Source organism: Puntigrus tetrazona, chromosome 11 (genome assembly GCF_018831695.1).
Source record: "Puntigrus tetrazona isolate hp1 chromosome 11, ASM1883169v1, whole genome shotgun sequence".
In the NCBI taxonomy this organism is placed as follows: Eukaryota; Metazoa; Chordata; class Actinopteri; order Cypriniformes; family Cyprinidae; genus Puntigrus; species Puntigrus tetrazona.
The window spans coordinates 23,340,767-23,629,124 of NC_056709.1; the positions used below are offsets into that span (position 1 = coordinate 23,340,767).

A 288,358-nucleotide genomic window follows, 5' to 3' on the forward strand; every position below is an offset into this window, starting at 1 on the left:
CTGCCTGTAATATGCTCTTTTCATTTTCTATCTCTCTTTTCGTTTGCAGTGCTGTTGTTTTAAACCAGATAAATTGTCAGCATTTACGTCATTTTTTCAGATTAAATTGCGATTCATTTATTCTGGCTAAAAATCTACTAGTCCGTAATGAAAAATTCTGCCAAGTTAAATGTTTAAATGTCAAAAGAAAGATGCTTTTCGGCTCCAGATGGTGTAGTTACGACATCTGCCAGCAGTGCCTGGTTAACTAGCCATATCTTGACCTCCTAGTTTTTGCTTAAATCTTTCACCCCCTTCCGTCAAAGATTTGTCACACTCAGATTAAGAATAAAAGAGGATGACAGATTGAACGACTCTGCATTCATGTTCACACCTCTTATGTTATTTTCTCCCATTCCCTGTCTTGGTTTGCAGTAGCCTATTTTGGCAGCATATCATCGTCAGCAAATGCCACACAAACATTATTGTTAAAGGGACAGATCACCTAAAAATGAAAACCATTTACTCACGCTCGTGTCACTGCAAAAGCCCTTTGTGTTTCCTTCCTGTATGGATCAAAAAGGAAGAGATTTTGAAGAATATTGGTAACCAATTGAGTCCTCCATAGTATTTTTAATATTTATAATAATACTATGGAAGTCTATGGAACTGCTAGTTACCAACATTCTTAAAAATATCTAATATGTGTGTTCTACAGAAGAGAAGTCGTAAAGGTTTGGAACAGCATGAGTAAATTATGGGAAAATTTCATTTTGGGGTGGATTTTCCTTTTAAAGACTTTGTTAGTGGGGGTGGGTCGCATAAATTTTTCTGAGCTTGCGGAAGAAAGTACAATTGAAGATTTACAATAGCTATTTTTAAAATTCATATTACAGAGAATATATGTGTGAGATGAGAGAAGCGGCTCGTCGTTCACTGCTAAGTCTGTCCCGTTGACTCCATGATCATTTCAGACATCCTGGATGTTGTCGGAGGGTCGAAAGGGCCTTCATCTCAGCAGGGACTTGAGTCATGGGGCTGACGTGGCTGCACTGATTTCCTCTGCTTCTTGTCTATGCATATTTAGTTTAAATGCATGTGTATTTATATTATAGATGTTCTTGTGTGCATACAGTGTGTTCAAACACTCTGTGTGTGTGTGTGTGTGTGTCTGCGTGCGCATGTCTGTAAGTGCTGATTCTTCTCAGTAGACTGCTTACTCTACAACAGTCTTAAGTCTTAGGCCATTAGCTGATGCCAGCAGTGCAGTCTCACCCCTCCATTCGCTTTCTCCACCTCTCGCTCTCTCCTTCCATCCCCGCTCATCAATCAGTTCATCAATTAATACACACTCAGTCCCTCTGCAAACACACAGAACAGCCAAAAAAGGCCAATCTCCTAATTACTGTGGCTCTTCTCCCATCCTCTCTCATTCCTCTCTCTGTCACTTTTCATCCCTTCCCCCTTTTCTATCATCCCCCCTCCCCACTCATAAACTCGCTCTCTCATCCATTTAACTTCATTGGTCTGTGAGACCTGAAACAGATACAGACAAGATCTTTTATATAATGTAATATATGTAGTATATAGTAATGAATATACATTTTTGGTAGCACTGATTTATTTTACAATATGGTCCTATTAGTTAACATTAACTAAAGATGTGCAATGCATTTATAGTATTAATCAGTCTTACAGTATTCACCGATCTATGTTGCTGTTATTTGATAAAATGGAACTGTTTATTGCTGGTTTATGTAAGAACCTCGTGCATTAAATATTCATTGTCATCGTTTTTATTATGCATTAGTAAATGTTGAAGTTGAATGTATATAAGTGATCATTCACCCATAAATTCTGTCATCATTTATTAACCACCCTTTTGTTATTCCAAACCACTATGACTTTCTTCTTTTATTTTAAATATCTTGTTTTGTGTTCCACAGAAATAGAAAGGCATACAGGTTTGATTTAATTTTTGTTTGTCTATCTAAGTGATTGTTTCTGATTATTCTATAGTACATATACAACATTGCAGACTGTCCTTTGTACAGAGGTACCAGTGCATTGCCTGATGAAATATTAACCAACAGCAGAAAGGCCTGCATATATCGGTGCATATATATAATTCTGGGTAAAGCGTTGTTAAAGAAAGTAAAATGTAGTGATGTGAGGGGTGTGAGTTGTGGAGTGAACAGGATAAAAACAACAAGTGAGCTTCTCCCAAGACTCTTTTGGTTTGGAAATTCAAGGAACTTTATTAGGAGAACACATCCACTTGCTCATACTTACACTTGGAGATGCTGCAGAGAGTTAAACAGATCAAAGTTTAATAATGAGAGCTGGGCTAATATGCATGGCTGCTATGAATTATTTAGGTTTATGAATCATTGAGTATTGAATCATTTTCTGGACAGAACTCAACACTTGCTCAGCTTTAAAACTCAAGTGCAGATTGCCGGACAAAGGTAATTGCAGACACACAAACATATATACAATTTAAAATTTATAAAAAAAAATGAAAGGTAAAATGCAGGTCATATTTGACCAAAAAAGGTCATCAATTTATTTATTTTTATTTTATTTTATTTCTTTATTTTTGGAGTTTATGTAATAATCAATGTGTTAATAAGTGTTTACTTTAAAAGACAGAAGGAATATGTTGAGTTTTAGGCTTATTTTGTTGAGTTTTAGGCTTATTACTACAGATGTAGTGCTTATATTAAGATAAGTAATATTTGAAACTTTCATGACTTTATACAGCCAGTATAAAAATAGATCATTATGTTAGAATTGTGTTATGTTATGTAAAGTATTAGCAAATATAGCGAAAATATAGAAACATATCTTTGCAGAGAATGCTTGGTTTGCTACTTCATTTTCTAATGCAATGCATTTTTGTAGGTGTCCTACGTTTCTAAATACATATTTGGGCCACTGTATTTTGCCTTAAACCCAGATCTTCCTGTCAGTGCATCAGAGCGAAGTTTGGGTAAAACTATTTCTCCAAGACTTCATAAGAGCAACTTGCGCCTGGGATTGTAATGACAGCATCTATTGCCACAAGTGTAGTCTTGTCACATCTGATTCCTTTGATTGACACCTCCAAGCTGGGGCATTTGTTCTTGCTCTGGGTGAGCGAGGTACTTTCTAATGTTTTGCAGTCACAGAGAAATAGAGTAAGTGAGTTTTCGAGCATGTTCTAACCTCTTGAGACAGCCAGTAAAGGGGCTACACACACCCCCCGCTGCCATACACCGAGATAAGCTGAGGATGAATCTATTGCACTAGCCTGGTTTAAATATAGCAGCCCCCCTACCGTCTCCGCATACGCACTCTTTATTGCTCAGAGACTCATGTGTTCTTGGCAGGTGGTGGTTTTCTATGCATTTTCTTGTGCTCTACTGCTTGACTTATTTCAGTCATTTTTAAACGCCATAGGTAAGAAAATGTTTGCGATAAGTGACATATAAATATCAGTGTCATAATGACTAGTGGATCAGCATATCATCCCAAATGTTTCTATCTGATTATTATCTTTCACAAGACAATACTTTTTTTATTTTTCAGTCCGTTACCTTATGTGTCTTTGTGAAAATTTGCTAGCGGTTTCTGTAGCACTTTATTTTATTTTTACTGTAGTAGTAGTAACAGTAAATTATGCATAATTACATGCACTCAGTCCTAAACCAAACTCTGTTCTTAGCGTAGTTCACCAAAAAATGCACATTTGCTATCCAATATGGAGATGAGTTTGATTCTCCATCGGAGCAGATTTGAGAAATTTAGCATTTCACTTGTTCTGCAGTACATGGGTGCCGTCGAATCGAAAGTTCAAACAGCTGACAAAAAGCATTGCAACAATTTAGAAGTAATCCACAAACCTCCAGTCTATCAATTGCCATCTTGTAAAAATGTTCACTTGTAAATGGTGCATGATCTATGCATATTTCTCTCCTGATTCAGACACAAAAGCACTGTTATGAAGTATTTCAGCTGGAAACAATGCTTTGGAGTTACAGACATCTTACGACTGAATTCATGTTTATTACTGTGATGTTTGGACACTCATTCTTACGGCACCCATAAACTACAGAGGATCCATTGGTGAGCATGCTATGTAATGCTAAATTTCTCCTAATCGATGAACAAACAAATGCAACTCATCATTTTGGATTGCCTAAAGGTCAGTAAATTTTCAGCAAATATTTATTTTTTTTAAGAAACTGGTCCCACAAGAGCATGTTATTAATATTACACACAAGCTACCCCACCACTTAATTTTATAACAGTAGAGGGTTGACTTTCCTATTGGATCCAATGCTCACCCCTTGCTTGTGGTGGATGTAAGGGTTATCGTGCTTCACGCTATGCGCAGTCAAAACACCATCTGGTAACCCTGAGTATTCCTGAAGGGCCAGAGCTCAGCGAGCAGGTGGTTAGAGAGTTATATGTCTTCCCATTCTAAACAAATGCACACATATTTACATTCCCGTCTTCCTTTTCCCATACATTCTGATCAATTCCCTCTGTTTCTTGCTGTACTTGAGGCTAGATGGGTGTAGAGAGAGAGGAAGTGGAAGGAGGGAACAAATAAGGAGAGGAGCAGGCAGGGGAGAGTGAGCAAAAATCATGCCAGAGGGAGAGAGAGAGAGAGAGAGAGAGAATGCGGGGGAGCACTGGGTGCTTCCTGCAGGGTTGCCGTGTGAACGCGGTCTGAATGACAATGGTGCACATCAGGGCCCCAGCACGACTCAGTCTCACGGCTCAGCCAGAAACACGGGAACGCATAGCATGCTGTTACATATACACACACATGCTGCACATAATGCACACAATATACATAAACACAGATTTAAAAAAAAATAATAGTTTTAGATGCCTTATTTGTCACATCTAAACTGGTTATGATGCAAACATCTTAAACTGGACCGCACAGGAACAAAGAGCTCAGAAATGAATTCTAAAATGGTTTTGCTAAGGCTAGCAGTGAATAGTCACCTATGTGCGGTGAGTGCTGCAATGGTGATTTCTCTCTCTCTCCTCTGTGCTGTGTGTTACAAAACCTTTTTGTCAAATTGTCTCCCCAAGCGAATGCATTAGGCCTTAATTAACCATGTCTCTCAACGCGGAGGCTCATCATCTTTGTTGCATTACACCAGGCACTCCGGCAGATACGCTACAGACTGCGCATCCACGCCCCTTACCGACACTCACGCTCGCCCACTACTAGGACAAACACTCCACCTCCTCAGCGGGAATCCTCCCCTTTTATTGCATTATTATGGGCGGCTTGACACGAAAGCTCCCAGAACAAGTGCGCTGACTAATCATGCTGTACCTGCACTGCTTTATTTCTGATACTAAGCTCATCTTTTGATTTCAGGACCACGGATAGTGCAGCTTCAGTGTGGGGAAGGGAAGGGAGGGGGGAATAGTGCGCTTTAGCACCATGGACAGCGTCTGTTGATTTTCGCTGCAAATATCGTGATTGCTTTTGAACAGAACATTCCCAAATTCAGTTCACAGCCCTTTAGTATGCTACCAGCTGTCTTCAGATGGAATTCAGACACGTTTTCTCAGCAAGTTTAGCTGGAGAGTAAACCCGGGGAATTAGCAACCAAAGGCATTTCGAAGGCTGGTGCCAGGTGGACAGATGGGCATGATATGAGCAGAGTGTTTTTAGGACACACACTCTCTCCTGAGTGTCTTTTCAGGCTGACAAACTGTCTGTTCAGAGAGAGAGGATCACATTGCACTATTATGCAAAAACATGTTATTGGTTAATTTTACTGTAAGTTATCTTATGATATAAGTCATACTGTATTTTAAAATATATTGTAAATAATAATAATAATAATAATAATAATAATAATAATAATAATAAAAAAAAAAAAAAGCAAAGCAAAATTTAGGGAATATTTTGTATTCATTACTTTTATAATATTTAAAATGTAAATTTAAGGGACATGCCATCATGTTTGTTTAAGTTTTATTTATTTAGAAACTGTTTCTCTTTTATTTTTTACTACGCACTACAGTTCGAAATGTTAGGCTTGGCATTTTTTAATGACTTTGAAGACATAAGGCTACATTCATTTAATGAACAAAACTGTAAAAGCAGTCATATTGTGTAATACTACTACAATTTACAATAACTGTTTTATTATAATGTATTTTAAAATGCCAAAATTTTCAGCACCCATTACTCTTCAGTGTCACATGATCCTTCAGGAATCACTCTAATATGCTGATTTGCTGGTCATGATAACGTTTGTTTTTGTTAAAACCATGATACAGTTTTATAGGATTAAATTGCAATTAACAATATGCAAAAAAAATGCAAAAAAAAAAAAAAAGAAAATCAAGAAAAAAGAAAATGAAAAAAAAATCTCACTGAAATTGATGTACATTAGGGTGTTTTATTTTGCATTCATAATACTTTGTTTATAGCATTAGTCTAGTGTGCTTTGTTACAGGCGCTGGGATGCGGATCATGTTGATTCTATGTAGCATTTATATATGTTAACTGCTCCAAAAGATTTGTATATTAATATTACATTACTTACTGGCCTACATAAAAAATATATTTACCAGTATCCTACGCTTTAACGCTGATGTATGTTCTAGAAACCACAGTTAATTTTTTTTTACCTTAAATGCATCACAATTCTTAGTGTATCATAGCGATTAATTATAGTAACATTTTATATTTGTAACAAGGACACTGTGAAGTCCCCACAAATCCATACTTGGTCAACAAGTACACACTCCCTCTTCCGGCACGGTGTATGACTCAGACACAATACGTATTGAGAGATATGAATCCATCTATCGTCTTTGGTGAAAAAAAAAAATCTCGTCTCACAGTTTGCGAGAAGAAGCAAAATGGCACGCAGTGCTCGTTTGAGTCTCGTCTTGGCCATAAGGAGGAGTGAGCTGGAGGATAAGCGAATCGCTACGGGGACGCGCGTCATGTGCTGCAAGGCTTGAGCACGAGCGTTAAATTGATCAGATGCTCTAAACCCGCCAGCTGATCTGAGGAGGAACGCGCTCGAGACCCCGCGTCTCCGTTTCGTTTTCTCCGACAAAAATTAAACTTTTAAAGCCGAAATAACCGCTCGTCGTCCACCGAGGCGACAGAAAACCCCCCCGAAGAGGAGCATTTTGGGGTACTTCAGGCTATGGGTGCCTCTTGGTTCCTCTCGGTTACAACAGAAGATGCGAGTTCGAGCTTCAATCCACGCGCTCCGGCGCCTCTCCAAAACTGATGATGCTCCTTTCAACGACCACCGTCGGATTTTTCGCGTCTTGGATTTGTCTGCGAGTCCTGGAGTATAGATGATAATTGTTTTAGTGAGGAATTGAGGGAGAAACCGCGAGAGATCATCATTATATCTTGACATGGTGTTTTTTGTTTTCCCAGCGCGCGCTCACGCCCACCCTATTGGACCGATATGGCTGCAAAAAAGCAAATAAACTTAAATTACTAAAATCAACAAATGTCACCGAGGTGTGGATTTTTTGGGGAAGCCCCGTCGTCTGCATTTGCGAGAGTAATTCGAGAGTTTGGCGGAGGGGAGGCAGAATATTACCACTGTAGCCTATACCAAACATTGCGGATACCACAGAAATAAATTAATTATTTAAACGTTTTCACCATTTTTCTGTTCTATATCTGTCTTGTGGATGTGAGAAAAAAACGAGAATGCAATTCCTGAGAAAGACACATTAACCCGACGCAGTTGATGCCAATTTGCATGTAATGTATTAATGCAATTATGCTAAAATGATCTGTATGTATACCTTGCAAATAACAAGACGAGCCCCACCGAGCTGTTGAGACGGGAAATACTTCTTAAAATGTGGATCCCACCCTCCTGAGGAAGATAATCCGTCGACATTTTATCTGTTTATGTTTTACAATTTGTTTGACTATTTGTTGAGCTGACTGCACCATTGAAAAGGACATACTCCATCTATCCATCCTTCAATCTCGTTATCTCAGTCCCGTTTTGGAGCTGACACACTCTCACACACATTCCCCCCGTCCACTGATCTTGTTTGGTGCTTTATGATGGACATTTCTTAGCCATGAAGATCAGATCTGAATGTCTGTGTGCTCTGTGCTGAGGCGGATGGGGTGTAATGTGGTGTTGTCACCCTGAGACATCACCCCCTTCTCGGCTGCTTCGTAACGATTGGCGTTTGGTGTCTACAGAATGGCTCGGTTCGGAGACGAAGTGCCGGCCAGGTATGGCGGCGGGGGCTCCGGCCAGGGGGGACCCGGCCGTGGCGGCAGCAGGCAGGGCGGCCCGCCAGGGGCCCAAAGGATGTACAAGCAATCGATGGCCCAGAGAGCCCGGACCATGGCCCTCTACAACCCGATCCCGGTCCGACAGAACTGCCTGACGGTCAACCGCTCTCTGTTTCTCTTCAGTGAAGACAACGTAGTGAGAAAATACGCCAAAAAGATCACCGAATGGCCATATCCTTTACTAAATCCAGGCGCGAGGGGCCCTGGGAACAGGTACAGATCTGTAATATGTTATATGCTGGTGATGGGTCTTTCAATGGCCCCTGCTTTCTCATTCCTTCTATAAAGTAAGTTGTTAATCATGCATTTAAATTATTAGAAATAATCAAAGGCATGTTACAATTATTCAAAATGTGTGTGGTTGTTTTAACATTTGTTTTAGTAAATTTCAAGATGCTAAGCAACAGTCACGGCACCTGCTTACTCTATAGGGCGGGCCATACAAAAAGCAAAATTACGAAAAAAGTAACCTACTATACGCTCTTAAAAACAAAACATATATAGTCAAGTGAAGAACATCCATGGAATCTTTCAAATTTATATTGTGAAAAATGCTTTAGATAATGAAAAATTTCTTTACATACTTGTGCTTGTCTTTTTAAGATCGCTTCACTAAAAGGTTCTTACTGGAAATGAAAATAGTTCTTCTGTAGCATCTCTGTGAAAACCCTCTTTTGGAACCTTTAATTTGAAAAAGTATTACCCTTACCCTAGATCTTCAGACAAATAAAATTCCAGTATCGTGGTCATTTTTAAAATTAATATTTTAAAATTATCTTAAAGTTGCAAGTAAGCACCCGAGATAAATGGATCATTTAGTATCACGGTACATATCAAAGTGCAGTTGTGCTGCCATTTAAGACAATCATGAGTCAGGGAGCTTGCTAGTGTGGGCTTAACTTATTTTTGGATGAGCCAGCCCTAGAAAAAAAAAAGCATGCTTTTCCATTACTGCTGATTTATAGATGTTCCTCTAAATAAGTAATTAGAGAATTCCTATAATATTGAAGCGATTGTACCCCACCCTTTTTCCGTTTTCTATAAATCTTGGTGTGCCATGAGTTTAAAGTACCATGGTACAACCTAATGCTGTACCCAGTAGAGGGAGGTGGGCTGGCTGTCAGGGTGTGCTATAGGTTCGCCCAGCCCTGATGTGCATGTGTTTTCTCATATCCATATGTAAGCATGTGTTATGTGTATAGGTATGTGTTCAGAGGCCTGAGGCTGCGTGGGTGTGCGTGGTTTCCCGCTGGTCGGGATTGGCGGAGTGCGCGAGTGACTGTTTGAGTGCTTGTGTGAGTGTAGAGGGGGGCTGCTGATGTCAGCATATGAGCTTTAGCGGAGCCTTGCAGTGTGGAGGAAAAGCAAAGCAGTAGGAGCAGGGAGAGAGATGAATGATGGAGGCCTGGAGAAAGCGTTTTCAACCCAGAACTCAATGCTTTTAAATGTACACCATTGAGTGGTGATTCCATCAGATTCGAGTGGATGGTCCAGAACAAAATGTGTAGTAGTGACTTAAAAAAAGATGATAATGTGCATACAACATATGTAGTTTGAAGACACGAAGAAGCTTCATTTTAAAGCCATAGTTTATGGAAAAAATTCAATTATGCAGAACAAATTTTGGACTCCACTGACTTTCGTTTTATGGAAGAAAAAAAACCCTGAGGCATGTTTCAGAATAGCCTTTTGTATTTCCCAGAAAAAAACTCATATAGGTTTAAAATGACCGGTTGATTTATTTCTTTAATTTTTGGGGTGAACTATACATTTTAGATTTTCTTGAATTCTTTATTACTGATTGTCATTTATAGAGCTCTCACTTCCCTGTACATACAGTAATGCAAGATCACAGTAATGCAATAGTAACCTTTATAGACTTTAAATCAGTTCTGTTTTGATTGGCAGATTGCCACGTGTTAAGTTCTCTGTAATATTAGCTGTACTGTTACAGAAGCAGAGTACTGTTAGTACTATATACTCTATTTCTTGGAGAGTTGTCATATTTAACTTGCTGTTGAGTTTAAAAAGCCCTATACAAGTTATTCAAGAACTGGGATCACAGTCCTGCCCCGTCACAATTTGGTTTTCTTCACTAGCAGAACTTTTCTGTTGGTCAGTTATCTTAGCTCAGTTTGTTGGCTTGCTGTTATAAGTTCTTTTTCTATCTGAGTGCTAATGGTTTGGTAAAGCAGTGCTATGGTAGAGGTGTTAGACTGTTTTAAAAATACTCTGTCAGAATGATGAGTTTATAAGGTCTTTGCTTGTATCAGTGCCAGAAGAAAAAAAAAATTCCTTCATACTCATGCTCCTACGCCTCCCCTTTCCTTTTGCCATCTTTCTGTCTCTCTCTCTGATTCTCTCAGACCATCTGCTCGTTCTCTCTGTTGTCTGTATGGTGGTGGTGCTTCCTGGGGTTCTGTTGGACTCACTGGGCATGAGCATGTGAGAGGAAACGGTAAAGAACGGAAAAAGAGGGTTTTGGAGAGGTACACGCATTTTTGTCCCTTTGGACGCATGTGTTTGAAAGTGTGCATGCGTGTGTGATGCAAGTGAAACAGATTTGTAGCTCTTCGGCCAAAGATAGTATTGTAGAGGCCAAGCTCATGGACTTATTTTAAGATCAGGTTTTTTTTCTTAATGTGGCATTCAGTTTCATAATGTTTGAGGGTTGTAACTCACCCTAAAATCAAAAGAAGAATATAATGTTGTTAAGACAATTAGGCTTGTTTTAGGACTATTAGATTTTTTTAAGTTCACATTATGACAGTATTTTTAGACTCAAACAATATTTTTTGTAAAGAAAAAATTGCACTACCATTTAAGACTTTCTTTTTTTAAAATAATTATTTAATTTTTTTTGTAGAAATTCACTTTTACTAACATTAAATTGCTTAAATTGACATTAAAGACGCTGATGCTACAAAATGGGAATGAGACGCTGAGGTAATGACTGGAGTAATGCAGCTTAAATTTGGCTTTGCATTCACAGAAATATATTTTAAAATACATAAAAATATTAAACAGATATATTAAATGGAAATGAAATGAAAATATATATATATATATATATATATATATATATATATATATATATATATTACCATACATTGTGTGGAAATCTGTTCATTGGGCTCAAAGGAGGAATAAGAAATGATAAGGATAATTTTGGAGTAAATTTTGGTTCACATAACGAATATGCATATATAAGCACATTATATGTCATCGGCATGAAAAATATATTTCATTTTGTTCATGCACATTTCATTTTTCAAATGTATGTTTTGCAAAATATATGTTCTTTTGTAAAGATTCCTCTTAGGTTTTTTTTTTTCATTCTTTTGATTTTGGAGTGAAATGTAACCCTTTGACCTTTTAAGTCCTGCTTTCATTACCTCATGTTAGTGGCCACGTCTATAATCTGTTCTTGCACGGATGGAGGTAGTGACGTGTTTTAACAGAAGAACAGGGGTTTGTAAATGCCTCGGCTGGTTTCACACTGTGGCCTCCTGTCCAAGTTGAATGGACATTGTGCATCGGCAGTAACATACAGTGGATGGATCATTGCTGGGTGAGTGGAGACTTGGTAGGGCGGCACAGCCTGTGGCATCAAACACACACACACACAAACACACACAAGAACTGTGGCAGCTAAAACAGTGACACCTGTTCTGTAGGATCAGTCTCCTCGGGAGACCAAAGGAAAAAGGAACCGGGCCAGAACTCAGCACCAGCCTATGGCATCACACACACGCACCATGTGGGACATTCACGCTCCAGTGTGCAATCATGCAGACACACAAGAAACGGATACACATGCACTCACACATCCACACACGCACGCCAGATACCAGACACTAAATCCATTGCATTTCTCTGGCTAGAGAACACAATCTGGCACTATGCTGCAGTGCAGACTTGAAGGGATACAAGATAGTTTGAGCAGAAGAAGCGTCTAATGGTCTGTGTGTGTGTGTGTGTGTGTGTGTGTGTGTGCGTGTGTGTGAGTGTTACTCAAAAGAGTAAGGAATACGTCACAATGCACTTCACAGTGACAGTGTTTATTGTGTAACCCTCTTGGACACACACATACACACTTCCTCTCTTTCTCTCTTCTTAGTTCTGTCACACACTCCCACACATATTCATATTGAAATGCTCTTTTTTAGCTTCCCAGTTGGACATTTCCTTCCTTATTGCCATAACCTTTAGGTACCCTCTGCTGTTTAAAGGTCTTTTTTATGAATACCAAATTATGATTTTTTGTATTTTTATTATTAATTTTGTTGTCCTGCTGATGCTGTTGCCCCTCTTTTAAGAGGAAGCAAGTTCAAGAAAGCTTTAGGGTCGTAACCTTTTTGCAGATTGTGAAAGCTCCCACAATGCTTTGCTAAACCACACTGAAACTCCTGGCTGGTCCCCAGCAACAGCTGATTGGATCTCAGTAGATTTAAGGCTGTCATTTGATATAAGAGTTTAATTGTGCTATTAGCGGCCATTGACAAGATCTCTAGAGACACTTGATATTTAAGTAGCATATCAGATAATATTAGAAATGTTTGGGCATTTAAAGGGATAAATTAAAACTCCGTCATCAATTACTCAAAGCTGTATGAATTAATTTTTTTTCTTTTGAACATAAAAGAAGATATTTTGAAGAGTATGGGTAACCGACTCCCCAAATAAGTTATTTTATGTACAATAGAAGAAAAAAACTAACTGAAACAACTTGAGTTGAGATGAATACTGAGCACTGGGTGAGAATTATCTCATTAATCATTCATCCACCTGCAATAGAGCATTTTAAGCTTGTCACATTTTTATCTTTGTTTCTACATAATAGTGGACAAAGTGTCAAAATGTCACAGATAGAGCTTAAGTTGAACATGAAACATTCTTGTCTTGTGTGTGTGTGTGTGTGTGTGTGTGTGTGTTTGTACAGTATGTGTTTCACTGGGCAAAGATTGCCCTCATCATTCACAGAGAGAAAGAGACAGAAAAGATTCAAGAGTTCTTTCCATTGTCTGGCTTGATGTGTTGGACGCGAGCCATTGGCTGCTGTCCAGAGTGGCTGTATGGCCTTAGTGTCACTGCTGTCACTGTAACGAAAGTCTCACCTTATGAGCTCCCATGGTTCCCTCTTTAGTTTACTGTGCCTTATGGTTAAAGACAAAATATGACAAAATTTGAATTGTTAGAACAGCATTAGATTTCATCAATTCAATGCATCCTTGCTGAATAGATAATATCTTCAAAACAATTTGCCATGGATAGTATCCAAATTGAGATGCAGGAATTGTAGCATACGATAAGTTTTCGCCAAAATTACTAAATCGCAAATTCATGTACTTGAGGTACAAAGAAATGTTAAGGTTTTGCTTAGCAACTTTTCGTTCGCTCATTCTGCCAAGTGAAATACATGACATTTATTGGCCTTTCAATCAGGCACCATGCTTATAACACGTTCCTTCATGTTACAGACTTGTGTGTGTTTTGTGCCCATGGTGGTTAACACCGGACCTTTCCATGTGACTGAAAGTGCCTTAGCCTCAGGTACCGCACAATCTCTTTGGACTGTCTCTATATCAGTGGAGTTTCTCTGCCCACTGGGTATGAGCAGTCCTGTTAAATATCACAGTGTGTGCTGTGAAGCATTTCCTGATTCTTTGTCATGTACGCTTTTGGCTCTTCTCCTCTCCTTAATGTTCCTCTCATTATAAAACCATGTGACTGTAAGAACATCTCAGTACGTGGCAGAAAACAAACCCTCCACCACCTCGGATGACTGAATGAGGCTGGAGGCACTGTAATATTGTCCTTGTTCTTGTTCAGGAGCCATGTTTTCATCTGTGCCCTGAATCGATCAAATAGATATCCAGCCTAATTGTTATTTTGTGATTAAAACACTGCATTAATGAGAGGATACTAATAGGAGCGCTTATGTAAGGGAGGGTAATGATAATAATTATTCTGATGACAGTGTGATTTGGCATTATAAGGGCTGCTTCTGGAGAAACTGAGAGAGCAGAGAAAAGGGAGAGGAGGAAAGAAAGATGAGTAGAGGTGGAGAAAGAGGAAGAGACTGGGCAAGACTGTATGTGTATATTTAAATCAGTTTGCATCGAAATAGAGCCGTTTATAAAAATACAGAAACTTTTCTGAAACTGTCTATTCTATCTTTCTATATTGTTCTTTTTAACATTTTATTGTTCATTTTTTTCTACTATTCTAATTGATTGCTCTATTCTTGTCTCGTTCATTCTCAGTGTCCTGTATTGTTCGTTCATTTAGTGTCCAGCGATCTATTGTTCATTCTGTCTGTTGTTCTATCTATCATTTTATCTTTCTATTTATTATTTTATCTAGCGTTTTAGAATTCTATCAGTTTGTTCTATCGTTTGTTCCGTCTGTTGGTCTACTGTTCATTTTAACATTCGTTGTATAGTCCGTTCATTCATCATTCTGTCATTGTACATTTCTTTTTTTCTTTAATTCATTCTATTGTTCAAGCATTGTCTTTCTACAGCATGTATCACTCTATCATTTTATCTTTCATTCTCTATATTTTTATGTATTGGATGTTCTGTTGTTCTGTCTATGTGTCTGCCTGTCCGTGTCTAATATGTTTAGCCGTCATCTTTTCAGGCATCTTCTCTCATTCTCTGCGGAGTCTCTCTTTCCCAAAAATCCAAATGCGTACAGTATCTCACGCAGTATAAACATTTGGTTCAATGCTTTGCATCTATCAAAAGATGATAGTCTAGTGTGAACTATTCCTTTATGTATAGCTGTCTGCGGGTCATCATCAAATTCTGGAGATTTTATTTCCAAATAACATCAGATAGGTAAACCGGAGAATGTATAATGTATACATGCATTAGCGCACATGCTAGTATTTTATAGTCAATACACACACACACACACACACACACCACTGGTCTGGTGTAAAGATCGCCATGGTCCGATGATTGCTATTGATTCCGTCTTTATATAGCTGTTGTTGGTTACCACGGTAACTCGATGGGTCTGCCCCTGCAGTAGCACACGAAGCCTGCACATACACAGATGAAGATGGAAGCAACTATCTAGGGGATGCAAACACACTCAATGCAGTATACAATACCTTCCAAAGATGGGAGTGAACAAGGGGAGTGTGTGTTAGAGGCAGAGAGAGAGGCATTATGTATCCTACAGGGAGCAATGAGTGTGATACATGCGAGTTGATTGTATGCGCATGTGGTGGTTGACTCTGGGTCGGTGTAGGTGGAGGTGAGAGGTCACAGGGCCGCTGCCATCTCATCAATAAAGAGGTTTGGTGGTTATAGATGGTAACAGATAGATTACAGGTTCAATATTCAGTAGTAGTGGCCTGTGAACTGCACAGTTAGACCGACCGCCGTTGCTCTGTCTTTGTGTAGGCCTTTTGACCCCAGCTTGATGGAGGAGGAGTGACCTTGCAATTAGTGCACGGCGACTGGAGGTGCTTTGGATGAAGTCATCAGCTAATTTGACCTCCCTAGTAAAAAACAATATATTTAAAAATGCATTTATTTCATACTTAGTATAGTTGCATCTATTAACATACTAAAATATCGCTATAAAGACTAACACAAACTTTATTTGGAGCACTACTTGCGCACGATGCACATTTCTTAATATTAAGCCTAAAATGTATTTTAGTGTCACTATTTATAAGGATTAAATGATTTTTGAATAATAAAATAGGTTTTTAAATGCAAGATTATTTAAAGTGTACCTGAAATATACTTGCAATACATTATGTATATATGCTTCATTATGTCTTGGACCTCAGCCCTACTTGAAATATACCTGTTTAGTATAGTCAAAGTACAATCGCAGGGTAGTTTGATTAAGGACATAAATATGTAAATGTATCTGTAGCATACTTAGCATTAAAATAAATGTTTAATTTATTTTTCACTAGGGTAGTTTTCCTGTCCAAACATCTAAACATTATTAAAAGGCATAGTTTACCACAAAGTTTTAATTCTGTTATCGTTTACTTACTCACCTTCAGAAGACTGAATGTTTCTGTCCATTCAAGTCCAGACAATCAAAACATAGATCAGAAAAGAAAATGTACTAATGTTCAAAACGTACTGACACAGAAATTATTTTTATGTGACAGTTTATCTGTACAAAATGTTTAAAAATAAAATAAAATGGTAAACCTCACATTTCATTATATGCTTGAACAGTGCCAAAGTTTTGATTACCTGGACTTGACGATATAAAATTGATACAAATATTGTTTCTTGATAATTAACCAAGATTAACAAAGTCTTGTGATTTTTATGAGTAAATGATGACAGAGTTTCAATTGAAGTAACCCTTTAACGTAAGATAAACTGGACTTGAAAAGGAAAACTGTAACATAAACTTGAAAATCTTGGGAAATTAAGTACCATAAATCTCACTAAATGTTTTTGGATTAACTTTTAAAACAAGAACTAAAATTTGACTGAATGGACAAATATTGACCATTGAAAGAATTCACTGTAGTTTAGTTGCTAGTCATTTAGCATGTGTTTTTACAGTAGATTAATTACTAGAACAGTCTTCCTGCAGTAACCTGGGATTAAGTCTTGTGCTTCAGGGCACAGTGGTAATGAGGACAGGGCTTTCAGTAAGTCTGCAGTTCATGGGTCACTGCCAGCTGGGATCAGGCCTTTTTTAACTATTCAGATACTTAACCCAAAGGTGCAAACTGCTTTATTAGTGAAATATTCATTTTAAACCACCTAGTATTATACTTCTCATCATAACTCATCCCACACTGTTTGTGTTTTTGAAATTGTATGGTTTTTGAGAGATATGCTTTTTTCCTTTCTAAGTCATGTGTACTTTCCAAAAATGAATACTTTTTTAATGTTTCTGAAGTTTGTTTGATCAAATATGCAATAACAATAATATTGATAATATTGAAAATATAATTACAGTTTATTAAAAAAAAACTGTTGCCTATCTGAATGCATTTTAAAATTAAATTTATTCCTGTGAATTTTCAGTAGAAAATCACAGCATTGATTTCAATTAGAAATCTTTTGTAACCTTGTCTTTTTTTACATTATGCTTTATCCTTGCTGAATAAAAATATGAATTAGCTGAAACTTTTTAATGGTAGTATAAGTACACTGTAGGAGGCACTCAAGTGATTATTATAGTGCATATATTTTGACATTGAAAGTTTATTTAAGATTATTAGCAAATTTTCTTGTCAAAACTGCCTTGCATGTACAGGCGTGATGCAAGGTTGTGTGATAAAAATACAATGCAATAGAGAAGCTGAAAGATAATGTCGATCAGCTCTCTGGAATGTATTCTTCTCAAATATACAGTATTGGTTGCAGATGTTTGTGGACTGCAGCTGATGGGAACTGTCACAGTCATCAATATGTGTCAATAAGAGATCCCGGAGGTCAAACCTTCAATCCACGAATCCCTGTCATTTAAACAGACTGAAATTATTACAGTCATACTAACCAAAATCTCAGCTATATTTATCAGTTGCATGACATTTTGCAGAATAAAACACAGTTTAAATAGATTTAGAGACACTATTCTCTCTGTCAGTCAGCAGCATTTTTTTTTAATTATTATTAATTTTTCAGTCAGGCTCTATTTCTAGTAACTGGGACAAGCTTGTGGTCACTGTGCTCCAGGCATCCAGCGAATTATGGTAATAAAAAAATTCTGCAAAGTTGTAAAATGTCCTCTTAATTACTGCTGTGCTCCTGCATGAAGACACAAGCCCTGATTTAATTAACCATTTGACAGCTGGGAAATCTCTTAGTCCTTTAATTACTATCATATCCTGTAGTATTACCAAACTAATGATTTCATAATTTTTCGAATTCTGGTCACTTTAATTTTATCAAGTGAAAGATTTTGACGGAGGTCTTATCAGCATCCTGGCATCTTACACTCTGTGTCAAACTGTCTGGAAAGGTGCTGCCAATTCTTGGAGCTGAACAAACTCAAAAATGCAAAGCTCCTTTGATTAAAAACGAGCAGTCATGTGCCAGGCATGACAGTCTTTCGTTCAAGATGACATGGATACAACGTTGTAAAATTTCTTTGGTTTTTCCTGACATACAAATAGGCCACTTTTAAAGAAACGGGGTTTCGCAGAGGCAGGATCAAGTCCCCAAGATGATGATCTGGTTCCGTAAATAGTACTCAGAGTGTAAACATAGATATTGCTAATGTGGCTAATTCTGTGTCCATCATGATTCAAGGGTGACTCGCTGCCTGGTCTACACCTGTGTGTGGTGGTTTTAAGCACTGTTGATTATTTTTAGGAGATCTGCGTAGCCTGGTGTTGCACTGTTAGCTGTTTTTATTTCTGTATGATTAATGCATGGGCATTTCAACACTGTGTTCTGTTTTCTGTGTAAAAGAAGAAGAGGGGGAAAAAATTAAATAATATGCAGAACACATATATAATATACTTTGTATAAAATAAAATACAAAACATTACAATGTGGTTTATATTTTATTATTATTATATATTTTTGCTGGCCTTAGGTGATGATAAGCTAATATAGTCAAAACTATAAAAGAAAGAAATAAAAAATTAAATTACATTTTCCTTTCATATTTATAGATTTATAGATATAAAGTGAATTTCTAATTCATTCTATTTGTGCATATGAACAAGAGGCTATTATACAGTGATAATTTGTTTTAGTGTCAGACATTTAAAGGTTTTATCTTAGTTTTGAGCTGTCATACCTTATTTTGTTATCATTTTAATAATACGCTAGTTGCAAATGTAAAAATATTATTTAAAAGCTTTTTTTTTTTAGCCTTTTTTAAACTTTTTAAAATATTTATTTTTTTAAACTGAAATTACTATAACATCTTTAATTGTTGATAGTTACAGATATAGTGATTGTTTGTTTGTTTATTTATTTATTTTTGGGGATTGTTCAGATCATGGATACGCCTTATCAACAACTGCGCTGTAGTCTTAAGTTATCAATACCCCTCATTGATCCGTGAGTCCTTTTCCCTCTTACCCAAGCATTTTTCTCACTCCTCTAAATGAGAAGAGGGTTGGGGAGAAGGTTTTTTTTTTGTAGTTGTTGGGAGGGTGGATTGTGTAATCTCCGACTTTCCCCCAGGGTCCTAAATCTCCCATGGGACAATTTAGGACTTGCAGTGCTGAGACTGCAAGCTTTTAGCCTCTCTTATCAGGGCCTGGCCTTGCTGACGTGCACGCCATACACACATACACATGCAGGTGTGCCCCACAGGTTCGTTGTAGATCTCCCAGATTGCATTAGGCCATTGACATTCCATCAAGTCCCATCAGCACTTGCTTCACTTGGCTGAAGCTCAGAGAACTTAACTCAGCCCAGGAGCCAAAATGTTACAGTGTTTTCTGCAAATTGCACAACGCATCTTTGTGGAAACAGCGGTATTGACATGGAAAAATATGTCTTACTTTAAGAAATACTGAGTTGGAAAAATTATTATTACGGTAAGAATTATTGGACACTTGCAGTTCTTAATGGCTGATATCCAAGTATTGCTGTAGCTCAATGTACGATGAATGCACAAATGCACAAAAAAAAACAAAACAAAACAAAAAAAATGAGAAGTGTTGGTATGTTTAAGTCAAGTAATGCTGATGTAGCCTCACTGTGGCATATTGTGCATTTGCTTTTGCTCCGATCAATACAGAAGCTCTATAAAACAGAGAGAACTCTCAGTGCTTGGCCACAGTAATGTAATGCATGTAGTTCAGTGTAGATAATATTCATGCAGAGCGTGTACAGTATAGATGCTTTATATATATATTAATGCGGGGCAGCGATTAATCACATCCAAAATAATGTTTTTTGTTTATATACTATATGTTTGTGTACTGTATACATATTTATACATGCATATATTTCTATTCATTTACACACACCCTATTTTCTTATACATGCATGCGTGTGCGTTCATATATGCATAATAAATATAAACAGCACACACATACATTATGTAAACAATAACCTTTATTATGCGATTAATCAAAAAAACTATGCGAATTTTTTTCATTCATATTTTATGGAATTATTATAAAATAAAATAAAAACGTGTACACACATACGCACACGCTTGTATTATTTTATTTTAAGAGAAGATGAGCAAATATTTAAGCAATTACCACGGATTGACCCAAAATCCAATGCTCTTCCACACTGGCCATACATATTTCTGAGGATGTGTGCGTGTCTGAAAATGAGTGTTTAATGTTGTATGGTATGCAAACACAAGATCACGTTTGTGGTTGAGTCAGATGACGATAATCCTTCTTAAAGGCCATTTGAAGACAAGCAGTAAAAAAAACCCACTGCATCTCTTCTTCCCCTCCACCCACAGTTCCAACACCTCTCTGCATTTCCCGTTTTCTCTTTCTCTCTCTTCTCTGTTTATACACCCATCTCTCTTGCTCATGCTCTCCATTTCGGTTTCTCTCACTAGGGGCTCTCTCTCCGTCTGTTCCACCACTGTTTATGTTCTTTCTTCCCTCTATCTTCTCTCTCTCTGCAGAAATGCTGAGGCGGCAGCAGCTCTCTGACTGAATTAAGATTGTATGATTGATGTGCAGCACTCTCAAACGAGAGCAAGGGAACACGAAGGAAGGCGAAATGCAGGAGGGAAAGGAAGGAAGGCTGAAAGGGAAGGATAAAAGATAAGACGAGGAGTGGAGTGGAAAACAGGGTGGAATAAGCAACTAAAAGCTTTTTAACATACAGCAGAAAGAGAGAGAGAAACATGCAGATGTCAGAGTGTGAAATGTGCCGGAAATAACGTTTAAAGACGAGAGAGAAAAAGGTATATGTAGGAAGACCGAAGGAAAAATGGAGGAACGGGTGAGTGAAAAGGAGGCATGTCAAAATGACCGACAGACTGTGAATATGAAAATAGAGTGAAGGCGTTGTGACAGAAATTATATGAATGTCTGCGGAAAGAACCTCTAAAAAAAACTAATACCTGAAACATATGAATACACACAACCATGAGGTTTCCATTTATAGTTTACAAAAAATGTATTAAAGAATTCCAAATCAAAAATGTATATCATAGTGTCCACAAAAGTAATAAGCAGCAAAGCTGTGAACATTGATAATAATAATAATAATAATAATAATAATAATAAAAATGTTTGTTGAGCACCAAATCAGTTTCTGAAGACACTGAAGGCTGGTGATAATTTACCATCACATGGATAAAGTATATTAAAATTTATTTTTTTAAATATTATAATTATAATGTTTCCCAGGCAATAATGCTTATAATATTCTTTTAAAATAAACCTGCCCTGCAAAATATTATTTGAACATGAAACACATTAGAGCCACAATCACCCTGTTAACCAACCTTTAACATTTAAGCAAGAGATGTAGAACAATACACAGGGTGTGTTGAAAACAGAATTTTATCAATATAGAAAAGAATAAGAATATAAAAGCACAAATATTTGTGGAGGGAGGAAAAAGTCAAAGAACAAGGCAGGAGAGTCCTCATTTACATTTACTTTCTTAAATAATACATAGATTAATTTATTTCACAAGTACTACTGCATTTTATTTTCCATAGAATTAGATCAGTTCATTCATTTTTTGAACAGTTTCCAGCAGGTTCTGGAAAATGAGAAGACAACATATTTATGTTATCGTCACATCATTGCTGTAATGTAGAATGGCTTGAAATTGTGGTTGAAACCAAAGTATGTATAGACGATTCACTACGTCAATATCACAATATAACAACAAACAAGAGCTCAACCAAAACAGATCAATTTAGTCACTGGCCACCAACACATATATGTTTTAAATCATATATGTGTGTTTATTTGTGTGTGTGTGTGTGTGTGTGTGTGTGTGTGTGTGTGTGTGTATATATATATATATATATATATATATATATATATATATATATATATATATATATATATATATATATATATATATATATATATTTTTTTTTTTTTTTTTTTTTTTTTTTTTTTTTTTTGTGTTAAAGGTAGAGTGGAAGTGGAATCTACATCAGTGCTTAAAGGAGATAGTTTGCAAGCTGTTTTTGTTCATACAATTAAAACTCAATTCCAAGCAGATTCGCTTATTGGATAATTTTAGCAATATCTTTTGAATTTTATAGAATAAAGTCATACAGGTTGAGGATAGTCTAAGAATGAATAAGTGGTGGCAAAATTTCATTTTTAGGCTTTTAGGTTTCATTTTAGATGTATTAGAGCTGACTGTTTATATGAGTGTTGGTGTTGAGTGTAATGTTACTCTGGTTGCAGAATAAGGATCTTTCTGCATATTGCATCAGTGAAACAGCCCTCATGTGTGTGCAGTTAGCATCCAGCAGTCAGCTCGGTGGCTAACACAGGCTTACCGCAATGAAAACCATTAAAGGGATCCTTGATGGAGGAAGAAAGCTATAGAGAGGGCGTTAGAGAGAAAGGGAAATGAGAGAAGAGGGCGCTAAGACTGCGGAACGAAGAAATTTCTGTGAATCAAGAATCACTTAAGACCCAAACGCAACGGCATGCTGAAGAATTTAATATCAGAAATAATAATAACAATAATATATATATATATATATATATATATATATATATATATATATATATATATATATATATATATATATATATATATATATATATATGACGGAGGAGGAGCCAACGACAGACACAGTGGGCGTGGCGTCAGGCCTCGGAGAGGCTTTTTTTTTATTAACAGAAATAAAATAAATACACAATAAAGTGTCCAGGGGAAAGTGTCCAAATAAAAGGGGGATCTGGTGTCCTCGTCGTGCTCCGGGTAACGTGCAGGTTGAGGCCGTGTTCCAGGGGGGAAGGGTCCAGGTAAGGGGCGGAGTCCGGCGGTCGCACGCGCTCCCCTTTTTCTGGCCCGGGGCGCGAGGGGCGGCGGCTTCTTCCGCGGCGTCTCCGTCGTTTCTTTGCTCCGGCGGCAGAGTGGGATGAGCTGTGTGTTTCTCGGACGGCGGGGTGAGGTCCATCGCGCACCCTTCCTGGACCCACGAGGACACCAGCGTGCATGCACGGGGGAAGAGACCGGTCCCTCGAGGAGGGACGCGGTCAGGTATTTAACGGCGACGGTGACAAGGCTAATCCCCTTCAGGTGTGCCTCGTCACACGCCGCCAAACCTGACCGATACCACGCCCCTCCTCTCGAACACACCCACTCCCGTCGGGAGCCTGGTGAAGGGCGGCGAATAAAGGACGGGGTGATGGTGACAATAAAGAGGAGGGGCAGCCATTCGTCACAATATATATATATATATATATATATATATATATATATATATATATATATATATATATATATATATATATATATATATATATATATATATATATATATATATATATAAAAGCTGAAAAAGTGAGCAACAGATTGAAAGGAATTGGTTTCAAGGAGGAGAGGAGCAGGCTCTTTAATCTGTCATGTATCTATTTTTAGTGTAGCGTATATGGAACAGGAGGGGGAATTCATAACTGAAGGCTTTTTAGCATGATGGATCACACACACGCTCGCTTCAGGTCCCTCTGCAGGAAAAACAGAGCAATCGAGGAGAATCAGAATCAGAATTAGATTTATTGCCAAGTATGCTTACACATACAAGGAATTTGTCTTGGTGACAGAAGCTTCCAGTGCATAGACAAAATCACACAACAAGACACGGATAAATAAATATATAAATAACATTTCACTAGTATGTACTGTATGTACGGATACTAAGTTTAAATAGTGTCGTGTATTGAACCTTTATTAAACTGTTCATGAGGTAGATGGTAAAGAAACCTTTCTTGTGCCAGGCTGTTGTGATGTGCATTGCTTGGTGGCGCCGTCCAGATGCAACAGTTCAAAGAGGAAGTGTCCTGGATATGAGGGATCCAGAGTGATTTTTACAGCCCTTTTCCTCACATGGAAAACGGCACAGGGAGTGCTGATGGCTCTCTGCTATTCGCTGTAGTTTTCTGAGCCTAGCCTATCCAGGCAGTTATAGAAATGCAGAGGACAGACTCTATGACGACATAGTAGCTGAACTTTCTCAGTCAGTGAAGAAAATTTTAAAACCCCTCTGTTGGGTCTTTTTCACAGTGGAACCTATGTGAGTGTCCCATTTCCCATCCTGTGGTATAGTACCCAAGAGTGACTGAATGACTGCCACAGTTTTCAGAATAGCGTTAATGCTGAGGTGTTTATATTAAAGTCCACCATGATCTCCACTGTTATTCAAACTTCAGGAGCTTATCAAAGAGGTCTGCAGAGGTGCAGTCTTTCGAGAACAGGTAAGGGAACAAACTAAAGGAGGGCCAAAAAGGGGCTTCAGGTAGGCCAACACAAGTTTTTGACCACAGGTGTTAGAGCAACAGGTCTGTACTCTTTAAGTCCTGTGATTTGGGATGGGGATGGTGGAGCATTTGAAGCAGCAGTGATCAGCAGAATTCGACGAGTCCTTATGTCTCTGGGAGAGGAGAAGTTGTTCGTCCATTTTGTTGGAGAGAGCATAGATTCGGCAGATGGATACTAGGCAGCATTGTTCTTAAGCCTCACTGTCTGAGCCTAACCAACACACCGGCTCGCTTCCCACGCTTGCGCATCTTGGAGTGCATGAGGAGGAAAGAAAAATGCAAAGATGGAGACAGGAAGACCACATTGTGCCAAAGAAGAAAGAGATAATGGGAAAGTGAGGCAAGCAAGTCTTCTGTTGGCGAGACTCTGTGCTGAGTCTTGTGGATTCTTTAATTCAATTTGTAGGGTTGTTTGTTTTATTTCAGTTGAAAAGTGTTCATCTCATCAGCTCCGTTTCCCCTTAAAGCACACTGTCAGCTCAAATCTAGAGCATAGAAAACCACAATAAAAAAACCTACTACTACACATATGTGTTTTAAACGTGTGCGCTTACCTGACCTTTGTTAACTCAAAGGTCGGATTTACAATGAGAGTCTTACTGTGATTTCATGCAGGAAGTGTTTATCTGAGCTTGATTTTTTTTCAGATGAAACACTTGCACACACAAACAAGTCGGTCGTTTTCCGTTTCAGTTGGCAGTGTGACAGAGTAATGCGACAAAGTTGGAACCAACTTATAGAAATGCGCAACAACGTAATGCATAAGTGCAGACAATGGAGGTCACATGACTTGCTGCCCGTTAAGCGCTGCCAGTGCAAAGTTTCTAAAGCCTGGAGGGCTAAATGACCGTATTAAACGTCTCTCCTCTCCTCTCGAGTGCTTTCTGATAATATAATATTGAGTTTTTAGTTGTGAGCAGTCAACCATCAATATGCTGATGCTTGATAATGCAGTGTGTGCATAGGAAGGGAGTGTACAGTGCTAGTGTGTGCGAGGTGATGGAAAAAGTGCATGTAGGGACAAGAAGAGGTGGTCATGGGAAGGTTGTAATGACACTAATGAGGCCAAAAAGAAAATTACAGTTGGAGTGCTTACAATGCATATACTGTATGCATGTGTTCTCTCAACTATACTTTTGGGGGAAAAAAATGCCCTCGAACATTAGCTGAATCTGACGAATCCTTCCATCGAGGACATTCTTTTTTTAACACAGAAAACTTGTCTTTTAGGGATGAGGCTAGGGTTTTGGTTTAAGATTATGACATTAGCAGCAACGTTTGCTAGAAGTTCTTGCTCAGCTCATCAGATAACATGCTTTTTTGTTAATGTCGAAATGAATATTGACTAAAATTAAGTAATGTTTTAGTGGTGCGTTTAATTTTTAATTTGTTAATTCAGGAAATAGACTGATGTTAAGTATAAAATCTGACTATAAAGTGTTACCAGTAATAATAATAAAAAGGAAAGCCTCCAATATTTAAAAATGTATATAAATAGAGCTATTTCTTTACTTTTGTGGTTTGGCAGCCTTGAACAATCTTTACTCCCACACAAGTGATTTGTACCTTTTTTTTTAAGATAAAATAGAACAGATGTGGATGTTTTGACAATTGGAAGCATATTTGTAACTTGTTTAGCCCTAAATGGTACAAAAGTTTGGGATCAGTAAGAATTTGTATGTTTTTTGAACAAATCTCTTCATCAATGATGCATTTTTTAATAAAAAATGCACAAAAGAAATTTCATATTGTAAAATATAATTACACTTTAAAATATCAGTTTTCTATTTTAATATACTGTTAAAATTTCAGGTTTTTTTGATGAATAAAAGTTTAAAAGAACAGCATTTATTCAAAGATGTTCATGAAGGTATTTTAAAAACATTAAAAATATTTCTGATCCCAATCTTTTGAACATTAGGTGTATATATGTCCACAGCAATTGTACCCCAATTGTACACAAATGTACTCCAACTGTACCCATTTTTCGAGAATATATATATAGGAGGAAAACATTGTATATCTTTGGCTGTGTTGGATCTGTGCACAGACTTTTTAATTAAAGCAAAAGAGATTGAAAGAGGGACCTGGCACCGTCACTACCTCTTATTAGTCTAATACACGTTTAAACTGCTGATGGAGAAATGCAGTAGACTCTCTCAAACGCTAGCCAACTCTCCATTTCACAGCTCTTCTGCCTTTCTCCCTCTCTTTTTCTGTTGCCAGCTCTCTCTGCCTTTCCTTTTCTTGTCCTCCTCATTTAAATACATCTACATTCTCACTGTTTTCCTTCTCTGTTATATTTTTCTCTCCTTCGCTCTCTTGTTGTCTCTCTCTCTCGCTCTCCATCTCTCTATCCGAGTCTTAAAATTGAGATGTGAATTATTAAGGGCGCATTATGAGCTGCAGACAGCTTTAGCACTCCATCCGAATATTATTTTTCAGGAACATATCATCAGCGTCGTCGGACTGCATGATTAGTAGGTAGATAAGGACACAGAGTGAGAGAGAAGGCTGTTGAAATGAGAAGAGGGAAGATTTGCTTTCGCGCAGCAGAAGGATATATTTGGGTTGTTTAGTAGTTCAGTGTGCAGCACTCTGCAGCATCTCTATTCGTGGTTTCTGCCGTGAAGGGTTTACACAAATGCTCCACATTTCATTTCTCAGAACATCCACTCTGCACATGCTCACTTTAGCGCTCGAGTGGTTGCTATGGATACCACTTTAAGTCTCCCAGCATGCATTGTACTGTTAGCCTTGTTAGCCTTAAGCTAACTGTGTGATGGCGATTTCAATGGGTTCTGAATAAATATGTCTGTGTGTGTAAGTTAGTCATGATGTGAACATGGTGTGAGGTCTGTTTGTTTGTTTTTTTGCTTCAACCGATGCAATTTAAACATAGCTGTGTGTTACACTGTATGCAGACAGGTTGAGATGAATTCAGGAGCCATGTTCACATGTTTGCATAATGAATATGGAATAAGATAGATGTGCTTTGCAATATAGTCTCATTTTTAAAAGGGCTGAGGCTCACACACTGTAAAAGTGTTTTTTCAAAGTTGCAAAAAAACCAAAATTATTAAAGTGTGTTTGGTAATGAAATGCAGTTTCTTTCTAACTAAATGGTGCATGTTATATTCAGTGTTTGTAATTTATGGTGAAATTTATAGCAATTTCTTAACAGAAATTGTTTAAATTACCTTTTTTCAGAACACAGTGACAGTGAAAACAGGATATGCTATCTTCTGTATTTATTAAATAAGATATATAAAATAGCTGTTTTAAACTCTGTCTAACAAATTGTGATTCTAATACTGTCAGCAAGCATATGTATACAAACATGGGTCAAAGACGTTCAGATTTGGTTGAAATAATGTAACATGGTCATAGAACAATATGTATGTAAAAATTCAAATAACATGCTTTTTCTGACTTGTACATATTAAAACATATAAAGGAATAAGGAACCAAATAAAATGGGATTGTGTTTTAAATGAGTAAAAAAATCTCTACTGACAAATAGATAAAACCTAGCATAGTGGCAAATGTAAAAAATTACAACTAATTAATATTTGGGGTGAAAGTAATTCACCTTTTATTGTGTTAAAATTAGATTTTTGTCATAAATATGCCTTACAGGACTGTTATACTGAATGACTATTTAGTGGGTGAATTTAGTAAATTAAGGGGATAAGTGTGATATTTATTTATTTATTTTTGAGCAACAAAAATTTAAAGGAGTATTACACTTTTTTACCAGTTTAGTTTGGTTTGGTTTTTCATATTTACCCATATACAAATATTTTTACATGATATGAACACATATACACCTAGCTCAATGTTGCATGACATTTTTTTAATAACCGGATTCAGATGAATAAATTATAATAGTGAGTGAGTGTAATGTAAATATTTATTAATTTAACTGAGGTTATTATAAAATGTCATTCCAGTGACTGCATGTATTTGTGTGTGTGTGTGCTTATGTGTCACGCACATGACATAAGCGGTTATGACAAGTGCTGAGTGTGTGTATCAGTGCCAGTGGCAGCTGGTAAAGAGACACACAGTAACTGGATAATGAGTGCTCCATTACAGCCAGGCTGAATCTGTCCACACTCATCTATTTAACCCTTTAAACCCTTTAAGTGTATCGCCAGCAGGCCCCCCACCCCCTACGAAAAAATTAATTATCAAATTACTTAGGAACCACTGAATGGAATAACCCGAAATATGTATCATTTTAAAACGTAGAAACTCAGCTTTTTACTGCATGCGATGCATGCATTTTGAGTAACTCTCAACCAGTGCTGTGTTGTCCTTAACTCCTAAGTTGTTCTGAGGTATTTGCTGATAAATAAGAAAAAATGTTTTCATAATCCAAGTTATTTTTTGCAATATTCAAACTGTTTTATGTTTGCATAGTCATTTTTGAATTTTAAATATGCATGATATGATGAATCCAGTTTGTTTTAAGCCTTAACTTTGCCGTTTACTCCGTTTGAGTGGATGATTTTGACCACAATCATTGCCAACTGCATCGTTCTGGCTCTTGAACAACACTTACCAGATGGAGACAAAACTCCACTTTCAGAACGACTGGTAAAGTGGAACACACACACACACACATTAACTAAAATAAATGGGGGCATTGCATAGACTATTGTTTTTTATGTTTAACTAGCTATAACTACTATAACCCAAAAATGTTAAAAATAAATCATACAGAATATATGGAGGGGGGTTTATTAGATACACAAACAGTGAAAGGTTACTTAAAAACTGCCAAGCACTAAGAATGTTTTAAGTGAAAATGCTTTTTATAATAATCCCATCTGTGTTTTTTTTTTCACTTGCAGGAAGAGACAGAGCCCTATTTCATTGCTATTTTCTGTTTTGAGTCGGGCATTAAGATTCTTGCACTGGGATTTGCCTTCCACAAGGGCTCCTACCTGAGAAACGGCTGGAACGTGATGGACTTTGTAGTGGTGCTCACAGGGTGAGTTACACAAACACACACACTCTGGAGTCATGATGAAAGCGAAAAAGAACAGAATTTGAGCTGCTCGATTTATGAGTCAATATAAACAATTATTAGATGGCTCTATGAAACGCTTGATTATAATAGGTCAATGGTGGCATTCTGATGTCAAATATTTTTGTATAATGATTTGTATTGTCAGTAGAGTCTGTGCCTCTTTTGGATCAATTCATTAAGAGTCATTTGTTCATAATTCAGACTACAGTAGTCATTATTTTTCTTTCGCGTGCAGCCAGAGATGACAAAGCAAAAACACTTTTTATTTTTAACCTAGCATTTCAGACTTTTTAAGCTCATAACTCAGCTATAAAATAGATTATGGATCGCCTTATTACCTGACTGACTGCACATTATCTGTAACATGTACTAAACGGTGTACTCTTCGCTCGGCCTAAATTAGCACAGAGAAAGTCACACCCCTCCTGGAACTCGTTGTGTGAAGCAATGCTACGTACACAGCAGAGGTCTGGTTGGACACTGGCTCCGTCATGCCTTAATGAGCACTCTTTCTCACACACACACACGTGCGCGCACACACACAGACTCTCAAACACAGGCAGATCACAGCAGCACTGTAGGGAGCAACCATCAGGGCACGTCTGAAATGTCACCTCACTGGGAAGCAGAGAGAGAGAGAGAGAGAGAGAATGAGAGAAAGAGAGAGAGACAGACGGGTGTGTAGGGGGATGTGTTGTAGTATTGCAGTGCTAAAGAAGGCAGGGCCATGTGACTCCATTACTCCATTCCCCTGGGCTTTGGAATATTGGAAAATTAGAAAGAGAGAGAGAAGGTGTTGGTTGATGTGAAAAGACATATAGCTGAAGGAGGAGGAGGAGGAGGAGGAGATCAGAGGCTAATGGAAGAATCCAAGATGGAGCGAAAACCCTGAAAACCTTTCATTTCCATGTTGGTCCCTGTTGATTTATGCTGCTTAGTGCTTTTGGAGCTGGAAAATAACGGTCAGCTAGCAGGATAATCATGATCGACTAAGGGTGGCTGAGCTAGTTAAAGAAGTAGTGCACCCATATTTGTCATTATTCGCTTGTTGTTCAATGCCTGTATAGCTTTCTTTTTTATACAGACTTCTGCTTTTAATAAAATGAAATAGGGACAGATTTAACCGTATTGACACTGACTTTGTATGAAAAAAGCATCTAGGACATTCCAGGGAATGTCTTTTTACATGTTTATAAATCAAGGAAGCATTAAATTGATCAAAAGTGTCAGTGAATACCTATAAAATTTAAGATTTCTGATTCATGCATATGTGGTTCTTTTAAAATTTCTATTGATAATACAATTCTAAAGAAATCTATCATGATTTCCACCAAAATAAACACAGATTTTTTTTTTTTTTTGTGCACCAAATCAGCATATAATGATTTGAAGGCTCAAGTAAAGTCTTTAGTGAAGACTCCAGTAATAGCTACTGAAAATGTAGCTTTTTCATCACAGAAATAATTTACATTTCCAAATATTATTTTTGTTAAAATAAAAACATGGTTTAACGAAACATGGTTGCTTATCTGGCTTATTGAATGAGAATGAAAGGTGAATAAATCACTGTATCTGAAATCAAATAATTCCCTATTATATAATATGCCAGAAACAGACAGGTGTCTTTAAATACAAAAATTACTCAGATGACCTGCTACTTCTGTCTGGATTCTAAAGTGTCATAATTTTAACATACAATGTGGCAATGGGAGAGGATTTATGAATAGTAGCGGAGCAACACAGCTGACATTGATAGGTCACATAACAGTAACCGCACGGCAGACATAGTATGTCCGATTTTCAATTGCACTATCCATATTCATACTGTATAGAACATACTTTTTAATGGTCACAAAATAGGTTAAAAATCTAATATAGTACCTACTATATTCTCAGACAGTATGCAATTCCGGACTGCGCTATGATAGAATTATTTTTGATTGAGCTGTCTCTTTAAGAAGACTAGCAGGTACGCCAACACACCAGCATTCAAAACACACCATGCAACCAGCAGTCCTTATCTGTTCAACAGGGAAGTAGTGAAAGTAGAAATAAAGAGAAGGTAGAGAGCAAAACTAGAACATGGAGGATAGAGGTGGAAGGGGGAGAGGAAGAGAATGAGAACGAGGGAAACGTAAAGGAGCAGGGCGAGCGTGTGTGTGTGTGTGTTTTCGTTAGCTGCTGCAGTAACCTGCTTTTCACTACTGCAGATGATCAATCAACTAGCCCTGCTTTTAGACACGAGTAGATCTTAACACACACAAACAGCTGTGATACTGAACACGGCCAATCATTAACTACATCCTCAATGCACATTTTTACTCAACACTGACTGCTGTGTGCGCACATTGGACACATTTGTAAGCATCAGCTGGCTTTCACAGCAGTATCGCCGTGTGTATGTGTGCGCTCGAGAGAAAGAGCTGCACTTTGATGATAAAATGCATCCTCCTCCATGCTGCTTCCTGCAGCTTTGATTTCTATTTACAGTCAGACTCATACACACCTTTACCTACTGAAACGAACACGATACACATTCTGTCATGTTGGTCTGTCATGTTGTGTTCCTCGCGAAAGTGAAGTTATCCTATATGTTTTTTCTCTTTCTGTGCAGTAGAACTTTTCATTTATTTTATTTTTGTTTTCATTATTTTATTTTATTTTATTTTATTTGTAACAATTTAGTATAGTCTGAGTGGAGGAATATAACAGAATTGCAAAATATAGACTTGCAATTTGAAGAAGTAAAGCATGAAATGTGAGATAAAGAGGTCACATTGAGAAATGATCATAATTACCTTTTTTATTTTTATTTGAACCTGTATAATGGAAACCAGCTTCCATACATTTTAGTTGCATTTAGCTATTTTTTTTATTTACTTTTTGCCATTTTATTTAAATCAAAATAAGATTACTTATTAACATATTACAATTTATTTACTTAATTACTAATATTTTAATTACTGACTCAGGCTCATACGTTTAGACCATTTCTTTTCTATTTAAGTGGCCCAGTGGCATATGAATAATCAGAAAATAACATCAGCTTTGTTTTTTTTGTCATGTGATGTTTACTCAGTAGTCCTGAATTAATAACAGACAGTTAATGGGTGCTAGCCATAGCAGGATTACTGCTTACTGCTTGCACAGTTGTTCAGTTCACTGCCAACTTTACCAGCTGGCAGAAGATTTTTCTTGGTCTTAAAAGTTGGTTCACAGAGCCAATTCTTTCCTCATACTGCAGCCACGCAAAAAAACTCTTTAAATATGATTGTCTATTTCTAAAGGTGTGGGTACATGTCAGTCATAATACTCTGAAGAGACCAGTATACTGTACAGTATTAACTATAACTGTGATACAACCCAAATTCCAGAAATCTTGGGATTTTTGAATTTGACATTTGAATAGAAGACATTTAGATCACATGAGCCAATAATTTATTCACAATAGAACATAGAGAACATAACAAATGTTTAAAACTGAGATATTTTACCATTTTATGCACAAAATTAGCTAATTTCAAAGTTGATGCCTGCTACAGGTCTCAAGATAGTTGGAATGGGGGCATGTTTACCATGGTGTAGCATCTCCTCTTCTTTTCAGAACAGTTTAAGGACATCTGGGCATCAATGTTATGAGTGTTTGGAGTTTTGGTGTTGGTATTTGGTCCCATTCTTGCCTGAAATAGGTTTCCAGCTGCCGAGTTTGTGGTTGTCTTCCAGTATTTTGACCTCTGTTGAATGAGAAGCAAACCCGGGGGAAAAAGGCACTTTTTTTGGGCCTTATTTTTTCTGAGATGACATAATTTCAGTTCGTTCTTCGATTTCATTTGAAGTATATCAGGGACCTTAAGACATCCCTTTTATCTAAAGACGATCATGCTAAAGACATCAAATAACTGATGTCAAGTAACTTAATTAGCTGCTAGATAGTCTCCCAGCTGGATATTTTCACAATTTCTTGCTTTTTCAGCCCTTTGCGACTTTTATGAGACCTGCAGCAGGCATCAAATTTGAAATTAGCTCATTTAGTGGACAAGAGTGTAAAATTTCCTTGTTTAAACATTTGTTATGTTCTCTATGTTCTATTGTGAATAAAATATTGGCTCATGCGATTTGAAAGTCTTTCAGTTTTCATTTTATTCAAATTTAAAAACCGGCCCAACGTTCCCAGGAATGCAGGTTGTATAATGAAAACTGGCTGCTATGCTAGTGTTATATTGTTTCAGCCTTTTGAATCCTAAGTTGCTTTGTCTTTGAATAGAACATAGAACTACTATTCAAATTAGTATGAATATACTTACCAGGCTATTGGACACCAGTTTCCTTTCATTGTTCCTTTTCACAAGCTTGAACTTTTAGTCGTGTTGTTTTCAGAGTGTGAAGTTCTCTATAGTGTCAGTTGAACACGGATGCTGGTTCTCACAAGGGCTGTGCTTGCAGCTGTCCCCTGAGTGCTTTTCCATCAGCTCCAAAGCTCTAGTTCTACATTTTAGTTTCACCTCGTAGATTTTACATCAAGACGTCAATGAAGCTTGACAGCAGAGTGACAGACTCTCATGACCTCTGAGCAGAGTTTGCTGCTGGTCACAGAGCGGTCACTGGTCACAGCGGATAGTCTGAAAGATCTCATGTTGAATCTCCATTTGAGTAGTTGACAAATAATGACATGAGCATGCCTTTTTTCCCCCGAGCGTCAGTTTTTTAGTCTGCACTTAATGCAAATCTATATTAATGAATTTAGGTTTTATTTTATATATATATATGTTATATATTACACATTTTTTCATTTATAAAATTTTTTCTTTTTGTCTTTACTTCTGCATCATCTAAAAGTAAGTATTAGAATGAAGATATTAAAATGCTAATTATTATATCATTAAATAGATGAAATATATAAATAAATGAACTACATATGTAAACCACTAAATACATAAATGCATAATAATTGTTTAAATATGTAAATGACTAAATGAATCAATTAATGAATGAATATTCATAAATTTCAGAATTTATTTACTTATTTAGTCATGTATTTAGTTTAATTTATATATTTTAACATCATATTTAATATCATATATATCATATCATTTAATCATATTATAATAATATTAATAATACTGTGTGTGTAGATTTATATATATATATATATATATATATATATATATATATATATATATATATATATATAATCCTTGCTAGTATTAGCATTAGCATAATAATATTTCTGTATATATTGTTTTTATTTTTATTTTAATGTTAATGGTTTTACTATTGCTTAATTTTGATATTTGATATTTAATTTTTTGCTTTCGATTAATTTTGCACCATATAGCACCACTTCCATTTTGAATCTGTACTGTTATTAGTTCTCTATCACACTTTGTATCACTGCCACTGCCTGTGCTTGTGCACGTGTTGCCAATGTACAGCTCTTACTTGGCAGATTCCTGAGTCGTGACTGCGCTGGCTATTGGCTGCCTGCTCTGTGCCAATCTGTGACTTCACTACTGGCACACACAGCGAAGAGAGACAGAGAGGAAAAGAGTGAGAGAGTGAGCGAGACCAAGAGAATAACACCATGGTTTAGTCTGTAGAAGATTTCTCAGTTTCTGGACACACCTTTGCGCTGCCATGCGCAGCTGTTTCCATAGCAATGTTATGTAATAAGAGAGAATCACGGAAGGCCAGAGAAGACACCACTCTCTCTCGCTTTTTCTCTGCTTATCTTTTACTTGGTTCGCCATCTCCCTCTGTCCAAACGCTTACATATAGTCTTTAATATGAATGTTATGGACGTGAGGAACGTTTAAATATGGACCAGTATGAGTGGTTACATTGGGCTGAAATCTTTCATTTAAAAAAACAGACATTAGACGTTTTTGTAATTCATGCATGCTCCAGTTGAGATTAAGTTTGAACCAGTGTGCAATGTCTCCATTTTGTGAATGTATTCACTCAAAAACCCTTTAAAGTGCATTACATTAAGCAGTATGCTTAATTATGCATGTTATTCCTAAGTTAACTGTCATAATCTTAAATCAGAAAGTAATAACTTGCCCTGCCTCTGAAACAACTTTCCTCTGTGGCTGACATCACCAATTCCTCTTTTTTTTCAGTTTGCCAAGCTTCATATATTCTATTCTATATGGTATTCTACAGTAAGTTTGAGATTGAGGTTTTTTTTTCCTTTTCAATTTTTTTTTTAAGAAGCCTTTTATGCTCACCGTGGCTGCCTTTATTTAAGTAAAAAATTGAATGCATTCCTCTAATTGCAAAGCTGAAAGTAATTTATCCGGTCTTTAATGTTACATATATATATATATATATATATATATATATATATATATATATATATATATATATATATATATATATATATATATATATATATATTTTGCAGATTTTTATTCATATGGCATGAGTTAGAATCTAACTTGCCTCTTACACTCATCTTCTGCTTCCCTGCATCATTTCCTTTCCTCTCAGTAAAATCTCTTAGAGTCCCAAAAAGTCTTAAAATAGCAGTGTAATCTTGTGTTCTTGTATGTGTCCAGGAAGTGATGTCTGTGTTAAAGGAACCATTGCGTCGACCGGACACCAGGTTAAAAGCGTGTTTCAGGAATAGATGCACTTTAAGTGAAGTGTGTTTGTGGAGTGTGTGTTGATGTTAGAGTAAGTGTGTTTCAGGGTGTGTGTGTGTGTGTGTGTGTGTGTGGTTAATGTCTGTATGGAGGTGAAGGGAAGGATGTCTTTCTCTAAATGACTGCAGAGCAATAATGATAATGGAAGTGATGGCAGAGGTACAATATTCACACAGGTAGAAAACCTCTCTCTATCTTTCTTTCTCTTTCTCATCACACACGTCATGTTACACACGTCGACATGCACCTTCTGCACGTGTGTGTTGGTGAAGATGCTCCTTCTCTTGTCCTTGAAAAGGCCACACACATGCTAGTTTCCACATAAGGACAGGTGGGAAGAATGACAACAGAAAATGAGAGCGAACGAAAGAGGTGGATTAAGCCGCCAGGCTCACAGTAATGGACAGAGACTGTGTCTGCGTGTGTGTGTGATAGCGAAAGACTGCATCAGTGTGTTATGCAGTAGTAAAGGGTGGAAGAGGTTTTCCATGTTTCCCTCACTCTCATTTTTCTTTCATCACAGATGTAACAGTGCAAGTAGGGACTAATAGGAAAAAAAGCATTTGTGGGGAAAAAGGGAGCCAAGGGAGAGGTGGAGAAATGTGAAGATGCAGGGGAAACACAGGTGCTTAGTAACAACTGAGAGGATGAGAGGAAGGAGAGGGAATGACCATTAGCTGTGTTAAGAAAAGCAGGAGCAAACAATGGAATGGCATGAAAATCAGAGATTTAAAACTAGATTTAAAAATGTTTGCATCGCTAAGGAGTTGCTTAAGGTCTAAAGAACCTCAAAGATCCCTAAGTCCCAGTTATATTGTATGTGGCTTTTCTGTCACCACCTTTAAACCTTATTTAAATTCTACACAGGTGACAACACAGTGATTTTATCCATATCTGTATCACACCCCAAACTGTAGTTTCTTAAGTTAAAAGCTAATTTAAATCTATAACCTTAAATGTGACCCTGGAGCACAAAACAAGTCATAAGTAGCATGGGTATATAAGTAGCAATAGCCAATAATATGCTGTAGGAGTCAAAATGATCAGTTTTCTTTATCAATTAAGTAAAGATACATGAAGATGAAGATGAAATATGGTACCGTAAAAATATCAAAACTTAAAAATTAAACTTTATTTAGAGTACTACTTGTGCACAATGCACATTTCTTAATATTAAGCCATAAATTGTGTTTTAATGTCACTATTTATGAGGATTGTATGATTTAAATCAGTATTTATCAGTATTTAAATGCAAGATACTTGAAGTGTGCATGAAGTATATTTGCAATAGTTCCACTTCAGGACAATTAAATACATTTCAGTATATCTTTATTTAGACTTCTAAGCAATTAAAGGGCATTATGAACAAAATTATTTGACCAGTTTAGCTGTACCTCTTTAGTACAGTAAAAGTACAATTGCAGAGAATTTTTACATAAATATGTAAATTTATTTCTAGTATACTTAACATGAAATAAATTCTTCTAAAACCTTCCCAGAGTTGACAATGAACCCTTTTAGCTGCAGATCAGATCAAACCATCACGCAGAAGTCTGATATGAGAGGTTAACAAAGAAGTGACATATTCAAGCACTTTGACGGAAACAAGAGACAAGATTTGTGATACCAGATCCTTGTCACAATCCCTGAACGAACACCCTTACATACCGCACAAATGCGCTGTATTTCCAGACGCACGGGCCTGAGTGTACAGCATTGAATAATGTAGAGTTCGGCTGCGTATCAGGATGACCTAGATTCAGCTCCGACGAAAAGCTGGAGGATTCCTGTGCCGTTTTATCACAGAAACGGGCTGATCTCTTGCACCGACAACATGAGTAACATGTAGAGGACACACTAATGAGGCAAAAACATAAACTGCGTCTAGATGCGACACTGTGGTCAGTCAGAGAATCCTCGCCATATGAAAGGAACGGAGATCAATCGAAAAGGGGACCCTTTATCTGTCACTCCTGGACCGGTTGCAGTGGCAATAACGAGATTCCATCAATGACAGAGGGCCCGTTGCTACGGCAACGGTTATGAATGAGAGGAGGCTGGTAAAAGAGGAATCGCCGGTTGCTATGGTGATGCCGTGAATGGGGAGAGACCTGGTGGCGTGATGTTGGAGAGAGGCTTCCACGATCGTCATCCTCATTTTTTTTTTAAAGCAAATGAGCGAGACGGAATCTATTCTTAGAAACATTTTTAAAGCATGTTAACGTATGAACGTAACATGTATCTAACCGTTTAATCACACACATACACATATGCGTATAAACTGCAGCTAACTTCTACCAGATATTGCCACACCCTTTTCCCCACTACATTGCAGTCATTTTACAATTGATTCAATTTGGATTATGAAGTTATAAAGGATTTTTTTGTGTGTGACGTTACAAACTTCAGACCTAATGACGCAATAGAAAAGGAGCAATAAACTGGTGTAGGGAGAAAAGGTAAAAAAGAGAAAGCCCTTCCGTCAGTGTGTGTGCTCTGATTGATTGTCAGGTTTTCCCCAGCAGACGGAGGCCTTGTCGCTCCTGTGAATCCCTCTATCTCACCCTGCCATCGTCCGCTCCCTGGGGCCGAGGGGCTTTCTCTTTCCCTTTACCGCTCTGCATTCTCAGGGCTAACTATGTGTCTTTCAGTCTGTCCTCTCCAGAGCTTCCCAAATCACACTTTATTCCCTTCACAAGACTCTCCCGCTGGTGCTGAGAGAAAGGGCAGTGACTACCTCAATAAACACAGTGAGAAATACAGACTTAGTTAACAGTTATGAGTATGAGGGTGAAATCACAAATGGCACTTAATTTTTTTCTTAATAAAAATCTGACAAACATTTTTAGAATAAATCTGGGTAATAAGCCAGCTATTTTTTTATTTTTTGTTTAAATACAGTTACTGTTATAATACTTACGTTTTTACCATTTCATTGGCGTTTCTAGGTGATGAGTTTACTGAAAAAAATGGCAGTGATTTTAAAGGAAAAAACTGTAAAAAAAAATGCAGCAGTAAATTCCTGTAAAATTTACAGAAAAACAATGTAATTTGAAGTTCCCAGAATTCCCTGCATTGCATTTCAAATTTAGTTTCTTTTTAGTTTTTCTTATCGGTTGTGTTTATTAGGGTTGTATGTTTATTGCATATTTAAATTTGAATGACTGTTTGTGTTAATGACACTGAATACCTTTTATATATGTTCATATTTAAAAGCTTTCTCATCATTACCTGCATTTGGTGGTTATCAGTTTTTTTCAAAGGTACAAAACAGATTTCAGTACTTTAATATGTTGGTATATTAATATCAGTTAATGAAATTACGGTATTTAACTGTAAATTTAACTTAAATCTGTTAAACCAAAAACATATTTATTTTACAGATTTTTTTACAGTGTGCACATTGAAGGATTAGTTCACTTGCTGAATAAAACAATTTCTGATCATTTACTCACCTTGGCCATCAAAAAATAAGTGCAGTGTACTTATTGTATTCATATTGTATTTGTTTCACTTTTACTGCTATTGGGGTGGGATATGGTTATGGTTTGGTTTATGTGTGCTGTAGGTTTAAGGGTGGGGTCAATGGTGTTATTTTCAAATTTAGAGCTTAATGTTAGCTAAAAATAGAACTGTATTTCAGGTCTTTGCCAAGGAACCCTTTAAAAAAAGTTCTTTTAAATTAGTTTAACTGAGAACTACAAATAAAAAATAAAATATATGATACATAATAAATGAAATAATACTACAAAATAGACATTTAAAAATAATAATAAACTATGTAAATGAAAATGAATTAATACATTTAATAATGTCTATAATAGTGTCTTAGTGATATTTAATTATTACTGTTACATTACATTACATTATTACATTACATTACTGTTACATAGTGCTGACAGCAGGGATGCTATAGCTAGCATTAGCATGAAATGTTGTCATTTAAAGCAACGGTTTGAAGTTACTTAAAAGAAATATTTCAAGTTAATTTATCAATCATATATTTCAAAACAGCATCCTGTTTCCTGCAAATGGTACTTTATTTTACAGTTCACAACATATAAGTTCATATGAGCCATATAGATGTGGACAGGCCCGCAACTTCCTTTCTAACCTGGGAACAGGGCCTGCAGCCTGTCTTCAAACTTTTGCACATATCTACACAATCTCACTGTCTCTTAACATTTCCATCTGTCTCAAACTTGCACACACTCCCTCCATCCCTCCCTCTCACACACAAACACACGTCAGTCCACTCTTCCATCAAATTTACCGCAGGCCTTTTAGTGTGTAGTAGGATATCAGCGCAGTCAGCGGTGCTCTGTTATCCTCACTGCACTTACTGTACATAAAGTGTTCTTCACTGCCTGACCTGGAGGCAGTTTATTCCTTCCCGCATCTAAGTTTCCATTGTTCCACGAAATAAAGTGTAAACCGATATTGTATGAGCAGCCAAAGCACTTTAGTCCTGATCTCAAATCAGTTCTTTAAGTGTCGAATGTATATTTGCATCAGTCTTGGGCTTATTGATCATGAAAGATGGGTCATAAATAGGTGTTATTTGTTACGTGAGACTGTAGATATATGTAAATGAATTACTGAGAGATTCATCCAAATACTGTGTCTGAGCTGGGTTTGGTCAAAAAGGGATCGGCCTCCTGCACTGTGATCAAGTTTTCCATTTAGGTTGGTTGCGAATATTCGAGACAGATTCTATAGGCTTATAATAGAGGGTTGGCGCCATCTCATCCTCATCCTCAAAACATTACTGCACCATGTGACATCACAAAATAACTAATATGATTCTGAGCATTGATCAAATTAGTCACAATGTTCTTGCCAATTGAATGGCTTAAGAGGAAGGACTGAAAAAGCAGAAGACATTAATGAAAGAGTCAGGAGACGAGTCTGCTGCATTCTGTCCAGTCCATTCGTTCTTTCTCTTTTCTTTTAGCCTATGTAGGTGTTTGCTGCATGTGATGGCAGAGCAGTTAACGGCCTATTGACTGAGCCATTGGCTGGCGCTCTATATCATAACCACTAATGAATGAGCTCTTAGCAACATTGGCATCGCTGCATATGCAGGCAACAGCAGAAGGCAGCGGAAAAATGATGGAAAAAAGATTGAGATAAACGGCTTGATACTGAATTCAGTATCATTTCATTTTTTTTAAACTACGGATGGACTTAATGTGTGTGTGTGTTTTTGTGTATGTATGTGTGTATATATAAATATGTATAAATATATAATATTCTAAAATAATTATAATGTAAGTTTAGTTTTATGTTTTATGTTTTGTTAAGTTTTAATAAAATATTTACATAATTTTAATAAATTAGAAGATCAGCACCCTGACCAAATATAGCATACGTACACACACACACTCACGTTTAAAGATCAGATGATCAGACCAGTGTGTGATGTGAGAACAGTGCAGTGCCTGATCAATTATTTACCTGCGATTGACCTCTTCTCAGAATAATGTGTCTGCTTGTGACTGCACTTTGCTGTAGACAAATGACAAAATTTACCTTTCACAGGACATGTGGAGATATCCTGATACACAAATGGATTTATACAAATAGAAAAGCAGAATGTAGATTAAATCCGCTGTTGTATAAATGGCTTTAATGGCACATAAAACATTGCCTCCTTTCTTTTTGCTTTTCCTCCAGTATACTGTCCTCTGTGGGGTCAGAATTAGACCTGCGGACATTGCGAGCAGTCAGAGTGTTACGGCCTCTAAAACTGGTGTCAGGAATTCCAAGTAAGTGTTCTCTCTCTGTCCAGTTCAATGTCTATCAGAGTTCTTTGCACAGTAAGCAATAGTGCCATTACTCTCCAGGCCTGCAGGTGGTGCTAAAGTCTATCATGAAGGCTATGATTCCACTACTGCAAATCGGCGTGCTCTTATTTGTGGCCATCCTTATGTTTGCCATCATTGGCCTGGAGTTCTACATGGGCAAATTCCACCAAACCTGTTTCGACAATGTCACAGGTGAGCTTTTCTCAGAAAACTAAAAACAGTTGACCTTTAAAACTGTATGCTTTTTACCAAACCCTGTACATTTACATTATCCAGGCGAGATGGTTGATGAACAGCCCTGTGGTACAGAATTTCCTGCTCGAGAGTGTGGGACAGGGTCGACGTGTAATACATACTGGCTTGGGCCAAACTATGGCATCACACAGTTCGACAACGTCCTTTTTGCTGTGCTCACTGTTTTCCAGTGCATCACCATGGAGGGTTGGACTGACATGCTTTATTATGTAAGAGTTAAAGGCGATGATTAAACTATGATTCTGTTTTTTAAAATGGACTTTTAGATTTTAGATAATAATGTTGGGTAAACTTGTATTACAGAGCAATGATGCCTTAGGGAGTGCCTGGAACTGGATGTACTATGTTCCTCTCATCATCATTGGATCATTCTTCATGCTAAATCTGGTGTTGGGTGTCCTCTCAGGGTAAGATCTATATTTCTGTCTGTTTGTTTTTTTTTCTATCTATCTATCTATAGCTGGGCTGGGCAGTATGAAAGTATATATTGTGACGTGAAGTGTCGGATGTTAGAGATTTTGCTATATTGTTTTGCGGTATATAAATATATACACGTTGCACAGTAGCCTACTACTTACGTTATATACAGTTTTCATGCAAAAATTAGAAAATAAAAAGCAGGACTTGTTTGATGTTAATTAACATCATTGTGTTATTAACGCGCTAAGCTGTGAAAGCGAACTCTCTGACAGCATGTAATCGCTAATTTTCTTCTCTTTAACATCTTATTGGCAGATACACACACAATTCTGTCAAAATGCTGTTGTGGGAAGTATTCAAATAAACAGAGTTCAAATTCGATTAATTCTATGAAGACTACTTAAAATCTGTGTGAAATCAACATTGGCTATATTTATTTGTTAGCTCACATTGCTATATTTGTGGTGAATAATTATTCTGTGCAAATCACGCAATAGTATTATCAGTTTGACGGCTTGGGCATGAGCGTAACATTATTAACCATGGCCCTCCAATTGTCAGTGTGTTTCATTTAATATTTCGTTTCTGTCAGAAGTATGTCACAATATGGAAGTAATATCGGTTGCAACTTCCGTTTCTCACAGACCTTAATGCTTAAGATACACTTGATTTTGAACATTTTTTGTAGTATTTCTTACTATGTTAAACCAGCTGAGCTAGCTAGCTCAATTCATCCATCCATCATTTGTCTGTCACCATCATTTGTTCCATCAGTCTATTTATCGATCTCTTGTTCTGTCAGACATTCTGTCATTATTTTATATTTTTGATTATTTTATCTCTCGGTCTATTGGTTGTTCTTTGTTTCCTGTTCTATCTGTGTATTATTTGATGTTCTATCTGTCTCTCTAGACATGTATTGTTGTATAATTACATCTTTCTCCATATTTTTTAGTTTTATTTGTTTTATCTATTGTTTCATCCATCTTTCATTTGTATAAAACAATGTATGTAAATAAGTTTTTGATTAGTAAGTTGCTGACTATACAGCTGTCTTTCTGTCTTACCCCACTACCCCGCCCCTAAAGTGAGTTTGCCAAAGAAAGAGAGCGTGTGGAGAACAGAAGCGAGTTCCTCAAGCTCAAACGTCAGCAGCAGATTGAGAGAGAGCTAAACGGATATCTAGAGTGGATCTGCAAAGCAGGTATGTGTATAAAACATATAAACACAAATATAGATAGTAAAGGAATAGTTCACCAAAAATTTAAATTACGCCATAAAGTACCACAAGGCATCCTTGGTGTATATGACTTTATACATTGTCTTTTATTTTATTTATCCAGGCTCTTTTAAGCTTGGTAATACTGGTGGATTGTCGCCATTATTTTGAAGCTCCATAAATCAGTTTTATCAGCAAGTACTAGAACGTTCTGGCTGACTTCTGACTCAACGTACGACGTATGAGTCATAGGACAGCCAAGAAGCCAGAACTCAGCTCTCTCACGGAAAATAACCGGAAGTCACTTTACATTACATTATAATCTATATCATTATAATTTACATTATAAATTTTCAAAGAAACTCATCGATTTTCTTACTTGCGGATATATACAATTTATGGAGCTTCAAAAGGATGGGCGCTATCCACCAGCGTTATCAAGCTTGGAAGAGCCAGGATACATTTTTTAAAAACTCGGAAAGAGGAAAGTCATATACATCTAGGATGGCTCGGGAGTGAGTAGTTTATGGTGTAATTTTCATTTTTGGGTGAACTATTCCTTTAGTTTCCTGCAGAATGTAATGACCAGTTTGGAACTGTTTGTGTTTTAGCATCTACAATATTCAAGTAAAATAACTGAAAAGTCAATGCTCTCTCTGTCACTTTTTACAGAGGAAGTCATACTCGCAGAGGACGATGATGGCACTGGTAAGTGTGGAGATGTTCCCGTTTGGTGCTGTTGCTGTTTAATGCCTAAAATGCAGTAATCATTCACAGTGAATACTTTTGTGTGCAGGATCTCGTCGCAGGCCCACCATAAAGAAAAACAAAGCTGACCTGTTAAATCCAGAAGAGGGAGAGGACCACATGGGAGACGCAGTTGGTAAGAATTATTCAGATCCTAAGGAAGACAACTCGTTTGATTAATTAAAATTTTTCTGTCTCTTGAAACGCATAGTGGCTTACACTTAAAGATCCTATAGTATTCGTGCCAGATGTTATGCTATGTTTGCATATTCCTAGGCTCGCCTTTTGCTCGTGGGAGCATAAAAAGCGGAAAGGGCGATGGGACCGGATTTGGCAAGAAAGAGCGACGTCTTCGCTTCTTTATTCGAAAGATTGTAAAGACTCAGGCATTCTACTGGACTGTCCTCAGCCTGGTGGGACTCAACACACTGTGTGTGGCTGTAGTACACTACGACCAGCCCGAGCTACTGTCAGACTTCCTCTGTGAGTTAACCTAAGCTGTTCGATTTTGTTTTCGTGTCGTTTTTGGAGACATAATTTCATATCTGTTCTGCATGCTTTACCGTTGTACATTTGCAAATAGTTTTTTGTAGTTTTCTACTTCTGCTGTTAGTAAACCCCCTCTTGCTTCACTTCTGTTTTCTTTTCTTGCACTTTATATGTCTTGTCTCTCTTTTTCTTTTTCTCCAGATTATGCTGAGTTCATTTTCCTAGGCCTCTTTATGTCAGAGATGCTGATTAAGATGTACGGACTGGGGACGCGCCCTTATTTCCACTCCTCATTCAACTGTTTCGACTGTGCCGTGAGTGCCCTTCTCTCTTTTGGCCCATTTAAAGTCTCACTTTCTCTCTCTCTTTTTACTCTGCCTCTGTTTTTAACCTCTGCAAGCCGATGGCCTACATTAGATGCAGACTTAAGTCCTTGTTAGCCAGTCCTCGGAGTGTTCCTTATTTGTTTTGGGATTTGGCTGTATGCGTGTTTCAGGTCATCGTTGGCAGCATATTTGAGGTGGTCTGGGCCATGGTGAAACCTGGGACGTCCTTTGGAATCAGTGTGTTGCGAGCTCTCCGACTACTTAGGATCTTCAAAGTCACCAAGTGCGTTTAATTTAACCTCTGCTTCGTCCATCACAAAGTTTTGTCAGTTTGTGTGTTGTCCTCATTTTGGGATCTGAAACAATGCAGATTTTTTTTTTCACTGGGGCTTGTTTAGATTAAAAGAACAGTTTAAACTAAAAAATATTTCTTAAGGTCACATCATTCCATGCTTGTGGGGAAAAAACGCATGCAACGCTGCGCTTTTCAATAGGGAAAGTCAATGGAGACAGAGGCTGTCAAGCTCTAAAACTAACAAAAAACATTATGAAGCAGTAGTCCAAAAACTATATTTGCAAATCTGCAAATCTAAGCAATGTACTCTCACTTTTCAATTTTGTGTGTGCTATTTAAATGCTCCAGTTTAGGTTTTTAATACTAGATCTCTTTCTGTCTTTTTCAGATACTGGGCATCTTTGCGAAATCTAGTAGTGTCTCTTCTGAACTCCATGAAGTCCATCATCAGTTTACTGTTCCTTCTCTTCCTCTTCATCGTGGTCTTTGCTCTTCTCGGGATGCAGCTGTTTGGTGGACAGTCAGTATAGATCTACACCCGGCTACCAACTCCTTATTTTTCACTTACTTTTTACTGTTTCTCAGTTAGATACAGATGACCAATAACTATGCATAGCATGTTTTTCTAAAAGGCCATTTAATGTTTTCTTTTTTGCCAGATTTAATTTTGAGCAAGGCACTCCTCCAACAAACTTCGATACTTTCCCTGCTGCCATAATGACAGTATTTCAGGTGGGTTGGTTATGTTGGTTCAGAAGTAGGTCTGTTATAATACCAAGTCAGCTGCCTGCATAGCCAGCGTTATAGGGTATATACAGATAAATAAAACAGATTATTCTACTTAAATAATCTTGTGTGTGCGAATATGCGTACAGTTCTTTGTGTGTTAAAACAGACGTGTGTATTTCTCAGATTCTAACCGGAGAGGATTGGAACGTTGTGATGTATGACGGCATTAAGTCTCAGGGAGGGGTGGACAAAGGAATGGTCTTCTCCATATTCTTCATTGTCCTAACACTCTTTGGCAACTGTATCCTTCTTAACCACACAGAAACACACAAGCATTTTCATTACTGCATATGCAGCATGTGTTTGATTATGAATTCAGTAAATTTTTTTATTGCTATTATACTATTTTTAAAAAAAAAAAGCTATATTCTGAGATGCCATTACTCTAGTCTTCAGTGTCACATGATCTTTCAGAAACTATTATAATATGATGATTTGGGGCTCAAAAAGCATTATCAACATTCATCAGTGCTGCTTAATATTACTTTAGGAAGTTGTGATACATTTTTTCACAATTGTTTTAAATGCGTACTTGTTCAATATTAGTATTAATTTTAGGGATGCACCAAGATGAAAATTCTTGTCCAAAGACAAACAAAATGAAACACTGGACTGAAGGCCGAAGGCTGAATACCAAACAAGTTTTTTTCACATTTTCCCCACATATTTTGCCAATTTTTTTCACAATTGCATAAATTACTTTTTTTGTCTAGATTTTCAAAGAGAAAAAAAATTATTTACAAAACAACAGTTTATTAATATTTACTTAACACTAAACATGTATTAAATATACTAATAAGTATACCAAGAAAGCACAGTTTAGCTTAACTTAAAATAAATAAGGTTAACAATACAAATTTTTGATACCCCCTTCTTGAATCAGGCATGTACCTTTATTGTACAAATAAATGCAGCCTTGCTGAGCAGAAGATAATTCTTTAAAAACATTAGATCAGAAAATATTACAGATCCCAATTGGAGCACTAGGTCTGAGTTATAATAAATATATTAATAGAGCTGTTGTAATTATTATTATTATTTTCTTTTTTTCTTATTTCGTTTAAAAATGCATGAAAATGTTATGTAGCAGTTGGCGAGTAACAATATTTGAGTGCAGATTTGGACTTTTAACCCCTGCTAAAAAGCAGTTCCTACAGCGCTGTTTGATTATTTGCAACTCATGCGTGTATTATAAAACACAACGGTACGCGGTTTATTTAGTAATCATTCGCCATTTCGTGAGTTTAGTCATGACACAGTAACCATTCCTAAAAAATGTTCTTAACTCTAACCTCTCAGACACACTACTGAATGTATTCTTGGCTATCGCTGTGGACAACCTGGCCAATGCTCAGGAACTAACTAAGGTTAAACAGTTTCTCTGTCTTATCTAAAGTCATATAAATGTCATGCTTTTTTATTTTATACAATTTTTTCGATGCCCAACAATGGTTAGCGGCTGTCACTGCTGTATGTTTTTTGATTATTTAGGATGAACAGGAGGAAGAGGAGGCCACAACACAAAAGATTGCTCTCCAGAAAGCAAAAGAAGTGGCAGAAGTGAGCCCACTGTCTGCTGCCAACCTATCTATTGCTGCGTGAGTTACTCTACACACTAACTAATCAGCCCCTTTACCACCTTCGAGCCACTTGTGCCAGTAATAGCCAAACGTAATGAAGCCATATTCAGTTTTTCATAAATATTCATGATCAAAAGGTGAAATACTTACAAGACACCTCTGACAATCAGGTACATGTAAATAACATGAATATGCATATATATATGCAAATGAGCCCTAATACGCTTACACACTAATGTCTGAAACAGACATAATATAGTTCACACTTGAAGTTTTTTATTGTAAGCAGCCATGTCTTATGTCACATAAATTTGATCTGGTACCGTAGCTGGTTTAAATACTTCTTGCCTAGCTTAGCTGAGTTTAGCTTAGTCTGTCAGCTTAACTTTATCATCGTATTTAAGTAAATCCACTCTAATTCACTTTTCAGCAGACTTGCCTAAACCTGCTTTATCGAACAGCATGTAACCCCCTTAGGACCATTTCTATTTCTGTTGTTAAAGGGATAGTTCATTCAAAAATTAAAACAACATACTTTGATGTTCCAGATCCATATGATTTAATTTTATCTTGCGGAGAATGCAAAAATAAGTATTTTTCAGCACTTAGCAGCTCCTTTCCTTTCATTTGTAAAGCGCAAAGCAAACAGGCACTGTTAAACCCCCCAAAAAGACCAAAAAAAATTATCAAAATTTTCTGTGACTATGTGAGTGTTTTGAAGGCGTGACTTAAAACACATTATGAGGTAAATTTGAAGTGTAACTACCTGTATGTGTGGTATCTGTATGTGATTTGTGCTTTTTTCTGTGATGTAAAAAGCCATTTGATTCCTCATTTAATTCATCATTCTGTTAGAAGAAGTGATCAGTAATGTTTTTTTTTTTTTTGTTGTTGTGTATGTATATATGTACATGTACAATCCTCTAATACTTACACCGTGACCTAACCAGGCATAATGCAACGATTTTCCAGCAATACATTTCCTTTTTCAATTCTGAAAGCAAAAATGCTGCATAATGTAACACAATCGATTAGAATGTTTGATGTCAAACACACTTCCTCAATGAAAATGTAAAAACTATTTAAAAAAAATAAAATGATCATGGTTGCCAAGCAGTGATATTAGATTACTGTTTTGGATTAAGATTATGGATACAGTTAGACATCTTTTACGGTTAAGACGGTTATGACACATTAAGCTATGTCACATTGAACTTTCCATGCCATGAATAGTATGCTAAAGGCATGATGAAAAGTTTTTAACTACATGTTAAGAGGTTAGATAATTGGTTGTAATTTTAACTGTTTAGATTGATTCACTGAATTGTTAAAGTTGTCGTCTGTTCAGGCTGCTATAACTTAAACTGATGTGTCTGTTAAATGGTCCAAATCTATGCATATAAGCCTTATTTATATCTGGTGGTCTATATCTGTTTATTTCATGGATATCCAGTCTTTAAAACTCTACTATCTGTAAGTTGCTCGGTAGCTTTCAGTTTTTAGTTTAGCTTTATTTGTTTGTTTACCTCACGAACGGTGAATGCGCCACTTCACTGGGAATTTCATTTCATCAGCCCCCTTTTGTTACTTCAGACTTGAGATTTTACTGTTGTCACTTTATTGTGTCTGGTTAGGACATGGTTTTATACATTTATAGTCAAGATGTTTAGCGAATAAACAATAAATACATGGTTAGTGAGATACGTTTTTGTGGATAACTTGGCACATACATGGAAACTAGGATTGGGTTGGTCTGCCAGCGAGTAGGTTTGAGAAGTGAAATATTTCACCCCGTAGTTTGTTTTTAAAAGCGAGCGTTATCATGTTTATGCCAAGTCATCCATGAACGTATTTGACTGATCAAGCGAGTTGCTATCAGTGAACGGGACACCTGTTGACTTTGTCAGTTGTTTTCTGTGATAGTTGTGGCAGCGTTGTTTTTATGTTCCTTGTTTCACCCCCCTCTCCTCAGAGTTACAGTAAAATCTGAACGTATCGATGCCACAGACAGTTTACTGGACTGGTATTTATTCATTTACTTACTCATTTTTTTTGTTCTGTATCCCTTTTTCTTTTGCTTTCTGCCTTCCTCATGTTTTTGTATGAGTGTTTTTATGTTTCCAGCTGCTGTAGCTGCAGTTTTATGTTGTAACACTGAGGCTGAGGTATCATTGGCTGTGATGACACACACTGTCTCTTCCACAGCAGCACTGCAAGCACAGGGCTGCTTGTTTCGCTGTTTTGGTCTCAAACCATCTCTGCCTTCCTCTCTTCCTTTCTGTCTGTCTGAACGTTTCTCAGTGCTGTTGTCCAGTACGTCATCACTCCCTTCACAGAATTCATGAGCCACATCCATGTTCTCTTGCTGGGGACTAAGGGACACTATCATTTCCTTTCACTTTGGGTCATCGCTCATAGATGCTTTAGGGGAGAAAAAGAAAAGCTTTTCTTCCTTCCTGGGTTAAAATTGTCCTCTGTCTCTCTGTATTTCATTACACTGTAGCAAAGAGCAGCAGAAGAACTCAAAGGTTTCCAAGTCAGTGTGGGAGCAACGCACAAGCGAGATCCGCAGACAAAATCTGATGACCAGCAGAGAGGCGCTTTACAATGAACTTGATGCAGAAGATCACTGGAAGGTCAGAGACATATCTCAGATCACAAATAAAGAGTGATAATGTTGTATTTCCTGTGTAGGAAAAACTGTGAAGCTAGCAATAAATATCAGCTAAATATCTAGACATTTAAAAAAAATAACCAACAAATTAAAAGTACAAAATGATCATTTAACTGATACGTTTTTATTTACCACAGTCATGTATTTTTATCATTTCTACCTTATTGCAAATAAATGCTTTTATTTTGACATGTCTCTTCATAAAAGAATCGTGAGAAATAATTAGCATGTTTCCAGAATTAAGCCCTGATTAAGCAGCACACTTTTTTCGGCATTAAAGGAAATAACTCTAAATAATAAGAAAAGAATTATTGTATATTAGAATAATTTCTGAAGGATCATGCGACACTGAAACCCTATGTTTGCCTCACAGGAAAAAATTACATTTTAAAATATTTGTTATATATTTTGTATATTTTATTATATATTTTTAAATAAAAACGTTTTTAATTTTAATGACATTTTATAATATTACTGTTTTACAGTCATAAATGCAGCCTTGGTGAGCATACTTTAAAAAGGTTTCAGTGTTTTCTTTAAATAATATACAATTAATATACAATTTAAATGTTGCACAAAATAAAATGCAATTTTAGTAACTTTATGTAAGTAATTTTCATATTTTAATCTCAGTGCTTTCTCAGTTTACAAAAAATTGCTTTTGTGACGTATTAAAAAAAGTGAAAGCAGTCAACTCTGATTTCCAGCTGACTGTTCTTTTTCTTAAAAAAGTATTGGAAAATGTACATAAGTTTTATTTAGTGTAAAGCCTAGATGTATTGACCAAATCTGCTTTTTCTATTTTAGATGAACTACCACAACCGTCCTGACATGAAGACCCACTTGGACCGCCCACTAGTAGTTAATCCTCAGGAGAACCGAAACAACAACACCAACAAGCCCCGACCGGGTGAACCAAACCCCCAGGAGCTAAACCAGCAGCGGGGTGAAGAATACCTGCAGCACCAGTCCCGATACCACCACCATCACAGTCATCATCACCACCACCACCACCACCACTCCAGCCGCCAGTCTTTACACCATCCTGAGCTGGGGGAGGCAGGCTGCGATTGTTCTCAGAGAGGAGGTGAGGACGTGGAGGGTGCAGGGGAGCACAGGCGGCCACGACACCACCAGCACAGAAGGAAGGATGAAGATGGAGGGAGAAGACACAGAGAACACCACAGCAGAGGGGAGGCGGAAGGAGAAGGTGAGGAGGGCCATGAGAAGAGGCAGAGGAGGCATCGCCATGGAAACCATGGGGATGGAGATGGAAGGAGGGATAGAGAACGGAATCGACATCGAGCTAGAAAGTGAGTGTTCTGAGTTTTTTCAAAACTGCACAGGGACTTAAAGAACTGAGTTGAATGGGCGAATCTCATTGATTCATTTAAATTAATCGACCCACTAATGTTTTGTAATATTTAGTGTTGATACTTTCAATTCCTTAACATAAAGCTATTTTATTTCAGTTGTGGAGGTTTTATATAATGTATAACAAACTGAAATGAAAAACTAATACACTATTTTACTAATACTACTGTAATTCACAATATTAATAAAAACAATAAAAGTATTTTACTAAAAAAAGTGTCTTGATGCAGCTTACTGTAACAATTAACCTCTTATCTCTCACTTTTTTTCTTTTTTTTTTTTTTTTTTTTTAGAGGGTAGTTTATCAACGGCTCGTCCAATTCAGCCAGGTCTTTCACATGCAGAGAGCCAGTACAGCGAGGATCTGGACAACCTACGAAATAGCAGCAAGATGGCCATCCACGACCCCGACCCTGACTTTTATGACCCCTACTGTGACCCAGAGCAGGCCAATAACCTGCTGAACCTGCGTGGCCCAGATTTCCATGACAGCAGTCTCATTCTGACTGACTGCACCAAAACCCCTAGTAAACTTGAGCACACTGCCATAGATATGCCGCCGATTTACCCCTCATTTAACGCCAAACTGCAAGGTGAGGGACGAATGATTACAGAAAATTCTAAAAGCTTTCAAAAGCATTATTTAACTGAAAAAATTGTATTGACCTCATTCTCTTCCAATGGCAAAAACAGCTTTCACAGTTTTTGAAAAGTTCTTTAAGATATCTTTTTGTATGTTCTGCAGAAAAAAGACAATACAGATTTACGACAACACCAGAATGAATATTCATATCTACTTTCTGAGTAAAACCCAAAGTACACTATGTTTTAGCATATGCGCTAAAAATAGATGATGTGCATAAAGTACAACTCTGGTGACTAAATTTGCGTCACACTCACTGCATGCACACCCTCACGTACGTGTAATAACTGAAGTATACTTTTGCCTTATGATGCATTTGTGCGTGTTTGACTGTAAAATCAAATGTTGTACTGTTTGATATTTGCTTACATTTGTGGATTTCTGTCCACTTCCTTCTTTCTGCCTTCCCTCCATTGTGCAGTGAACAAGAATGCCAACACAGAGCCGGCTAAAGAAGGAGAGAAGAAAGAGGAGGAGGAAGACAATGGTGGTGATGAAGATGGCCCCAAACCCATTCCCCCGTTCAGTTCTTGCTTTATCCTATCCACTACCAACCCGTAAGTGTGTGATCATCTGTATAAGTGCATGTGTGCAAAGTAAATGTATTTGCCTTAACCGGTGTGAGTTTTCAGGTTCCGAAGATGTTGTCATTATATCCTGACGCTACGTTATTTCGAGATGTGTATTCTGTCAGTCATCGCTATGAGCAGCATTGCTTTAGCTGCGGAAGATCCGGTGTGGCCAGATTCACCTCGAAACAACGTAAGACAGCTGTTCTCTTTTTTTCAATCCTAGATAACTTTTAATTTGAATGAATAATGCATAATGCGGCACAAAAAAAGTGTGATGACAGGCTTTTTCATGCATTTTCTTCTGGTTTTCCAGGTATTGCGTTACTTTGACTATGTCTTCACTGGTGTGTTCACCTTTGAGATGCTCATCAAGGTAAAGTGTGCGGGCAATGTCTTGTCTGCGTTTCAGCCTGTCATTTTCTTTATTTGCTTTAATCCTCTGCTCTGCGTTTCAGATGGTTGTGTTAGGCTTGGTTTTACATGAGGGCTCATATTTCCGTGACCTGTGGAACTTTCTGGACTTTGTAGTGGTTAGTGGTGCCCTGGTAGCCTTTGCCTTCACGTAAGTGCCCTTTATCCCTCCATTTCCTGCCCCCAAAATGCTGCCTGCTGCCCCTTGTCTCTTCTCCTACCTTGTTGCCCTACTGCCACCCTGGAGCCTCGCCAGTACTCTCTACCCCTTTCTCTCTTGGTCTCTTCCTCTTTTCTTCTCCTGTCAGCACTGTGTGCCCTTCTTCTCAGCTCTCTATCTCTATTTTTTTGTCCCTTTGCATTCTGTCTCACTCAATCAGGCACAAAGATGAAGGCCTTTCTCACTTTGCACACACTCACACAAACACACAGATAAAACTTTCTGTCAGGACCAGCCTGTCTTTTTCTATTTTCTCTCTGACCAATCAGCTCCCCCAGCTTTCTTCTTGATAACGTCTTTGTTTCTTTCCCATCCAACTCCTGCCTTTAGATGCACACAAGCTTCTGCCTGACTTTCATCACTCATCTTATATTATCATATTCAGTCCTTCTTTGTGCTAAATGATTTGTCAAAGCACCTTTCCTTTCATTCTTTAACCATGATTTCCATCAATAAATTATTTCTCTGAAACAATAAAATAAACGAGGCAAAAGCAAAAATGGAATCTTAGTGATATATCAGTTGTTCCTATGCAGAAATGGGATAACAACTGGAGAATGCTGCTCAAATATCAGATTTTTGTCTCAGATTTAGGACAAAACGTCTCTGCTAATCTTACATATCATTTTCTGAGATCTTAACATTGTCACAAGTTGTGCTCAGTTTTCAGAAGATACCCCAGATTTCAGCAGCATCTCAAACATTTCAAATTCTCATCAGTTTCTTCCAAGGTCAAGTTATTTGAGCTATAAAATGTAACATATATTTTATTGCACATTAATTTTATATGCGAGTAATTTTCTTATTTGTCTATTATAAGAAATATAGAAATATAATATTATTAGAGTATATAAGAAAATCGAATCTGAAAGTAATGTACTTTTACTACTAAATAAGTGTATTTATTTTTAATTTTTTTTACTTTTTTATAGATTATTTTTTTTAATCAAATGTTTAAAATCTACTTTTACTAATAAATCTCTTTTATTTCATTTTTATATTCTACCTTTACTTTTACTAATACATTTATTTAGAATTTGTTTTAATTTATATTTTAATTAAAAATGCATTGATAATAATCTGAGTGGTTAAACAAGCAAAGTATTTGTCATGTTAGGGCTCTTTTCCATCTGTCATTACTCCACCAAGCAAATCTCACCATAAACGTGTCCCCTCACACTTTCCTTCTGCTGAAAAGGGTAGTTTTGGGCCCTTTGGGGCCCTGTGGGGGTGAGGGGTCTCCAGGCACCTGTAGCCCTTTAGTGCCCAGGCGGTTTCCATGTCGGGATCAGCGAGAGCCCGTCCTGCCACAGGTACTCTGGTTTCTTTCCTTTTGCACGGCCTGGGGGAGCAGCAGCTTTGGGATATAAAGAGCCTGGTTAAAAAATAAAGCTGAACCCTAGAGCGGGAAGATCAGCTAGTCACTGAGAAAGGAGAACAAGTTAACACCGCTGATGGGGCTCTGAGCGTGAAATGATTTTTACTCTTGTTTAGCCCTGCATGTATGATCTAGTACATCCTCCTCAGTCCCGTAGGCCAGATTACGTGTATGTGTGTACAAGACAAGTTATTCATACTGTGTGTATAAGAGTATGTGGAAATTGCAGAGTGTCTTAAATGACTTATTGTAACACTTGTGACATTAAAAGTGTCAGCACACTTCTAAATAGGGATTAAAATATACAATTCTAATATTATTATTTAGTGGCATTATTTTAGGAAAAAATAGACTTAACAATCTCATTAAAAGATTTCATTTTATGTATGCATTATGCAATTTCTCTAGCTTGCCTTAAAGGCGATCCATATGCAAATGACTGAACGTAATGATATTATTAGTATAGTAATATTATTACTACTGTGGTTATTATTATTATTATTATTATTATTATTATTATTATTATTATATGCAATATTTAAATTTTTGGCATTGCATTTCTATATAACCAATAGCCTTGGTAATCTTAAGCTGTCATTTGGTTCACTGTTTGTCAAAATACTTAGCTTTTAACACTTTGCTATCCAAACTCCTTTAAAAGCAGCATTGACTTTGGAGAATGTGGACATGATTATTTGCATCAGTCAAACTATCATCATACACAGAGTGGCCTTAAGTTTAATGTTTGAGGCTAAGTGTTGTATTTTTATTCAAAACACTAACGACCTGAGGTTTTAGTAAAACCTTTTTTCTGTACTTATTAAAATATAAACAAAAAAGAAGGCGCATAGTATGCTGTTATGAATGACTGTGTTAGCTGAATGCATGTAGTGAAACCTATCAGCTTGTATCGTCACATACACTTGACTCAATAGGTTTAAACCCTTGAGTTAAAAATCACTCCACACGCAGAGCCCAGTTTTCATCCCCATCCTCTGACCTGAAACTAAATGAAGCCTCTCCACCATATCAACCCTATTTCTGTCCTGTGTCACTTCCTGTTCTCATTCCTAAAAACAGTTCTTCTCCATCCTATCCCCTTCACCTTTCCTTTCCTCCTCTTTCCTCTCCTCTCCCTCCATCAGCACTAAGCTTCCTTGGACAGACTCCAGCTGTCAAGCTGTTTATCATTTGGGCCTCCATTTGTTGAGTCTGACAAAGTGAGTGAAAAAGAGAGACCACAAGAGATGTGGAGAGATAGAGAGAACAAGGGATATAGAAGGATATGTTAAGGAAAAAGGAATAGAAAGAAAGAGGACTCCAGGTTGACAGTTGATCCCTATAAACTGGTGTTTTTGACCTTCATTTATCTTTTATCCTTCATCTGTTGTTGTTTATCTCATTCTCTCTCTCGCACTCACAGACACATTAAATGAAAGGTTATGCCCTTTCATTATTACCTGTGATTAATTACTCACAACCATATTGTTTCAAACCTGTACATTTATTGTTTTTTTTGCCACATGCTAAAGCTAACAATATGCAGGTTTGATACAACATGAGGGTGAATATATTTTGGGGTGAACAATTTTTCTTCTCTCCACTGCCTGGTGCTTTCTAAATGGATGCATTTTGGGTATAGGCATGGTCACATGGCACACTAGCATCTCAGATTGCCCAGAATACCTTGGTTAGGTGGAGAAAAGGCTTACTCGTGTCTTACAGTTTAACAATAAGAACAAAATGACTCAACAAATGATTATGGTTTTGCCACCTTCATTCTTAAAATGAAGTCTATAAAATAACTGAGAATCATGTAACCCAATTTACATGTAGATTTGGGGTTGAGAACTGTATGTTCTGCTTGATAGTTACTGTAACAAATACCATCCCACACTGCCACCTTGAGGTGACTGCAGTGTGGCGGCCATTTTGGCTCCACTGCAGTCAGTTATGGATTCCACCTCCATTCCGGCTCGAGTGTATGATACAGTGTGCTAAAGTGTTGAGAATCTCCCCCTGCTTTCAGAGTTGGCATGGCAGAGGGAGGATTCTCCTCTACTGCAGTGGGTTGTCCTAATCTATAAGTGTGACAAGTTTGAATCCTCAGTTATTGATTGGGTACAGGCCCAGAGTAAAGACCTGCCAAATACCTGGCAGGCATTAGTGTATGAGAATGATTCTGTCAGAGTCAATACAAAAAAAGCAGCAGACTCAGGTGTGTGTGTGTGTGTGTGTGTGTGTGTGTGTGTGTGTGTGTGTGTGTGTGTGTGTGCACGGATGTGCGGATGTGTATGTGTAGCGATTGTGAGCATGAGTTTATCACTTACATAAAGCAGCTAAGAGTTATCAACTGATCAGCACACTTTGATTTTATTTCTCTTTAAGTATTCACATTTAACAGGTTATTTTATATTGTGTATATAATACATTATATAAATTTAACAGCATATATAATATTGTGTGTAATATAATTGATAAATTATATATCCACTATCGTGGTTCAAAAGAGACAGTTAAGACCTTTTTGTTGTTGCAAAAAAGTAATAAATGAAATTTTTAAATATATTCAACTAGAAATGTATAGTACTTTTTTGCATCCTAATTAAAACTAAATGTGCAAGCAACAAAAGGTTTGCTAGAGGAGAGATCAGATGCTGTAGTATTCACTGTGTAACGCTACAGTGGTAAGTGCTGATCTTTTCTCAGATAATGAGCTTGGTTTGAAATAAACAAATTGTTATGATCTCATTTCAAATCTGTATACTATTTATTCTTATCAGACCTTTCAACGGTTTTTAAACATTTTCAGAATTCTGTCTGGATTTAAACTAATTGACCCTTTGCTAAACCCCTCCCTAGTGTTACTGGCCAACCTGCCTTAGCAAATGTTACACAACAGAAGTTTACAGATAATCTAAACAAATATGCAAAGAAGCATATGTGGATATATGAAATCCTTTTTTCACAGTTCCGTAAAATGTTTCTTTTTTTGTTTTCTAAAGCTATGTGGCTAGGGGTACTCAATTAGGTGGTGCTTAGCAGTGGTCAATTATATATGTGTATAGAATTTTTAAATTTAAAGATGCATTAATCAAAGTTTTAATATTGACACCTATTGGATCACATTACACAAATCAATTAAAAAACAGTTGTTTTTGATGACCAATTCAAGTTTATTTGTCTACTATCATGAATCTTGCAATAATTAGAATTTGACATTTGCAGAGGTATAAAACACTGCTTAGTGCATCTTTGAATTGGTTTGTACTTATTATCTGAACATGGGGCTTCCAACTCTTTAAATCATTCGCTGAAGTTTTTTTGCTTGGTCCTTTTTCTCTGTTTGTCTGTCTCTCATATTGATGTTGTTCCTCTGCCAAGCCACTCCCAGTATCTTGTTTCTTTTTCTGTCTCTCTTTCTGTTTTTTTCTGTGTGTGTATTCCTCTCTTTTCTGTCTCTTTCTCTCTTCCGCTGTCTGTCTCTGACCCTCTCTTATGTCTACGCCTTGGTGACCAACAGGAGCCTCTCTCGGTAAAGTCTCCCCTCCTTATTGTCGCACGGCTACCGTCCAGCTCACGTGATGGCTTCTCTCTCTTTCTTTCTTTTTCACTACCGACCACCCTCCCTCCCTTCCTCTTTGCTCATCTGCTCTGGTTCTCTCCATTCCACTGCTTGTTTTATTCTGCTGTGACTTACATTGGTTCAAACGGGTCCGTCTGTGGACCTAAACAACTGAACAAGTTACAGAAGAGATCACACTTTTGCACACTGCTTATGGTACTACACCACTCTCTCTGAGCACAGTCAGGAGCGAGTAATTGATTATTGGTAACCTGGACCTTTTCCAATGCTCCGACTTAATCAATCTGCCATGAGCTGGCCGGTCTTCAGCTGGGACTTGCGTGGAAGTTCATAGTTAAAGACAGCCGTCTTGGCCGCTTGATTGAAGAGTTCTCTGCTTGTGTTTTGGGACCTGTGTAAATACTTAAAAATTCCTCTGCCACATTCACAGGACTGATCCTTGGGTCAATATGGATTCGTCCTCGAGGGCTAACACTGTCTGCACTGGGCGCATATGATGCAAGATGTTCTATATTATAGAAGCCACAGTTGTGGATTTCATTGATGGACACATTTCTTTTTTTTTTTTATTTCTTTTTTTTTTACTGTTCCAGCCACTATTCACTATTTATGTATCCAACATTGTTTTGATGCTGAATAATTAAACAATAATAAATTAATTGAATACTTTTTTATTAGTTATATCTTTAAATAAACAATTTTTTGTTCATTTATTCATTCATTCAAAAAGTTATTTTTATAACTTATTTAATTATTAAATCATGGTCTAGTTTTTGTTGGCTGTTAATACTTGTGCATGGTCTATATATATATATATATATATATATATATATATATATATATATATATATACAGACCATGTTACGTTATTTCCGTAAATATTTTGGCATAAGCAACTTGATGCATCCAGTGAAGACAGACTTTGGCCAATGTGATGCTAAACTTTAAGATCGTCAAAATGGCCAGTTAAAAAACCTTTATAATGGCCATCATTACTTGAATATCTTGTAAAAATCCAAATGTGCTTTGGAGGCAGGAGGTTTATCAACAGTTCCTTCCTTTTGTTTCCTTATTGTTTTGGATGCAACGACATGTCCTTGAAACTTGTCTTTGTCTCCTGGTTTGAGCTTCTTCAAGTTCTTCTAGGGACAAGATATAGATGGACTCATGTCCACTAGCCTTCTGCATCTCAGTGAACCCTCAGTCTTGTCATGTTACCTATGATTAACACAAACAGCCTCCATATCCCAGACCGCCATTTCCCTGTCTGCTCTAACACAGCTAATAACCTAAAAAAAAGAAAGAAAGAGGTTTGGCTGGGCATTGCACTGAAAAATGCCTGACAGTTTTGATACTTACATGAATGTGTTATGCTTTTGGAATGCCCACAGAAAGGTAACAAGCTGACCGAAAACCTACGATGGTTGTGAATCTGAAGACTTGCTTGAAGAAAAAAATATATTTTTGATGATAAACATTGCACAGAAATAAGTCTTAATACATGATAGATACTATGGTATTAACTTTTGCATGGTGATATTAAAACTGACTTCTATAATAAGAGCAAGTGGAAGCCAAAGGAATGGTCTAGAAGTGAAATATGTTAAAGAAGTCTTTCAAGAAGTCCTTATCTCTATTATTATCTTATCTCCTATTTATGTGTCACCATGCAGCATGTTGATACCCTGTTGTTTGCCTCCGATCCACAGGGGGAGCAGTAAGTCAAAAGACATTAGTATCATCAAATCTCTGAGGGTCCTAAGGGTGCTACGTCCACTCAAGACCATCAAGCGTCTTCCCAAACTAAAAGTACTGTCAAAGTCACACACACACCTACACGGCTTTGTTAGTTGTTATCTTGGTTTTTTTTTTAGCCAAGTTGGTGTGCTTTACTTATGTGTCTTTCTTCCAGGCGGTGTTTGATTGTGTAGTGAACTCTCTGAAGAACGTGTTGAACATCCTCATTGTCTACATGCTGTTCATGTTCATCTTCGCTGTGGTGGCCGTGCAGCTTTTTAAGGGACGATTCTTCTACTGCACTGACGAATCCAAAGAGTTTGCCCGTGACTGCAGGTAAGTGGAGATGACTTTCAGTGAAAGACTTGTGGTTTCTATTAGTTTACACAGTCAAAAATGTATATTTTGTACGTAATCATTTTTTAAAATTGACATGAATGTGACAGCATGTTCTACAATAATATGTGTATACTGGCCCATCCTTAAGAAAAAAGCCTGAATTGTTAAAACGTGTTTTTGGTTCAGGGGTGAATATTTAGTGTACGAGCGCGATAATGAGGTGAAATCACAGAAGCGGGAGTGGAAGAAGTACGATTTCCACTACGACAACGTGCTTTGGGCCCTGCTTACTCTCTTTACTGTGTCCACCGGAGAGGGATGGCCGCAGTGAGTGTACATGCTCAGAAATCTCTAGTGGCTTATTTTCTCTCCTTTTATGTCATTACCTCTTTTTGTTGTTTCTCTTTCAGGGTGTTAAAACACTCGGTGGACTCCACTTATGAGGACCAGGGCCCGAGCCCGGGGTACCGGATGGAAATGTCCATCTTTTACGTGGTGTACTTCGTTGTCTTCCCCTTCTTCTTCGTAAACATCTTTGTAGCTCTCATCATCATCACTTTCCAGGAGCAAGGAGACAAGATGATGGAGGACTACAGCCTTGAAAAGAATGAGGTATTTGCAAATGTATTCACTTATTTACCCGCAAACATGCTTAATTAGACTAAAGTTTAAGGCAACATCTGATAAATCCTTCAATCCCATGTTTAGTTTTATTCATTGTTGAATAAAAAATAGGTTAATTTAGTTAAAAGGATAGTTCACCCGACTTCTGTCATTATGTTGATGTCGATATGTTATGTTTATATATTTAATATATTTATATATCAGATGAACTATATAAATATAACTACATAAAGATACAACATATATGTAAACATATTTTCAAAATATATGCTGTATGTGTGTGTGTCTTTATTTATAATAAATATGCACAGTACACACACACACACACACACACACACATACAGTATATACATATATATAGAGAGGGAGTCTTGAGTTTTCTATTTATTTTTTTTATTACTATAAGAGTTTATATCAGGTACAAAAGGTAAAAAGGTCTTTGTACCTGAAGAGTGCATTTTGGTACCTTAAAGGTACATATTAGTTCCTAAAGTGTACATTTTAGAACCTAATAGTTGTGTACTTTTGTGAAGTGTACCTTTTGAAAAAGTACCACCCCAGTGATAGCTTTTGTACCTGAGAGTGTAAGATAGTTTGATAGATATCTCAGCAATGTTCTGAAGGAAGATTATATCATAAGAAAATTGAGAAAATTCTTAATGTGTTTCTGGGTCAAAAGCAGCTTTGATTCAGCTGTTCACATTTGTATTGCATTTATATTTAGCCACATTCTAGACAGGAAGTCCACAGTTTTACTTTTCTCCTCGGCAACAAACATGCAACGTGATACGTCAGATGCTTCTTTCACTGTTTTCTGTTGTTCTGTGTCTTCTAGAGAGCCTGTATTGATTTTGCTATAAATGCCAAACCTCTAACGCGCCACATGCCTCAGAACAAGCAAAGCTTTCAATACAGAATGTGGCAATTTGTGGTGTCACCTCCGTTTGAGTACAGTATCATGGCTCTCATTGCGCTCAACACCATCGTCCTTATGATGAAGGTACATGCTTTTTCTTCTTCCATTAGCATCGGTAATGTACTTGTGCATTCGTTAGGGTCTGAGTTTTCTTTGTGCGTTTTCAGTACGATCAGGCCCCTAAGATGTATGATGCAGTCCTGAAGAACCTGAATATAGTGTTCACCACACTCTTCTTCATGGAGTGTGTTTTGAAAATCATTGCCTTTGGTGCCCGAGTAAGTCTCTTTAATCACATTCACACATCCAGCTCTATTGAGCATTATTTATCATACCTAAACATATCTCCCATTATTAATTCATATGTCCTAATATTTAAGTAAAGATTATTTTTTTTTAAATGTTTTCTTCTTTTTACTCGTTTAGAAAAGCAGCTTTTTAATGCACTTTCTGTCTCCTTTTGTTTCTCTGCAGAATTATTTCCGCGACGCATGGAATATTTTTGATTTTGTGTCTGTTATCGGCAGCATCACTGATATTTTGGTGACAGAGCTATGGGTAAGTGCCCTTTTAGTCCAATTTCAAAAGCAACAGCAGACTTGATTCATGTTGAAACTGAATGGCGAGATGTGATTATAACTACTTGTAAATAAATACTCAATTTAATACCAGCACATGCATTGATTTTGATCCTTCCCCTTTTTTGAGGGGCAGTAAAAAGTTTTATTCTCATGCACATAAATATTTAAGTACTGAATATACGTGTTTAAAATATCGTCATATTGCAGAATTCATCAAATTGTGTTTAATAAGGGAGATTTAACTGCAACAATTCCAAAATGATGTGGTAAAGATGACCTGAAAGCAAAATGTTAAAACTTTTGTCTATTTGAATATTTACCTGTTCAATCCTTCACATCATGTGTTCATTCTATTGCCATTCTAAGTGTTGTGTGTATTTGTACTGGTTTCTGTGTGAAAATGCCAGTGTTTGAGTGTGTATTCATCCTGGTGTTGTGTCTCATCTGTGCCTAGGGTGCTCTGTCTGTAAAAATAAGACAGTGACACTTTACTCTGATGTGTTACATTGAACTTTTTGGGCTCTCCCAGTGGTCACACATTATAAGACATACATTTCTATACATTTGTCTATATAACTTTCAATATAAACCATATAATCAGTGCTGTTTTACACGTTTAAATATTTATTAATATTTTAAAAATAACATCATTTATCGTTTGAAGTTTTTTGCATTTGTTATTTTATATTTATATTGTCATTTTAGTTAAAACTAAAACTAAATAATTGAGTTATTTTCCAGGTCAGCATTTATTTATTTTATTTTTTATAAACCTAATATATATATTTTCATGCATACATACATAATAGTTTTTTTTACTTTTTAATAAAATATATTTAGATTTGTTTTTGTTAACAACATCAACATTGGCTGTATCCAAAAGCTCTAAAACTGCATTCAAAGGCATCAAGGCACGTGCACTTCACTTCCTGTCGCCAAAGGTACCTTCTTTTGATTGAATTTTAAAGGATAGATGGAAGGAAAGCGTAAAAAATAAAGATGGCACCTGAAAGTCGCTTTCAGTGGTCAGTTTGTGTGTAAATGTATATTTCTGAATTTTTTTTGTTATTTTCAGTGAGATTTATCAATTTTTTTAATAATTAGATATTTTTAGTATCATCACTAAAGCTTGTTCTATTTTGTTGTAAATCATTAAACCGTTATGCTCCCTCAGAAGCCTTTCCAAAATTTGTTTCATTCCTTAGTGCAAAAAGGTAGAGTACAAAGCTGCTAGGCTTTTGGATGCTGCCATTGTCTCTAAGCTAGTTAGCATTGTATTTGTAACATAATCTTAAAAAATGCTTTACGGGTCATAATGAGTAAATTTGGATTTGGCCACTGGAACAGCCAGCATAGTGAATCAATACCCACTGTGTTTGATTAATCAGCCTGTTGACTGTATCCATAACGACTTATTCCTGTTTTATCTTTTTACATGCTTTCTTTGTTCCTCTGATTTGTTGGCGATAAACCCATCCAATCCAAAACAAAACAAAAATGCACTATGAAACTCTCATATCTATCATCTCATGTGTACCCATCCGATCCCCTCACACACTCACTGTACATGTACGCCTCCATCTACTGCAACAACACATAGAATCCGGTTGGTTTGTAATTTTCTCTCGGCTCCTAATGCATCCATTACCCAAAATGCCTCTCCCTTCCCTCCCCACTTTCCTCAAAGCATGTGCTTCCAGTATGATGACCCATTACCCGAAAGATGCTTGACAGTTGGAAAAATGCTCATGTTAACACTCATATATTCTATTAGCCCTTAATACAATAGGACTGGGTGGTATGATGGTAAAAAAAAAGTGTCAGTTTACTGTCTTATACTATGGTAGTTTTATCCATACAGCTTTCAGTTAGCGGGCCAAAATGAGGAAAAGCTGTTGTGAATCTGATTTGAAGTTTAGAAGTGTAGAATTAAAATTAATACAGAAATATTTATTAACCATTTTTCAACAACTGCGTTGTAATTTAGACTATTACAGCAATCTAAACTGACTCATGTAAGCATTTAATCATACCGCCCACCCCAATACAAACACACTTATATATAAGTACTAAGGCCAATATGTAGTAAATTTAGTAGTAAATTTAACAAAATTAACATTTACCAAGAGATTTACCAATATGTATTCATAAGAGATTAAGACAAATTAGTAGACTATTGCTGTTACTGACCTGTAGTTCTAATCTGCCTAGTTACCGACTGACCAATGAGACCAATGAGTTTTTGTTTTTGCTTATAAAAATGCTTTTGCAATTTCAGTGAGTTACAGACGTTGTCATGCCATCGCTGAATGCCATGCACTTTAGCAAAAGCTGCATGATGACGCCTATTCTTTCATTACCTTATCTTTCCCCGTCTCATTCGCCTGTTCTGCACTACTGTAGTTCCTCCTCTGTATTGAAGAGGGCGCTGCATCTCACTCATAAATATTTGTGTATGCTGGAATGGGGGAGTGATCCTCAATAACCTGTCCACACAGTCGAGACAATTTATTATTTATTGTACCATGTCTGAACCCAATATTTCAAGTGAATATGTCAGTTGTGTTTAAACACAACTCTAAAATTTCGCGAGAAATAAAAAGACAGTTGGCATGAACTTTGTGTGGATTGGACCATTGAGAATTACATGACCAACACAGCCAATCCCCATTGGCTAATGTTGTCGGTATTCTTCTCTACTCTATGCCTGTATTTGCTAAATATTATAGTGCATCAGGCTGCTTTCATACTGTGCCTTGCCTGTCTCAACAGATCAGTGCATTTGATTAAAAAAAGTTTATGCTTTAATATATGATTGGATGATGACTGTAACAATTTATTCATTGTTTTTCTTAAGACCCCTTCTCAATTAATTTGGTCGTTTTTTTATATATATATATATAGTTTTATATAAAACCTTTTTTGTCAATTCCATTTTTGCCTTCCTTTTTTTACATTAGGTGTATTTATATGTATATAGAAGGTCAGCATTTATTTATTTATTTATTTTACTTGTATGTATTACTTTAATCCACTTTCTCTCTAAATAATTATTTTATTATTTTATTTGAAGAAAGAAAATTTAGATTCATCATCATTAAGTAAACCAATTGGCATTTTTTTTGGAACATTATCCTCTGTCTCTGTTTCTACATATGTGTCAATCTAATCTCCCCAGGATAACTTCATAAACCTGAGTTTTCTGAGACTCTTCCGAGCAGCACGTCTCATTAAACTCTTGAGGCAAGGCGAGACCATTCGCATTCTGCTGTGGACTTTTGTTCAGTCATTTAAGGTACAAAAAAGTCATATTTTATTTCACATCCACATTTCAGGCATTCTACAGTCCCACCTTATAGTTCTCCTTTAGAAATATTTCTTTGCATATTTTCTATATAATGAAAATAGCCTACTGTCCTACCTAAAAGGAGTGAATGGATACCAAAATTAGTTATTTGTCATCTGAGCATTCTGTAAATTGAGCTTATTTGAACATTTTTTAAAGAGTACATTATTCAAAAATAAACTATATGATCGTTGCAGTACATAATTTCATTTATCAAAACACATACACAGTCTTTCAGACCAAACTACTGTCCAATTTCTTTCCCTTTTCACGGTCTTTCTATCTGCTATTTACAGGCTCTGCCATATGTGTGCCTGCTTATTGCAATTCTGTTCTTCATCTATGCCATCATTGGCATGCAGGTAACAGCTGTTTTGTTTGAAATGAGTTTTAACATCATTGTAGGTTTCTAAAAATTGTAATAAAGGCAAAATTAACCTAAATAAGCTTAAGGTTGCTGAGAGATCTCATCTATGAGAGCGGTGATGTGTGCAGTAGTTTTATATTTTCTCTCTGATTCTGTAGTTGTTTGGGAACTTGAAGCTGAATGCAGAAGAAGGTAGTGCGATCAATGAACACAATAACTTCAGAACGTTCATCATGGCCCTGATGCTCCTCTTTAGGTCGGTCTTGTGTCTTTACCAGTGTTACTTTACTAAATATATAGTTTATATTTATTTAACAGTTATATAGTTATTATAGTTTATAACAACAGTTTTCTCTCTAATTCATTTATTGCTTCATTTTTAGCTTAAGGTTTTGTAGTTTTGTTTTGTGCTTTTTACGAATAAAAAATCTGTCTAGCATGTTTTGCAATTTCAATTTGAATTTTACTAAAGTTACTTGCAAAAGCATTATTTTCATGTTTCGTTATCTGTCTGTTTTTGTAACAGGAGCGCCACAGGCGAGGCCTGGCATGAGATCATGCTGGCATGTCTCGGAGGAATGGAGTGTGATAGAACCAACTTACCAATTAACGACGTAGATTCTTCAGTGCTAGAATGCGGCAGCAACTTTGCATATGTGTACTTTGTCTCTTTCATCTTCCTCTGTTCTTTCCTGGTGAGAACCCGCCTGTTTCTTTTCACCCTCCTTGACCTTAATCCCGCTTTTTTTGGGTTATTTTCTTTGTTTTACAGATGCATTTATTCTTTATTTATTGCTTCAAACAATAAATAATAGATTCTGTATGTTTTGAGGCTTGCATTGTGGGGTTTGTGTTTGTGTTTAGATGCTGAATCTCTTTGTCGCTGTCATCATGGATAACTTTGAGTACCTGACCAGGGACTCCTCCATTCTGGGTCCACATCATTTGGATGAGTATGTCAGGATTTGGGCAGAGTACGACCCAGCAGCCTGGTGAGCTAAACACATATCTATTGCACTTTTTCTCCCACTCAAACACACAAAACCACACATTTTATTATTTTTGGCAAACATGCAACCATTGATTTTTTACCTTTAAACTGTAGTTTTTAAAAAAGAAAACATATTCATTGCAAGTTAACAAACAGTATGACATTCTAAAGATACCTTATTTTGTCACAGATATATATGTGCACACAAACTAACTCAAAAAACAATCATTCTTCTCCATAGCTGCTGGCCCAGAGCCTCTTACATGTTTTGTTACTGAAAACATGCCATGAAAGTTCCATAATACTGTCCACAGTCACTCAAGACAAGACCCTGACAGATCTAAATCTCAATATGTCCAGTGATTGTCCTTATATCCCTCCTACTTTCCCCCGTCCCAGTGCTTGCCTCATTCTCGAGTGCTGTTCTGCAGGAGCCCATGAAGTTGGTCTGAAGGAAAGGATTCCTTTACCCTGCCCTGAGAAACCCTGTTTACCCTGTTGACAGTGCACGTCCGCTGATGATTGAGCAAAAGAAGGTTAACGATTGAACCAGGGTTGTGCGCCATTCAGAATATAATTAAACCATTTTATTATTATTATTATTATTATTCCAGATCAGTTCCATGAATCTGAATTGAATTTGAATTACAGTACCAAACGAGATGTAAAATTGCAATTTGAAAAATAAATAGCACTGAAATTAATTGAATATCAAAGAAACTAAAAACCAAACCTATGGTTTATAGACCTAATGGATGGATAGATGGCCATCTACAGACATTTGAGTTTACTAATAATGCATAATTACATCATATTAAAAAATTAACAGAATTTAATTTCCCTGAATGCATTACTTGCTGTGATTTTCTGTGACTTACAGTTCAGTACATTCCTCTTCCTGTCATTCCAATTTAAATTACAATTCATCTTTCTGTGGAATGTGGCTAATTCAATTCAAACTCATGAAATACAAGTGACCCCATTTTTACATTCTGAATTTTGCATAATCCAAACAATGCTTTGAACAAATGCTTTCATTCAAAGAGTCAGAAAGAAGGAAAAATATCTGCATTTTTACTACAGTATACATAATTATTAACGTAAAAATATTTTTTATGTGTAAAATATTTTTTACGTAAAACTTTAAAAAGGTAATGGAAAAACTAAGTGTAGAAAAATGTAAGATAAAATCCACGTCAAACCCCCTGCAAAAAAAATAAAAAATTGCGTGTGAGAACCGCAGCAAAAAATTAAGTGATTTAAAAGAACATAATGGAGAGAGCTGAACAGACCCTGTGCATGGCAGATTCTGACTTCACAATGACTTAATTCTACCATCTTTATGGTTCAGGTGTGCATGGCAAACATCTTCACAGACAAGCTGTCGCAGCTTATTTCTGTACTTGCCACTGCATACAAACGTTAACAAAATACACCTCATGTATTTTGACTGGTAAAGCCCACATAGCTGTCGCTGTATGCAGTTAAATTAAGTCATTGGACTCGCCAAGATGAGAGAGCCTCTCATGTGCACGGTCATATATCGGTGGATTCGTTTACTCCGCACCGTGACGGGGGGAGGATTCAGAACAGCACTAAAGATCATTCAGGGACAGCTTCATCATCATTTTTTTTTTTGGACTTAAAATTGGATCTGTTATTTCATTGCATTGCACATGCATAGGTGGGGTTTATTGACTGGATTTTGACATTCATTGAAATCTCAGATACAGTAACCCTCACATGCATGTTTAAATTTATCCAAGGCAATGGTCCCTTTTAAGCTGTCCAAGTCTGGATAATAGAAGTGAAATATTGCAGGTTTAAAATTTATTGACGTGTTTAGTATTATTTTTTGTAATTCTAAACTCCATTATTTATTTATTTTTTATAGAAAGACTCTTGCATCTTAGTATTAACTAATTTGTTGCGTCTAAATTACCGGATTTGAATTATTCCTCATCACAGTCTTATGAAAAGGATCCATTGCAGGAAGATTACAGTAAACACGTTTGTTAGCCTACAATCGTTTGGGCTGTCCTTTGAATGATCTGTTTTTCTATCGGTTTGAGGCAGTGGAACAGCCTCACTGGGTTTGGTCTGTGATTTGTCAATGGATATGTGTGCTTTTATTCTCTTGTTCTTTGTGCTCCTCTTCTTGTTTCTCTTTTTATTCCTTCTTCCTCTCCACCTCCTCTTTGGCTCTCTGGCTCTGTTTCTTCTCTCTCTCTTTTCCTGTGTGTGCCCCCTCTCTAACCTCCCTGTATTCTTCTTGCAGCGGGCGCATTCATTATAAGGATATGTACAGTTTATTGCGGGTTATCGACCCCCCGCTGGGCTTAGGCAAGAAATGTCCTCATAGGGTGGCCTGCAAGGTTTGGATCCTACTAAACAAAAAACTTAAGCACCTGCTCGCATTGAAGACTGGAATGAATGTTGCTTTTCTTTTCTTTTCGTTTACGTTTTCTTTAAGTTTTTTTTCTTTTTTTACTCTTCTCCACAGTTCTTCTTTTACTTGAAATTCCATTTTTGTTGTTTTATTCGCCATCTCTATATGCATTCTGATATGACAAATGAGAATGTGCGGGACAATGCAGACACCTTTTTAGAAGCATGACGTGCACTGCCATCGACAGCCAAGTCTGTATGAATCTCTCTGTGGAATGAATCACTCTAAACAGCCAATCAAAACAAAAGAAAAAGAAAAAATGAATCAGTCATTTTGTTATTTTTTTCTTTCTGCTTGCTGTTGAACCATGCCTTGGCAAACTGGGTGTAACAGTGTGCATTGTTCTTGTTTGGGGACGAAGTGAGGGTTGGGGATCAGAGGACTGCATTGACGTGACTACCATAGTTCACCACCAAGCAGCGGTGCTTTTCTTTGCCTGTTCGAAGCCCCACTGCAGTTCTATGGGACCGTCCCACGATCGCATAGAACAGTGTTTTCACTAGGACTAAAAACCAGCTTCCCCTCCTCCTGTTTAACCTCCAGCCAATCAAGAGCTCTCACGCTCTCAAAACCCCGCCCCTCGCCCAGGCCAAAACAATAACCTATGTGTCTTTGTTTTTCTTTCTTGCCGTTCTTATTTCCTCCTTCTTCCTCCTTTTTTGGTTTAAATCCCACCATCCTCCTCCGGTTTGTCCCATGATGTCTTTTCCTCCCCTCCATTGTTTCTCTTTTTGTCCGTCCCCACTCCCCCCCCATTTAATTTCTGGGGATCTCACCCCTCCCCTCCCACCCCACTCCCCCTTACAGCGGCAGGATCAGTTACAGTGATATGTATGAGATGCTCAGGCACATGTGTCCTCCGCTAGGCCTGGGGAAGAGGTGCCCAGCTCGGGTCGCCTACAAGGTTAGCGGCAGCAGCCCACCGTGGGTGCGCCACAGCCAATCAAAGCTGTCCGTTTTTTCTGTTAGTGTTGGTGTTGGTGAGCTGCTGTATCTTTCTTTTTACGTTGTGGGGTACCGGTGAAAGCGTTAGCCAGCTGACACATATATCCGGACGCACACATCCATTGGAGAGCGGGAACGGAGGGTACCTTGTCAGCCCTTCTGCACCGTACTCAAATACTCAGATGGAAAGGATTTTATTGTGACCGTAACAGGAACTCTTTGCCAGTTCTTAGCCATCCTTTGTGATTATGACTTCACATATATGTTAAAATCAACATGAAATCGAAATAGAACTTTTAGTTTCTTAATACAATTACATTGCTCTTATTCATTGGCCTAATATTATTCAGTAAAAAAAAGCTTAATTTTTTTTTTTTTTTATCAAATTTTAAGTAGTTTCACCTCTACGTAAACTAGTAAATAAAATCAGGTCAGCTTCTTCTTTGTTCTCGCTTAATATTCTGTTCCTCTCATAAATATCACATTGCAAAATTAAATTGGGGTGCCAGTGCCATTTCATGTTGACTTTAACTAGAAAACATGGAACATTGTTTTATTTCCCTGGATGCTTTCTTTAAATATAGATATGAAGGATATAGACACAGTCTGTGTGCGTGTACAGAAGGACTGGGAAGGATCGTGTGCCTTTGGTCCTCTGTGTCTCTCCCTCCAGTGGATGATTTTTAAAGTCTACATATATCCATTTTGTATGATTTAGACAGGTGACACTTTTGTAGGTTCAGTCTTTAGACTCACTTTGTCTTTTTGATTTTTTTTTTTCAGCAAATCCACTAGAATCACAGAGAAGCTTTTTCACCTGTCCTTCGTTTGATTCTGTCAATGCAGTTCTGACCTGTTTCCGTTCCCCTCTCTCTTTCTCTCTTACTGTCTCTTGCTCTATCTCTTCTTTTCCCTACATTCCTCCAGTTTGCGTTTTCAGCCACTACATCTTTACATCCCTGTACAATAATCATTTTCTTGCTCTCTTCCTCTTTTACTTCCTGTCGTCTATCTTTCATTCCTTAACTTTAAATCAGCATGCTTCTTAATTATGCAAATTGTAAAGATCTCAATGCATCCTTGTGTGACAGAAACATCCTGTCTTTTTACATGTTATGTTCATCATATTAAGGCTATGGACCTTACGTTGAATGATTACAAAGCCATTTCTTGTCTTTTTTTCACATCACTCATTTTGCAGTTGGAGGCTGTAATCAATTTCTCATAAGTCACAGTGCAGAGGTTTTTAGGTGTTTATGTTTATACTATGTCCAAAACCGTGGTTTGTTCCCACATTATTCACTTGTAGGTAATACCGTATACACTACCGTTCAAAAGTTTGACATTAAGATTTTTTGTATTTGATTACAAATAGAGTACAATATTATTGAAATATTATTATAGTTTATCTTTTGTCATATTGATACTTTTTAAATATTTAAATATATTTAAAATGTATCAATATGACAAAAGATAAACTGCAATAATATTTCAATAATATTGTACTTTTTTGATTCGCAAAAATGAATGGCAATAATGAATTTGTCACGTGATCCTTCAAATGCTGTAAACATTTTTTAGAAGTCTATAATTGAACGTTCAAAAGAACAGCATGTGTTTGAAATGGAATAGAAATATGGATGAGTGTACTTGAAAGTAATACAGAAAATGTGCACGTTCCTGAGGTAAAAAAGTGACTTGAAATCTCATCGGACCATTTCGACCAAGATTGAACAATATTGGGTTTTTTTGTGTTTTTGTCCCTGTTCACTCTACAAAAGAAACTATTTTAAGCCCCAAAATAAATACATGAATAATTCAGATTCTGGATCATGACTTTTCCAAGTAATGTTTTCTAGAGTTTTTGCCCAGTTGATTATACTTGGGCGGACTATCTGTATTTTGCATTTAATTGAATGGCATCTACACTATGATCTAATGAACAACTTACTCTATGTTAGACATTTTGCAAAATATAGTTTATTTACGACCTCACAAAGCTTTGCTGAGACTCCCTTCACTCCAATCTCTTCTTTTCACTTTCCTCGCTCTTTTATTGTTTTCCCTCATCTCAAACAAACAGCATTCTTCTAGTTCTCTCTTTCTCCTCTCAGACTTTCTCTCTATCCATTGCCAAGCACACCACTCCCCCCTTTCTCATTATTTTTATATGTGATACATATCTCATGGCTTTCCAGTCTGAAGTGAACTAACTTCTATACCTGTTGCCCCCTAATCCAGTCCTACACCTCTCGGTGTACAACACAGCCATTTTTCCTCTTTAACTCTGTAGGGAATGCCACCCCTTATCTGACCTTCAAAAAAAACTGCACCCGTTTTGCATCGAGAGATCAGAAAAAAAGGAAAAAAAAAAAAAGACAATGCAATTAACCCTATGAGATATAACCCAAAGAAAGATAAAGATGCTAAACAAACCCAAAAATACAAGTGGTCAATGAAAGATGAAATGATACTCTCTGTGCGCGGCTGCACTGCTCTTGTTCTGTGAGGGGTGGGGAGGGAGGAGGGGGGTGCATGCAATGCATGCTGCATGGAGTAGGGGTTGATGTCTGGGTGGGCCGGGACCGGTGGGTAGGGCGGATTGTACCATTGCTGAACTCTGATTAGGGTGCTGCATTGCATGTGCTTTTGCATGGCCATCGCTGGAACTCGGCACATGCTCGTTGGTATCTACACCTGCCAGGAACGACGGACTCGTCTGAAATGGGCACATGACTATACACAGGCTCACAATCACATGCTCACTTTCTCACACTAACGCCATGTTGTGTGCTTGTGTGTTCCAGTTCCATAAAGGTACATCCAATGCATGAAACCGGCATCTAAAAACTACTTTTTATGTGCCCTTTCGTTCATTGGTTTTTCCAAAATGTATGAACTCCAACAGGTAGGGGGAGCTCTTTAGCAGTAGCCTTTTGTGATACATTTGTGACATTTGTGTCCTCAGCCTTTGCTAGCTGATTTAAGATTAATTGATTGCACACTTCCTAAAAACTATAAGCACACGTCATGATGTAGAAACATGAATTAGATGCAGAATATCAAATCGAGTGGCAGTCGCAAAAAATACATGCTTATCAGAGTGATATGAGATCAGTTTTCACAGGCAGAGGAACACTGATGATGATGATGATGAAGCAATGACTTCATCCCATGTTATACTGCTCCACTTATCTGTGAGGGCTCCAATTAAGTCACTTAATTGATGTGTATGTACTGTATATGTTCTATGAGATGTGTGAATGGTTCATTCACACATTACAAGGCTGCAGATTGTTGGTCAATTATTTGTCAGTCTAAGAAAACTGCTCTCACAGATGCCAACTTGTGTGGTTGTATGAGTATCACCAAAAGAAATGGTGGATATTTGTACCCAACCACTGCATCAAAAGAAACTACAGTCAAAACTACAATCAAATGGCTGATTTAATCTCCTTAAGTGAACTTAATCTCCTGCAATTTGTGTGGCCTGTAATTTATTTTTTGGCTACAAACTGCTGAGCTCCCCAAGCCTTTCTTAGCCCACCAAAACATCTGATTGGAGGTTTAACTTACACAGCCCCGCCCTCATCCCCTCTGATTGGCTCTTCACAGAGACTGCTACGCATGGACCTCCCCGTTGCAGATGACAACACGGTGCATTTCAACTCCACTTTGATGGCTTTGATTCGCACAGCTCTGGACATCAAAATTGCTAAGGGTACAGAACCATATACCTTTTTGTTTTTTCTTTTGACGTTTTCTATCTTTTATTTGTCCAAAAAATAAAACCTAAACATAAGTATCAGAAAAACCAACCTGGTCTCAGTTTCAAAAAGAAATGTCCTCTGAGTGGCACTAAAACACAGGTTCATCACATGAACCCTGGCACATTTTGTTTTGCGTTGATAGAGGTATGTATTGCGGCAGTTCAGAATTGAAATATCCGTGCACTGTTGATAAAAGTTAATGCTCTTTTATGTTGGTAATATGCCCTGCACCAAATCCAACCCTAAACCTACATGATAGAATTAATAAATGCAAATTTTTTTTTTTGTCACACAGTAGTTACACAGTATTAACAGAGCTCCTCACCTCTAAAGTACGTCTCTGTACTCTGTGAGCTACTGAACAAACTATTGTCTATGATAACCCATACATATGGAGCTGGATATGTGTGATTCTACCGTTCAGGATGTTTTTTTTTTAAGTCATATCATGATATTCTTCAAGTAATTGTCTGAAAGTTACGCTTTATTAATTGGAACTCTGTAAATTTGTGTGAAGCTGAAAAAAGTGTCAGAGTTTTAGTGCCTCTAGTGTTCCTTTCTTCTAGAAACAGTGATATGTACTTATTGATACATATTTTGGGTCTCACTAAAAAGTGCACCAAGGTACGTTTATGCCATGATACCAGGTAGAGAAAAACTTGACTTTTGTACTACAGTATTTGACTTTATCTTTTTCTTCTTTTTTAATTTTTTTTTTATTATTAACAAAACACCCTTTCCTTTGTGTTTGTATGTTTTGTGAATATTATAAACATATTTTTGCAATGTTTATATATATATATATATTATGTGTGTGTATATATATATATATATATATATATATATATATATATATATATATTGCATTGATGCTTTTGGTGTATTGGTATGTTTTGTTTATCTGTGCATGCGTATGTGTGTGTATGTATCCTGCCCTGACATCATATGCTTACAGGAGGCGCAGACAAACACCAGATGGACGCCGAGCTCCGTAAGGAAATGATGGCAATTTGGCCAAATCTCTCCCAGAAGAACCTGGATCTGCTGGTAACACCACACAAGTGTAAGTTGCAGATGGGTTTGTAGAAAAAAAAAAGTAGATCGAAGATCACCAATTCATCAGAGAACAGCTTCTCTCAGTCCACACCGCTCAGCACCCTCTGATCAGGCAAAACTTTCACAACCTTTAACTAACCCTTCTCCTGTAACCACATGGCAAATCAACATCTTGCTCTGCTAATGACCTCATTAAATACTGCTTTACCATATGAATGCTATTTAAAATTATTTTGTCTCACAGCTATATGATTTATTGCTTATAATGCCTTATATCTGTTTGCTTTTAAATAATTCTCACTCCACTTCTAAACTACATACCCCCTTTTTCCTCAACATCTTTCATTTTCTCCCTCTTTCTTTGTTCATTGCCTGTTATCAGGGGGTGCCTCGCTATAGACGGATCCTCTATAGAAGTCTTTTCACTCCAGCACGTGTAAAGCACAAAGCTGGCCTTAACCTCCAGACCACAGAGCCTCAAAAACAGTGTAGCCCGAGATATTACCTTATTTTTTTACAGATGTTAAAGACTTTTACATTTTAATATGATGACTGTGCATAGTATCTATGAAAAATACTTTTTTATGCTTTCCTTTAGCATGTTTTCTTTGTTAATTTTGAATTTAAGCATGCTTTAGAGTTATTTCCAGGATTTATTGTCTTTCCTTGGGGGATTCATGCCATTTTACTATGAAATTGTACTTAAAGAAAAGTGTTTAATGTGAAGGGATTTCTTTGTCATATATGGCAGCTCAAAATTTTTCACATTTATATGTTCTGTGTCTCATTCAAACTCTGGATGCCGCTGCAGAGATTTGATGAAAAATTTGAGCTCCCCACGAAACAGTGTAATCCTAGCATTCTGTTATTGTTGCCTCATTCGTGGCATGTATTCATAGTGTAATGGCTTTTGAGTCCCTGTAGGAATGTAATGCAGGCTGTAAATGGTTCTTGAGAAAAATAAGAGGTTCTTTAATTAATGAGGATCTGACTGTGAAAAGACTATCAGCTCTGTGGTGTTCTGTATTTGTTGATGTACTTTGTCTAGTGTCTGTTGTGTAAAAAGTGTATTGTGTGTTTCTATGTTGTTGTATATACAGTTGCACCAGAAAGTATTTGGACACTTAAGCCATTTGGTAGAAGATTCATCAGTAATTTCTTTGTTGTAAAACTGTGAATTAAGAGTATTTATTCACACTTTTGGGCAGCTGTGTTTGTGAAATTTGTCATGTAATTTGTTGTTTACCTGTTGTCCAGTTTCTCAGTCCCAGATTAAAACTCATTCTGGCCTTTGAAGAACTTCTGTTGATTCAACTTCTGAGGTCATGAGTTTTGTCTGTGTCTGAGAAGCTAGACCTTTGTGTTTGTGGCATGTCTTGTCTCCAACTCCCATTCCCCTCTCGGCTCAGGGTCCCATTCCTCCCCGGTCTAATTGTGCAGGGTAACTTTTTCATCCTCTCAGCAGCGACAGACCTGACAGTGGGCAAGATCTACGCTGCCATGATGATCATGGAGTACTACCGGCAGAGCAAGGCCAAAAAGCTGCAGGCGCTTCGTGAGGAGCAGGTACCACTTCAGACAAACAAACAAATGCCAAGTCCGCTCTCTAGCTTTGCTAATCAACACTGGTAAAAACACATTTTATTGATTCGTGCCTGTCCACACGGCTATTCTAAATTTCTTACCTTCACATTTATTGGCTATGTCTGAAATGTATTTAAAAATATTAACCTAAAATTCAAGTTCTAATTTCTAAAAGTAATCATTGCCTTTTTAGACTCATTATGAAAAAAATCACTCATTGGTAGGTTTATACAGTAATTGTTATGAGATATCCCAAAAAAGCAAACTATGTATATAGGCAGTTAAGCCACACAGCTAACTGTAGTTTCAGGCACAGCCAATGTCTCTTTCACTCTATTTTTAAGATAAAATGATCCCTTATTAGATACACACTGCTGTTAAAAAGTATGGGGTCTATAGTTTTTTGTTCTGTTGTTTTTGTTCAAAGGCTGCATTTATTTGATCGAAAATGCAGTTAACCAGAAGTACTGTGAAGTATTATTACAAATGTTTTCTATTTGAATATATTTAAAAATGCATTTCATTCATTTGATGCTAAAGCTGAATTTTCAGCTTGAAAAAAATGTAATATTAATATTTAATATTTATACTTAATATTTTTGTAGAAAGTGTGATAATGTTTTTAGGATAATTTGATAAATAAAAAGTTTTTAAATGTCTTTGCTGTCGTCTGTAACTTTCGATTAATATAATGCATTCTTGCTAAATATAACAATATCATTTTTTTTTATCTTATCGATCCCAAACTTTTGAACAGTAGTGTATGTCACTTCCTACATGGAGCGCTATGTTTGAAAAGACGCACATGCAAACCATTAGATATTTTAGTGCTTTTATGGCATGGAACTAAAAACACTGATAATATACAAGATTTTATTTACAGAGTTAGAGCATGCTTAAAAACACGCGCAGTAGTGTTGCAGGTTATATGCAATGATGAATGATACAACATGGCCTTTTGTCAGTGTCACTCCTGTCCCCTTCCCTAAAAACGCTCCCATCCTGTACAGGCACAGTGTCCATAGTTTCTGCCTGAATTTTCAATTAAGTAATATTTGAAGCCTGGCTCAAAGAGCATGGACACTCTGCCAACATCAGGGAATGGTCTAAATATATGTCTGTGTCTTGCCTCACCTGATTCCCTGTCCGTCTCTTTACCTGTCATACTTCACTTGACTGTATCTGTACCTCAGCACCATCCTCTCAACATCAGCTTCACTTTTGTGGCTGTCTCACTCTCTATATCCATCCCTGATGTCTGTATATCTATGTCTGTCAACTTGTTTGCATTTGAACTAATTCTTTGTGATCTTTCCTCCTTTATTCCATTCTTTTTGGTATATTGAATCCAACCTCTTGTTATTTTTTGTGTCTTGTGTTATTTTCTTTGTCTCGTCTTCCTTCATTTGTTGATTGGTGAGGTTGTCACTAACATGGAATCTTTTCTCCCTCCGTGTGGACACCTTTTGTCTAGCCAAATATGTTCATTAATGGATGTTGAGGGGAGGTTCTTGGTGTAACCTTTGGGCTACCACGGTTTCTGAGATTTCTAGTGTTTGTAGTTTAAGTTTCACCCACACAGAGCATGTAGTTCTGCAAATACGAACCTCAGATCTTTACTGTAGCATGCCCAAATTGTTACAACCACCCATATCTTGCGGTGGGTTGGATGGAAATGCCTTGAGCCATCGGCACCTACCTAGACAGCACAGCCCCAATGGAGGACTCCATTCAGGTTGGCGAGGGCACAGAAGGACTCCGTTTCCCATGATGCCCTCTGGGGGACCTCTGCTGTCTGGTACCCCACCACCTGTGAAATGCACGGTGGCTTGTGTGTGTTACCCCATATCCCATGAGTGTGTCTGATCCCAGCTGCAGGCCATGTTCGTATCTCACACAGAACCGAACGCCATTAATGTTTCAGCGCATGGAGCCATCCCCGAGCCAGGAAGGGGGACAGGGGGTGAACGGTCTCCCTGAGCTGCCGCAAGAACCTGTCAACAGCCTGTGAGTAGCATCCTAAATAGTCAAGTCATGAACGAAAAATACTTTTAAGACATTTATTAATCTGAGTTCATATTCATTGCAGCATTTACTTATATATTATTAAAATCCAAAGTTTTGTCTGTTAATATAAATTAATGGACCTGAACTAACATGAACTAATGATGAACATTTGTATTTTTATTAATTAACATGAACAAAGATTAATAAATACTATTGTTAGTTAACATTAGTTACTGCATTAATTCATGTTGACCAATGGACATTATCGCAAAGTGTTATTGCTTTAAGTTTAATCTTTCTGAGTGAGTCTCATAAAATCCCAAAATTTCATTACAGAAATTCTAGATTTAATAAAAGTGTACATTACAGATAGCACTTCTTTGAAGTACTGTATAGGCATTTAAATAAGATATTTATTGTGTATATATATATATATATATATATAAAAAAGATCATGTATTTCATATCAATATATTTAATGAACAACATTTTTCTTAAAAATAAACATGCGTTTGTTAATTGTAATAAATGGTTTGACAGCATTAAAATAAATATATATTTTATATTTAACTATAGTTAATTCACTTGAAAAAAAATAATTTTGGAGCAAAATATCACCTGAATCTGAGAGGTTTTATGAGATTCACCTGTTTCAGCTGGTGCTCTTTGTCTCCTTTTTCTCTGCTTAGCTTTGCTTTAATTGTTGTCTTTCTTCTTCTCCTTATAGGCTGCACTTCTGCTCTTTCTTTGTTTTCCCGTCTCTCAGCTGTCGCTCCTCTATCATTGCGTTTCGATTCTTCGATACACGTCTATCTGCTCTTGTGTTAATTCTGCTATTTTTACATATAAACATTTGTAATAGTGTTTTTGTACTATTTTTGTCTGCAAAAGGCATTTTGTGTAAATTGCTTTTGTGTAAGTGCGTGTGTGAGTGAGTAAATGAATTAGCCAGCCAACATCTATTCTCTGGGTTAGGCCTCCAGAGGGTGGAATGAGCGAGAGCCAGTCGTGGGTGACGTCACGAGCCCAGGAAATGTTCCAGAAGCCTGTTCCAGAAAACTGGAACCCCGACAGACCGTATCCTGATGACCATCACGACAGCCGTCACAATCCACAGGTAATATCGTAGGCCCTCAGATCAGAAAGGCAATTTTGTCTTGTTTAGATCTGAAATAAAACATTTGGCTTGGAACTCGTCGAAGCAGCCGTGAATATATCAGCTTCTCTCAGCCTTTGGTACTGTAAGAATCGTGTGCTGTTTAGACGATCACTGTCTTCCCAGCCATCGTCGTGTTTTGGCTGCTTTTGGACACACTTCTCATTCATATTATCACTCGTTCTATCTCTTCTGTCTCTGTCGGTCTGTAGCTCACCTCTTTATCTGTCTGATGAATCATTCTGATGAACTTCACTGCCCATTGTAGACCATTTGTATAGACCCCTTCCACTTCTGCCAGACTGCGGGGGTGTTTCACTGCTTGCCTGCTTCCTCACTGTCTGCTGGATTGTACCAAACCCCCTCCAGACTCTCATCTCTCCTTCAGTGTGACTCTTCTCTGTAGCTAAGCAGTCATCCGACCCTGATGTTTCCCTGCACTAGCCACTCATCCTAATACTATGAAGCAAAGGAGATGCTGAATAAACAGATTTAGGCATAATGAGCATGTTGGAAAGTACTTAAACCTGTAGTGGGCAATCAGACAGGGTCAGCGTGCACCTAGTCTCAGCATGCAAGAGATCTGTAAACGAGAGCCGTGACCTGACCCGATCCAACCAGTACTGTGTGTTCTACTTCCTCTTTTCCTTATGGATATGTATGCAAAACAAGTTATGGTAAATTTGTAATATTCATTTGTTTTTCCGTTACTTACAAAGCCAGAATATATAATGCCATAAAAATTGCATAGTTAAAAGATTATCAGGGGTTAGATCAGTGAAGAAAGTTAGATTGGTAAAGACAAAGAGTCCATGTTAAGTTTAGTTTACAAACAAAACTCAATCTCTTTTCGTTTGCTCTCCCAACAATATGAATATTTTTAATATTTAATAATATCAATTTGTATTATCTTAATCTTTATTTTACCTTTTAATAGGCCAAATCTGAAACCACTCAATTTCTTTTTATTTCCTTTCATCACTTTGATATATATGCAGAATGGTTTGTTAAATTATTCGTAAATTTAAACTGTTACATAAACCAGAACAGCAGCTTTTATTTTAGTTTAGTTTTACAACGTCACAAGGAAACATACCTGAATTTGAAGTAGCTTAATTATGTCTTCTACATTTTATTTAGGATTTAGAAGAAAATATAACGTTAATGTGATATATTTGAGCTGTACTGATTTCATTCTTTAAATACATACAAAAAGCAAACATTGATTTGCCACTTTTCTGTGTACATAAGACTGCCCCTTCCTGTTAAAGTTGGCAGTTCTAGGCTGGAATAAGCTGTGATGTGGGCTGATGGTCAGAGACTAGTGTGCACCTATTCTCTTATTCAACTCTGTTAGTGATATGCATCATTTTGAATGGCTAATAACTAGCTCGGGTTAATCTAATATTCAGATCAACTGCACTTTTGCGCAAAATATTGCCCTCTACTGGTTTATCGCATCCGATAGAGCTGTAGGCCGGTGAAGCAGGCATCAGCCCGGCCCACATGCTGTTGCTCTGTTTTGCAGACGGTAGAAATGAGAGAGATTGGGCCTGTTGGGGACGGTTACTCGGACACTGAGCCCTATCACCCAATGGAAGGGCATGGGCGGACCATCTCCATGCCACGCCTCTCAGCAGACAACCAAGTGAGCACCTTCATCCTTTCATCCACCCCTTCATCCATTTCGTCTTTCCACCTTTTATCTGTTATCCATTCCCAATATCCGTCCTCAGTCAGTTATCCAGCTAACAGCCTTTGACAGCTTCAGTTGGGGGAACCAAACTTCAAAAGTTTGGTGTGCTGTCATGCTAACAAGTCAACAAATGCTAGCATGTCTTTGTCAAAGGGCACATGGATAAGTGGCTACCACCCTGACCTTCACTTCACACATGCATGGCTGTGTGTGTGTGTGTGTGAGAGAGAGAGAGAGAGAAAGAGAGCGAGAGAGAGAGAGAGTTGGTTCTATGCATAATCATAACACCCTAGCTCAATTTCAAGAAAACCTTGGTGTGTCTGGTGTGTACTGCCTCCGGAGCTGGATTTGAGGTAGTGACTGAAGTAACAGAAAACAGCCTGTGCCTAATAACAAAATGTATGTGAAACATTTTTGCAATTTAAATAGCTGTTATTTATTTTAATGAATTTAAAAATGTATTTCTGTGATGGCAAAATTCAGCCAAAATTCAGTGTCACATGGTCCTACAGAAATGATTCCAATATGCCAAAAAGTGCCGAAGAAATACTTCTTGTTGTAATTAAACAGTTATTGTAATAAAAGTTACCTTATTGCAAAAAAAACAGTTGCACAGATTAATATTTTTATGAAAACTGTAATAAATATAAAATTCAAAATAATTTTATTTTCTTTACTTCGTTATTTAAATTAAACATTTGAAAATACTTCATTTTCGAAATGCAATAATTTAAGAAAACATTTGCCAAATGCGTTTCTTATTCCATTTGTAAGTCGAGTAAAAGAAAAGAGTTATAAGACAGTTCACATATAAAAGGATCCAGTTAAGTGTAGACTAAATTTAAGACACATCCCTTGAATCCCAAAAAAGGCAGAAATTAAGTATGCATAGCTACTGTGATCCTTTGAAGCACTACCACAAATCAACCTCTGGAGGCAGTAACATGCTCAAAACATTTGATTCTGCAAGCCTACACCCACAACACATCACATACAAACAAATACACTATTGTGCTATAATGCATAAATGTGTACACACACACACTGCATTTCTTACCCTGACATAACCCCCATGATCTCTTGGTTGACTCTCCTTTGGAGATGTGTCTGGATTTGGCAGTTTGTCCAAGTGTGTTTAAGACAAGTGTGAGGGAGTCGTGTGTCTCTGTTTGAAGTGTGTGTGAAGGTGAGCTAAACATAGGCACTGTAGAATCTAGTAAGTATCTGCTAGAATCAGTATGTTCACTTGTGTGTTGGAAGTGTTGTACAGTACACACCAGGAAGTGTGAGGATCTAAAGTCTGTTTGTGCGTGTCGTGTAAAGCTGTAACGTAGATGTGGTTGTTGTTCTTGTGACTCACTCTTGTCTAACACTGCTCTGCCCCACAGAGTGTGCGTTCTGCTGCGGTAAGTGTGTTAGTGTGCTTCATATCTTCCTCTACACTCGCTCAATTTTTGTCTTTTTTCTCTTTCCTTTTCCTTCTCCTCCCCCCAACCCCTTCCTGTCAATGCCTGTGTGTTTCTGTGCTCTCTCTCAAATTAAAATGGGGATCACTATTTTTCTCCCTCTTTCTCTTGTCCACTTTGCTTTTAATCTCTCCTTTAATCTTGTTTTTTTTTGTCTCTGTTTAAACCCATAATGCATTGTGGTTTTCTATTCCCTTTTTCCTTCTTTCCATTTTCACTTCCTTCCTTTTCCATTTTACTTGTTTTCGTTGTTTACCTTTTTGTCCTTATTTCCTTTTTACTTTCTTTCTTTGTTTTGGTCTTTCTTTTCTTCCTTTTAATTGACTCCTTTTCTTCATGCTTTCCTCTTTTCTTTTTCTTACTTCTTTTGTTTATTTTGAATTTGTCACCATTTTCATGTCATATTTCTTTGCCCCTTGATTTCCTTCTCACCTTTTCCTTTCTTCCTTCCTTTTTTCCTTGTTCCATTTCGTCTTCCTTTATTTTCCCCCTCCCTCTTTCTCTTTCTCACACACTTTCTCTGCTGTGCTCTGTGTATCGTCCCGTGGTCTCATGCGTGTGTCCTGTTCTACGCACCGTCTGTCTGCTGTTCAACAGCGACGGAGACACAGGCCGCGAGGAAGTAACCTCAGTGTATGTACCGTCTCTGGCTTTCTGCCTCTTCTTCATGCTCCCCCTTGTTCTCTCTCTTACTTTGTCTGTTTTAGGAGTCTGCGTCTCTCTTTATGTCTTGATGTCACACTGAACTTTTTCATGCCATCCTTCTTGTTATTCACCCTCTTTTCCTGTTTTTCCTTTGTATATTCTGTTCGTCGCTGTACCTTTCTCTTTCTATACCTTTTTCCTGTCCACTTATGCAGCCCTATATCCCTGTGTGTGTGTGTGTGTGTGTGTGTGTGTGTGTGTGTGTGTGTGTGTGTGTGTGTGTGTGTGTGTGTGTGTGTGTGTGTGTGTGTGTGTGTGTGTGTGTGTGTGTGTGTGTGTGTGTGAGTGTGTGTGTGTGTGTGAGTGTGTGTGTGAGTGTGCGTGTCTGCCTGTGTCTTATCTCTGTTTCTGGTCCTGTGGACATAGGAAGCTTTCGCTGTCTCGTAGTTCTTGACGCATGGATTTCAAACAGGAACACCTGCTGCCTATAACGGTCTTGTTGTTAGCATGTTTCAGTCAGGCGCATGGCATAAAGCATTATGTGTGTGAGAGAAAAGAAGAGTGTGAAGGGATATTTTCGTTTTCAGATCATGTTTTGATGCAGAAGAGCATTATGTGCCAAGTATGTCTTTGTGTGTTCACACATGCTATAGATTGTCGTGTTGACCATCATGTGTCCGGGTGTGTGTGCATGGACAGATGTGCTGAACTTCTTTTGGCTGGATTGGGTTCTGTGTGCTCAGCTATGGCAGAGAAATTTATTGGTTCCGCTTGAATTAGAAAAGCTGCAGTGCATGTAAGGCATGATCTATCTATCTATCTATCTATCTATCTATCTATCTATCTATCTATCTATCTATCTATCTATCTATCTATCTATCTATCTGTCTGTCTGTCTTTGTCTGTCTGTCTGTCTTTCTATCTATTTGTCTATCTATCTATCTATCTATCTATCTATCTATCTATCTATCTATCTATCTATCTATCTATCTATCTATCTATCTATCTATCTATCTGTCTGTCTGTCTGTCTGTCTGCCTTTGTATTTGTATGGTTTCTATCTATCTATCTATCTATCTATCTATCTATCTATCTATCTATCTATCTATCTATCTATCTATCTATCTATCTATCTATCTATCTATCTATCTATCTATTTATTGGTCTACCTGTCTATCTCTCATTCTTTCTTGCTCTCTCAATCACAAATTGTCCATTTCTCTATATATTACTATTTCTTCTGTCTTCACTGAGCATGACAGATATACCTGTGCCTTGGTTTTCTCAGTGGGTGTGGAATGGGCTGAGTGTTAACCAGATTACGTTCAAATGTTTTCAATCCTGCACACATATGTGCTCGTCACACTGCATACAATCAAGCTGCTCTGTGAAAACATATCAATGTGAACTTCTGTCCTTTCCCACTCTTTTTCTACCTTCTTTTTTTCTACCTTGTTTCTTTCTCTGTAGACCATCACAGACACGAGTCCAATGCGCCGCTCTACGTCTTCACTGGTTCACGGACGTTCAGGACGAGGTGTGCGATTGGATGATTACTCTCTTGAACGGGTGGTGTCAGAAGAGGGTCACCGGCACGGTCCACGAAGAAGAGAACGGGATCGAGACCGGGAAAGAGACCGCAGTCACCGCACCTCAGAGAGATCACTCGCTCGCTATACAGATGCAGACACAGGTCACACACACAAAAGATAACTAACTTTTTGTGGTTGTTTTTTTTCCTTTACACATTCTGCATTGCTCTAATTATGCAAAATGTCTTAAAGGGGTCATCGGATGCCTAATTTTCACAAGTTGATATCATTCTTCTATGACGAGTCATAATGAAAAGTCTTTAACATACTTTGGTTAAAAATTGATTAAAAGGGTGAACATGTGACGTGACGTGACATGAAAATCAACTCGAGAAATCAACTCGTTTTTTTAAGTTTTTTATGCTTGTGTCCACTTTGGCTGTATTTGAGAACAGAGTAAAAAAATTTGTTGTCTTTCAATTCTTCTTTTTGTGGTTTAAATTCGTTTATGCTTTTATAATGGCAAATTAATCTGTGAATCACATGCGTGCCAATCAGCAATTGTGGGAGTGGTAAGAATCTGAGAAAAGCTTGATTTGCCCAAGAGGTTATTATTTTTTGGGGACACTGGATGGATTTTTAGCGTTAACACACATTTTAGCTCAAACAAGATGTAAAAGTGAATTTTGCATCCAATGACCCATTTAATAAAAGGTTTAATACCTTGTAGGAACAATATTACTTTTCATTTCCATTAACAATTAGGTACATTTTGAAGCATGGCAGCTGGTACAACCTGGTCCTTAGTTTGTCATGAGCTGGTTTAAGCTGATACTGAGCAGGAGCTAGATGCTTAGAACCAGTACAGGACCAGCTAAACCCACCCTGAAACCAGCTACCATGCCTCAAAACTTGCCTAACCAGCATAATTGGACTTTTTCAATAGGGCTCTCTGTTCTCCCAAAAAATGCCATTTTGTCATTTGAAAACCTTTTATAATCCATCCTCAATTTGACAGCCACTGGGTTTGATGTTCTTGCTGTCTAAAGTGCTTTCTCGTATCATTTTTGCGTTGGCTTTGACAGGTCTGGGCACGGATCTTAGCACCACTACACAATCAGGTGACCTCCCACCTAAAGAGAGAGAACGAGAACGGGGTCGAGCAAAAGACCGTCGCCACCACCACCATCATCATCATCACCACAGCTCCGTGGATAAAGAGCGGTACGGTCATGAGCGCGACTACCACCGTCATCCTCACGACAGATCTGATCGCCACTGGTCCCGCTCACCGAGTGAGGGGAGAGGGCATAGACAGGTGGGGCACACACTCACTGAAAGAACACTTTCATTTGATACACAAATTCAACATTCATTTTAAAAGTGACTCATAATAGTACATAAAGGTGATTAAATGTTTTTCATTTACTGATCTACACTTATCATTTTAATCGAGGTATCTTGCTCTGTAATTTACTTTAACCCAAACATTTCCCACCTTTCTTCTGGCTATTGTCTGGTGGTTGAAAAAGCCTTTGATATGATTATAGTTTCTGTTTATAATTTATTCACATGTAAAATAAGCAACAGCACTTATTAGCTTCAGATTTGCAGTCCAGTCTAATATAGTTTGCTTTTAATTTAAAAAAAAATATTTATAGTGAGATCCTGAAGCTTTATGCATCCAAACAACACCGCAAAATTTGTGGGCAGTCATGCTCATTTTAAAATGAGGAGTTGCAATTTATTTCTAGTAGATAGTCTTTTTGGACTGGAGGATGTTTTATAATGAAAGCTAGTGTATGTTTATATAAGACATTAAACATTTTTATTTATTTTTTTTAGGTCTGGTAACAATAGCATTAAAAGTTTGAGTACTAACAGAGGCAGAAACATAATCAGGTGGAGATTGTTTATAACTGTTTTATATGAATATTGTTTCAGGTTTAATTATTTTTACGTTCTTACATTTACGATTATTATTACGTTCTTAGGTTTTGTAAATGTTAATAAATAATTCATGTAAAAATAATAAATAAGAGCCTTCATGTCAAGACTGTTATTAATGATATTAGTTTTTGTGTTTAGGATTTATTGAGAAGATGCCATTTTAAAGTCTGTGGAATTAATTTTAAACAATTTTTATGACTGTTATTTTTATTTAAAAGCGTATTTCATGAAGTAGCATCATGTGTGCAAGTCCATGGTTTAGTTCTTTACAGTAGCCTGCAATGAGGAGCCTGAGGGATGAAAGGTATCTTGAGCACACAGGTGTGGGTCCATGTGGGAAGACTGTAACCAGACAGCATATGCACACCTGTGAGCTTATCATGACTGCTTACTGAAATCAGTTTCTCTTTTTTGTGTTATTCTTTTGTTTATCTTCTTTTATCACTGTGGTTTCTGTCCATTTTTCTCGATGTGACTTGTGGCTTCTCTGTGTCTGCTGTTTTGCCTCATTACCGGTTTGTTTCTTTCTGGTTTTATTGATGTTGTTGTTTCCACACACCTTTCTCTCTCTTTCTCTCTCTCTCTCTCTCTCTCTCTCTTTCTTTCACTTTCTCTCCCTTGTCTCTCTCTCCTCTTCTTCCTCTACATCCTCCCCCTTCTTGCCGGTGTGTGCTCCTCTCTTTTGTTTGACGTTAATTTTGTGGTGTTTTTTTATTTGCCTTGTTTTAATTTTCATGTAGGGCAGTAGTTCCGTGAGCGGAAGCCCCGTTCCCTCGACGTCGGGGACCAGCACCCCCCGACGTGGCCGTCGGCAGTTGCCCCAGACACCGTCTACACCACGCCCTCATGTCACCTACTCCCCTGCTGTCCGCAAGCCTCCGTACGGCTCCCCGGGCCAGGGACGACTCCGTTCCCCTTCCCCGCGACACTTCTCTCCACCGGATCACGAACCACCCTACCATCGTCCACCCTCCCGCCACGCCTCGCCCCATCACGGCTCACCCCGGCACGCTTCCCCGCGCTCCCCCAGGCACGCATCTCCCAGGTCCCCACGCCACGGCCGCTGGGGCCCGGCGCCTGACAGTCTGGAGGGCGACGGACCTTTCTACGATCGGGACTATGAGTACGAGAGGCACCATGAGCCGCCTGCCTACGAGCAGAGTCTATCACAGGGCAACCCCCATCCTCATTCACACCCGCATCCCCGATCGCCAAGGACTGCTCGTCAAGGGCCTCCCCTGCACCCACGCCGTATGCCTAATGGCTACCGTTCCTCCTCGCCCTCCCCGCACCGGCGCGGCCCCCACCCAGGCCCACACCGGCCACCCCATGGCCGTGGGCCCCGGAAGGGGTTGCACGAACAGTATAGCGAGACGGACGAGGATGATTGGTGTTAGTGCACAGGGTGACCAGGAGAGGGGCGCCACTCGACTTAAACCAACATGTTTATGCACCGCAGCAGGGAGAGAGGGGGCAGAAGGGGAAGCGCAAACAGGGCGAATGCGCCATTGTGAGACTCTGAGCCTTGGAGCAGCACATGCAGCTCCCCTACTCCCTCTCTCTCTAATGCTTTCTCCTGCTCTCTGGACTACGTTTCCCATGCTGCTTAGCACGCAAGGGAATGGGAGCGTATGAGCGAGAAATGGGGTGGTTGCGTTTAGATGGACTGAACTTTAAAGATCAGAGTCGTTGTGTTTGAATGCTCCACTCCAAACTGAGCAAGCAAGACCGATTGCTTCTTGCCCGATGGAAAAAATGAGAAGCAACATTGTCAAAAAAAAAAAAAAAAAAAAAGGAATTTTGAAAAAGAAGCCAGAACCCATTTTCCCCCTCACATCTATGCCTCTTGAAAAGACCCAAAAATTAAAAAAGGGAAGAAAAAACAGACATTGTTGAAGAAAAGCAAGTGCTCTTTTGAACGAGAGCTCTACCTACTGCAAAACCAGCCCCATGTGCTGGCCGATATCGATGAGTTTTATCATCTGCGTTTACTGTTACCAACTCAAGATGCTGAGTGACCTCATCACCTGGGGGAGGGGTTAACCGTCAAAGAGGCGTGGCATAAGAAAGGACCCAGTGCAGGCGAGAGGAGGCGGGTGGGCGTGGCGCACTGAAGCCTCACCCACAAACTGCCACTCGGTCCTGACGAGGAAAAGACCGTGGAAAAAGAACGAAACGGCAGATGAGGGAGGGACGGAAAGACTATTTCCTCTTCAGAATGTCTTCAATTGATTACTTCTTCTTTTTGAACATTTGGAGCTTGGTTATTCTGTTGCATTTGCTCAGCTTTCTTTGATATTTTCGGACTAAAATCTGATGGAAACTTGCATGATTGATTTAAAAAAATATATATATAAATATATATAAATATATATATATATCAGACAGAAGATTTACTGTGGGAAGGGGGGTGATAGCTCTCTTTTTTCCATTCAGTTGGAAGTTCTTTCTCTCGTTTTCTCCCTGTTGCTCTTGCCATGTCTACAGATCTTTACGTGCAGATGGAGTTTATAGATAGACGCTACAGCAGACCTTTCTGAATAGCGAGATCTTAAGGTGTTTTCTATGTTATATCCATCTGAGGATCCCAGATGATGTTCTGCACTGTTTATTATTACTTTGGATTGCACTAAAAACGAACCTGAATGGTAAAACCTCCCTCATTACGGCTCTGTCAGCCATGGCTGCGAACAGAGAGAGAAACGGGGTGAGAGACGTTCTCCTTTCTAAAGGCTTCATTTGCTATTGTCAATAACAATAGTCTTATAATGATGAAAACTATATTAATGCAATTGATGAAGATGACAGTGATGCTGATGAAGATAGAGGTGATCATGTGACTTTGTTGTCTTGTTTTCGAGAGTTTTGTCTGTTGTGGCCATCTTGTTTCGAACTTTATTTTCGGTTCTATTCACCACAGATTGAAGTCTATAAGGATGCGCTCCTGATAGCATCCTGAAGTTTACGTACTTGCGACCTCAGCTGAGTAGAATATTCCTATCTGTAGAGAATAGTTCGGGTCAGAGCTCATGAATGTTTTAAAAGAGAGAGTTGGGGCATTCAGGATACCCTGGGACAGTTTTTGTGTCAGAGTTTTTCAGACAAATTCAGGGTCCATTCCATATTTATTTCTTGACAGAAAAAGATGGTCACACAACAGTGTGATCTGAAGAAACTGTTTTATAGAGGGTCAGTTTTTAACCCCTTGAATTATTTCACAGCTAATGTAGAATTAGTGCAAGTTAGTATTTTGGGTGATGAATGTTGTTGTTTACTCTTTGTCCATGTTGTGGTGCTGTTGCGCAGCTTAAGCCAGGCTAGACTATGGACAAACAATCCCTTATGAAAATAAGGTCACCAGAGGGCGCTTGAAGAACTTTCGATTTTGCAGAACTGTCCCCCGACAGGTGACATAGCAGGTCTGTCAAAGCTCACCTTTGACTTTTTTTCAGACAGGAGTTTTTTGAGGATTTTGACCTGGGTAGTTTTTGATCACATAACTGGAAACAATTTTTCCACCCTGCCTTCCTGTTCCCTGCCATGGGCAGCTTGTTATGTCTTTTGCTGCCTGCTCAATCTGAGACACCCCCTTCCCCCTCCTTCTGCTCAGGATACAAAGATTCAGCCAAACATATATCTCACAGGGGTGTAGAGGTGTGGCCTATTCAGCCTCCCTTACTGTCACTGAACCCGTCCAGCTGACCCCCACACATCAGCCCATCTCAAAACATCAGAAGAGTCAAATGTTTCTGAAATACGCCATTACAACAGGCTTTCTCCTCCAGATAATTTTATTCTCTTAAATCCTTACTAAAAAAAAGACATTCGTTACGAAATTATAGCTATAAAACTTGCATATGTTTGACTTTTGATTGGAGATTTTTGTTAGCAAGTCACAGAGTGTTTGTGAAGAGACATGTGTGAGATTTTTTTCTCAGGAAAAAAAGTCTTAATTTCATCTCTAGGAGTAACTATTGAGATGTTCAAGACATCTCATTTACAATTTTTCTTTATGGGATACCAGAAAAAAGTTTGAAAGATTTCGAAATTCTCCTCAAGATGTCAATACATGAAGCTAAAGTGATTCAACATAAACCATCACTTATTTCAGAATAGTTCACCACATTTATCTAAAATCTTAAAGTCAGTTGGGCGGTTCTGTATTTTCTCCTTTTCTTATCTCAATTCTGAAAAAAATCTGAATATCGTCATGTCATTTGATTCTTTCTCCTTGCCAACCCATTCCCAAGACTTTTAGGGAGGAAACCACTGTTTTCTGGGTGTTTGTTGATGTTCGGCCCACATTTACCTACAGCTGGCCCCCAGTTAGCCCCTGGTTTGATGCCCATGGGTCTAGATGAACCTGCAGAGCCACAGTGCCTTCTGTTCTAGTGTCGCACACTAACCTTTCCCTTGCCTCTCTTCCCTCTCCCCTCTATCTCTCTCTTAATGTGATGGACTCACACTACGCCTTAACAAGTCCCCATGTCTGCGCTGTCTGCTGGGCTTTTTAAAGACAGGGAGGCACGGTTATATGGTGGGGGAAGATCCCAGTTACTCTGAGAGTAATGAAGGGAAATGACAACCAAGTTCTGTCAGGGTGTCCATCTAGGCTCTCTGTCTCTCTTAGCAATGCTTCCTCAAGTGGATGGCAGCCATTTTTTGATTTGTCTCACCCTGCTCGTAAAGAGAGTTGCATCAAACATCGGAGGGATTGTTCTACTTCTCAGGTCTTTAGCAAAAGGACAGGAAGGCTTATTTTTGTGAGGCATGAATGTTAGCTAGAACTTTTGCATGGTTAATATTATGCCCATTTAGAAGTTCTCTTGGTCTTGTATTCTTTTGCCGAAAACACTTGAAATGCAGGAAATTTGCTCCATTTTAGCTCAAGATGGTGGATCGATAGATTATTAATACAATTAGAATTTGATTAATTATACAGAGATAGCAGAAGGTTGTGGTTTTTTAGGGAACAGTTCACCCAAAAAAAGAGAATTGTCATCATTTACTCACCTTCATCTCATTCCAAACCATTATGACTTACTTTCTTCTGTAGAACAGAAAAAGAGATGTTCGAGAATTATTCCAGTTGCTTTTTCAATGAAGTTAAAATAAGAAAGAACTATGGCTTTTAAACTTCCTTTTAAGGACACAAAAGCTCCTTATAAGTAGTCTATATGACTATATTCCAAGTTTTATACAATAGGTTTATGTGAGAAACCAATACAAGTTCTTACCTAAATATTTTACAAATTGGTTCAACCTATTGACAGAACCTGTCAGAATGATTAATTAATAAATTAGAAAGATCTAGTTCACTAGAAGGCTTAAAGGCTTACGTTTGGCATGAGAAGTAAATTGCAGTTACTTTTAATTTCTATTGTGATGCATATACAATTAAAACATTGAGGTGAAAAAATGCACGTTTTTCCAATCAAAAATTGATTGGAGCATTAAAGTTTGCTAATTGCTGTGACCTCATGTTAGTGACAGGTTAGACGTTTGTTTTGAATAAAGGGCACATGAATTATTAAGTAAACGATGTGCATGGGTAAATCATTTATAATAAACATTGCAGTATTCTATTCATTCATCGTGAGTTTAAGTATAGCATATAATTGCATTTAAATTTTATTACAGAAGAAATTGAGTCATCTTGGTTTAGATAAATGAGGGTGATTGAATGATATCAAGAACTTTCATTGTTAGGTGCACTGTCCCTTTAAGAGTTTTACGACTATAATTAAGACCAGTGCATCATTCTTTGGCTCTGCTTGTTCATCAGTTTAGTTCTGACCCTCTTTTGCTCTCAGTGTCAATGCCTTTATTTCTTTTTGTTTTCGACTCGCATCTTCATTTTTTTGTCCCAACAGAAGCCATTTTTAGTTTGCAACACACAAGTGAATCATCGTAGATACACAACACACTTGCACTTGAGCATGTGTTGTTTGTTTTGTATCATCCTAGTGGAACAAAGCTGTATTTTCTTTCTGTTTCATACGAAATAAGGGCTTTCCTTCAACGGTTGAGTGCTGCCAAAACAAGTCACCCTCTATGTAGCTACACCACTTCCTGTGGTCTCCCTTTGTACAGAACAGAACTACATGTGTGTGCATGCTAACGTGTGGGGAACTGGAGAAAAGGGAGGGGGGTGATGGGTAATGTAGTTTTTTTCCCGTGTGTATGAGAGCGAGAACTTGAGGCACAGCTGTGGCCAGCACAGGCAATGTGCATGCCAAAAAAAAAAAAAAGGAAAAAAAAAAAAAAACAATCTTGTCAAAGGGATTCAAATGATATTGTGCACCTTGGGTAATTTAGTGCTGGGTTTGCCAATCCATTTCTGCTCAGCATTTACCATGGCATACTTCATTATCATCCTCATCTGATCCAAATCCAAGATTGGATACGAATCCATCGCCACTATTCCAGACGTTCGGAGGGTTGGGTTCATCCATGTGACAGTGGGACGGTCGTCTGCGAGTGTGTGCGCGTGTGTCTGCGAGCTGATTTGAAGGCAAGTCGTTTTATAGTGCCTTAAATGAACAGTTTCCCATCGCTGTTACACGACCGTAGATACGAAGCCATGGCGAAAGTGAAGAGAGTCATCATGTTTATACCTCGACTGTCTATCCATGTCTATCTAACTTGTTTTGTTGGGTCTATCAGTCTCTTTCTCTTCTGTAACTCTTATATATCTCATTCATAAACTTCCTGCAACAGTCTGTGTGTTCATCCTCTTTCTTCAACATTGCCATGGTCCTTTGTTTCATTTCCTCTCGTTCTGTATGCATGTCATGGTTTCTTTATTCAAACGCATTGCTGAATCGATATTGAGATTAAATTGATCATTCACAATTAAGCAAAAACGTAATATATGTGTATTAATTAAACATTAAATAAAACATAAATCATAATTAGTACACAATTAAAGGAATAGTTCACACAAAAGGGAAAAATATCATCCTGTACTGTCATGCCGAATTACTTTTTTCTGCGGAACACGAAAGAAGTGCTATCAGTAGTTTTAGTCGGTACAATGAAAACCAGTGGGGTCCAAGTTGTTGTTTTCCTCTTAAAATATCTTATTTTGTGTTCTGCAAATTAAAGAAAGTCACCGATTAATCAAACTATGACAGAATTTTCATCTTTAAGTGCAACTTTAAGTCAGAGTAGATGCTTTGCTCTCAACTACAAAAAGAAAGAAAATGTAGCATTAAATCAGAGAAACGAACAGATTTCACTTAAAAAAGAGAAATGAATGTTGCGGTTCTCTAATAGGAAGCAGATCACAAGACAGGAAGTGCGTTTTCTGCCCTGTCAGCGTGAGTGATCGTGTGTGTCGGAGGGGAAATATGCGTGTGGTGTGTGTATGTGTGAGTATGAGGGGAGTTCCTGCGAGAACAAAGCCACTGTCACCGTGACACCCGCAAACCCGTCCCATCTCTCCTTAATCACCCATATCCCACCCGCCATCCATATTACTATTGACCTGAACCATTTAGAAGCAAAAGAGGAAGTTTAAAGAGAAAAAAAGGCCATGATAAAGAGAGGTATTTAATTACTGATTTGCATGTGCAACGTGCATGCCACTATGTGGGTTAACAAGTCAACTTCAGGAATTATAAAATATAAAAAGAAATATAAAGAAAAAGAGTATATATGTATAAATATATAAATATAGTTAGATGTTTTTATGAGCAATGTGTTCCTTTTTCTTCTATTTTTAAAAATGAAAAAGACAAAAAAGAGCACCAAGTGGAGAAAAAAAATAATACAAGAGACATGATAAAACTCATAGAATGTTTGTTTGTTTCTATTGCCAACTGTTCTCTGAGAATCGTGGGTAAGGTGAGCACACAACATGCTGTACTAAAGAGTTAAAAAAAAAAAAAAAAAAAGGTGAAAAAAAAGGTGAAAAGATACCCAGTAACTCTCTGTATGAGAGACTGCACATCACTCTGATTTAAGAAGAAACCCAAAACCCTTTTGCTGATGTTGAGCTGTGAAAGAGGCTGCCTGAAACTGGTGATGTTACACATTTATTCTGGCTATGAAAAATCCCCCTTTTTTCTCTCTTCCTCTGTCTCTCTATCTCTCTGCTATTTCTACCAGTGCATTTTGTAATTCCGAACAGAACTCTTCCTAAAGAACCTGAATAAAAACCAGAGAGAATGCATTCTAAACCCATCTCTTGTCTTCAAATGCGCGACTAGTTTGTGTGTGAACGTGTGTCTGATTTCAGCCTTTGCACGCAGCAATTGATGAACGTTTGTAGAGGACAAAAGCCGCTCTTTTACATGTGCGTTCACACCTACACGACAATCTGATACAATCAAGCTCAGCGTTTGGGGTGGGGGAAGTGACGCCACACATTGACAGTTGTTCAGGAAGCGCTGATAGCCAGATGATTAAGGATCTGGGCTGTTAACCCAACGGCTCCACGATGAATCCCAAGTATGAGCGACCCAGGATACAATTCATTACTAACCGTGCTTTTAAACACCCTCACAGAGACTTCCTCCGTAAGTCAACTGTTAGTCACCATAAAGCAAAAAGGGGGGAAATCATTTAACTGGATACAGCCAGAAGCTGTTTAACACTCAGTGTAGTATGTCTAGCTCGAGAAGTCTAATGATATTTTTGAATGAAAATGTTAGACGTACAGAAGAAATTACAGATTGATGTATTTATATATATATATATATAGAGAGAGAGAGAGAGAGAGAGAGAGAGAGAGAGAGAGAGAGAGAGAGAGAGAGAGACAGAGACAGAGAGAGTGAGAGAGATCAAAACATGTTTTAAAAAGAAAAACATAGATGTTCTTATTTTAATGAAAGCTTGAATTGCTTCTTGTTCTTGTATGCTTTATTGTGAATAATTAGTATCATGTTGGTCATTGAAAAAAGTTAATTTACCATACTTTTTATTATCATTATGACACTGTTATGAATTTTAATTTGCTTAAGCAGTCAAAATGACTATGATTTCCCCCTCCTCTTCATTTTGTCTGTTCAGTTACACATGTAAAAGACCCACATCAAGACCACCCTGGAGGAAACAGTACTGTATCAGAAACCAGCTTGAGGTTTACGCTCCCGGCCACACATGCCCGCAACAATCTGATTCAGTTAGGTTTCACACAGTCTGAATTCCACTGGTTTCAGTGATTAACCTTGAAATGAGTTTCGGCGATTAATCATCCTGAGTAATTATGCCGTTTCCCAGCTGAGGATTCGGCTACATGAATTGATCTCCACCTAAAAATCGCGCTTCCTGTTGGCTCAACAGACTCCCGGCGGCCAAAAACCTCCTACCTGAAATTTCTTGCACACCTATTCTATGCAAGTCCACCTCCACAACCCACATTTACAATCAGAGCAGTGAATCATATATGAATGAGCTTCACAAATGACCAGCATGGGCAAGCACACTTACTCACGCTGATCATTTGTAAAGCCCATTCACATGCTTTTGTGTCACTATAAAACATTTACTTGCTTTAAAAAAAAACACATTGCTAATATGCTATTTTAGGTTCCACAAACCCACCAGAGCCACCAAACACAATAATATGCTATTTAAAGAAGTGATTAAAATTCATGCTCTGAGGCCCGTGGACTCTAGTTTCACTCTCCTGCATTAATTATTTCTCATTGAGCTCTACTGATGTCGGCCTCAAATAGTGAAACCCTGCCATTTAAGCTGAGACTTCAGACCTGACAGTCATGTAGTCTGGCGCTGGCCGGTAGCCAAAATGCGTGCGTTCAAGGGAAAAGTAAATTTCGTGACTCATGGACACGTTCGGACAGATCTTGCTGACTAATGAAGGGAAATTACACGTTACCCCCAGTGTTTCCAGCTGTTGCCTTTTTCATCGCCTACACAGGAGTGACAGATAATGAGCTGTACGTTTTATCAAAAGATTGGCTTTTAGGATCAGTGCGAGATAGGCTTAAGTGTTACTGATGATGACTTGGTCACAAACATGATATAACTGAAAGCCCCTTACTTATTCTAGACAGAGTCCCTGACGATGAACCAGCCTAAATGATGTGTGCCGTGGTGATAATTTAGTTAAAATGTAATATATACTTATATATTTCATTTTAACAGTTGTATTTAGAGAAATGTGCTAAATCAAAAATAAATAAATAAATAAACTTAGTTTGAAATATGAAAACAACTTTAAGATTTCATCGTTCAGTTTGAAATGTTTCTGTTTGTAAATGACATTCTACAACAGGATGCCTTTTAAACATTTGCGCGTTTATTGCAACAAGTGAACACTGAAATCAGCTTCATCGTGTTATCAGTCCGTCAAGTCCTTCTTAAAATCGGCATTATCAATACAGAATAGAAATGTGCAATCGATCAGTGCAGCAGTGACATTTAACACGTTTTGGCAAAGACATTTTCAAGTGTCACACAGCAGCGTTTGTACCATCAGCGTTGTTCTTGTTCAAAGTTCGTAGATTTGGGATAGAAGACGTCAGGGCCTCTCTGCCCAGTTCAACCGGTTCAACCGTGAGTCAACAGAGTCATCTGACTCCTCACCGAACAATGAAAAAGCAGCTCTGGTGATTCCATTGCTCTTGGGATCGCGGTATCCACCACCTGTTCTGTATTCCTGCTGATCCCGGCCTTTCTTGGAGCTCATATGGCGAGCTGAGCCGGCCGCGCAGGTGTCGGGCTGCATAACCGGTCCGTTCTGAACCGGTCCGTTCAGGAAATTCCCATCGAGGGAAATCGATTCTCGGAAAGATCCAAAGCGCGTCTCGCTCAACACGCCGCGACGGCTCGATTTGTCGGGAAGGCGGTCAGAGTTTCAGCCTGGCGACAGCCGTGTCCGTTATTAGTCCTCAAAACCTCGCCCTGGAGATGTTGCTTCTCCTCATCCGTGTCCATTTTTGCCTTCTTCAGAGGTAGAAAGTCAGTCTCGAGCGCCGTCTTGCCGCGGCGTTTCCTGGAGTGTCGTTCAGAAGCACATCGGTTCTCTTTGTCCTCTTCTAGAGTATCTTCGGGTTCTTGATGTTTCACTGCCACCTCCTTAAGAGTTGAAGTCTGAGGAGAGTCTTTGCTAATCTCCATGGGTTCCTCCGGAGCCGCGTCGGGGGCGCACGGAACGACCTGTTCCTCCTCCGCCTCTCTGAGCAGCTGCGCGGTGTGGTAGATGTCCCGCGCGGCTCTCATGGTCATGGAGAGCAGGAGACTCCGGTGAAGCCTCAGTCCCCCGCGCTGGGTCCTTAATGAATACAGTTTACTAATAGAAAGAGCCATGATTCTCTTGGCCTCGACGTCCATTGTGTTTGCAGTGTATCAGAATCCTTCAGTTCTAGACGTGTTTTCTATTGTTTAAACCTCTGCGCTTCGAGGTCTTCACAGTGATTGCAAAACTAAAAGTTTTCTTCTCGCAGGGCGGTGTTTTATGTGCGCTTTGGTGACGTAAAGAGTTTCCATTCCCCTGGGTGTAGAAACACGCCCTCCCTTCTTGTCAACATACGTCATATTGGCACAGGGCTGAAGTATCAAGTCAACATATGCTCTGTGTTGCCATGTCCACCTATTATACGCTTCCCTCAACTAACTTAGGGTCAGTTTATTTTTACTTCAGTTTTTTCCAAAAACGCAGTGCTTCGGCTTTAATATCTTTAGTTGCTTTCAAGGCATTTGAAGTTTGTTCCACTTGAGTTTATGTTATTGTTAAGCAAATAACTATAAAAGAGAACTACATAAATGCATACCAGGGGATAATAATAGGCTATAAAATAATAAGAGTACAGTTGGGTGTAGACGTATTAACAACGTTTTTAAAAACACAAAGCAAATTTTATTTCAAAGTGTTTATAGCTTCTTACTTAAAGAGTTTCTGATACATTCTAGACAGCCTTGCTTTAGTCAACGTCAGTATAGAGTTAAGTGTTTTTTATTACTTGCATTCATTTATGTGGAATTTGGCCAACATATGTATTAAGCAAAAGCATTCTTCATCCTTTTCGGAATTATAATTATAAAGTAAAAACACGAGAGCTTATTAAAGATATGCTTATCTTAGTCTGCCTTGGAGGAAAAACGCTGCTTTTTCACGAAATCTGGCAACCCGTGCCTTAATGGCAGTGCTCTACGAAAGCGTCATGACAGACATCATAGGCTTTATTATAATGGCGCTGTATCAAATATCTGGAAGTAGTAAAACGCTGTTTCATGGCATCCGATGATCTGTTTCTTGAGCTCATGTAATTACAGTAATGACATGGGAACGAAATACATAAAATATTCATCGAGTGAGGCATAGGGTGTAAGGGAAATAATAACCAGCTGCATCTTTTCACAGATTAGCTGACTGTTGTTTTCTTATTTTCTGTTTATATTTTTATTCGCGTTTTATTATGCTATTTATTTCTCTCGTGTGTGTGTGTGTGTGTGTGTGTGTGTGTGTGTGTGTGTGTGTGTGTGTGTGATATATTTTCATCAAACTCGACTTGAAAAGAATTTCTGCTGAAAGGTTTATCGTTATGCCCCAAGTTTTTTTGGAAGCGCTGTCGGGCACCTTTTTTTCTATTTGCTCGACGTCACGTTTTATCGCCATATTTGGGACATCCGTCGGTTCTCCGGGGAGCGCGCAGTGGAAAAGCCGTGACGTGCCCTCCGCTGCTCTTCCCGCAGCCTCTGCGGAGGCAGCGATGATGTCACCGCGCACCATATTTGGCCTTGTCACCGGTCCAACGGCCCCTCCCTTTGTGCACACGCGAACGTAACTTGAAGCGCAGGCGCTGACTTGAAGCAAAGCGATTGAGGTCAGATGGCAGCTGTCACTCACAGCAAAACACCTTCTTTATATAGAAACGACTACCTGGCCATGTCCAAATTCAGAACTTTTGTTCATGTGCCACCAGGGCTTTTTGGACTGAGAATTGCATTACAAGTTACGAAGCATATTTTTTTTGTGTATTTTGCAGCTTACATCCTATGCTGTTTGTGTAGCTGCAGCCTGTATATTAACGCAAACTCCTTACGTTCCTTGTGTAAGCATGCTAGGAAATAAATCTCATTCAGATTATTTTGATTTCTCAGGGTCATAGCAGTCTTGTTTGTGAATGTGTGTTTATGGAGAGAAAGATTTTTATTAAAACACTAGGGCATTACATTTGCCTCCAAAATTGTTTTGTAAACAGAATGACTAATCAGGTGGACCTTAAAGCCACTGCTTGTAAAAATAGCTCCCTCATTACTGTTCTCTGACAAACTGCATTCCATGTGATCAGGTCTCCAATTAGATCCACCCTTCATTTCCATAAGCATTCTTTGCAGCTGTGATCACACACATCGGTTTCACTATTAATTAGGACACCTCACCCAGTGGTTTTCTTTCACACATAATATTTGCTAAACCCCAACCCTCAAATAAACCTGCTGACATTATTATATTTAAAGCAAAACGTGTTTTTAACCTTATGACTCTTTCAAGTAGTCAGACCCATTTCAGATGCATTTTTCACCATGTCTCACTGTCTTTTCGGAGGACAAAAATATGGCCTTGACGGCTCCAGCCAGCCTTTTAACTGAAGTGCAGAGTGTGTGAATATCTGTGTGTGAACAGGAAAGAGCGTGTTGAGGGAGGAAGGCAGGAGACAGGAAGGAAGCTGTGACTGTGTGAGGTGGGGGAGGAAGCGAGGGAGAATAGTGTTGCTAAAAGTAAAGGAAGAAGAGGCGACCAGGCGACAGGGATTTAAGCCTCTAGCTGGCGTGAAAAGACATGGGAATCCTTTAAACAGTTTAACACGCCAATTGTGAAACTACAAGTTACACACCAACTTGTCTTTAGCTTGGCATGTTTAATGCCTTGAGCGGCAAGCAAATCTAGGACAGTTACCTAACCGAATTAATTATGAATCAGGTCAGGACTGCGACAAAGGTGTGTTAACAGCCCTTTTATGGAAATGAGTGACAAACAATGCTAAAAATATGACATTTCTACTTATCCAGAGGCTTACTTATTAGGTAATGTGTCATGAAACTGATCCAAATACCGTTTTGTTTTCTCAACGAAGCATTCACAGACATTATTCCTCTACAAAATTTGAGATAATTAGTTACACATTGCTAGTTTGCACTATAAGGTACTTAAGATTATTGCATCACGTCAAGAAATGTGTGCTCATGCACTAAGGTGTTTTAACATTATGTTTTTAAGATTTAGAGACAAATATTTTCTGTAACAATACAAACACGAAAAATCAACATGCATGCAACAGCATTTTTGCTCAGTTACAAAGCTTTACACTTAGTGTCTGCTTTAATATAATAATGAAATATGATACATAATTATGTGCTGGTAAATTACTTACTATGAGTGCAATTAAATGCAGATTTTTTTAACAAATTACTAATATTACTAATAATAATAAGGTTGTTTTTAACAAAGACAACTTTATGAACACGTGATATTGCACTTTACATTTACATATTGCAACAATTATGCATTTCATTAATCATCATTATGCATAATTAAGCATAAACTGAAAACTAACAATAAGTACAATTTCTTAACTAATATTATTCGTTACGTATTTGTTCAATAACACTTTGACAAGTACACCTTAAAGAGTGTGCTTTAATATTTTAATAAAACAACCTAAAATTAAACGCTATATTGTAATAAGAGCTATCTTGCATAGTACATACTTTCAAAGTAAAAATGTAAACAAGAAAATTGGCTCTATTGTATGACAGCAACAATCTAGAAGACAAACCTAAACAAATAACAAGAGAAAAACTTCATTTAAATAGTACCAGAGAGGTTTATCTTCATGTTGGAGTTTTTCTTTTCTTTCTTTTTTTATTTTTCGTCGCACCATAAGACACTTTCATACGTCAACTACTACTTATATAAATATCCGATATAGTTGTTTACATGTTTATTTTATTTCTCAACTCTCCACTGTCAGTGATACAACAGGCCATACGTTGGAACCAGAGTTTATGGACTTTTATTTTGAAAAGTAGTACGCGCGTGCATGTTTTACACAAACCATCTTGCCGTTGACTTCACGTAGCTCCTGAACCAAAGGGGCTAACATGTCGATGGAGGATCCTTTTTTCGTGGTTAAAGGGTAAGAAAAGTTATCTTCTTCTTCCCTGTCTTAATGTTTTTCTTTCGTCTTTTTCTAAACTACACGGGTTTGACACTGACAGGCTAAGTTAAAGGTGGGTGAAGCATCTTCATCACTACCTGTAAGTTAGCCCCAGTTAATGTCACATTATAATAGACTGCCTTGGCGTGATAATAAGCAGAAATGTAGCTGTGTTGCTACTTGCGTTTTAGATATTTGGTAGGTTAACTTAATTCTAACGACATTTAGATTGGTCACTTGTATTGACAGGAGTGTAAACACTGGTTTAGGTTGTTTCTGCAATTAATTTAATTTGCAGTTAGAAACCACACATAAATCAAGTGTATGTACATGTTTGACACATCAACCCATCATGACATTAACTACCACTGGCATAGTGTATGTGTTGAGGTTGCTTAATGTATACAACACCTTTCATTCCTTTCAAGTAGAAGGGGCTTCACGGTTTAGTCATGTTTTTGACAGGGAGGTGCAGAAGGCCCTGTCCAAAGCACAGGGGCTGTTTGAGCGCTGGGAGGAACTGCTTCAGGAAGGGACCCCCGTCAGCCGCGATGAGCTCGACTGGAGCACCAATGAACTCCGAAACTGCCTGAGGGCCATCGACTGGGACCTAGAGGACCTGCATGAAACCATCAGTATCCTGCTATAAACCGAAGGCACACGATGGCTCCAAACATCCTTAGTAGAATTTTTCACAAGGCACTTACAAAAACGTATGCATAGCGAAAGGGAGACAGAGGTACCGAAAGACTACATAAAGGAAGCTGATAATGTTAACGTTTTGAAAATGCACATAAACTAATGTCGACGTTTTTGAGTTAGTAGGTTTTTTTTGGTCTTTTAAAGAAGTCTTTTACTCTCAGCAAGGCTGCTGGTTAAAAATGCATTAAAAGAACAGTATTATTATTAAATATTATTACATGTTGTATTTTCAAATGTTATTTATAATAAAGCTGTTTTTAGCAGCCATTAGTCTAGTCGTAGTTCAGAAATAATTCAGACGTGCTGATTTAATTCTCAAGCATTTAAGTTGAGCTGCTTAATAATTTGAGGGTATTTTTTTTCCTGGATAATTTGATGAATAGAACATTCAAAAGAACAGCATGGATTTGAAATACAAACTTATGTTACGTTATAAATGCCGCCTTTATCGTCCCATTTAATGCATCCTTGCTGTAATACTGCTTGAAACAAATCTTATTCACCTAAAACTTTTGACTGGTAACGTACATGCCGATGTCTTTGTAGTCCTTGACTGTCTCAGGTATTGTGGAGGCAAACCCAGGAAAGTTCCGTTTAGGAGAGCATGAACTCCAGGAAAGGCAGGAATTTGTGGAACGGACTCGTAAATCTGTGCAGGTATCGAGCCCTGTCCCTGTGTTTTTATTTGTATTTTGTCTTTCTAGTATTCTCATATGCATGTATCTATATGTAGCTGATGAAGGAGCAGCTCTCTAGTCCCTCAGCTGTGGCTCAGGCAGAAAAGAAAAACAAACAGGTGAGTGATTCATTCACTGTTAAACTGAAATGTATGAACTCACATGGTCATGTGTGCTAGTGCCATCAGCACCCTGTCCCTGTCTGACAGGCTCTACTGGGGGCTACGGCAAAGGATCGGTACGCCGGTCTGGAGCCTCATCTGGTATCTGCAAACTCCAGATACATTCAGGAGCAACAGGAACAGCAGCAGGTAAAAGACAGGAGGTCAAAACATGTCTTTTCTTATCAAGCGTTATTTGCCAATATATAGTCTTATGTACTTCACATAAAAAAAAAAGAAAGCGACTTTTTGTGCAGAGCAGCTCAAATGCTTAAACTATGAATCTTAATGCCTTCTTTAATTTGTTTCACTTTTGTATGCAGCTGATCATGCAGGACCAGGATGAGCAGTTGGAGCTAGTCACGGGCAGCATCCGTGTCCTGAAGGACATGTCCAGCAGGATAGGAGATGAGCTGGATGAGCAGTCGGTGTAAGCAAAACCGCATGATATTAAAGAACAAGTTTCGTATTATTTTGGAAACACCAGGTTTTGTATTATACTCAATGTAAATGCATGTTATTGTTGCACCAGTATGCTCGGTGAATTTAATGAGGAAATGGACCAGACCAGTTCCAGAATGGACTCAGTATTAAAGAAAATGGAAAAAGTTTCACACATGACCAGCAGTGAGTGCTTTTACTCCTTATTGTATATTATTAGTTTTCTCATGTTTTTGAATGATGATTATCATCAAAATCTGGTTATAATTAATTCCAATTTTACAGTCCCCTGTGGAAAAAAAATAAAAAATTGTGTATATATATATATATATATATATATATATATATATATATATATATATATATATATATATATATATATATATATATATATATATTTATTTTTTTTATTATTATTTAAAAATATCTACTATCACTCTTGATCACCATTTCCTTAAAAAAAAAAAGTGTGATTTTAAAAAGAATAACTAGAAATCCAATAAAAGCTTTAACTTAGTAGTGTATCATTTAATAAAAGTGATCATGTATAAATGGATTTCTCAAACCCACCCAAACAGCTTCACACATTTATTTACTACACATTTTTGCAATCATTTTAAGATTTTGCAATGTTTTGACTGGAAGTTTGTGTTTTTGTGCTCTTCAGGTCGGAGACAGTGGTGCGCTATTGGAGTTCTTGTGATCATACTGATCGTGGTGCTCATTCTTCTATTCGCTCTTTAAACTGGACTCTTCTTCAGTTTGGCGCTCCATCGTGCAAAAGCTTACAGAGGAAGTCAAAACTTCACCACGATTCTTCCACCTCAGCTTCCATTATCTTTGTGAGAAAGAGTTGTTGTTGTTTTTTTTTTAATGTAGTCTTTTTACCTTCATCCAACCCATATGTCTTCTGACTCTCAGCATTTCACTCTCTCTCTCTCTCTCTCTCACTGCTTTTGGATTGGGCTCATTGTCCTTGGCAAGGTCTATTCCAGAATTTCACTGGTGCTGAGATGGAAATTAACAGTTATTGCATTTCTTATGTTTTATTGTGGTACAAGTGTGGAATGAGGAACTTGATATAGCCTTATTATATTTTTATATGTTTAATTATTGAACCGTACAGTAATTGTGTACATTATAAATGCCCCTGCAAGAGGCTGACTGTATGTGTGCTAATGGTTCATCAAGCACAACGAGTAAAGCGCCCCCAGATCTGTAACTACTAGTACCACCATCAAACAACCTCTGATGATGTGCGCTGCAAAGCCTGAAGTCAATTACGGCACGAAATTTAAGATTATTGAAATTGTTTTCAAAGCACATCTTGAGGTTAACAGGCATTATACACCACTTGCTCTTCCTTTATAGATAAATCTAACATGTTATTGCATCATTTAAGTGATTAATGATCATTCATGATTGCTTGCAGAAAAAAACTCAGCTGCACTTTTTATTAATCTTCATGGATGCGCTGTGTGTACAGCGGGTGCTTGGGTTTCTCACATTTTTAAATATCATTTTATGCATTGCTTTTGAGATTACTGTATATTGAACTGTAAAGTTTCATACTGCTGTGGAGGTGTGTGTAGATCATTTGACGTGTAGGCAGTTGATTGTGGGTTATGTCTTCACTGCATGCCACAGTGATATTCTATACCCGTTACTCTAATACATAATTATATATATTTGCCATTTTAATTTAATTTAATTTTTTTTTTAAAGGAAATCGCTCTTTTTAAGTCCAGTCCAAATCAGCAAGATAAATGTTCTGAAAGTCGTCTAGTAACTGAGCTGATTAGACCCCACAGTTAGGATTGTCACTCGATATTTCTATTCCTGAACTTGAGCTCAGATGTGGTATTGTGCTCATCTGTGGCAGTGCTAATGAACATTTTGTACTCTAATCGTCTGTGCCAATGAGTTGCTTCCAGCGTGCCCTCTGATCTGGGTGGAAGGACACTATGTGCCTCTTGGTGAATGTATTACGTCCAATATAAATGTGCCCCTCTTTCGGCTTCAGCTCAGTATGACATATTTCAGTATTGCTTTATTGTAATTTTGTAATATAAAGGTGACTAAAATTATATAAATAAACCCGTAAATGGCTGATAGTCAGATTCAACTCCAAGCATAAGATTTTTGTCATATGCAAGCCTTAAAAAATGTCAATACTCACCGTTGCTCAAAATGTGGAACACAGTACTAAAACTGAATACCTCTTATATGCCCATTTAGGGAAATTTGGTACGTATTTGATTTTCTTTTAATGTCTTTCAGTGCTGCCTACATAAATGATTGTTTTAAAACTCTTATGCCCTTGTCACTTGTTTTTGTAAGCATTTGTATTATAATACACTGCCTTTATTTTGGCATCTTGATAAACCTAAATGGCTCTTTATTAAATTATATGCCTTTGAAGTGTGGTTTTATTTTTCAAGGTTCTTTGTAAATTGTATGAATCACATTATGGAATAACTTCTGATAAAAATACTTATTTTTTCACAGTAGAGATAAATATCATGAAATATAATATACATCCTATAAAGCTGTCAAAATGACTCAAAATGAAAGCTTGCTGTAAACATACTCTCAGCCCAGCCAAGATGTAATATAGAAGAAATATAGAAATCTTGGATGTCCTGAGGGTGGGTGAATCAATTTTGGAGTGTGTATTTCAGTTACAACTTATTTTGATCCACTTTAGACTGGTAACTTTGTAAAAGTAACTTTGTAACTACATGTCAACTAATTCTCCTTCATTCACAGCTGTATGTCTGCTTACTCTCAGAGTAGACTTTTAGGGTACATTTAGGGTTAGTAGAACAAGCTGACATGTAAAGTTTCTGATTGTCAGTATGTTGTGGACCCATCAAAAATAAAGTGTATATTAAGATATTAAGCAGACGCTCTACTAATACTCTAAAATGTAGCCGCAAAATAGACATTTAGACATTCTACTAACACTATCGAAAAAACGTGTTAACCTGCTTTTCAAACAAAAACCAACCACAATTTCTTTGTTACAAAGCTTTTTATTAAGATGTACTTTCATCATTTCTCCATGTTTATTTATTTTTATTATTTAATTTTTTTTATACAGTAGTTAATGTGCAATTTTCTTTCTCGTTGGGTCACAGTAAAGGAATTCACAAAGTTATTGGCACTTGGAACACAGAGGGAACAAGGGTAAAGAAGGGGTTTGACATCAGTAGACGCTACTGCATTTGTTTCCAAAAAGCGGTTTCTGGGGAATAACATCTCATGCTGTGAGTGCACAACTAACAATCAAACTTCATTAGTGTTTCTATGTATAATGTACAGTATATATATATATATATATAGATTTGTATTTATATATGTATATTCATATCTATACTGCAAAACAAAATAGCTGCAGGATCCCTGCGGCCACACCAGAGACATGTTCTCCGGAGCCATTCTGATGGGGCTCCTCGGCCCCTGGTGAGGTATTAATCTACCACTTTCCATATTCAAAGTTGCCCCCTATTTACGTCTCTTTCCTGTAACAGCGTCTCAAGGGCAGCACCTCGAGGGGTCTCCTGCATCGCATGACCCGTATCAGGGCACAGGGGCCAGGGACGTATGGCTGAAGGTGTCAGGAGGTAGATCCACACACCTGCTTGTGTGTGCGCACATGCGTTGGTCTCTGGTGGGCAGGGATGTACAAAGAGTAATATATGTTTTGAAATCTGTAAGAAGTCTTTGAGGTTGCCGGCAGCGCAGAAGCGCACAGAAAAGTGAAGTACGTGAAGCGGCGGGCCGCAGACGAGAGAAGACAGAAAGAGAGGGAGTGCGTTTATACTGGAGGAGAGCGCTGGAAAGATGAAAAAGATTTAACAGGCCTGATGGACATCTTATTAAAAGGATAAAATGTACAAGATGTATTAGGAGAGGTATGTCTTCATCCGAGGCTTTTTGATTGCGTCTGTCACCGCACTTCTTCTGTCTTCCCTAGAACTGTGAGATGAAGTGAGCTTAGATATTTCTAGCGTAAGTTGTTCACATGATTTAAATGCAATTTGAATTTGTGCCTCATTCGCTCTTGCCTTCAAAGCTGAACTTGCCTTAATAGTGAAACAACTTTTTTTGGGAATGGGGCTTGGATGCACGAGATGCTGAAAAATCAGCGAGATGCATCACAGTGCTCGAAGACGTAGGAGAAAGCTTAAACTGCAAAAAAGAGCTCTGAGTGAACCAGCCCTAAAAGTCAGAATTAAAAGAAATCTAACATTTTTTGGAAAAAAGAGAATAAAAAGAGATACAACAGTCTGAAAGAGCGAGGGAGCTCAAGGTGCTAAGACAGGGGTCTTCAACTTATTTTTAGTCTGTTTACGGAGACAGAAAATGAAATTGAGAGTAGCATTTCAAGCATTTCTGGCCAACAACATGCGAATATTAACATATTCGTTTATTTACATAAGACGCTTATATTGCAAAACTATTAAAATAAGAAATGGCCATTAAATAAAAAGATAATGACGTTTTTATCATTTAATTTGGAGGGGGGACACTTTTTAGCTTTTTATTTTGCAGTCAAACCCACGCACAAAGTCGGTTGCAGACCTCTGTTGAAGACTCCTATGATAAGGTACGAGCTCACAGTCAAACTGTGAACACTCACCCAATGGCGCTCCCTCTCTCTTGCGAAATACACACAACTTGGTTTTAAAAACATCCACGGAAATTGATGAGTACAGCACTCTCAGCTCATTTAACACATTTTACAATCCATTTTACAAATTCAATTTGCAGACTCCTACGGACGTTTCTCAGCAAATGGAACAGAAAAATTAAATCACGAGGGTAACAATTCTGATAGCTATTCACAAATCCCCATTTTGGTTGTTTGTTAATAAAGTGTCGCATTAAGTATTGAATGTTTTGATCGTCACATTGGTAAACACCAGCAGAGAAATTTGTTCTAGTTTCAATAAACGCAATAACATTTACTTATATTTGGCAGTTCAAACATATTTTAAGCACAGCTGGAAAGGGGTTATTAAATTAAAGATCGTGTCAAATTATTTCCTAAATCTTTGCCGTCCCTTATTGGTCAAGAGAAGTAACTGCATGGCAGTATCCTTTTCTACCTGCAGCATTTATCAAGTCTGACACCAGGTGGCACTTAACATCAAGCTCATCTGCACCAGTAAACTAATCCAGTAACAAAAATGATATTTTTTTTTTTTTAAGACAGAAAGAAGTAATAATACAGCTTGCAGTTCATATAGACCGCAACTCCCTACATCTATGCTGCTTCAAACACCCTTTAAAAATGATATTTTAATACAGTACATACCCTTAGATATTTTCAGCGGCCCTCATCCCTTCCCAGCACTTCAGTCATATGCAAAGCAAAAATATATAGCGCCTCTCTTGCTCCTAGCTACTGTAAATTTCATGAGGTTCCTTTACAAAGCACTTGGCAACTCTACAGTCTATGTTAAAAATTAGTAGCATCTTAATGGCCAAGCACTATTCTAGATTTGAACAAAACAAAACCATAGATAGTAAGAACAAAAGGTACGGTTTGTCATGCATTTTATTCCTCTTTTGTTTTTGTTGTGCATCTCAAAGTGTCCGAAGCACATAGATGAATCTTTAGTATAACATGCTAATAATAATACTGGAACTTTAATTGCTGAAATGAAAGGATTTTGCACGAAAGACCATGAACCCGCAGTGCGGGTCAGGGGTTGAAATTCTACACGGGGTAAATCCACTAAAGCTCATCGAGTTCAGCGCACGTCGTGTACTCAATCTCGCCAATGCACCACTGAGCAGAACATATTAAGAAGTGATTCATGGGTTGAAAACCTCACAAATCCAGCCCTCATGAACATGCATGCTGGCTGCTTCCTAAAAAAAACTCCTGGTCGCTACCTGGGTGTCCAATGTGATGGTACAAAAAAAAAAAAAAAAACAGTCGGATCAAGCTGTACATCAGAGGATCCAGCTCCATGTACATTTTAACAGGGATGAAGAAATGTCGACCGATGTTATCTTTCTTTTTACTCTTCGCTGCATTTCAAAAGCTTAAAATGAGGAACAATCCACCACAAAGACATATTTATGCACTCACCCTTAAATCACGTTTATCTGGTTTTTAGACAATGGAATGCTAACACACACACACACACACACACACACACACACGTATAACTGTGCTCACTTGGTGCAGTGTTCACTTTACATTTAAAAAGTAATCCAAATATGGCTACACTAATGTAATATAGTATGAACGTTAAAAGAGTGTTTTCAGAGCAAGTTATTACATACTTTGATTAATGCAGTATGCAGAAGAAGTATGTCGCCAATTCTGACCTTAACATATTTCTCAGTGCTTTTATTTCAGAGTAAAACAGATTATTGAAAAAAAAAAGAAAAAAAAGTTGGGTGAAGTCATGTCCGTGTACAGTTTCTTGTGAGTGTAAGATATACGAAGCTTCATACACAAACCATAGGTGGGTGATATACGGGTAGACACAATCATATGGTAAAATTGTCATGGTTATATGATCGCGGATGTTGCAGTGCTACATGAACTCATACGGTTTGCAGACGTTTTTAAGCATTCCATATTTTATGCATTTAGCAACTAAATTCATTTTGCTAAATATGCATGGTGTTTTTGAGCGCTGTGAGAGTGGCACGTGCACTTGAAGACACCGCTCATAGAGTGCATGAGTACTTGACTTCTATGTGTCAAAATGCCCGTCTATGCAAGTATCCTCGTAAACAGTAATTTAAAATGAAAGCAAACAGCTGAAAAGAAAACATACATGTAACAGTATATTGGAATCGGTTTATTTGCAAAAACGATAAAGGCCAAGTTTTCAAAAAGAAGCTGATTGCTGTGATCTGAACCCTAAACACGTTTTGTCAAAAAAGACGGTGTTTTCCACTTTCAAAGCATCACAGGTTCACATTTTACAGCAGAAGCTGACAAGCAGCAATGTTGTTTTTGAATAGACATTAATTTTTGCAAATAAGTGTGCTGTATTCATTTCAGGAGACAAGGCTACTTTTTACTTTGACAAAGTGCTGCTTTGCATGCATGTCTTTTCAAATGCGGAGTTACCTGCTTTTGCCAACACCAAAAAAAACAACTGTTGGATTATCTGCTTTTGATATAAAACAGATGTTTAATATGTCAATTTTTTTATAAAAACATGCTTGCAATGAACTTTAATTTAGTAAATTACCTTTATTTAAATTATTATTACTAAATCAAAACTGCAGTTTGGTTGATATTAACTGGAAAGCGGAATTAAAAAGAACAACATGATTTCTGAAAAAAATTAAATAAAATGGTTATCGTTTTTGCAAATGAACTCTTCAAATATAAATTGTTTTTTATTATTATTAATAGAATTTAATAGAATAATTACTATTTATTAACAGGATCAATTTTGATTTCATGTAAACTCTTCACAGAAGAAACAAAACCAAAGAAGCCAATTCAGATGAGATTCAATGTGAGCTGATGGTTTGTTTAGTCAAAGCGTACCGTTTGATGCCTCCATTTGGGAAATGGCTCACTGCACCAGTTGTGTGTTTAAGTGTGTGTGTGTGAGAGCATCCATCTCCTCACCAATACATTCCCTCCCCTCTCTGCTTGCGTCTGCACTGTATGTCTCCTTCTCTGAGTCAGACAAAAACAAACAGAGCTCTCTGATCTCTGCATACACACATACCAACCACCCACCCATCAACACACACACACACACACACACACACAATGCACATATTCCACAGTCATCCACCAACACCACCCACGCACCCTCTCTCAGACGTGCATTTGGCACACAAAAACCAGACTTACATTTGAACACGTACACATAAACAAATGGACACACATAAAAAGCATGCCTCCGGCGCACGCTTTCGCTTTCCTGTGAACCTCCTCACATGAATGCACAGGCATTAGCACGTGTGTCTCCAAAAATGGAAATGAAAAAAAAAGAGGCTCGAACTCTGAGGAAAAGTAGCGGAGCACACCAGCACGCATGCATGCATGCATACAGGATCATCCAGGCATTCCATGCCCTCCCCTTTCCACAATTTCTTTCACTTCTCTGTTAAAGACTGGCTGTGTAAGACTCCCAGGCACGAACTTCCACTCTTTAAGGCATTGCTGAACAATCCAGTTCAGATTTCTGTGCAAAAATCTCATTCTCATCCTATCGTACTATGATTAAGACTTGGTGCAGTCTCTTAGGATCGTACCACGTGGCTGAGAGGTAAAAGCCTTTTGTCCCCTTTCCCAGTGCAGCGTTTTGACAAACTTTATTTTAAAAAGGATTCCTTTTTTTTTTTTTTACTTTAAATCAGTGGTTCACCCAAAACGGTTATTATTGATTCTTTTGATTTTATAAATTATAACTTTTTTTTTTTTTTTTATTGTATTATGTATTTTCAGCAATCTCTTTTTTTTTCTCTCCATACAACAGAAGTCAATGGTCACCAAATTGGCTTACCAACATTCTTCGAAATACCTTCTTTTGTGTTTTACAAAATAAAGAAATTCTTACAGTTCTGGAATGGCATGGTTGGGTGAAGAGACGACACTTTGTGTTTTTGGGTGAACTATCATTTTAAATGAAGAGGTTATAAAAATGGAAAAATATAAATGTAAACATTTAAACCCCACAAATGGCAGGGTTATGTGCTAATAATTTCGTTTTTGGGTTCAAATTTATATAATTTTGAACTGGGATGATCTTGTCTAATCGCAGCCTCTCTTCAACCATGATCAATAATTCAAACAATCTAGTCTGCATTTCATGACGCAAGTGTGCTTAAAACACCTGAAGATGCAGGTTATACTTTGGGAATCTAATTTTAACTCATCCTTAAATATTTTAAGAGTGCAACTACACTTTAAATGACGTGGTACCTTTCTTTCATCTCCAAACCTAGGGTTACAACAGCTCTACATTGGCATTACGGAGTTCAAAAAGTTCTCCTTCTGAAACCCGAAAACCATCAAGAGAGAAACAATTAAAAACTCACTTTTCAAAAAGCAGACTACAAAACAGCTTCCACTCTCAGAGTGGTCTTCGGTGGTTTGGAACCACCGTAGCTGGGGCACTGATGCCCGTTCAGTGCCAATCTCTAATACTGCACTCATCAGAGCGTTTAGTGCATCTCTGTCAGAGGCGCTGAGGCGTAGCATGTCAGAATGCGTCATGCGGCAGCATGCACCACGCTTGTGCAATCGGTGCATGAAGCAGTCAGCTGTGAGATACAGCACTTCAAAAACTACCATCTGCAGCCTCCATACACAAACATTTACACTGGACACAGATACCTATGTGCTGTCTATACAAAACTACTAAAAACATAAAGACACATTTAAAAGGCCTTAATGATTTTTAAGCTTGTTTTGGGGTTTCCTTTGGAGATAATTGATGGTAAAAACTCGTGGCGATTTGATTAAAGTAAACCAAAGTAACAATATTAAGCCTTGGTAATATACCAAAATAAAATGATTAAAATAGATTTTGGATTTTGCTAATGCAAAAACATGTGAAAAACAATTCACTATTCATCGATTTAAACAAACAACAGTAGTTTCAGATGTAGCAAAACAGACTAATCTGCCTCTTACTAATTCGTTACAATCATAAATGATACACTGCCCCACTTGGGATACTTGGCAAGATAAAAAGTGGAATATTTGGCAAAAAAAAAATTACAAATATTGTTTGAATATAAAAAGAAAAAAGTAATTTAAAAACAAAAGAGGTTTGTGCAGAAACAGGAAATGGGGTCCAGAAAGCAGATATACAGCCACTATAATATAACAGATGAATACAATCTTATGTCCAGCAACAACTTCTGGATTCTCCAAAAAGATACATTCAGGATCACGACAGTGTTTTAAGACTGTATAAGAGCTTCCAGACACCATTTCCCCTTCAGCTTACAACAAACAGCCCCAGAGGCCCCTCCTTTTCAGGAATGCGTTTCTGCCGTATGACAGGGAGGGCCTCAAAGTACGATCAAAAAACTTTTTTTTTTTTTTTTTAAGGAAATAAAAATGACCAGCTTCTGAAGCGAGATTCAACGGGAGTCTTCATAAACATACACTTCATTGTTCCCAGATGACACCAATGCCCAGGGTAAGACCGGGATACGATGGAGGATTGGAAGAGGAAAGAATAGCTGATGCGCTGTAGTGTTACTCACTAAAACAAGCTGTTACCGTCCCCGCTCACACCTTGCAAGGCATCTGTAGATGACTGGCCAGATTCAGAGGCTGTACCACCTTCTAGGGATCCGGTTTCAAAAGCATGCTCCACGGCCAAGCCATCAGATTCCATTTTGGCAGCATCCGGAAGAAAGTTGGCGTAAGCGTCACTTTCTGCCATCAGAAGCTTCAGTTTCGGAATCCAGCTCTTGCGTACCACGCGCCGTGCATTGGTGCACATGTCTGCAGCGATCGCGTTCATTTCGCTCTCTTTGAAACTAGGAGCAAAGTTCTGGCAGTAAACTAGAAATAAAGAGAACAACAATAAAAAAAAACCTTTACTATCGTTATTTTATCATTACTTTTGACACAAAGCTATAAAACCCAATGTAGGTAATACTGTTTTGACCACAACTTACACTTAACAGCGTGGAGAACCCGACTGTCGAGTGGCTTGCGGTTGGGGTCATTTGTGGAGGATCGAATTCCTGTCCCACAGCTGTTTGCAAGAGTGCTTCTACAGGTAACATAAAAGGATGATGCACTTTAAAAGAAACACTTAAAATTTGACCTGTAAAATGCAAGAGCAATTCGGATTCCAAACTTTATTACTCGGTCAAGTTGCCACTGATACGTTGTTTTTATTAAGCGCCACTTTTTTGGCATCATTTATTCATATCAGAGTAAATGACATACAACCTCATATCATTCCAAACAGTATGATAATTAACTTTGTATGCAAAAAAGCAACTTGGACTATGCTAAACATCTTATTTCTGGGTAAAGCAAGTCTTTATTTTTGTATGAACAATTTCTATAAATACCAATTCCAGTTTTTTGTTTCTTTCCTGCTGAATAAAAGGTCAAAACTTCACTCACCGGTCAAAAAAGGCAGCGAGTAGCCGCCTGAGCAACACTTTGTGGCGTGTGCCCGCACTAACGTGGCAGTTCATCAGCTGAGCACGTGAAATAAAAACACTGGTGCCTGTTACTAGCTCCAGTTTCTCAGCAGGGTCACCTTCTTCATAGAGTTTAGGATGACAGCGGTTTCCGATCTGTGCAATGAGCTCAGTGGGAAGAGAGGCCAGATCTTGCCTCACTCGTACTCCTCTTCCTCTTGATTCAACTGTGAGGTGGTCTGGTAGTGATTCTACTCGTTCGCTGGCTGAACCAAGATTACAATGGAAAATAATAATTAATAAAAAAAAACAACATATTGGCTAAACTTCAGATTTTTTCGTACATGCTCTTTATATAGATTTTATATTGAACTTATCTGGGAAAAGTAAATGGAAGAGCAATGATGAATTGAAATTTCAAGTTTAATCTATTGTTTATCATATATATATATATATGTGTGTGTGTGTGTGTGTGTGTGTGTGTGTGTGTGTGTGTTTGTGTGTGTGTGTGTGTGTGTGTTATATATACACACATAACAAAAATGCATTTAAAAGTAATTTTAAAAAGGTCTACACTGAGGAAATGCTTTTCTTTTAGGTTTGATGTCTGTAAGATTACCAAATTTCCTATTGATGGAGCTCCTCAAGGCTCAATACTTGGCCAATTTTTTTTCTACATACGGTAGTCTTTTACCATGATATGGTAATCGAAACTTTTCTCACCTGTTGCCCCTACATTCAACATGCTGTACATGGTGTACATATTACAGATTTGTCTGTACTGTTCTTCTGTGTTTTCATCTGTGATTTCCTCTTCTTCATCATCGTCGTGGTAAGAGATCGGCGAATCACTGGTGTACATGCTGGGTGTGCCTGGGCTGGTGCCTTCCGGTGTGCTACTGCTGTTGTTGTTGTTGTTGTTGTTGCTGTTGCTATTAGTGGTACCGCTTCCACCCAATAAGGATGCACTTTGAGGCGGTGCCCCTCCTGTTCCCCGTGCCACCTCCTGCGAATAACGTGCCGCTTTCCTCATACCTCCCCCTCCTCCTGATCCTCCACCTCCTTCACGGCTACCTCCCTCCCAAAGACGCTTAGCAACTGGAGTGCAAACCACCGAATATGATGATGCTTCTTGTTGGGGCTGCTGGGCCTGAGGCTGCTGCTCTGTCTTCACCCTTGACACCAAAGGAAGGGGTGTTAGGCAGGAAGCAGGTCGAGCCGTTGCCGTGGGGACTGCACCCCCTCCTACAGTACCACTTCCAGTATGAGTAACAGGGCTCTGGGGTTCTGAGGGTGGGGTTTCTTCTGTGTGAAGGCCCTGTGAGTCACAACTCGGTGAGCTGACCTTCAGGAAGAACTCTGTGCCTTTTTCCATGATCTGCTGGATCTGCAGGAATCCTGCGGTGTACATTAAAAGAAACTGATCACCCAAGTTCATGCTAAGCCGGCCGGTGTAACAGAAGGAAAGGATCTGCTGGAAGCTCTGAGGCTGGACTGCTGGTGGTAACTCCACGACAGAGCTCTTACTTCCAGAGTTGAACAAATCTCGAAAGTAGGAGCTGCTGGCAGCCAACACTGCCCGGTGGGCTTTAAATGTGTGACCCTTCACCACCACTGACACGTCACAGTACAGTCCCTGAAGTCTCTGCTCATTAAGACACTCCAAGACATTGTTGCCAAAGTTGGGAATCGCCATCTGCAGCATCTGAGCCATATCGTAAAGCTCAGCACTACAGAGTCTGAAAAAGAAAACACAAAATCCCTTCAGAAATAAGGTGAAATTATTTTACCAGAGTTCTTACAATATAGACCAATGGGCAGGGCCTGTCGAGAATCCATGCCTACAAAAGGTTGCAGAAATATCTTCAGATTTTATACAAAAAACTCAACATTTCCACAGAAACCACCCCTTAAATTTCCCGCCACAAAGTGTGCAGATTACATAAAGGCGTAGCTAATTTATTCACGGCACAATAGTTCAGAAATTATTCAAATATGTTTTGCTGCTCAAAAGATAATTCTTTAAATATATAAAGTTTAAAAGAACAGCATTTATTTGAAATAAATGCTCACAACTGATCACTTCAAGTCATCTTTTCTAATTACAAACTTTTGAATGACTTTTGAATCATTTCTGTAGTGACAAAAAATTTGTCCTATGCACAAGAATTTTAAGAAATGCCAATCTTAAATAAAGATTTCTGGAATAAATCACATAGTATATCATCATCTATTCTTCTAAAACCATGGAGACACAGTGGTTCTCTATGTTCTAACTCCAAGGTCATCTAGTCTCACAAACAACATCCCATGACTATTACATAGAAACATAAAATGCATGCATTCTCCACAGGAAATTAAACAATGAATAAAAGCAATAAATGTTAATAAACATTCTTAATATAACTGAAGAGTATGCCTAGGGCCATCCAGGGGTTATCTGTGGGTCATAAACAATTTATAATCCTACGGTCTATTATTTTTAGAATCATACAAATGCTTTCTGCTCTTAAGGTCAACATGTACTTTCTAACAAACAAAATCCTTTTAGAAGCAAAAGACATGACACACAGGAAGTGGTTCAATTAAATTTCTTTCACAGAAAAATAAAGCACAAGTCTAATGTAATGGCCATTTAGAGATAATATATCAGGGAAATGCCATCCTGTATTCTGCTATCCAACGTGCAGAGAATATTTGCACTTTACATGAAATCATGTTTTTATGTACTGTGTGTGACCAGCAACACTCAAACTTAAGTGCAGTTACTTTTATACAAATACACTGTTCATTGTGTCAATCCGTCTGCTAAAAAACACTTAACCTCCATCCTGATTCACTTTCTATGCTTTTACTCTGTCCCACATTCCTCATTTTTCTTGCTTCTTGTCTGTGTTTTTTTATTTATTATTGTTAGCACCTCCCATTTTCTTTTGCCTTATGACAAATTGCTTGCAGTATTCCATAAGTCTAAGTTGTTTTGGACGACAATATCTGCTAAATCTTTACATGTGAAATGCCATACAGATGACCTCAACACTAACACTGATATAAATAACTTACAGAATGTGTTAAAAATTATTAACACAACTGAAAAGTACCTTACAGTTAGATCAAAAATCCCCACCAAAGGTGTACTGAGTAATTTCACACCGACGTCTCGCTTTGTGTCTTTTTTTTTTCCAAAGGTTGATCAGGAGGTTAAAGCAATGCTTTTAAGAAGCAGATCAAAGATTTGTCTAGTTGAGCAGCAACATTTTGATCAGTAACAAAACATCTACTTCCGTTTATAAATATATATAATATATATATATATATATATATATATATATATATATATATATATATATATATATATATGTGTGTGTGTGTGTGTGTGTGTGTGTGTGTGTGTGTGTGTGTATTTATTGTAAAATGTGTGTGTGTGTGTCTAGATAAATGATCACAAAATGATTTTTAGCCCTGTTAGTAAAAATCTTCCTGCCCTTTTTATTTAACCTATATTTGTTTATTTAGCTAGTCGCCAAGTCAACAGCAAAATTAACCTGTTGAAAATAATATTATGCCGTTTTAGGAAAATTTTAGATGGGTTAGTAATTTTCTTTCAGCGCCAGCAGAAACTGTAGTAACTATGCAATTTTGGAAATAGTTTATTTTCGGATTGTACCATCCTAGTTTAAAGGGTTAAAGCTAGTTCCTTAGCTAATAGCGATCACATTTCAAGAAACACAGCAAAATGATTATAAACTTGGTCTAAGAGTAATCCCGCACTTTCGATTGTCATTAATGTGATTACAGCTTCATGATCTATGCAACGAAAATGCCGTTTAAATTCACCCTGACTATTTTCTTTGTATCACTCGCACAGCACCATTTCCCAATGGCACAACAACAGCAGTTTTAATTAAAAACATCAAGGTAATAAATGAACAGTAGATCGTGATCTCACTGCTGAGAGTCGGGCGCCGGTGTTTCTGTGATGTGGCAGCCGCGGCAGGGCTGCGGTACCCGGTGAGTGTGTGCGCCCCGCACCGCTGCCCAGCTGGACACGAGCTCCGGGTTGGCACGGGCCCCGAGGAGAGGGGGGGGACAATTTTAAAATAATTCCCGAACTGCCTGGTCTCCACACTTGATGCGGCGACCAAAAAGCTGCTCAGCCTTCAAAAATCCTGTCACCAAAATAGTCTGATTGATGAATTATTGAGAAGCCCACATCCGTTTCCCTCGCCCCCTCGGTGCCAGTGCAATGCTATGCAATGTCGGGCTGAGTTACAGTCCTGCACATACCATGATATCTACACCTAAAACGTTTCGATTCGCCCGGCAACATCCACATGCGTGCGTTATTATTCATCATCATCATTATCCCGCTGCATGCTCGCAAATTAGGTAGTAGTCATATTTGTATGCGCGCGGCGCAATCATTGGATTACACATAAAATATTCTGTGGTTAAATTCTACTCCATTTTGGAGGAGGGGGAAGGGGGGCTCGGCTCCATCTTTTCCCGACATCAACAGGTCATCCCGGGACAAATGCAGCAACCGGGGGGCGAGTCAGACCGATCCGAGAGACAAGACACCATTAACCGCTTGACGTCTGAAAGCAATGCATATTAACGCCCTTCTCCATTACGAATCCTCAAATAGTCTATAAACACGTGCTAACATTGTAAGCGATGTCACGCGTGGCTTAAAAAGTTGAAAAATACAGACGGACGCTTTAATGCAACATAAATCAAGCTCTCGACAGCAAGTCATTGAAGTGGTTAAAGTTTCGCGAGCCCATCCCCCATCTAAAGCAAATCGCACACCTTCACAAAACAATACCCCTATCCAAAAATCCCATCAAATCTTTCCCAATTATCCCCTGCCACAACAATAACTAAACGCGACCCCCTCGTTCAACCCACGTGGTCGCCCCTTGACCCCACTTAAAGCGGCACGAACCTCTCGCGCGCGCGTTAAAATACTCACCCCCTCGCTCGCGATCTGCTGGAAAGTGTTTCAATGGAGGAGTCGGACTCTTTCTCTCTACGGGCAGCCATTCATCGCGAACGCACAGGCAAGACGCCCGAGCGCAGAATTATCGAGGGGTGCATCGTCCTGTCACCCCGGTTAGAGCGCAGAGTCACCGATCACGCGCGGACCGAAATGAAGAAAACCGTCCGAACGCCGACGCGTGCAACCCGCGCAGCGCGCGCTCTCCGCCGGGTCTGGTGAGTGCGCGCGGCAGTGCGGGGAAAGCGAGCTGCGCGGAGCGTCTAGACTCAGGTGAAGCCCTAGAGGGGGTCTGGGTGCTACGCGCACAGCATGCCAACTCGACTCTGCGTGTCGCACTGGAGAAGCGTGCACTAAACATCTCCAAAATATGTCCATCACGTCGCTCTAATGGGGTCAAATTATACGGCGCATAGGCAATTAGTGTTTATAGAGCGTGACTAGATTAGATTATTAGATTGAAATTGCCATTAGCAGCCCGCGGAAGGAGCATCTGTAGAGGTATGCCACGACAGTAATGCAGGCATACTTTACGCAGACATGCATTTGTTGAATTTCTGTTAAATATTGCATATAAAATAATGATTATGGAAATTTTAAATAAGATTTAATATGCAATATTTCAAATAGTTACATAATATTGAACTGCACATAACCGCGCTCCATCCCACAGTAAGAATAAATTACATTTAAAATTACGTTTTTTAGTTTGAAGTTAACGTTTGAGTAAATGTGCGTTGGTCCATCTGACAGTAAAAGTAAAATGTGATTTAAAAAAACAAAAACAAAAAAAAACTTATAAGCTAGCTGAAGTTCAGGTAAATGTTATGCCCGCCTGACTAGTACATTTAAAATAGACAAAATAGATAATTAAAATAGATAATTTATTCTTAATCGTAATATGGTTGGTTTCTTAATATCTCCTACCTTGAAAAACGTTAAAGACCCTTCATGACTGCAAAGTTTAAGAGTGTTTTCCTCACAAAAAAAACTCCAAAAAACTTTTAATTTTATTTATATTAACCACTTTTTAGTGTACACTTCAGTATATAGTGTTAATAATGAATAATGATCATTTAATTACTACATTAAAGCAAGTAGACTATTAGATAATTAGAGAAAGCATGTATTTATTTATACAGTATTACAAAAGCATAAACAGGCACAGACTAAAAATATATTTTTTATAATATTCAGGCACTATGCATTCTTCACTGAGAGAACGAGTTCCTAAATGGTCTATTTTTGCCCTCTGTGCCCTTATTTTACGGTGAAGCGTTTTTCAACGTATAGCTGTGCGCATGCGCAGTGCTTGGCGTCCTCGTCGGGCGTTTAGTACTACAAGGCTTCCGTAGTTCACACACAGCATAAGCTACACATGTGAATTTGCAGTGGAAACACTCAAGCTAACAGTTGAAAAGTCTCTGTGCTGGTGAACGTTTAACGATGTGGTTTGTTTTTGTACGTGAACGATGCCATAACTAAAGTATCTTTTAGGAAGGGTATTCAACGGTAAGTTGGAAAGCGAGATACAATTTAACGCTAGCCTGGCTAGTTACATTATGACTGAAGCTGGCCATGTTGTAAAATGACAATTGCAAATTAAATGAAACTTTAAATCATTAATTAAATTAAATTATTGTTAAATGTAAAATTAGGTCGTGTGGTTATTATGGGTCATTACAAAAATACGTTTTGATGTTGTAGTTTTGTTTAAAATCAGAAATCTGTACATGACTGGAAAATAATTGTGCAGTGTTTGCATTGTTTTTATTATTATTGTTATTATTAATAATAAATATCATGTAGGAATTTGTAAGCACTTAGTAACTAAAATACTTTTTTCTTTTTTTTTATACAGGTCACAAGGTTGTTTTTTTGGTAGATGTTAGCAAGGCCAACACTTCAGGTATCCTCAAGATTTATAGGTTTTTCTTTAGCATTTCCTAAGAAGAGATCCTCAATACTTCAGATCCTCGCTACAGGACACAACTGTGTCTTCAAGAAGTTCAGGACAATGGACAGCAAGAAAGAACCTGAAGAATCCCCAAACAAGAGCAGGGCAGATGCAGACAGTACTACCCCAGCAGTACCAGTGGAAGACACCAAACCTTCCAGCTCTACAGAAAGCAGGCAGACCTCATCCACAGAACCTGGGGAGACAGTTGTCAGAGAGGGAAAGGCTGCCATTTTATTCCCAAGTGCTAATGAGGTGTTCTACAACCCTGTGCAGGAGTTCAATCGAGATTTAACGTGAGTGCGGTTTCTAGGCTTGTTACGTTTGTAATGTTTTCTTTTTAATTTCACCATTAAAATTCATATTGACCTCCTTCGATCAGGTGTGCGGTAATAACGGAGTTTGCTAGGGAGCAGCTGGCTCAGAGGGGTATCCGGATATTGATCCCAGGTGAGAAAGATCGAGTTGTGGTTCGACTCTCGGAGGAGAAGAATGGAGCGGTAGACCAGGAAATATCAGAACAGCCTGAAGATGAGCAGCAAATGGAAAAAGAGGATGACAAGAAAGAGTTCATCACTGCGTCTGTAGGGGAAAGATGTGAGGTCTGTGGTTGGGCCAATTACTGTGTTTTAATCATTGATTATGTACTACTATAAAATTGGGTAGTATTTTGAAGTAGCTTTATTTTCGCTTACATTTTAGTTTTAGTAATTATGTAATGTGTTTTAGTTGATTTATGGGGTTGTTTTAAATGACTTAATTAGTTTGTATTTGTTAACTTTTAGTTCAGTTTTAGTTATAGTAATTGTGGTACTTAAACTTTCATTAAAAGGCCTTTGCAACATTTAAAATTTTCCTGTATGTTTGAAGTTTATATATATATATATATATATATATATATATATATATATATATATATATATATATATATATATATATATATATATATATATATATATATACATATATATATATATATATATATATATATATATATATATATATAATCAGTTTAATTTCTTAACATTTTTATATATATATTTTGAGTTATTTCTCAGGAGGCTAAATAACATCATTTATATCTCTGTTATGTTTTAGCAAGGTCTGCATGGTGCTGGAGGGTCTGGCGGCATCAGGCCTGCGTTCTGTACGTTTTGCTCTGGAAGTTCCTGGCCTGAAAAGCATCACTGCTAATGATTACTCTGCTAAAGCTGCTGCCCTGATCGCCCAGGATGCACAACACAACAACGTGTCCCACATACTGCAAGCCAGCCAAAGAGATGCCAGGTGTTTATTTTTTCTTGATCTGCACACACACACACACACACACATATATATATATATATATATATATATATATATATATATATATATATATATATATATATATATATATATATTATAATTTTTTTTCTTATTTTCTAAATATATACAAACACTTTTTTTTTCCTTTTTATATTTGTAATTTCTTTAATTTTAGGCTTTATTTTTTTATTTCCTATAATTTTTGTATTTCAGCCCTCCTAATAATTTTTTTTTTCTTTAATGAATTTTTTCCGCCTATTACTGAAAATGATTTGTTATACCTTTAGTTAACAGTCACAACCTGCTATGACAACTTCTTTACAGCATGGTGATGTATGAGGCAAGAGGGAGGAAGGAACGATATGATGTTATTGATCTGGACCCCTATGGTAGCCCTTCTCCGTTTCTGGACGCAGCTGTGCAGGCTGTCAGTGAGGGGGGTGAGTCTGTAGCTTTTCACATACATGCACATTCTGAGTTTATTAAACGTGATATGCAGTACACATACAGTAATCCCGCTCTCTCATTATCAGGGTTGCTTTGTATTACGTGTACGGATATGGCTGTAATGGCTGGAAATAGTGGGGAGACCTGCTACAGCAAATATGGCTCTGTGTCTATCAAGTCCAAATACTGTCATGAGATGGTAAGATCAGGCTGACTGCCGATTGCAAATGGATGTCCTCTCCGCATATCAAAACATCATATCTATTTCTTAATCACACTTTTATTCTCTTTTTTTGTATTCTAGGCCTTGCGCATTATTCTGCACAGTTTAGATCAGAGAGCAGCTGTTTATCAGCGATACATTGAACCTCTCTTGAGTGTGAGTGTGGATTTCTACATTCGTGTGTTTGTCAGAGTCAAAACAGGCCAGGTTGTGGTCAAGAACTCTGCAAGGTAAAAAACACAGTTTACTCTGTCTATATAGAGATAAAATACCTGCTAGTAATCATACATGGAAAAAGTGCAATATTAAAAGTTACAAATATAATTACGTTTAAATAAATTGTAAATATGTATTATATATATATATATATGTGTATATATATATATATATATATATATATATATATATATATATATATATATATATATATATATATATATATGTATATGTGTGTATGCTTAAGCATAACAGGCTTTTTCCAAATGTTTAAATTGAACTGAGACCAAATTTTTGTATGGAAATGTATTCTGTGATTAGTAAATTCCAGTATCTGTGTTTCATAGTAAGCAGGCGCTGTTGTATAACTGTGTTGGCTGTGGTGCTTTTCATCTTCAGAGAATGGGGAAGAAGATGAGCCAAGGCAAACAGTAAGTATTTCTACCTCCGTTTTTGTACTGTCAGTTTCAATATTTGTGTTCAGTAAGTGTATATTTCTGTTTGTTACAGTATGAAGTATTCGGCAGCCACTGGACCACCTGTGGGACCCAGCTGTGAACACTGTGGGCAGAGGCACCAGGTCTATCAATATCTCTTATGTGCATAAAAAAAATAAATACAATATCCCTCTGATGTCAGCCGATATTGGATATAAATCTGACAATATTGGACATTTAGTTGATTTAATCTTCTCATTTACCCTGTTTTTTTTTTGTTGTTTTTTTTTACATTTCATGTTTTTACAGCAAGAAGTCTTTTAATAACACTCTTAAATGTGTGTTTATGAAATTTAACTAATATTAATTTCTGTAAATATAACTGTTTGGGGTTTGCAAACCACAATTTGGGAAATACTACTTAAATTATTTTTCCCCTTTTTTTTTTTTTAGACAAAATTGTGTAATATTTTAACGTGAATCAGCCATTTATCAAACTGTTCTTATTATATTGGCCAGAGTTGTAATATTGTTGCATTACTGTATAAAAGCAACTAACATGCTTCAGTATATTTCAAAGATGAATGTTTCTCATTACTTTGCTCATCTCTCTGTTTTTGCAGTTGGGAGGTCCCGTCTGGGCGGAGCCTATTCATGACATTGCGTTTGTTCAGAAGGTTTTGAGTGCTGTTTCAGGGAACCCCACCCGCTTCAGAACATCCAAGCGGATCGAGGGGGTGCTTAGCATGGTGACCGAGGTCAGTTAATAAACCTCACAGGGAGAATCATTAGCATTGTGACATTTTAAATGTATCCAGGCAAAGAAGTTTTGGTTTTCTGAAGAGATTGAGCTTTGTGTTTTAGGAGCTGCAGGACGTTCCTCTGTATTATGTTTTGGATCATTTGAGCAGCACAGTTCACTGTAGCACGCCGTCCATGCTGCAGTTCAGGTAAACTCAATACAACATATTTAACATGCGTCATGTACACTGCTATTACAGAGAATGGAGTCAGTAAGAATTATAATTCTTATTTTAAAATTGAAAATGAAAATTCTGTCATTTATTTACTCACCTTCAAGTCACAACACAAATACACAATACAAAAAAAGAGATTTTTAAAGAAAACATTGAAAGTGTGGTTGACCTTTTATGTTCGCTGATCAATGTTTATATGTGAATGAATGCATCAATTAAATCATTTCATTATATGAAGTGATTGTATCTCCTCAGAATACCAAGATTAAACCACTCACTTCAAGGGTTTATTTTATCTTTATGAATGTTTTAAAGCATCAAGAGTTTGGGGTCGATAGAATTTCAGTGGAGGGTGTCCTCATTTTCTTTCTGTGGTGTAGGTCAGCTCTCCTGCATGCTGGGTACAGAGTGTCTCTCTCTCATGCCTGTAAAAATGCAGTGAAAACCGATGCTCCGGCTGGGGTGTTGTGGGATATCATTCGTTGCTGGGTAAGTGACCACCATACCTACCTGAAAGATCTTCATGATAACACCTCATTTTATGATGGAGTTTCTCTGTTTGCTTACTCCTTAGGAAAAGTCCAATCCTGTGAAGAGAGAGCGGTTATCAGAAACCAGTCCTGCTCACCACATTATCTCCAAAGAGCCAGTGTAACGATTAAATGCCTTTATATTTAATTCACCTGATCTCTATTTGATATCATAATTTCTGGTGTATATGTTGCTATACCTTTTAGTTTAGTTTAATGGTAGTGAAGTTATATTTTTATTCATCTTCATATTCTCTCAATTAGTCTTCAAGCCTGCTTTGAAATCAGAGGAGATGCAAACCCTCAATCACGAAAACGGCACCTCACACGTTTCCAGGAGAATCCACAGGCCAACTGGGGACCCAAAGCCCGCGCCAAAGCTGGGTGGGTCATACTGATGATGCTCCTTTGTTCATTTGTGAGCAAAATCATTCTAAATCACATTTTCTTGTATTTAGTGGAGGAATCTCTTCTGAGCTGGAGGACAAAAGAAAACAGCTTCAGGGTAAAAGAAAGAAACAAATCACAAACTCTTCTCAACTCAAAAACTTCCCCTGTAAGAAGTTTCGGAAGGTATGTCCACTTGACTACTCTGTATCTGTCTAAACTATGTGCTTCTATTACTGAGGTGTTTTTTTTTTCCGTCACCACACTGTGGTCAGCTTTTTTTTTTTCCTCACCTCTCCTCATGTAATGCTGTACTTCTTTATTTCTGTCATCCCTGTTATTTCATGTCTACCCCCATCTTGTATCTGTATGTGGATGGGATGATGGCCAAAGCATTTCGCTACATGTTGTACTACGTATGTCTGTGTATGTGACAAATAAAATTTGATTGGAATTTGAATCCAAGTCAGTATTTGAGAATTTTAACTTCAAACAGGCAATTTCATTTAGTTTTGTAAAGTACAAGAATTACGGGCATTCAACTCCTATTCCTGTACACATGATTTATAAAATTTAATTGTGCAGCAGTCAGAAGTGCCCTTAATTGATAATTATTCAAGCATTAAATCGCAACAGCTATGTAACCTAACAAAGCTATTGCTTTTCTTTCTTTTCCAGGGAACATGTACATATGGAGAGAAATGCTGTTATTCACATGAACTCGAGCAAGAAACTGAGGAAAAGATGGACTAAGTGGGTTTCTCATTTTTAAATAATGCATGTGTCCAAATATGTACAGATTCACACTTAAATTGCATCACACAATTAACATAAAACTTAAATTTTTCTGTTGATGCATCGGTGGAACACATTCTATTCTTTGCAGTTATTTTATATTTTGAATGTTTTAGTTTTGCCTGGCAAATAAAAACTAAGTGAACGGTTGTGTATTTCTATACAACATGAGCAGCACACATCATGTATCATTTAAAAACAATTTATTACTGATCATTAAACTTATTCCATGTTTCATGCTTTAAAAAAAAAAGTCTTTTCATCTGAAAGGCACAGTGTGAATACAAGAAATACAAGATGCCCATTTGGCCAGTAGCTAACCAAACTAGAGCTTGTGAGAAATTCAGTAGAAACAAAGACTGAATCATATACATCTTTATGAACATATGGCACAGTCAAGTGTGAAGAACATCCATATTCAAATTTTACAAAATTAAAACAACTGGAACCAGTATTAATTGGACGATGCAGCTTAGTTCAGCTCTTCAGGAATCAGTGCCAGGTTTGGATACTCCAATGCTACACTCTGATTGGCTCGTGGAGTGACCTGAGGGTGGTCGGTTCTAAAGCTGTCGTACCCGCAACAAGAAGGTGCGGATCTCCATTGGGTTTAGTGTGACTTCCCATGGTGAGGGGTCTTTGGCACTGAGTGGCTTTGATGCCTTTGCTGAAAGACAAACACATCAACCACTTCATTTCTGGAAGCCAATTTGTTCAAAAGTTAAGAAAAATGAAAAACAGTTACCTGTGTTCCACTGTAGCCGGTTCATGTCCTCTTTCCACTGATTTGCCCCAAGGCTCATCTCAGATGCTCCGAGCACCTCCAGAGTAGAAAACAGCTTCTGCAAACACACAAAGATAAATGCATCTTTGCTAGGTAATAACTAGGTACTAACGCTGAACCTACCCCATGTAGTTATCTTGTATTACCAGTACTTTCTTAGATACACTAGAAGTAAACTGCAAGTATATGCAAATCCCTGTACTGTAAAATAAAGTGTAGCTGAATTGAGTCTCTGACTGCATCTTGATTTACTCTAAGTAGGAATGAAAAATGTGTGTTACCTGTAAGTTGACTGTAACAGGCTGCGAGTGTGTTTTGCTCTCTTTGGCCTGGTACTGATGTTCCAGCCTAATCAGAACAGAGTCTTTATCCCACTGAGACATTGTCAACAGGTGAACAGCAGGGGGCAGAGCAGCCTGAAGCCCAGAGAACTATGGGAAGGAGGGAATGAGAGGCAATCTGTTATTCTGTTCAGTTTAAGCTAATGATGAGTAAACCTATTCAGTTTATCTGTCCATTGATCTACAAACCTCCAGTTTTGTGTTGGAGAGAGGTGTGCCGTCCTGGAAGGAGAGCAGGGGTTGGAGCACCATACCCTGTGCGAGGGGTCTGTGGATATCTGCGGCCATGTTTGGTGGCGTGAGGGTCAGCAGCATATGCCCTCGGGCAACTAAACCATCAAAAAACACTCCCGGCTCAGAGAGAGGCTCTCCCACTCCTCTGAAATCATCATACAGCAGTCTCCTGTGCAGCTATTATAAAACATATAGAAAAATTAGCGCAGGGACAAAAATTAATAGCTTCCAAAATAAAAGTATTTTGTTTTTATAATATGTGTGTGAACTGTGTATATTATGCATATGAAAAGACACCTACCTACAGATTTTCTAAATATTTTGATTTATATATTCATATAATTTATATTATACTATATTATACATGCATGTGTGTGTACTTATAACTTACACAAAAACGTATATTTTAGATCTGATTAATTGCTTAATTGTTTAATATAAAAAAATATATTTTAATAAAGTGTAATTATACAACACTTCTTTCTGGTCATGTTTGGCTGAGAGAAATGTGATAGTCTAGTGCAGTGCTATTCAAATAATTTCATTTGAGGTCCGGATTATCAAATTTAAATTTATAAAGGAGGGCCAAGGGGTTGGTGGTTGTCCCGCCCTCTTTTCTGAGGGGACTATAAAATTAAAATGCATATTCATCATCAAAATTAACTACTATTATTAACACCAACACCTTTAAAAAGTTAACATTAGTGCTGTCTGTCAGTCAATCGATTAAAATAACTTATTATCGACACATTTTCTCTATTTGTAATTAACTGTATGTTAACCTCCATATTAATGTAGAAACAATATAAAATTCTTTAAACATTTTAATTATAATTAGCCTATTATTAACAATGACCAGTATTTGTAATGCAAAACTACTATTGATGTCTCTATTAAATGCATTTTCCCCTCAATTTTAGCCACTAATTATAGCTATTCAGTGTTATAATGCAATTGAAACGTTTAGTATAGGACTCTGTACCAACTAAACCTTTTTAGGCAAGTAAAAGGCTGTCACGTTATTAAATGTTTTAATACGATAGAAAATGTATTTAACGCAATGACAATTTAAAAAAACATAGTAATTAGGTTAGTAATTAATTCTAACGTTTTCATTTCCCCGGTGATTTGATGAAACAAATATATTATATAAAAAAGCTAGAAAATAGCAGTATCAAAGGAGCTTTTTGTAACTCCGAGTCAGTGAAAACATTGCATCGCAAAATGATTCTAAGCGCTCCAATCGGATCAGGCATCGCAAATCATTTGATTCAAAACGGGACTTCAAAGCATGTTTCGCGAATCATTTGCCTCAGAACGGGACTTCCCGTTTTCCATCGTGAATAACATTAATTCAGCTGAGTTTTGGATTAATTCACTGAGATCACAGTGTATGCACTACTTCATCCACACAAATTAATAAGAGAAACAACAAACAGCTATCCATAAACAAAGCATTACTCTGGGCTACAGAAACATACCGTTACTCATACCACAAGTATTTTTCACAGCGAGCGTTACTTTCAAATTAACTGAGAGTGAGATTGACAGAAAGAAGGAAAGGTAATATTATTTTACCATGATTTCCAGCGAGCCGTTATAGATGCTGCTGGCCCCTTGAGAGCGATCGGTCACTACTGTCAGCTGATGCTTGTCATCCTAAACACACACACATATATTAGATTCCCTGACAGGTTAGGCCCAAGACTGTTTATGAAGATCTGAGTGACAACAGAAAACAAGGACGGAGACAGGCAATATAAAAAAGACAAAATGTGATATTTCAGTGTAAATAAAACAAATGGAAAGCAAAATAATAAAAACAGACCCAGTATTAAAAAACAAACAAAAAAACAAGAACGCTGGTCCAACTGGCTGAATGACACTTGCCTTGATGTAAGCACGAGAATTGACTGGATAGTAGTTTCCAGCGATTGGCTCCGTCTGCTTCAAATCCCAAGTGGGCCGATAATCTTTCCTACAACGACACTGCTGCTTAGATTACTTTTCCAACAGCTGAAATGCATGACTATTTAAAGGTTTGAGATCAGTAAGGTTTTTTAAATGCTTTTGAAAGAAGTCTCTTATGCTTTCCAAGGCTATATTTACAGCATTTGTTCAAAATATACAAAAAACTGTTCAAATATTACAATTTAAAACGTATTTTATAATTAATGTACATTTGTAATACATTTTAACACACACATATATGTGTGTGTGTACATTCAAATTCCTGGAATCATCTCTTAATCTCCTCACCGTCGTTCCAGAACCTCTCTGCCATTAGAATCAGTGTAGAAATACTCAGAGGACTCAATGTCTGTGTCCAAACGGGTGATCACTTCTTTCCCTAAACCATCTCTGAAAACAGAAAGAGAGCAGATAGTCAGTGGAAGAGTTCTACTAAGGCTATCATTTTCAAAGATATAAATCAGAGAAAGATGTGTATGTGTGTTGACGCACGCAATAGGTACAGGTCCCACGGTCCACTCAAGCTCCAGTTCCCTGTGGCCCTCATACAAACGGACAACCTGGGAAACCCAGGGGCTAAACCATTGCGTCACTTCTTGAACTGTGTTGGAAACTGTAACTATCTGTATTTCAGCAGTTTTGTTAACGACGAAGGGGTCTGAGGAATTAGGTCTGAAAATGTAAGCCCCCGATGGCTGCCGGCTTTCCTTATTATTCCCAGCGCTTGCATTATACCTGCAATTGTCAAAAAGCACAAGAAACATGCACATACATTATATATATATATATATATATATATATATATATATATATATATATATATATATATATATATATATATATATATATATATAGTAAATATTGCTCATCATTTTACTTACACTCTAAGGCAATGTAATAAATACTAAAGCACACATAAAAAACACATTAAAAAACCTAAAGATATTACTATGGTAGATGGTATGGAAGGCACAGACTGACCAGTAGAAGTTCTGAGTGAGTCGAATGGTTTGATTTGTTTCCAGGTTTGTCAGGCTGCTCAACAGACCTGTGGTGTCGTCAAAGGTCACCTTCAAGAACTAAAACATACATAAGAACAGATTCATTATGTATGCTAACTAAAACATGAAATAGTCCAAATATGCAATTTTAATAAATTTGAGCCATTCCCTTCAATTTTTGTGATTCGGTGATTGTAAAACAATTCGCATTTAACTGCAAAATAGTCACAGTCCAGTACTAATAAAATAATAAAAAGCGTTCACTACCGTCATGCAAACATCGTGTACTGTACCTTTAAGTTCTGTGACAACTTGTAAATGCCATCTGTTTTCATTTAGTTAACCACTTTGCATATAAAAACCACCAGCCGAGTTCACACAAGGTCATTTGGGAGTACAAAGTTTCTAAATTCAGAATTGGGTGGTCAATATACTATCGTTTAAAAGTTTGATGTCAGTAAGATTTTTTTAATTAATACTTTTATTAAGGAATTAAGCATACAAATAACTGATCGAAAGATTTCCATTAATCAAAGATGAAAATTCAGCTTTGCCATCACAGAAACAATTTACATTATTTAAAAATATATAAATAATGTAAATAATCTTACTGTTTTTATAACATTTTTGATCAAATAAATGCAGCCTTGCAGCCCAAATTATTTCTTCTGTCTTCTGTGAGGGTTTTTTAAAGTCTTTCCTATTCATTTGACATTTTTTGCTTAGATTAGTGAGTTTCCAGCAGTGATTTTAACCAGCTGCTACTCCATGTACCTTGTTCTGAATGACGCGAGTGGCTGTGGGTTTGGTGCTGGATGCAGGAGGCTCTTCCTTAAGCTTGGAGATGATGTACGTAGTGTAGCCAAGAGGAGGAGCTTCAACCTGAAAAACCAGCTCAGCTTTGGCATAACCCCTGTTCCGCCTCACTTGCTGTGTGGACTTTGAAAGTGGAACCACCTGACGGGAGGCGAGGGAAGTAGATTATTTCATATCATAAATGTTCCAAATATGCTTAAATGACATAAACAAAGTTTCCAACCTGACTGTCCACTTCTTTGCCGTTTTTATCGGTAACTTTGTACAATGAACCATTGACAGGCAAACGAACAGGCCAGCTTATAGTCCTGCCCAGAGGATTGTACACATTCATAGAGAACTGAGGGCAAATAATAAAAAAAAAGAGAACGATCATAATTCATTATAGTGAATGTACTTTTATTGTATGAATGTATTCACTGAAATATGTGTACAGTACCATCTGGCTGCTTTCTGTGAGGGGACACACACTGATGTTGAGATTCTCACAGAACACACGTGGAGCTTCAGAGCCACTGAGAACCGCCAGAGAATTACGAACCAGCACCTTGAACAGGAAAGGGACACTGGAGATATCAATGCTTTTTTAAAATCCATTTAGTAATGTTTTTGATAGCCATGCCAATGAAGCGCGTTCAAATATTTTTAAATTTCATTACATTTAAAGCCAAGTTTACCCTGAAACAATGTGACAGTTTATGTCTTAGTACCTCACAATGTGCCCAGCCTGTAGCCAGTCTCCTGGCATAATCATACGCCACGTGCTGTTTTTCTGTCCCAGACACAGCATCGTGATGTTGAGCTACACCCATCGCCCTCTCTGAGCGACAAGAAAGGGTGTCAAACAGACCACTCGGATAAGACAACAAAAGTGATGCATTTACAACAGATGCAAACTTACTCATAGTATCACTGTCCCCTTCACCAAAGGGTCCTGATGTGGACTTGGGCCCACCGAGCACCTCCAACTGGTTGCATGTCTAGAAGATCAAAACCGGAAAATACAGATAACCCCCCCAAAAAATAAATAAATTCTATAAAGGTGTTTTTTTGTGTGTGAGCAATACCTGTAGTCGGCTGTTGCTCAGTCTCTCGTATAACTTCAACGCTGGCCGGCTGGTAAAATAACCTGTCCAGAAATCATGAGCGTCATCGGCATAGGGGAAAAAATCATCTGTCTTCAGAGGCCTAAGATGAATGTCCAGGACAGATAAGATTTCTTATGTGCTGGTATTAAAGATATAGCTTAACACGCCATATTTAAATGTATTAGATATGTATGCACACAAACCAGGTGAGGTTGGCAAGGTTGAGTTCCTGAAGGTAGCAGGACGGTGTTGAGTAAAGCACATTCACCTTGCTCCCTTTAACTTGCAGGGCATTTACATACTTGATCAACTTATCCATGTTCTTGTACCAGAGATTGGCGTTCTCATACTGGAAGTCTGAACCCATGGTCATAATGATGTGGTTCGTCTTATAAAAGGCAGCCTGGGAACAGAAATCTCTCATGAGCATTATATATGATTGATTGAACTGAGTGCTGTTGCAATGCTGTTGAAATACCTGCTTATAGGAAACGTTCAAAAACTCTGTACTATCTCATCCACATTGTAGTCCTCAAGGTCTGGGTCATCTCTTATTGGAGGATCATCACACGACTGGTCCCAGCAGAAGCCCTCAGGTGGGTTATAGCCATTCGGAAGAACACCTTTAGAGATGAAACATATAAGGCTATGGTTAAAATATAAAAATCTTCAGCAAGATCAATTTAATCGTACCGACTGTTTTTTTAAAAATATAATATATAAAGCAGGAGAGTATCTACAACTAATCGAAGAACAGACACCGTTGATTCCGTACTATATGAAAATCAGAATTGGATTAGTACCTGTGAAGAGATCAGCGAGAGGCGGTGCCAGGCTTTCACTGGCTCTCCAGAGCATTTCCATCTCTTTGGTCTTCATCCTGCGAGCTTTGTCCTGATAGTCCAAACGGCCAAAGAAGAAACCGTCATAGCCCATCTGTAAATAAATGAAGAGTCATCAGCGTCACTACGCCACACCAGACACAGCAGTCGCAAATAATGTGCCGCAGTAACCTGAGCGAAGATGGAGGCGTGTTCTCGGGCGTGTCCAAACGGGTCGATGTGCCAGGCCACCCGGGGACGGCCGCATTCTCCGAAGGTGTCATTCAGGAATCGCAGCCCCAGAGTCATCTGATCTATGACTGCGCTGTAGTGCGTGGTGGCCTCGTCACTCATGCACCAGCCACCATTTATAAACTCAAGACGACCTATGAAAGAAAAATAAAGCGATTTATAAAAGCCCAGATATTTTGGGGCATGTAAGCAAAGGATTTTAGACCTTCTTACGGCACTTCCTATTTGTAGACGAAATGTATTATTAATTATAGCGTCATTTTTAAAAAAAAAATTCCAATCTTCTTTTTTTGGTAACACTTTACAATAAGGAGTCATTTGTTACATTACTTAATGTGTTTATTAACATGAACAATGAACAGTACCTTATTACATTATTTAGATAATAAAAATACAGTCGTTCGTTATTTGTTCATGTTAGATCACAGTGCATTAACTAATGTTAACAAGCACAACTAATTTAATAATTCATTAGTGAATGCTGAAATTAAATGCAAAGTAAATGCTGAAATTGGAAGCATTGTTAATTCTTAGTACATGTTAACTAATGTAGTTAGTCAACGTGAACTAAAGAATATTACATGTGACATCACATTTTAGTATCTTTACATTTTGTGTGTGTGTGTGTGTGTGTTTTACAAATATTTTTTTATTTTTATAGTTTTTGTCGTCTCCCCCTCCTCACCTTCATTGACCAGCTGTGTTACGATTCGCTGTGTGTTCTGGCTCTGTTGTCTCCACCAGCGGTAAAAGAAGGCTGTCTCTACGTAGATGAACCGTCGCGCTGGATCCTTCTGAAGCTGGTCTATTACAGAGTCCAAAATATACTGAACTCCTGCGTGCTGGATGTTGTTTCGGTCTGGAAAACATAATGACCGGAATAAAAAAACAACAACTGAGATTTGCGTTTTATTTTTAACAAGCCTGAAATGAACAAAACTTTGTGTGCATTGTGCTGTGAGGTTAAACATTAAGCTTTAACACTCAAGTGCATTGCCACTATCATATGACAAGCAACATATAAATCATACACCAGTCACATGAAGAATATGATCTACCACTGTGCATACCAAATGCAATTTACAGGTTAGACGTGAACAAAGCTTCACCTCCATAGTAGTACTGATCCACAGTCTTGAGCCAGCCAACATCATCATGTGTGTGAGGAACCAGATGGACATTCAGCATGGACGGATTTGTGGCTGGACATGACTACAGGGATGCATTGTCCGTTATCAGAGAACAAATACAACAATAATGACTTTTACTTCCTCATTCTACAATAATTTCCCTGACTTAATTACCATGGTACATGTACAAAAGCCTGCTATAAAACACTATGGTAGCGCAGTGACAAGTGCAAAAATTACGAAAGAAAAATTATTAATACCAATGTACATTCGGAATGTTTTTGTTATTGTGTATTGTTTCCCTCAGTCAAAGTTTGTTACGTTTATTCAAACTTATCATTCAAACAAACAATCAGGCGTTAGGACAAAACTCACATTATAACCGCAGATGGAGTTTCGTCCCGTCGGTAAAGAAAGTACAAGACAGAAGAGCAGCTGGAACAGGACACTGATGCAGAGCGCAGCCATGATGAAAATGAAACTACAATCATATGACAGTCGGATTTGTGTTATGTCACGTGACTTCTCCCGTAGCTTACGAATAAACAAAATAAAAGTCCTTAAATAGTTTCGAATGTCCTTTAATATAAAAAATAGGTCAGAAAAAACCATCGATAAAAATACCCGACAATATATCATAATGTTGTTATGTTATGTTATGTTATGTTATGTTATGTTATGTTATGTTATGTTATGTTATGTTATGTTATGTTGTGTTATTTCTACCCCTAGTAAAGTTCCCTTTTTAGGTGTACCTATTAATTAAGGAGACAGCAGTGTCTTTTTGTTCTCACGAAAACACAATGTTATGTATGTCTTATTAGGGAGGAAGCTTTTACAGCTGTGGTTAACTGCCTCCTCTGTCTGCGGCTGGGATCAAGATGACCTCACCGTTTATCTAGTTCATTCCCAAGCACTCCTTTTTCCTTTCCCCTCCTTTTCATGGGTTTGCAAGAGTCACGTACCCCCCATCTGTCTCCTGACGGACTCCCGTGACAAATAGCTAACATTCTCCAGATCTGGAAGAATCTACACTATTAGTGCTTCATGTTAAACACATATTTTTATAAATGAAAATATGAAATATAAAAATATTTTTTCCAAATGAAAAGCTATACATCTTATTAAAGGGCTTATCATGATAGAAGTTGGAGCGCTGACTCTGATCTTTTCTTGAACAGACGTTTAAAGCATTACGTCATAAGTGCCTGTAGTTAGACCATTCATCATAATCTCAGATGTCAGACTGTTGTACAATCAAAGGATTTGTCAATCAAAATATTAAATTTCATATTCCCTAGAGAAGGACTCCTCCTGTGGTTATCCCTCCATAATTATTCATGCAACTTTGACGTTATATTGTAAGATGAAAACCCAAGAGAACTCTAAAAGGCAGTCCAGCATGAGCCCAAAGAAAAAAAAAAAAAGGATATGCAGGGAGGCCCTGTGACTAAAGTCTTTGTTCACACTTTAGTCTCTTCATGAAAAGACAAGCTAAAGGATGAGCCACATCGAAAGGAATCCAAGATCATGTTGCTGCATAGATTTTCACTCCACGACTCTGTAAGGAATAGAATTGGTACAATTAATTTTAGGTCTAGACAAGCAGTAACATTAAACAGCCCTATTAGTCTTGTATATATAGTATGCTGTTATGCTTTTTTTGTTTTGTTTTTTGTTTTAATTTAACGTCTTTGAAATAAATGAATTTATATATTTATTTTGCTTGCATTTTTACATATATTATTTATTATATCGTAGCTTAAATATTGGTCTATTGTGGCTTACTGCTGTATTATGAACTTTTAAGTCTGTTCAAGTAAACTTCATACAACAGGCCAAATAAATACTTTAATTGTCGGGACTATCAGGGTTTTGAGATAAAACCGATCCTTAGAGACAAGTGCTATACAGTAGCTTATTCCAACACACCGCACCAAACACCTGGTTTAAATCAGAGGAGGGCCACAGCCAGAATGCGCAATGTTTCCCCTGTTGCTGCTCTGTAAACATTTAGATAATAGTATGAGGCTACCACCGTCTAAACCACTTACCGCATCTACTCACCTAGAGGTTTTTATCTGTTTATTGTGTTGCAGGAAGCAACCGAGCGCATGTATCTTCAGATGAACCGAATGTTCTGCAACATAAATGGATCTGTGAATCGCATGCAAATCGAAAACACTGCATGAGAAAAATAAGGGAACAGCTGAGGAAAAATATATGACATCATTGTCGAGAAGCAAGGCCTCAGAAGAGGGCTCGACTTTGTGTTTCTGAGTCTTATCTGCCCACAACTTCTTATTTTGGGAGGAAGCTTTTACAGCTTGGGTTTACAGCTCTCTCTCTCCCTCCAAATGGGGCCGTGACTGAGTGTGATGACCTCACCCTGTTTCTACTAAACTCTCGCTTACTCCTCTCCTCCCTCACCCCCCTCTCGCTTTCTCATAGTCTGTGCAGGAGTCACGTTCTCCACAGTTCCTGCAGTCTGCATCTCAAAAGTCTCTCTGCAGTGTCTCAGACGACTTCAGAGTGGACCGTTTTAGCTTGTTTGACTGACTTGGTTGACTTCAGACTCGTAATTTGACCGGATTTACCAGAAGAAGGATTCTTTTAATACAATGATGTTTTATTGCTTTATGGTTATTTGTTCCTCAATCAGATGATTAAAGCAAGAATGAAGAGGATCCAACCTTTTACTATTGGGACCAAGTTATCGGTCCCCTCCGAAAACAAATGTCTGGATTATGTGGGCAACATCCTTCCTGTACCGGTTTTGGACTGCTGTGAACTAAACAACTCTAACAATGACAATTCTCCTTTCCATGAGGAGAGATTGTCCACATCTACACCTGTGGAAGGACTTTCAGATGATATTAAAGAGGAAGATGACAGGGACTCTGTGTCCCCATCAGCTTCTTCCAGATCCATCAGGAAGATTGCTATGTGTGCAAATGTTGAAAGCCAGACTGCCAGTGACTTTAATGTGACAAACCATGAGACAAACAAGCAAAGTACTTCTACTGAAAAGCTGTTTCTTGTTGAGGAAAGATTGAGTGACAAGTCCGGTGCACAGCTGGAGGTGAGCAGGGCTGCATTGCTTTTATGTGTTGGACATTATGTTCCTTAGCTGGAAAATATTTGCACATAGAGACATACAGTACAACTGTTGTGTATTATTATTTACATTTTTATTATGCAAATCTATTACAATTCTATATAAAAATACTTAGAATTTTATTTAAATGCTTAATAAGATATATGATTGAATTAGATAAGACCAAGTGCCATTTAGTTAATAAAAAAGCTCATTGCCGAAAGGTTTATTAGGTTATAAGTAATAAATATGAAATTAATTGTATTCATTTTTAATTAATAGAAATTGTTGGTATTGTTTTAGTGATACATTAACTTAATATGTTGAATTGTAACAATATTCAATTTAAATTATAAAGTGCATGTGTACTGTACATACACACACACACACACACACATATATATATATATATATATATATATATATATATATATATATATATATATATATATATATATATATATATATATATATATATATATATATATATATATATATATATATATATATATATACAATCAGACAAAAAGAAAAAAGAAACCAAACTCTATAACTGGGATTGTAAGATAAACGCAGCATTATAAAAATATTGTAACATATTGTAACAAAACTTAAAAATGCAATAATTTCTACTTAGTTGGCACTTTTTTTCCACAGGCTTCACAAACCAACAGCACACAGACCAGCTCCATATTTGTTATTCTCTCAGTCTCTCGCTGTTTTTTATAAGCTGTTTGTTAAATTGTAACAGTTACTGCCTGCCCATGCATACTCTCCACGAATGTCTTTGAGGGGTTTCCCACTGCAAAACTAGAAATGCCGCTTCTCATTGCTCAAATAAGCACAACAAGAACACATTGTCTTATTGTGAGAAGAAGAAAAAAAGCAGAAAAATCTGTGTGGATTATTACAGTTTTGCACACTGTGCTCACTGAGATGAGGTCATAGCCAGGCCCCTCATTACACAAGCCCACATCCGAGATGAACTGGTAATTTCCACAAAAAATGGGAGGCAGTTCCAAACTGGAGGGAACAATCTAAGTCTAAACTGATGATCAGACACAAATAATGTTAAAACTATTGGTTGTGATGCACTTTGTGGCTAAAGGAATAGCAAATTATGTTACAGTATTCCACAACTTGATTCCCTTTTTGTGTAAGTGGTAAAACAACACTATAAATGTTAAAGGGCAGAAGGTGTGGTTTGCGCACTGTTAAAGAATTTTAACACCATGCAGTCATCACAGCGGTGCAGAAGACAAGTTAAGCAATGCAAGATCTGCAATATAAAACACCAACACCACTAGATGAGATCATTATTTGGATTTACCACACCTTGCTTCAGGCTCATGTATTGTTGGTGGGCCAAGAGACTCAGATCCTGCTATTATTGTGTTTTACGCTATAAAATACATCGTAAAAATCCGCCGGGTGTCCTAAACACAGGTGCATAATCATGAGGTGTTCGCTGTAGAGATATCTGATACCTCTGAAGAGAATGTTTTGGCAAATCATCTTGAAAACAATCTTCTTGAATTAATTCGGTACTTAATCTGTACTTCATGTACCCAAACAAACAACATGATTTTATTGCCTAACAGCTGAGAAACTGCAAAAGAACCAGATCTTGGCGCACAAATCGAATTAGTTGCAGCAACATAGAATGATGTAAGACATTTTGGGAGATTTACAAAATGAGAAATAGTCTGTCGGTCAAGATTCTGTGAGGTCATTGTCCAAAAGCGCAGATGAAAACCATAACCAAGAACATTATTGCTATAAAAAAGACACAATGAAATATTTATAAATAAATAGAAACACTTAAAATGAGGAAACTAAAAAAACCTCGGGAAAACATTAATTCTACATATGCTGCGAATAAGTGTAGAATCTGTATTTTCAATCAAATTTCAAGCAATACACTCAATTAAATGTACAATTTTAAATGTAAATGTACAAACTTAATACATTAATACTTCAAAACTGAAAACATTTTTTTCATTTTTTATACTATAACAATCAACCTTTATCAGTTTACAACCTTGGCACAAAAAAACAGCTTATATGTATCTTTACAGACTGATCCATGGACTAAAGGAAGAAAGATAAGAAACCTTCATTACGATTACAGTATGCCAACTTTCCCACTTGATCAACCAGACGACGCATCTCAGAGCCAAAGGAGAGACCTCAAAGACTTTGAGAACTCTCTCATTCAACTGACGACAAGTCTGGACTTGATGCAGGTTAAATGCATCATAAAGATGTTTCTGTTTTGTTTATTAATGCGCCTTCTTGTACCATTACCTCATGTACTCTTAATTCATCTCCTATGCCAGGAGGAACCAGAAAGACCTCTTCAGACGAAGACAGATGCTGTAGATTTAGGAATGGAAATGTTAAGAAGAAGACAAAGCCCAGGGGACCACGTTGACAAATCGTAAGATTTCCTGGCACAATTGAGCGTAGAGCATTAATCCACTTTCGTTAGTGATACAAACGCTTTGGTTTCTCGGCAGGTGGCTAAAATTGAGGTCACTCCTGAGGGACTATCATCAGGATCTCATGTTGGCTCTAGACGTCTCATCATTTTACCAACAAGCCGACAGCATCATTGGCGCCATCAACAGCAAGGTTGAGAAAACAAGGGTTGATTAGTTTTGGCATTTGGAGAAGACCTTAAACAGTCTTTATAAATCATGATTGCAAGTCCTGATTTAAAATTAATTTCTTTGCAGAGGAGCCGTATATTGGCGGCCGACATCCCAAAAAGTGACAAAGAGAACAGAGAAATTGCCTGTCAGATCAACGTAAGTCAACCTATGAGCTCATTAAAGGAAATGCTGTCTCCTGAATTTGAGAACATGAAAACAGTGTCTCAGTGTCAGAGTTACTTTGTTCTTTTATATATGATTTCTCACTCAACCAAATAGTAGCCAATTGCATTGGTGTCACACACAAGCTTTTTTTTCTCTGGACTGCAGCAAATGAACTCCAAATGAATGATGTCATTTCCTTCCATGACCCCACCCCTCCCTGGACAACTCTCTTTCCAGATGCTGAATGAGTCTGCGTCTCGGCTGTCAACTCTCCACCCAACCCTAACCAGAAGAGTTACATGCAAACAGGCCGAGGTGAAGGAGAACTGGGCACTTCTCCAAGAGTTTCTCCGGTAAACAAAAGTCCACTTATTCCCATTGTCCTCCTGTGAACAAAAAACAATAGTAAACAAAGTATTAGAGAACAGTGATGTCATATTTAAAGCTTTGAATAGTGCATGACATCATGCAAAAATGGAATTCATAATTGTCAACATGCAGGAGTGGAGCTGACATGTGGTTTAGTGATGTAATGTTATGGTTTTTCATTTTGATATTGACCTATTGAATCATAAATGGTGGATGTGGTTTTGACACAATTGCTATGTATTTAGTTTCAAGCACTGATTCAGAGTTTAAGCATTTGCCAGTTCATGTAATGTTTTGTGCCCTTTTGAAGTGCGATTCAGTATCCAGGGAAACAAATATCACTTAGAGCTTAGAAAAATAGTAGATAATTCTTCTATTAAACCATGCAAGTCTGGTTAAAAAAATTGCCACTACTGTTACAGAAAGCTGTAATTAGTGGCTTAGTTACATCGAAATATCACACTGGTTATATCATAGCTCTTATCACAGAACAGTCAACAGCTTTGGATGCAGAATTCCACAGATACTCACGCCATTATGGAAACTCAGATTTGGAACATGACCTTTGCTAAATAGTATGACTTCTGAAAGTGTCAGAGAATGAATGACAGGCAGGGAAAGAAAAAGGGTCGTTATCGATGAACGAAGGCTGTTACGCCTCAGCTCTGGTGCAGATGTTAGGAATAGCTCATATGTATGGTATGAAGATATGATGATGGGAGACAGGTACTGTGTGAAAATGAAATGAAGGAATGTGCCCACGCAGTGAGGAAGAAACTGATAAAATATAACTGCCTAAATGATTTTCATAAACCTCACTATAGCAACTACTTCAGACTAATACAGAATGATTTAACAGAAATACAGAGTAAAATGAGCCCAAATTATAACCTACTTATACTGTACCTACCTACTTGCAATGAAGTTCCATACATAGGTTCGGAAGGAGTCATTTAGGCATGTCAGTCATCATTAAGAGCATGTAAGCAGCACTCACTGCACAGCCCCAGCATATGTTATTCTCCCTACAGGCAACAGGTAGTACCCCAATGGGGTTGGGTTTGAACTAGGAGGTCAAGCTGAGTCTCAGGTTCAAGTCTCCACTGAGGACAGCAAGCCAAGTTTGTTTACCAATAACCATCTGAACTGGATGAGAGGACGAAATTGTGAAGCATAGTTTTAATTCAATTAGAGTTTTATGTTACAGTTAAATTTATTTCTTTTAGGTCTGAGGCTATTGAAAATTCACTTTTAGCAGTTCTAAACATGTATTTTACAAATGTTTTTTTTATGTTACATTTTAAACAATTTTATATACTTTTTTAAACATAACGAAACAGAACAAATATATTGCATGATGACTTACACAGAATGTTGTCAAACTATATTAAATTAAATACCGCATATTACATACTTATGTGTAATATCTTTGTAGATATTTTTCATGATTAATTTTTTTAAGCACTTATTTATTCATTTTAATTAGATAGATAGATAGATAGATAGATAGATAGATAGATAGATAGCAAAATAATAAGGCCAAAAAGCAATAATTTCATACCTTTTTTGGCTCTCGCAGTGATTTGCCTATCACTAGCTCTGCGAACACACCTTTCCTGAAACTATGAGCTAACCAGACAAGAAGTAAAAGCCTGCCAAAAATAATATTTTCCCAACACCAGTACAATTGCAGCAGGATTACATAACCTGCAGAGATAATGGTGCAAGTGTTATGTAGATATATATTTTTTGCAAGTTCTTAGCATTAAAGATTTACAGTCTACTACCTGTATAGTCAAAAATGATGATAAAACATCATGATATGGTTGAAATGTTTTGAAGAGTAATGCTGCCCCAATGGTGCCATTAGAGGTAAAATTTTGTTCCACTTCTACAGGAACCAGAAGACAGATGTTTCTTCAAAACGCCCGTCAGCATTACCCGCTGATTCTCAAACCACATGCCCTGACTCACAGAGCTTTGCTAGAAATGAGGGTCACAGCGTAATGGGAAAAGACGTCAAAGAAGAGCAAAACCGTCTCAGAGGATTTGAGGTTAGCTGCAGTGCCTCCAAAAACATCTCCAAGCATGTGATTACAAATGACCAGTCAATGACCACATTGAAAAATCGACTAGTCTGAAATTCCAGTTTGGTAAAACAATCTCTTACACAGAGGCTTTAAATGCATCACACATGACAGATGACCTTCATTAGACAGTAATAGACAGTAATATTACTTGACAACGATAGTCCACAAAGTCTCTTTCCTACGAGTATCCATTTTGTGATTTCTGTTTAGGCATGTTTCCATCTCAAAATAAAAAAATAGATATAGATTTATAGATACAAATACAAATCAAAAGATGCCGCCCCATGTGTTTGCGATATTCTGATGTTAATTATGATTAAACGTAATATATGCTTGAACATGTATTTCTGCAGTGCTCTCAAGGCCTGTGGACCCATAGGATGTGGAGTCCGGTTGAGGAATGTTCTGTAGGGAGTCAAGTCTCACTGTCTGAAAGCAGCTGTTCCAAGCTGGACAATATCTCAGAAAAACAGGACAGGAAGAGGTGCAATTAGTGTTTTATTTCACAATGAATCTGTGGTTGACTGAAGAAGTTAATGATCCATAAATGCGAATGTGTCATTTCATACAATGGACTTCAAGTTGCAGTTGCTGAGTAAAGTTTGATTAACGCTTAATGTTTTCCCAGCTGTATCGCCCAGATGGCTCAAACAACCCCTGTTTCTTCTCAAGAATGCCTCCTACCCAATAAGGTGTTGAAAGAGTCAACGACATCAACTGGAATGGTAATGCAGTTTCGAGATCTTTTTCAGCGCACTAAAAATTCATACAAATGATCTCACTTATCTTTTTGTTTTTTTTAAAGAACGAAGAGCACGACTGCTTAAAACAAAGACAAGACCACAAAATAGAGGAGCTCCTAAGCCAGGTGGAGGTCCTTTGGGATGCTCTGCAAAAGAAATATGGAGATAACAATAAGACTGAACCGGCGGAAAAAGAACAATCCGGAGATAAAGCTGCACAGATGGTGTCAGAACTTACGGTTTCAAACAATCTCCCGGAAAAAGTAGAGGAAGGCAGTTCAGGAATGCTCGAAAAGTTCCTTGAGCTACTGGATCCCAGTGCTTATCACTCAATAAGTCAGGTAAACCATCCATCATAACCTTCATCAGACTGTAGTTTTAAATACAGTGACTGGTATGATACCAAAACATGACCATAAGAAAAGCAGCATGCTCAATTCCAAACTCATTACTTGGTGTGTTTGTGTATGATATAAGAAAATAATGAATGCAGGACCGCTCACACAGTTTTAAACCTGCTTTAGGATGTTCCTGAATCTCTGCATAGGCAAGAAATGGCTGAGACTGCAGAAATGTCACTAAATCTACTGAGTCAACAAACTGAACAAGAAAGATCCCAGAACCAGGACCAGATCACTAATGAGCTACAAAGCTCGGTAAAATATGAGCTTGTTTCACAGTGCGATGTCCAACATTAACCTTATTTTAAACAGTTCCACACATTTCACCCATCGTTTATCACACAAATGACTTTGCACACTTGGAATAGTTTTTAGAGATTTTTTTGTTTTTCGTCATACCAAGTGACATTTAATTTAAAGATTTCTCTTTCCTCAGCTATCTACTGTAACAATGCGGATAAACCAGCACCTCTGCCGCTGTGCTGAGCTCAGTATGGACCTCCTGGACATAGAAACAGATATGGCTCTGCTTTGTGACTCTGACCTCAGTGGTCTGGAGGGGCTACAGGAGCAGCAGGATGACCTAGAGGTCAGAGAATGAAGAAAAAAAACTTTACTAATTGATTATAAATAGATGTTAATCACTATGTTAATGACCTTGGAGCAATAATAATTAAGCATTTAAAAATGGGCCCAGTATCTTAGGTATTAAAAAGTTGCTAAGATTAAACATATAAAATTATTTACAGGTTCCTTTAAAAGGGATTTGCTAGATATAATTTTTTCCCACTGCACCCTGAAATTCATTTAATGAGTTTCAATTTGATATATTAGGTCATACAAATTTTTTTTTTTTTGTCCCACAAAGGCTCATTATAACATCATTGAGGGAGAGGTGAGAGAAATGGAGAGACTAGACAGACAGCTAAAGGTTCCTTCAACAGAGCAGAGAGAAGAGGTTCAGGTGATCCTGCAGGCTTGGGAGGAAGTGGGCCTCAACATGGCTGAAAACAGAGGCCGCCTGGAGAAGTTCCACCAGATTCAGGACTACTTTGAAAATTATCTTGCCATGATGTAAGAGAAAGTCTGAATAATTTGGATAATTACACATAATAAATATTTCTTATTTAATGTCAACAGCTACACATACTTGGATGTATGGATTTGTTATGTTACAACCTATTAATTTGGGACTGATGTGATATTTTGATATGGTCTTTTCTTCCTGTGTCCTGCAGTACGTGGACAGAGAACACCAGATCCTGTATCCTTTCTGGCAGCTCTGCTTGGAGAGAGAGTGAAGTGGCAGAGATTGATCACAGCATTGAAACAAAGCTGGATGAGTTTAGCAAACTGGCTGCAGCTGGTCAAATGCTTATGCAAGATGAGAGTCAGTTTAAAGACATTGTGAGTGTGAGATTGATTTACTTACAGTTGCCACATGGTGATCTAAAAGCAATCTCAGCTGTCTAAATATGTGACGTCCATCTGCAGGATGCTTGTTATGATGTTTTCTTGATTATAATCTTCCTGTCTGTAGATCAAGGAGAGAACAGATGAGTTGCAAAGCATGCTGGGATGGATCCAGGTGAACTGGCACGTTCAAAGAGAGCAGCTTAAAAGAAACCAGAATTGGAGACTAGAGTCATCAAATGATCCTGTTCAACAGCAGGTTATTAGAATTTTTTTTATTATCATTTAAATATGTATAGAAATGTAAAAATATAAAAGGAATAATGTAGTCATGTGATATTATAAGCATTAGAGTATACACAAGTATACACAACTATGTTATAATCATTTAATTTGTCATTTGTAACTAATTGTAAATATAGTTATTCATTAATTATATAGTGCATTTAATTTAAATGCAAGTAAATAGTGCTATTATTTTTGTACTTAATGTTTATGTTGTATTTTCCTTGTTTAGGCTATACCTTTCAAAAAACATTCTGATGTTCTTCACATTATAAATGGAGAGGTCAAAGGAAGTATTGCTGAAACACAGCCCCCTCAAAGCAACTTTGAGAACCAGAATGGGAGGCATGATGTGTCTAGTGTTGTTAGTCAGGAGTCACGCCTTTCCAAAACATCTCTAGGCTCTAGCATCTGTCTCATTTTGAGCTTTGATGACCAGTCTGCAGGCATTAACCAAGTGACAAAGCAATGGTCCCCCAATAATAATGAAATACTTGAAGAGTCAGGAAGCAGCATTCAGGCAGACAGCCATCAATTACAGGACAAAAACTCAATGCAAATGCAACAGCCACAAGAAATGCTCCAGGAGAGATGGCCGAATGAATCAGTCAACAGTAATAACAACAAACCCAAGTCATCTTGTGTAAATCTTGCACAGTTGCAAATCAAAAACCAAGAAGAACCAGACCAGTCATCAAGCAAAGAAGAAATATCCAGCCAGTTGTCCACGTATAACACTGAATCGTCATTTTGCAATCACCTGCAGTCCAACAACAACCAAACATATCTGCAACTGTCACCAGACATCAATCAGATGCAGAATTCTGAGTATCAAGAAGAAAAACCTCAATCACAAAGCCACAACCCAAACTGGATGCAAAAATCTGCACACAACAATTTAGAAGCAAACCAAAACCAAAGTGACGACCACCTGCGGCATGAAGTGGCAGCTGAAGTCACTCATAGAGTAAGTATGACTTCAAATAGTGTTTTAACTTCAGACACATTCCAAACTGAACTCAAAGCTTGCACACAAACCAGACATGCATGTGCTTATTATTCTCTGGGCCCTGTACATCCTGTCCCATGTGGTAAAACAATGACCTCATGATTAAGTTTCCATGGCGTGGCTTTGAAATGCCTCCTGGTGGTGTGTATTGTAATAATTCGCTGTGAAGCCTGCACATGCCATATAGGATTTATTAACTTGGCATGCAATTGTATTAGTCATGCATCGGCTATTGCCATCACAGCTGTGTATGTATGCATTCGAGAGCCATACGACTTTTTAAAGCTTACAGTACGTGTGTGGGCCATTATCAAATGACTGCAGGTTTTATTTTATGATATTGTAAATTGTGTCCCAACGTATCTACAAGTTTGCTTTCGTTTCTCTTTTGCAGGTGTTCACGTTTTTGCACGTCTCGGATAGTTACAGATCCACAGGGCGAGTCTTGGAGGTCATGTCCCCAACACATGCAGCAGAAAATGTCACACCTGAGAGGAGAACAGTTTATAATCACAACAGATTCAAGCCAAGCTCTTTGTTCAGGCTGAAAGAGCCAATCACAAATAAGGAGGAAAACCAGCGAAGGAACTCTCTGTCTGGCTCAGTAGGATCTGAAAGGTCTGGCAAACCTTCAAGCATTTTCAGGCGAAGGTGTAACACTTGGCCAGAAGTAGAAAGGAGAGTGAAAGAAAGTCAATCAAACTCCAAACTTCAGGTTTTTATTAAAAAAAACATGTTGCCGGCGCATTCTGTCATCGATAACAAGTCCAACTTTTTTCCAGAAGACGATTTGCCTAATGCTGTCAAGACTTCAACCGGACCGGTTAAAAACATCTGCTCTTATTTGTCTCTGGGATCCACTCTTAGCTTCAGTCTTCCCAAATGCTTTCACAACAGTGTCTTGGACATAAATAATGAGGAGATCGAACCTCTCCAGATTTATGATGACTCAAACGACCGAAAAATACCCTCTGCTCGAATGCCACAGTCAGAGATGGAGGTAGAACCAGTGGTAAACGCTAAACAAACTGAAATAAACCTTCATACAGTAGATACAGAAGATTTTGAAAGTACAGAAGAACCAACCACTGAGGTCGAGACTCAAGAGTTAAACCAAGTTTATGAAAGCACAGAACCTGTCTTGAGAGTTTTCACGTCAGTTGAACATGAAGAACCTGATCGTGTTTCCTCCAGCTGTCACAAAGCCTCTTCTCCAGTGGACAATGGCTCTGCCTTGGCCACTCACTGCGGGCCTCTGTGTCCTTCTTCATCAGGTGGTCACAACTGCTTAAGTGTTTACACTAAAATAAAAGACCTGAATGGTCACTTATATAACACATCTAAATACATGAAGATAAACGCCTCAAAGAAATTGTTCCTTAATGGCCCAGGCTCTCAGAAGAGCGGCCGCATCATAAACTGTGGTGTGAGAGACTGTGCAGTGTGTTTCAGTGATACAGTGAAAGAGACAAGTGTAGACTGTGCTGAGAAACCTGACATTAGCATGGAGGAGCTTCTCAAACCAGGTCACTGGTTATTCCAGCAGGAGGAAGAGGAACTGGAAGATATCTGGAGAGGAAGAGTGGGAAATCTCACTTCAAACTGTACCGTAGAAACAAATACGGATGAAGAAACAGGTAGGACTCTCACAATAAAGTTTAACGACTGAATTAAGAAACAAATACTTTGAAATGTCTGTCTTTGTTTTGGTCTGTGTAAACCGACCACTGCCAGTTTACACAATTGCATTTTGGCTCTCTGGGTTGCCAATTGGCTTAAAATTGTTCCTGGTGTAGTCAATCTGGCAACCTATGGATGTGTTAAGTCTGAGGAGGAGGGGCCAGGTAAAAAAAAAATCCTCTCCAATGTTTTTAAATTTTACATATAGCACCTTTAAATCAAAAAGTGACAGTAAGGACATTTATAATGCAATAAAATATGTATATTTTTATTTTAATAAATAATGCATATAAATATTAAGCACCACAATGACATTACTGTATTATTATAGTTATTTTTAAATGTATATTATGGTAGAGCAAATGTTACACTAATAGTAATAACAATAATTTTAAGTGGTTTTAAACACAAAGTCAACATATTTAAAAGATCTGATTAAGATACATTTATTATTGCATATATTATTATAATATTTCATAAAAATACAGATTTTACTATATTTTGGATCAACACATGCGTAAAACACATATTGTCTAATTGATTTACTATCAAGGCAATGGTCATACTAGTGGCCAGACCATGTGACCTGCCAAAGTGTGGAAAAACATGCTACTCTAAGTTTATTGGACGGACACCTGCATTTCTGGATGAAGAGAAAGAAAAGACAGTGTCTGTAATTGCATTAGATATTTTTATGCTCTAATTATTAATCATGAAATGATATGGCCTTTATTACACCCACAAATACTCCAGGCTGTAATAATGACAATATCTCATGGGGATAACATTGAAATTGATTGCCATGTTTGACAGCTGTGTTGGGCCCAAAACACAGCTTTCAAAATTAGGCCAGTATTTCCCTTTAGACCTAAAATGTGCTTAAAACTGAGTATGTGAATGAGTATGTGATATAACACACGCAGATTTATAATGAAAAACAAACGAACAATTACGTCTCCTTTTTAATGGCAAGTTAATTGCTTTTTTTTTTTTTAATTGCAGGGCTATCAATCAAAACCAACAGGGGACAGGTAGCCCACCCACTCCATGGATGAGATGGCCGTTTCGGACATGTAACCTGTCACATCATTGACAAGATGCATTATTTCATTGATCCATTAATCTGCTGTACATTTTGTATGCTGTTCTTGCATTATAGCACTTCAGTTGTATTCTTCTCTATATCAACATGGTACATTTAACTCTAAAGGTTGATCTAAAATCATGTCATGTACGATGCAGATATACTAGACAGAGGTCTGAAATGTCATTTCCAAACTCCAGATGGCGCCCTTGTCACGCGTATGCGTACTGCGTCCCATTAGCTAAACACAGAGGAATGGTCACTTCTGAGCTAACGACAGCATCAGCATGCCCAGAGACCTCATCCTGCAGATTCACAGAGGAAAAAATAACAGCACTGCCATGAGAAAGGCCTTGCATATGAGTTACACTCTCCTTTATAACCAAATTATAATGCAGTAGGCTGTACATCTGAAAAAAACAGTTTGTAAATCACTATTGCGGAGCATACATGCGTTTGAGGGGATTATTACTGTGTTTGTCATGCTGTTTTGTTATTCTCACACTTATGTCACACTATTTTGCACAAAATAAATCTGAAACCACATCAGCGTTAATGTGATTTACATGGTAAGTGCTTTAGGGTAATGATAACATACATCGTAATACATTCAAGTCAATGTAAAGGCAGTTTACAGTGTGGGAAACACGACTCTTGATAGGCTATAAGATGACAAGCATGTCTGGGTAACTCCCATCAGAGCTAAAAATAACTTGACATTTTACTAGAGCATGTAAGATTGTTCATGCCAATAATATGAGGCTTAAACGCGATCATAAGTCAACTTCTGACAAATTAGCTCTCTCTCTTGCGTGCATTACGAAAGCAAAGTTATTAAAAATCTTTTATAAATGCTAAAATTACAAATATTTTATGTTTGGGAGTTGAAATTCTTCAACAAATATTTTGCGTACACAAATATATTTAGTGAAATTCAGTGATTTTACAGTCTGTCATAATAGTAAAATAACTTTGCATTAATTACATGAATTGTTTTTGCTTAAATGTTAAGTTAAACGCAGCATTTATTAAATAATCCTACTCAACAATAAATAAGGCAAAACATTCCATCCGTTATCCAATGCATTCACATCTATTCCACCATTTCATAATGTTGCCTCTAGGCAGCAAACACATCCTCATTAAAACTGTTGAAACCTCTAAACGTCACTAAAAATGAGAAATAAATTATTTGATGTGTGAAAATCACAAAAGAAATAGCCCTGGGGGCAAAAATGTCTCTTCCTCATAACGAAATTTAAAATGTTGGTGTAGTATGACCACGTCAAAGCGTTTTGCTTGTTTATTCAACGTCTTCATTATTACTTGCTATCTAATATGCATAACGTGCTTATAAATGAAATGGGTTTGTTGCCCTGAAGCATTTTTGTGGATTAAATGAGTGTTTACAACTTACGGATGCATATATTAAAAATGCAATTTAAGAAGTGGACATTTTTAGAACTTATTCAACCATAAAATCTGTAATATTTAATTGCCTCTTACACGGTAAACGCAATTCACTCGCCGTCACACATAAACGAGTCTCACAACATCGTCCCAAACAGCCCCTTTAAAGTCAAAGGCCGAGATCGACAGGCCAGAGAGCAAATAATAAGCCTCTATCGCGGGAGGAGGGGCTCTTTCTACGCCACAACCAATCAGCGCGCAGGAGAGGCGGGGTTTGTGCCGGTGGGGCTGTCAGTCAGCCGCTCGCTGTGTCCTGAGATCTGTTGAGTTGTTGCGCTTCTATTGTGGAAGGCGCGTCTCTTTGGGAAATAACGCGTGCGTTGACACAAGGAATCATTGCGTTGTATCATTTTCACACACAATGGGATTGTCGTTTCGTGCCCGGCGAGGTAAGATGACAAACAGTTGAATCTGCTTCTTGTATTTGAACTTGTTTCGAAAGAAACTTTTTCTTAAAGGTGAACTCCGCGGAGCTTAGTGGGGGTTTTGTCCATACAGATCCATCCGGCTCCACGGCGCGTGTGTTTTTGGTTTTAACAATAGATCCTATCAGGAGATCTGGGGAACATATTGCTATTTTTTTGTTTTAGATAACGCTATTTTATTTGGTTTAATTAAACGTGCAGTCGCCGATGCACACAACAATGGGCTGTTCAGTAGCGTTTGGGAATCGGGGAATTAGCAACGAAACCTTCTACTGTACCGTGACAATACATTTGTTCTCACTCCGGCTGTTTTAAAACGTGTGATTTGTGTGAAAATGTTCATTGCTTATTCGCTTTGTCGTTTTCTTTTTCACTTTAAAACTTCACAGATCGATAGCTCACCCCAAATTAAAGTGGTCTTCGCGTAGCCTGCTCGCCCCCCGTTTCAAACCCGTTGACATACTTTACTTCCGCGAAACACAAAAGTAATCGAGTCTTCAGGCTGTATATTTTCAAAGTCTTCTGGTGCCGTGCGATGGCTTTTTGTGAGGATCAGGCCGAAATTCATATCGCTATCCGCTCGCCGTCGGCTTCGGTTGAACGCTGCTGCTCGTTTATTGAGTCGGTGAATTGAACTCCAGAATCGGATCGGTCTGATTCCTGAACAAATCATTCACCGTGTCCGAATTTGCGTACGTTCCTACTGTATAAAACAGAGATCACTAGCACGACAGTTTTATGAGACCGTATGTTATCTCTACGTGAGTGACCTACTACATACCATGTGAATTACAAGCGTCAGTTGCTTCAGGACAATAACAACGTGACGCGTGGTTTGGGTTGTATTCACACTGTATACATACTTTTATTAATGGTCGCGTAGCCAGTTTTCAAGTTAAGTAGGCTAACTTCTCGATGAGTATGTTATTTTGGATGCAACCTTTGGTTTAAAGTCTACATAACCAGTGATCATTTTCTATCCCATAAGGCAGAGAAACTATTAGGTTAAAATATATGTAAATTGTAATAATAAAATGTAATTGTACTGCACACTTGCTAATAAAGAAGGCATTTAATCTTTTGGGGAAAAAGTGAGTTAGAATTGCAATTTCAGAATCTGCAAATTAATTAATGATAAAACAAACGAACAAAAGGGTCAATTGTTCACAGATTTGGAGTGGTTGCGTTTCCTATGAACTTTCTCATGCCAAGAAGCGCTAGGACAGATATCACAATCTTCAGTGAATAATGACTTAATTTTTTTTCCCCTAACACAAAGGTATTGTATTGCTTCAGGCAATTTGAAAAATGGTGCACACGTCATGTGGACTATTTTTATGTTAATTTCATGGTGATTTTGTGCGACAGAATTTATATCCACAGTCTGTACCGTTTTAGAACAAATGATTATCTTCGATCTAACAGCAGAAATGCTCATTCTGTCACTGGTCTTCATCCTAAGAGAGATCATCTGAAAGTACTCGTTACTCACTGGTGTTGAAAACCCTGCAACGGTCCGAAATGGATTAGTCTCGCTTAATTTGTAACGCTTTAAAGAGAAATAGTTTTTTTGTTGTTGTTCCTTCAGCAGTAACCTTGGCAGCCAGCTGTTGCTTCGAACATCTTGGCAGTCTACCCAGTAAATCTGTGGTTATTCTCTCTCCTGGGTTTGGAGTTTTTGATGCCCAAATTGGAGGGGTTTGTGTGCTTTGCAGGCTGAGACCCTTTGTAGCTCCACTGTCTTTGTTTTAGGCGCATCCATTATTCAAATTCGGGCAAATACTTTGTTCTCATCTGTTAGAAACCGAGTGGCATGTAAATGAAATGTCTTCATCAAATGGAGACTGCAGATATCCGCCCAAATGTCTTGTTGCATGTCAAATGAGGTGCAGATGGCTCTGAATGCTCATCTAATGAGTTGTCGTATATTTTATTGTTAATTTAATTATCAAAACTCCAATGTAATTATGTTCAGCCTAGCTAAATTTAGTCAGAAGCACTCCTCTTGAGAGCAGGGCTTGGTGCCAACCAAGAAACACATCTGTGTCGTGTTGGTTTGAGCTAGAAGAATGTTGTTCTCTTTCTGTGAAATGTTCATATTCTCACTTAAATGGTGATACACTGCTTTAAACCTCTGAATGAATAGTCATGCTGCTTTGTGTGGTCATTTGAAACCCCCTCAGGGTGGATTAGAAGTCAAACACCCCGAATGTCTGACAGCAGGGAACCCGTCAAAAACACTTTCCTCGCTCTCAGAGGGTTCAAATCAATGGCCTTTGTGTCACTAGCACTGACAGAAAACAGGCCCGAGGGCGATTTGTTTGTGTTAGCGGATTAATTTCCCCTCTCTCTGTGTCATGGCGGGCACCTGTCAGCACTGAGGGACTCTTCACGTGAACCCTGTGGGACTTTTTCGGCTGTCCCGACATAGTGCGGTCAGGCTAATTAAGCGTCCGGGTCTTTTCTTTGCGATTCCCTGGTCTCATCCCTTGGGCCAATGTTGAGATCATAGAAAAAGATCAGCAGATGTTTTTCAAGTGGTTTAGTGCAATGCGATTTAGGGAAATTATATTAGATGCAGCTGAGTTTGAATTAGCCCTCCACTGACTGTTGATTGAGTTATCTAATTCTTGTGAGACCCCGTTGACCCTAGTGAGCAAATCAGAAGACTCCTCCCCTTTTTCATTGTTCATAGGCGACTGTGTGAGTCCGGTATGGGCAGTTATGAATGTTTGTGTGTCTGGTTCCATGGGAGGACTCCTCGGTATGAGTTGTTTCTTCTGTGCATCTCTGGTTCCCTAGGGATGGTAAACAATCAGAGCATATTTGAGCAGCCAGATCCTGCACAGTGGGGCAGATTATGTGCATAGTTTGCATAATTCGAAGATAATGGAAAGGAAATAAGTTCGGATGTGTTTCAAGTTTACCAAATCAAGGTCAGGAGTTGAGAACACCTCAGGGAACAAGATCCAAATGGCTTAATTTGAAGACTAAACAGCCCCTGCCCTAAGTGTGACCTCTTTCTGAAAGAGTTTGTCTTTTGCTTCTCTCGGAAAGGAAGCATTTCATTATCTCCAGACTCAGATCGGATGCTCTAGTTCCTAATCTGTTTGCCCCTCTGTAAACTCCTAAAATAGTCATTGCAAGACCCTGTTTGTTCATTGATTTACTGTAAGATTGTTCTCAAAAAAAATGTTTGAGTAATCAGCTGGAGATCATGAAAAAGCTTTTGAAATGGCTGCTGGTAGTGAAATCTGTTCTCCTGAAGTGGAGTCTCAGAAGACAGTGACAAAGGATACAATATTAATTTGCTGATAGTATTGCAGTAATGCACTTTTCTACCAATGGAGAGCATGAGGAGAATGCATGGACACAGACAGGGATTAGCTATGGCCATCTGTTGCCCAAGGAATCAATAGCCAGACCTTTCTCAGCTTCCCTGCATGGGTACAGGAAGGGATCACTGCACCACTCCATCAACGGCACTTCAGTTTGGCCAAGAGTGACCTCACATACTCCATTTATAATGAGTGTTCGATCATGCACCTTTGTGAGCAAGAGAGTGACGTCTTACATGGGGCAACGACTCGCACCTCTCATCCACCATCTCTGGCAATCTTCCAGCACCCTGCATGACCCGAAAACCTTCAGTAAAGATGAATTATATAATTGGTTTAAAGTAGTTGGCTGTACTGTATATTTAGCAGTGGTTGCCAACTTCTAATGTTAATTTTAAAACTTTCTCCTTTTTCCAAAGCTGCCATATCATGAGGACACTCATTTGTTAGCTTTTTCCCTGAATTTTCTGTTAAGTCTTGACTGTTCTGATGTATCTGGTTTTCATTTGGTTGTCCCAATGGACGCTACTATTGCAAGAAAAGATTTTCATTTAGTCAGCCATTGAGTTCTCAGCTACTTTCTTCTCCCATTCTCTTTCATAGCTCTTTTTGAAGATGTTGACACAATGGAGTGTCTTCCTATGACACTTCCGCAGCCTGGAGGCTCGAGGATTCGGTTTTCAGGTCGATATAGAGTAGACCATTTCATCCTTATTGCGGTAGACAACCCTAAAGAGCTGAAGCCAACTCAGACCACCCTTCTCACTTCTGCCTGAGTGACTTTCCTGACATTCCTGGCAGAATCACCTGGCCTTAGCACCCTGCATTTCTGAATCCAAGACATTGTGTGGTCGGTAGACTAGAAAACAAGCTTATGAGCATTGGTTTATGCTTAGTCTGTATATGTTGTTTAATTCCAGGATTTACTATGAAGCATGGATCTGTTATTTTTAAATATAAAGTTCTGACCATAGATGGTGAGTTGCAGTCATGTGACAAGAGGTAACTGGCTGCTATGTGAGTGTTGGTAATTTGAAGGCGATAACCTTAATGGTTCCGTAATTATATTACCAAATTACTTCTCGTTAGTTTCACATTGCTCTTCAATGTTCTCTCTACCTAATCCAACTGTGTATCCATCTTAAAGGGGTGGTTCACCTAAAAGTTTGCTCAACATCATGTTATTACAAATCTGTTTGACTTACTTTTGTATAGACTTTATATGTATTTTTTGCTTTCCATAGGACAAAATTAGTCATACAGGTTTTATGACACAACAAAGTAATTTATGAAATAATTAACGTTGTTAGTTTCATCTATTCAAGTTGTCAATTCGTCAATTTTTTTTATGTCTTGCTTTATGTATATTTAACATTTTTATGTCATGTTTGATTGCCTACAGTCCAAGCCTCATAATAACTCAGCCATCTTGGACCATTCCCTCTTTTCTGCCCAATGCAAAGGCCCATGGGAAAGAGAGCAAGGCTGCTGGCAAACCCTATCAGATGCATGGAGCCATCTGCCTCTACACCTGACACTGTAACACTCACTTCCATCCATCCAATTGGGTCTCAACCCCACCAAATGTTTTTTCCTGATTAACAATAGTTTCATTTCAAACCCTTTCGCTCATACGTTGCTGCAGTCCTTTGGGATATTCCCTCTTCCTTTCCACCTGTTTCATGAGCGTAACCTTGGATGACAATCTGCTCAATATTTAAAATGGCAAAAGCTACAAAAAAAACTACTGAAGTGCAGTGTCTGCATTGGTTTCTGCCCCGTTTGTTTCCATGTGGGGCTTTTGTTTCGAGTTGGGGACGAGGATTGAAATATCAGCAGATAGATTTCCACAGTTCCACTTTGGCTGAACCGAATCTCATTCAAGCATCTACACTCATTGTAAGAGGGGGGAGATTTCAGGAGGCTGGCTGACGCACACAGGGCCGTCTCCTTCTGGCTTCACTCTCTCTCTCTTTGAACCAGATCTCTGTTCTCAGCGGGACTAATATGACTCTCTCGCACTTGCTAAGTGGACTCTTTGGAGGTTTCCGCCACAAAGCGGGACTTCAAATGGGGACAGGCAGATTTACAAAAGTGTTCAAAGACATGAGTATCCCCATCTCTCTGTTGTTGGGTGGGTGGAAAGATCAAACCTTGAGCCTTTCATTAACACCAGCGGACTGAGCAAAGCATTTTCACAATTAGATATATTTTTTTAATTTTATAAAGTAAAAGGAATTGCACAGAAGCCTTCAGGGTGAAAATTTGAGGAATGTCACCTCTTAACAAGTCTGTAATTGGTTCTCGGCTTTCTTTGCTTCCACCTGGAGAAACATGGCATGACTAATCAGATGATTGACGGGGAGCTCAAAAAATGAATTATATGCACAATAAGGCCTTGCATAAGGTTAACAGCTCCTGCCAAGTGTTGAGAGAACAGTGGCTGTGTTGTACCTGTGTTGGTTGTCATGGAGGTATGTCCCAAAGCGAAGAAAGCGATAAAGACTGCTCAGTATCTGTGAAGTCTTTGTTTTGCGATGTTTACCCTTCAACAGCCATGAATCACCACATCGTTAGCTTGTCCTGACTGCTCTGTGCAGTTGCATTCATTCGAATTGTGCTCAATGATATTGTTGTCTTCTTGATGGACAGTAAAGATGTATAGTAGAGCAATTGCGAGGTGAAAGATGGCGCAACTGTCTCCTTCACTTACTGTCATTGTTGTAGCTCGTTAGCCATTAGCTTCTTCCAGCGTATTTGCGCAATGATTAAACGCATTGTATGCTAGACAGCGCCACCTCCACAATGCAAGTCGAGTGGAAAGCTTATTATTTTTGCCCTACATTTCCTCCTTGCCAGGCCTGGATGTGTAATTCCCATGACAGTTGGGTTGTTTGTTAGTCATGCGTGTACAAGGACGATTAAATGCATGTAATCCTCAGGACTCCTCATGTTAAGAGTCTAGTTTACTCTTAATTGCACTTAAATACGCATGTTTCAGTTTTTTGTCCTTGGCTGCATTGTTGTGAGTGTTACTGTTTCAGGGAGTCCTACCTATGGTATGACCACAGTCCGTCTCTGCTATGTATCTCATCTGAGTACTAAATATATACCATAGAGATTTAGTATGACACTGCTGGATGTAATTTACATATGTTGGTCATAATCAGCAAGGCTATTTGTAGCAGAAACAGCTGTTGTTTGTTGCGACGGTGGTATAGCTGCTGCTATTCTGCACACACAGCAGACCCTCACAGCCCTTTAATAAATCATAACCATTTTGTCTAAGAAGGTAATAACTCAACTTGCTCCAGTCTATTCACTTTTATACATGTTTTTTCAGACTTAAAGGCGAAGTCAATTTTTTTATGATATGTAAATACATTGTATCCCAGTTTATTGTGGAGAGTTAGCTTCATTTTTACAGTTTTTTTTTAAAATGTATTTTAAGTAGCCTGAAAACCAGTGGCGTGAGATTAGGCTTTTTGGAAATATTTTTTTCAGTTCTGTTTGCTGCTGCTGTTAGTGTATAAATCACAAATTTCAACTGTAAAATATCAACTTAAGCAACTTTTGCCTTGGCCTTAGTGTGTTGAAGATCCTTTGACCTTCTACTCGCTATTTCAGCATGGACAGATGGACAGGTTTATTTTTGAGGTCAAGGTGCCCCTTGCCCCAGGGCATCCTATTGTTCTGTCTTATTGATCTCATCCCAAAAACGGACATGTCCACATTGGTTGGGAATGTGGACTGTTGCATATGCTTCAGTCAATGAGCTGAATGTCATCAAGGTCACCCTTAAGCCCTTCTTGTTTGTTTGGGTGGGACAAAGGTTTAACTGGTGAAGGTCTTCGGAGAGACCTCTTAGTATTATATTTAAAACATACAGCAACAAAAAGTTGTTACTACCAGCTTGTGAATACAATAAGCCATTTGAGACCGTGGTTTACACTGGTTTACCACTGGTTTACTAAGATTAAGGTATTCAGGACATTGCATGCTTAAATGCCTTGTGGCATATTACTTTATTGTGCATGCTCCATTATATGCACCATTGACCCATGTAACAATGCCAGATGTAAGGCAATGCCAGATTATTCTTGTGAATCTATATGTACTGACATTTAGGTACAAATAGGGAGCAACAGAGGGTTTAACTGAAAAAAAACATAATGGTTCACAATCTGATGACCTATGCTTGCTGTTGGGTAAGTCCCCCAGATCCATAAGCCAGACCCCAGACAGTGTGTTGTTACTATGGGATTTTTTTTTGGTGGGGGTGAGATGGTTGACCTGTTGTCCCCCAGAGCCGAAGGCCAGATAAGAGGAGCAGATTAGTCTCTCTCCCAGCATTCCTTCTTCCCACTGTAGCGAAAGTGATGTCTCAATAGGAAGCCTAAAGGAATTTCGAGTGGTGACACTATGGACCCTTTCTTTTTCCAATGGTTTTCTCTGCCCTTTTTTTAAATTTTATTGTAATCTTACCCATCTTTCCTCCGCCTTTACCACTGAAATAAGATGTTAGGCTTTATCATTTTCTGGAAGCCCCTATGACCTGGAAAATTAGAGACATTTGTGCAGGAAATTATGGGTTTGATTATGGTGGCAGGAAATGGCTGTCGGCAATTAAAAAAGATGAGGAGAAAACACGTGTTGCCTTGAGACGCAGGTGCAGCTTCCGTCAGCTCTCCTCACATTAAAATCAACATAACTCCGTGTTTGTTGGAAAGGGTTGTGGGTGATCAAAGACCTCGTCGGATCCATTTTCGGACACCTAAGTGTGGTTTAACGCACTAGATTAGTACTTTCAGTTGTGCAGGTCGTTCTGGCTAAATGGTTCAAAATGTGTAAGTGATGACAGATGTTCAATAAGTGTTGATTTTCCATGCTTTGCATACAAACAGAAAGTAGAAACTTCAAGCGATTGTCAGTTGTTATGTTTTATTTTCTCATTCTAGGAAGTAATACCTTCAGATTTGGTCATGTTCTTTTGTAATTGCAGGATTAAGTTCATGGAATTTAAAGCTTTTTCTCTGTTCCTGACAACAATATACATTGAGAATACAGGATATTACATCTCTTCTGCTTTAAAAAAAAACATGCACACATTGCAGCCTTAGGTGAACCTAGCTGTATTTTCCCTTTTATAGATGTTGTGATTTCTATTCTGATCTTGGTTCAGCGTCCTTTCCAGGTGTTTTTTTTCATGTCCTATTGGGGTACCAATCTCACATCGGCATGAAAGGGCAGCTGTTATCTTCGACCTTTTGCTTGTTCTACAATCTTCACACTCTTATTGACTTCCATGAGTTCAGTTGACTATGTTTCAATAACGTAATTATCGCTATAAAATCTTTAGTCACGGGCATGATGAGATTTTTATGAGCCAGACGTGTCACATGTGTACAGACGAGTGTGTATTTGCCTGCGTGTGTCCTATCTTTGGGATTGATTAGCTGGTAAGTGACCTGCTTAGTTCAAGGTTAATTGGTTTATTGTAGCAGATCGTGTTGTGAGACGGAGATTGAGCGGAGACACGTTCGACACAGCCATAATGTGCATGAATGTGCAGCTTTTAGGCTCTAATGAGCTGCTGAGCTTGCAACCAATCAGGCGTTGCGGTTCAGCCAGTTCGGCCTGTTTTATGTATTTAATGAGCTTTTTAGGGATATTTCAGAGTCGCTTGTATTGTTTCTTGTGCTCAGAAAGAGTATGAGGTTATTGTTAGATTAAGAACACGGTTAGACGTTTTGCTTCAGGGTGCTGATGCGTTGTGTGTTTTGGTGTGAATGTGTGTTTACTTGACTTTAAATGCCTTTTCCTGACTCAGCTAGCAGAGTGCTGCTTCAGCTCACTGGAGCCTATAGACGCTCAAGCACACACTCACACAGACTTAGAATTCACCCCAGCCTGATTTCATACATCCTATTCAAGCACCAGGCATTCCTTTTATCAGTGATTCCCAGCTGGGTTCATATAAGTTTGCTTTAAGCCTATTATTTGGAAATATTTTATTTTGTATTTTACCCACACATGTTATATTTCTGTAATAATCAACCGTTTTTATTATATATTATTTTCTTGGAATTTCATTTTCTTAATTTTTATTACTGTGCAGTTAAGTAATGAAAAATATAAAGCGTCTCACATTTGAAGAATTTGTCTTCCCATGCTGCTCATAACTAAATAACACCACCTGCGTGACTGTGGCTTACTGCAGTGGGAAAGGTGAAAGGTAAAATATTCATCACTCATATTTCCTGCATGATTCACTCATAGGTGTTTATGTGCCCTCATTAACCTAACCTGAGCAGCAAGTGTTGATTTCAGACCTTGTCTTCATTGATTTTATTTTATTTTTTAAAGATCTTGATCAGAATAAAAAACGAGGTTTTCGATATAGGTTACATGATGATATCAGATGCAAACCACACCTGCTTTTCCAGAGCCTCTAATGTGTGTTGCATTTTTAAGATCTTGTGGCAAGGTAAAAATGGATCAAAATTCAGCTTTTAAAAATATGTCTCAGGACCCCTGTGATCAGTGCTGTTACATTTCATCAGTTGCACTCCATCTAACCATTTAAACACACAAATGCGTCATGTGTGTCCATTTAAAACAGAAGTTTGCTATATTATTACTGTTTTGTTTTAGTTCTAGTTTTATGTATTTTTTAGAATTCATTATGACATGTTATGTCTAGAGAGAGGGGGGGAGAGAAAGCGAGAGAGAGAGAGATTCAATTCCAAAATTGAATCCCAAAAAATCCTATCTTTAATGTTTTTGCTGTTTACATGCAACAGCATCCTGAACAGATACTCAATAAGATTTAGCTTCTACCTCTCTTCCTCCTCCTCTTCTTTCCTGTTCTTTTGTATGCAGCGAGGCTCATGAGATCATTAGCGGATCTCGTCTCAGTGGATTTCAACAGTCAGAGGTCAGTGGTCTTCAGAGACGTCACTCACTGGGCCTGGAGGTTTTTGTTCCCATGTGGAAGGAAAGACCTTATTCACGCTGTTTTTCTTTCCTGATCACCAAGGAGCACCAGAAGTAAGGAATGGATGGAGAGAGAAAGGGACAGGCAAGCACAGCTGGGCAGCCAAGGCAGGACGGTTTCAGAGAGTCAATGTGCTTTGTAATGTGAAAAAAAAAAAAAAAAAAAGAGCCTGGGGAATACTTCAGAAAACCCAACGGACCGTTCCTCTGTCTGGCTCTCTTTTTCATCCTCTCTTCATCTTTTCCGCCTTCGTCTGTCTCTCTCTCTCTCTCTCTCTCTCTCTCTCTCTCTCTCTCTCTCTCTCTCTTGTTCACTCAAAAAAGAAAATTCTGTCATCATTTACTCACCTTCATGTCACTTCAAACCTGTATGACTGACTTTCTTCTGTGCAACTTAAAATAAGTTTTAAGTTGTGTGGACACTGTTCTTTGTTTGTAAAATTAGATAAAAGTAACACAACAAACAATATCTTTGTGAGGAGGGGTGACTAGGAATCATATAAACCACTTTTTATAGTGCTTTTTTGTTGTTATTGAGCTTATCAGCCCCATTCCAAAATTCACCTTGTGTTTCATGAAAGAAAGACTCAGGTAGGTTTAGGTCAGCATAAGAGGGGAATGTCACCTTTTAAGTCGTTTCAAACCCTTAAGACCTCCGATCATCTTGAAGATATTTTAATGAAATCAGAGATCTGATTACATACATGAGAAAGCGCGAGCATGTGTTGTGGCACTCTCCAAAACGACAGAAGACGGTAACTCTGGAAGAGCAACAGTTGAATAAAGTGTTATTTTTGTTTTCTTTGCACACAAAGTATTCTCATAGCTTCACAAAACTGAAGTTGAGCCACTGATGGTGCATGGACTGTTTTACCAATGTCCTTACTGCGTTTCTGGTTCTGGCAACATTTCATTTGTGTCTGTGCAGAGTCAGAAAGCTCTCCGATTTCATAAAAAAATGTGTTGTTCCAAAGATGAACAGATGCCCTACGTGTTTGGAAAGACATATGGGTGAGCATTGAATTTTCATTTTGTTGTGAACTAATGTAAGTGAATATAGCAGGACTCCGTTTATTCCGTCTTTTAGTTTTCCTCAAACAAGTCATTTCTTCGCCGGCACTGCAGCAGAATATAGAGAGAATGTGTTTGAGTCTGACTGACGTGTGATTGCGAATGAGAAACAGCTGTTTCCATCCCCCTCTGTGTCTCTCGGAGTGCTCGTCCCACAGCAGGAGTGAGCCAAGTGGAAAGCAGCACCCAACAGCTGCACACAGACCCAGCAAGGAGCCAAAACAGACAGGTTTTTTTACGTCTTCGTTTAGGAGGAACAACAGGAAGGGAACTAAGTATCAGAAGGTTTCAGGCCGTTAGGCAGCATAAACAGGGCCAGGCGATAGAGCTGTAAACGACGGCTACGTCAATACAAACAACACAAGTGTTTCAGATTTGTTGACGTGACCCAGAGTGCCGGGGCAAAGGGGCGGTCTGTTGTTAAGAATTCACACCTCTACCTCAGGAGCAGCTGTTGCCCATCTCTCTCCTCCTCGACGGGGGGAAGGGAGGAATGTGAAGGAATATTCCGGGGTTTATTGCGACCTGACGTCTGTGTGCCGCATTTGTGGAGTGCCGGCGATTACCTCAGACAATAAATGCGTGCTTTCTGTAAACGCATGTTTCGTGTGTTTATAAACACAGAGGGACGTGTTGAAATTATTGCCTGAGGTGGTCGACAGCATGTTAATGGGTGGTAGATAAACTCTGAATATTCCTTTAAAGATGAACTCTCTTATTTTTTGATGATAAAATACTTTCTTTTGCCAGTTTAATGCACAGGGACGTTGGAGAACAAGCCATTGGCAGGCTGACTTCCTGAAACATCCCAAATGATGTTTTATACACAATGCATTATGTATTCTGCTTTGTAGTTTAATTTTTTAAAAGTGTCGTCTCAAATGCAACATGGTTAACATTATTTAATTTACCACTTGTAGTAAGAGCCTTTAGCAAGTTTAACTTGGTGTTGTTTTATTATAGTGCTATTATCTATACACTACTCTAGTATTTATTAACATATTGGTTTTTAGTTTTATTATATAATTATCTAGTGTTTGTTTCTTTTTTTAATTTGATTTATTTTTTGGTCATTTTATTACTTTATTATGTTCCCATAGGTGCAAAGGTTTTTCATCTAGCCTTTCTAGTTTTTCAACAGTTTCAAGTAACTAAAATGAACAAGTATTATTTACTTTTCAGCGGCTCCTCTTTTGCTCCACATATAAATCTGCATTCATCACAAATACTCTATATACAGAGATGTGAATAATTAAAGATCTTAAAATGTTAATTGAAAGTATAAATAGTGTATTGGGCATTGCATATGAAACCTTTTATGGAAGCGGTTATTATTTTCCTTATGGTTCTACGGTTGTTGCAGAAATCTCATCTTTAATATAGAAGGTCATCTTTGTTTATTCGTAGTCCATGTGGAGGAAGGGATATTTTTTTACGCTACAAAGACTTTAAGCGTGTTACCTGATACAGAATGGTACAATTCCAAACTAAATTTAAACAGTGCTTTCTAATAAAGTTGACAGCAAAGATAAAGACACAAAGGCCCATTAGAGTGAGCGAGAGAGAGAAGGAATGAGAATAATTCACAGCCTCTCCCTCCTGCGCTTCATCACTGGGGCTTTATGAGGCCACAGGCAGCCATAAACTTCTTCTTTTTAATAAAAGCAGCTATTCGCACATTTCTCATACTCATTATCTGTGTACAGAAGAGAGAAAAAGAGAATCGCCTTCCCACGCGGTTTTCATTTTAAACACGTATACGGATGTATGCAGTTCACACTATATAAACAGACATAAACACGCAAGCACCTCAGCTGTGTTTCTCCTCAGGGTGAATGGGTTTTATCCTGTCTGCTGCTGATCCAGAAGGCCTTTGGGCTCCTATCAACACATTTAATTCCTCAAAATAAATGAAAACACACACAAACACACCTCAGAGAGAGATAGAGAGAATCTGAGTGTTTGTGTTGAAACTTGTGTCAAGTGCAGGTCAAGTAAAAGGTCCGTCCGTTGACTGTCTTTGAGGAAGGACAGCTTGGAAGGACATTTTAAAATCGACATGGAAAGATTTACTTGATTAATTCATGTTGCTGTTCGTATTGTATCATCTGTAAACTTAAATTTAAGGGTATAGTTCATCCAAAAATGAAACTTCTGTCATTAATTACTTACCCTCTCATGTCGTTCTAAACCCATTCAACCTCCATTTATCTTCGAAACGTAAATTATTTTTGGTGCATTCTAAGAGTTCGCTGACCAGTGTAATTAACATGATCTAGATCTAGAAACATTGCAAGGACATTGGTAAAATATTGCATGTGATATCAGGGTTTCAACTGTAATTTTACAAAGCTACGAAAATACTTTTTGTCTCCTCTGCGTCACCCTAGTACCATTTTGCCACGTAAACAGTGTATGCTGTTCTGTGTAAAAAAGCAGTGTATCTCTGCGCAGGTGACGGGTGATGCGGAGGAGATTAATTATTTATCATTATTTTCCTTTTCTTTACATACAAAAAATACTCTTTGTAAAATCATAGTTGAACCCCTGATGTCACATGGATTGTTTTACTTTTGTCTTTGCTACGTTTCTGGACCCTGATAATGTTAATTACATTGTCAGATAACTCTCTAAAGTTCTACAGGTTTTGAATTACATGAGGATGAGTAATTAATGGCAGAATTTCCATTTTTGGGTGAAGTGTCCCTTTTAAGTCTTGATGGTTGATATGGATATAATTTAATTTAATCAGTGGAGCTTTACAATAAGGTTCATTTTCTTACCAGGTTAATGCATTAGGTAAAATGAAATAACACTTGGTTAATTTATTAATACACTTGTCAATTGTTAATTTATGTATGCGTTTATTTGATGATAATACTGCGAAAAAATACTGTAAAATATTTTTACAATTTATAATAATTTTCTATTTAAAAATTAAACCAATAAATATTAATTGTTATTGAAAACAATACTGTTTAATATTTTTTGCAGAACACCAAGATTCAATATTTTCTTGATAAATAAAATGAATAATTCCTCCTTTAAGAAAATCTTACTGACTCAATGTATGATGAGACTAAAATGAATCTAGATTCATAAATGCTATAAAAGCATTGTGCACTAAATAACATTAATACACTTTATAATAGTGTTACCTTCATCTGTATGGTACATTTTTCTCATTAAACTTTGAACTGAAATGCTTTAGATTATGGAAATAATTTCTGCATGTTAAATGTAACATCTATGCACATACTGTGGCCATGTGTTTTGTGGTTGTGCCACATTTTGATATGCTCCATCAGAAAGTGATATCCCGAAAAACAGACCCAGAAAAAGAGATAGTAGGAAGTAGTCCCTCAATATGTGATGCTGTCTGTACACGCTCTCTTCCATCTCTAGCCATCTCCATCTCTAGTCTTTTATCTTTTCACTTTGGTTTGACATATGGCAAACCTGCTTTCTCCACCATAGTAACCCAGCCGAGGGGGAAATGTGCTGTCAATCAAAAAGTCATGAGATCAGAGGTTGCTAGGTAACTGGGTAAAACAGACCCCAAACCCCTAACTAACAACAACAAACTGTGCAAGTGCACATTTCAGAAAACAGCTAATAACATGCTCGGGAAGCCGTTGCGTTTGGCATCTCGCTGGCTTGCGGCCACAGTATCCCACAGCAGCTGTGAGAGGAGTTTTCTCACTAAACACGCTTCTACTTCCAAGACTTAACTCATACCGACTGACCCTCACCCTTTCTTCAACTCCCTACCGTTTTTCTGTTTTTCACCCCAGCATATTCAACTTGAGCAAGTAGAGAGATTTTTCAATGATTTTAAAACATTAGTTTAGCCAAGAATTATAATTCTGTCTCAACTTATTCGCCATTTTTATAAATTGGTTATTTTATAAAGAAAGTCATGGCCTGCCTTTTTAATATAACGAAAGGTTTGACATACTTATGTTATGCAAGTATTCCATTAGATTTTTTTTTTTAAGCCATAACCTTGTAAGTTGTCGTTGACTTTCATTATGTGGAAAAATTCACTTTTGTGTTCAGTACAAGAAAGTAAGTCATTGGGCTTTAAACAAGGCGAGTATGTTGACAGGATATCCAATACCCAAGAGCTTGAGTGTAGCTCTAAAAGCAAGATTGCTTTCTTTTATTGACAATTATTGACTTGCCAAATTAGAAGTAAAACGGACATACAAGTTTCCAGTGCTTTAGGAGTCTTAAAACTGCTCTTGTCCAATCAAATTAGGGCGGTGGAATGAAGTGTAAGTTTTGAAATGCACTCACATATCCAGTAGCTCCAGTTCACTTAGTTAACTTGCTCTAGGCTTGTCTGTTGGAAACTTTGCAGTGGAGCATGTACACAGGCGGTTGCAGTGATCCATGAGCACATTAGCCAGACTGCGGGGAGATTGAAGACGGGCGAGTTAGGGAGAAAGAAAGAGTCTTGACAGTACAGTGCAGCCTGCAAGAGAAAGAGAAAGAGGAAGACATGGACCCTAACAAGCAGCAAGGCCCTGGAGACCTAGAGACCAACACAGTACACAGAAGCAGCTTTAAATGTGCCACTGATTTGGCTGACATGGTAGAGAGAGAAGGAGAGGGAGAAGGAAGTGCACTGTGTCCTTTCCTTACATTTAGACTTGTATAAACAGATCGGGTTAGCCTGACAGAGAGATGTGTAAATACTCCCCTGGAGACTTGGCGCAGCTGTAGGCAGAGCAAGGCAAGGCATCTTGGGTATTTGTTGCAGTGGTTCGATCACAGTGCATTACCGTCCAGCACTGTGTGCTCAGGGTTTCAGTCCTACTGCCCCAGAGGTTCGTTCCCATCGTTACTGTCTGTTTAGATGCATTTTTAATGACACACAGCCCATGCCGACAGGAAGTTTGAGCTTTTCAATGTTTTACTGTGTTTTAGGGGCTGTGTGTGCGTGTGTGTGTGTGTGTGTGTGTGTGTGTGTGTACAGAGCTGACACAGTAATGTGTGTGTGTATGGGACCATCGGTCAAACTTTGTATAGCACATTTCCTGTAAACAGAGGAAAACAGATGCAGCATAGTAAATATTATTACTTAGAAGTCTGGCTTATGGACAACAGATCCAAAGCTGGAACAGTCATAAGATATGAGAATGTTATATATTTTGGTCCAGTGTTATATTAGGTGGCCTTAACTACTATGTACTGACATTTTAAATTTATCATTTGATACAGTGCACTTAGTGTACATACATGTTTTTACATATATTTAAAAAAAATACCTATATGTAATTCCATCTGTAATCAATACATTTATATTTACACTGTTGTCCCATCCCTTACACATTAACCCACCCTAAACCTACCCATAACCTCCAAACCTTGTCCCTAACCTTACCCATTTCCCACTTCATAGCAGCAAATGTGTTTAGAAATACAGTATGTTCACTAAGTACATTGTACTTATTTTTTGATGTAAGTACATAGTAGTTAAGGCCACATAATATAATATAGTATCACTTATATTTTAATTTAAGTATGTTTATTAAAGGGATAGTTCAGCCCCAAAATACAGTTGATTCAAATGACACATCATTCCAAACACACAATACTTTTGTTCAGATATTAAAACTAACCCAAACTAGCACTTCAACCAAAATGTACAAATAAAGTTGAAAATAATGAGCCATTGAATCCACACTTTCACTTTGTATGATGAACAGGTTTTATTTAAGCTTTTATTTACAAAGAGAAGATCAACTGTACTTATTTCACGAGAAAACCCTCATTTCGCAGCACTACTTACACAATACCTGCTATTGGTTAATGAAAATGATAATCCGCCCCCAAATGTTCATCATTTGTTCAGCTAGTGTTGCTGTCCTGGGGAAGATACTCAAACAAACAGTGGCGTTTTATCAACATGTGTTTACACATTTTGCTGAGTTCAACTTAGTAAGCTTACTTATAGTTGTCTCTGGATGTTAGAGTTTTGATTTTAAATCTAAAAATGAAATCTGAGTGTGTGAGTATTTCTGTCAGTGCTTGTCTTGCTGTCGTTGTCCTCCACTCGCCCTCGCCGCCACAGGAAGTCTGAGTTTACAGCACCACAGCATATGGCTCGTACATGGGATTATTCCACCTCTGTCCTCTCTGTCACTCTCAAAACTTCTCTCTCTTTCACCCCTCTGTAACCCCAAAAACTGAATCGAGGACTAAAAAGCATGTAGAAACCCCTCAACTGGGGTCTCTCTATGTCTCTTTGAGGGTCTTTGCGTCAATGCAGGCGGACTGAATAGATTTAAGGGGGGGCTGGTTGAGTTGAGGAGAAGTGGGGGGGAAAGGCTTTATCTGTCGGTCCGATAACTGGAGTTTCATGGTACCGCCTCCTTTTTTATAGAAATGCTAATCTGAGGCAGCGGCACCAGTCGTTAGGGGCTTTTGTTCGGGGGGCAAAGGGGTCTGGAGAGATGTTGGGGGTTGAGGAAATGAGGTTTGGCTTTCTTTTAATTGTTCTCTCAGTCTATATACGAGTATTTTTATCTTTTTTTGCTTTTCTTTTTATCTGTTCAGTGCACACATTCGTCTTAATCAGTAACCAGCATCAGTCCTCCATATCAGTGAGGCTTGCGGCCTATACAAGGAATGTATCGATTGGTTGAGGTAAAGCAAATGCTGTTTGCGAGAAGTGGCACCGCCAGGTACATCTTTGGGTGTGGCTTCCAGGTGCTGGCAGGGTGCTGAATGTTTAAGCCAAGGCCTTGAGGACTTTTCTGCCAACACGGATGGATTTACAGCTGTTTTCTTGCGGGAAGGATGTGGCGGAGGGCAACCGATCCAAACCCACTGATTGAGTTGATCAGTCCTGACATGACTGCCAATGTGTGCTTGATTCGTATCTATGACAGCAGTGAAGAAGAATGTGGGTTTGTTTGGTGAGTTGCTGTTGTTTGTGTTTGACATTTGTAATGTTCTGAATCGCTCTCAGCAGGCTTTTCTGAGGTTAGATGAAGAGCTCTGTAAAGCTGGGAATGGTTGCAGTATAATTACATTTAACTGTCAGTGGGATAGATGTCCTTCAGCAGTGAAAGAGGTGTTTACACACTATTTTTCTTTCTTTCTCTGCATTTGTATTGTGTATTTAGTTTTACTGAAAGCATTGAGTGATGGTGTAGAGATGTAGTGGGCAGTCGGCAGAGTGCTCGTGTTACAAATGGCTCACAATGGCAGACAAATCGTCCATCAACCAACTAGTCCATTATGATTTTGTTTTATGATAATTTATGTAAAGGCACGTTAAATGTTCATGAAGTAAATTACATTTCAGGGTGATACAACTGTCCCAATACCCCTAAAATATTTGTAGTAGTTTTGATATAATCGTATTATTTATTTATTTATTTTTTAAACTGTAACAACTTTTAACTTTTAATTTAACTTTTAATAACTGTTATGTATCATTGATTTTAATATTTTGTATATATTTAATTATGGTGCCAGTGCTTAAGTTGGCATGCCTTATGTGCTTTAGCTGTTAGCCAGTTTGCATGTTAATTCTTTAAATTTGTTTCTGTGATTTCTTATGATCTGGTGGGTCATAAGTGGGATTTGTTCTTGTGGCATTATGGGAGAATAACTCTGATTTAAAAAAAAAAATGCTACTGACCACATAATGATTATGATAGTTTAAATACAATGACATAGGCCTACATCCGGGGTCTTGCGACCAATCAAACTCTCCTGTATTTTGGTTTAAATGCACACATGCTGTTTTTCATAATATTGCTAAATGCACTTGTATGCCCTTTTAAAACTTATGATTGGTGTCAGGAGACTAAAACAGTAATTCATATTTCTGTGTAAATGCTTTTGTCTGACCGGTGCAAATTAATATTTCACTAAATAGAAATTAGCCAGCTAGGAAGATTTATATTGGTAATTACTGTAAAATATTATAATGAATAAATTACATTTAATTTTTAAGGACATTTTTGTAGTCAGCTAATTTGCGGTGAAAAATCTGGCTCTGGAAAACCAGTTGAGAAGCACAGGGATGCTGGTTAAAGGTCATGTTTTTACCAAGTCTGAGGAGTCCAGGTCTTTTATTCAACACCGAGTGTGTGTGTGTGTGTGTGTGTGTGTGCTGGTTAAGGTATTTGGCGGGGATGGTGCAGCAGGGTGTTGGTGTGTGTGTGTGTGTGTGTGTGTGTGTGTCTTTTCGGCTGCTGTGAGGAGCTCAGAATGCCAGATGGTGCTTGTTAAACTCAAAAAGCTCTCCCACTCTCGACTGGAGCTCTGCGGTGTGGACCACATGCTGTCTGGAATGACCAGCTTCAATTCAGACAGGCAGAATTCTCCAACACCCAAAGCTACCTGCTGCTTGGGTTTTCTCACAGGCCCTTTCAGCCTCTCTTTCAAGTGCAGCATGTCGTCAGAAACTCCCTGTGAATGAAGGTTACCGCTCGAGCGCGAGAAGAAATTAGTTCAGCTCGGGGGGACAATGCGGTTCTGCTTCCACAAAGATGCCCGCTGCTGTCCAAACCCATAGAGGAATGATTTGAATGAGAGAAACAAGGAGGCAGTGTGTTTCAACCATGTAGTCAGGTTTGTGAAAGTGCCTCGGACTGTTTGCTCCCACTGACCTTAAAGAAGCCGAGACAGATTTAGAGTTGTGCCATCGATTGCTGTCGAAACTTGCAGTGCATGTGCGAAACAACCAGTCGCCGCATGTTTGTTTGTGTCTGGTCCTGTCCTGTGAATGTGTTTTTACCCTTTAGTGTTATCGGCAGGTGAACCGCAGAAATCGAAACTCATGTCAAACTTTCAGCATGTTTGTCATTCGCCCTGCAGCTGTACACGATCCCAACGAGCTTTTTCTTTATTCAGATTTTAATTAAACGAGGCACTAGGCCGAATCGCCCTTTATGCCGTTCCTAAACCCCCATTGACGTGTGTGAAAAGAAGGATTTGTGTCCTTACAAAAGGCTTACATAAACTCTTAACTCTACTTTTTAGCTGCTAGCTGATGAGCATTGTTCAAATAAGCCCTTTTGGGCCTAGGCCAAGACTTCTGGTGTTTTAAAGTACTGAAACTTTGGAGGTTAATTTACCTCATGGCCTTGTTTAAGATGCCCCCGTACAAGGTTCCATTACGCATAAGATTGGTGTCGTTTGTGGTCGATGTGTCATATGGAAGACATTAAATGGGTTAAAATTAGGATAACTTATCCTTAACACAGCTCATTAGCCAAAATAGTTGGGTTCCTTGTAAAAGAATGAATGTGTGTGCCAGCACCACACTTACTACGCATGTGTGTGTGTGAATGCTTGGGTAGTGCATATATGTGGTCGGCTCTTTGTACATTGTTAAAGGCCTATATATATATATATATATATATATATATATATATATATATATATATATATATATATATATATATATATATATATATATATATATATATATATATATATATATATCATCATATACCTTTGTAATTATGTCCGCATGACTGATTACTATACCAGGTAACTTGGCATTGTGTCAGTTTCCAAAAATAACAGAAGGATTTGAATGCTGTTTAAAAAAAAAAAAATTACACATCTTTGTCTGATATTCCTGTAATTAAAGATGGCATATGTATTTTTATCAACAGTACTGATTCTGAATAGGTTGCAGTTCCATTTGCTTCCACTAGTACTCAACACACTTTAATTGAGTTTAATCGACAAAAAATGTGCATATTCATAATCTATGACGAATATAAACTGGGTTAGGGGATAATTCAGCAGCAAAAGTTAACATAGAAAAATTAGCGCACAATAATTTGATAAACTCAACTAGGGTTTGAATGCTAATTGAAGAGTCACAGCCACAATGGAGAAAAGTGTTTACATGAACTTTAAAAGACTTATGTGTACCTCACATTATACTAAAGAATTTTGTTCAGAAGACTTTACAGAATATAGTACACAAAAACCTTTGTGCTTTATAATGCATTTATGTTTTTTGTGCAGATCTGGCAAAAAATGGCAGCATCTTGAGCCAATATGAGTAACAGATCTGCACATCTCTTAATATAAATAATTAATAAAAAAATTCAATAGCAAATTCATTGCGATTTTTAAGCCCGTTTCTAGTGGTGTTAGTCAAGGGAGCGAAACCTAAAATGTAGCTGCTACGTATGTTATTATTCGGGTAGCTAGCTGTAAATACGCTAACAGTTAAAGAAATTTTAACTTGCTCAGCAAGATTGTCTTCAAACTGTTGCTGTAAGTAAACCGTTTCCGTTAAAATGCCCCATTGGCATTGCTGAGAAAGTGGGCTGGTTAGCGTTATGAATTGCTGACACATTTAGCTAGAAGCTAGAGCATGTTTCAGGCCTAGAGTGATTGAGGAAAAATGGGATTTGGAGGAGGAGGTGGGGGTCCCTCATGTTTAAATCCAACTGGCTGCAAGGCAAAATATCTCAATGATAATGCACTCCTGTCTCCTCTACTTCAGCTGAGAATGAGGGGGAAATCTGTCTAAACAAGGGTGATTCCAGATGTTATTGATAAGATCGACAATGAGTACATGAAATACTGTGTTCGCAGTTTGTGTCATTAAAAGGACTTTATCTCTCATTGGGCTGGATGCCAACTCCATCACAGACAGTCATGTCTCGTGTAGCAGATGCTTACTGGCTGTCTGCGTCTGCGTCTGTCTGACTCATTTTAACAGCTGATACACGTTATCCAGGTCAGTCAAAGCCAAAAGCTGAGACTGAAGTTATGAAAGCGAGTGGAAAAAAGTATTGTCTCGCACTTTGACTTATCTAGGGCCTTTTTTCCATATTAGGAGGGGCAGAAGCAGTCGATCTGTGAGCTTTTAGCATGAAATTATGTGTCTTCCTTCTTGTTAAAGTTATGGCAGTGAAAATGGCAAGATCTTGACATGTTCTGGCACACAAGCCTGCATTCCTACATAAAACCTGCCAGCTAGAGGTCACGTCGCTTTGCAGAATACTTAGAAAGTAGTCATATCTGGGCTGTATCGTACTGTAAATCATGGAAATGTGGGTTATTGTGTTTAAGCCAGAACACTGGCCCAGTTCTAAACCACAGCCCTTTCTCACGGGTCGTTCCCTTTCTGTTTGCTCACTGTTGGAGGGCCGAGTTTGTTTGGTAAACACCTGGAAATTATATTAACCCAAATGGTAAAGGTCAGTTGCTGTATTGCCTTCAGAAAGCCCCCTCAGTGCACCCCCCGGGGTCCAACTTTTCAACTCGTGCCCACGCTGCCTGTGAGGATGTGAGACCTGCCTTTTGTTTGTTTATTTTTCCCAGCCTATTTCTCATTGAGTCTGTTCCTTTTCCTCTCTTTCTTAGCATTCACATCCTCACATATATTTTGCAGAGGAGTTAGCCTTCAGTTTTTCATTGTAGAGGTGACATTTTGGCTTGAAGTCTGAAAATACAGTGAAATGTAAGATAAATCCTCCAACTGCTGACTTTACTTTAAAAAATATTCTTTTTTAAATTTGTATTATTTATTTTTATTTTACTTTAATGCATAATTAAAATAAATGCAATACTTATTTTATTTGTTGATGTAGATTCTAGATTTTCTATATAGATATCATCTATCTAGCCGTCTTTTTTGCCATGTCAGAAAATGGAAAATAATGAGCCTTTTTATGCATTATTTTGTTTAGTTTATAACAAAAATACAATGAAGTGAATTATAATATTTTTTTTATTATTATTTTTTATTACAATAAAAATGGTAGTATTTTATTTTGTAATCTATTTTTTTGTGTTTTATCTTATAATTCTATGGCTGTATGAATATTTTCTATGCCAAAGTGTAAATTTAAATATTACCTTTTCTATCAAAGTAATTGGTCGATTATTCTTTAAAACAAAACACTTTAATGCAGACATCCATTACTGTCTTATGGATTTTATACTGTGCTAATGGTAACTCTGTGCAGAAATATCTGTGTGAAACAGAAATGTAGCTTTCCTTCATGCCAATGCTTAGAATAAATCATAAAGTGTTTGTGGCATGTGAGGCATTAGGGCACATCAGCTCCTGACTCTTGTTATAGTGCCTGTAGCACTGGAATGCGTTAGCGCCAAAGAGACTCCGTCCTTACTCCTAACAAGGAAAGGGAAATGAGAACACTAGACCTCCCAGCAGCGTCTCAGGAATGAGAAATGTAGGTGAGCGAAAGAGCCTGGAAAGCTTTGACAGCATCTGACAGGGTGTGCCCATGTAGGGTGTTCACTGAGGCTTTCTTGTTCTTCTAGGTGTCTGCTCACCCCAGTTACCCTGCCAAAACTGCAGGGCTCAGTTTACTCAATCCTTCTGTCAAAGTCATCCTTTTTGTTCCAATAAATCCCAGGAGCAAACAAATGTGGATAGGACAGGAAACAATAATCCATTAGGTGTAACCTTGTAGCATTGATTTGGGTTTAGGAAGGTCTCAGATTTCCTGCAGTTTTCAGCGTTTTAATCCGTGAAATATAACACAGAGTGAAGACCAATGATTTAAAGCATTGTTTTTTAAAAAATAGAAATCTTAACATAATACAATTTTGAATTGTCAGAATTGCAAAAGGCTGCAGTTACCTCTTTTTTAGAATTGCGAGGTAAATTATAAAAAAAATTCCATATACATTTCCAAAAAAAAAATTAATTGTTTAGTTTTTGTTCTTATGAATTTTAATTATTATCTCCAAAAGTTTGCACAAAACATAATGTTTATGTTATTTAGCACGATTTTAAGATCCAAATAGCTTCCCTTGCTACGTCTGGGCAATGTTACAGGTTTAGTTTTTTTGATTAATAGTGATATCTCATATTTCATTTTAATTCTTCTTCTAAAATCCTCAAACTTTGTTTATGTGGAGGTTTATATTAGATTTAGATTTGCGGATTTTCAGTGTGGAATTTGGACCTTTCTGTATGTAGGTTAGACAGACGGGGACACTCTATAGGTGCGTTGACCTCCTTTCCAACACTTTTGATCCGTTTCATACCACATTTCAAAGCCTGTGTCTCAAAAAAGGCCGCTGTTCCCATCAGTCATCCAGTAAAGAGTGACATAGTTTACGTTTAAGTAACATCAGACTAACTGAATCGGTTTCCCGAAAAAACAATCAGAATGCTGTGGAATTATTACCTAACAAGTGTGTCCATTTAAGCTGCTTATTCTGACTGTGGAAAAACCTCCTTTTGAGTCATGGCTGTCAGGAAGTGGATATTTCTAAAGAGAAAACACCCTTTTAGTTCAAATATTCCCTCATATCTTCTGCCCTATCAAACCCCGGGCAGACAGGGACTTCTTTTAACTTCTGTGGCTGGTGGAAATGATAGACGGCCCAGTGTGGTCACAGTCCCCTCTATAGATCCAGCTGTCTAAATAGATTGGGTCAGTGTGTCTTTGCGGTGGGCGATGATAGCGATGATGAGCTCTGTTGTTTGGGCGGCACGGTGCATGTGAGCAAGCGTTTGAAAGCAGGGGACCGGCTCATAATGGTAATCAATGACCTGTACAGGAACTGCAGCTGGACGGAGGGCGTTGGAGGGGACAGGATTGGCCATTTGCCTGGCTCTGAAGCCCAGCGGGAGATGGTGGGAGGGAGCCTTTCAGATGTGCAATTTGTTGTCCTCTCAAGCCTTTGCTGGTGCTTGATGCTTCTTCTTTCTTCTCTTGTTTTGGATAAGGCTGATTTATTGAAAGACTAATGGGCTAATGCCTCTAAAGACCGTGTACACATTATTATAACACATTTTTCCATTTATTTTGAAGTAAACGAGTCCCAAAACAGATATTTGTTGTATCATAAGGATCACAGTAATGTTGTATGTCTTGGAGGACAGCGGACCTCCCTCTGACATATGAATTTTTAAAACCACAGAGGATTCACAGTAAGACGTGAATAATTCATGTGAGTTACATTTGATGTTCTTTCAGTGATTAAGACGTGAGTTTAGACTGAATGTAGCTATGAGGTGTGGATATTAGATTAGATTAGAATTTTCACATGATTGTTTTTCTTGTGAACTTCTGGAAGAACCTTCCCGAATTGAATTTAAAATAAGAGTTAGTATTTTGCATAGTGAAAATTATTCCATTTAACATTGAAGCACTGAATATTTTCGACTGTTAAGTGTGTTTCTCTCCCAAATTCTCAATCCTGTAATGTGGGGAAAAAATGTAATTACAGCAAAATATAATAGAACAACAGAACAATACTTTTACAGCATTTATTATTATACTGTTAATTTCAACATTTGATAATGTGTTATTAAAATCACACTGTGAAGAACAAGTTGTGTTTCTTAACATTATTTAATGCGCTGTGGACAAACATGAACTAACAATGAACGACTATATTTTTTGTTAACTAATGTAAAGAATGAATAAATACTTTGTTCATGGTAGTTAATACATTAACTAATTGTTTACAATCAATTAGTTAATGTATTAACTATCATGAACAAAGTACCAATTTATTTGCTTTTGGTTTGAAATCTAGAACATTTTTTGCTGGCTTTTCTGAGATTTCTGGAGGCTCATTGCCAAGATATCAAAGCTTTGTGTTCTTTCGTGACATGTTGCTTTTTCCGCCTTTAAAATTTAACAGTATTCTTTAATATTGAAACAGCTTGTCATTTGTACACGTATTATTTATCTTTTTCTGATGTATGATGCTAAGTTTAGCCAGACAGGCCCTTGCTCAGATTAACCCAATGTTCAGTGCTTCTGGAAATGTTTACGATCATGGAACTTTTACGTTTTAAATTTTTGATAAACCCACATTTTAAAAGCAGCAATACCTCTGCATCTCCTCTGGGGATGAACGTGTCGCTTTGTCCAAATGTCAGTGCCATGTCTTTTGATAAATATTTAACAGAGATTTCCCCCCTATCTATACGTCATCTGAAATGGAATGTCGTTTATATGTCATTAAAGATTACAAAAACAATGATTTTATTTTTGGTTTTGGAACGATATGCTGTCATGAATTGTGTACAATAAGATAAATTTATAAATTAAGTAAGGTCAATTTTGTCTCCCTGTTAACATTAAATCACAGCTCTGAATCCAGTGGATTTCCGGACTCTAGACTGTTATTGCGGTTTGAAAAAGCAAAAGTTCAGCATGGTACACAGCTGGTGTTGACATTGACACAAAGATGTGTTTATTTTGGAGGGTTAAAGGTATTGGGGTCAGTGTGTTTGTAACAGACAGAGAGACAGGACTGCGCGTCCAAAACACATTATTAATAAATGCCAGTTTAATCAGCTTTTCTTTCGAAGGATTATTTTTAGGATGCTGAATTTTACAGTGTGTGCCCGCAGTGCCGTCTGTAATTTTATACTCTCTTCCGTTCTCACTAGTACTTTATTTTTGGATATGATATTAGAAAGCTCTTTCACTGAAAGGCAGGCTCTGGGTTCATTGCACTAAACCAGTAATTCTCAATTTTTGTTTTACTTTTTTAATGCAGGACCCATTTTACATTGGATATAAAGTGGTGATCCAAAACAATGCCATAATCAAATGTTCTTAAATTAAATATTACATATCTATTCCCTAGATTGTCACACCCTTTCAGATGCTGTCAGATATCAAGTATTTAAATTACTGTAAAGTTTAGTTTTTGCAAATCAAATTCATAAACCTTTAAAGCTAAGAAAAAATAAAGCGTTTTCTCCTCCCTTTTGAAGACTCATAATTTAATGAAAAAATCATTAAATTAATATTTAAATAATTTAATAAAATAAATAATAATTTTTGTTAATTGCATTAATTATTTGAATTTAGTTTTTGTCATACACTAGCGTGCATCTTGTTTGCTATTTGTGAAAAAAGACATAAAAAGATGCCATCTGTCAAGTACATTCAAATACAAATTATATAATAATACAACTTTTTATTTATTTATTAATTTCAAAGTTTTGTTAACATCTATTGAAATTACCACATTGCATATAATTTCAGCTTTACACTATAGGGAAAGTGGTCTAGATCTGTTTTGCTATTTATCAGAGATAGTAGTGCCTAGCTCGCTAATGCTTTTTTCAGTTAGATTTTTATCTCTAATTAGTCTATGAACAAAGGTCAAAAAGTGGTACATTTGTTATATAGATGATCCAGAAATGGCATGCATTCAGGTGAAAAGGAAAAGTGCTTTCTGAATAGACATTCATACCCTTATTAAATTAATTGGTCTTTTTGCTGATGCTTTGTTCAGTTGTGGATTTTGAGTGCTTTGCGTTCTTTCAAGGTCACATTGGTATCTCTCCCTCCCAAATGGATTCTCTAATGATCTCTCTCTTTCTTGTTTCCTTCCAGAGCATCAGAGAGATCCCACCTGGCTTTGTTAAGCCTACATGCCTGTGAAATGACCGCATCTCCTGTTTGCCCTCCCGTGGAGTGAGCAGTTGTCCTTGACAGTGAAACAGAGATAAAGAGAGCCATTCTCCTCCTATGGATTACAGACCCATAGGTCTGAACACCCTGACGTGGGTCAGTCATCTTTCACAGACGTATCCCAGCTCTGTCAAGCTACTTCGCCATTCCGTAAAATGCTGGAGTTGGAATTTCTGGTTTGGACAATTTAATATCAGGTATGAATGTCCTTGTCTTTAGGACCAGAGGCACAGCAAACGAGGTCGTAGAAGCTTGAGAAGTGCCTCACCTCAGAAATGCAGATCGATGATCTATTTGCCAAAAAGCTTCAAGCCATGAATGGTAATATGGGACCACCTGGTGCAAATACACAGGGAACACCTTCAGTGCCCAAGATGGGCGTGCGTGCAAGAGTGTCCGATTGGCCACAGAAGAAGGATGGCCACGGTCCACCGCCCAGATACGAAAGCCTAATGACGACTTTCCAGAATGGACAACCCAGTCAGTTGCCGGAAGATGTGGTCAAAGAAAGCCCCGGCTCTCCTCCCAATGCCAGCTTTCTGGAGGCAAAATATGGACTTGGTGAACTTCTAAACCACTCTCCTGGTAAAGTTCACCACGCTCTCCAGAAAAGGAGCAACAGTGACGTGACCATCAGTGATATAGGAGCAGAGGACATGGATCAGACAGCAATCAACCCCAATACTGGTGCTACTTTGCACCGAGAGTACGGAAGCACATCCTCCATCAATCGGCAGGGTTTGCCAGATGAAGGGTTTTTTGGCAATTTGAAGGTTTTCCAGCCAGAAATTTCAGAGCAACCAAGTGCACCACCTCCTCATGGCTTTCCAGAATTTCGCAGATATGAGGCTGCCATTTCTCCAAGTCTTCAGACTGCTGCGCAGATTGCACGGGGGGACATTCTCTGCATTCCAAACTACTCGGACTATGTGGACAGTTCGTTCCTCTACAGTCGGGAAAGGGAGAAGTCTTTCCTACAACGACAGAAATCGGAAAAGGGCGAGACATCCATTTTCCGCAGACTGAAAACCATGAAGAGCGAGCAGAGGCAACTGAGTGACCATGAGGATTGTAGTAGACATGGTCGTCCATTGAGTTTCCAGAGATGTTTCGCCCACTATGACGTACAGAGTGTGCTTTTCAATATTAGCGAGGCTGTTACCAATCGTGCCAATTTGGCACGTCGGAAGAATATTACCACTGGGGCTTCTGCAGCATCCCAGCACCAGATTGGTGGGGGAATGGACAGTCCTGACCCCCTGCCTGTTTGTGAATCCCCTATGGATAGCTGTGAGGAGCTTGGTCAAAAAGCTTGCACAGATCCTGATGAAGGGGATGGAAAGAGCAATGGTTTGGTGCTGAGCTGCCCGTACTTTCGTAACGAGTTAGGCGGCGAAGGTGAAAGGAAACTGAGTGTCACCAAACCAACTAGTGGACCCCACAACAATGTAGGGGACAATTATTCCATCGAGTCTACTTTAAGCTCACACTGCACCAATGCGGGGGTTTCCGTCTTGGAAATGTCCCGTGAGAATTACTCCTCTCGCGAAAACTATGCTGTTCCACGGGATTGTATCAAACGCTACATCATTGAGCACATTGACATGGGTGCTTACTACTTTCACAAATTCTTCTTCAACAAAGGTATGTTTTACAATTTAGATGTTAATGTAATTGAACTACACAAAAGTATACTATAGTGATATAAGAATCTCTGAGTGTATCTCTCCATGTATAATGTCAATTTCTTCTTATTCTTGTATTCTTCTTTAGAACACCAGAACTACTTTGGTGTTGATGAGAACTTGGGCCCAGTGGCAGTTAGCATCAGGAGAGAGAAGCTGGAGGAGGCGAAAGAGGGACCACAGTATAATTATAGAGTCATCTTCAGGACCAGCGAGGTAGAACTGCGTCTGTAAAACACATTGTTTAATGCACATCATTTAACTTTTCTTTTTTTTTTAAGATCCTTTGGTCTTTGAGCCAGTCAAGTTCAGGGAAATAACTTTTAATTACATGTACTCATTGCATTTGTGTGCCATATACATCCTATATATACTGTTTTTATCAAGCAGTGAGTGGACTTCTCATTAATTTATAATTGATTTCCATCTTTCCATTAAGTGCATTTCCCAAAGCTTTTATATCATTCCTTCTGAATACAAATCAGAGCTGCCTCAATAATAGCATTGATTGTTTTGAAAATCAGCTCAAGATGGATGATGTCTGTGGCGTACTATTGATTTTTCCATGTATGGTGGTATAAATTACCTTACTGTACTACATGATTCTCACCACTGACGCTATAAAAGTCCCAACCAGTGCGGCTTTGAAAATGCCAAGAGATCTTTCATATGTGGCCTGCCAGGGGTTTTCCTAAGGGTGACTGGATAGTTTGCTGAACTGGCGGTAGAGCGTACAATGGCTCTCTTGCTAAAAGCCAAAGCGTTACTTCAGCATTCGCCACAGTTAGTTGAACTCAATTATTCATCAGAAAGATTGGCAGAGCATGTCGCTGGATTCAGCATCATTTCAGGGACACTCTTAGAGAGTGCTTTGCCATTTGAGAGACAACTGCAATGGTTTATCCATCTGTTCACCATTTGAGAATGCCATGTATTCATTTAATAGATGTATTTCCTTTTTTTGTAAAAACTTCTCTCTTAACTCTGTCCATCTTCAGCTCACCACTTTGAGAGGTTCAATTCTGGAGGATGCCGTCCCCTCCACAGCTAAGCATGGGACTTCTCGTGGACTCCCACTTAAAGAGGTGCTGGAATACGTAGTTCCTGAGGTCAACATTCAGTGCCTCAGACTGGCCACAAGCTCACCTAAAATCCCGGAACAACTGCTGAAGCTGGATCAACAGGGGGTTAGTACTGTCCTTAAAGCTCTACAGTCATACATAGAAATGGTAGACAAATTATCTGATTTAAGTTTAAATACTATATGATTTCTGTGATGCAAAAAAAACATGGAAGGATCCAGTTATAAAAATTGAACTTACTTCATAAGCTATTTCTTATGTTACTACTTAGTTATTTCTTACTTTACTTCATAACGTGGAATGTTAAATGGAACTTTGCCAAATTTTGGATAGATACATGAAAAGTAGTTGAACTACACTTAAACCAAAACATGATATGGACTAGTGTCTCAAAATATTAAGCTACAAAAATACCATTTAAATTGGAACCACAAGCTTCAGACTGTCCTTGCAGAGGTAGAATTGCTTCTCTGTGCACAGCCAGCATAGTGTACTCTCCAGGTTTTAGTCTGTCCTCAGTAATTGTGTTAATATTTGTATTTTAACTGTTCTGTAATGGTGTTGTGAATACAACTTGTCCACTGATTTCTAGCTGTGTCCTCTTTTGGAAGAACAAAGAAAGTAGTTTCACTTTCCACAACGACACACAGCTTGTCCAGCAACTGGAAGCAACAACAGCAAGAATAATTGCTCAGTGTGACATAAACAAAAAATTTTATTTTATAATTTATAGTTTTATGTCTTTTTATTAATTGATAGACTGTATTGAATGTATTTGTGAGGAATTTATCAGTTTAGAATTGAATTGCAGTCTTGTAAAAATAAATAAATAAATAAAAAGAGAGTTATAAGATATAATATTTCCCTTATACAGATATATTTAAAAAATATTCCATGAACTTTTGTGCATGAACTATTCTAACTACCCAAACAACCCTTTTGTAAGTGCTAGAATTGGTAAAATATACAACAAAGCATTTCCCTACAATTCAGCCAGCCTGTAAAACGATCAAACCACCATTTGGACAGTAAGAGACAGTTTGGCTAACACAAACTGACAGGTGGGAAGAAACTTCATTCTCTGGGATGATTCATAGCATACAGTGTATAACACTGTAAACTGTACATGTCCGCAAGGCTTGTAATTACTAAGACATAATCAAGTGGGGGTTTAAGAAACAATCAGTTAGCTTAGTTTTAATGCGTACTGATAAAACCAGAAACAGATGTTTTAAACTTCTGCTGATGATGTGATGTCCTTAAATGCTGTTGTTCATTTGATAACTTGAGCAAGATCGAGCTTGTAAAGTGGTTCCTTTGGGCAAGGCGCCTATCGGGTGCCGCTGATGGCCTTACAACATTTCCGTTTGAGGGCTCAAATTGCAGGTGTGTCAGGATGAGACAGTGTTTTACTAAAGAAGCCTTTTATAAAAACAAAGATCCGACTACTTTTTGACAGACCCAGACTTGCACATCTCAGGACTAGAGTTGAACGTAGAGATGAACAGTTTTGTCAGTAAATTGACTGAATGGAATCAGAGAAGCAGTTAAAATCTTGATCGATATTGCAGCCACACAACGGCCAGAGGGGAAAATCTGAAGAGTAACCCTGTAGAACAATGAAAGCATTGAAAGAGGCTAGTTGTAAAATTAAGACTCGTAATTATTTCAAGTGGCGTTTTGTCATCTCAAATCAATCAAGTTCATTGAGGCCCTAGGGTAACAGTAAAATGATAATTCAGCTATTGTCTGCATTTCCAGCATTCAGACAAAAGATAACTAGTTTTCAAGGCAAATTATTTGGCAAAAACCGCTGAAAACATCACCATGGCAACCACCTAGCCACACATAAAGGCCACTTGACCTGTCTGAGGCGCTGCCAACTGTGACCAGCAGCACTTATGGTGAAAATGAAAGAAAAGAAAATCATTGCTCGTCTTATGCTTCGTCTTTGTCCATTTCTTCATCTCTCCTCCATACTCTTTCCCAGTTCTACCCCCTCTGATAATGGTGGGGGTTTTTTTCTCCTCTGAAGACTGGCGGTGGCATTTTATGGCACAAAAGCCAAGGCAATTGTAAGAATAGCACTAAAATTGCTTTTACCATATTTGGTAAAAAAAAAAAAAAAAAAAAAAGGTACGGGCTGGGAATTACAGGAGATTTTGGACAATTACCATAGACCTCTTAAAATTCCTATGCCATTGTAGACCAGCATTTTTCAGTTTGTCACCCGATCATAAATTCATGTTATTATGAATGTTAAGCATGATATTTTTGACATGCTGTTCATTATCTTTAAATAATTGTCTGAGTAATTATCTGGCTCTGCACGTTTTTTGCCTGTTTGTAGCAGTGTGTCTGATTCCAAAGGTTCTTTCTTTAGTTTATGGCTGGTATGTGTATCTCATACATAATGCAAAAGTGGCATCTGAGGCCAGTCTGAATGTCATTACGTGTCAGGCTTTTGCGTAGATTGATAGCACTTAACATGACTAAATCGCCACTTGTGATAAGCGATGTATATCACCATTCCATAATATGCTTTAGGAGTGCTTTTGAAGGTTTCCTGAATTGATTCCGTTTTGCAATCCTGCCATTTAGTATGTAAGGGATATTGCTGATATTTTAATATTGTTACTTGAAATAATATGGAAAAATTATTTCATTTAAAATATGTAAAAAAAAGAAAAGACCAAAGAATGATACAAAACATGAAATGACCACAGTGTGGAAAATCAGTTGCTAGGAACCAGTCAAATATACTGTGAAATGTAATGGTCATTTAAAAAAAAAAAAAAAAAAATGACCACAGAATGCAGCGAATCTAGTATTCTGCAGAGATGTATAATAGGTGTAATTAGGGCTTTGCAATGCTCTGTGAAGGATGTAATCACTGATTCAAACTGAAAAGGTAATACACAAAAAATAGTCAAATATCATTATAATGGTTGAAACTGATTGTGTTTTTATTCTTTGTAAATTGCAGCTCAGTTACCAGCACAAAGTGGGCATCCTGTACTGCCAGGCTGGGCAGAGCACAGAGGAGGAGATGTATAATAATGAGAGTGGTAGTCCTGCACTGGAAGAGTTTCTAGATCTACTAGGTCAGAAAGTCCGACTGAAGGGGTTCAACAAATACAGGGCACAGCTGGACAACAAAAGTAAGTGCAGCTCTCACTATGATATTTTCAAAACGTTTTGGTCGTTTGATCCACTTTTGCTTTTTTGAATCTTTGAACAGCCAAAAAGCTGCTTGGCAGCTTCAGGTTCATTTCTGAAATGGGTTTTGTTAATACCATATTTGTTCACGGTCGGTGCATTGGACAGTTTCTCATAATCTCTTAGCCTGCACAGATGAGCCATTTGCAAATTAATATTGAACTGCAAGAGACTAATTTTGTGTTTCATCATCAGTGTATGTGACTGCCTTTATACTGATGTGTGTGTGATATAATCACATCTTTTCTGCAGCGGACTCCACGGGCACTCACTCTCTCTACACCGCCTATAAAGACTTTGAACTGATGTTTCATGTCTCTACAATGCTTCCCTACACACCCAACAACAGACAACAAGTGAGTCGGACACATTTCTTATTAAATCCCTTTATTTTCTCATCTTTGTAATCCAACCCTATGTGACATTTTTAGGTGGAACTTCCAAGAGATACTCCACCCCGAAATGAAAATTTTGTCACGGATCACTCACCCCTATGACGTTCCAAACATGTAAAAGCTTTGTTCATCTTTGGAACACAATTTAAGATATTTTGGATGAAAACTGAGAGGCTTGTGGCTGTCAAGTACATTACACTGTCAAGGATCCAGTAAAGTATGAAAAACATTGTCAGCGTACTCCATCTGCCATCATTGGTTCAATCTAAATTTTATGAAGCCACGAGAATACTTTTTATACAAGATAATAAAAATAACAACTTTAGTCAATCATTTTAATTATTTATCACTGTAGCACTATTTTGGAGAATATGCACAGGACTGTATATGATCTTCTGTCAACCTCAATATGTTTTCTACACACGTGTTTTATGCTTTGACATGAACAAAGACCATCCATGTGGCTTGACTGACACAGAACTATGTACGTAGTGCGTTCAGTAGATATTTTCAAAATTACTTTTTAATGGTTAGAAGCAACATATTTTCATTCAAAGTATCTTAAATTGTGTTCCGAAGACAAAGCTTACACGTTTAGAGCATCATAGGGGTAAGTGATTGACAAAATGTTCATTTTGATGTGTAGTATCCCTTTAAAGGGTGATATTTCCGTTCATCAAAGAATACTAAAAAACATGCGTCAAAAAAAGAAAAAGAAAAATTAAACACTGCAATAATTTTGAACATTGCTATTAATAATAAACATTTCTTGAGTACCTAATCCGCATATTAGAGTGATTTCTGGTGGTTTCATTGTTACATTGATACTTACAGTTCACAGGATTCAGAGGTTTACCAACACAGGGAGAAATTACATTATAAAATATATTTAAAAAATACGTTATTTACCATTGTAATAGTATTTCACAATAATACAGTCTTTGCTGTAAAAATGTATGGTAGTATAAGTAACTAATCACGATCGCGTATGTAGATGGGTGTGATTATAATTCCTTTTATTGCAAACAAAAAAGCAGACAATCCAAGCTAGATCAGCTTTTCTGCTGATTTATGCACACTTGAACAAGCACCTGCGCGAATGAGATTCAGGTCTGATCGCTTACTCATGCCTGTCTACACAAAACTCATTCAATTCTCGTCAGTTCTCTATTCAAGTGGCTGGTCTTGATCTGTGCATCTTTACAGACCTCACAGAACCTAGACCAATTGTCCTGCATCCTGCTAATTGTAAACACTTCAGCAGGCAGGCCATGTTGTCATGGCAACTGTCTGAATGCCCCATCTTAAAAAAAAAAAAAAAAAAAAACGGCTCCCTTTCCAGTTGCCCAGACAAGGCACAGATTTTATGTCTTAAGTGAAGAGCAGGACATATCAGGGCTACTTAATTAAAAAAAGCATAATTTTCTGATGGTGAAAGACTGTTCTTATTTATTTGGTGGAACAAATTTAAAAAAAGATTTATTTTCCTTATCCACTGTACTTTTCAATGGGTGGAACAATCCTAATAGTCTGCCGCAGATTAATTTACCACCGTAACAGCTTCAATCAATGACTTCCTAAAATCCCTATGGCTAGACTGAGCTCAGTCAGATGATAAAATTGACATTTGTGCTTTTAAAAAGGCTTTTTTTTATAGAATGAGTAAAAAAGAGAAGTATAGGAGCACTTGCTTGGGTCTTTATTTGGCTGATATGCGGGATTTGTTGTTTTCTGTCCACTGGATCAGGGTCCAATAGGGATAATCTTGGAAAGTAAGCTGGTGAAGATCTCCACAGCTTTGAGCTTTAAATTAAGTACACCTCTGATCCTCTTTGTTTCCTTTGCTGACAGAGATGAGCCTAAAGAATATATACAGTAGACTACAGATAAACCTTTTGCACATTACTTAAGCTTTCTTAAAAGAGCAGTTATATGTGGATGTTTTTTATGTTTTGAGTTATATTAAAAATGGTTTAATGATTTCAGAATTTTGGACAGGTGTGTTTGAAGTTTATTTTTGCTTTGGGTTTCTCATTGGATGGCATTAACTGTAACTAGTTTCTTGTTGAAATGTGCACTTTTCATGACTGTCTTCATGTTATCTATTCCCCCATTCAGCTACTGAGAAAAAGGCACATTGGAAATGACATCGTTACCATCATTTTCCAGGAACCAGGAGCTTTTCCATTCACACCCCAAAATATACGCTCTCACTTTCAACATGTCTTCATCATCGTCAAAGTCCACAATCCTTGCACGGAGCATGTGTGTTACAGGTAAACTATGTCAGTTACTCACCATTTTTAGCCTAGCCTGTTTTATAACTAGGATTGTGGTTTAGCTTATGCATGTGCCTTTGCTAAAGAAAATACTGTTTTTTGCAAAGTCATACCCAACCCGTCACAAATAAATCCAATTTTGTAAATTAAAGAACTCAATCTGTTGGGACGGGGGGCAGAGGTAGACGAAGATGCTTTCCAAACAGCTTGGTGACAGTCAGATTTGACCTCTCAGAACGATAGGGAGGATTAAAGGATAAGATCGAAGGGAATTCAATTTCCAGTCTTATTTACTCAGTGTGTACCTCTTAAGCTTGTTCAGCGTAACATTGCAGAGAGCTGAGGGAGGCTGGAACCTGGTTCAAAGCAGAATTGCCCATCTCTTCTTCTGAGCAGATCTATGAGAGACTGCTGCGGAAAGATTTCACGAATTGATGTCAGTGTGGAAGTCAAACAGAAAAGCTTTCTATGTATTCTTCTTACAGAGAACATGTTCTTCAATCTTTTGTACACATTACAGATATTTAAAGTTGAGCTTAATATGCAGAGACAGATGTAAGCCGTTCATAGGTTGATTGGATCAATGCCCCGATAAAATGATACATAAAATAAATATACTTAAAAAAATCACAATGAGTATGAGTATCACAACACCCTTGAGAAATCCTAAGTATCTAATATAACACCTAGTATCCTAATATCTTTTTGGAAACCATTTTTTATAATTCTTTTAATAAATCGAACGTTCAAAAGAGCAACATTTTATTTCAAGTGACTGAAACTCATTTCATCATATTTCTTTACTCAATAGTGTTGCAGTTGCCAGATCCAAAGATATGCCTGCGTTTGGACCTCCCATACCCAAGGGGGTGATGTTCCCAAAGTCTGCTGTATTTCGGGACTTCTTGCTGGCCAAGGTGATCAATGGTGAAAATGCGGCCCACAAGTCTGAGAAGTTCCGTGCCATGGCGACGCGTACCCGGCAGGAATACCTTAAAGACCTTGTGGACAACTTTACCAGTGCAACGCCTGTAGACACCTCGGGTGCAAAATTCAGCTTCATCACCCTAGGCGCCAAAAGGAAGGAGCGCAGTCGGCCAAGGAACAATGCTCATCTGTACAGTACGGGAGCCATCACATGGCCGGTGGTTGCTTGGGACAGTTGCCAGTCAACCGATATTGGTTGTTTGCTGGCCATCTCCCGAGAGTTTGTGGCGCTCATTGAAGAAGTGTCCCGGGAAGTGGTTTTCAACTGTTACTGCAAGGACGTGATTGGTTGGAGCTCGTCCTCAATGGTGGGCAGGGTAAAGCTCTTTTACGAGCGTGGCGACTGTGTGGTGTTTTCCGTCCAGGATGGATGCCCAGAGGAAGTTCGAGAGGTCGTACAACGATTAGAGGTATGAGTAGCCAATCCTGGATGAAAGATCAAGTTTTATCTAATCTGAAGCTTAAACCAAGCTTGCCTTTTACTGTGAATAAGTGAGCAGTGTTGGTATACAGGATCACGTTTCTCTTGGAATCAGGGACCAAGGGTCAATGGATTAACATTAGAAAGGCAGAAAGACCATGTTAGAGCAGATTACCTTACCTTAGCTTACCTCAAGTTTGCCAGAACGTTCACTTTATTCACTCTGGGATAAATAAGTACATCAACACAAACCTTCATAAATCAATATTAGTTCCGCTTCTTGCTTTATTGCCACCCATTCATGCTTATTCGGCTCATCCAGATTTGCAGACTTATACTACATTTTTTACAGTGCAGTAGAGGTTTAAATGAGTGTACATGCTGTTTAGGTTGATGGACCCAGTCAGCATGTGTGGTCCATTCTCTTTGTGAGATTTGACAGCTTGTAAAATACTGTCCTGTGACTCTTAAACATGCTCTTAAATGTGTTTATTGCGTTGGGTGATTTGCTGTCATCATCATAGCATTTGTGCAACAGACCATCAGCTCGTTTTTCTTGGAATAGGCAAAAATTTTAATTCGGTCATTATTTACTCAGCCTCATGTTGTTTCAAAAATATGTGACTGACTTTTTATGTTAAATACAAAATTAGTTTAAACATTCTTCAAAATATATTTTATGTTATGCAGAAGAAAGAAATTCATACAGGTCATGAACAACATGATTTTTCGTTTTTGGGGAAAGTTTTCCTTTAATATGAGTGCTTGTGGTTTATGCCTTTTAAAAAAGAATTTTTTTTTATCATTTTTAATAAGTTTGGTAATGTGTATGGTAAAAAAAAAGTATGGTAATGTGAATTATTATGATAAAAGCCAGGTTATGAATTGTTGAGCGACAGAGCTTTTTCAATTAAAAAAGGAAGGCTTCATGTTTTTTTAACCACCTCAGTCTCTTAAAGGTCTTTTGTTGTTTTTCTGGGTGCTTAGAAAAGGTGCCTTTGGGCTCTTAGCAGAGTCAGAGTAATATCAGCTTACCTGAGGTTTGCTTAAAACTGTTTGTTTTCAGATCAAGTAGTTGCATGCAGAGGGTTTAAGCTGTTTTATCTGAAACACATTTGTTTTAGGTGTCAGGGGGTAGATTAATGAAAAATCCTCTAAAGAAAAAAATTAAGACATTTTTAAAGATTCAAAAATTCAAACAGTTCAACTCAGTTAATCTTTTTTTTTTCTTCTTCTTTTTTTTCCCTTTTTTTTGGCATTATCTGGTTTGTATGGCACCTCTATGACTCGCTGATCAGCTCAAAGGCAGTGTTTCTGAATTGTGTTGTAAATACATTAAAATCCCCAATTGACTTGTTTTTATAGAGTTGTTATAAAATTTCAAATTCAACCAAAAGTAATGTCACACACTCATTGTTACTTTATTGATCCTTGGTATGAACTTGCATGCCACGTCTAGCAGTAGTGTAATGTATTATATGTAGCTAGTGTTATGTTTAATGCTTAATTACAACAATTTGGAAAACAATTATAGTAATAAATTCATATAACAACATCATACCTTTTGGGATTTAAGATATGTTCAAGGTTATCCTAAGTTTTTTGGCAATACAAAATATTCTAAAAGAAAATGTAAAAAAATGTGTTGTAGGACTCAGGTTGTAGGAATGTGTTATTCATGAGACAGCCAGTCTGTCGTGTTCTCCCATGTTGGTTTGACATTGGTTAATTTCATCCTTGAGAGACCTGGGCTTCAGCCATCATCTGTATCTCTGCGTACCTGCTTACCCATCTGCATGCTTACTTGTGCAGGACTTCACGGCCATTATTACAGCGCAGATTTTATCTTCAAAAATAGCTGAGGTGACAGAAAGCCCAGTTTCAGATGGTTAAAGTTTGTTTGTCTTCCCTGCAGATGGTCACCAGGGGTTGTGAGGCTCTAGAGATGACCCTGCGCAGAAATGCCTTGGGCCAGCTGGGCTTCCACGTCAACTTTGAGGGTGTGGTAGCCGATGTGGAGCCATTCGGGTTTGCCTGGCAGGCGGGACTTCGCCCAGGCTGCCGTTTGTTGGAGATCTGCAAGGTCGCTGTTGGGACTCTAACTCATGAGCAGATGATTGAATATCTGCGAACCTCCACACCTGTCACGGTAGTTGTCATACAGCCCCATGAGGATGGCACCCCCAGAAGGTACAGGTCTTATGCTGGCAGATAAGCTTAAAATGTAAAAAAAATATTTGGTCGGTTTTTTTTACTGCGCTTGTTGATTTAACCTTAAACTAGTATTTTCTTAATCATGTTGTGGCTACATTCACAAACCTCAAAATTGTACCTTTCTCCTTAATTAAATGTATCTCATGGACAGATGGGCCACACCAGGTTTTCATGGGTCAGCAGTGGTCACCTTCTGAAGAGAACATTTAGATAATCTGTGAATGATATGATATAATATGATTATAATCTGCTCATATATATTTTTTCTGTCCTGAATAAAAAAAAAAAGTGACCCAGAACTTTGATGAACTTTGTTGAGCATGTGCCTCATGTTCTGTTTGCTCATTTCAGTAGGGCCCAGGGCTTTACCATGAACATCTAAAGGCTGAGATTAAAGTGACCCTCTAGACTGTCAATAACTGGATTGACATTTATCGCCTCCCTGCGAGGCATAAAAGCCAGTGATATCAAGCACTCTGTGCTTTTTGTAAACACAAATTTATAGAGGATTGCTTGCACTTCAGGTTGACCTTAACTGCTCTGTATATCTGTATCTTGGGCAAGCGTTTCCAGAGAACTATAGTTAACTGAAGCATGCCTGGACAAGTTAGGGTTGTATTTGGTTATGGATCATAGCTGTGAGTTTAGAAGTATTTAGCAAGAATATTTGTTCTAAACTTGTAACACCCTTTTGAGTGCAAAGCAATGCACTAAAGCTAATTGTAGCACTTTAGCAACCATGTAGCAAGACACTAAACTGCCTGTATTACCTTAGCCACTGCTTATCAATGCTTTTAAAATCGCTCAGAGTAACAAAACTGCTATTTCTGTAAGAAAAATCTAGCTTGCTCTGTCTGCAGTCTTTAGAGATGTCTTGAACTTGAAATGAATAGTGTTTATGTCCATTCACAGCACTGTGTTTGTAAGACATTTCTCAATTCCAGGAATTTGTGTGTGAGAGTCAAAGAGTGTGTTGTTCTTCACTGAAGTACTTTTTTTGAAGAACTGTATCTTATTGTAGAGGCTGTGAGAATCTGTCTTGAGTGCTCTCTGCGGTTCCAGCTTTCCATTCAAGAAGATCACCAGAGATTCTTGTTTTGGGAGTAGTTTTGTGCGTGTGGTCGGAACATAGTGGATTAGATCGGAAACGCTGATTAACCATCAATGAATCCCGCTGGCATAGGCCAGATTTGTGTTAATTTTCTGTTTGTTCTCTTGGTTTCTCCCTCTCTAATAACACACGCCACAGATAATCACAGCAAAATACAGTGCATCGTTTATCTGATACCATTTATCGTTTCATTTGCGGATGTGTCATTTCTCTTGCCAAACATCATTGCGGTGATTATCATTTAATACATTCTGCCAATCTTCCCTTGACACTAAATTTAGTATTTTACTGGCTGACTAGACTAACTAGAAAAGTAATCCAGATTAATAAATTGGAATGGATTCATAGAAATAGCCTGGCTCTAAATACAGCTCACAGTTATGTACAGTGGGATCCAAAAGCCTGAGAGCAATGGAGAAAATGCTTCTATTTAGCATTTTTCTCATTTGAAACAAATTATGCTATTAGTGGAAATTTGAATTTGAAAAATTCACTTGAATTTCAGAATGTGTTAGCATTTGGTTACATCTGACCATGTGGAGAAAGGAATCACAAAATTAACCCAAAATGTTAATGTAAATGAGCTCAAATCAGTTTCAACATATTTTTCACTGTGGCTGTCTATACACCCCTCTGTGTGTGTATATAACCGTCAACAGCCTGGAGTTATCTAGGCAGCTCAGAAGTGTGAAGGAAGTGATCCCGCTGTTGGGGGGGCTCTGACCTGTTAACTCCGCATCCATGATAATCCTTATTCTTTTGGAAGGAGCGCTGCCCCCACAATGCTAAGTTCAACCTCTCAGCCATTTCAAGGCTAATTAACTTAAGGAAAAAAATGACGTTCTTTCTAAAAATCAGGCTAATCCATAGTATGGATGTGATTAATCCCTGCAGGCTTTTCTATAATTAGATTTTGTATGGTACACGTTGTGCTATTGATATAATGCAAGTTGTTACTAAGTGGAGATAAACCTTGGGTTAGCTCATGTGGGCGCTTATGTCCTATATACAGTACAAGAAATCGGGGGAGCGATGCCAGTAATGCTGGTTGTATGTCACAGTATCGGTCTCATCTTTTTTTGTCTGAGCAGGAATTTCTGCTTCTTGCTTACCTGTAGAGAAAAGTTCACGTGACTCAACCTGAAAACACAAATCAGCTGTTCACCAATTCCAAAATGAGTCACCTGAGTCATCAAAAAAAAAATGTTGGGCTGTTGTGAATTGCAGTGGTATCAAATGGTAATACAGTGGTAATTCATTAAATTGATGAAAAGTAACAGTGAAGACATTGCAAGAGATACTTTTTTGAACTGCCTTTATAAAATACAGTTTTCCACAAAAAGCAGCGCAACTTTTGTAACATTGATCCTAATATAAGCGCCAGATCAGCATATTAAATGATTTGAAAAGTATCATGTAACACTGAAGGCTGGGGTGATGAAGCTGAAAAGTGCCATCACAGGAATAAATTACTTTTTTAAAATATATCAAAACTGAAAATGTTATTTTAAATGGTACTAATATTTCACAATGTTAGTGATTTTACTGTATTTGTGATCAAATAAATGCAAGCCTGAAGAGGCTTCCTTCAAAAGTTTTTAAAGTGTAGAGTATTTATAAACGCAGTGGGTGTTACTGTAATAAATGGCTAAAAAAAAACATGGTAGCAAGCCTAAAAAGGTATGGTCATTTTCCTCTCTGTGTTTTTCAGAGGTGCCTCAGAGCTGTATCGTGTCCCCATCATGGAGTACAAGACTCTTGGTACTGGGCCTGGTTGGCACAGGATGACTCATGTTCCCCAGGGGCTGCCGCTGTCTCGTGTTTCACCCACTCAGGGTCCAGATCGACCCTCCCCGAGCCAGCAGATGTTCCAGTACGCCCAAGCTGCCATCTCACGTAGCACTTCTTTTGATAAGAAGTACCAGGATGGTTCCAGGTAGGAGGATATGCGATTATGTAATTCCAAACACATATGCTGCTCTTTTATATTCTTTTATACATTTTATATACATGTAATCTCACTTCTGTATCATACTGCGATCCAGCTCTCATGATATAAACTATAGGGAAGCTATTCTCATGAAGGAGCAAAGTGGATTGTTTTGGTTTGTGTAATTGATCATCTCCAGTACAGCATGTGGGTCATCCTTACCCAAAATTTAGCTGTTTATTTGTTTATGTGCACATGTATTTGCATGTGTGTCCAATTTATTGATTTTTTTTTTTAAATGTCAATATTGTCCCTAGGCCATTTCTGTTTTAGTCTGTGTCTCCTGCCATGGTTTATATTCAGAATAGATAATACCCAGATTTTCAATAATGCTGATTGATCTGAAAATCGGTTGTACATAGACATCTAAAGCAAACACGCCTGAAGTCAGATACAAGGACAAACATTTCTCTGGTTCATATTACCAGATGAAAATGGATTACATTATAGGGTATTATTTAATAGAGGACTTCCTTTGGAAATGTTCAGGTTACATTTAATTCAAAACTGAAATGCGATGTATTCTATTTAATTACTATTTAAAATGTTCACTTATTGTACACACAGAATTATTTTAGTGAGAGTTAAGGACATACCCACTTCCCATTTTCATTAATGCAAAAAAATCTATCTCTGATTGCTATAGTAATATATAAATCCATTTTTTTTTCTGCTTCACGAATATTATGTAAAATTATATAATGATTAGAGACTCGCAGTATACAGTATACTTTTTATTTGTGTTGATGTTTTTGTTGTGAAGTCGCATTTCTGGCACAATCACTCTAAATAAGTTTGAATGTGTTCCAAATATTAAACCTTAGAGAGATGAAGATACAGTATTTTCTGTATAATCTCAGTATTAAGTTATTCTTTATTTGAACGTCACTGTGAATGTCTCAAGACAAGTAACAAAAAGCAACACCTGGTTTTTATCAGGCTCAGCAACAGGAACTTTTAGAAACACTGATTCATAACGGTAATGTTTGATTATCCAGACACATCTCCGCTGACATATCCGCTGGGAAAGCCCAAAAGGGAGCACATAGAAGCTATTAAGGATGATACATGCCACCCTGTGGATTAGAGGAAGGAAAAAATCCAGAATGATTATGTTCTAGTCTGGTGTGGCATTGATTCGTGCTTTCGTATTTCTCAGGAGACGCCTTTCAGGGTGAGCTAATTGGGAACTTGATTTTCTGGTGCTGTAGAGTTGGGATGCCTTTATAATGCGTGTCGTCTTGTGGAGTTGAGCGACTGTGTGTTGCATGCGTGTGTCTTCACCTTGTCTGAAACGCACACACCTTTGCGGCCTCTTCACCCAGGCTGTCATCCCGTCCTCTGCTGGGATCCGTGTTGCACATGGACTGTCATTCCTTCCTGGAGTATGTTTCTCTTATTTCCCCCCTGGAATGCACAGACGTTCCCAGCCCTGGAGACACGGGGTCCTGCTATGAATAGAATCTGCTCCACCACTTTTTTTTTTTTTTTTTTTTTTTTTGTTTCCCTCCGGCCTGGAATATGAATGAGTCTTGCTGTAGCGCTTGCGTTGCTTTTGCCACCAGAGTTTTGATTAATGAGCTTCTACCCTGTGTTTGCTCATTGCAGGGTGTTGCAGGACTTCGAGATGGTTCAGAGTCCGTCTGGAAATCCTGGCCAGCACTATTGCAGTTCTCCCAGTAACCAATCAACTTCCAGTGACCCTGGACCCTGCGGCACATGGGCCCAGAAAGCCAGTTATGATGGGTAATGAAATACTGTTAGAAGTGGTCTTGTAACTCAGAAAACCAAAGAACCCAGCAAGTTAGGAGGTTATCACAGGAGATCATATGAGATTTGGTGCAAATCTTTAGTGCCGCAGGAATTAGGTAAAAGATGAAGTCAAGTGATAGTGTAATTCTATGTCCTCTTTTCTGTCATGTCCACTATGAGCTAATATTTTATGACCAGGAATCCGTTCACAGACCAACACACAAATAAGTGTCTTAACCAGTTTTAGCATCGGTTATCATTATCGATGCATTTTCATGAACCACGATTTCAGTTCATAATGCAGTTATCAGGCTTACACAACATACTTGAATAGTAAAATTGAAAGACTGCTAATAATTGATGCCTATGGACTTCATCCAATAGATCGCAATCACCTGCCCTTCACGACCAGCCAGAAGAAAAAGAAGGAGATGGGCACAGAGATAGGGAACACAAGCTGGAGAGGACACGCTCTGCTGGTACGAAAGCCCTGTTTTTTTCTAAAAACTTTAATCCAGGTACAACTAGATTAGTTTCAAATGAATTTTAGAATTTGTAGAATGTAGAATTTAACAAGCTTAATTTATTTATTGTCTATAAATCTTTTGGTTAAAATGAACTAACATCCATGATTTCCAGGTTCGCCTTGTGTTCCAGAAGCCAAATGGCACATCCCATCAACCAAGATCCTGAACCGAGGTTTACAGAGGCAGGGGCCGAAAGAATCACCTGGTAAATTCCCTCGGGTAAGTGATCAATCAACTATAAACCTGTCCGTTCCACTGAACTGAATGGACTATTTTTTTAATAGCACTGGGACCTGTATTACTCCAGTTTGCATATTAACATTTGGTTATTGGAGCATGAATATCTTTAAGATACAGTAAATGTCTTGCACTGTACACCAACAGGAACATGTGTTAAGTGAATGCATGTGTCGGTGCAAGTGTTTGTGTGTTTATATGTGGCTGATGGGTGCAGTGACCTCATTAGTCAGGAACGTGTAGTTGGCAGCACTGCAAATGCACCACATTTCTCCATGTGGTTGTGGAGGGGACGTCTCTGGTTTGGAAAAGCGGGGGGTTGACTTCTATGGCAGATGGCTCAAAGTGTCCCATCCAGTCATGCAATCCCTGTGGGAATTGACGTAAGAAACTGGACGCCAGTTACAGGACACCGCACTGTACATTCTCTCTTGTGCATCAGGTTAAGGACAAATTCACCTGATTTATCAAGAACGAAAAGGTCATCCTACCCTTGCTGCTCGCAGCTGATGTTGATGCTAAGGGCAAGAAGTAAATTCATCATGTTTATCTCCTATTACTTATGCAAAGCCCTACATTCCTCCATTGCATGATTCGCAGAACTGACAGCGTTTTGCAGTAGTTTATTGACCACATTGGCTTTAGCCAGAGGGGACATTTGGAAATGGTGCACTATAGTAGATCTTCCAAAGCAAACCATGCATTAAAGTTTAAAAATCATCCTCTTTCAATTCATTTGAAACGGCTTAAATTTAGGCGATGCAATTTAACAGAATAATCAATTATTCATTTTCCATGAGATTGGTTACTGTAGGTGGTAATGGAGCAGTGCTGGTTCTTCTATCTGTTGCTGTTATTGCTCTGCTAAATGCACTTCACCGCTCCGGGGCTCTTCCTTCATCCATTTTTGTTGGGGAGTATTTTCACCAAGCAGTAAACAAATGTCACTTTTGGATAAAATGGTTTGCCTGCCTCGTATTCAGTTTTCACTCGCTAGTAAATTTCACAAATATTTACAAAGAAACAAGTAACATGAAATGTGAAATGAATTAAAAAGTCTGAAATTAGATTTTACTTTCATGAACATTGTTTTATTTGTATTATAGTGTATTTCTGACTGAACTTTTTTGATAAATGCGCCCCTGGTTAATAAATAAATAGCAGCTTTGTTGAGCATAAGATATATATATATATATATATAAACATTTAAAATCTTATCAACCCCAAACTTTTAAACTACTATAACACTTGTTCATCTCCCTTAATCTTCCAGACCGGTGAGAAGAGCTGCCACAGTCATTGCTCTAGCCACTCCAGTAACAACACCCTCTCTAGCAATGCTTCTAGCGGCAGTGACGAGAAGCATTTTGGTTCTGGAGACCCGATGGATCCAGAGTCCCTAGGTCTTACGTACATAAAGGGGGCATCCACTGACAGCGGCATAGATACAGCACCCTGCATGCCTCCTCCACCTCCTGCCCTGCCGCTGACTGGGGTGGGACCCCCACGCATGGTCATGAGGGATGGGAGGGTTGAGACGGGACTCCCGTGGCCTCTGGAATACCATGAGGATGGCGAGACAGATGAAGGAAGGGCAAAGATGTTTCTGTCTCAGGGATATGTTGCAGCTACACCCACCGGTCACACCACGGATGGCAGCACCGGAGATCTGAGTGAGATCTCTTCACTTTCGAGGTGAGATGAGAAGGATGGTGGAAAATACGTTTTTTTTGTTTCGTTTTTTGAGTGTTTGGATGATGCTTGATTACATATCAATAACCACTTACGTCTTTAATAGTTTGCTTTGATTTTCTGTAGCTGCACACATTTATTAGATGTCCATAATTACACAGTCTTCTGTAAGGATATTAACTTGGCAGTAACATTAAGAACCGAATATAAAAAACAAATATCAGCAAAAGTTGAAGTAAAAACAATAAAAGCATATGATCTTCCTTCTATTCTGCCATATAACGCTTTCAAAGAAATTAACATCATGTCTTGTTCTTGTGGATCAACTTGCCAAAGTCTAGTTATATACAATAAAAAGGTGTTTCTGTATTCACCTTTGTTGTTATGGGTCTGATCACAGACAGACACAGATGGAGAGCTTGCCAAGAATCTGAGTTTACAGAGATGAGATGATTTGACACAAACAGCCAAACATAATCTTGTCAGCCCTGGAGCATTTTCCTTTTTTTTTTTTTTTTTTTTTTTTTCTCAAGTTGGACTCTTGGACTGTTCTATAGAGTTGCTTTGATATCAAAACAGAAGCATGTTGTTGTGCTGTTGTGTGTTGTTTTGTTAACAGATAAAATATAAATTTAAAAAAGCTTTTGAAATTTTAAAAGGTTCCCCTGGCAATTAACCTGATATAGGTTTAAGATTAAATAAATACTACAGCTAAAACTAAATAAAATAAAAATCAATGTATAAAAATTAATATAATGACAAACAATTGCTAAAATGATTAGTTTATGAATAATACTAAAATAACACTGGCTGTGCAGGAGGCAGAATGGAAACAGCTGTCCTGTTTATTGCTGTTTCAGCAGTCAATTTTATTTTTCCCATGTTCATGCCTTGACAAGAATGCTCTTAAAACCTGATAATTAATGGCTCTTACTAAGGCAGACAACATTATTACATGATAAATCAGTTATTTAATCAGCTGTTAGTTTCATTTCGGTCCTTTATTTCCCCCCCCCAGTGGTTCTCGTCATTCTGGAAGCCCCTCTGAACGCTGTTCGAAGAGCTCCAGCTCCATTGGCCCCTCTAAAATCTACATTATCTCTCCTACGGACACGTCTCCAGTGGGAGGGCGGGACAAGCACTCGCTTAGCTGCCAGTCACATGGCGAGAAATATTTGACTGGCTGGAAGAAAGGAGAAAATGACCACTTACTGGAGGAGCAAGGACAAGCAAGAGACTTTAGGTAAGTAGCACTTAATGTTTTATGTATCTTATGCAACGTTGAAGCTAGTGAAGTATTCATAGTGAGATTAAATCACTTCAATTATGTTGCTTTTTTTTCTTTGATGAATGCATCGACCCGTGACGCTACATAGCAGTGACATTCAGAAAACCTTTTAGGTCAGTAACACATCTCTTGCTAGCAGCATCTGAGGGATGATCGATGTCAACAGACATATTATATAACCTCCATCGAACAGAATCCAGACAGAATCTACTTGACACCTGCCACTTCACATTATTAGACGGAAGGCCTGGTAAATGTTTCTCTGATGATTAAAGCAGAGACTTGATTTGATTGACAAGCTCACCAGAGGATGCTGACGTTTTCCTGACGCAGATAATATTTGATGGAAATTCATATTTCTCTTGTGTCAGGTTTAAAAACAAAAGGGAAACCAAAATCAATTCAAAGCTCTTTGTAATCATTTTTTTCCTCTTTGTTACCACTCAGTCGGTCAGAGGCTTTGTTGTCTTTACTCCTAAAGACACTGTTGAGGAAAACAAGGTAGTTGGATCATTATCTGGCCCTGAATTGTTCACTGCACTGTTGTTTCCCTCTTGTCCTGTAAAATGGCACTCTGCACCCTTAAAGGGACAGTTCACGCACAAATAATTCTGATATTATTTACTGATCCTCGGATGACTTTTCTTCTGTAAAGCAGTCGTTTTAAATGATGTGCTAGATGCTCTTTTCGTAGGAAAAAAAGTCTTAAGGTCTTTGCACATTCCACATATTATAAAATAAATTATGTTTTTTCAATCATGTTTACACGCTGCTTAAGAAACTTCCGTCTGCCATTAAAAAAAATAAAAATGTAAGAAATTTGTATCCATAGTAAACGTTTTGATAGGAAAGGAGGACGAATTCAAAAAAGCAGAAAAAACACACATGAAAATTACAAAGTCAGTGTGCAAGGATTGTTGGCATTTGAGAATTTTATTTTTGCTTTTAATAACCACAAACCAATAGAATTATTTTATTTTACCTCGTCTGTTGTACTGATTTATGCTAGGCTGTTTTATTTAAATTATTTTAAATTATATTTAAGACCTATATATGCATTCTCTATCTACGTTATGAAAAATATTTGAATCATGAAATATCTAATAGTAATTCCGCATGCTCATGGTGTCCAGGATTTAACAGTTAAGCTAAACACCGGGCAGAAAAATGTAATCCTATTAAAAAGAAGCTATGATATGAACTCCTGATATCTGGCAAACGAACACATGGAAGCTTATGTAGTTAAGGTACGTACAGTAGTCCGCAATAATACTTTGTCTGCTTTTTTGTCTTGACATTTTTGTGTAGTTCTTATTTTTTTAAGATATATTTTAGTCTCGTCTTCGATGGTCAATGGTATTGCGTGTTGATATGGTCACAATTATTGTTTATTGACCATATAGTCACGGAATGAAACTCATCAGCATACATTCTCCATCACGCTGTAGTTTTCATTAACATAATAACACTATTCCGCAAAAGACTTAAAGAGACAAAAAATGGTGCACGAGAACTTAGATTTTTTTTTTTCCGCAGTGCTTTCTGTCGTTTTTGAAAGTCCTCATTCAGTGTTATAATAAAAAGTTTTAAAAAGTAACTAAGAATTCATCGTAGGCGTTTGAAACAACATGAGTGTGAGTAAACACTGACAAATTTTCATTTTTGGGTGAACTGTTCCTTTTAGCTCACATGAATCAGTCATTTGTTTTGATTTGTTCCCTGATGAGTAACGTCGTGACCTGTGTGAAGGCTGTTTCTTACTCAATGACCCACTAACCCGTGTTTCCCTCACTACTGTAGCTGCGTCCCTGTAGTCCTTGCAACGTTTTGTCTGTAGCACCTTCACAAAGAGAAACCTAAATCTACAGCAACCCATACGAAGGAGGCACGATTCATTTTATATTGACAGTACGGCGAAACCTGCAGCTAATGTCTCTTTTTGTTTTTCTTTCGCCCTTCCTCTCCCTCTTTGTCTCCGCGTGTCTTTCTCAGGGGGCTCTATTTGAGAGACCCATCCCAGGTGGTTAATAGTGCTGGGGAGAAGCTCCAGACGCTCTCTAAGGAGGCCTTCCTCAGGATGCTTCTACCCGACAGTCCCCCGGGGCAGGCAGGTCCTGGCAAGGTGAGTGCAGAGCTGAGCCCCGGAGGATGAGTAATGCAGTGAGCAAGTGCTGCTGTAGTTAAGACATGTTATAAAGCAACACAGAAAAACAAAGGAATTATGCATTTGAAACATGTTTTGCGCCAAACACATTATTCACTGATGTGTTACAACGCCAAGCGAATCAGCTAACCAGTCAGCAGCCTGGGTAACAGCCATTTGGTTGACTAATGGAAGTGTCTAGAGGAAATGAGGTCACAGCAATCAGTCATTTCCCTCACCTGATCTGCTCAGAGCAGTGTGGATTGTAAAGCTTCATATGCCCACACACTCTACTTGTGTGTTAGTCTCACTGTGAGCTTTAATTTGCTTCATTTGCATAGCGCTTTTTACAATGCGTATTGTTTCCGAAGCAGCTTTACAAAGAATAATGCCCCACAGACCCCTCAGTGAGAAAGACGAAGGCGTAATGCATACATGCACAAGTGTTAATTTCGAACAAAATCCGAATTATGAAATTCTTAGGCAACACACTGCGATAATTGACATTTATAGCGCATAATGTATACATGATTAACATTTATATGCGTTACATTTTGTTATTATTATGAATAAGCACTCCCAACTGTAGGAAAAATGTGTTATAAATAACAACAATAATTACATTATTATTAAGAACAACATATTTCCAGATAACTTAATAATAGTAATACTAATAATATAATAATAATAAATATTAATAATAAAACTAGTAGTTAGTTAACATTAGTTATACTAATTACATACTAATTAGATTAATTACATTAGTTATACTAATAATGCTGGAGATGACGACAACGATGATGATATATAATAATAATAAAAACAACAATAAAAGTAATTGTTAATAGAAATATTTTTAAGTGATATTACGACGATATTATTACTGTTTTAAATCATCATTATTATCGTTGTTGTTGTGACATTTAATAAAATAGGAATTCATATTTAATTGTTGCATGCGGTCTCACTCTGCACAAACGTTAATTCTACAGCGCAGCATTCATTTTTCTCTAATTCCTGTAGGCTATTATAAGCAGCCCATCTCTGAGGGCTGCTGGTCCTCTGTCACGTTCATGTCTCTAATTGTCTGTTTGAGCCCCTCCCCCCGCCCGTAGACCCCCCGTGAGGACCGTGTCCATCGCGCCTGCATTATTGATGAGAGCGCCATGACTCTAATAGGTCTGACTCACAGACCCACAGTCACTCACTCTGACTGCTGATTGGTCCCCAGCTGAGTCTCATGTTCCCTTAGCTCACCCTCCTTCTGCTCTCCACCCCCCCCACCTCTCTCCCACAATTCAATTAAGTGATATGTGCTTTATTGCCACGGCTGTTTTATTAACAATATTGCAGAGCCTTTCAGATAATCATATTCTGATGAATAATATCTTTGCTCCCCCCTCTCCCACTCAATCTCTCTCTCTCTCTCTCTGCTTTCTCTTTGTCTTCCTGTTGCCCGTTTTCTTCCGTTTCTATCCCATCCGTCTCTCTCCTTCTCCACCCTCTCTGCTTTTTGTGTTATTTCAGATACCGCTCGTCGGTCAGTCTCCACGCCGCTCTCTGTACCGGACGCTCTCAGACGAGAGCTTGTGCAGCAGCCACCGGAGGGAGCTGTCTTTAGCGAGCTCTCGGAGCTCAATGCTGGACCAGGCCGTGCCCAACGACATCCTGTTCAGCAGCGCCCTGCCCTACCACAGCACCCTACCACCTCGCATGGGTCTTAACCACACCGCCAGTCAGCTCAAAAGTGAGTGTTTCGCAGATGCCGTTACCATATCGGTGAGGCTAACGTCGTTTAAAGGATCGCACGGTTCCATTTACATAGAGCCCGGCCTCAATATGCTGTCCGCTTCGTCCCAGAATGCATCACAGTACCAGCTGTACATATAATGTAAACGCTCAGATTGCCAGCATTAAGACATGCTTGATGATAATGGAATAAATGAGCTTTTTTTTGGCTCATAACAGATTTTTCCATCTCCTCTGTAAGCTCACCACATTCCTTCCTGTTACAGTAATTTTATCCTCTGCAGACTTTAATGTTGTACTTAGTAATGAAGCAAGTAATGATACTATAAATCTGCTGCTAATGCTTGAGAGAGTTGGTGCTAATCATACTATTATACGTCTACTGAAATATTCTAGTAGGATGAAGAGTGTGCTGTAATAGGAAAATTATTTTGTGTAACTGCTGGACTGGTCACTGAAAGCAGGACGTGTTCATGCGTTAAACAGCTGGAGCGTGACGTAGTTAAACAGAAGGCATGTTCAAGGAAGCTTATATGTACATAATTGCCAAAGTATCCTGTGTGTTTAAAAGAAATCAGCATTTCTAGCAGGATAATATATTTTTTCAGTGTTTAAGACATTGTTCTATTTTTGTTCTATTTATTTATTTATTTGGTAAATGCTTAAATTGATTTTATTTCAGAATATTTTTAAGGTATGTGTGTGTGTATGTATAATATTCTAAAAAGTAATATTTTTTTGTATTTTTACATAGGTTTTTTTTCCAAAGTAGGGAACTGTTTTCCATGAATTACGCTGAATTAAGAAAAACTTCATGCACATTTTTAAACACATTTTAAATGCACAAATATTTGTAATATTAGTGTATGTAATATTTTCATCATTAGTTTTGGAAACGTCGCGCTTGTGGGATGGGATGCTGCAAAAATAAACAAGACACTCCATAAGAACCAACGTCGCCCATATCAAGCATGTTTATGTAGAACTACAAGCTAAATTGTTGCAATAAATAGCACATATGGAACGCAAGACCACGTCCTGTGTGAACAGCCTTAATGCTTCTTGGCATGTTTCGCATACAGACACTTGAGCTGTTCTCCAGCTGTCTGAAACGTGCAGTTCCTCTCTCATTATAGCAGAACTCTATGCCAGCCAACTTCATTCATTATTCAAATCACTCTCACCTCTCTGCTCTCAGGCGAGGCCTGTCTGTCTGCCTGTATGAGCAGACTTTGTGTGAATTAGCAAGCGTGTGCTCTCTAGGTCACCTAGAGCTAATTTTCTTCTGCTTCTGTGACTTGCCGCGTTTGATTCTTTCGCCGTAAGTACACCTAATCGTGGGTAAAGTTGCCCTTTGGCCCTCGGCTGTTGAGCAGCGGCAACTGCTTTTCTGTCAAGTTGAAATCTCTGCCACTGGATGAATGTTTAATGTAGTTTATGCAGCGGTCAGGGCCCTTCAGTTGTGTCCTCGGTGACTGTCTCAGTTTCCTCTTAATCGAACTGATCATTGTATCCATGATGAATGGTTCAAGTGTAATTGTAGTCTCTCACAAGTTAAATTATTTAGTAAAGGCACATTTAGGTCAAAGAATGTCCTGTTCAGATAGCGCTTTAAAGTCAGCATGGAATCAAATTGGACCTTTTTATACTTTTCAACTGCATGTTCCTCTTCACTGTGAATGATTCAGTGCTGCAGATTTACTCCAAATGAAAATGTCTTTATAATCTTTAATCAAAATAAAATGTTCTCGTTCTCAAAAAATGACTCCATGGATGCCACACAGTCCTTGTGGTCTATCACATGTTAAATCAATACACAAAGAATAGTTGTTGTTTTTTTTAAACAATATTAATAATAAAAAACATTAATGTGGGTTGTTTCTCTTTAAAAATTATTTTAGCAAACCAGCATTCAAATTTTGTTCCTTTCTAGTATAACTTTGGATATTCATCAATGGTTGATGAATATCTAGTAACACTTTAGTTTACGGTTACACCTATTAGTTGCTTATTATATTTTTAGAATATTAGCTATTTGCTAGTGATAATTAAGCACATATTAATGCCTTATTCTACTTGAACTTATTCTGCATCCCCAATTCTAACCAATACCTATACTTAACGACTACCTTACTGTTAATAAGCAGAAAATAAATTATTTATTGAGGGAAAAGTCATAGTTAAAAGTTAACAAGTTTTACCTATTTACAAAGTATTTTACTTTTTTGTTACAAGTTACATTTTAGTTACAAGTTACATGGTGTGCTAATAGACTTCCAGCTTGATGACAGGAGAAAATAACAGAGTCACAAAGAAATAAAGAGTCAAAATAAATGAAAAGGTCTCTGAAGTCTGTTTCTGTACAGACTGGTGAGAATGTCAGATGGGCCCCATTTAAACATGCTCTGACTGTCCTCTAATGATCTATGTGCGCTGTCTCTGCAGATGAGCTCTGGTTCTCTGACGGCTCGCTGGCAGACAAGGCCAAGCTGGCAGACACTGGTATGATGCCCTTGCCGGACCCTTCTTCTGGTCTCGACTGGTCACATCTTGTGGATGCCGCACGGGCTTTTGAAGGTACTAGCTTCCCTTCGAACACGCTGAATATGCCGGTTTGACGTTGAGAAACAGCGTAGTACGGTCTTGACCCATTTAGCATGCTTTGTGATCATAAACTCGCTGCTCAGTGTTATGGAATGAACAACTACTGGGTATTTTTTTTTCCACAAGGACAGCACTGACCCTTTGACTCTGTGGATATTTTTGTACCAGACAAATGCCTTCATGTCTGTCAAACAGCATTCAACAACATGTGGCATTTCAGCGCACAAATCTTTCTTACCAACCAGTTCAGCATTACCAGACACTAGCTTAAAAAAACACTAGGCAGTAAATATTTAAATTTAGTCACTGGCATTCTTTTGAGCTCAAACATGCCTTTTTTAATGCAAATGAGGCTCATTATAAAATTCGCCTTATTCACAAAGGTCAGCATTGTTAGCTCAGCACAATTAATGTTGCAGTATATATAATTTATTTTGAAAAAAATATTTTTAAAGAAGTCTCCTGTGCTCAATAAGGCTACATTAATTTGTTTAAAATACAGTAAAAACAGTAATATTGCAAAACATCATAATCGTTTCTGTTTTAACATATTTTAAAATATGTAATTTATTCCTGTGATGGCAAAGCTGAATTTTCAGCGTCATTACTTCAGTCTCCAGATTCACGTTCCTTCAAACGTCATTCCAATATGATGATAAAAGAAACATTTATTTGATATTATAAAAGTTTTTACTTTTGCTTTTGGTGCATCTTTGCTAAATACAGATGTTAATTTAAAATTGTATAAAATAATTTAAAATGTGTGTATTTGCACATGTTCTGTAAAAGTATTTTGGTGTGTGTTTGTGTCTTTACCTAATTTGTATAATTCCTAGTGAACAATGCAGGCATACTATTTTTTTTACTCCTCCTTTAAATTTTTTCGAGCTCAATACCATAGGCCAGAGAAGCACGGAAAATAACAAAAACTTTTAAAATGCCTTTTTGTCCTATTGTTTGAATTGTGTTTTGACCCAGGTTTTCCCTCACCACAAAGCTTGAGCCGCTCTCACACGCCATTAACAAAGTTAACTGAAGGTTGCACAAAACAGCACCCATCTCTAACACTGCTCTTGACCATGTCGAAATCACCACGTCTCTATTTTCCTCCCATTCATTTCCTGTGACTGCCTAAAGGCGCATTGTTCCGCAAGGTGCTAATTAGGAGCGGAGAACGTATTTTGAGCATGGAGAAATTAAGCCATTATCACAATGTGAGCCCAGCAAGACACCACTTAGGGAAATGACTCAAGCCATTGCTCGCTGTAATTACACATTTTGGGTTTTGGACGCTTTTACTCGTCCGCAATTACAGCTGTTCCCTCACCTTCAACCGGTCGCTGTGGAGACCATGGTGAATGTTGGCGAGGGCATGGCACGGCTCTTCTTGAACGGAGAATTTCTTTTTGATCTGCATGTGGAACGTGGAAAAATACATGGTGGATGGCTTTAATTGGTCGAGGCAAGGCAGGCGGTGTATGGCTTCCCCCCGCTAGCGTTAGCTTTTCTCTCAAGTCCTCAGAGATGCGCTCTTGGGACCTGACGGACATGAAAAATAGAAATGAGAGTGCAGCTCCGTCCCAAAATAGTGACAAATATGAAACCATCATTTCATGGTGGGAGAAATGATTAAGTTAGCTTTTGCCTCAGGGTTTGGGGTGCTAACTAGAAGGGGGTGGGGAGGAGGTGAGCTTACGTTGTTGATTTCCATGTGCTGCTTTGTGCGTGTTTTTGTTCGGAGCGCTAATAATTATCCATCCATTCAACTCCAGCTCCGACGACACCCCTTACTGTGAGACTGTTAATGAAATGAAACGAGAGAGGGGGGGTGGAGGAAGCGCTGAAAGGTGTTAGGAGAGGTGACAGCTCTTAAAGGAACCTCATGAACACTTTTAGATCGGCTTTTGACGAAATAATGGCAGGTCAACATCTTGTGAGATTGCTCATGGTATGTTGAATATATAAAGGGTCACGAGGTGCATTCTTGTTAACAAAGAGCTTGTAGGTCTTTTATAAAGAAACAAAAGAAATTCTCCATTTCTGAGGCTACACCCACATGTTTCTACAGCTTGTCCAAGTGCAAAACACACATATTTTAATCCAAATTTAAGCTCTGCAAAGACATTTTGCTATAAATATTTAAAAAAATAAAATTCATGCAAATGCAAAAAACATTTCAGTGATTTTTTTTTTTTTTTTTTTTTTTTTTATAGAGAACTTTCACATTTTGTCAATAAAAAACATTAACTTTTAGTATATCAATGTGTAAATTTTTTTTAAACCAATAGTTTTATGCTAATGCAAAACAAGTTCAGTGCTTTTGCTATCACTGAACAGAAACTGGTATTTAAAAACAGATCTAGACAGTTACATGCGAGTGCAAAAGACTTGTGAAAGTAATGCAAGCTGAATTCTAAAAAAACATTTATTGGCCTTTATTTACTTTTTCTGTCAGTGAGCAGACACTGGAATTTAAAATTGGATCTAAATAGTTCCACTATATGTACAACAGAAAAAGCAGCACATTTGACAGTTGCATCCCCTTTTTTGCTCTCTCAGTGGAGGTTAAGGCACTATATCGGTGTATTCTTGGTCTTGAATGCTTAATGATATGCCCGACTGACAGTGTAATGCTAAACTCACCTGAAAGCGTGTGAACCCCCCCTCCCGTCTCGCCATTAACCCTTCTGCCGTGTGAGCTCCGTTCCCCACTTAATTAACACCTTGCTCTGCTGAAGCTGCTTAACAGTTAGCTCTAACACCTCGGAAAGAGCTGAAAAGAAGGATCACATTTAATAAGCTTTTCTCTGGGTGTTGCTCAAAGCTCCTACCTGGAACATCAGCCTGTATCACCTCAGCTGAAGCAGCATGATGTGCCATGTTTCCTGTGTGCCTTTGGGGATTTCCTGTTTGTTTTGTCTTTTATTCTGTGCCATACTTACGAATGATAAACAATTGTTTAATTGCAGATGCACAATAAGCAAACGCTTTGTGTTTAATGAGAAGCAATCTCGGGCTGTTACTGTTCCGTATACATCTGATGTTTCAAATTGTAACAGAATAATTGTTTGCCCACTTTTAGATCAGACGGCGACCTCTCTGAGCTCTCTGACTGAAGAAGAGCAGACCAAGCAGGTTCTGGAGCTCACTGAGGAGCTGAACAGAAGAGTGGCATGTGTAGATGCCTCAACCCTACCAGCAGGGTAAGTGCTGATGGAGAATACCTTCAATCCATCCCTTTGTATATCCTTCCATCCATCTGTACATGCATCCATCCGTATTGGTATATCCTGTCTATCTGTCTTTATCACATTGCATATTGCATATCATCATATCTCATTCAATTCAAGTATACATTGCCAGGCTGTTTAAAATAAGAATTTGTTCTTAATTTTATCTTATCCAATAGCTGTGACTTATCTTCTAGCTGTGGCAATGTCTATCTATCTATCCATCTATACATCTATTTATCATTTTGCCTCTCTATCTGTCTGTGTGTTTCTCTGTCAATGTGTGTGCCCCTGTGTCTTAACTTTTCCTGTCTCTCTACTGTGTGCACAGGGAAGGCTCTCCTGCTCTGCTCACTGGGAAAGTTAACCAGCTGGAGCTCATTCTCCGACAGCTGCAGTATGACTTACGGAAGGTAAGGGTCTCAAACATAATAACAGGCCTTTAATGGGCAAACATAATGCTTCAACAAATCCTTAACATAGCTGAACAAGCTCTGTTAGCGGCATTCACCTCAAGGTAGTTATTTGTAACCACAAGCTTTGTTATTATCCTCCAAAGGAGCAAGAAGACAAGGCTATGCTCCAAGAGCAAGTTCAACATCTTCGACAAGACAACCTTCGACTTCATGAAGAGAGCCAGACAGCAGCCGCGCAGCTGAGGAGATTTACTGAATTGTTTCTGAACACAATGGACAAGAAACCTTGAGCTGAAGTAGTCCATAACTTCCCCTTGTTGTGCTTCGCAAACTACATAACCCAAGGATAAGTAGTCCAGCCTACTGTAAAAAAGATGGTAGGGGAGAAATTTCAGCAATTGAATGTGAACGTGTGCAAAGCTAATACGCTAACACACTAAAACACTAAGTCGTAGTTGGCAGGACATGAGAATGTGAATGAGGAGAAAAGGGAGAGTAAGAAATTAAATAAGGTATGTGATAAGGGCTGGAAGGGAAAAAAAAAAATCGTTTATGACCAATCGAAGGGTACGAACACGTGGCGATCGTGAAAGTGAATGTAATGCAATAAGCCGTGATTTCTTTCTAAAATCTTTGGTCGCTTGGGTTTAACATCTTCAAGCTACTGATGTAACTCAAGTTCACCCGTGGCTTTGTGGCTGTCCACCCCCATCATTTGTCGAAATGTAGACCAGCCAAATGCAACGTTCCTTAGTATCTGAACCTCCCCAAGACTAGGTGTACTGTATACCTGTTTTTTGTAAGTAACACATTGAAACAAATGTTGTAGCAATAATTTTGCTGATGCTGTAATCACAGAATTGTTCAATAAGATTAGCACTGAGTGTGATTTGGTTGTATTCAAAAGCTTTTATGTAGGGAAAAAAAAAAAAAAACGTTTTTTGTGTGCCTGATGTTATTGGTGGTAAAAGGATCGTCCCTCAGTTGTTTTCGTTAAATCATATGACTGTCTGAGTGCTTACAAAATCCATGCCCACTGCTCTTAGCCGTTAGGAGGCTGACTGGCATTGTTTTACCTAAACAGACATTAAACAGTTGAACTTGTGTGGGTGGGCCAGTACATGCAGACTAGCACCTGTAAACCACTTAATATAAAAGCCAAATTCTGCTTGTTGGTGTAAAGTACCTCAGAAAAGTGTCTTGTACCTTCGCCCTCTTATTTAAGCTTATTTAACCTAAGATTGTTATTTTAATAAGAGTATTTCCTTTTCTGCACTAAAAAAAAGAGAGTAATGGCTCCATGTGGCAGTACTTTGTATACTTGTGTACCATGTCAGCAGTACTGTGTATAGCTTGGCTGAGAGATAACTGTAAACATAAAATGGTTTATTTCTGGGAAGTTCAGATGTTCGGATGCTGCTAGAGGACAGGATGTTGTTTTTTATGGCCTTTTAAAGATGTTTTTATTTCTTTGTAAATCCGTTTCGTTGAGGTTGGGATGAAAAGCTTACCTTTGTAAAATAAAGTTTAGGATGTCAATAAAGTAAGACTTGTGTCCTTTTAATATGAAGTTTGTTTTGGATTTCTTTAACAGTAGGAAAACCATTACGTATGCATAGTTAAGATGGTAAAACAATCAGATCATTATAGTTCTTTGAATTCATTATTAGTGTAATTCATTAAAATTAATGCATTTCAATATTTAAATTTGGGAACATGGCCAATTTTGGTAGTGTTGGGTGATTGTCCAGTTTAAAATCCGCCAGTCAAACTGTTTATGACAATGTTAATAATTCATCATTTTAAATTTGCACATTTTGATGTTTAATTTTAGGAACGATTTTATTAATTTTAGGCATGTGTGGGTTAATGTACAAAATCTCCCAGTCAAATTACGGTTTGGTTACTGTTTAACAGGTTTTTTAATTAATTTTAAAAAATGAGATGAAATGAATATAAGATGATGTTTAATTTCAGGAAATCTTATCAAAGCGTTTGGTCAATGTCAAATGTAAAATCTGGGTCATGAACCAATTGAGAATCCATTGATCTAAAGGAACAGATTTTAAACTTGTGAACTCTGTATGCCTCTCAGCTTGCTTTCTTAAAGCTGTTTTAAAAGCCAGTGATCAATCAATACCGGCTTGTATTATTGATCAGACACTTTGGAAGCTGAGGGCACCTCTGCATGACAACATGTGACCATCCGTGAACTTCTCCACAATGTCACTTGTAAGAATCAACCTATTCAACCCAATTCAGAGATGTTTGTGACATGTTTTACAGTAAATCTATGGCTGTGGTTTTTGATGGATTAAGATAAAAATAAAGCTGAGAAGATAGAGGAACACACAAACAGGGAACTGAAATGTCCAATAGTCAATTACCCATTTTGGGAGTGTGTTATTCAGGAAACACAGAAAAAAATCAATACATTTCTCCTTTCGCTGGCTGTGATTGAGAACAGAAATGGCAGCACTGCCCTACATTTGTGAGGAATCGGTGGAAAAATGTCAGCCTTTTTAGGTGACCTGTGATGGATGGCATGGTCCAAGGTGCCTATGCTCCTGTGGGAACTGACGAGGTGAAATGGTGTACGTTTGAGGGTCATTCCAAGTTCCTCTGACCAAGGTTGGTGACTATCTTTGTGTGAGCACCGGTTTATAGCTAAGGGTTAAACTGGGATCTCAGACGTAGATGAACCATGAGATCTGAATGTGACTTTTGACGTTTGTTAATTTTCACTAATATCATTGTTTGCTTTTGATTTCATTACTTTTTTATTTTTGCAGTTTCTATATTTTTATCTTACGACTTTCTATCGTGATGTTTTATCTCTATTTATCTTTACTTTTATAGTATGTCTTAATTTGGACTCTTCTTCTCATAAATATGACTTAGCATGCCATAATTTAGCGTTTTAAGTCATAATTATGACATGAAAGCATGTTTTTTCTCCTGTGTGGCAGAAATGCGCTTCCATATAAAGGAGCCAGCAAGAGATCAAGAAAGTCGTATTTTCTTTTTTATATTTTTCTTTCTGAATCATTGCAGCTGCCAAAAGATGTAGAAGTTTTTATTGGAGTTTGATTGGAGTCGGAATCTATTTTATTGCTTTTACTTGGCATGCATCAGTACACTTTCCTTATGCATCCGAGGTCCTATTTTAACCATGTGCATTTGTGCACGCATGCATGCATGTTACATTATTAACATCATTAAATAGAAACGATTCATGTCTTGCCGCAGGGTTCAAGTGAAGGTCAGTGAATGTCAGCTGATGCATTCGACTCATGTGAAATATTTTGTATTTATTAGCGATGGCAGGCAAGTCATGATGTTCCTGTTATGAAGATCTGGAAAACATTTGGGTTGCAATTTTTTAAGCAAGTCTGTAAGTCACAGACAAATGCACAAACTGAAAAGATAAAAGCAATAATCGCAAATTATTCTCAGTCCACAAATGTGCGGTTTGACTCATAATCAGTTTGTTTTACATTGACTGTTTTGTACGGTGAAGCTTTATAGTCCAGTACTTCTGTGGTATTCCACCAAGAAGGCTCAGCAAAAATGTTCAGGTCCGACCACAACTTTGAGAAAAAAAAAACTGCTGAGTGAGGCAATCTCACTGCCTCTGGGAAAGAAATCAAACGCTCCTGTGATTAGAAAGCTTCACTTCTTGGCATCAAGATAAATGATAGATTCAAATTCACAGATTGCAGTTATCCACACGTTCCATATGAAATCTACGCTTTCTTAGCTATAAATCTGTGCAAGTAGCAAAGTCATACCTAGTGTTACATGTCATAGAACGACCACAAGGCTGATTAGAGACTGAAAACCCACATTAAGCTGCAGAATCAGTGACAAGCCTAATCATATACTGAGTTAAATCCTTTGTATGTTTGATTCTGTAACCATAACTGAAGTGCCATAAACTGGTGGATGTGCTTCATCAGCCCCCTTGATGCTTGTTATTTCTCTTTTCCTGCATGATGTGCATAGACTGTCAAATGTAACGAGTATTTAGCTACGTAGCCACAATTTACCTGAATCTGGAGTGCCTCTGGGCTCTGTTTTAGGTCCGCCCTGCATTTGTTGCTAACAAGTAACGATAATAAACTCTAGGGCATCAAAAGGTACTTGTAAGCCCAATGCATGCTTTTGGTGTTTCTCTATTTGAAGTTCAATAATGAATATATACTTTTTATGGTCTTCATAGATTGTTTTAGGGTGAGCCAAAAGGGCTAAAGTGGTTTTTAAAAATGTCCAAAAAGTCCACGCAGTCACGCAGTTCTCAGAAAGTTGTTTTAGAATCCAAGGTATGGCTACATTCATATTAAAAGGATAATTCAGTCGAAATTTCTGTTGACAGTTTACTCACATTCGCATCATTCCAAACACGAACAACTTTTTTCTACACTCATTAAAAATAAAAATAAAATAAAATAATTGGCAATAATGGTTCCATGACGTACCTTTAAAACTTTCCATTGCACAACATTTGTTAACTGAAAAAACCCAAAATGATTCTCTGATTGCATCACTAAGGTTGCGTCATCTGTGGTTGAAAAATAAAATTGCAAGATACCTGCAAAGTTGCTGTTTTTACACCAGTTGTACAAGAATGGATGACATAAAGCTGAAATCGGACCCAATTAGTTTAATAACAGTATTATTTAAAATAAAACATTATCTCTCTCTCTCTATCTATCTATCTATCTATATATATATATATGTATAGATATATATATATATATATATATAGATAGATAGATAGATAGATAGATAGATAGATAGATATACTGTAGATAAATTCTAAATATAAAATTGGGTTAGGATTATTTATATTCTGCAGTGGTCATGTGATAAGTATATAAAAAAAAACTAAATCTGAATTAAAACTTCAGACATCTGGCTCTGACTCTAACAGCAAATCACTTTGTGAATTACCGCCTGAAGGGGCACAGGAGCACATAGGGAGAATTCAAATCTTGCCCAAGGCAGCTGAAGGTAACTTTGTTTGTCGTCTCCCGAGGGTGACCTGGTTGCCTTGCCAACAAAGCATGTAATTGGAAATGAAGCGGCCGCACTGCCAAGCCGTCTTTGCTGATCAACCATTGTGTGATGCCTCACACGCGCACACACTTCTTTCAAAGCACGGTGACTGCTGTGCAAAAGCTGGCTGTTTGCAACGTGCTAATGCCCCTCTTGCTTCCTCCATCTTAACATCATGAATGTTTAAACTCTTCCCAAAAGCACTTTATTTTGTATGTGGCTTAAGTGCAGGTCTATCTGTTGAGTGGAGGATAAAACATGTCCGACAGGAAATACAACACTGATTTCAGTTTTCAGAGTACAAAAGTGTGCTAAGGGTTACTCTGTAAAAGAAGCTGATTCGGTCACTTTTTTCCCATGAGGCAGTGCATGAGAAGCACTGATGCTCACAAACTTGGTACTTCTAGAAGTCGGAAATGGCACTAAAAAAACAGACCCATCAGTTCCAAGAACTTTTCTACTTTTTCCTAGCTCAAGTTATAAATCATGAAAATCCATTCGCTACAAGAAAATCCTTTTTATACTTTTCGTTCTGCTTGGTCAATGCTTCTTAAACTCAAAGGTCCAAATAATGTACTCTGGTTTAATGCAAGATCATGATACATGCCTCATCCTTCAAGAGTTAGTTCTGCAGCATTGTTGATTATGAACTTTATATGTCAGTTCGGATATATATCTGAAAATCAGAGCACACAGCAGCAAAGGTCATGGATGAACAAGATGAATCTTACTCTAAGCTGTCTTGCCTTACGGCATCGTTCTATGGCATGCCTCCCCTGCTGAAAAATGCATGCTGAAAATTAATCTTTTTTTATTGAAGTAAAAGTCCTCAATCGCATACTGTCTTCTACGCATGCCAAAGGGCCCAAAAAGAATGAAGCGACAGAAGGAGTAAAGAGGGTTTTTTCTTTTTTTTCATCTAAAGTGTTGCTTTCTTCTTTCCCCCCAAGGTTCTGAATGAGTGAGTCTTTGTTTGAAGCAAGGTGATCTTCAGCATAGTGGAAAAGATTTGAATGAAAGATACATGAGCGCTATTTTAACCAAGGTTGCTCAAGGAAACTAGCATGTCCTACCTGGGGATATTGGATTCAGTTCTGTGTTTGTGTGTGTGTGTGTGTGTGTGTGTGTGTGTGTGTGTGTGTGTGTGTGTGTGTGTGTGTGAAGGGCTTCAGGGAATATAACTGCAGCTATTATTTGATTTTTGCATAACATTTTAGTATATTAAGTAATTTCAGTACCTCCATATTAAAAAACAACAGTGGTGAACAAAGTAAACAAATCCTTCAGTTAAAAAAAGCTTGTTAAACAACTGAATCATTGTTTGAATGCAAATATCTACATTGACTAACATTTATTTATCTATTTTACTGTTGTTGTTGTTTTGCCATTCTTGTTCATTATTAATTAGCGGGCAAACAAGCTTAAGCGTTATGTGTTTGGTTCAGTGATTTTCTTTTTAGAGTGGAGCTCTAGCTTGTTAACTACTACAGTCGCGTCATTGTGATAATTGAGAATGATTACAATGATCCGATTCACTCAGTAATTATTGAAATAATTTGGTTCACTGAAAAAAATGATGCTTAAATGAATAATCAACTGGATGCCACAATCCAGATTTAGCGAGCTGCTGGCATCCAAAAGCAAATGCTTCCAAACAACAGCACACCAAATGAGTAGTATGTCCGAATTTATAATAGGTGAAAAGTACCCAGCTACAGCTGGATCAGTGAGTCAGTGAGTCGCTGGCTGCCACAACCGAATCAACGGAATTCAAAATGAATCGTTCTTTGCAAATTGCAATCATAATGGCCTATTTAAATCAGGCTGCTATTTCTTGTTCCTCTTCAGTATAATTATGGCAAACAGAGTGTAGCAAAAGTCTGATATTATAATTTAGAAAGTACACATTTCTCTAAACATAAATACTTTGATATGGTACAATGCACGTAAGTACAGTGATGGGGTATATACTATACTATACTTTTGCTAATATGGCTAGAGTAGAACGTTCATTCAAATTGATTAGTATTTACAGATCTCATGCTGCCCGTCTCGGAATGCCATCCATCCAGTTGAGAAAACATTGTGTTGAGTCTGCTTGAGGTTGCCATGGCATTTACATTTAGTGGTATCTTCCCTCTTCATTCCCTGTCTTTTTATTGTAAAGGGCGACTTTCCATCCGCCCAGCAGGACACAGGATTTAATTGCTTCCTTCTTGGATGCTCCCGTCCTGTATTGAGTTTTGTGTGGTTGTCACAGGCCGGTTTCGCCAGTGGTGAGAACATTTATCAAGAGCATTTATTTATATTGTTTACACAAGGCGGCCCACTGTGCACATTCTGAGGCACATTTGGACTCTCCAGCTGAGACCCATGAAAAATTTGCATTTGTGTTTTGTTAATGCCTAGCAGAGAGTTTTGTGAAAAGCTTTAGGCGGTTCCTCCCCCTTCAATAGGGGGCTCTCCCTTGGCCAGCTTTGTGATAAGGCAAACGGCAGAATTTACATAAAGGGGAATTTACATAGGCAAACTCACTGTACTGTCTGAACCTTAACCAACGGTGGCAAAATATTAGTCTTCCTCGTGTGAATAGACAAACGCGATGTTGTCTGTTCTCGTCCCACAACAGCAGGAAAGACAAAAGGGACGCGCCACAAAAGGAAAACCGTTAGCAGCTCGAAGGGAGCCACTGTAGCTGTGGGGTATCCGAGCATGAATATCCCAGATATGAGGCAAATACAACCGCGTTAAGGTGGACAGAGACATATGGAGCCGGCCTGCAGACGTTCCCGTTTCTGATGTCACGTCGGCGCACAGCGGCAGTGACTGGCTTCCCGCTGATTTACAGGTTGAGGCACAAACAGAAGCCACAGCTTTACATGAGAGCGATGGGACTGACAGCCGCTAACACACACACAGCGTGGGTTTGCCGGAGGGTGAAATAAGAGTCGCTCATTGGGTCTCAGTATGGGAACAAAATGCAGCAGAGGAGCATAACAGATAGAGATGTTGACAGGCTCGAAGACACGTCTTATCAAAACTGGCCTTTGAGAAACATAGCATTCATTCAGTATCTCTTTCTTTTTTAGCAGCAAGGGTATATTTGTCACACTAGGCAATAATACATTTTACACCGATATCAACATTATCGATTTAATTAGGATAACCTATTAATTAAAAATCATGTTTCGTGAAATGCAAATTTACTACAATATAGCAAAACTTATGTTTTGATTAGTAATGCTAAGAGGTAAGATTTTTAAATAGTTTTATCTAGCCCAAATATTGGCCTATCCTAACAAATCATGCATCAGTGGAACGCTTGTTTATACAGCTATCATAAGCGTCCAAAAACTTACCCTAGGTCACATATGATAAACAGCATAGCAGACTTTTTTCTTTCTTTTTTTTTTACAGATAATATAACTGATTGGGTGACACTGGTAGCTTTGCATATGCAAATAGCCAATAGTTGTGACAAGCTTTTTTGTGCTCATCTGGCTCTTATTTTGGACAGAATTTCCCCATACTTAAAAGAATAGTTCACTCAAAAATGAAAATGACCCATATATATATGTATATATATATATATATATATCTTCAAGTACTGCGACGTAAAACTCAATTATACGCCTTCAGGGGGTTCATGAGTTCACATATAATCTGATTAAGCAAATATTAAGTATATTTTGGCGTGCTGTCCCGGGGGAGTGCTCCACGGCCAGAATGTAGCCCAAACCCCAAGATCCCCCCTATCCCAAGCATGGGATGAAAAATGGATTGAGAGTGAGGGGTCGGGGTGGAGGAGGGATGCAAGAAAATAGATGCAAGTCGTGCAAGATGCAAGTCGTAGTACGGGAGTAAGTCGGCTGTGACTATTTACACACACGTAATGAGCTAGTTAGGATGATTATCTAAACGAGCTACACCCTGTGCCTAATTGACAGGTTGCCTTGATCGTGCTCCTTCCAAACCTCGTTAATAAAACATCATTTATCACATGTCGTCTGCTGCAAATCGATGGGGTTTTGCATTTCTAGTTTTAAAATTATAACATAAATAACTGACTGACTGAACGCCTAGTTCAGGCTCTTTGGCTGACTTCTGACTCAAAGTACGAGTCATATGTCAGCCAAGAAGCAGTAAATATTCTTGTTACAAAAACCCATTGATCTGCTTCAGAAGACATGTGATAACCCCCGAAGGCTCATAGGTTAGTTTTACATTGCAGTACTTGCGGATATATCCAATTCATGGAGCTTTAAAAATAATGTCCGTTATCCACCAGCGTTACCAAGCTTTAAAGAAATGACGTTATATTAGGTGAGGAAAACAAAAACCACTAACGGCAATAAGTGTAAGCATTGATGTAATTAATTCTGCGATTTGTTGTTGTTTGTAGATGGTCAGTCTGCACTCTCACATTCTATCATATTTGATACATTTATTGTACTAAGTATGAACATTTCAATAAGTGGTTAAAAATACCAAAATAATCTTCACCCATTACTCTAATGCAAGTTAGTTCTCAGTTCTTCACTGACGAACGACTTTGTTAATTTTCTTGTCACCGGCTAAATGACAAGAAAATAAATGATCGAGTAGAACAGTCCTTTATGGAAATACTGCAATCACAACACGTGTATGTTAAAGAAAAAAAAAAACTTATTACATAACAGGAACGACCCACTTTTCAATATCTGTACATAATAATGCAAAAGTTCTTGGGTCATCAGTTGACAGTTCACACAAAATCTGTATACCGCATACTCTGAATTTGAAGAGAAATATTTAATAAACGGGGATGTGGATTATGGTCTTTTGCATTCTGTTTGAAATCTGCTGAGCTTTCTGCGGGCTCTGATTTCGTGCAGATCTGCTCTTCGGTTCATAGTGTCCCAGCACATAAAAATCAGGTCATGAAGTACATCTCAAAATGCCACAATGCTTTTCCTCTCCTAAATGCAGGGACTTCTGCATATATAGGCACGCAGAATTCGATGGAATGAAACACTCCCCTAATGAAGTGAGTCAGGAGAGGCAGGTGGTGAATCTACATACTGACATTAATGTTTCATGAACAGGGCCCGGGGAAAGGGCAAAGATATATTACCATAAGCTCTCCAGAACTATCATCTCAGCGTGTTGTTCCTCTGAGACTGTTTTCTTTTTTTAGAAGTTGCTATTACTCATCTGCTGAGACAAACTCTTTTGAAATTCAGTTCATTTAATTTAATTTTCATTCAGTTCCAGTTTAATATACAAGCGTAGAATTCCATCTGCGGTATGCATCCATGCCTTCCTATTACAGAAGAGGAACAGAGTTTTTTTTTCAATACAGGCGAACATTTGGTTACCCGAAGCAAAATATCAAGTATTCAAAATGCAGATTGCCGTCCAGCAGGTTCCACGGGCACTGGCTGACTTAAACAGCAGTTTCAGGATAAAGAGAGAGAAAAAGAGAGGGGGAGAGAGAGAGAGAGAGAGAGAGAGAGAGAGAGAGAGAGAGAGAGAGAGAGAGAGAGAGAGAGAGAGAGAGAGAGATGGAGTAACAATCCAGCTAGTAAAGACGTCTTGGAACAGGTTATTGATAGTGTCAGAGTGACCCCTTCTGGCATGGAGGCTATTACTTGAACATAAAGTCCCTAGGGTAAACTTTCACCTGGGGAGCTGAGCTCAGCATGAGGCGGGACATACACAAACATGCATTATATGTGATTTCTCTGCTCCAATCCATTTCACTGTATGTTACAGCAGGTTGGGAATCAAAGGTTGCTGATCATTAGCAGATGGTGCTAATTCAGCTCTCTCGGGCATGTGGGTCATACATGGAGGCTCCTGGGTGTTCTTGCAACGCAGGCTTTTTCCGGGAGGGATATTTATTATCCAAAACATTTCTTTTTTTACGGGATACATGGAGCAACAAAAACAAATAATATATATATTTTTATCTATATATTTTCTTTATATTATTTGTTATATATATATATATATATATATATATATATATATATATATATATATATATATATATATATATATAGGATTGCATTTTATATAGTATATAAAATAAGCTTTCTAGAAAAGGTTTCTACAGTATACTACATTTATATTCATCTTAATACAAGTCATATATGCAATATATATGTCAGATTAATCAAGGACATCTTTGAAAATCGTTTTTCTTTATAACCATCTTCCACATCAATGATGTTGACCACAGATTGTCATGTAACAGTAGAAGGGAAAGTGCAGTCTCTCTGTATGTGCACCCATCTCTTCCATCCTTCTCTGTAAGTAGGTCAGAAGCATTTCTACCGTTCTCAGACAGCCTCTGACACACTTTTCTTGGGCATTTAGTTCATATCTTTTCTTAAGTGCTTTTGTGTGGTGATGGTCCCCGGAGATTTGTTCTCCCTGTTTCCTGCCCAGCCACAGACTGCTATAGGTTGCCCTCGGTCTACTTGTTTAACGCGTACATCTGTGTCCATTAAGGCATGTTTCATCGCCACAGTGACACTATATCCATTGACTTTTCTCAGCAGACAGCCACTATTGATATTTTCAGTTGGAGATAATCTTATATTACCTGTAATTTGATCTAGGTCACGATCAATGTTTCGTAGAGCTATGAAACTATTTGTAAGTGGCTGATCATTGCTGTGAGAGTGAAATAATTTTTCTTTTGTTACAGTTAAAGAGTTGTTTATAATAATAGGTCCTTATGACTGAACTAAATCACCAACTAAATATTTATTCATTAAAAAAGATGAAGCTGGATGAGGAATGATTTGCGCGAGCACAGAAACATTTATGTAGATCAGGGAACGGCACGTTCCAATTTAAAACTGAAAATAACATAAATCCTCTGCGTCTTTAGAGGCTCAGATGTTGAGAGTAAACCACGACTGCTATATTTATTGTTACAGTGAACAACGAAACACCTTGATTGTTTATTCATTCTTGTCTTCTCCTGCACCGGAGTCAACGGCAGTCTGGTGAAAGCTCACGCAGGGCGGGTCTAAGGTAAGACCCGCCCTATCGTGGGAGGGGCCTGTGCAGAACTACATCATTCTGCCAGGAATCTCAGAACAGCCTGATTTTAAAATAGGCTCAAACTGTTTGTAAAGTGAATTTTACATCCGATGACCCCATTTCATTAATATGCATAAAAATCGTTTCATAAAAATGCTCTGCAAAATAGTTTTACACTGAGTATAGTATGTCATTCAGTAGGACATGTCAACTTCCCAAGAGTATTTCGTGTCCCATAAACACCATATGGCAAGACAAAATGTCATGAGATTCAAAATGCATTTATATTGTGTTACTTTGCAGGTCCTTTGGGATTTGCGTTACACCGTATTATAAATCTATGAGTCTGTTTGAAATAAGATACACAGAATTCAATACTCAGTTTTGCTGACTCCCACAGCTATTACATAATGCAGCCAGGTCAGAAAAACGTGGTTTATGTTTCATATAGAAGAGCGCGTGAGTAGAGAGCACGATTACAAAATTTATAAAGGAGCTCTAAATATTCACAAAAATCATGTTGTGTATTTCTGATAAGTTAACTGCTTGCTTTAAATTCAGATCTCCGAACAATGTGTCTCATCAGCTGCCTTGTATATCAGCCTGCCAGCAAAATCATCTGGTCAAACAGAAGCTTATACACCTGATCTGTGACTGTAATGACTACACAATCACGAGAGCGGCACAAGCCACTGTTGCCCTTGTTGATATTCACGAAGCCTGCCATGCGTGTGACTCACTTCTATTTCGGAAAAGTGTGTTCTGAAGTGTCGGAAAACTACTCATCTTAAATTCCTCATCCCAGCGGGCCTTGCAACCATCTGTGATTTCAGCCTCTTCCTCTCTCTCTCTCTCGCTCTCTCCCTCTCATTTTCTCTGTCCGTATCTCTGTCCCTTCGAGAGCACAAGACATCTGGAGTTGTGCTCCTGTCTTGTTGTGCTCTAATAGAACAGGCTGTTTAGGACTCTGTTCTCCTTCCTGAATTTTTATTCTCATGAATGCGATTAATAGATCTTGCTGAAGAGCCGTGTCTCCAGGTAACCTCTCTAGATGTGCTCATGATTACCCAAACAGCTATTTACTATGAGGGTTTGGGGTCCTTCTGTTTCAGCTTTCTTCATAATAACACCTGCGCAGGCTGCCAACTAATGTTTGATGAAAAATTCAATTAGAGAGGCAATACTGAACAATACTGATGAGCAAATAATTCTTTTAATGTTTATAATTTTTCATTATTAAAATCTTTGGCCAAATAAAATGTTTTTTTTTTTTATTATCGTAAATTATACAAATATATTAAATGCTAAAAGTGAATTGTTGTGATTACTTTTTAATGTAACTAGTGAAGTAATCTATTACTTTTTTATTTAGAAGAAATATCTGTGTTACTTTTTCTAATAAGCAATGCCAGATACAGAATGATAGATCTTGTGTTGCCATGTTGAGAGTAATTGGGGGTAAGTGCAGTGGTGCTGTGTGAACATGATGTTAGTTCTAGCCTAAATGTATTTACTTATCTCGCCTGCACAAACATCCAGAAATCCTCAAAATGAATAAAATGCAATCTTAGAATGTTATTCAAATCTGCAATGATTAAATATGTAAAATAAGACAAACATCATTTATGTATTTAATCCCGTTTTCAATGTCTTTGGATCATCAACTGACCTTTGATGATCCGATTCATTCATACTAATAAGCAAAAATGACACATTTGTGTTTAATTTTTGTTATTGCTGAATAGTGTTGAACTTTCGTTTCCTATATTAAAAACAAACAACCAAGCCCTGCACATGTTTAAAATGTAACCCATTACCTTTTAAAACGAATATAACGTTAACTAACATAATAGGTAGGCTAGTAGGCAGATACTGTACGCAATACTGTAATGCATTACTTGTAGATGTCACAGTATTTTAATGTGCAACATGACAATAAAAAATCATTTTAGGATTTGCTAAATTAAAGATCCAATACTGATTAATATCAGTAAATTATATGATCTCTATTATCAGCCAATAACTAATTTAACCACTAATGCATCCCAAAATTTAATGCAATGAATCAATACTCTAAATATGCATTTAGACATTTTTGTTGTCCACATGAATCCATTTTAAAGTGTATTACTGCATCTAATTTTTGATCACATTACACGAGTGCTAGATTGACATAAATGGCCTTCAGCATTTCACAATAATAGACTTTTAACCATGTTTTTAAATCCCTAAATCCCTCGGTCTCAGCCACGTGCATAAACTGACATGTCAAGCCGTTTAGGATTATGTTTAATCTTTGTGTTTCTCTGTATTGGCAGACTCTAATATGAGTTTATTCATATTTTCTTAACCCAACATTGAAATATTTAAAGTGTCATTAACCATCATCTGTTAGTTTGAGCCGGGGGTAAAGGGCATCTGGTGACTTCCCTTGGTTGTCTTTATTTGTTTCCTCTGAATATTCTGTGATCTTAAAGAGCTCCCTTTCTCGTTTTTTCTTTAATAAATCACGCAGAGAGTCAGTGAAATGCATTACAATCTCTATTTGAAAATCACATCTGCATGTGCTTGAGCCGGACTGTTCCAGAAATTCATTTATCCCCATCACCGTGTGAGTGCGGATAAGGTGATGGTGGCTAGTTTGAAGAAGACTCCCTTGAAAATCTTTAAGCCCCTTTTCAAAGGATTACCCACGGTGGCGTCGAACACTCGACAATGCATGCGGAGGTGCTGAGGGACTAGCCGTAAGTTTAATTAGAAACATGGAGGGAGGTCGCTGGGCTATCTGCTGAAAAAATGAACACATTTTAGTCCCGGTCCCCGCACAGACGCTCTGCTGTCAGGATGCAGGGACTTCAAAGCGAAGAGCCGTGCGGGTATCAGGATTGCAGCTTGGAGAGCTGTTTACAGAGAACACGCTGGAAGCTCGGGCCGACCTTTCTGTGGGTCCTGTTGCAAACTCCTCAACTGTGCGTCGAATATAACATGTAAGACACTGCAGAGCTTTATGTATAACAACTAAAGTTAAATGGTTTCCTTTACTGGGGGGGTTTGTGAAGGAACTGCAGGATGGCTGGGATGAAAAGCTAATCATTAATTAAATAATTAAGACGTAGAATTACACTTGCTAAAAATATCAAATGTTTTATTTGTTTAGCTGAATGCCATGTGACCATTAACTGGTATCAGAGATCGTGGACATGCAAATGTGTTACTACAAAATGTACAGGTGGCCAGAATAGTTTGGGAATACCTGGCCTATATCAATATTTTGTGTGCATTTGTATGTAAGTTGCTGCTTTTAAACAAAGCACACTATCTTTGAGGATGTCCATTTATTATAAGTTTTTCAGTAATGTCGCTTATGAATAAGCAGCTTTTTTATGCAGTCAATTACAGAGTGCAGTCATTTATTTGGGTCATTTGGTGTTTTAGCTGGGACTGTTTTTTCTTTAGTTACGTAACATTAGGGACCAAAAGTGCCTGTTAATTTTAAATAAAACTACAGTTGCTTGGTCTATTTTTTGGGTTTCCATGTCTAATATAAACATCACTTCAGGTATGTTTTGTCAAATCCACTTACAGGTTTTGATAGCAAGATCTCGCAACACTGTCCGTAATATATAGGTCAGTCAATTAAAGAGTGAAGTGACCACTTTAGCTGTGCTGTATACGCTGCCAATGATTTTTGGCATTAGTCTTGTTAAACCACTATAGCAGATAATACACAGTAAAGTATTATCTGGAACAGTTCGCTCATTTCAGATCATTTTGCTTGTCACAAACACATGAATTGAAGCCCTTTGAAATTTGGAATCAAATGAGCAAGCTTTGTGGTAATAACATTTGATCAAGTTCCACAAATTTATCCTTAAGGGGTTTATTCAAATTTTGTAGTCACTGCAATCTTGCTTCTTTTATAACGCAAAAAGCTTGGCTTTGGAAATGGCATCATTTACAGTGGGTTGATCTCCTGAGGTGCCAAGCAGAATGTTCAATAATTACCTATGAAATCTTGTCCCTGGTGCTCAAGGAGAAATAGACTGATTGTTTTTAGGAGAGAGAAAAAAAGGAAAACCCGGGGCATCAACTTCAACAGGAAGCAGAAATTGGTTATTACGTTCTAAGCTCTCATAATTTGTATGTCAGGCAGTCTTGTATAAACAAACACATACACACACACACACTACACCAACAACAACTTTTCTATAAACTTGTCACTATCAATTCCTTTCCTATGAAACCGTTAACGTCAGAGAGAAAATAGACCTCGCACACCCACATCTATTCATCTCGGTGATTACCGGTGTGAATACTAGCTTATATTTGGATTGCTTGGAAATTGACATTTATTATTCTTGATGACAAAATGCACAGGCGGCGGACTCCATCTCCGTCATCTTGTTTTCCCGCTGAGAGTAACGGGCAATTCAGACTCTGAGGAATCCAGGCTTCACTCATCAGGGTTTATTATTGAGCGCGTTTCTGTGAAATGCAGTCCACCGTCTCTCAGGATAGATGTGCTGAAGTAAAGCGCTGGAGTAATTTGTGGATGTGCTGAATTCAAGGTCATGTTTTTGGTTCCAGATATGCTGAACAATCACAGATTTTGCACCACTAGTGAAACGGGAGCTTGGGGCATCTGTGGCTACGCTATAAGACAATTCTTCCAATAAATCATGGTGAAAAAATAATCAAAGACTTAATGTTTTATTCATAGATTTGTCTTATTTTTAAGTTCTAACAACTTACACTTTTCACAAACACACTCAACAAATAAGAATGATTCATTTCAGGAGAGTATATGCTAAAGCAAGATGACAATAATCGTTCTGTTATTTGGGGATTTAGAAGAATTACGGTGAGGAGTGGTGCTTGCGCTGAGGTTGGGTAATTTACATCAATAATATATATATTTTCACTTAAAAACCAAATGCATTACAAATGTTGCTGCAGTGACAGGCCTCTCCTTCCTCTTGACATAATTCACCATGTATATGCACCATAATAATAAGATATGTTTAGCATGCAAGCAAGTATTTTACCTTGTTAACTACAAGAGCTTTGGTTGGTGTGTTGCATTAACTTAATTCAGTTTAGTTTTGCTACACACACTGAATTAAATGAAGGCGAATGAAGTTTAGTGCAAACAGGTTTGTAGTTTATGTTTTCAAGTAATCATGACGTATACAGGGCGTGTAAAGGTATTACACGAGTGATTTTAGTGTTTGCGTGTACTGTTATGAACACATAATAATGTTGTTCCTACAAAGTGAACTACAAATGAACAATAATGTAAATATGTTTTAATTATTGAATTAAAATCATGTTGTAGAAATGACTTAATCTGAACGAGCAATTATGAGTCACAACAAATGCTTCTGTCTCTAAACGGTCTTCTAGGTTAACACAGTTTAGTAATCATGACCAATTAAAGTCACCATGAAATCAAAATGGACCTTTTTGATCATTAAACACTGCAATAATGTATTTGTGCCTATCATTATTCTTTTAAAAGGCCCGACATCTCTTTTTACATGAATGTGTGCCACGACTGGAAAGATAAGATGAAAACCATTTCCATTGCATGTCAATATCACATACCCACTCCTTTGAAAACTTTTAAACTCCAAGCGGCTAAAAATACCCGGCCACTTTATCAAGAAATGCTGAAGTGTACTTTGTAAATGGCTGTCCATTGGACATCATAAATAATGCAGGTAGAGGATTTATAGCTTCTAATCGCTAGCTCTCAGTACATGGGAAATATTGCAGAAATCTGAAACACAGTCATTTAAGGACTGGGATATAAGAAGAAACTTTTTTTTTTCTAGTTGTAAGCAATCTGCCAAGAAGAAATTTATATGAAGTTCCTGGGAGCTTGACACAATTTTCTAACATTACACATTCAGCAGACCTCAGCAACCACCCAGAACACAGCAGCAGTGAGTTTTTAACAGACAAGCACATTTTATTAAGAAAATGTAAAAATATTCTTGTTATTGCGATTAATTTACCCTGATCTCGTGAGGAAAGATGTGACTGTAAGTTTTCCTCAAATGTGAACCTGCAGGTATAAAACAAAAAATCTTTTCTTGTGAGATCAGACAGAATTAATTATAACAATCCATGCTGCTGCAGACCATTTCAGACTTAAAAAGAGATTTACAGCAAGTGCTTGTCAAAGTTTTAATCTGGGCAGCATCTTATACTTGTCTCGCAAATAGTATAGATAATGTTGCATCTTTAGAATGTAAAGTTGAGTATATTACAAAAGCAAACACTCCCACCATACCAATCACGCACTACAGACATCAGGCACTGTTAAACAAAGTAAACAAATTCATGAGTAAATATGATTCATGCAGCCCAACTGTCAGACAGAAAAGGACACAATTCCCACTGGGAGCTTAACTAACCTTAGCTGTTTGCCAGGTCATTCCTGCAGGGCTTGGGAGGCCAAAGTAAAGTCAACCCAAAATACAGCGTTTTCCCATGCAGCTTATTCTAAATGTGACAGAATTAGACTTTTTGTCTCCAAACCTTCAGAACCAGACCAGCCTGCTTTGGAAAATTAGCCATATAAAGTGGACATAGACTGAAAGGATGAGCGGTTAACTTTGGGAGATGTCAGGGTTGGGAGTGCAATAACAGCTCAGGGCGGATATGTTTGGATGTCTTTGAGACATCGTTGATGATTCAGATGTTCATCTGCTGAAAATATGCAGGCCTCCCCTGCAGCGCCCTTGTCCTGGCAGCAAACCAAGAAAAGCAATTCACAAGAGCGTGAACTGACCACACATGGATTGATGCATTAAATCTGTCAGTCTGTTCAAAAAATAATATTTGAATGAAAGATGCTCGCAGCTAAAACATACACTAGACTATTTGTGTGAAACAACATAATCAAAAAGATTAACACTGTCACATACAACAGAAGCAGTGCTGTAAGTGTTTGCGGTCTGCATGTCAGATGATTAGAGATGATTCCCAGCACCGTACAACGCTGACTAATAGATCTGACTGCATAAGAGGTCTAATCATCTATAAGAGAACAGACGCTACAGAGAAAGCTAGAGCAGTTTTTAGCCAATTTTACTTACGTAAATTCCAGCCATTTCAACAGGAACCCACATGATTGTGAATTTCACTCGAGGGAAAGTCTTACATTTACCAATACTTGAGGGTGGATTCATGATTTTGACCTTTTCAGTAGATCACATTTAATAAATATGACCTACTGCTCTATTCTATATGAAATACTGTTCTATTCACGATGTTTTTCACCTACTGGAATAGATAATAAGGAAGTCTCTTATTTTGCTTGTTCAATTCCTGAACAAATCAATGTTTTGAACAAATCCACTGAGTGAATGAATCAGTGACTCATTTTTAGTTCAGGAATGAACCAAAGTCAGTGACTCATTGAAAAGATATTCATTTGTCATCACCCACGAGTGTTTTTTCTTACTATGTTGTATTAGGTAATCTATTATTGGTCAATGTTTAAAAGACATAATCATTAACACACTAATCATATTTGTCTATTTTATTATTTAAAGAGCATCCTGCAGACATTTTACAATGCATCAGACATCTGATCATCAAGTCATCATATTAATACATTTTGTAATCATATCTTGTGATGAACTTTAATATATGATAATTAATTTACAAGCTAACCCACATTTCATATCCACTGAGTCATTAACAATGAATACAGGTTGTTTGGTGAGGCTGGAACACAAAATTTAAAATCTGAGAATGACATGAATTATTAAAGTAATAAAAGGGTTCATTTAAAAGCTCATCCATGCTGCAACGTTGTAAGCTGCAAAGCTGATATAGAAAGTAAAGGCAAATTTAATGAGATATGAATTGTTGTATGTGCACACATACATCTATTCATATGTATATATATATATATATGAATGATACATGATACATGGTGTGTATTTTATTTTTAGTGCATAAAATATACACCATGTATCATGTTTAAGAGTGAAACTCTCATTAAACATGTAGTAGTCTCCGGTGGGGCGGATTTAATGGGTTTGCACTTAAATATCTCAGATTGGCCGAATTAAAAATTAATCTTTCAGATGCTAATACACAAATTGACTCCTACTTTAGTAAATGTGAAGTAAGGTTAACTTTCTCAGTGCCATCAGAGCGAAAATGTCATTTATTTAGGCAGTATTACTGTCTCCTTTAAATCTTTCTGTATTATACAGTCAGAGAGAGTCTTGGAAAAGACATAAAGCCACAGTATGAGGTGTGGTTGTTAACATTCTTTAATTTAATGCAAAACACTCTCTGTCTCTCTGTTCATCTTTTTTATAAGCAGACTGTGCTAATGAAGTGAAAAATTTGCGCAATGCTTGCAATATCACACCCATGAAGTCGTATTTCACCTCGGACAGACTTCAGAGTAAGTTATTTCATGTCTGAATGAGTATGTACTCAAGGATATGTCTATCCATCTAATACCATATGAAATGTAATCCTTCTCCCAGGAGTGGATGAAAAGATAATTAGTACTTCTCTCGCTCCCTACTGCTATCTTTCCATCCATAGATGACGCTCTGTGTGTTTCTCTCTCGTTTTTCATCACTACACTTATTGAGAAGTGAAATCTTATATCTGCTTCGGTTTCCATGGCAGCTCCTGGTGGGGTGTCAATACAGCCAGAGAGTGATATGAGCGAACGTCGTGTTTACGTGTGAACGGAGAGAGTGTGTGAGTGCGTTTGCGAGTGAGAGAGACAGGCAGACAGCGCGCTTATGGGGATAGACGGATAGGTGTGAGCATGATCAAATTAGCACACTGGCACTTCCTCCAGTTCTCTGGAGAAAGAAGAGAACAGGTGTAGTTAAAAATCTTGTACTGCAGTAACAAACAAAAGAAGGTGAATGGATGCAGGTCTGATCATTTAGATGTGTTTCTACAGTTTAATGATTTAAGTTAGACATTTGAAATTCAGCGCAAAATCAAAAGAAAAGTCTTTATTATATACGATTAATGAGGCCACATTGAAATAAGTGACAAATTAAGCTAATAAAATGTCCTTATTTTAAATGTAATGCAAAATAATAATAATATTATATTTAAAGTAAAATTACTCCTATAGCATGGTAATGTGTGATGTACCAAATTCATGCTTGCTTTAATAGAAATATCTTGGTGGAAGAGCTTGGTGGAACATTTTGGCTGTACAGTAATCCAAAACCGTAATGGTGTTTCAAAAATCAATAGGATTTGCTCATAGGAGTCATAAACTCTCAGAAAAAAAGGTACAAAAGCTGTTACTTTTCAAAAGGTACACTTTTGAATTTACTCCTAAATGGTGAATATTAGTATTTTGAAGGTACCTAAGTATCAAAAGTGTACTCTACAGTAAAAGGGTAAAGCATTTATACTGTACCGTTTTATGAGCTTGCATATGAGGCTGTGCGTGTTGGGAATGATTTGTTTCATGTTTGTTGGCTGCCACTCCTCATATAGTCAGACTCCATTTCGTCGGTATGCATGCAGCGAATGGGCAATTGGGCCAAAGACCAACTCATGGCCTTTCAATGAATTTAAAAGACTAAAGCATGAAATCTACATTACTTTTGACTCAGGGGCTGACAAAGTATAATGTTTCTGTTCATATTAGGTTAGCTCAACAACCACCTAGATTTTACAATACTGAAGGATCATCCAGAGGTGTCTTCATGTTAAATGATGCATGAACATATAGGATTCACAATGCAAGCATTATGTAAAACATTCACTGTACATGCAAGAATACTTTCAGGTGATCGGAGAACACCTTGTTGCACAAAAAATTGTATAAAACGAGCAGATGAAATATGCGGGGAGAGAGCGTCATTGAATGTTATGTTCAGCATCTAGTTCACCGTTTGGGCATGTGGATGGTACTGACTTGCTGTGCAGCTGTGAACCATGTCAGCATTTAAGCCTCTGTTAAGGAGATATCCATGACATTCCATGAACGCACTAAAACTTTTCTCACGCCACCCTGGAGGCGATCCCTGACCCACGCTAAACAGGATGGCCGTCAGTCAGGCTTTGAAGTGTACGGTTATGAATATATTATACTGAGATTTATTCAATCCCATTATGCGAGTGATAACAGAGTCTGTATCTCAACCTCCGCTCCAGTAGATGGCACCATCCCATGAGTATCCCATATATATATAGATAGATATAGATATATATAGATATATATAGATATATACATACATACATATATACATATAGATATATATATTGTTTGTACAGAATTTATTGTATATAAAATTATAAAAATAAGTCTTCGTTTAATTCATATCATCACAATCCCACTTCTTAATGCAACCTCAAGTGTATCATAGTCATGAATATAAAACATCAGGGATTGAGGATTTAATTTAAAACCCATTATTACAGTAGAGTGCGAGTCAGAGTGATTCTTTTGTTCTCTTGACTCCAGATAATGAAGAGTTTCCTTTTAGTGACTGCCAGGTGTTTTCATTCAGCGGAAACAAAGACATGATATCATGAACAATATATACTGTAATAAAGAAACTGGTCTGATGTACTTTTTAGGGAGATTGGAATAATTATGGATTTGGGCCTGTGTGTGTTTTTATGAGTTGTCACCCACGAGCAAAGATGGCAGATTCAAACTATGTACTTGCAACGAGCCAAACAAGTGCTGCTAAAATGAACAGGAATGCTAACAATATTTTCCAGGTATTATAGAACGATTTGTCTCACAGGGACGAAGCATGCATGTATCATGTCACTTATTCATTGTGAAAGATCTCGCCCTTTCCTCTCTGCTACTTTGCAATTCAGAAAGCCCAAACTGCAGCTCAAGGAAGGAAAGCTAATGACTAGCCTGAACAGAGAAGCACATGGTGGGGGAGCTGTCAGTCAAAATGTGTCACTGGCCGTATGTGGCAACAATTAACGCCTACAAGATAAGGTAAACACGTCTTAGACTTCTCCTTCTGGCTCATTTAATAGACAATGCCTGTGTTTATTCCATCTGGCTGCACAAAGTGATTTGAAACAAGGAAATGTAGAATAGAGATAAAAGTGTCGTTCTGGGGAATTAAAGTTTTCGGCATCCTCTGTAGGGAGTGCTTGAAATACAGCCTCGTGTTTTGAATGAGACAAAGTACAGCAGAGCCTGGTCTAAACTCTGTTTAAAGAGGAAGGACATTTACGCTGACAGAAATCTTGTATTCAAAGCAGAAGACAAGCAGGAGAACGTCATTTGGGATGTTTAACCGCTTCGTTTTGAGGTCACGCTTACTTTGCTTCACTAGCGATATAAAAAGCCATGAGAAAGAACAGGAGGGAAGCAAAATTTTTAGCATGCTGTCTATTTTTGCTACAGCTTTTAAGGGTGGCCGTAGGTGCTGAGTTGCCCCTTGGGTAATCCTAATATGTGTGGTTGTGTGGATGCATTCAACAAAGCAGAAAATGGCAAATTCAGACCTAAATGCTGTTCAAAGCTGCCCTGCTCATATTTAAGCATTCTAGGTCATTCTAGTCCATTGCATCTCTATGTAGTCCATTGCATTTCTGTTATTTATTTATCTTGTTCAATTATGTCAGCCAAACAAAACATGTTAAAGAGGGAATCAACAAACAGAAGTAGACAGAAACTGCAAAAGCAAAAATAATACTGAAATGTTTAAAAATATTTTATTTTGGATTTGTTTCATTTTTGATTGCTTATTAGGTTAGATAAGTTCTATCTATCTATCTATCTATCTATCTATCTATCTATCTATCTATCTATCTATCTATCTATCTATCTATCTATCTATCTATCTATCTACCTGTGTATGTGTGTTAATAAGTCATTAAGATTTTCTTTTAATTTCTTTGAAAGTCTCTTATGTTTTCTTTGATGAAAAATACAACAACAATAATAAACAATATTTCATTTTAAAATGCATTTATTCTCGTGACGGTAATGCTGGATTGTCTTTATTTCAGTCACACGATCCGTCTAAAATCATTCTAATATGCTGATTTTGTGCTAAAGAATAATTGATTATCATTTTGTCAGTGTTTTAAAAATGTTATTATTTTTCGGAAACTGTTTCAGTTTTGTGCATTATTTTTGTATTATATAAACATAAGTCTTTAAATTTGCTTTAAATTATTAATTTCTCCAATTACATTCCCACTGCCAACCCCAACGCCAATGTGCCAACCATCTCAACTCGCACTCTCTTCCTAAACAATTTTTTTTTCCAAGCAACATGATTTATTTCAGGCTTCTAAGTATTATTCCACTGTCTCTGCCAATTCACAGCTCCTCCGTCATTCTATACACATATACTATGCTGTCATGCAAGCTGCAGTGAGACCTTGCGTGCGAAGGACACATGTAATATGCATTCGACCGCCTGTCTGCTGAGTTACTGCAGCGACGGGGCTGAGTTAGCCATGCTTGGGCTAACATGACTGACGAACACACACGCATACATTCAGTACACGCACAAAATAATAAACATATGTCATTTAACAAACTACCTGATGATTGGGGAACTTCTCACTGTTCACGCAGAAGCTGGCCAACATGCTCCATGCTGACAAGCGATTCACACATGCAAGTTTGCCAAGCCAAGTTCTGACAGGTGTTAAAATGCAGACGTGGACGCGAACGCTCGAGTAGATCCGTCCAGGCCGCTGGCAGAGAAGAAAAGACCGGTTGCTTGAGTATGTTTGCACTTATCTGGCTGCAAGAGAATTTAGCGTCAGCGCCGTCTTTCGCCCAATAAAGTGCTGTCACTTCTCTACATTCATCTGGCCGCGTGCCTTCCCGCTAAGAGATCCGCGTTCACACGCTCAGCTGTCACGTCGGCATCAGAAATGTCAAGTGGAAAGAGAGAAGTCTTGTGACAGGCCGTGCAAATGGTCTTGTCTAAAATCTGCAATCACGGATGCAAAGTCCCTCCAAGAAAGTTACAAGCTTGTAAACATCGGATTACTCGCAGTTCAAGTCATTCAGAAGTCAGGAATGTGCCAAAAGATCAGTGTTTCGCAGAGAAAAAGAGAGATTTCAGCACTTGAAACAGAAAGGAAATGATAGGGGGGGAATCTTATTCAAATTATGTGCAGGGGTCATTTGACAATAAAAAACAAACAAACAAGTAATATAGGAATACAATTTCAAAATAGAATATATAAAATAATATAACTTAGTTTTATTTCAAGTTTTATTTATTTTTATTATTAAAAAAAGATGATGTAATAGAAACGTTTTCACAATATTAAAATGATTCTCTCTCTGCATATCCTGCTACTATGCATTTTTAATGTCATTTCCTGTTTGTCTGCTTTGACTTGACAGGATTTCGTGCAAATCCCTTACCACTTCTCTGAGGCCGTCAGTTTCCATACGCGATAACAGAATGATTAGCATTTTGCTTAATCTTAAGAGGCACGAACCTGAAAAGGGTCATATTTCTTTAAATACCACCCGGCTTTAATGAGTAAATAAATGAATAACTCATCTAGCTTGAAGATCAACTTAACCCGTAACCCTTATCCCACAGATGCCCTATAGGCAGCGGGAGTGCTGGAAATGTGTCACGTTGTGAATCCTGAGATACAGAGCGCTTCTTTAATAGGAACAGGCATGAATATTCACAACTGCCACCGAGAATCTGTACCGAGGTTTTACGCACTCGAAAAAAAAAACAACACGTACTAATATATTTAACTCTAGAAAAAAAACATTCGCACAAATGATTCAAATATAAATCTTAATGTGCGGCATTCAGGGCAATTTCTTGAAAAATAATGCCTGAAAAGCAGCAGGCCTACGCAGACGCGGTGAATAAATATTAAGGCTTTTGCCAGATATCCAGGCATTTAGGGCAGAGCCGTCACGATTGGGGTCAACGTGAGTGAAATTAAAATAAAATCCTGGCTTTTTATTTGTTGTGCAACAAGGACAGTTCAAATCCCAGATGACGTAAAAAAAAAAAAAAATCTCATCTGGTATAAAAACGAACCGCCAAGGCCAAGAGCACAAGTGAAACCAGGCAAAAGGCGACACATCATGAATCAGGTGATGGGTGATAATCTGCACTAACATTACAGGAGAGCAAAACATCCACAAGCTATTAAAAAGGGAGGGGTGGTTCTTACAGGGGCCTCGTGGCCTGGGGAGGTACAATATGTTTGGGATGGAGGGTGACTTCTGATGGTGACATGCTGTTCTGTCGACTGCGGAGTGACAGATGTAGGCTATGTTGCTCGCCTCAGGATGAGCGTTGGCACGGTCAACAAGCAAGAGGTTAAGAGGTCGTATTATTAACGGTGTATCCAGCAGGGGGCAGTACAAGTACATCCTGCCACCATTTACTCACCCTCATTTTTTTTCTTCTGTGAAACACAAAGAGAGATGATTTGGGCATTTATGTCGTTATAAATAAATGCTGTTATTTGCACAATTGTTTTTAACGCTGATAATTATATTAATAAGCACGTCTCCGAAGGATGATTTTTGAAGGGATGTTTGATATTGAAGACTGGAGCAATGTCTGCTGTGAACTCAGCTTTGCCTTTACACGAATAAATGAAAAAATCGCTTTTTAAATATTAAAATAGAAAGGGTTTTTTTTTTCCATTCTGTTATCTATCGTTTGGGAAACAATCATATTTGGAATTCCATTCTGAGCTTTCTAGTGATTAAATTGCAAAAAAACGTCTCCGTTGAAGAATTTTGATAGATGAATCGAAATTTTCGCCTTATAATATTGAATCATATGTTTGGGTGAGGGGCAAAATACATCACCAAGAGTCAAGTCAGACTTTGGAGTTGAGTCATAATCACAGACGTTAACAAACAGATGCCTCGCAGATACAAACAGGCTAAATAATGCTTTATGTTTGATGCTATATAAAGATTATTATTTGGTGTAACAGAATATGCTGACATGCTTTAATGTTCAAAAAGGGCATTATGTTTTAAAATGATGCCTTTTAGCTGTACATAACACTTATATGATATTGATGTGTCTTATCATGTTATTTTAATGTTTTATCTATTAATTTTGATCCTACTATTTTGCAGTGCAAACAGTTTTACCATTTACTTGATTTATTTTCCTATAGCATCTAATGAACCGGAAGCCTCACCCATAGGCGTACTTCAAGGTTGAGGAAAAAGGTGGATGAAGTCTCTCCTTCTGACAAGCACAGTCTGCTCTGATTGGACAGCTGACACGGTGCATTGTGATTGGACGAACCCTAATACGAGTTCAGCTTTCAAAATAAATGTAAAGCCATTGGGATGAACAGAGTTGAGTGACTGACACAGCGCTCGTGTACATTTGCAGCAATCCTAACGATTCCTAACTGCATCTGCATTCAGAAGGCCAAGTAAAGTGCATTTGCTTTGGCACAGAAACACAGCGTTTCCCTGACACGACTGAATCAACCGCGTTAACTTGAAACCACGCTCTCTTTCTTTGCCGGATTATGCAAATATTACCACATCTTGATGTAGACACTTGGGGGCGTGTTGTAAATAGGTGTCTTAGCCCGATTTGGATTTAGCTTTCTCTTTTATGTAGAACGTATCCTTTTGTGGAAGACTTCATTGCGACTCCGCAGATCCTATGCATGCACGGCTAAAGAAATGGAAAAACAGAAATCAAATCGTATAACATCATTTTTGAATCACTGACTGGAAATATACAGCCTTTCACTGTGCCTGTGTCTTGTTAAAGATTTAAATCCCTGGTAGCTTTATGTGAAATCAGATATTTGAGCAACCCGTATATCACCCCGCGAATATTCGGCTGAGACACATCAGGCTCCTCCTATCGGAGCATCAAATCACCTCTAAACTAAATGCATCATATTTAAGCAGATACATTCCTGAAAAAATGCTGCATTTGACAAAGCCGTTCCAGGATTAGAGGCAAGAAAGCAAAAGAGACATTGAGATTAGCACATATTCGTCTCTAATGAGGCTTGAACCTGCAACATTTGCATTGCTAACCCGGCTCCTTAACTCCACCATCAACCCTGTACCCTCTACTAACTGCAGAAATTGAGCTTTTTGCTGTTGGTAGCCGGGGTGTTAATGACAGCTACAATCACAGGTCTATAGTACTTGTAAAGTGCAGCGGCCCCTGTAATAACATTTGAATCGTTGGTGTGAATAAACTGCATATTCTCTGAGGCATGAACTTAATTTCCTGATTCCATATCAAACGGTCAGAGCGGTGAGACTTCAGCGTGTGAGCTGTGAATCAAACCATTAACTGTTTAGACCCCTGCAGATTAAGGGAGATGTTTTTTGCTTTTTCCATCCTGGTGTCTGGTCTTAGATTTAATACCTTTACCTACCCTTTGGCAATGAAGCATAAAGCGTCACATTGCTTTTTTCTAACAAACAAAGCAGCCTTTCGCTTCACATGATTGTCATTGATAGGGTCGTGTGTTTTATTAGCTGTTTGGATTCCGACAGCAACCGTTCAAGACAGAGGATACAAATCTGTACAGATGAGGAAAAAACTTGTGCATCTTGGATGAGTAGACTGTAATTATTTTATATTTTTGTGCTCCCTCACAGACCGTGTCACTCGTGTTGTAAAGTGTGCCCTTTCAAAGATGATGCTCAACATAAGAGAAGGCAGATTGTTGCGAAGGCTTTAAGATAGTTTGGTGTGCACTGACCTCTAGTGGAGACACGAGTCAAGTGTATTCTGTGAGAGTCGTTCAAAACGAGTCCAGTTTCAAAGAACAAACGATTAGTTTCTCTCTATAAGTGTATGGATTTGCAATAATTAAAAAATATATACTGTTCTTGTTTTCTATTTGCCTATGCCATATTTGTAATGGGATTTAACTTATACGTACAAATACACACACAACAAATTGATAGATAGATAGATAGATAGATAGATAGATAGATAGATAGATAGATAGATAGAAATAAAGAAATTAGTGATTTTATTTAGCAATAATGCATTAAGGTTATACTTAGGTTGTTACGATAAATAAATAAATAAGGCTGTTTTTGCTCTTTCTATTTACGAAATGAAACACACACACACACACACACACACACACACACACACACACACACACACACACACACACACACACACACACACAGTGGCATTTGTGGTTTATGAGGACCCTCCATAGAAGTATAATTTTTACAAACTGTATGTGCTATTGCCCTAAACTTACCCCTTACAGGAAACATTTTTGTACATTTCATAAACGTCTAAGTTTTGAATGGTACTATAAATATAAAGCTAAATAGACAAAGTTTATTCAGGTTTTTAAGTCTAAAACATCTGTCAATAATGTCAGTTACTGTGTAACATAATAAATTAAATAAAAAAATTGTTTTATATGGTGCCTATAAGCAGTTGTGATGTATTTGGACTCCTGTGTTGTTGTTTTCTCCCCCCATGTGCTCTGTGTGACCCACTTTGTTCACTGTCTCATTATGTTCAGGTGTGTCTAGTTAATTTGTGTCAATTACCTTGTGTTTAAAAGCCCTGTCTGTTTGAGTTCAGTTCTTCTGGTCTTCATCCTTACATGCGTGTGGTTGCTGTTGGTCTTCCTCCCTGCCTGTATGGTATTTGTTGCTTTGCTTAGAAGTTATTAATTCCTCGTCGAGTGCTCCTTCGTCCAGAACCGCAGCACGTAACAAACATCAAAGAAAATAATGTCAAGTATATTTGTTAACTTTGGTATGACTTTGGTAGTTTTTAATGTATTAAACAGGCCTTGTTGTCGTCAAACCGATGCATCAATCGCAGAGCTGACAAACAAAAATAAACATGAAAGTTAAAGCAAATACCCTTGGATTAGTTGCGATGACACACAGCAAAGGAGATATAAGAGATCGAAAGAGAGAGAGAGCATGTGTGTGTGTGTGTGTGTGTGTTAACACCTGGCGTCTCCTTCCCTAAATGCATTGTTTTGTGCGACAGCCAAGAATATCAAAACTTTGTCTTGGGAAAGAAAGACTTTGGCCCTGTTTTTCGACAGCTGTTGATCCTTGACTAATGGAACTGGGAAGGTGGTCTAAACATCAAAAAAACGAGCGCTCAGAAGTAGAAAAAACATCTCACTTTGCAGTTGAGTCAAAACTGGCAAAAGAGACAATGCGAATATAGGGGCAGGAATTTATGTGGTATGTGGCTTGAGGAGGAAAGAAACAGCCTGTGTGTGTGTGTGTTTATCAACTCAGGTCAACACCACTATTGTTTTCAAGACAATAGATCAAGGGTACTGGTGCTGCTTATATGGGTCAAGGTGTGCAGAGGTTAACCTGTTTACTGAAGGCTAACCTCCAGCGCTCCACCTCACTGCAATGCATGTCAGTTTATTTGGTGACACTCAGTCTGATAAAAGATACTACTTTAAGTCTACTTTACGTAAACTACGTAAAAACTGTGTTTTCACAAGAAGTGCTTAATTCATTGAATAAAATGAATAGAGCTAGCACAATTCAGTAGTTTGGAAACATTTAGTAGGTTACTAAGGTTGTATTCAATTAATCAAATATAACCAAATGTTTTATATAATACATTGTTCATCAAAGAATCTGAAATTTTGCAGTTTTGCAGACCCTTCAAGACTGTTTATTAAAAAATCAGGTGAAGTTTCATCCCATGTCCAGCTTGCTTTCATGAAACATTATAAATATAAGCAGCACGACCGTTTGTAATTGTGTTGAGATAAAAATACAACTTTTTTTTTTTTCCTGCGGCAAATTAGCAGCTCAAGAATGATTGCTTTTGTGAGACTTTACACAAAAGAAAATTAAATCATGTCTCCTTTTCTTTTTAAATTATATCCTGGTGTAAATTTAGTAAACAAAAATATGTTGATTCTGTCTCTTTGTAATTACTAATATCAACGTTAAATGCAGCTGTGCCTTTTAATATTTTTGTGGAAATCATATTTTCCTTTTTATTGATTTAGTTGATTTAGTTGTAAGGATGAGAATAAAAACGTTTTAGAATGAAAACGATCTCCGTTTACGTTACACTTAAACGCATGTCACGTGAACGTTCATGCACGCGCAACCATAGTGTGCAGAGTCCCTATTATTTAAATCTGTTTTGCTCCGTTTACACTAACAAAAAGCACTCTGTCATAGTCGTGTATCCATAAACATCGTTGTGAATGGACACTTTCTTCCCCGTTCACTTCAAAAGCCAAGACAAGAGCCGACTTTTTACGCTTTCTTGACATTTCTGCAGCACACCGCGCGAGGCTACCGTTGCAGCGGTTGCTATAGCAACAAAAGACGCTCTCGCTAAACGGGGGCGTTTTTAAAAGTCTCTATTTTCGATATGCGTTTGAAACTAAAACGCACTGGTCTAAACTAGGCCTTAGGCATAAATCATCTATTTTATGATACGTTTTCGTACATCATGTATCCTGACGTGCACAGGCATCAGTTACTGTATGTACGCCATAATGATAGCAAATAACACTTCCCTCCCCCCATCCTTGTTTTCTTTTGCAAGACTGCAGATGAGCACAGTCAGGGTTCTGCTCTCTCTCGCCCCGTCCTCCTGAGGTACAGCATGAGAGAGGGAGGAGGGGGCAATGGCCTCCGGCTTGGGATAGCCCTCCATGGGGACAGCAACAGGACCAGTCCTGGATGTGGGACCACCCTTCAACTCTGCATTACTGAAACATTCAGCGTCTGAGATGCAGTCTATCTAACTACCCAGACATAGAGAGAGATAATCACAAACACGCACGCCGAGACTGTAAATAAACATGTCCTGTGTGCGTATCAGAGCTCAGAAGGCCAGTCAGGCCAACAAAGCCCTCTGTGATAAATTGCACTCCAAACACCAGTCGTGCCAAAACTAGACAGGCAAAGTCATGGCCATCACTTCGCCCCAAAACCGGCGAGGAAGAGATTCTCAAACATAAAAGACTTGAGCATCATCCAAATGCTCCACATAAAAAGTGTGACGACTCTACAAATTGTTTTTTTCCGCCTGCAACCGAGGTAAGGGAACTGTCATCATCACGCTCGCAAGTTTCCCATTGCATAAGCAGCGTTTTTGTACGCGCTTTAACTGCTAAATAAAAAGCTAAACTTTTGTGCACTAAATCAAATGGTCTGTGTAAAGCAATCCGAGATGTGAAGGATGAAAACATTTTACAATAATAATTAACATGGCACAGTGGAAGCAGAATGTCATTTCAGCTTCATCTTTTCAGTGCAAAGCTACTCTTCATTGCTCCCACAAGAACAAAATTAATTGGGTAATGGAAATAGCTTTGCATGATCACGCTACACGATTGGGATGCAAACCAATATTTTATTTGGACTTATTTTTTGATATAGTGATATAATATTTAGAGATTAACTTTTCATTATTTATTTTTTTTTAATGATATAACATAATACAGTTTTAGAAAGACTGGAAAAGTGCAGAACAAATAACAAGCAACTTTCATTTTTACACTAAACCTAGATTGTTTTATTACTTTATCATATTATGAATTTATTCAAAAGTAGAGCTTTTGCTGTTATTTTTTTTATTTTTCGTTCATGTACAACCTGAATTCCCTTTATGCTTGAAATTTATATATATATATATATATATATATATATATATATATATATATATATATATACTTACACTAATTCCACCCATAATACAATAATACACAGCCAAATACAACGCGTTGATAGTTTATTTACTTCTTGACCTTGCTACTATGTATTTTGGATTTTTATCTATTCATTTGTGCACTGCAGACGCAGTTTTTCTACCCACGAAAGCTTACTCGGGAGACCTTTAGTGTCACTATTATTATTTGTAGTGATTTTCACTCCGCCCACACAAAGTTGTGAGAAGCACATGTGAATCCCTGCATCCAGTGCGCATGCGCACATGGTTGACGTGCGCTGATCACCGAAGAAAAGGCTCGGCCGGCGCCATGCGCGTCCATCACACTCACAGCTTCACAAGTGTCAAAACATAGATGACTCGGGAACGTGGGAGCGCTCCCGTTGCCCTCCGTCAACTGGAATGAAAACGGCGGCGGGGGCCCCGGCGCAGCGACGCAGTTTCTCCAGCGGATACTTGTAGCGAAGTTGAAGGCTGATACTGTAAAACATGGAGGGAAACTCAAGGGAAAGCGACAGTCTGGAGCGAGAACGTCAGTACTGCGAGCTGTGCGGGAAAATGGAGAACCTTATGAAGTGCGGACGGTGTCGCAGCTCCTTCTACTGCAGCAAGGAGCACCAGAGACAGGACTGGAAGAAGCACAAGCGGGTGTGCAAGGAGGCCGACAAGCAGGAGCAGCAGCCGCCGCCGCCGCCGGTTGAAGAGCGCAGCACTTCAGAGCCGTCCGAGACTTCTCAGAGTAACTCCACCGCGACGTCACCCGGCGAAAGAATGCCAGATTTTATCAAGTCCGCCACGCGCTCTGAAACCAAAGCGAGCGCGGACAGTTTGAAGCCCAACGGACAGACGCGCTCGCCCCCTCAGAAACTGGCCACGGACTACATCGTGCCCTGCATGAACAAGCACGGCATCTGCGTGATCGACAACTTCTTGGGCGACGAGTTCGGGCGCAGCATACTGGAGGACGCGCGGGCGCTTTATCTGACCGGCGGCTTTACCGACGGACAGCTGGTCAGTCAGAGGAGCGACTCGTCTAAGGACATTCGGGGGGATAAGATCACCTGGGTGGAGGGGAAGGAGCCCGGCTGCGAGAGGATAGCGTTTCTCATGAGCCGCATGGATGATCTGATCCGACACTGTAACGGGAAACTGGGCAACTATAGGATCAATGGCAGAACGAAAGTAAGTGCAGCTGACATTAGAGGACGGTTGCGATTCACGTAGTCCTTCAGAGCCGCTTATAAAGCTGCGCGAGCGGTTTGCGAGATATGCCGCGGACCGGTCATTTAAGGATTTCGTTATCGATGTTAACATGCCGACCGCTGCCGTCCCACGTTAAAATTTGGCACGCGGGTCGCCCCCTCATGGGCACCGCCATGTTCGGGTCACATGACCACCCACGCAGAAGCTAAAGGTAACCAGCTGCAAAAATAACGCGCTGAACGTGACATCTCACAGATATGTGCGGGGTGAGGTGAAGCAGGCGTTTTGTTGCGAGCTGGCAACGGAAGTCGTGACAGCGCGCGTCAAAGTAGTACTTGTGCGATAAATAATGAGTTTGGTAGTACATTTTATTTATAAAAACATTGCCTTGAAAAGGGAAACCTAGATATGTTCGAATACTAAAGGCCTGGAGAGATTATGTGGAAAACGGCATTAAGCTGATTTCTGAAATATTTAATCTACTAGGGACGTTTTTCTTGTCCCATAAAGGAATGGGCAAATCATTGGCCACCAGGCTTGGGGACTTGTGGTCGGGGGAACAGGTGAAAGGGCCAGTTGACGCATTAACACATCTCGGATGGGTAAGGTTTAGAAAAAATATCCGTGTCAGTTTAGATTACAAAAGGCCTCACCTTTGATGCGGAGATGTGTCCGCACCTGTCTTTCAAATAGAAAGTGAATCTTGGGGAATATTATTCAGACGGTGCATAAAAAATTAAAGCGTGCATGTTGACTGTTGGAAACTTTTTTTATAGCTTCTTTTTAAGAAGAGACCAGTAGAAAGCGAATCTTAGGGAGGATTATTCAGACGGTACATAAAAACAAAAATTAAAGCATGCGTGTTCACTCTTCTCTGATCCAGGTACAGTTTGACACTATCTTTTTGTTACTGAGGGCTTTATTGAACATCATCTGTGAAATATTTCCTGAACGTGCCAATGTGAGTTCACCTGAAATCACTCATTATGTTTCAACAAGTCACACAACCTTTATTGCGCATGACTCTCTAAAAGCCTCCTGCATTTGAAGTCCTGGTCTAAACTAGATTAAAGACCTTGGATGGACGCACCATCAGGTCTCTCCCCCAGATTCAATTGTTCTACACCCACAAATAATGTCAGTCTGACCGTTTTTTTTTTTTTTTTTTTAAACAGGATCTTCCTGTGGAGCCACCGACTATGTTACTGATAGTGCCTTTGTGAGTTATCCTCAGCAGCATGGCTCTCATATTTCCCCAGGTCAGGGAAACGCCTGCGACCACCAGCTGCTATCAGGCGTACCCAACGCATGCACAATATTTGGACAAACGTCTAACCTCTCAGGGTTTAGGGAAACAGTCACCTTTTCTCTCGTACTGTAAACACAATCAATAGATTGGCAGTGTTTATGCAAGAGTTATGCATGATTATAACTTGCATGTCTCGTTCTATCCCACAAACTATAGCGGATTTGGATTTTAACGTCTCCTGGCTCATTAGAGTTTAAAGTGTCTCTTTTTTTGATGACGAAGCCCCCAGTACTTCATTGACTGACTGTGCCTGGGGGAGTATTTGTTCTCTCTCTCTCTCTCTCTCTCTCTCTCTCTCTCTCTCTCTCTCTCTCTCTCTCTTTTTAAGATTCACTCCCTGTTTGCCGCAGCAAGCCGCCACAGGCATGTTTTCTGATCAGTCACGTACACCATGATCAGACGTCAATAGAAACTACGGTATTATTAATGAGAAACTTTCAATGCTTAAAACATACGTTTTTAAGCATAAATGCTTTCCGTGGCTGGAGATGGACGATATTAGATCAGACACGTTGTAGCGCAGTTAATAAAGCGTGCGTCGCGCACGGGATGTTGCGGCGTGAACAGCAGAAAGCTTGACGGGCGGTGATAGCACTTCCTGTAACTGCATATTTTTTAATGTCATTGTGATGGTCGCAGATGCACAGCAACACAATTCAGGATGCTCAGCAGGCATGTGACATTGAATCGGCCGGAGGGAAAGAGTCTGTTACATAAAACACAATGAACGGATAATAGGTTTGTTTTGTATTGATATTAAACTATAAACGAGCTTTGTGCTCGTTAAATGTTGGAGGATCAGAGGCAGAGTATATACATCAGGGTTGCAGTGAGGCTGGAGCTGGCGGAAGGGATGGAGACGAGTAGAGAAACGGGAACAAAAGATCATGCTTACTGTGAAGCTTCGGCTTTTTTGGGTTTCGATTCATTCATTTGATCATTAAATATTCTAATAACTCTTAAAAAGATGTAACCCATTTAATTAGACTCACTCGTTTCTGTAAAAGAATGTATTTAGAGAAATAACTTTTTTTTTCTGTGTAATAGAAGATCACTAAAGCTATCCCATACTTTCAAACCGATGGGACCGGATTGTTTACACCCGCTGTAGAGTCGATCTTTCCAGGATGACACACATGTTTTTAATACTAGGGACGGGGACAGAGATAGGATATAGGGGAAGATCCTTCAGCTTGTTCTTTTATCTATTAAGACTGTTTGATTAGATTGTGCTCGTTTCAACTCAGTGAGAAAAATTTTATTCAGTTAACTCGTTTGAAGAGATTTTCAACAGAGTTAAGCCAAATACAGTTTTGCAGTTAAAAAAAAAAAAGAATTATAATTCAGAATATTTCTCAGCATGAGAATTGCCACAGACACCATAAAACACAAACGGATAAACAAAAAATTGTTAGGTTTGTGTTCTGCAGGAGGTTTTAGCAGTTTAGCAACACGATGGCGAGTCATTTTACGGTTTCATTTCAGTTTTAGTGCTTGTTTAATTCCATTAGTGATCTATATGGTCCTTTTGAAAGTCTTTCACAAATCATTTCATGCTTTGGACCCTGTTAAAAATATCAAAAATAAGTCAAAATTAAAAGACCTGCTTTTCAATGACTTGACTAGTGTAGCCCATTTTACAAGCAATTTACTTTTTTCCCCCCTATATGTTTTATATATATATATATATATATATATAGAGAGAGAGAGAGAGAGAGAGAGAGAGGCTTTAAATGCAAAGTGAAGATAGTTGAAGGCTTGTTTTAAAATTCAACACAATTTTGTATACTAAAACTATACTCTATACAGATATAAATGTCTGTCAGAGAGGTATGTAAATGTATTTTTTTTCCTTGATTTTGAGCCCATACACTGGCGGATATTTTTTCTAATCATGGGAAAAGAAGACTTTGTGCATCTTGGGTTAAATAACAGCACATTTATTTGTTTTTGCCTTGCGAAAAAGTATGGTAATTACCAGTTATAATAGTTATTACCAGATTCTAGTTTAAGCTTTCCTTGTAAAAATGAACTAAAGAATAAGGAGATCTGTTGAAGGTTGCCGAGACAGCAAATTTGTTGCTGGTTACAGTTAGAGAATATGTTGTGTTCCCTTCAGTTTTTGTTACTAGATTTTCTTTGAGCATAAAAATTTGACCTTTTAACCCTGGTAAAATTTCCAGCATGCTTTGAAAGAATCAAAAGAAGAACTTGAGCTTTATGAATGTTTTTGTCTACCGTTGACCCGTGGGCTCCAACACAAGCTGCTTGGCCAACTTTTAGGTGTCAGGGTGAAGAATGTACGACACAATGATTTGCCAAGTGGTCATGTTTACATTACGTGACCAGAGATATGTTGGCACTGGATCAGAAAGGACTGTTTTTGAGCGTATTCATTAGAGCAGTTCATTCCCTTTGGAAAGTCCCCCCTCAGTGGGAAGGATGTATATAGTATTGCGTTGTGTCTGCATTGACATCTAGTTGCGTGCTTTTTTTGTTTTTGTTCCCTTATTTCAGGAAACCTTGCGTGCCACAAACAAGGATCTTACGAGGTTGTTACTTGAAGGCGGAAAGCTGATGTGTGAAACACCTGTAAACTTTATAATGAGCCATAATGAAGCCTGTTTTTAAAAATTTGGTACATATGAGGGTTGATTATTTTTGTGTGTTAGTTGCACGTTGGGCCTATTTTTACCAGCAAAAGAAGCCTATGTGCTTGATTTATCTTTCGCACGTCTTGTCACTGCTCTCTGCTCGACGTGTTTGTTAATGGTGCAGTGTGGTGTCGGTCTGCCAGGGGCTCAGTGCTGGAACAGCAGTGCAGCTGCACGCTCTGCACGTAGCAGGAGTACGAGAACCGTCTGCCTGGCTAAAGTCCAGCAGCTGACTTTTATATCAGCTCTGCATTGCTCACTGGAAGAGACCGCAGCAGGTCAAGACCATGCACAGCTCGCATAAAGGAGGAAGGCCACGTCGAAAGACAGGAGAGCCTCTTTCGGGAAAACAAATCACTTTTATGGATATGTGTTAGAGAGTAAATAGTGATCCTGGGCCGCGATTTACATCAATGCCATCGTCAGTTGCCCCCAGGGTGATGAGAATGAAAAGAACTGATGAGTTAACACAGCGTTGTTTTAATTCTTTAGTTTATTTTTATTTATAATGTTTAATGTCTTTATAAAATCCTTTGCAATGTCAGACATAATAATAATCAGCAATAATCAGGCAGTAGTTCATTATTATTATTATTATTATTATTATTGTTATAATTTAGGCTGTTGTAGGGCATTTTTTTATTTCCCTTTGTCTACTAGAATGTATAGTTGACCCAAAAATTAATTAAATTAAATTTAACATTTTTATTCACCCTATTTTTTTCTGTAAAAAATTAAAAAAATTTGAAAGCTAAGGTAAAGAGCGATTTTCAATAGAGTAGGCATGAAACCTTTTTTTGATCACCAAGGCTACATTTATTTGCTAAAACAAAAACTTCTACTAAAAACTACTACTACTACTAATAAATGAACTAAAAATTAAATATTTACTAGAATTACATATTTATCAGCATTTATTTAGCATTAAAAAATCTAAAAACACAAGAAACTATTTCTAACAAACAAATAAAATAATACATATTAATAAAATTAAGTAGGATGCTTTTAATTATGAAAATGTAATTAAGCCATTGAATTTGAATTCTGAAAGAATTTGTAAAACTAATTTAAAACCATAAAAATTTTGTAAACATGACATATATTAGAATCACAAAGGCTGTATTTAAAAATAAATAACTAAAATATAATTTCTTTTAATAAAAAATATTATTATAATATAATAATAATAATAATTATAAAAATATATATATATTAATGCATTTTTAAGATATGCCATGTGTACTAAATTGGACCCTTTGGACCTTTTTTTTTGACGATAGCTGAATGGCAATTTTTGTGTTTGTCATGTTTTGCACAGCAGCTCCTGCAGGCCGTGATCTTGCTGAACAGGGATGACATAAAACCAGAATCTTACTACTAACGTTTAACAAAGCACATTAATGCAAATTACTGTACAAACAGCTTTCTGATTTTGCCATGAATGTTAAAGAATAACGAGAAGCTAATAAAAAGGTAGATGGCTTGCTCAGCTTTTTGCGCACTCAGCGGCACGTCCAGGTGTATCAGAGACGTCGAAACCGGACTACACGCACACTGAAGCTCTGATTGATATGCTTTTTGTGTCGTGGGACCATGGCATCCCCTCCTCCCCGGTCACGGATCTTTGCAGGCGATGATGGGAGAGTGGCGGCATGGCATCCAGATGCGAAACCCGCTGCGTGCCGTCCGCACCCACCCCTCCTCGCCCGGTTGTTTTGTCAGCCCAGTACGCCCCGCGCACGGCTTACTCTCTGACGCAGGCTCTCACGCTCACCCCCACCTGAACGATTGAAGCGCCGTTGAGCGATTTCACCCTTATCTGCTCCGGCCCATTCAGGTGGGGGGGCTCGCGAATTGCGTCAATGCCCTCAGCCTGCTTTTTTGTCCTGGCTTGTCTGTCTTTCCCTCTCCCCCTATATCTCCTCCTCGCGCTGGTCTAAGGCGCACGCACGCTTGCTCTCTCTCTTTTTCGTCTTTGTTTACGTTGCCCGCCGCTTTTGCACCTGCCGCCAGGGAAAACAGCTCAGCTGAAATGTCGTCACATGCATTGTGATCCGCCGTGCGTTGCGTGCCATTGCAGGCTGCAGGATTTGCCATTTCAAAAAAGCCAACGTTTGAATGGGTCGGGCGAATTCCTTGATCAACTAAACGGTGGAGTAATAACAATAGTCATCGCTTCACTAACTGACCCGAGTCTGGCCTTTCTTTGACTCCTGCATTCCTCGTCTTCCACTTGAGATGAGTGATTTAGAGTCGGCCACACCTCAACATCGCTGACGGTTGTGCCGCTAGGGGAAAAAAAAGTCCTCACGTAAAGTCGCTTTCAGATTTGTTCCCAGCATGTGTTTGCTTTCCTCAGCTGTCGTCTGTTCTCCTGGAATGATGACGCTGTTTCACTGGAAATTTAATATCGAATTATAGGTCTCAGGAAGCTGGGGGGGGTGTGTGTACTGGTGTTAGCAGCTCTGTGTGTTTGTGTTCTTGCGAGTGAAAGGGTGTGTGTGTGTAATAAAGCTGTAATGGTTCAGATTTCTCACAGTTGGGTTTGGATCACGGTTCTGTGGTCATCGTTTCAGTAAATGCTCGGCGTGCTGCTATTAGGGAGGAATGACCTGGATACCGATAATTTACAACGAACATATTCTGCAGAATAATGACCTGTTATTTACTGTCAAAAAGTTGTATATTTATTTGATATATTTCATATATTTCTCATTGCCATGGCCTGAAGAGATCAGCACTAAGTGATGACTATCTAACTAGTAGGCCTCTCATTTATTATTTTCAGGATTTATCTATGTTTAATATTAAAAGCATGTTTTTGCCTAATTCAGCTTGTAGCATAACAAGCTAGCCTAATAATTTCAGTTCTAAGATTTATTATATTAGCTATTTGCCTGAAATATAAAAAACATTTTTTTTTTATAATTTTCATTCAATATTCATTATTCATAATCAATGTTTTTAAGTTTAGCTATTATCAGCCTTTATACTGGCAATAAAACATTTACCAAGCCACATTTACCTTTAATCCCAGTAAACATTTACCCAGCTATTATCCATATTTCTTAATAATTACAACAGAACATTTTCTTGCGATCTTGTGTGCAGTATTAAGACAAAATGCATTATGAAGAAGAACCGCACCTGTTCTGCTACATTAGAGCTAGCATTAGCATCGTGCTACATAAGACAGTTTATGATTATTACTACACTTTTACTCAAGACTCACTTTAAAAAGTGTGTTTGTAATAACCTTTTGCGATCACGTGGAATTTACTGTTGTTAAAATATTTTTGTATGACTGTACAAATGAGCATTTAAGATGTTACACATTTGTTATTATGAAAAATCCAAATCTCAAGAAAATCACAAACATATCCTATTGTAATCATGCGTTTATTATCTTATAGTGGCTGTTGTCATGTTAGTTCTGCTGTGTAAACATGTATGCTCTTGCTGAAATTTATGTTAGTTGTGATATTACGACCGCTTCTCAGATCTTACGTTTTCAGGGATACATTCTGACTACAATACACATTAGTAAAATAATATATTTTCATTATAATTTGGCTATGTACACTTTGGGTGGCCGTGGTACATTTTAAAAGTTACCATATATATATATATCTCTTTTGATTATATGTCATATAAACCGTAATAAAAAAAATAAGTCAAAATGTGTGCATGCTACTTTTGAGCTTCAGGCCAAAAAAGCCTTATCTAGCAATATATTCCAAATAGTAATTAAATATCTAAAATTGCCTTGGTTTGTGTGGTTTCTGAGAGGAGTACCTTTTCTCCACATTCGTCGACTGTCATCGGAAGTAAATGTTTGAGGAACTGCTGGGGAAAAATATCTGATGTGTCGCATCATATCCGTGCAACACAGAATTTCTTAATGTAGGCTGTCTGTCTCATCAAACAATAAAAGTAAAGAGGGTATCTCTTGCTGTTCTTGATTTGTACTTCTTTTGTCATTTTAAAGAGGTCACGTGCGATTTCAAGTTTACTTTCTCTTTGGAGTAATACAAGCTGTTAGTGCATAGATGTGATCCCTAAGGTCGCTAAGACTAAAGTTTTAAAACCAAATGGATATTTTTTTATAAAAGTTATGACTTGTCCGCAACCCCTAAAAGGCTCATTTAAACACGCCCCCCACTTCTCTATGTCACTGTGGAGGTTTATTTACGTAACACCGCACAAATGTTTCGCTCTAGTGTTGATCTCGGCACTATGTGCTGAAAATGCTGTGCTTCGTTGTGAAATGTTTGTTTCCAAAAGAGGACACAACTAGAAAACTGTTTCCTGATCCTGAATAGCCTGTCAATGCTGGCTGCTAGTGCACAAAGGCTGTAAAATGCCGTGTAGAGTAGTGCTTGTTGTTTGTCGTTTTTTCAATCACAAACACAGACATGGTGTTATGTTTGCATGGCGCTGGGCGATGTAACGTATAAAGTAGTTATAATCCGTTATTACATCCCACTGGATTTAACAAAATCATCGTTTGTAATAGGTTTTATTGTTTATGTGTCGTCGCGCCAGGACACGGCATCACAGTACAGTAACAACGTTTTTCGGCCAATCACAATTCACTGCATAGCCGGCCAATCAGAGTAGACCTTGCTTCTCTCAAAGATGAACAATTATTGTTTTTATTCTGTTATTATTTTGAAATGAATACATCTTGATGCATGATGAAAATAATTGAAATGAAATAATTTTTTACATTTTAAACCCATTGTAAACTTTTTTTTGTCAAGGAAACACTTTAATCTCTAATATGAATACAAGTATTGCAAAGAATGTTGGAAAATATGTTTATTTTACAGCCATAAAAACAGCCTCCCTCCCTTCCCGAGACAGCCGAGCATGCACATATACACTGAGAGACAGTGGAAAACACACTGATGTTGTGTCCCTGGGGGCGACGTCTAGGTCCCTGTGACATTATGCTGTAGAGATAGGGTTAGAGGTTTAAGTTAAGGCCTAAAAATTCCCCGCTGAGCTAGCGTTGCTTATAAATAGAGTGTTAGGTCATGAACTGTGAGTGAACTGATCAGATTCAGGAGCCTACGTGCAGAAGAGGGTGAAAAAAAAGAAGGCAAAAGGCGAGTTCCTAGAGGGGATCGATATCAAAGTGTCGTTTTTTTTTCAGTTCGCAGAAACACGGCTCACAGTATTGGCCCAAAGGTTTTTGATAATTAGGCTACGTGTTTGTTGGACGGCGATACTTGTTTGAATTGTTTTGTTAATGATTTAAAGGTGAGCATTGGCGTTAGTTACGGTCTTGTTTAAAGTTTGACATGTTTTCATACTTGGATGGGAATATTCTATTTTAAAACTTCTGATTATAAGGAAGTACATGTTGTTTGCTTCAGAACTGCAGTTTAACCTCGTCACATGCAGGTCACAAGCCGTGGACTGATGGACTCTCTCATATTTTTTATGAGCTTTTGACTCATTCTCTCCTTTGTAACGCTGTCCTGATAACGGATGCGTCCGTGTGCACAAATACACTTACACTGCTATTTTTTTCCTTTGTGATTAATTAACACTTTCCATGTAAACCCGGAGACCAAAATAAAAGGGGCAGAGGAAGAGCAGGAAAGGAAAAACCTCAGCAAAGGAAAGACTTCAGCAATGGCTTCATTGTTCCCTGAGCCTCATAACCCAGATTCAACAAGATTAAAAGATATAATCATCACAGGGTTGAGAATATCACAGTTATCACCTTTTTTGTCAACTTCATGTAGGCTCATGTAGTTGTACACTGTGGTATCATACTGTATCTGAGTGGAATTCAATGATAAACTGCGTTCACAAATATAGGCTAACAGTGAATACCATTATTTCTTTTTGAAATAATAATATTTTGCATAAGCCTTTTTTTGTTGCCTTTTGTTATGTACTGCATCTGGATGTCTTAGTTTAGTATTTACATTATTCTCATTGTAAATGAAAATTTGAATATTTGTAAGAACTAAAATTGTATTGTGAATATGAAGTGAAAGAATGGAAAGCTCCATCCAAACCACTGTAAAGTCTTTATATGTTCAATGGCTATTTTGCCCCATTATAACCTCTTTTTTAATTCCAGGCAATGGTGGCTTGTTACCCTGGAAATGGCACAGGATACGTAAGGCATGTGGATAACCCAAACGGTGATGGGAGATGTGTCACGTGCATATATTACCTGAATAAAGACTGGGATGCCAAGGTAAGAGTTTTTTTTTTTTTTCTTCTCAGCTAGTGAACTTGTATACATTCTGTAGCTTGTAAAGCTGCACAAGATTTGTTTAAGCTCTTCTCAGTTTGTTTAGGTTTCTTATCTGATGCAGACTGCTCAGCCTTGCATCAGAGCTTACATTCAATACGGTGGAAGTTCAAAACCAACCTTGCTCTTGGTACTTTATATCAATAGGCCACACGAGAAACTGTTTATGTGCCGTTATTAGACGTCTGTAAGAATTGTGAAACTGGGCTGTGTTGGATTTGTAATTAATCACATATAGTATGCCTTTATACGCACATGTGATCATAATTGTAATGCAAAATAATGTCTAGACACACAAACAGATCGCAAATATTACAGACGGACTGAAAAAAGACTATTCTTTTTGAGTCAACACCTTGACAGCTTGACCAGAGGAGTCTGATTCATGAACAAATGCTTTTTAGTGAATCAGAAACATACAGCATGACCAGTTTTTTGGACCAGTATCAACAAATGCAGTATGGTTTTTGTTTACCAAAACGAACCAACTCTACAGGGTTGTTAGTTTGTGAATCAGGCTACACAATTTGATATTTAGGTATATAAAAACAACAACAAAAAAGGGTTCTTTTTCATGAATCAGAAACATACAGCATGACATAAAGTGTATGCCTGTAGCAAATGATTCATATGAGCTGGTTCTTGATTCGTTCCAAAAACTTAATCTACCAATTTAAATCAGGCTAAAACAATTCAAATGTATTTTTTTTTCATACTGGTAACCAGAGCGATCATATAATTTTCATTTTTGGGCGAATCACCCATTGAGATGTTTAATCAGTGCTTTCCCAGGAATTAAGACGACAGACATGCCGCTTTACCGCCGCTCTGTCACCTGCTAGCTCTGCTCCAGAATGTTCCAGCTGGCCATGGAAACAATTCTGATCAGATGTTCTTATGTGAAGTAGAAAATAGAGTTGGACAGTAACACAGGGCAGATATAGGGATGGTATAGATGCAGTTTGAAGGTTGAAGGTTTTTTTTTTTTTTTTGCGCTCTCTCTAGATGTTGTTTCCTTTCAGTCATATGCTAGTGTAAGTAACAGCTGTGACGTAAGGATGGACCACATCTCGCACACATTCAGCCCTAGTATTTTCCATGTCTCTCAAGCTGAACAGGATGGTATAAGCTCTAGCTCTCTCCCTTTCATATTGCACCCCCTTCACTAAATGGAGAGGAAAATAGCCATCTCACGCAAACCTGCCTGTTCCTTGTTGTTTTGGCTTATGTAAAAGTCACAGTGTGTCAGTTTTTCTTTTCTTTAAGCTAAATTTAGCATCAGATTGTCCTGTGGCAGGAAAAAAGACATTCCCTCCCAGAATTGTCCCATCCACAACATTCTGTTTTGTGAATGAAACTTGAGTTGTGTGAATTTATACTCACTAGACTTCATATTAACATGATGTTTCTTTGCAAAAACAGATAAATTGATTTTTGCACAGTTTGTTTTAGCTCTTTTTTTTTTTTTTTTTCGTTAGCTGCTTTTTTTTTTTTTTTTTTTTTTTTTTTAAGTCATTACTCCAGTCTTCAGTGTCACACAGTTCTTCATAAATCATATTTTATGCTCCAGAGAATTTCTTATCAGTGTTTCTTCATATTGTCGTGGAAAATTAACAGCTGCTTTTTTTAATATTGTTTTTACTATCACTTTTGATCATGTTAATGATCATGTCTTCCCAAACAAGTATTATTTTCTGCCAATAAAAAAAACTCTTACTGATAAAGTTTTTCTTACTAATAAATTTCTTTTAAATTCATGGTTTATATTTAAATATTTATTGTGTGTTTAAATATTATTGGTTTTTATCATTTAATTGTAACTGTTTTTTTTATGAATGGGTTTAATACATTGCATTTGTAAAGATTTTCTCATTTTATGGAAGTACTGATATTGATTATTCAACTTCATTGATATGATTTTAAGTTCTGTTCAGTACTACTGGGGATAAATTTACTGAATTCAAGAAATATAAATACATTACGGTAGTTTTATTAGTTTTTATGGGATTTCCCGAATGTTCAGTATTTAGTTGAATTCAATTCACTTGTTAAATACTTCATACATAATATTGAATGCTTTTCTCGGTTTCATTGTTTTTCTTATAAATTTGCCTGCTGTCTTGACGCCGAGTTGAATACATTAGGTGTCAGTTATCTGAACCAATTCTAATCATTTTAACCCCTTCCATCCTATAACGTTTTTACATGTAAAAATATGAAGGCACTCATCAAACTATTCGGCCTGTTCTCTTCTGCTTACTCTGTAGGAACACGGCGGCCTTTTGCGGATCTTTCCAGAGGGAACTGCTCAGTTTGCAGACATTGAGCCTAAGTTTGACAGACTTTTGCTCTTCTGGTCAGACAGAAGGAACCCACATGAAGTCCAGCCTGCTTATGCTACAAGGTCAGTGATAATGATGCTTCATTTAAAAAAAAAAAAGCTGCTTGTGCTTAAATATAATTATGCTTGCATTTATGTGCAGGTATGCTATAACGGTGTGGTATTTTGACGCTGATGAGCGAGCTCGCGCTAAAGAGAAATATCTAACAGGTGAGACCTGCTCAAACACGACCAGGCACCTTTTTTTTTTTTAACAAGACGTTTCTTAATTGACATCTATGTGCAGTCTGTAGATTTGGGAATAGGAACAGATTGCTTTGCTGAAAAACAATTTTAAAAGATCTGTGCAGGTCAAAATTGAGTTTTTGTCATTATTTACTCACCCTGACACTCTTTGCTGTGACGCAACATGAGATGTTTAGATGGTAGTTTATGTCAGTAATTTGTTCTTGAGCCTTACGTAAAAGTGCTGTATAAAAGAAACTAAGATATAGATAGATGGAAATATATAAATAACAATTTGTATCTTTCTCTGTCTCTTAGGTGCAGGTGAAAGAGGTGTAAAAGTGGAACTAAACAAGCCGTCTGAGCCCAGCTAGTGAACAAGGCATGAATAAAGAGGAGTGTGCAGGGATTGACCTCCAGAGTGCTTCTGCCTGCTGCTGAGAGATGATGAGCAGAGAGGAAGGGACCTCTCCATCTGTCATCTATAAGGGGCTTCTCATAGGGACTCTGAATGTGATAGAGCTGTGAAGACAGACGTGCATTAACATGCTTTGTGTTTCCTTTATGAAGAATGCTGGCTTACATGAGCGTAGGATGGAAATAATGCTAAACGGAAGAGTGTGCGCGCGCACTTGTTCAATACAAGTTTATTATGAGCTGTAACCCCTAAAATTCTCTTCTGTCAGCTTTGCACATGTTAATAAAGGTACAGTTTTGTTTGACGACGTGCATACGAAAAACCGTTTTCAAGGTCATAAGCTCTGTGCAAAGTCCTGTATGTGTTATTCTGCCCATAAGCCACTGTAATTATTGGATTTGTGTTTTCGTATGGCTCATAATACCATTTTCCGGGCTCTCCTAATTGGAGCCACACAGAACGTGCTTCTTTATCATGGCTTGCACCTGTTACTTAGTGACTGGGTGAGTTGCTGGATTGTCTTTACCAGTAATCAGCGATTTGTCTGTTGTTGCAGACGTTAAATCTCTCCGTCTTAAGCCAAACTTGACACCTCATGTCTGTCTAACAGCTCTGAGTTTTAAATAAAAAAAGCAGTTTTCCTAAATAAGGCTTGTTTGGCGGTGCGTGCATGTTATTGGCGCCATCTTCTGCCTCCTAATGGCATTAACCTTGCTGTCGCTGAAAGCAATGAGTCCTGCAGCTCCCTCTAGCGATTTGTAGCTGCAGATGCAAATCTGGCAAGAGTTCATCAGGACTAGATGCGTTTAAGAATTCCACTAGATGGGCTTGCACATGGAGAATGAAGACATTTCTTTCAAATAATGCACAGTTGTCAACGCATTGTGTGCGTGCATACTTTTTAAAAATTAGTTTTTATGAATGGAAGGTCATACAAATGACTAAGCAGCACTGTTTTTGACATTACCAAAATAAATGTTACTTGAACACAAAATCAGCATATTGATTTTAAAATGGCATCACAGAAAACAAATATTTTAAAGGGTTATTTTTATTTTTTTTTATTCATTATTTTTGCAGTTTTTGCCTTTGTTATTACAGGTCGGAGAAGTGCTGACAGGAAGTGAGGTGGGGGGCAGGATTTAAACTCGGGACACCCGTACAAGGCAATTATCACCGAAGTAAATTACTTTTTAAAATTACTCAAAAAAAAAAAAAAAAAAAAAGAATAATACTTTAAATTTGAATAATATTTCATTTTCAAATAAATGCAGCCATGAGAGACAAAAAGTCCATTACACAAAATCTGCAACTTTTGCATTCCTGAGACATGAAAAGACATAATGTAACGACGAATAGTTTAGCAATTTATAAAACTAATTCTTTAATTTCAGTTTTTTAGGTATGCATTTTTTAACTGATCAGGATCGATAGGATTCTTTGATATCTCAGAAACTCTTGCAGTAACACACTTCCAGAATGTCTAAGGCTGGACAACTCCAGAGCATATGAATAAAGTAGATCTTTTACATCTTTGACACATGGCAGCGATCCCACCATTAAGTTTGTTTAGTCTGTAGGGGGTGTAATATGTCCCATGTAAGGTGTTAAATTGAATTTGTACTTAGTGGATATCAATACAGATTGTGATTTTCAAGAAGAGTACACCAATCAATATCATTATTAGAACACTCCAAATCTAATTCCCATTATTGCTTTGTTGAAAATCTTTGGCATGCTGGAAGATAATAAAAATTTTGTATATAGAAGCCCTTTGTAGCGAAAGGGATCTGATATGAAGACGTCTGTTTTCCAATAGGGATTTTTCAGATATATTAGGAACTGACTCCAACGATTGATTCCCAATCCAGTGTCTTATTTGTAAGTACTTTAAAAGGTTATGCTTAGGCAAGTCAAATAATACAGATAACTGAAGGAAGCTAGCAAATACACCGTTTACACAATTCCTTTATTAAGGAATAAGTTTGGTCAACAACGGATATACATCAAGAGGAGTGTTCACAATAAAAAAAAAAAAAAAAATCAAGTAATTTCCTTTCAAAGTGTACAAATTACTTAGCTGAAATTAGCTAATTAGCACTGTCAGTAACGGTAATATCTAAAAGTGCATTAAAATATCTTGCCTGCAAATTCCCCATTTTTGAATGGCCACTATTTTGAATAGTGTGACACTCAGTAAATAATTATCCGCAGTATTTGATATTTTGGCTTCGATATCACTATACATGTTTATCTTCCTTCAGAAATATTAGCGAAGTACTACATTAGAGGCCGGGGCTCACTGACACGGATTGAGCCTGTAGTATTACCACAACATCCAGAAAGGTCTGGAAGGCCTGGATATAGATATTACACAGCCTGCCGCTCTCTTCAAACACATCAAGGTAAAAAGAGAAAACAGGCCTCCAGATCTTTCTGATGCTCTCACACGGCTTTGGTAATTGAGGATTTTATCCAAGTGGGAGAGAGGGGATTAGCGTTAATGACTACAAGACTTAATTAGCCACTTGATTAACTGACTTTAAAATAATCCACTTTAACGAGTAACAAAAAGTTCACCGGGGACATTAGATTAGGCTTTCTGATGTTCACTGACACATTCGGCCAAACCAGTTCTGCAGATGCTGGAAAGCTCTGTAAACCTGTTCACTTTTTCTGATAGGTTATCAGTGTGAAATGTAAAGTGTGGGTCTCCGGCAACAAACCGACAAAAAACAAAAGGCGCGCGCGCACAAACCCTAGCCGTTTGAAAAACAGTAAAAACGAATTAGCGATGCTAAACATTTCTCTCAGTCGAAATGTGTTATCTTAAAAGCTTTTCGTTTCCGTAATGGATCAAAAATAATGTGTTTTCCCTAAATCTCGTCAGGAGCTTTAAGTTTGAAAAGCCGCGGTGTGTCCCGTCTGGAGCCGCGTCGACGCCGGCTTCACATTTTCTCTCTCATTGATCAGAAGTTGAGCCGCTTCTTTACGGTGAGTGAAAGAAAGCTGAAGAAAGCTGATGATTAATGTGCATCACAGTTCATCATAACTCCTCGAGGCGAGTCACTTTGACTCCTGTTTACTGACTTAGATTTTCAAGTGTATTTAGAAATGGCGTTAAATGCTTTTAAGGGATTTAGTTTATGATTATCAATTTAACTTGCATTTATTTTATCTACGCGGTCGGCAACTTTTGTATAGCTCTGCGGTTTCCATTTCGCTTAACGAGTTATCATATTTGATTTTCTTTCAGTTTTTCGATCATGTCTGCTGTTGAGTTCATCAAAGACCTTTGTACTCCGGCGCTGATCGTTGACCTGGATAAAGTGAACAGAAACGCTGAAGGCATGCTGGAGCGCTTCCACAAGCTAGGAGTTCAGCTCCGACCTCACATGAAAACACACAAAACACTGTGAGACTCAACGCTTGCCTTGCAAGATATTCTTTTATTCTCTCTCTCTCTCTCTCTCTCTCTCTCTCTCTCTCTCTCTCTCTCTCTCTCTCTCTCTCTCTCTCTCTCTCTCTCTCTCTCTCTCTCTCTCTCTCTCTCTCTCTCTCTCTCTCTCTGTGTCTCTCTCTCTCTCTCTCTCTCTCTCTCTCTCTCTCTCTCTCTCTCTCTCTCTCTCTGTCTCTCTCTCTCTCTCTCTCTCTCTCTCTCTCTCTCTCTCTCTCTCTCTCTCTCTGTCTCTCTCTCTCTCTCTCTCTCTCTCTCTCTCTCTCTCTCTCTGTCTCTCTCTCTCTCTCTCTCTCTCTCTCTCTGTCTCTCTCTCTCTCTCTCTCTCTGTCTCTCTCTCTCTCTCTCTGTCTCTCTCTCTGTGTCTCTCTCTCTCTCTGTCTCTCTCTCTCTCTCTCTCTCTCTCTCTGTCTCTCTCTCTCTCTCTCTCTCTCTCTCTCTCTCTCTCTCTCTCTCTCTCTCTCTCTCCTTAGTCTTACATAGACTCAATAGTCTAACAGTTTTATAGCAATACCCACACATACTTCTAAAGCAAAACATCTTCAAAAAAAGTTCAACTTCTTAAAATAAGACATCAATTACAGTACTGCTAATAATGAAAACCGAAAAGTATTTAGTCAAACTACTAATATTTATATTAATAGATTTGTTTTTACATTTAAAATTAAAATGTTTAATCGGCAAAATGGATGCAAAATGTAAAAGTATTTAGTCAAAGGAACATTTCACCACAGAATAAATTTGTCATCATTAACCATTAATGTTTGTAGATACATGTTTGGACGCTAGTGTTTTGACATGAGAATTTAATTAAATCAGTGTTTGGACCTTTAAGGCTAATCATTCTTAATTGTATAACAAAATATCAAACTAAGCGCTATTTCTATACTGTAAAAAGAAGAGGAACATTTGACCCCCAAAAAAATAAATACAAAAAATCAGTCGTGTTATTACCATTTGATTATTTATTTTTAATTTTTTTCTCCTCATTAATGTTCCGTGTCTTCAGGCAATGTGCGGACATCATGACAGGAGGCTCCCGTCGCTGTATTGTTGTGTCCACTCTAGCCGAGGCATCTTTCTACGCTGATAACGGCTACGACGATATACTCTATGCATACCCTCTGCCATTTGATAAAGTGGAGCGCTGTGCCGAGCTGTCCGAGAAACTTTCTCTCTTCCACGTCGTGGTGGACAACCGCCTCGCCCTGCAGGAGCTGAAGAAGAGACCTCTGAAACGGGGAAAAGTCTGGAAGGTGTGGATGAAACTGGACTGTGACAATGGGAGAGGTAACACTTGAAGGCAAATGTACGTCCGCATGAGTGAAGCGTGTTTTTAGATGTACTGCAGCTGAATGAGCTGTCGTGTTTTTTTTTGTTTTGAAAGCTGGTGTTCCTCATTGTGACCCGACTGCACTGCAGCTTGCCCTGGACATCTGGGATACTTCAGGGGTGGAGCTGACGGGAATTTACGCCCACTGCGGGAACACCTACGCCTGTCAGGGGGAGGAGCAAATCAAAGCCGTCGCTCAGGAAACCACTACCATTGTGCTACAGTTCATGGAGAAGTATGCTCATGTCATCTAACTCTTAAAGTGAAGCTTTGGCAACACTAACTGATGTCTAAATTCACTAAAATAATGTTTTTATTTTTAATTTACTTTGGCAATAAACCATATAATTTTAATGTAGGCATTTGGTCACGATATGCACATTTTTAAATAGCTTATTGTAATTTTTAATATCAATGCATGCCTACTTTATGCTATTATTTCTGCTGTACACAGGTTGAAGGCTGCTGGAAAACAAGGTGTCAAATCCAGCATTGGCTCCACCCCTTCCTGTAGCCACCCGGTCTCAGACATGGCCATGCTGAGTGAGGTGCATCCTGGGAACTACATATTTTATGGTCTGTGTTGCCATGTTCTCCTGTTGTAAGCGGTGATCTTCTCATCTTGTCGTGAGTCCTAATATTATCTGTTGCGTGTCCAGATGTGCAGCAGTCCCTCATTGGGTCCTGTACACTCGAGGACGTTGCGGTACGGGTGCTGACACGGGTCATAGGTCACTACCCACACAGGAATCAGCTACTTGTAGATTGTGGGTGGACGGCACTGAGTCATGATGGTGGGGGGCGCTTACCTACAGGATACGCCGTCATCGAAGGACACCCAGAACTCAAGTAAGACATCATCTGGATAGATAAATGGGATGTTTTCTTTTCTTCTTCTTCTTCCCCTCCCCACTTACCGGCAGTTTGATTGATTGGTCGACTGATTACATTATTGATTTTATGGTATTTATTTGACTATTCATTAACTGGAAAATTTATTATTATTTCCCTTATTTTTACATTTTATATTTATATTGGTCAAATGTTTGGGGTAAGACTATTGTTATTCTTTAATTACTTTAAAAGTGCATAAAGTTGATCAAAAATAAGAACATTAAAATATATTCGTTTCAATTAAATCCTGTTCTTTGTAGCCTTTCATTTCTCAAACAAATCCTAAAAAAAAATGTATCACATTATGCGCAAATAGCTGTATTAAGCTAAACAACTTTTTTCAGCATTGACGATAGCAAGAAATGTTTAACAAATCAGCATATTAAAATGATTTTTGAAGGATTGTATGACACTGAAGACCGTTGAAAGGATGCTGAAAATTAAGGATTGCATTACAGAAAATATATTTCTTCGTAAAATACATTGCAATAAAGACTGTTATTTTAAGGTGTAAAAATACTGATTGATCTATTGATGAAATGCAGCTTTGGTGAGCATAAACTACTTAAATTAAAAGAAACAACATTTTTGGCAAATGTGCACTTAAGTTTTTTTTTCAGCATTTAATTTTTGAATTTATTCCATTTTATCAGTTATTAGCCAAAACCTCAGTATAACTTATTATATTTTTATTTTTTATATCGGGTCCCTGTGTTTAAATTAAGTCACCTGTCTGTATAGCATTTAAATGATTTTAACTGGCAATCATATGAGAATAAATATTGAAGCATTAAATCCATTCTCAAATATTAAAAACTGAGATTTGGAATAATCCTTTTTCCGTACATGTTTACATGTTTATTTTACACCAGAACAGCGCGAGTAGGAGGTTTTGTGAGTCAGATGATATAAATAGCATGAAGGGTGTCGTCTGTTTTGCAGACTCCTGTCTATGACTCAGGAACACGGCAGGGTGGAGCCCATCTCTGGAAAACTGGACTTCAAGCAGTTCCCACTGGGGTCACTCCTCAAACTCATGCCTTACCATGTGAATTACTAACCGTCTCCCTCAAATAAAGCACACAGAAACACGCTGTATTCATCTGCATGAAAGCGCAGTCTACATCTGACTAAGCCATCGCTTATACATCAGAAATCGGTTTTCTTTCAGGACACTGATTTGGACATCAACACAGTAACAAAAATGATTGACCGAGTTTGAAAATATTGCGCAAGAAATTTCAGCACAAACTTTGTTCATCCTCAATGTGTTGAGCGCACCTTTACCATAGGTAGGGGATGAGGGCTTTATCTCAATTCAGAACTGTTAACTCACAATTCTAACTTTTTTTTTCTTTCTTAGAATTGCAGGATATAAACTTGCAGTTGTGAAATAAAGTCACAAATCTGCCTTTTTACCTCACAATTGTAAAAAAAAAAAAAAAAAAAAAAATATATATATATATATATATATATGTATATATATATGTATATATCATGTATATCATATATATATATATGTATATATCATATATATCATATATATATATATATATATATATATATATATATATATATATATATATATATATATATATATATATATATATATATATATATATATATATATATATATATATACGATATAAACTGCAATGCAATTCTGAGAAAAAGTCATTGTAAAAGTCAATTGTTTTGTATCGCATAATTCTGAAAAAAGTCTGAATTGTGGGAAAGTCACAATTTCCTTTTTTTATTTTTGTATTTAGTGACAGAAATGAGCTTTCATAGCTTTTCGTGTCAATGTTGGCAGTTGCATTTTATTATATTCTTTTAGTATTTTTGAACTGATAACTTCATGGGACGCATTTTAACACGATGAAATGCCTTGTTTGTTTTGTTGACAGGCTTGTGCTACAGCTATGATGCATCCGGTTTATTTTGTCCATTCTGAAGGGAAGATTGTAGACGCCTGGAAACCCACCCGAGGCTGGTAACCGTTTCTATCAGAGGGACTCCAGTACAGCTGGGGACTGCGGATGGAAATGTTTAGGTCTTGTAACAACTGTGGATTTGCTGCACCTGCTTATTATAAATCCAACTTAAGAAGTTTTCACCTTGACAAAAGTGTAATGGTTTGATTGATGCAGCCCGCGCGGCTCACACTGGACTGAAAAAGATTCTAGTTAAAACACTAATGTTTACTTCACATTTAGGAAGGATTATGAAAATGTGATTTTTATTCTTTGAATCTGACTGAGCTTGCATGCGGTGCCTGAGTTTTGGAAAGATCTGAAGTTCAAACTTTTTACGAGATGTTAATCTCAGTCTGTAATAAAATCATTTATCATAGTGGCATTGTTTCAAGCCCTCTTTTGTATGCATGTATTGATCATTTACACACACACACATATATATGTGTGTGTGTATATATATCTATATATATGTGTGTATAATGCATAATTTGATTTAGAAATAATATAGCTTTTAATATGAATTAGGGGAAAAAAACACGTTAACAAAGTAAAACTAGCTAAAGTATACCGAAGCACCTAAATTTCACTATACTGATCTCATGGTCTCGTCCACAGTACATGAAAGACTCCCATTAGCTATGGAAAACCCATTTCAACATTACCCAGACTATTTGTTATAGTAACTTGACCCTGTTCACCCAAGAGAATCGCAAACATCGCCTCTTTGACAGGAACCCGAAGTCCGCTGCACTTCCCCGAGCGCATTTTTACCGAGTTCAATGACGCGTGTCATCTGTCTTAACCCGAGCGCGGGTCACCTACTCACCTGACCAATTGAGTCTCTCTGATCGAGCCCACGACGCGGCTGGCCAATAGCGGCGCAGCGCGGTGACCACCGCTCGGCTCACCGCTCACCGCGCTGCGCAGCGATTGGCCAGCCGCGGCGAGGGCTCGATCTGAGAGACTCAATTGGTCAGGTAAATAGCTGCAAGTTGGCAGGAAGAGCTAGAGAGCGGAGATACACGATGATGTCAACACGGCAGTGATCCTTTCGGTCTGGCAAACGCAAGGCCCTTTTAACCCATCGATTCCTTGATATAAATAGTAATGGTCCGGTGGGATTGTGCAAGTAATGTTGTGCTTGGTCTCAGAAGTGGTCGTTGTGTCGGGTCTGTCCTTTAAGGCGCATTGCAGCGTTGCTCAAGGACTCTAGTGATCATCTGCAGCATCCGGAGGAGTCCAGATCCTACTGGTATGTAATTCAGAACCAAACCATTGACAGAATCTGTATGTGTGAGTCTAGACGAGCATGTTTAATGCCTTTGAACCACGTACGCTGCGAGATGCCCCCGATTCGGTTATATTTAGGCCGAATGATTATTAAATATATTTATTAAATTACACAGGCGGTCACAAAAAAGTTAACAACATGTCATATATATATGAAAGAGACGATTCGCACAACACGCATAGACTTGTTTTGTGTTAAAAATACACGAAAATATAAATATGCTCTTTTTTTTAACCGTAAATTGTTATAAACCAAACTCCCGTTTTTATTTATTTATTTCAGTATATCAGCATTAGGTCCGAGCAACAAATGCAGTTGATATAGGTTCTTCCTAGAAAACTTAAATTATGCTATTCCTACAAGTTAGTGCAAAGTCATTCATAATTAGCTTATTATGCGCGGTTTTATAATGATACACTGATGCCTGGAATTCGATATTTATTATGAAACACTGTTAAGATTTTTACAAACTGTATGACAAACAGTAATAATCATCACTGGCTAAGCATTTAGACTTAATGCACACTTACTTCCATAGATCCGCTTTCAGCGCTGTGTTTTGAACTTGTAATATTCCAAAATTATGTAATATTTTTCCACCATTGAGTCACAGGCTGCCATGCTTTTTGTGTTAAAAGATTTTTATTATTATGCGTGTGTGTGTGTGTGTGTTTTTTCATTAATTGATTTAGCTGAATAGTCTTGTGATTTGGCTTCCGTCGCATGAGTAAAAACCGTGAAAGTGAAGCACACTAGTCCTGAACGGCTTAGACAGAATGTGGTACCTGTTTTCGTAGATGTTACCGTTTTAAAGAAACGGGCGCATTTTAGTTTTGGCCTAGCTCACTTGATTTTTCAAGGCGTTTTTTTCGGTATGCATTCTCTGTACCTTTACACCACGCACGCTGACGTTACATGCCAACTTCTGGCATAACACCAGTCTGAAATCTCACGCTCGGAGTGAAGAGATTTGAAGCCAGAAAAGCGCACCTATAAACCAGCAGTATGAAGTTTGCATTTCCATCCCCTTCCCCCCAGACACAGATGCACCAGTGTTGAGAGCAGGAAGCCGGCGTTCACTGAAAAACCACAGTCAAATGACACAGGAAGGATGGCGGCGATCGCAGGGCCCTGATTCGCCACTGATGTAACCCCAGAGTAATTCTTTAATCAAACCAAATTGGTCTTTTTGTCTTAGACGCCGAGTTGTTTTTATCTCAGAGGAGCTGGATCGTGACCCTTGCCAAGGACTTGTATTCTGTGCAGCACAGAGATTTGCCTGGGCGAGATTAGACACCATCTGGCTAATTTGACAGGATTGGGAGTGATGAGACGCATCTTACGCTGTCAGAGCGAAATAATTCTTGGTGTGTTTGAACGCACGCGTCCAGGAATGCATGCGTTTTGTTTATGAGTCGATATGTTTCGCTCGAATGTTTGTCCTCGCTATGGTAACGGCGTGAGCTGATGAGATTTTGAGCGTCAGCCCGGGTGTATTGTGTGTCTGTGACAGTTTGGAGTGCATTTCAGCCCAACGCTTGGAGTACGTTGCGCAACCTATTTAACGGTGACCTTTCTGCTGCGGTCGACGGGCCTATCATAGTAAATTCTGCTTGTCGAACGCTTACTACTTTGATCTCCTCTCAGTGAAATCACCTCTCATTTTCCCACTTCTAGTCTCTTTGCACTAAGCTCTTTTCACAATGGCTATTTTAGGCCTCGCTGTGCATCCCTCTTCGGGGGACTGTATACACTTAATTATCTGGCACTGAATCTTGTAAGCTTCTTACCCGTTGGCAAGGGTTGGAGAGCGGGTGCGCTAACCGTGTAGCATTCACGCAGCAGAGGAATGTTTTGGTCAGGCAGATTGCCCCGTCTTGAGGTGAGGCTTTAATGCCGAAGGTTTGCAGCTCCTGTGTAAAGGGGGGAGCGTTGGCTGCTATTTTGTTGCAGACATGCTGCATTTTTCAGATGTTTTAGTCATGGTTGAGTCAAAGTGTTTCAGAGCCTCGGGATAAACTTTAATTTTTGACTCGGGAGGGACTAAACTGAATGAGCGGTTCATGTAACTTGAACCTTTGTTCCAGCAGCGCGTTTTAAGGGTTATAATTCATGTTTGTATTTGTCTGTTTTAGAGTATTTTTCCAGCTCTTGCGTATTTACCAGTAAACAAAGTGAGCAAACGCAGTCTGTTCCTCTACATTTTGTTAAACATTTAAGCATAATAAGCTTTTTGATGTAATATATGGAGTATGTTTAAAATTACACAACAATTTTACCAAGGACACACTAATCAAAAGTGATAGCAAAGACATTTGTAATGCTTCAAAAAATAAAATGCAGTTTTTTTTTTTATTTCTAATTGTGTAAATAGTGTTCTGAATAGTAAAAATATTAAGCAGCCCTGGATTTTAGCGATCATTTTTGATAAATTAAATAAATGCATAAATGCAGCTTTGGTAAGCATACTAAAAAAAAAAAATATATATATATATATATATATATATATATATATATATATATATATATATATATATATATATATATATATATATATATATATATATACATACATATACATACATACATATACATACATATATATACACACACACACATATATACATACTTGGAGCTGTGCATCTGTCTTTATATACAATAGTTAATTTAGTATTTAAAGGAATAGTTCACCTAAAAATTACAATTCTGTGATCATTTCAAACCTGTATAAATTTCTTTATTCTTTGCTCCAGACTGTTTTGGGTCACCATTAACTTCCATATTTTTTTTTCCTATTATGGAAGTCAATGGCGACCCAAAACAGCCTGGTTACAAAATATATTTTCAAAATATCTTCCTTTGTGTTCGGCAGAACAAAGAAATTCATACAGATTGGAAAAACGTGAGGTTGATGACCGATAAATGATGACCGAATTTAAATTTTTTGAGTGAACTATGAGAAGAACGCTATGTTAATTCTGTAAACTAGCTGTATAGGGAGCCCTGTTACTTGTGCATTAATAAAACCTTAAAGGTTACTATTAACAACAGCGCACATTTACTTGTAAAATCTTACTTTAATATTATGTTTCTGCTCCAGTCCCTTGCTAAAATGTATAAAAATGTATACAGTGGCCGTCACAACTTCATGACATATTTATTAAATAATTAAAGCGCCCCTATTATGGGTTATGAAAGGTTTATATTTTGGTTTTGAGAATCCTCAACAACACGTTGACATGCATGCAAGGTCAAACGACATTTTCATTTTCTTATAATACGCGTTAATCTTTGCCTTATTTGGCAACGACTCCCAAAAGATTCGATTCATTTTTCCAAACCCCTCCAGTGATTGGTTGATTTGTTTGTGAAAAGCAGTGTTTGTGAGCTTTTAATGCTCCAAAAGCGGCACATAGCGCATATTCATTCAGACCAGCGAGAGAAGACCAACAAGTGGACAGACAATATGCTAATGTTTCATCACGAAACGGCTCGGGACTCGTTTTAAAAACGACTCGCTCCAGTGATTCAGAGTCGACTCTCTTTCTTTCTTCAGAGAGAATAAGTTCATACACAGGCGCGTTTTCACATTTAAGTCTTTTGCAGGATGTTTTCGTTCACTTAGAGCCGTGTTACACACTTTCATTTAATAAATAATCTTTAACAGGGGCTCTTAAAGAGTTAACTACAAGTTAAAGCGGCAGTCTGTAGCTATTTTGTGTGAAAAATGTATATAATACGCGAGTGCACCATGCATCCATTTTCCAAACCGTGTTTTTGGCTTGTCCTGAATCACCACGGTACACTAATAACTGTTTATACTGGTTAGGGAAGGTATCGCTTGAAGTAGCCCAGTACCTGCGTGTTTTATCAGACATAAACAGTGAGAAGTAGATCCGGCTACAACGGTTTTCTTTAAGACGCGCGCAGTTCTGTTTATTAACCGCTTAGTGTCAAAAGTTACGGAGTGCAGCCTTAAGTAAACAATATACATATCAGCTTATATATATAGCCTAATATTTATATAGCGAAATGCTTTTTTCCCGCTTTTCTTTCTAGAGAGCTGTGCATGCTAAATGATTTGGTCAGTAACTACGTGAAATTGTTTACAGTCTGTTTATTGATGTCTTTCGACCGTTGAAACGCTGAGGTATTACGTGAGATGTTCGTTTGTGTTTATTTAGCGTTATATAACTAGTAGTAAAGAGTACGAGATAATCGCGTTCTCTCGCGATACTCGCCGCAGTTTGAACCTAGGGGCCTTCCGCGCCGCCTGAAAATAAGTTATTTCAAATTCATGCTAAAACAAACGGACCGAATCTGAGACGGTTTCTTATCAAAAGTAACAAAATGCACAAACGTATTTGATTGCCGAGAGAGAAAGTCGAGCTTTACACGCGTGTGTATATGTACATGCAAAGCTTTAAATGACAAAACACTACGGTAGCTGTAAGTGCAGTCAGCTCCGCTTCCTCTAGGCTATCTTAGGCCATGTCTCGACAGCACAAGTAGGATTTGGGATGTTGGCAGATTTTGTTTAGCGTGTAAAGCATCTGTTCTGTTCACCTCAGATTAACTCCCAAACCCCCAGCACAGCACTGCTGTCTAATCAGAGCACAGCACTCTCCCCTTCACAGCACACTGCCATATGCAGAGCCTGCCATTTTAAGAGCCGCACACAAACATGCATAAACACAGACGTCCTGTATTAGTACTGAATGGGGGAACACCTGTGTGTGTGTGTGTGTGTGCAATATTAAACGCACAGTTTGGAACATGAGCCAACAGTCGCTGTAGTAACAGTGATGCATACGTGTTAGTCAGGTGTGTGAGCTTTAATGGAGTTTTCTTACGAGCAGGTTGTGTGTCGTCTTTTCATCTGCAGGCTGTTTGACCAGAGATCAAGAGTCATGGAGAATCTGAGCCACATCTCTCCATATCTACACTTCTGAGCTGGGTTTGAGGCAGGTGAGCCAAAACGAACGCTAAAAAAAAAGGCCTGGCAAATTAAAACAATAATAAATCTAAATCACTCAGTAACACAACCGAAGGTTAAGTACGGTATTGACCAGGAAACGGTGAGCGAATCAAATTGTGTATTTCCAGGGATTACCTGAAGTTCAACCACGCTACGGTTTACAGTTTATACTGTTATTTTAAATAATTGCCGTTCTTTTGAACTTTCAGTTCGTCAAAAAAATCCTGTGAAAAGCTCTCATTGTTTCCACAAATACAGCATGCAGCACAACGGACACCGGAAATCACTCCAATAAATCCATTTCTTTTTACTGTCAATGTGCTGCAATTTGTTTTTAGAAATGGATCATTCAAAAGAACAATCATTTGGAATAGAACTCTTTCTTAATATTATAAACAGTCACTTTTGATCAGCTTAATGATTAATCGCTGAATAAAAATGAATTTCTTTAAAAATCGTACTGACCTCAGACTTTTGACTGATGGTGTGCTCTAGATATACGTTATATTTGTCTATTAAACTTTCAGTTATTTGAGCATAAACTTTTAGATCAAAAATTCCAATTTTGTCTTCACTTCTAATAATATGTAACATCTGTGCCAGATAAAATAACATGAATGAAGTGATTTGCGTCCCAGTGGAATAACACAAAATACTGTATATTTTGAAAAGAAAATTGCCTGGCCAACTTGCTAAATTCAATGAAATTAACAATGCAGCAAAAACTAATATTTTGGGCCATGGCTTCGGTGCAAGGGTCTTGATTTAGCACTTTTTCTCTGTACGTATTTTCTTACTCTCTTCACAACAGGCTGATAAAACAACAAAAGAAGCGCTCCAGTTCAATGTAACAGAACGCAAAATACCAGCAAATGATATAAAACCTTTATATTGAATCAGTATGTTAACAATAAATGGCAAATGGAGTGGAATGAATGTATACATAACAAACTATATATGAGTTAAACCCATTACTGAATCAAGGTACACCTTTTTATAATTTTGAAACTCGAGTGTAAAACATATTTTAATTGACAGTCCAAGCTTAAACAGTTATAGCAACTTTTTTTTATTCAGAAAAAGTATTGATGGACATTTTCAAAAATAATTTTTTGTCATACATTAATCTGAACGACTCTATATAACTGTCCTTATTTTTTCTTAATATTTGTAGTGCATGTATATTTATGCTATATTGTTTATATATATATATATATATATATATATGTATATATGTGTATATGTGTTTATATATTTGAAAAATAGTCATGTATTTGTTTTGAATTGAATTGTGGAATTGAGGCGTCTTATCTTGCCACGAATATAGCCAATGATGCTGGCATGGCAATAAATCATAAATAAATAAATCTTACCCCCTTCGCCTTTTCATTATTTTGTCCCTCAGGAGGACCATGCTCTGCTCGGAGCGTGGCGTGGTGGAGGAATGGCTCTCAGAGTTCAAGGTGAGAAGTTTGACATCCTTCCAGGATTTAATACAACATTTTTATATAGCTCACTCAAATGAAGCCCTGCCTTCCCAAGTGATCTGAGTGCAGTGTCCCATTTACCACTTTTGGTTTTGGAATCTCAGAACTTAATGGAGGAATATTTTCAGCCTCCAAGTTAATTCAATTCCAGGCCGATTCGGGTTCAGGCTTAGTCATGACAAGCACGGTTTCTCCTCCTTAGACGTTACCTGACGACCAAATCCGCAGCTATTCTGGCAGCCTGCGTCTGAAGAAAGCTCTTGTACCTGCTCTCTACGCTGTTATTCAGGAGCAGCCCAGCAGTGAGGTATGATCAAGCGTTTGAAACACTTCAGGCCAGATTTATGTTTAATTTTAAGAATGTCATGGGTATGTTCTTGTCGAAAGGATCTTTTGTTGAGTAATGATACCTTGTAAAAGCACGTGGTGATATGTGGTTTGAAAAGACATGATTTATTTGGCAGTGTTGTTGTTGTTGTTGTTGTCGTTGTTATCATCATCATTATTTTAAAAATCTAAACTGTCTTTTTCAGTAATGTAATAAAGCTGAAGTATTAGATCAATATTAGAAGAACACTTAAGCTTAAAAACTTTTAAGATGAAAAAGGTTGCATTTGCAACTAATTGAAATAAAATAAGTTTGAAGTTGAAATATATATATATATATATATATATATATATATATATATATATATATATATATATATATATATATATATATATATTAATTTTTTTTTCCCTCTATTTCAGTATTAGTTATTTAGTACTTCAAACTTATTTTATTTCTATTAGTTGCAAATGCAACCTTTTTCATCTTAAGAATGCTTTTCATGCTTTTTTTTATATATATATGTATATAGTCTTAAATATTCTTCCTTGTGCTTGTTTTTTTTTGTCCAGCGCTGTCTCTTTCACTTTACATCATTGTCTTCTTTGCGTCTCTTCCTCTCCAGCTGCTGGCTCCGGTGTGTCATCAGCTGTTTGAGTTGTACCGGAGCTCCGAGGAGGGTTTGCGGCGGTTTACTTTACAGTTCCTGCCTGAGCTCATCTGGGTGTACTTGCGGCATTCTGCCAGCAGAGAGCGCTACCGCAACGGCTGTGTGGAGGCCCTGCTCCTGGGGATATACAACCTGGTGAGAGATCGGTGATTGCGCGTTGCCTGCATTTTCCTGAAATTCAATCTCCATAGTTGACATACGCTATATGCACGTCTTGTGTTGCAGGAAATTGTGGACAGCAAAGGAAATGGAAAGCTGCTGTCGTTCACCATACCGTCTCTCTCCAAGCCTTCAATATACCATGAGGTAATAGGTGAAGTACAATACAAACACTTTTGAACCTGACCTGTATTGGATGTCTGAGATACAGGAGGTATCAATGTCAGACACAAAATGCAGATCTGCTTTCGTTTCACAGGAAACTGGCATAAAAAACCCCCTCTATTTTGGGTCTACGCAGCTGCTTTAACCATAGAAATTGACCTGAAACTTCAGAATCGAAATATCTATTTGAAAATGTCAAGAAAAACATCATCACATGTTAACCTGCATTTCCAGCTGCTCAAAAATCGAATTGACCCGAAGCATAATATAAGGGCCAGTCTTAGCTGGTTAATCTTCTATTTATATTCTTATATATTATATTTATAGTTTTGCCATGCTAATATTTAACTGGCTAAACTGTTCATCTAAACCTAAAAACTAACCGACAGACCAAGCAAACCAGCTTAGACTGGTTTAAGTTGTTTACATGCTTTGCCAATGAAAATAAGACCATTCCTTAAGTAATTTGGTTTCAGTTGAATTCGATAAAGCTGTAAAAGTATTCAACGTATATACTCAATACATTTATTTAGTTAGCATTGCATGATTTATTAGCAGAGTTACTAAATGATTTATTGCTGAAGTCAAGCGCTGTTACGTTTACCACAGCCATCCAGCCTGGGGTCCATGGCATTAACCGAGGGAGCCCTGAACCAGCACGACCTCATCCGGGTGGTCTACAGCGGTCTGCTGTCTCAGAGAGAGACGTTTACCTCACAGAACAGGTGATTTTTAATTTCATTTAGGTTTTAGGTCATTCCTCCTTTATTTAGAAAGTAGGTTTGATGTGTGGAATGTTTCTGATTAATTTCCCGCTGGGTCTTTTTTATTGCCGTGACTCGGCTGTTACTTTTCTCCTGCGGGTCGAAACGGGCTGTAATGATTTCTCAGCATTTTTATTTCATTAAAGCGCTGCTGGAGCTTCATGACAGCGATATCAGTGCAGATGTAGTCTGATTTGTTATTACCTGTTCCACCGGCTAGATGCACGGCGACAGTCGCTGACTCATAACGTACCCCTCTCTGATTTGTCGTTGTACCATTATGCAGATGTCAGAGAGGGGGGGTTGTGTAACAGCAGCGTGTGTGTGTGTGTGTGTGTGTGTGTGTCTCCTGTAGATTTGAGGTGCTGTCTTTTCTGATGCTCTGCTACAACTCCGCTGTGGTGTTTATGCCTGCGTCGTCCCACCAATCGGTTTGCAGAATGAGCACACGGTAAGGGGGCGACAGAGCTGTCTTTTGCACTAATGATCTGGAATATCTAGCCTCTCTATCTATCTGTTTCTCTCTCTCTCTCTCTCTCTGTCTCTCTTTCTCTCCTTCTCTCTCTCTCTCTCTTTCTCTCTCTCTTCCTCTCTCTCTCTGTCTTTCTCTCTCTTTCTTTCTCTCTCTCTCTCTCTCTCTCTCTCTCTCTCTCTCTCTCTCTCTCTCTCTCTCTCTCTCTCTCTCTCTCTCTCTCTCTCTCTCTCTCTCTCTCTCTCTCTCTCTCTCTCTCTCTCTGTCTCTCTCTCTCTCTCTCTCTCTCTCTCTCTCTCTCTCTCTCTCTCTCTCTCTCTCTCTCTCTCTCTCTCTCTCTCTCTCTCTCTCTCTCTCTCTCTCTCTCTCTCTCTCTCTCTCTCTCCCTCTTTCTCTCTGAAATTTCTTGTTGGAACAGGCAGAGATGGAATGATTAAATGGATTAAATGGAATATTGATTTAGAGCGAGAGAAAGCAAAGGATTTCTGTGGTGGGTCACGGCATTAGCATAAAGACCTCCAAATAAACATGTCATTAAAGATTGTCTCTTGTTATGCAGACTGTGTGTGAGCGGTTACCCGCGGCAGCAGCAGAAGTCGTGGAAGGAGCCGTGTAACCGCGTACGACTGGAGCCGGAGTTTATGGTGCAGATGCTGACTGCTGTTTACCACGCCATGTAAGTTACCATGCTTATTAGCATGCCTACATCTTCTAAATCCTTAATCCTACCCAATACCTAAACTTAATTACCTTGCTATTAATAAGTTTAAAATAAAGCGTGTTTTCTATTTTAAATAAATGCTTTCTGTTCATCATCATTCCACAAAACAATTTCAACATTTTATAATAATCCCAATAAGAAATTTTGAGCAGCAAATCATCAAAATAGAATGATTTCTAAATTCATGTGACTTTGAAGAATGATGAAAATTCCAGGAAAACATTTGAACGTATATCAAACATGTTTTTTTTTTGACACGTATAAAAAGAAAACATATGTTATAATATTTTGCAGAATTACTTTTTTTTTTTTTTTTTTTTTTTTTTTTATAGAATAAATATAGCTTTGGTGAGCTTATTTGGAAATCACGAGAAAAATCGTAACATGCACTCCTGAGCAAAATTAACAGCTATTTTCTTTTTACATTCGTAAGAGAAGGAAATGACTTGTATATTTAATTCCTGTTCATTTTTAATTAACCGTTTGAGTGGTGTGCTAATGATCTCATCTGCATGATCTCTCCCATCAACAGTTATAATGGGCAGTGGGATCTGGGGAGGGAAGCTTTGGATGACATCCTCTACCGAGCACAGCTAGACCTCCATGCCCAGCCATTACTGGTAAAAGTCATTTGTTACAGTACACTCGGGGAAAATACAGCGGGGTCCGAATGTCTGAGACACTAAATCTTTTTAAGCTTTCGTTTAAACCTAGAAAAATCTTTTTTTTTTGAAAAAGTTAAATGAAATACTACATAAAATGAAGAGGAAATATTAAAGATTCTGCATTATTTCTTAATAAGCAATCAAATACATACATTTCGACGTCATATCAAATACAGACTGAGGTTAATTACTACATTTGAACATTTAAATAACAAATCTTAATGGAAATGTGATCTTTCACTGGACGTTGTTGACCCTCTCATCTTCAGGTGGCGAATGCAATTAGTCGCTCACTTCCGTCTCGTCCTCCGGAGGGTGCGCGGAACCTTCTGGAGGTGGAAGTAACGCCTACCGGGAGATGTGTCTCACAGGCAGCTGTCACTGCCGCCTCCATTCGTCGCCTTCGCTGGAAACGAGAGGGTATGCAAAATACAAACACACACACACACCGTTAGACCAAACACTTTGGTAGTACTTCACGGACCAATTCTCAGTATTACCTAGTCGCTTATTAGCATGCATATCACTCACATTTTTTGTTTATTAGCACTTTTAAATCTCACATTAATTGCCGATTCTAAAATATCTTCATCCTACTCCATACCCAAACCAAGCGACTGCCTTACCTATTGATAAGCAGCAAATTAGGAGTTTGAGGCAAAAGTCATCGTTGATTTGTTAATAGTGAGCATTGGTCTTCAAACCAAAGTGTGATCAAGGCATCCTCACTTTATACTCATCTTTTTATTTTGGTTGTAATAAGAGCATCATCCTCCTCATCCTCATCAGTCCCTCCATTCAAGCATCAGGAAAAGGTGGCCATTTTTGTCTGTGAAATGTTCCCTCTGTCAACATCATGTTCAGTACGCTCACTGTCTTCACCTCAGATTGTTTTGATTTCTCAACCTCGACTGAATTCTACGCCTCCATCACCCCCAGCCGATACACCCCCCCGGAGAGACCAGACAATCCTGTGGCACACGGGCGGATAAAGTGCACCATTCACCTAACCTTGCAAGGGGGTAGGCAGGGCTCAGGAACATCTCACCTTTAGACAGTCCATGCGCAAGCCCTGCCCTTCTTGGTCATAGAAAGTGTTCATTGGCTTACAGATTAAACCGCCCCTTTGCATGAAAAACTTCCTTCTGTTTGTTACTAGCGTCTCCACATAACTCAGTGTTGTATTGTGATCATTTGTGTTTAACCTTTTTATTTGCGTTCAGTATTGTTTTAGGATACTTTTACAGTGCTTGCAAGGCACGATTGAATAAAATTCCTCTTCTTTTTCCTTCTTCACAAATTTCCGCAGTTCATGCAGCTCAAAACACTTCACGTTTAAGTTCATTTCCAATATTGTTTAATATTTGCATACCGAACTGTGATTGTTTTGGTGTTTTCAGGTCATGTCGGAATGATCGTACTGTGTTTTCAAATTGACTGCACATGAACTCCGTCATTATGTCACAATTAGTACTAACTCCTATTTTTGATCAGGATAATTGGATCAAAATTGTGTTTTGTGTAATATTCGTATAAGGGTTGCCAAAAATGACTACTTAACGAACATGTGCATCAATTACACATCTAATGTGCATTCTTTGCTCTTTCTTATGTTGCATTAATGCTAAAGCTTTCTGTCTTTGTTGGGAAGTGAAAAAGAAGGAAAATAATTTTGGCCCAGCACATTAATTTTATTCTGACTATACTATGTGCGTTTCCAAACTTGAAAGTATGAACTTCTGAGGTGAATGCAGCGTTATATCTTACACTACTGTTTAAGTCACCTTCTTGTCATTCAAAACTAAAACCTTTGTTTGTCTGTAGAACACAAATTAAGATGTTTTGCTGGATTTTTTTGAGACCTCTCTAACCCTCCCATAGACAGCAAGGTTTCTAATCGATCGTAGTCCAGAAACGTAGCGAGGACATTAAAATAATCAATATGATGTCAGTGGTTCATGACAATACTTTTTGTGTGCAAAGAAAACTAAATTAGTTTTCTCCATGTCACCCAATAGTGCTGTTTTGCAGAGTATCACGTATGTAAACCACATATGCAGCACATGTTGTTAATGTATTTGATATTCTCCAAAATTGCGCTATTGGGTGATGTGGAGGAGACAAGTTGTCGAATAAAATCATTAATTTAGTTTTTTTTTTTTTTTTTAATGCAAAAAAAGTATTCTCACAGCTTCTTAAAATTATGGTTAAAGCGTTGATGTCACATGGATTATTTTAACAATGTCCTTTGCTACCCTTCTGAGCCTCGATCGTAGCAGGATCCTTGCTGTCCGTGGAGGGTTGGAGAGCTCTCAGAATGCATCAAAAATATTTAATTTGTGTTAAGTATGAATAAAGACACACAGAACCCAAATAAACTCACCTAAAACCGCTAAACTGTAGTGCATTTATGTTCTTAAATCATCTCAGAGTTCTCCAACAAAATTGTCCCCATGAGCTTGAGTTCTCACACGTTTTCATGTGTATGAATGAAAGTGAAAGGAGCGCGTGGAATCTAGTGTAACCGCAGCTTAACACTTCAAAGACGGTGTCTTGTTGTCTTCTATCGGCTGCACAGGAGAATCAACACAAGACGCGTGCTCGGTGTCAAAGCAGCTCTGATGCAGCATTTCACAGAGATGCATCCAAAAGCCTGAGCTTACTTCTAAACTCACCTAACGCTATTCTTTTGCTGCCTTGCAAGCGCTGGTATTACCTCTAGGAAATGCAAATCTAGTTAATCCGGCTTTCTGTTTTCTCTGCCTCATTTCTCCCTGGTTGTGTTTTAGATGCCGACGGCGTGAGCTGTGGGGAGGACTCTTTTGACCCAGACGAAGGGTTTTCCTCTGGGGCTTCCAGCAGCAGCCAGCCCAGCAGTGTGAAGCGAGACTGGGTCATAACGGGCGTCCGACCTTTCCGAGATCCGGGAGCCAGGCAGAGGGAGAGCACATCGGCCGACACCAGAGCCGCCCTCCGAAGCCTCCACCAGCGGCACCAGTCGCCTCCTCCTGCCATCAGCCTCCGTACAGCAGAAAGCAGTCGCAGCCCGAGTCCCAGCGCTCCCAGACGCTTTCTGGACCCGCATTACATCCCTCCCTTCGCTGGTGCGCCGCCTAAAACCAGCAGCACGTCTTCTAGCAAGTCTCTTGACTGTACCGGCCTAAACGGCTCATCGGGACCTACAGATAGCCTTTCGCTGGGAAGCCTCAGTGCTGACAGGGCACATTATCTGTCAGCCATCAGCTTGCAGGATGAACGACTTGGGCGAACGACGCGGAGCCAGGATCTTCTGTCCCCTGGGAGTCCGTACTCCTCTGGAAGCCCATTGTCCAAACAGTCTCGATCACCCAGTTTTAATATGCAGATTATATCACAGGTGTAGAAGGATTTTCCTGGGCTGTGTGTGTGCATGAGAATATGAAAGTTTATTTCTGCTATGGAGTCAAATAAATAAAGATAATAGTTTTGTGTTTATATCTCACAATTTAGAATTTTTTTCCCCTTTAAATGAACTCAAATTAGACAAATTCACAGCTCTGGGAAAAAAGATAAGTAGCATTTGCAAGATGTCTTATGAGATGCATACTGTGATCTAACACATTTCACACTTGCGAAAAAAGTCCCAGTTAACTTTCATTTTTATTTCATGATGTAAAAAAACTGAATTGCAAGGTTTAAACTCGCAATGTGAACTTAAAAATTTTGATGTTCAAAATATAAATATAAATATATGCTTGCGATTGCGAGAAAAGAGCTTTTTTTAAATTTAATTTTTCTTCTTCTTTTTCAGCATAAAAAAAGTCTGAATGATCTTTTTTGATTTTGTGGAAGAAGAAAAAAAAAAGTGAAATAAACTCAGAATAAGAAAAAATCTGAATTGTGTGATATAAACTCGCAAAAATGCATTTTGAAATAAAAGGGGCACGATTTATTTATTTACTTCCTGGTGGAAACAAGCTTTCATACGAGTGAATGAACCGAGAGAGAGAAGCAGAAATGTTAACATGCATGCGTACAAGCATGTTGTCTTACGGTGTGTGTGTTTGAATGTGTTCGAATGAGAGTGCGCTCGTACACTTTTGTTTGATCACTACATTATGCACTTGGGTTCTGTGTGGAGGAAATACTTGTTTTGCACAATGGACACATTCAAGTGCACATGATCCGAGACTGTTTTAAATGTGCCATACAAACATACAATAACAACACGGTGTTACTTTAAGAGGAACAAACATTACCGTATCAGAGCAATGAACTTCAACAACCGACAATCACGGTCAGCGCGTAGAGAAAGGCCTGATAGTGCATGATCCAAAGAGTTTTCTCCAGCCCAGCTGTACTGTAGGTCGTCCTCAAGGAATCCTCTTCCATGTCTCTGTTTCGGTTTGTGCTGATTGAGCCCGCTTAACTGTTGCCTGTGCTCTTCACCCACCATAGAAAATAAATTGTGTGGACTGCCTCAATAAAACGCTGCGTCGTGGAAAAAATAAAATAAACGATGTTCAAAAAAATTAAAAACAGTATATGTTGTACTTTGGAACAAGTTTATATTTTAAAATGTGTATATTTGTGTAAATGATTATTGTACTATAGAAAGAGTATATGCTAACAGAATCTATATTGCTTGTACAGAGATAGAAAGCTATCTGCTGAATGGTGAATAAATGTGCTGTTCTTGGGAGTGCTCTTGTTTTTTTTTTTTTAATTAGGACTGTGACTGGCCTATAGCATATTTTATATTGGGATCAATGCAATAGTATGCATGTTATAATATACATGTATAATATGTGGGATATTCAGTTATTAGCCCCCTTGGTAAATATGAGTATAAAGTGGAGGCAAATCACAATAATGAAATAAATGTTTTTCTCTATTATGTTAATGAGTAAAACAAAAATGAGAATTGCAGGCATTTATTTCAAAATGAGATACATATAGTGTAATACCCACTTAAGATGACTTAAAATACAAAACAGTCAATTTATCTGTTACACCAAAAGACATTTCTCTATCCTCATAATCCATTCCCTCAACAACTGTCCAGGATGTTGGAAAACCTGAACATATATGGTTTTTTTTTTCCCTTTCCATATTAGTAAGTCCTCCCAACAGCATATAAAGAATGTAGTGAGTGCTGTTTTCTGTTAGCTAAACGCCTGACAGTCCACTCTTCACTGACACCTACTGTAACTTCATAGTCACACCACGAGTGGGGAACTATTTTACATATTAACATGCTGCTATTACATTTTTCACGTGTAGAGATATTTTAGTGTTAGGTTATGCGTGTGGCGTTTAAAGAAAAATGGTAAATAATAAAAATTTGTGATAAATAAACAAATGCATTTTAAACCCCAATACTGTAATATCTAATTATCAAAATATAAAACGAATATGTATAGAAGTATGAAACACAGAAATACAAATTCTTGGCAAAAACTGGTAAATATTTGACAAATTAAGCTGTATTTTACTTTTTTAATTTGGTTTACTTTAGTAAAGCAAAACCTAGTATTTTGCTTTATTTAATAAAGCAAGTATTCAATAAAGCTATATATATATATATATATATATATATATATATATATATATATATATATATATATATATATATATATATATATATATATATATATATATATATATATATATATATATATATATATATAGCTGATGTTAAGCATGTGACCATAAGCGGAAGCTGACAGCAGAGTACGTTCTCTTTCCTACGGAAGATTCTTTACTCTTATATCACGTGTTGCTCAATCCGGCGCATTTCATTGGCTGTTTCCGAGGCGGGAGTTTTAGATCGCTGGACATCCGCGATAACATTTCTTCGTGTTCCATGCCAGCTCTCTTCTTTTACTAAACCGGACAACTCATAAACATCTACTATATTTACTATTTTGTCGTGCCAGAGGACGTTTTAAACACTCGCGTCAGTCTAGTGGTTTGAAAAGGGGTGTTAGTGAGTCCTAAAGAGCTGGCAATTGGATTACCGCCTTATTAGACAACGACTACTGTCAACTCTCAACCGGCACGTCTCGTGCACGTTCGCTCGAGAACGTCACCTTAATCCCGGCTCGCGCTCGTCTCTTCCAACGGTCGACTCCGGGATATCATGAGCTCTTAGTACTTGATAAAACTTTGTAGAAATAGTCATACATCTTCACCTGGACATGGACAACTACCGCCATCAGCGATACGAAGGCTCCAATCAAGGGAGGGAGAATAAAATCCATCGAAAGAAAGGATTTGGAGTCGGGGTGCCATCTCAGGGCAGTGCAAGTGGGGATGACGGAGAAAAGAAACCTAAATTTGTAAGTTTGTAACACTTTGAGATAGTTATGTCAGGTGTCTGTGTTCTCATAAACGGTTATTATTGTAGTAAATTCTGCTGTCTAGCACTGTATCACTGATTTTTGAGGTGTTTTAGGATATGGTTATGTAAGTTATTCATCTGTGTTTTTCGTGCTGCGTCTTGCTTTTATGTAATTCTATTGATATTTTCTTGTTTGTCACTCTATGTGGGTCAGCACTGTCAGATACTTAAATAAGTGAACAAAAACGTGTCAGATATTGTTACTCAGTATTGATTTAACACTGAATCAGTGGGTTTTAGACTTTGAGCTGATTTTATAAATGTTTTTATAACCCAACAATGTTTACAAATTGTAGAGAATGCAGTGATAGTTCATTGTTTTAGGTTGTGTGTGTATATGCAGCATATAGAGTGATTATATAGTGAGATATGCTGAGTGGCAATATAATTTCATAATTGTGGTACAATAAGAAAATCAGATGGATTCATGTCAGAGTATAAATGTAGATGTGGTGAAATGTAATGGCACGTAAAGTTGTGGCATATTTTATATTAGATATGATATGATTAGGAATGTGGATGATTGATTAGTGAGGCTTTATGATGTTGCTTTATTCCTTTAGAAGGACAAAACCAGCGTTAAATGTCAGTGAAATGCAAGGTATATACATGCACACAAAGGATTGATGTGCTTTCCAAGAACTTTGTGAAGTTAGTCTGTATCTGCTCTATCAGTGCTCTTTGTTTTTTCAGTAATCAAATAAGTATTTTTTAATGCAAATTGCAGCTATTTCTTAACGTTGACAACATGATGGTTGTTTTTTTTTTTGTATGGATTTAAGCAACAGCAACAATTATTTTTTTGTTATGTTTACACAGACAGCAGAGAGACAGATGGATAAAACACACCCACACACATTGAACCCCTCTTTCAATGCCATTAACTTAGTTGTTGACTGCCAGTGCTAAATCAAAGGATAAAATTAGCTCGGGGATAAGACAGAATTATCTAGTCTTGCTTTAGTGCTGGTGGAGGTATATATTGTGCCCACCCAGCATGATGAGTGACACGGTCCCAGATAGGATTTGACTTTTGTTAGTCACCATATGGTTTAGGAGAGGGGTTTTATTTGATGCCATGTACCCCAAAATACCTTGATAAAATATCAAGCCACCTATAGGCCTTTTAATAATGCTCATAATGTTTTAGAAAAAAAGTGTCTTATGCTCACCAAGGTTGCAGTCATTTTATTAAAAACAGAAATGTTGTCAAATTAATATATTAGTTTTATTATTATTATTATTATTATTGTATTTAGAATGTATATTTAAAATGTAATTTATTCATGTAATGGCATATCTCAATTTGAGTGAATTTTGAGTAGCTAATACTCCAGTATTCAGTGTCCTTCAGATATCATTCTGTTATTATTTGGTGTTCATGAAACACTTCTTCTTATAATGTAAATGTTGAAAACAGTTGTAGTTTGTAGTATTAGGAACGTTCCATCTTTCTGTTATTATATATTATTATTATTTTCGTATACAGGCCTTGTTTTTAAAACGTTCGCCAACAAACACACTTTCTGTTCCAGAAAAACAAACTGCATCCACTACTTTTGTAATGCTGGGGCAAGTTATGTTGAAGAAAGCTATGTTTCACTAACAACCAAAAACACACTTCTTTAGAGTCATTCTTCTCAAGCGAGTGAATGAAGCGTGAAAATGGGCGTGCTCTTCCCAACCCCTCTCTCTCTCTTTCTCTCTCTCTCTCTCTCTCTCTCTCTCTCTCTCTCTCTCTCTCTCTCTCTCTCTCTCTCTCTCTCTCTCTCTCTCTCTCTCTCTCTCTCTCTCTCTCTCTCTCTCTCTCTCTCTCTCTCTCTCTCTCTCGTCTACCCTGTAAAACCTAATGCCTTTATTGTTTCACACTATATCCATTTGTCTTTTTGGGTATGATGCGACAAGGTTTGCACATCAGGCAATTTTCACCATTCTTCTCCTCACATCTTCACCTCTCAATCTCTGTCAGCTTGAATGGGAGCAGATGGACATATTCAGGTTTCTCCAGAAATGTTTGATTGGTTTTCTGTTGGACGAATTGTTTATTTAGCTGTTTTTAACTCTATGTATTTTCAGCGCTTAGATGTTTTTGTTGATCATACACGTATCATACAGAAATCATGCACGTTCAGTTGAATTTACCACAGGCTAACTTCACTCAAAGTGTAGTAACACCTATAACCAAAATGCTACTCTTCTAACTGGGTTTCTGTGTAAGAAAGTGCCACAAGTGTAAGACAGAAGTGCGCTTCTTTTATCAGAATAATGTCTCCTTTCTGAATGTGTGGAGCCCTACTGGGGGTTGTTACAGCTGAACTTGTACAGAACAGTTCAGACTACAGGTGGTCCACAGGATGAATTATCTTGAAACTCAGTTGGTCTTTCGTTGGTCACAGCCTGTGCTCTTGCCATCTCTTCGTGTTTCCTATGTTCTT

General features: G+C 38.0%; 12 protein-coding genes across 23 annotated transcripts in view; 9 read left to right on the forward strand and 3 right to left on the reverse strand.

The window, feature by feature from the left end:
* The first annotated feature begins 7,306 nt into the window (after positions 1-7,306).
* cacna1ab (calcium channel, voltage-dependent, P/Q type, alpha 1A subunit, b) lies at positions 7,307-96,514 on the forward strand. Of its 5 annotated transcripts, XM_043252278.1 has the most exons (49): positions 7,307-8,467; positions 29,204-29,309; positions 29,567-29,706; positions 42,066-42,157; positions 42,236-42,388; positions 42,473-42,660; positions 42,755-42,858; positions 43,960-44,075; positions 44,763-44,798; positions 44,887-44,973; positions 45,114-45,320; positions 45,528-45,640; positions 45,823-45,935; positions 46,336-46,467; positions 46,607-46,679; positions 46,860-46,977; positions 48,036-48,103; positions 48,228-48,334; positions 50,820-50,952; positions 51,798-52,303; positions 52,656-52,957; positions 53,429-53,564; positions 53,640-53,769; positions 53,893-53,952; positions 54,035-54,141; positions 59,112-59,123; positions 60,884-60,983; positions 61,087-61,247; positions 61,437-61,577; positions 61,661-61,862; positions 62,710-62,874; positions 62,958-63,068; positions 63,265-63,348; positions 66,550-66,666; positions 67,014-67,079; positions 67,243-67,340; positions 67,611-67,779; positions 67,949-68,076; positions 70,354-70,450; positions 75,085-75,190; positions 76,195-76,302; positions 77,758-77,861; positions 79,780-79,886; positions 80,862-81,003; positions 82,571-82,690; positions 84,802-84,837; positions 86,320-86,542; positions 87,467-87,699; positions 89,072-96,514. In XM_043252278.1, the coding sequence occupies exons 1-49, from the start codon at positions 8,202-8,204 to the stop codon at positions 89,726-89,728; spliced, it is 7,080 nt and encodes a 2,359-aa protein (XP_043108213.1). In that variant the 5' UTR covers positions 7,307-8,201; the 3' UTR covers positions 89,729-96,514. The 5 variants fall into 5 exon arrangements, with proteins under 5 accessions (XP_043108213.1, XP_043108215.1, XP_043108217.1 ...); XM_043252280.1 differs by lacking the exon at positions 59,112-59,123; XM_043252282.1 differs by lacking the exon at positions 59,112-59,123 and having other exon boundaries at positions 77,761-77,861.
* Positions 96,515-98,576: 2,062 nt separating this feature from the next.
* On the reverse strand, positions 98,577-99,735 carry ier2b (immediate early response 2b). The gene has a single exon (XM_043252284.1). It carries the CDS (start codon positions 99,630-99,632, stop codon positions 99,111-99,113), a length of 522 nt encoding a protein of 173 aa, XP_043108219.1. The 5' UTR covers positions 99,633-99,735; the 3' UTR covers positions 98,577-99,110.
* Positions 99,736-103,317: 3,582 nt separating this feature from the next.
* Positions 103,318-107,864, forward strand: LOC122354179 (syntaxin-10). Its single transcript, XM_043252283.1, has 8 exons — positions 103,318-103,441; positions 103,928-104,097; positions 104,727-104,821; positions 104,898-104,960; positions 105,051-105,152; positions 105,326-105,432; positions 105,535-105,629; positions 106,111-107,864. The coding sequence occupies exons 1-8, from the start codon at positions 103,407-103,409 to the stop codon at positions 106,185-106,187; spliced, it is 744 nt and encodes a 247-aa protein (XP_043108218.1). The 5' UTR covers positions 103,318-103,406; the 3' UTR covers positions 106,188-107,864.
* Positions 107,865-108,462: 598 nt separating this feature from the next.
* nacc1b (nucleus accumbens associated 1, BEN and BTB (POZ) domain containing b) lies at positions 108,463-121,877 on the reverse strand. Of its 2 annotated transcripts, none has more exons than XM_043252630.1 (5): positions 121,537-121,877; positions 117,285-118,300; positions 116,542-116,827; positions 116,082-116,179; positions 108,463-115,965 (listed from the first exon to the last, which is right to left on the reverse strand). In XM_043252630.1, the coding sequence occupies exons 1-5, from the start codon at positions 121,605-121,607 to the stop codon at positions 115,661-115,663; spliced, it is 1,776 nt and encodes a 591-aa protein (XP_043108565.1). In that variant the 5' UTR covers positions 121,608-121,877; the 3' UTR covers positions 108,463-115,660. The 2 variants fall into 2 exon arrangements, with proteins under 2 accessions (XP_043108565.1, XP_043108566.1); XM_043252631.1 differs by lacking the exon at positions 121,537-121,877 and adding an exon at positions 120,511-121,459.
* Positions 121,878-122,910: 1,033 nt separating this feature from the next.
* On the forward strand, positions 122,911-128,979 carry trmt1 (tRNA methyltransferase 1). The gene is given in 17 exon segments (XM_043252059.1): positions 122,911-123,072; positions 123,422-123,813; positions 123,900-124,119; positions 124,616-124,627; positions 124,629-124,804; positions 125,147-125,262; positions 125,356-125,468; positions 125,574-125,722; positions 126,056-126,139; positions 126,219-126,288; positions 126,769-126,903; positions 127,010-127,095; positions 127,503-127,611; positions 127,697-127,773; positions 127,917-128,036; positions 128,111-128,225; positions 128,718-128,979. Coding segments are annotated over 16 exon segments (2,025 nt in total). The 5' UTR covers positions 122,911-123,072; positions 123,422-123,445; the 3' UTR covers positions 128,793-128,979.
* Positions 128,980-129,020: 41 nt separating this feature from the next.
* On the reverse strand, positions 129,021-137,800 carry man2b1 (mannosidase, alpha, class 2B, member 1). Its single transcript, XM_043252058.1, is given in 23 exon segments — positions 129,021-129,501; positions 129,580-129,676; positions 129,900-130,049; positions 130,149-130,370; positions 131,772-131,852; positions 132,084-132,171; positions 132,453-132,554; positions 132,657-132,899; positions 133,146-133,243; positions 133,940-134,122; positions 134,205-134,321; positions 134,421-134,528; positions 134,692-134,801; positions 134,883-134,961; positions 135,049-135,169; positions 135,273-135,472; positions 135,548-135,573; positions 135,576-135,692; positions 135,873-136,005; positions 136,083-136,276; positions 136,828-137,001; positions 137,252-137,354; positions 137,648-137,800. Coding segments are annotated over 23 exon segments (2,943 nt in total). The 5' UTR covers positions 137,741-137,800; the 3' UTR covers positions 129,021-129,397.
* Positions 137,801-139,714: 1,914 nt separating this feature from the next.
* si:dkey-238i5.2 lies at positions 139,715-152,808 on the forward strand. The gene is made up of 18 exons (XM_043252057.1): positions 139,715-140,354; positions 142,448-142,615; positions 142,709-142,809; positions 142,889-143,003; positions 143,108-143,179; positions 143,426-143,541; positions 145,455-145,611; positions 146,001-146,131; positions 146,276-146,372; positions 146,453-146,731; positions 146,915-147,046; positions 147,228-147,380; positions 147,660-147,865; positions 148,030-148,198; positions 148,332-148,463; positions 148,722-149,456; positions 149,893-151,135; positions 152,181-152,808. The coding sequence occupies exons 1-18, from the start codon at positions 139,935-139,937 to the stop codon at positions 152,231-152,233; spliced, it is 4,479 nt and encodes a 1,492-aa protein (XP_043107992.1). The 5' UTR covers positions 139,715-139,934; the 3' UTR covers positions 152,234-152,808.
* A 1,167-nt stretch (positions 152,809-153,975) lies between these two features.
* On the forward strand, positions 153,976-214,568 carry sipa1l2 (signal-induced proliferation-associated 1 like 2). The gene is made up of 21 exons (XM_043252028.1): positions 153,976-154,121; positions 181,906-183,627; positions 183,757-183,884; positions 184,667-184,855; positions 187,737-187,911; positions 188,222-188,325; positions 190,483-190,640; positions 191,455-192,040; positions 193,967-194,241; positions 197,088-197,312; positions 198,975-199,112; positions 199,503-199,597; positions 199,758-199,864; positions 201,156-201,577; positions 202,593-202,817; positions 204,855-204,984; positions 206,533-206,752; positions 209,200-209,331; positions 212,441-212,561; positions 212,920-213,001; positions 213,148-214,568. The coding sequence occupies exons 2-21, from the start codon at positions 182,259-182,261 to the stop codon at positions 213,292-213,294; spliced, it is 5,028 nt and encodes a 1,675-aa protein (XP_043107963.1). The 5' UTR covers positions 153,976-154,121; positions 181,906-182,258; the 3' UTR covers positions 213,295-214,568.
* A 31,437-nt stretch (positions 214,569-246,005) lies between these two features.
* On the forward strand, positions 246,006-260,485 carry egln1b (egl-9 family hypoxia-inducible factor 1b). Its single transcript, XM_043251827.1, has 5 exons — positions 246,006-246,936; positions 257,021-257,140; positions 259,465-259,601; positions 259,681-259,748; positions 260,082-260,485. The coding sequence occupies exons 1-5, from the start codon at positions 246,244-246,246 to the stop codon at positions 260,135-260,137; spliced, it is 1,074 nt and encodes a 357-aa protein (XP_043107762.1). The 5' UTR covers positions 246,006-246,243; the 3' UTR covers positions 260,138-260,485.
* A 748-nt stretch (positions 260,486-261,233) lies between these two features.
* Positions 261,234-268,217, forward strand: zgc:162816 (uncharacterized protein LOC571260 homolog). Of its 3 annotated transcripts, XM_043251825.1 has the most exons (9): positions 261,234-261,362; positions 263,072-263,175; positions 263,438-263,596; positions 264,648-264,928; positions 265,026-265,206; positions 265,426-265,547; positions 265,631-265,820; positions 266,808-266,913; positions 267,773-268,217. In XM_043251825.1, exons 3-9 carry the CDS (start codon positions 263,448-263,450, stop codon positions 267,860-267,862), a joined length of 1,119 nt encoding a protein of 372 aa, XP_043107760.1. In that variant the 5' UTR covers positions 261,234-261,362; positions 263,072-263,175; positions 263,438-263,447; the 3' UTR covers positions 267,863-268,217. The 3 variants fall into 3 exon arrangements, 2 of the variants coding, with proteins under 2 accessions (XP_043107760.1, XP_043107761.1); XR_006252071.1 differs by lacking the exon at positions 261,234-261,362 and having other exon boundaries at positions 262,673-263,175; positions 266,808-267,157; XM_043251826.1 differs by lacking the exons at positions 261,234-261,362; positions 266,808-266,913 and having other exon boundaries at positions 262,672-263,175.
* Positions 268,218-268,838: 621 nt separating this feature from the next.
* Positions 268,839-284,222, forward strand: LOC122354489 (protein FAM126B). Of its 2 annotated transcripts, none has more exons than XM_043252683.1 (12): positions 268,839-269,093; positions 274,018-274,100; positions 275,516-275,573; positions 275,800-275,904; positions 276,551-276,730; positions 276,821-276,901; positions 277,529-277,644; positions 278,039-278,134; positions 278,715-278,831; positions 279,409-279,496; positions 279,811-279,961; positions 282,331-284,222. In XM_043252683.1, exons 3-12 carry the CDS (start codon positions 275,523-275,525, stop codon positions 282,921-282,923), a joined length of 1,578 nt encoding a protein of 525 aa, XP_043108618.1. In that variant the 5' UTR covers positions 268,839-269,093; positions 274,018-274,100; positions 275,516-275,522; the 3' UTR covers positions 282,924-284,222. The 2 variants fall into 2 exon arrangements, with proteins under 2 accessions (XP_043108618.1, XP_043108619.1); XM_043252684.1 differs by lacking the exon at positions 282,331-284,222 and adding an exon at positions 280,429-282,324.
* A 1,116-nt stretch (positions 284,223-285,338) lies between these two features.
* Positions 285,339-288,358, forward strand: part of diaph3 (diaphanous-related formin 3) — a 250,472-nt gene continuing 247,452 nt past the window's right edge. For all 4 annotated transcript variants that reach the window (XM_043251235.1, XM_043251238.1, XM_043251236.1 and 1 more), the window contains exon 1: positions 285,339-285,861. In XM_043251235.1, coding sequence (XP_043107170.1) covers positions 285,721-285,861 — 141 coding nt within the window. In that variant the 5' untranslated portion in view covers positions 285,339-285,720. The remainder of the gene's footprint in view (positions 285,862-288,358) is intronic.

Coding starts and splice junctions, on each gene's coding strand:
- cacna1ab (XM_043252278.1), top strand. CDS start 8,202: ATGGCTCGGTTCGGAGACGAAGTGCCGGCCAGGTATGGCGGCGGGGGC. Junction 42,661..42,754: donor GGACTGACATGCTTTATTAT/GTAAGAGTTAAA, acceptor CTTGTATTACAG/AGCAATGATGCCTTAGGGAG. Junction 82,691..84,801: donor GCCTCTCAGCAGACAACCAA/GTGAGCACCTTC, acceptor GCTGTTCAACAG/CGACGGAGACACAGGCCGCG.
- ier2b (XM_043252284.1), bottom strand. CDS start 99,632: ATGGACGTCGAGGCCAAGAGAATCATGGCTCTTTCTATTAGTAAACTG.
- LOC122354179 (XM_043252283.1), top strand. CDS start 103,407: ATGTCGATGGAGGATCCTTTTTTCGTGGTTAAAGG. Junction 103,442..103,927: donor CCTTTTTTCGTGGTTAAAGG/GTAAGAAAAGTT, acceptor TGTTTTTGACAG/GGAGGTGCAGAAGGCCCTGT. Junction 104,961..105,050: donor CAGAAAAGAAAAACAAACAG/GTGAGTGATTCA, acceptor CCTGTCTGACAG/GCTCTACTGGGGGCTACGGC.
- nacc1b (XM_043252630.1), bottom strand. CDS start 121,607: ATGGCTGCCCGTAGAGAGAAAGAGTCCGACTCCTCCATTGAAACACTT. Junction 118,301..121,536: donor AGCAGATCGCGAGCGAGGGG/GTGAGTATTTTA, acceptor TTTCTTTTTCAG/ACTCTGTAGTGCTGAGCTTT. Junction 115,966..116,081: donor GGTTCTCCACGCTGTTAAGT/GTAAGTTGTGGT, acceptor CTTTATTTCTAG/TTTACTGCCAGAACTTTGCT.
- si:dkey-238i5.2 (XM_043252057.1), top strand. CDS start 139,935: ATGATTAAAGCAAGAATGAAGAGGATCCAACCTTTTACTATTGGGACC. Junction 146,132..146,275: donor GAAAAACAGGACAGGAAGAG/GTGCAATTAGTG, acceptor ATGTTTTCCCAG/CTGTATCGCCCAGATGGCTC. Junction 147,866..148,029: donor GAAAATTATCTTGCCATGAT/GTAAGAGAAAGT, acceptor TGTGTCCTGCAG/TACGTGGACAGAGAACACCA.
- sipa1l2 (XM_043252028.1), top strand. CDS start 182,259: ATGCAGATCGATGATCTATTTGCCAAAAAGCTTCAAGCCATGAATGGT. Junction 194,242..197,087: donor GAGGATGGCACCCCCAGAAG/GTACAGGTCTTA, acceptor TGTGTTTTTCAG/AGGTGCCTCAGAGCTGTATC. Junction 209,332..212,440: donor TGCCGCACGGGCTTTTGAAG/GTACTAGCTTCC, acceptor GCCCACTTTTAG/ATCAGACGGCGACCTCTCTG.
- egln1b (XM_043251827.1), top strand. CDS start 246,244: ATGGAGGGAAACTCAAGGGAAAGCGACAGTCTGGAGCGAGAACGTCAG. Junction 257,141..259,464: donor ATAAAGACTGGGATGCCAAG/GTAAGAGTTTTT, acceptor CTTACTCTGTAG/GAACACGGCGGCCTTTTGCG. Junction 259,602..259,680: donor CAGCCTGCTTATGCTACAAG/GTCAGTGATAAT, acceptor ATTTATGTGCAG/GTATGCTATAACGGTGTGGT.
- zgc:162816 (XM_043251825.1), top strand. CDS start 263,448: ATGTCTGCTGTTGAGTTCATCAAAGACCTTTGTACTCCGGCGCTGATC. Junction 264,929..265,025: donor GGACTGTGACAATGGGAGAG/GTAACACTTGAA, acceptor TTGTTTTGAAAG/CTGGTGTTCCTCATTGTGAC. Junction 265,821..266,807: donor GAAGGACACCCAGAACTCAA/GTAAGACATCAT, acceptor TCTGTTTTGCAG/ACTCCTGTCTATGACTCAGG.
- LOC122354489 (XM_043252683.1), top strand. CDS start 275,523: ATGCTCTGCTCGGAGCGTGGCGTGGTGGAGGAATGGCTCTCAGAGTTC. Junction 275,905..276,550: donor AGGAGCAGCCCAGCAGTGAG/GTATGATCAAGC, acceptor CTTCCTCTCCAG/CTGCTGGCTCCGGTGTGTCA. Junction 278,135..278,714: donor GTTTGCAGAATGAGCACACG/GTAAGGGGGCGA, acceptor CTTGTTATGCAG/ACTGTGTGTGAGCGGTTACC.